The 280,709-nt window shown below is 44.1% G+C and overlaps 13 protein-coding genes across 26 annotated transcripts in view; 8 read left to right on the top strand and 5 right to left on the bottom strand.

Moving 5' to 3' along the window:
- arhgap24 (Rho GTPase activating protein 24) overlaps positions 1 to 16,436 on the bottom strand; it is a 54,306-nt gene extending 37,870 nt beyond the window's left edge. The window contains exons 1-4 of one of the 2 annotated variants that reach the window (XM_067250603.1): positions 16,300 to 16,436; positions 16,049 to 16,151; positions 15,579 to 15,629; positions 8,368 to 8,585 (exon numbers count right to left, since the gene is read on the bottom strand). In XM_067250603.1, the coding sequence (XP_067106704.1) occupies positions 8,368 to 8,565 (198 nt within the window). In that variant the 5' untranslated portion in view covers positions 8,566 to 8,585; positions 15,579 to 15,629; positions 16,049 to 16,151; positions 16,300 to 16,436. Of the gene's footprint in view, positions 1 to 8,367; positions 8,586 to 15,578; positions 15,630 to 16,048 lie in introns of both variants that reach the window. The other variant, XM_067250602.1, reaches the window with a different exon arrangement.
- A 5,108-nt stretch (positions 16,437 to 21,544) lies between these two features.
- esm1 (endothelial cell-specific molecule 1) lies at positions 21,545 to 23,945 on the bottom strand. Its single transcript, XM_067250790.1, has 3 exons — positions 23,529 to 23,945; positions 22,821 to 22,967; positions 21,545 to 22,494 (listed from the first exon to the last, which is right to left on the bottom strand). Exons 1-3 carry the CDS (start codon positions 23,833 to 23,835, stop codon positions 22,406 to 22,408), a joined length of 543 nt encoding a protein of 180 aa, XP_067106891.1. The 5' UTR covers positions 23,836 to 23,945; the 3' UTR covers positions 21,545 to 22,405.
- An 853-nt stretch (positions 23,946 to 24,798) lies between these two features.
- LOC136955915 (probable E3 ubiquitin-protein ligase HERC1) lies at positions 24,799 to 60,164 on the top strand. Its single transcript, XM_067249670.1, has 79 exons — positions 24,799 to 24,923; positions 27,687 to 28,682; positions 29,403 to 29,498; positions 29,689 to 29,871; positions 30,293 to 30,604; positions 30,735 to 30,831; positions 30,954 to 31,097; positions 31,230 to 31,357; positions 31,452 to 31,596; positions 31,687 to 31,858; positions 32,024 to 32,158; positions 32,446 to 32,611; positions 32,800 to 32,925; positions 33,020 to 33,250; positions 33,390 to 33,542; positions 33,659 to 33,791; positions 33,919 to 34,116; positions 34,391 to 34,612; positions 34,928 to 35,101; positions 35,354 to 35,468; positions 35,631 to 35,751; positions 35,996 to 36,161; positions 36,473 to 36,770; positions 36,984 to 37,062; positions 37,160 to 37,208; positions 37,489 to 37,715; positions 37,824 to 38,021; positions 38,160 to 38,280; positions 38,402 to 38,642; positions 38,765 to 38,922; positions 39,031 to 39,192; positions 39,275 to 39,372; positions 39,488 to 39,586; positions 39,675 to 39,842; positions 39,942 to 40,181; positions 40,307 to 40,390; positions 40,508 to 40,733; positions 40,841 to 41,114; positions 41,404 to 42,212; positions 42,423 to 42,636; positions 43,321 to 43,490; positions 44,303 to 44,386; positions 44,878 to 45,064; positions 45,564 to 45,700; positions 45,999 to 46,207; positions 46,372 to 46,640; positions 46,849 to 46,901; positions 46,984 to 47,181; positions 47,359 to 47,524; positions 47,980 to 48,229; positions 48,390 to 48,615; positions 48,704 to 48,975; positions 49,099 to 49,226; positions 49,419 to 49,543; positions 49,697 to 49,915; positions 50,069 to 50,196; positions 50,375 to 50,574; positions 50,707 to 50,818; positions 50,960 to 51,091; positions 51,252 to 51,353; positions 51,489 to 51,662; positions 52,282 to 52,566; positions 52,706 to 52,771; positions 53,128 to 53,253; positions 53,382 to 53,520; positions 53,628 to 53,809; positions 53,963 to 54,118; positions 54,300 to 54,422; positions 54,599 to 54,701; positions 54,898 to 55,067; positions 55,194 to 55,326; positions 55,449 to 55,612; positions 55,735 to 55,904; positions 56,562 to 56,727; positions 56,837 to 56,913; positions 57,011 to 57,263; positions 57,461 to 57,613; positions 57,868 to 58,173; positions 58,332 to 60,164. Exons 2-79 carry the CDS (start codon positions 27,723 to 27,725, stop codon positions 58,515 to 58,517), a joined length of 14,421 nt encoding a protein of 4,806 aa, XP_067105771.1. The 5' UTR covers positions 24,799 to 24,923; positions 27,687 to 27,722; the 3' UTR covers positions 58,518 to 60,164.
- A 23,499-nt stretch (positions 60,165 to 83,663) lies between these two features.
- Positions 83,664 to 130,670, bottom strand: LOC136956754 (potassium/sodium hyperpolarization-activated cyclic nucleotide-gated channel 1). The gene is made up of 8 exons (XM_067250727.1): positions 130,315 to 130,670; positions 124,586 to 125,009; positions 107,934 to 108,095; positions 102,010 to 102,228; positions 97,902 to 98,048; positions 95,728 to 95,968; positions 91,009 to 91,173; positions 83,664 to 84,709 (listed from the first exon to the last, which is right to left on the bottom strand). Exons 1-8 carry the CDS (start codon positions 130,668 to 130,670, stop codon positions 83,664 to 83,666), a joined length of 2,760 nt encoding a protein of 919 aa, XP_067106828.1.
- Positions 130,671 to 152,457: 21,787 nt separating this feature from the next.
- Positions 152,458 to 176,240, top strand: ccbe1 (collagen and calcium binding EGF domains 1). 2 transcript variants are annotated; one of them, XM_067250670.1, is made up of 11 exons: positions 152,458 to 152,572; positions 152,668 to 152,748; positions 166,142 to 166,194; positions 166,638 to 166,772; positions 167,159 to 167,296; positions 169,172 to 169,278; positions 171,034 to 171,127; positions 171,615 to 171,745; positions 173,172 to 173,207; positions 174,221 to 174,256; positions 175,033 to 176,240. In XM_067250670.1, the coding sequence occupies exons 1-11, from the start codon at positions 152,466 to 152,468 to the stop codon at positions 175,303 to 175,305; spliced, it is 1,191 nt and encodes a 396-aa protein (XP_067106771.1). In that variant the 5' UTR covers positions 152,458 to 152,465; the 3' UTR covers positions 175,306 to 176,240. The 2 variants fall into 2 exon arrangements, with proteins under 2 accessions (XP_067106771.1, XP_067106770.1); XM_067250669.1 differs by having other exon boundaries at positions 169,169 to 169,278.
- A 5,809-nt stretch (positions 176,241 to 182,049) lies between these two features.
- On the top strand, positions 182,050 to 191,202 carry lman1 (lectin, mannose-binding, 1). The gene is made up of 13 exons (XM_067250259.1): positions 182,050 to 182,254; positions 183,495 to 183,649; positions 184,383 to 184,490; positions 184,803 to 184,864; positions 185,286 to 185,385; positions 185,527 to 185,650; positions 185,883 to 185,941; positions 186,101 to 186,233; positions 186,498 to 186,685; positions 186,916 to 186,986; positions 190,154 to 190,313; positions 190,444 to 190,568; positions 190,678 to 191,202. Exons 1-13 carry the CDS (start codon positions 182,050 to 182,052, stop codon positions 190,712 to 190,714), a joined length of 1,527 nt encoding a protein of 508 aa, XP_067106360.1. The 3' UTR covers positions 190,715 to 191,202.
- A 2,597-nt stretch (positions 191,203 to 193,799) lies between these two features.
- Positions 193,800 to 198,046, top strand: cplx4a (complexin 4a). The gene is made up of 3 exons (XM_067250974.1): positions 193,800 to 193,966; positions 196,403 to 196,490; positions 197,819 to 198,046. The coding sequence occupies exons 1-3, from the start codon at positions 193,800 to 193,802 to the stop codon at positions 198,044 to 198,046; spliced, it is 483 nt and encodes a 160-aa protein (XP_067107075.1).
- Positions 198,047 to 201,413: 3,367 nt separating this feature from the next.
- On the top strand, positions 201,414 to 203,334 carry rx3 (retinal homeobox gene 3). The gene is made up of 3 exons (XM_067250927.1): positions 201,414 to 201,624; positions 201,858 to 202,090; positions 202,900 to 203,334. Exons 1-3 carry the CDS (start codon positions 201,414 to 201,416, stop codon positions 203,332 to 203,334), a joined length of 879 nt encoding a protein of 292 aa, XP_067107028.1.
- Positions 203,335 to 204,887: 1,553 nt separating this feature from the next.
- Positions 204,888 to 206,586, bottom strand: grp (gastrin-releasing peptide). Its single transcript, XM_067251082.1, has 3 exons — positions 206,442 to 206,586; positions 205,766 to 205,986; positions 204,888 to 205,544 (listed from the first exon to the last, which is right to left on the bottom strand). Exons 1-3 carry the CDS (start codon positions 206,584 to 206,586, stop codon positions 205,491 to 205,493), a joined length of 420 nt encoding a protein of 139 aa, XP_067107183.1. The 3' UTR covers positions 204,888 to 205,490.
- Positions 206,587 to 210,724: 4,138 nt separating this feature from the next.
- Positions 210,725 to 220,762, top strand: znf532 (zinc finger protein 532). The gene is made up of 9 exons (XM_067250980.1): positions 210,725 to 210,790; positions 213,849 to 216,211; positions 216,510 to 216,691; positions 217,063 to 217,239; positions 217,848 to 218,010; positions 218,191 to 218,463; positions 218,566 to 218,678; positions 218,910 to 219,045; positions 219,156 to 220,762. Exons 2-9 carry the CDS (start codon positions 213,878 to 213,880, stop codon positions 219,654 to 219,656), a joined length of 3,879 nt encoding a protein of 1,292 aa, XP_067107081.1. The 5' UTR covers positions 210,725 to 210,790; positions 213,849 to 213,877; the 3' UTR covers positions 219,657 to 220,762.
- Positions 220,763 to 221,260: 498 nt separating this feature from the next.
- oacyl (O-acyltransferase like) lies at positions 221,261 to 225,705 on the top strand. Its single transcript, XM_067250260.1, has 15 exons — positions 221,261 to 221,417; positions 221,543 to 221,676; positions 221,870 to 221,948; positions 222,081 to 222,216; positions 222,315 to 222,516; positions 222,757 to 222,958; positions 223,161 to 223,263; positions 223,363 to 223,464; positions 223,596 to 223,761; positions 223,901 to 223,980; positions 224,220 to 224,330; positions 224,438 to 224,561; positions 224,696 to 224,882; positions 225,095 to 225,237; positions 225,344 to 225,705. Exons 1-15 carry the CDS (start codon positions 221,261 to 221,263, stop codon positions 225,458 to 225,460), a joined length of 2,043 nt encoding a protein of 680 aa, XP_067106361.1. The 3' UTR covers positions 225,461 to 225,705.
- Positions 225,706 to 231,533: 5,828 nt separating this feature from the next.
- alpk2 (alpha-kinase 2) lies at positions 231,534 to 240,182 on the top strand. Of its 3 annotated transcripts, XM_067250942.1 has the most exons (11): positions 231,534 to 233,374; positions 234,537 to 235,692; positions 235,861 to 236,109; positions 236,200 to 236,347; positions 236,728 to 236,855; positions 236,983 to 237,024; positions 237,539 to 237,837; positions 238,116 to 238,204; positions 238,299 to 238,516; positions 238,608 to 238,656; positions 238,774 to 240,182. In XM_067250942.1, exons 1-11 carry the CDS (start codon positions 232,187 to 232,189, stop codon positions 238,973 to 238,975), a joined length of 3,768 nt encoding a protein of 1,255 aa, XP_067107043.1. In that variant the 5' UTR covers positions 231,534 to 232,186; the 3' UTR covers positions 238,976 to 240,182. The 3 variants fall into 3 exon arrangements, with proteins under 3 accessions (XP_067107043.1, XP_067107041.1, XP_067107042.1); XM_067250940.1 differs by having other exon boundaries at positions 234,537 to 236,109; XM_067250941.1 differs by lacking the exon at positions 238,608 to 238,656 and having other exon boundaries at positions 234,537 to 236,109; positions 238,774 to 238,960.
- A 2,885-nt stretch (positions 240,183 to 243,067) lies between these two features.
- Positions 243,068 to 276,287, bottom strand: nedd4l (NEDD4 like E3 ubiquitin protein ligase). 10 transcript variants are annotated; one of them, XM_067249684.1, is made up of 32 exons: positions 275,934 to 276,287; positions 274,768 to 274,841; positions 272,504 to 272,585; positions 270,932 to 270,970; positions 270,244 to 270,297; positions 261,514 to 261,564; positions 260,731 to 260,792; positions 260,352 to 260,454; positions 259,930 to 260,090; positions 259,654 to 259,789; positions 259,381 to 259,575; positions 259,089 to 259,172; positions 257,626 to 257,685; positions 256,949 to 257,086; positions 256,266 to 256,436; positions 254,686 to 254,883; positions 254,315 to 254,392; positions 253,207 to 253,221; positions 252,426 to 252,480; positions 251,733 to 251,791; positions 251,001 to 251,066; positions 250,306 to 250,535; positions 249,826 to 249,947; positions 249,638 to 249,708; positions 249,033 to 249,128; positions 248,784 to 248,857; positions 248,590 to 248,650; positions 248,340 to 248,399; positions 247,858 to 247,965; positions 246,745 to 246,841; positions 246,223 to 246,295; positions 243,068 to 244,895 (listed from the first exon to the last, which is right to left on the bottom strand). In XM_067249684.1, the coding sequence occupies exons 1-32, from the start codon at positions 275,976 to 275,978 to the stop codon at positions 244,793 to 244,795; spliced, it is 3,021 nt and encodes a 1,006-aa protein (XP_067105785.1). In that variant the 5' UTR covers positions 275,979 to 276,287; the 3' UTR covers positions 243,068 to 244,792. The 10 variants fall into 10 exon arrangements, with proteins under 10 accessions (XP_067105785.1, XP_067105786.1, XP_067105777.1 ...); XM_067249685.1 differs by lacking the exon at positions 253,207 to 253,221; XM_067249676.1 differs by lacking the exons at positions 270,244 to 270,297; positions 270,932 to 270,970; positions 272,504 to 272,585; positions 274,768 to 274,841; positions 275,934 to 276,287 and adding an exon at positions 266,452 to 267,799.
- Positions 276,288 to 280,709: the final 4,422 nt, after the last annotated feature.

Genomic DNA, 280,709 nt, shown 5'->3' with positions numbered 1-280,709 from the left:
GCGGTTGAGCCAGGTGGGGGAGGGGCCAGGGGAGGGAGGAGGAGCCTGCATCTCTGCAGACTGTGTGCTGAAGCACCACTCCCCCAGGGAAGGGGGGGGGGGGGGGGGTTAAGATGACAGAGTTGATTTGTTATTCAATGTGACAATGTGACAATGTGGTAGCTTTATGGGGAACACCAACTCCTCTGCAGCTCCTGATGCTCTGGCACCAACGAATAGATCAATGTTTGACACTTGTGACCTGGAGTCAGCTTTAAATAGTCCCAACATCAGCATGTTCCAGCCCCCCCAAACCCACTCCACTTCAACAACCTTGCTGGGCTATTCTTAGAACCACGGTAGTTACAGCTCCACCGGTCTGTGTGGGGACCACTGGTGAAGTGTGGAGCTAGCCTTCGGTCTCCTCCTCTCCTCCTCTCTCAGCTGCTCCACTTTCCACAAGTCTCTCTTTGTCCTTGTAATTGTGTCTCCCTCTCTCCATCGCTGACTGTCAGCATTAAAGCTCAGGACTGACCAGATTAAAGCCTATTGAATCTTGTTATTCAACCCGTGTAGCACTCCTGGTTCCTTGTATATTAGAGGGATCACAGTATGACATTAAACAAAGAAAAAGACAGGTTTTTATGTGGGTTGATGTGCATCTGTGGCCAGTTCTCTAAACCCCAGAGTATGATATTATGTCCTCTCTTAGAGCAGAAAGGGGCCATTCATAGAACTGTCTGCAGATTGGATTACCAAAGATAATGCATGATGTAAAATAATCTCTGCTGGGCCCATCAAAGGTAGCTGCCTGTATCAGTTTAGACACACAAGATGGAGAGACTCTTATGTCTCTCTTCCTTTGATTTGGATTTTTGATTTGGATTCTTCCTCCCCTTTACTGGCTTTTACTTCAGTAAATGTGTGGACATTGTATCTGTGCACTCATTCAACTATAGCTCACTTCAGAGTAAACACCAATAGTGATGTAGTCGATCAGACCGACAAACGTAAATGACAAGCTTGGATTTTTTGGTAGCAGTACCCTTTCTGTCTATTCATGTTCGGACCATATTGGCACCATTAAGATGTATTCTATCTGGGAATGTTTTTAATGTTTCCAAGATGTGTGCGGATGCGTTGGTGCTAAAGGCCCATAAAGATAAACAGGATCTGAGGGCGGCTTCCTGCTGTGAAAGAGCCTTTAATGAGCCATGACCGTGACAAGAGGAAGTGGAACCTGCACCTGAAGCCCCAGATGTAGAGCGTTAATGGTGCTCATAAAGACAGCACAGACTTGCCCCCAAAATGAAGGGACATTTTTTATGTGGTCCACAGTTTCTGCCAAACATCAACGTCCCGACCGGAAACTTCCGTAAGGGATTATTAAGTACAACTGTTTCTCAAATGACAATGGTCTTTCCTTCATGTCCTTTTGCCTCTGGTGTTTAGCAAACTGGCGATGACTTGCATCAAAAAAGGCTTCAGCACATGCTTCCCTCCCTTGTTCCTGACTGCTTTTTCCATCGACAATTAAGACAAGAAAGGCCTGTGAAATGAAATACAGTTTCAGAGCACAACAAGCAAAGCCACAGCCAACCCAGTGGATGACTTCAGCCTATAAAAAGCTGCTTGTTGTTAACACACCCTTCTGATTGCTAAGTGTGAGTGTAGGGGGTTGCAGACATACTGTAAGGGCCTGCTACAAAACCACAACACCAGCCATATTATTCCTTTCCAATTCCCTACCACACTTTCCATAATGACACCCTTTTGGGTTGATGTTGTTTGCTGCACACAAACCCAGTTTCAGACAGGGCCCTGTTTACCCTGTGCAGCCCAGCCCAGCCCAACACAGAGGGGCTAAACACAGTTATTTAGATGCTGCACCGTAGCTACTGAAGCCAGACGTTACAATCCATCACAACCTTGTTGCCAGGGCTGTTTCTGGGCTTCTGTTACTTGTGGGCCAGCAGTTCGATTCACACTATGACATTGCCCTCTGTAGTCAGGGCTGTTTTATTACGGTCATTAAGAACAGGGCTGTGGGCCAGCTCCTCTCTGACAAGTCAAAACCCAGCATGGGAGGCTCTTCCTCTTCCTCCCTTAAGTATATTGTGGCCAGTCCAGACAAGGGAAGTTGTGAACGGAAGTATGACGGACAAAATCATGTCCACATTTCGACAGTTCACTGTGGTGCATGCCTTTGGTGACAGAAGTTAGTGCAGTGTCTTAATTTGGTCCCCCCCCCCCCCCCCCCCCATTCCCATCCAAGTTTGGGAGATAAATGGTGTGTAATAAGAGAAAGGCATCATTATGCCATAGGCATTTCCTACCAAGGAATGTTTGTGGTGACGTTTTTTTTGTCAACCCTAGTTGGGTGGCTAAACTTATTTGAGGCAGAGATGTGAGACCAACTGTGAGTTTATTTACTGAAAAGTCAGAAAGAATAAATCGGTGGGCTATGAAACAATGACCAGGCAAAGTTGAAGACTTGATAGATTTCAAATTGTAAACAGCCGAGTGTGAATGGTCACTAGTAATGAGTCAATTAGGGAGCAGCCATTGATGAGGCCCAGTTCAATAAGAAGGTCATTAACTTTGACGAGTCGACCACCGGTCTTTTCATCCACCCATCATCATAGCCCTGTCCCAGTGGCCTCTGCTTGACTTAGGAAACAGAGGGAACAATCTTACATACATATGAAACAGCCAAGGTTTCTTCTACAAGTTACTTAATAAAAACGAATAAGCTGCTGCAGTGTGTGTGTGTGTGTGTGTGTGTGTGTGTGTGTGTGTGTGTGTGTGTGTGTGTGTGTGTGTGTGTGTGTGTGTGCGTGTGTGTGTGCAAATTAGTAGTACATGGCAAGTAACTTTGCCAATACACCATGCTCTTTTTTCTAGGCATATCAATTCTGTCAGTATGGCAGATAGGCCAATCCAATTATCCAGCAATCTCGTAAATGCAGTAAGGACACAGATTTGAGGTTTTTAAATTTGATCCCCCCAAATTTAAACTCAATAAATTAAGAGCTGGGTAGAATGTTACAGTTCAAATGTGATTAACCTCAGATTTTCCATTACCCATACCTGGACTGCTTAGTTTGAGTCCTATTTAAATCAACCACTACTAGCTTCATATGTTTTCTTACCCTTAAGTAATGTATTCCATCTTAGGTATTACCAGTTCCATATTGCTTCAGGACTTCCTCCCAGATTTGCACAATTCCATCCACTTTGACACCAATTGCCTTAAATTTGTGTGCTCAAAATTCCTACATTTTGCAAACAAATTTCTGAGTGCTCAGTAGTCATTATAACATCAAGTCAAATGTCATTTCTGAAGTGGGGAACAGGCTATGTAAAGAACTACACTCAGTTAGCTTTGAAGTAGAAGGGGATCATTGTGGAAAAAGTCTACAGTGAGCATACTTGATCTCCAAAGGCCTGTGATACCTCTGCTTTGAAAGGTTGAAAGTCTCTACTCCCACAAGCATTTCACCATCATCTGTAGATACTGTTACTGCTTCTGACAGCAGAGTTTTTAAAGTGCTGCTTTGGAGTTGGACTATACATTATCGATGATGATGATATGGTCTGGGTTGATCAGGGGATTCAAGTCAAATCAAGTACCTAACACAATATTAGAAGTGTACCAGTATACCAGATACCAGATTAAAACCCAGTAGATGTGGCTCATATATATTGCATCTTATGTTTATGTTTATTACCACATCTCGGAAAGATAATATTTTTCATGGATTAAGCATATTTTTATTTGTGATTAAAAAGACATTGACTCTGTGAGGATCATCATGCCCTTCATCTCATGGGAGGGACTTAGATGTACAGCAGGTATAATGAAAGAGAGAGAGATAAAGTCTTCATAGATGTGCAAACTCTAAGCAAACATCCTTTGAAGGAACAAAAGGTAATCTTATGCTCTGCTAACGAATGTTCAAAATCTGTAATAATGTGCAAATATCCCAAGGATAATAGGTCATATAATCTCATGGTTGCATCTGACTTGCACGTGCAGCTAACCACATAAACTCAGCCACCCATAAGCTAGCAATTTGATGGCGTAGGTGGGCTTTATAGTAAGGAATTATTTTCACCAATTCAATGTCATTACAGTAAGGTTAGGTTTAGGCTTGCAATGCCCCCAGAAAAGTACTTCAAATGTGTCCTTGTAAATGACTGTTATTGTAGTAGTAGTTGTGGAGTTGGTTGATTAATAACCTTGGTAGTCTGGGTGCTTCATCTTCATCTACCCTCAGCCTAGACCCCTTACCTCGTTCTTCTCCTCTGGCTTAATCAGGTCTTACTTAATGGTTGGGAGGAATCAACAGTTGCTATTTATCTTCAGCAGATGGGTATATCTCAGTGGTACATTGTCTAGTGTTAGAGAGAACATTGAATCTCACAAAAACGTTGGCCCTGTGTGAACCAGGCTGTTCCTGTTGCGATTAACAACCCTGTGAAAGCCTCTATTGATCTTATGGAGCCCTGCACAAGCCCCATAGCCTCCATCTTGCTGCCTAGGGCACTGCAGACATCGTCGTAAGTGAGTGCTGTATCTGACCTGAGTTCAGTGTCCACACCCTCTGTCCTGAGAACATCCTCAATGATTGATACAAGGCTGGATTTCAAACAAGCTTTGAAAAAGTACCAAGAAATCATTTTGTAGTCTCTTTAATTAGTCTCGGCCACAGGAGAAGCCTAGCCTCAGAATGGTTTGATACATTTAATACGTGTATGTACACCTTCCACCCTATTCACGTTCATCACTTCCACTAACATCTAAGAGAACTAAAGGGTGGAGGTTAACAAAGAGAGAAGGCAAGCTGTGAAGGACAAAGGCAATGCCTCAAGCCCAGACGTGGGCCACAAATGTTTGACCTGGAAAGCAGCCCTTCCTCTTCTGATGCTAGCTTCAGCGCAGGAGTGGGAGGTAATGCTGCGCTTGATGAAATCTGAAATGAGCAAATGTTGTTATGTGTTGACAGGGCAACACGTGTAAAGGTTTGGCCAGTCACTGGGGTGGGTAGAAGATGCACTAATGATTCCACTGTTGAACTCTGCAAAATGCAGCAGTCTGAACAATTATAAATATGTTATGGGTTTGCTAAATGCTGAAAGTGGAGAAGTCCAACAAATACTTTATCAACCATTTTCTTATTCAGTTCCTGTAACTGGTATTTCCTCCAGATTTTAAAATGGAGTAAATAACATTCCTTTGTTCTTTTCACATCAGGTATTAACATAAATACTGCGATAAAATGTATCTCACTTATATTAATGGATTACAACAAACAAATCAGCTCAGTGTATTTTTGTAGACAACTGTCTCTGTGTTGGTCCTAGGATAAGATGGTCCATCTCCTCTTCTTGAAAAGGGTTTTCTTTGTAAAAAATATGAGTGTGTGTGCGAGTGTGTGTGAGCGCTGGACGAGCAGGGGCATGTAGAAGGCGTGCTGATGCCAAGCCCACACGTGCCAAGCCCCACACACACACTCCAGTGACCTTTCAACTCTCCCCATTCCCATTCCTAACATTCCAACCATGCCTGAGAGGGGTTGGCCTGGACTCTAGGGACACAAAGTCCTTCTTCTGTGACAATGGCAATATCAAACACTCTATATCCTCCTACATGCACATCAAAAATCAAATACTAGACAACTATGGCAAGCATGACTGGGTACTGTGACATGCTATTATTGACTGAACGTGAGGCACACTGTGTGTATGTGTGTGTGTGTCTAGCCAGTGCTCCCTGTCGCATGCCAGTATGTCGCAAATCCCCTAGGCAACAGAAGAGGGCAGATGCTCATGCACCTGTGTCGGAGACAGCAATTAAGCTAACGAGGCAGGTAACGAATGGAGATATCACGTCACATGAGTGGTGTGATTAATAGACACTCTAAAGCCTGCTCCACATCATCTCCCTGTATCGGCTTCAGCGCTCGTCGACTCCTATTACAGGACACACACACTGGCTGGGCCTCACTGATGTTCAGTGTTACACTAAGGGGGGTGATCTGCTGTGTGGTATTCTGGCCATGTTCTCTGACTAGCGGAGACTCAGCCTTTGCTTATTTGTTTCAATGATTTGCTTGCGAAGTGTTCTTCAGGTCACAGATTACCAACTTTGAAAAAACTGCTTGCTGCCTGGCCTAGTTTCACTCCAGTTTTTTTCCATGCAGACAAAAAGGAGTTTTTGGAAGTATTGAAAATGTTCTGGCATCTTTTCAAAACTGGGCCAGGGTATGGAAAATGTAGTCGCATGGAGAATGAGTCACTAAGGTAGGTCAGGCTTAAATAAATGACAGAAAAACACAGAGAAAATTTTTTATGCGTAGCACAAACAAATGAGGAGAAACTTTGTCAATGCATTCATTCATGTAAAGTACATTTAGCCAGTTAGGTGTAACAAAGAAACAATGTAATATCGAAGAAGAAACTTTGCCTATTTTCCATGCTCACTTCAATCCAATACTTTAGCATTCAGAGTGGAGCAACATACTGGGACCAGGGGCCAGCATCAGACTGAGGTGTGACAGTTCTCTCCCACCAGCTCCACTTTGGGGTTTTGACTTTGTTTCACTTGGTGTGACTGACTGCCCACGTTCACATCTGCAAAATTTGGCCCTCAGAGGCTTCCATTCCATATTAGTCCAAAGATCCATCCATCTAATATGCATTCTAGATCTTCCCACAATGAAATACACAGACTTAAGTACCCCTAATGCACTCCAACACGTTGCCATGCATTTGTGTTCCGCACTGAAAGTTGGATGGCTCACCCTTTAAAGCCACTTTTAATCCTAGTTTTACACTACCCAGCCAGTTATCAGCTTATTAAAATATCCCTCATTCAGCCAAGCGTGTGACATCAAAGTCCAGTACCTTGAGTGGACTAAATTGAGCTTCACTAATGAGCTGAAGGGAGCTTGGTTTTCTGTGTCTTTGATTTTCATGCTGAGTTACTGGCATCAGTACTGAACTGTATGTTTCTTTGTACAAATGTAATTCACAAAACTGTATGGGCCACATTTCTTGCAACTCATATTCAGTGTAATACACTACACTGAGAACTTTATGTATCAATTAGCTTCTTTGTGTGTGTACGAACGCGCATGTGAGTTTGTGCTTGTCTACTCCCAGGGTCTTGTCAGAGCATGCCTAGAGAGCAGGCTGCCTGGTTACAGTAACTTGAGAGACTGGGCCTCTTGTCTGCCTCAGTCATTGTCTGCTCTCCATTAGTCAGTCTGAGTCTGTTCTGAGGACACAGCTGACAACTCCTACAGACGCTCTGCAGTCAAATGGAGTCAAAACAGCCACACCAAGGCATCAGACTCGACTCTCAGACCATTTCTTGTGTTACATCCTCATTTGCCCACTATCGTATGACATCTGTGCTTGGCTATATAAATTGAACCATGGCTGGTGATTCTTATTTAGCTCTATTGTGAGAATTTATCATTTATATTAGCACTTCCTGTGCAGCTGTCCAGCTGCGTTTGAGTACTACCCCACCACTCAACCGTAACAGTTTATTGTCGGTGATCAGACAAGTCTACTGCTAGGCATGCTATGTCTCATCATGCTAAATGATGTTGTGAAGCACAGGTTGGAAAATAAAGTCCTTCAAAGTATATTTCATAAAGTAGGTGGTTTTACTGTAACAGAATGCAATCGATGATTTCCTTCCATATCCATTAATATTAACATGCTGAGTCACAGTACACTGTTTAATCAAAGTTGGGTTTGATTGATTGAGGTTTTGTGATACTTCAACATGAGCCAGGTATACTCAGAGCTCACTTGAGCCACTAGCTAAGCGGTGATGCTGACTAACGCAGACAGCACACCACTTCAAGACAGAGAGAGGGAGAGAGACAGAGAGTCATAGAGAGAGAGAGAGAGAGAGAGAGAGAGAGAGAGAGAGAGAGAGAGAGAGAGAGAGAGAGAGAGAGAGAGAGAGAGAGAGAGGGAGAGGAGACACGGATGGAGAGGGGGAAGGTCCATTGTATTTCCTCTGCAGTTTTGTTAAGACAATTAAATACATGTTCCTCCACCCCTCCACACCCCCACGCCCCTCACCCCCTCACACCACTCACCCCCCAGTTACTGTATACAACAAGAAAGGGGTACTGAGGAATCTAATCCCGCATATCAGCGCTGCCACTTGACAACTCTGCAAACCTGACGTATTAATTAGTGAGCATTCTAATGGAAAAAAGAGTGCATTGAGCCTACGGAATGCCTGTTGAAAAGAGGATGGTGCTTCTGTCATTCACAGTGTAACATGATTTAAACTAAGAGTGTGTTGAGAAACCCAGTCGTGTTGTGCGACTGGGAGAGTTGCAGGTCTGCTTGACTTACCAGGGCTTTGGTCTCTTCCTCATCTTTGTAATAGTGGAGCTTGTCTCCCCGGAGCACGAACCAACGGGTGTGCCAAGTCTTGACAAAGCCCCCTTGCTTCCTCAGCCACCCACACCTGATGACATTGTGCTTGGCCTGGCTGTGGCCCTGGCCTCGCCCATGCTGGGGGCTGCTGTTGGACGCAGCCTGGTCCTCCATGAGTAGGCTGCTGGATCTCCCTGGACACACAAAGCAGTATAGGGTTGGAATGAAAGGGAACTTGACTGTTGTTGATGATGGACCAATGGGGTTAAGGCCTGCTAACGCGCAGCTTTATCTTAAGTAGGCTGCTCTTCGAGAGGGAGAGGCAGTAATGGTAGGTAGTGGGACAAAGAAACCCAGATATATCATCCATTCACCAATAACAGGAATTGACATTGACTGTCATATCTGATATACAGTACATCCGGGCCCTTCTTGTTTTGACTGTTTTCTGTTTTCTTAGTCCACAAAGCCTCTATTTGAATGTATCCAGATAAGCAAATGTGTTATGGCTTGTGAGACAGCAACAGAGCCCCATGCTGGCTGTGGGATGTGAGCAAAGGGTGCACGGAAATGTAGGAGGGAGGGAGAGGGTGTTCAGAGGCCACATAATAGACATTACCAAACTTTTACTTGAATGAATCTGCTTTCTTCACCTTTATTTCATCTTTTTCTGTCATCTAACTGTCTCTCTCTCTCTCTCTCTCTCTCTCTCTCTCTCTCTCTCTCTCTCTCTGTCTCTCTCTCTCTCTCTCCACCTATCTCTTAAAAAGACAGACACACACAAATACAATCGGCACATCAAAAGCACACTACAGTATATTTGAGGTCAAGGCTTATGTAAACTAGTAGTGCCTCCCTTCGTGTAGTAGTTATCATTAGCATATGATAAGGGTAAGGACACTCTTCTCACAGTTTGTCACAGTTTATTCACCCCCAGGGCTCTCTGACATGCATTCTAAAACAGTAAGCAGTCTATGATCCAGACTGTATACATAAAAACACATAACCTTTACATGTAGGGCTATGGAGGTCCAACACCATTACTCCCTCTTTCATTTGATAAAGTTGAGAAAAAACAGACTCTCTCAACGCAATAATAATTTCAACAGATTAAACCACCCTCCACTATAACAATTAGATGTGCTGCTCGTGAGTACACTCACACATGTATTTGTATTGTCTGTGTATGGATGGGAGGGGGGATGCTCCAGTGATGATCTGATCAACCCAAATGATTCCCTCAAAGATCCCAAACATCACATGGATGGCTGCCATTGTTTTCCAAGACAATCTGCACACCCATGCACTAATGACAGAGTCCTGACTCTTTGGATAAAGCATATTGCCACGTTGTCATCAGAGGCTCTGGCTGTGCTTTGCCTTAACAGCTCCAGCTCCAGCTCCAGAGAGAGAGAGAGAGAGAGAGAGAGAGAGAGAGAGAGAGAGAGAGAGAGAGAGAGAGAGAGAGAGAGAGAGAGAGAGAGAGAGAGAGAGAGAGAGAGAGAGAGAGAGAGAGAGAGAGAGAGAGAGAGAGAGAGAGAGAGAGAGAGAGAGAGAGAGAGAGAGAGAGAGAGAGAGAGAGAGAGAGAGAGAGAGAGAGAGAGAGAGAGAGGGGAAGACAGCGAGGAAGAGGGAGAGCCCAGATGAGGACCAGATGTGGCCAGGCGTTCCAGTTCTTCTATGGAACAAGTGCAGTAGCTTAGCTGGTGCAGTAGTGTTGATGGTGGTGAAATTCAGATTCCATCACCAGACCATTGCTATGGTCCTCAAATATCTGACTTGCTTAATAACATAGTTTGAAACTCCAATATTGTGGGTTTCTAAGCAAGGAAATCAACATGTTTGAGTCCTCAAATTAATGTTATACTTTTAGTTAAAGTGTTTAAAGTGTCAGTGTCTACATACTATGCCTTGAAAAGTGTTTGTTGTTATTGTTAAGTCATGTTGTCATGATCTAGATAAGTTGATGGATAGAGCTGTATGAAAGTAGAATGACAGAGATCTGTCAACCAGGGTCTCACAAACAGTATATCACAGTTTTAAAGGATGTACTCTTCACGTCTGGATGTATTTGATGTTCCTCTTATTCTGTGAGTACCAACATGCCATTGCAGAAGATAGCACAGCAGAAACTAGCACAGCAGAAGTGAGCATGCAAAGATAAGCTTGGAGTGACAGTTCATCCTGGCCACTGCTCTGTTATCTAAAACAACATGTGAATACATACTGTACACTGCCACACAACCACCAAAGACCACATCTCCACACACTCTGACAGACACACACACACACACACACACACTCACCCACATTGACATTCCCCCACTGCCACACACACACATACAAACAGAGCAGAGGTGACACACCCATCTGTTGAGGAAACCCCTGTAGTGGCTGCTGCCTGACTCGTGCCACAGGGTTGTCTTCATGCCAGACTTCCTGCTCTGTGATTTATAGGTCTTGTCTAATGCCACTGGTTCTAGCTGCTAAGGCTGGAGCTATGTCCACACAATAAACAAACTATATGTACAGTGCTTAAAAGTTTAAATGTGTGTGTTCGGGTGTATTTCAATAAATCCTTAGTGCACATACGGTACTTGGGAGTCAATGGGATGTCCAATTATGGGGGGAAAAACGACAAGGAACCATTTTCTCATTCCCTCCCTTGAGATGTATCTGTACCCTATGCTCAATAGGGAAATAGATGACTTTGCCCCAACTCACTGTTCAATACCTCACGACTGGTTGTCATATCTTAAAAAGAAGTCACTGCAAGTCTGTGAGGGTCAGTGTCACAGTACAGTACATGACACTATTTGACCACCATCCTGAACATCAAAGTCACTAATTGGCTCCTGTGGAGCGACAGACCATCCCTGTGTGTCGGTCCTGACGCGTACATCATGTGGCTTGTGGGCCAGCGTCCCCCTGTTTCTGACGGAGGTTCTGATGCCCCAGTCACACTGGCACTCTGTCCCTTCGCTGTCCCCAGAGCCCTGTGCCCTGTCGAACCTAAAAGGCTCTATTGATGAACCCTCATGAATAAAATATCCACTACTGTTTGGCAAATAAGCAATGAGGGGTTGAATGTTTTATTTATGACTTTTTTCTTCTTCATCAGTACTAGAGAGAGGGAAAGAGAGAGAGAGTGAGCGTGAGTGAGTGAGTGAGTGAGTGAGAGAGAGAAGAAACAAAGAAATGAAAAATATAAGCCTTTGAATAAAACTCATGCTTACTCCCACTCGTAAAAAAAGTTTTTGAGGTTGTAGGTTTAACCTCTTGAAATGCCATCTATAACACGACCACTGTTGTATCCGATAGATTTATTTAAGCTCTATTTTCTGTACATTTTATTTATATATTTTTTATTTTGGGGGGAATTTCTCTCTATGGTATTTCTCTAATTTTTGTATGCGCATGTGTGAGTGTGTGTCTTTGTGTATGTGTGGGTGTGTGTGTGTGTGACTGAGCTACAGAGTCAATGGGAAAAACACCCTGACCTTTGCCATAAGATTACAGGACAAGGACTAAGGATGGGATTCTGCGATGGGACACATGTTTGTAAACAGGATGTGCCATATTCCCTAGAGCTCTGGGTTTCAAGGAACAAACTCTGAAACAAACTAAGTAAATTTATGGTCTCTATTTTTGTAAGGAACAGAGATTATGTCTGGAATACGTCAACGTTAAAAACAATTTTCAACATAACCCATGATGTTACTATTGTCTCTTCAGTGTTCACATCACGAGTAATCTTGCCTGCGATTGTGGCACGCATTTTGGCTCACCAATCTATCTACTGAGAGTTTGGCTTTTGCATACTGTACTAAGTAAGTGGTGTGGTGTGAAGGATACATCCATCTGTGGATGTATCAACTGATGGACATGGACGTTTGCTCTCAATCACACTCCAGATATTGCTGCTTCTGAACAAGCCACAGTTTGTTCTGTTGTGGGCTGATGGGTCTCTCTCAAACAAGTCCTGAGATAGAGAAAAACACTGTGGTACAGCCCTAGATGACATTCCCAGCCTGATGGAAGTATGCATTGTCCATTTTCATTTCAGACAATAAGGCTCTCAATTAAACTTGAAACATTAATTCTGCTGATAAGACCAAACTCATCAGCAGTGGTAAACAGTATGCAGTATTGAAGGCATGGACTAGGGGAGGAAACAGACTCCAGCTTGTGTACCCTAAAACAAGAAATATAAATACAACATTTAGAATTGATTTGCCTATTTGATAAAAGACTGAGTTAAGCTTCAGTAAGGGTTTCACTATATTGTATAAACAGTATGTGCCTTCTGAAAGTAGGTTGACTGTTGGGCTGGTTTGATGGTGAAGTTTCTGCTGTTTTCTATGCTTTCTCAGGGTGTTTGCTCTCTGTATGGGAATGTAATGAAGCTCACTGCACACAAAGGCCAGACTGGCAGTCTCAATGTTTGACATTTCTCTGTTGGAACCCTTCATTCTTGAGGGAAGAGAGAGAGATCTTACTTGCCTATCTTACCCTTTGGGAAGCCATAGACAGAAGAAGCTGTGTAGAAATTCAGTAATGAGACCAGTAGCGTAGCCAGAATTATATTTTTAGAGGGACCCATCTTTAAATGAGGGGGTCACTAAAATATAATATTTATACACTAATACTACAATTTTTCAAATGTATTTTTAATCCTAAATCTGTGGAGGGGTCTGACACGTGAATGAGGCGTCTAGGTCCCCTGGGATCCTTCATGGCTCTGCTGCTGATTGAGACTCACAGAACTGCTTGCTCTTGCTAAGATGGTGAGAAATCAATTTTCTTGTCTTACTTGGAGGGTGAAAGCATATTAAAAAGATGAATGACTGCCTTGTTTATATTTATGATCAAAACAAGTGCAAATGACTCCCTTAATCCACTGTCTAAAGCTGCACTTAAGACCTGTACAATAATTCCCTGCTGAATTTCTGACATAAATTCTTTATTTACCAAGCTGATGAAGCCATTACTGTGACCATCTGTCTGTCTGTCTGCAGGCCTCAGTACTGCAGCCTTGCAGCTGTTGCTCTGAGATACTACCAGGGCTACGCCGCTAATGCCCATGCTCACCAGGTCTCTCTGGGTGATGCATGGCCAATGGGGCGTGAACCTACAAGGCACTACGGCAGGCCAAAGAGCATGTACCACAAGACTGAGCAGGTTGATGATATCTCTTTTGGCAGACTAATGTGCATGTGTCTACACACCAGAATGCCTCCTTCACAGACCAGCATTGAAATGGTTAACAAGGAGGCAGCACAGAGGTTATATCAGTCACCGTGGCAATAGACAGCACCTGAGGATAGAATAGGAAAAGGCTAAAGTACAGGGGGAAATGACTGTAACTGACTGTATCCCATGTTCCTAATCTCCATCCATCAGGAGAAATTCTAATTTAACACTTAAAATATTCAATGTTAAATCTAGACAGCACTGAAAGAAAAAACAGATTCCAGCTAGCTAGATTACTAGATATTAGCCTAACTGATCTTAAAAGTATTGCTTTTCAATAGAAGGGCCCCAGACCATTTCCTTAGTGGGTGGCCTCTGCTAGACCTTGCGCTGAAGACAAACAAAGCCCGAAGATACCCCAAGACTCCACCACAGGACACAACGTTCTGGAGAGCCCCTGCTGAAATCACACCAGGGTGCGAGGAGCTCATTTTTCCTGCACAGTGTTTGCCTGTGAGGGGTCGGACGGAGGGTGCAGAGGAAGGCATCGCAGGGTCCATCAGCCCACCAATATGAACGTGAGTCCTGCTGGATAACTAAGGGTGACATCATCGCCATGAAAAGAGAGAGACCTGTCGATGTTTGCTCACACCTTACCACTAACTGTCAGTCATAGTGGAGACATTGAGAGACGATACTAGTTCTGGAGAGATAGGAGGAGGACGCATGAGAGAGAAACCCTAACCCCAAGAATGAGACGGTGACCGAGACAAGTAAACATGTTGATATTTGTATGCATGTGTCTATGGCTTTGTAGGAATAGACACAGACAGAGAAAGGGCGAGAGGGAGAGACCAGCTGCCTTGCTTCTCTATGGTGGTCTATTTAGTCTAAACCCATTCACAACGGCTTTCTACATAGAGCATATGGAATCCCTTTATAGCTGGGATGCAGCTCTGTTTTTTTTTTTAACTGTACACCCTTCCATCCTCCTCTCTCCCCATCTCTATTCCACCTTCCTTCTACTGACATGTGTCGCAATATGTCTGAGCTGCGATTCTTACAAAGGAAAGAGAGGAGTAGAGTCATGCTGAAACCACTTCAAGTGATATTTCTGGAGAGCCTCAGTCTGATGTGTTTGGTACCGAAAGGAGGACAACGTCACCACATCCTCATGGTCTTAAAGCAAAGCAGTGTGCTTTCCTTAAACATATTGCATAGCCACCGTAGGAACTTCACTGACCTGAAGGCAGCGGTGAGTAAACTCAGCTTCTCTGCTGCCTTCCTCCAAGTCAAAGCTGCCCTGGAGTCGCTACACCTCAGCAAGACCACATGAACACCGTCCTGCTCCCCCCCCCCCCCCTTCTCCCTCCCTAGATAAACAGATATGACAAAGCCAGACCTGGGGGCCGAGTGCAGCAGCTGACGGAGGGAATCTGATCCCAGGGCTCTCCAGCGGAGCAAGGGCCCTGCAGACATTCCTCACCCAGTGTGGGGGGCTGGATCTGGCTCTCCCTCCCTCGCTTCCACCCCCCTCTCACCCTGTCTCGTAAACCACCTCTGTGCACAGGAGGAGGACAATGTTGGAGGAATGGGGATGGGGGGGGGGGGGGTTATGACATGTTACAGGATAGCACATTTATCCAGATATGACTTAATAATGTCATGTGTTACAATGAATTAATATGACTGTGCGTGTCACTGCCTCCCTCTTTGTGTGTCTCCAAACAGGGTCCGTGTGTCCTTGAGAGAGTACCTTCGGACAATCCCGTTGCATGAGTATCATGTACTACCAGACTAAAATATACTGTACCCACAGAGCTGGCAATTATAATGCTCCCTCTTGAGAGATATTTCAAGAGAATATATATCTCAAGAGAGATATATATTCTACAATGTATGTGCTGTTTGTCCTGTGTGTCAATAGAGTTTTCACAGTCACATATAGAAAGGTTCTGTCTGAGAGTGTTTGTACACTGTTGTGTTCATATAACCTCATACTGGTCTATGATCCTCTCTTCATTGCAGAGTGCCAATGACCCAATCTGAGTTTAAGAAAGAAAGAAAGAAAAAGTATATTATGCTCAACCAGGGAGGTGAATATCTCAGCAGCTTTCTATGTTGAGCACTGTTGAGATCTGTTGCACTAGAAAGTATTTGGAGAACAGTTCTGCTTTAGTATATATAGCACAGTGTGTCAAAGGGATATGACACCCACTGACTCACATGAAGGGAATTAAAACCTCACAGATGAGGATACAAGATGGCAAATAGTGAGGCTTACTAAAACACAAAACATGACATGTACATTCACAATAGTAGAGTTAATGGCTTGACGAAGTGAAAATAGGACACAACCTTTAAAACCAAATCAAAACACCACCAGCAGGTGTACGCGTAGCCCCAGAGTCCACATTGTTCAGCACACCACTATGCTCAGAGCAAAATGCACGCAAACACTTACCCCGTGAAAACAGCCCCTTGGGCTCTCGAAGATGCGACGCTTGGAGGAGAAATCAATTAGATCCAATCCGGGGACAGGTTCAGTCAGAGAGAGGGCAACAATCCTGAAGAGAGAGAAGCTCGATTTTAGCCCGCTCCTGCCTCGCTGTTGTCACCTCCATAGAACTGGCCAGCTGTCTGACCGAGTGCCTGCCTGCGTAGGCAGAAGAGGCTGTGACACACGCTGTCAAAACTTTTCTCCTGACTGCTCACACTATCTGCATGCGGGGAGCCTCCGCGGGGATAGGACGGCTGTTGTGATCAGCCAAGCAAAGCCACACGGGGCTCCCGGTCACACACACACATCTACACTGTACCCCTACACCCACGTGAACACACACACACACCGCTCCGGTTCAGTACCGTCCACACACACTTCCAGCCCCAGCTGACTGTCTACGCACTCATACTGAAGTTCAGCTGTGCTGTCTGAGGGAGCAGGGGCTGGAGGAGGAGGGAGGGAGGTGGACGGTGAGGGGGAGAGAGAGCAGAGGAGGAGGAGGAGGAGGGGGGGGGGGAGCAGGCGTTTGCGCGAGCATGTTTAAGGAAGTCTGAAGATGAGTGCCCCGACTGGGCTGTCTCCACACAGAGTTTTGGTTTCAGGTTCCACACAACTGCTAGCCCACTCTCACCCCCCCATACACACACATACACACACATACACGTTTACACACGCATTCTCTCTCCCTCACTCTCTTACAGACACACACTCCTTACGCTCTGCCTCTCCTCGTAGGAACAACTGCCAGCTCTGTGGCTCACACCGTTCCCTCACGTTCCTTGTTGTTCCTCAAACAGAACATTTAAACATATGTGAGGGTGTTCCAGTCAGTACATTTGCAGCTAGATGACTGTACAATGAACAACTTCCATTACGTTTTTTTATGTCCAGAAGTATTCTTTCACAGAAAAGAAAGCAACACGTGCATGAAGTTGCCCCAGATATGAGTGATTTCTAGGGTGCCAAGGAAAAATGAGTTTTTATGAAGCCTCAGGGACAAAACAATTGGTCTCCTCAAATCAGTTCCCACACAGGTGTAAGACCAGCTGTACACACAACCAAAGAGAATGCACCTTGTTTGTCTGCTCCCATTGTCAATTGACTCTGTCTATATCTGTGCGTTTGCCAAGAGAAAAACTGGAGAGTAAGGATGGTGGTTAGTGCACTGTGAGAGGTGCTGTCACATAAGCACATTAATCGTGGCAGCTGGAGAACACAAAATACATACCAGTGAGCAGTCATGCCTCACTAAGCTTCTAATCTAGTCCTTATCATCTACCTCAACATATTGTACTTTCTGTATCCTTCATAGCAATAACATTCATACTGTTTGTCAACTGATAACATATGACATCTGTGTCACATACTGCAGATTCCAAGTTTTCCAGATATTACAGTGACTAAATCAATTTAATGTCAGCATTTAACTGCCATCTACACCTTCTCAGGATTATTCTGAGCTGCCTGTGTCTGAAATGAAATATGCTACTAGAATGTCATTAAGACAAGACATACTGTAGCTATGACAGAGGGGCTGTGTGGGCGTTCTTCCAAACTCAAATACTTCCAAGGAAGTCTTTGTCTTTTAAAGAATCCAATAAGCTAAGGTATTTTACATTATACTAATTTGACCTTACTTCACATGGGTAAGTGAATATTCTTCAATAGCGGTTTCTTTGTGTTTTGAGTAATTAAAACAAAGATTTCTACTTTCTATGCTTTATTTTTTTTATTTTTTTTACAGTAGAACAATATTGATACAGTACATCTGCATAGATACATAACACATATAATATACAGTAGATGGTTACAATTAAAAATAAATAAATCCCAATACAAAGAAAACACAAGAAGCTCGTTCAATTTGTTGTTTATTGTGCAACATGTCCAGTGAGTTTACAGAAGATGGTTAAATACAGGAGTTGAGGTTCCATCCCCAAGGTTTGGTCCTCTAGAGCCATCTGGTGTTAACATGTATTACTCCTCTGATTCCTAGATTATAGTTGCTTCCACCAATGTCGCTACTTCAGTAACTTTAGTGCACGTCAGGCATGGAGGGTAATGATGTGCACTGGTAATATGTAAATATTGAGAGGTACTGTAAATATAGAAGCCAAGGAAACTTCTTAACCTTTATGAATGTGATCATGCGAAAGGTTGTGTCAAAAGAATGAAGTGCTAAAAGGGATTTAGGTTGTGCACATTATTCAATTTAAATTAACCTAGACTAACAATCTAGGCCGTCTGAAAGTTAATGGACGTACATTCAATTGTCTAACAGATATCAAGCTGTACTGGTGCAGTACTGAATGGGGTTACCCTGACTGCAGTGTACAGTTCGGGGCCAGGCTCAAGTGGGCTCCACATGGGCGAGGCCAACATTGTGATCGACATTCACAAAAGCCCCCGTATGTCTCCCTCATCAAAACATGTATAGAAGCATGCTTTTTTCTATGTAATAATCATGTCAGACCATCTATCTATCCATCCATCCATGCATCATCTTCCACTCATCTGGGGCTTGGTCGCCGTGGCAGCAGGCTGAGCAGCATATTCCAGACATCCCTCTTACGCTATACTACACACTGACAACACACTAACCTCTCTTATACTTTCGACAGAGTGGAATTATATTAATAATATTTACATCTGTACCTGTTCCCCTTTCCACAAATATTGTCTACCATGTAGGCATACATGTCAAATAACCTGTGTCTCATTGCTTTAATGTACTCTTATTCCCCCTGGTGGTGATTTGCAGCACTTGCATGTTGAACAATCAAAATGGGGCTTTTCCTAACAGGTCTGTAGTTTGTTGAATGATATAACATACAATAACAATAATAGCTGTAGCTAGTTGATTTCAAACTCATATTTATTCTAATATGAGTTTATTCTTATTCTATACTCTAATACCATATTTGATTCACTCTGTTTTAGCATTCCCAGCTGATTAATGTTCACATCTATTGGCTCTCCTTGGAATGTCCTCGCAACATTCTGGTCACCTTCAATATCAAGAGTCTAAAGAGTTGACCTTAGTGACCCCAGGACTGTTCTATCAATGCAAAACAATTATTAAATGGTAGAGATGCGTTCATGAGAAAATATTTAACTATCATCCAATGTGTACAATTTGTGCCTGATTTAATTGTTTACAATAATCAGCAACTAAAATGTGTTTGTAGTTATAGTATCTGGGTAGCATTTAAAAAAAGAGAATGGTTTGTTTTATACTAATGTCAACATTAAATCACATCTGTAGTAGCTCATTGTATAATATGCCAACAAACTCCATGACCAAATTTCTAATCAGCAGATTCATAAGAGCATCAAAACAAGATTGATGTTTATGGTTTGACAGGGAAATGGTAATGCAATGTCCAATGTGGTTATCATCACCCAACAGATCCACTGGGTTTTCCCAGATAATATTATGAATATAGTACTGCAGGAGCAACAGGGTGTGGTTGTAGAAGGATAACATTAATTTGAACCATTCTGTAGAACAGGAAGAATATACGTTTATTTACACAGAATAAAGGCCACCATGCATTTAGACCAAACCCAAAGGTTAAATAAATCAAGAGAAATATATCAACAAACATGGTGTGCGTCAATTGGTTTCCAAAAAACAAGTGAGTTTGTGTCTAGACAGTGTCTATTCTTTGCAATAATGCTTTCTCAAAGCTACAGCTGACAAAATGCAACATCTGTCCAATCATCCAGTGGAATTGATGACCCCAATAAGAAGATCTGCATTAGATGTCATACGACTTCTAACTAATTCTGGGAAACAGGTGACACAACTACCCTTTAGACTTGAATGTGCTTACCAAAACAAGTAAATAAAGAGATTATTGCTTGCAGGGGGGAGGATGTTTTTAGGGTCACTGAGGTCCACGTTACAGCTGCTAGGAGTCTTGCTATGGAAGGTCACCAGAATGTTGCGAGGACACCAAAGAGTCAATACAATTGAACATTATTCAGACTGAGAATTTTGGGACAGAGTCAACCCACCCCAGCATTACACTCCCACAACAGGCTTCATACGTGCAAAGTTGCCACTTATCACATCAAAAGCGTGCCTTGGTCTTTCCAAGGCACAGGCCAACCTAGGGAGGCAGTGGAATTCCAAACGTCCAATCAGTTTAGATTTTCTTTTGATTCCTGAATTAGATATCCGACTCATTGTTGTTCTCAAGTGTCGAGACCCAGACATCACTTAATTTCCTAGAAGGTCACGGTGTATGTTGCCTTTTATGATCCCTGCTCCTGTGCTAACAAATAACCTGTTGAAGTAGAGCCCGTTGTAAATACCAGAAAGGGCATTTGCCGTAAATCATGGTTATTTACTGCTTCATTCAGCCACCTTTGTTTCTGTAGGACGGTGTTGACGTGTTCAGGGAGCCAGATAAAGGGTATTTCTCACCAACACTTTCCTGTTATTTTGCAGTCCTGGCCTTTGTTTGGTTGTGAAGCCCCTGTGTGTTGGTTCTCAGGGGAATGAGAGGAACATGCGAGCAAATAGGAACACTATCAACCCCCCACCCTCCGACTCATGCACGCACAGACACATACACACACAGCCCTCTCCTCCTGCTACCCCACCTGTCTGTCTACAGTACTACATTCTGAAACTCAAGCAGACCCGATGCTATGGGCTCTACCAAATGTTCAGAGTTTTACTATTCTATCAGTTTTAAAATGAGCTCTTTGAGACTTTCAAATTGGGAAAAACTAAACCCGAATATACCATGGCTATCATTAATGCCTCTCTCATTTAATGACGGCAAACCTTCACCACAGAAAAGGCAAGTCTAAAGTCAAAATCCTCATCTGACAAGAAATGGTGTACAGTTGGTGCAGAGGTTTAGAGGCCATATATCCCCAGCCACAGTAACATAAACTGCCATCAGGCCTAGAAAAAACCTTATAGTTAATGAATTAAGAGTAATACATATTCCAATTTGTGTTATTGTATACACATTATCCACGTGCCTCTTAAGGAATGTTTTCTGTTGTTAAGCAATTATATTTTCACTGTGAGAACTTGTTAATGTTGAGGTGTCAGAGTTGTGTCACAGGAAAAAAGTCAGATAAACGAGAGAGGAAGCACGGTATCTTTCTGCCGCGACAGTCCTCCAGTGACGTGTGTCACTTGACAAATTCCTGTCTTTTCAATTCCTGTCCTGGGCAGACACAACAACAACAGGAAGAGTGACCATTTTCACAGGTGTCAGGAAGCACAGGAAATAAACAAGCTGGATACTGGAAAACTGTTGTGTACCGGTTGTGCATCGTAAAGTATTGGAGGTGAGGCTCATAACATCTATTTTTAACACCGACCGGGTATTTTCTGCACTTGATGACAGCAAGTGACTGGGAAAATTGGTTTTATCATAAGCATTGAATATTACATATTAGTAAGAAGTCTAATATTATTATTGTATTGTTACTCAGTTTTAATATACACATGTAAAAAGGTAATCATTTTATTATCTAAAAACCTCTTTAATTTTGTATTTACTTGAGCTTATCTAAGACAAACTGTTCATTAAAGTAAAGACAGAAAGTAATCAACAACTCACACAAACTAAATTTCATTCAATGGTAACTTTGGCTTTAATTTCAAGACTATTCTGTACATTTGCTGGTGAACATGTCTGAGTATAAAGTATAGTTATGTACTATAACATTAAAGAATAACAAAAGCTCCTCAGAATTCACAATATAAATGAAATCTGTGAAGAACAGAAAATATGCTACTTTGCTTCTTAACAGATCATTCGCTTTGCCAGATACTCACAAATGCTCAGATAAAGTGTGGTCAAATGAATGTTAAAAGATATTCTTATGTTTTCACTGATAATATTCCATCAACAAAGCGCCATGGAAAGGACATGGAATATGAAAGTACAGACCTAGATCATGGCTAGATTAAAAAGCATTTTAAGTAGTTCTAGAACCACTCAACATTAGTCTGAGGAACCAGTCCAGTAACCATGGTATAATGACTTTTCTAGCTCCTACAGGAATGATTATAGGCTAAACCGGCTGTAAAGCACTGATTTTTTGTACAGTACTTTTGTATTTATGTACTGTACATCAAGTGTTAATCACCTACTATTGTACATTCTTATTTAGCTCGTATCACGGTGACGGATATTGGTTTGAAACATAAACAGAAATCAACTTTCAAAATACTGTAGAAAAGTTGCTTCTCTTAAATCATGATAAAATATATCCTTCCATCATTTAAGTTACTGCTTTGCTACATTATCACAGAATAAACTAGAAAGTCCTGACTATTGCTTGTCAGCGAGGGTTCAACCACTTAGGAGCAGTGGACCTGTCCGCGTTGTCATCCCCGTTCATGCTCACTTCACCTGAGCCTGTCTCACCACCTGATACAGAAATGAAAGAATACCCTTTAGTCAAAATAAATAATGAGTTAAGATAACGGAATATGCCTCGTTCAATTTGTAATGGTTTCACAATTACTCATTGAAAACCACAGAACTATTGAAATAAGAGGCTTTATGAAATATAATTCAAAAAATGATTGGTGCTGGAAGATGCCACACAAAAGCCCTGGACACTGATGAGAAGATGCTTCTCAGCTGTAACATATAACATCGCACTGTATGATGCATGGACGTTATCTGTGTCTGAAAAGCATTACTAACCCTAACCTTATTATATAGATATATATGTCATCTCAATTACTTACTTGCTGGAGGCTGTGCCTTTAGCTTACTGGCGATTTTGGCAAAGAATTTGAAGGTGAGACAAGCTCCTGTTTCCCTGTCACAGAGGCCCCCAGATTTGCAGTTACACGTTTTGCGGCACTCCACACCATATGTTCCGTATGTGCAATCTGTAAGGGATGAATACCATAATTATGTGTATCAGAACTCAAAATGTATCTGACATATTAAAGGTGAATGTATTATACTGCAATAAATGACTTTCCTTTGGCAAATGTTTTACTCTTACATGCATTGTGAAGTGTCAAGTTATGTATCTAGATTCTAAAGAAACTGAGTGTAACTTTAGAAGCACAATATGCTGACTAAGGTTGTTAAAATAATGTTTAAAGTTTAGAAACTTCCTCACTGCCTATCACATTCTAGGATTGTTTTTACAATCCTTATTAATAATTAATAGGCTAATTACTAACATTAGAATTCAATAATTGTGAGAGTCCGGATCATGCCAGTCTGCTTTAAACGAATACTTAAATCACAGAATGATGAATTGGATATCTATTTGAAGGAGACAGCTATTGTGATCATGTTACAAAGATACCTATTTATAATTGTCTTGTCCTACCACTACTATGGTATAGGGCTAGGCTACTCGAAGGTTTAAATACTGGAATTTGCTTAAGGCTTTTTGTGATGCGCGCTTCAGGTGCGTCATGGACTGTGAATCATACCTTTACAAATGCCATATTCATCTCCATAGTCATCCTCATCTTTGTAGAACTCGCAGAATAAACCTGGTCCGCACTTTACCCCGTGCATCCCCGACACAGTACGGTAACAGTGTTCTCCTCTGCCGGCAGTGCAGACCTGGCAACAGCCGCAGTCATCCAGGACAGTTAGTCTGCAGCGCTGAGTTCCACCGCACAGGTCAACGTTGCATCTGTCCGGGCAGTTGACGGCGTACTTCACACTTGCGCCCCATGCTTCAACATTTCGCACAATTAGTGCAGACAACACCGTGAAAAACAGAAAATACATCACTGGAAGGTTTCACTAGCGCGCCTATGGAAAATGCTTGAATGAACAGGCTAAATCGCAGTAGAGCTATTGTGGAGAGGCTGACCACAGAGCTACTTGGATAGAGTGACCTTGGGGATACATCAGGTTGCATAGTTATCTGCTTTAAAATAAGTTTGTTTTGTACATGGTTTGCCCTCGTCAATTTCCTCAATCCGGTGTTGTCGTCGATTTGCCAGCTAGCCTCCTTGTTTTAGAAATCCGGCATGGAAGTGGGATTGACACTAACCAGCCATCCAGGAATTGAAATTCGTGCTAACTGATGTCATGAGTTATGTTTAGTTTGTTATTGTGACTGCATTGAAGTGCCCCTTTGACCTGCACTTTGCAGTTCCTCACCAGGTCTGACCTAAGAAGAATCACAAGTGCAACAAAACTCAACAAAATAAGTGTTAATTCATAAATAGTGTATACACGCTCTCTCATACTGATGCTTTTTTGTACTTCAATTTTTTTGAAGCTTAAATGTTAGACTAGATGTCATAAGTAAATTAATTTTAACTTTATGTGGCTGTTAATAATGTTTTTGGAACGTAGTTTGATAATAACAAAAATTGCGGTACGTCGTTGTGGAGTAGACAACCTATGTGCTTTTGGTCAGATTCTGTCTGTGTGGTGTGCTGTTTCTCATGGCACCCACTGAGCCACACAGAGCAGAATGTTTTGATCGCGTCCTGACCTAGGAAGACTATCAGCGGGACGTACGGGGACATATTTACAAGGAGTGTCGACTCCTTCTATTGCTGTCATCAATCTAAACAGTCAGTAATCTTTGCATATGTGGACTAATTTTAATTGTTAAAACAAACCTTAACTACATAGATCTAATCATTCGTGGAACTAGTTGGTTGCAAGCTGTCAGCTAGCGGCTTGGTCAACCGTTCAATCTGACACTGACAGTTTGCAGCACTTAGGCTAGCTAGCTAGTGCTAGCTACTGCAGCTACCGTACCGGCTGTAGCCTAGCTAAATTATGCAGCAAACTAGCTAACGTAGCCTGTGAGTGGAGAAAGCAGGCAAACACCGGTGTGACTGACACACTGGAGAAAGGTAGCTATGCCAGCTATGTATTATTTTATGTCACGCTAATGTATTTTGTTAGGTTAGCTAATTGTAGATGGCAGTACTATTTCCATGGGTACATAGTATGTACGTATAGCGAACTAGCTGATAATGCAATTACTAGATAACACCACACAAGCTAGCTTGTACAGTAAACCGGATAGCACTGTGTACTTAGCCTATATAGGTAGCTATAGCTAGCTTACCTAGTTAGCAATTGAGCTAGCTCTTGCTATTAAGCAATCAACTGACTTCGTTGATAGAGCAACTGCTGGCGTGTGAGTGACAGTTATGCGTGACTAACTTGTTCACGCTAACATCGAGCTAGCAAGCAATGAACGCTTCGACAAAGTTAGCATTACTGTACCTACAGTACATGTGATAGCTATAGCTCATAACATCCTTTTGACTATCTAGTCAGTTTAGCCAGCTAGCTTATTTGTCTTGGTACGTGCTTATGAGCTTGCTTATTCATCTTCTGTTCTCACGTTGGTGTACAGAAGATGACACACAGACACAGTACTAGATATCCAGGTGACTGTATGATTGCATAAATGTGACTGATTCGGTCAGCAAGTGTTGGTTCTTACATTGGTTCACATTGGTTCACATTGGTTCTTGTAGGAATAGCTACAGTAATACCTGTCTCGTAGTACAGCCACCGTAAGCTGCAGTATTCAATCTATTATGATTGGCACTGGTAGACGTCCTTGCAGCACATGCAATCTGTGTGAGAGTTTTGGTATGGAGGTGACCTTGTATTTGAAATGTGATGATCAACTTTCCTCAAACCCCAGTTGTCACAATTGTCTTTATTTTGTCATTGTCAATTTCACCACTTCATTAACAGTACCTTAGAACCAGATACGTCCTGGTAAGAGTGATGGGGTGATGCATATCTATGTAAAAGGTTGATTGACATTAGTGTGAATGTCTTATAATCATATCTATTTTGGAACCTTTCTGAGAAGGATAAGCTGTTTATTGATAATATCAGCCTAAAATCATGTGGCCAGTTTGCATCCAAAGTTAAGCAAGTTGAAGGCAATTGGCTTTATCTTAATGCAATGTGTTCTAATAGTCTCTTACAGTGAATCTTTATTTCGTATGCCATGTGGCTAGCCTATTTTTAGTAAGGTGTAATTTAACCTAAGTTGCGCTAGCATATTGTAAATAATCAAGATAGTGACAGGTCTGCATTTGTTTACATGATACGGATTCACAAAGTGTATGGGTCAAACTCTAGGTTTGTGGTAGTTGTGGTCATGAAAAAAGTTGTGGATAAAGCAGTTGACTGAGTGCTTTTCATATGAGGGAGTTATTCTTGTCCTTACTGACTCTCTTGTACTGTAACATTGAAGTCTTGAAGTAGCTTCCTGTTATTTTTGTCTTCTGGAAACCATATAGCTTAGGACCAGGCTGGGCTACATTGGGCTAGAGCATGCAATCACCCTGCCTTGCGTTAGTGTTGATGGGGCTCTTATTAGAGGGCTTCAAGACTACATGTCTCACATGCAGTATGGAAGCCTACCCTAATTGCCCCCCCCACCCCACATGCAAAGTTAGCTTAATGTTTATAAGTAGAGCCATTAGGCCAAGTTGAAGTGCTGTGTTTTGAAGGCCGGCAATGAGACTGATTGTTTGTGCCGTCTGTGCATTTAGTCATTAGCTTAAGTTGCAAATGTATGCAGAGAATGCAGACTGATAGAGGATAGGCCTGTTGTTTTGATGTTTGTTTTGAACAGGAAAAAAATGGCCAGCAACTGTCAGTATGAGCTTGTTGAGTGTAATATCCTGTATTAACAATATTATTTTATTATCTAGAGAAGTGAAACTCATTGACAACATTCCTTCATGTTTCCAGTTGACATGCCTTAGTTGCGTGCTTGAAAAAGTCCTTCCCTGGAACTCTGAGGATGTTGTTGTTGTTGTTTGTGTAGGCTTGTGTGAACTTTGAAAGTTGAGTCGTGCCCCGTTTGCCCCACACCCTCACTTCTGCACATGTTATGTTCCAATCTGGAACAGAAGCAGTTTGAAAATGTCAGGCTAGACATCTGAATGCAGACTGTGGGTTAAAAAAGAGGGGAGAAGGATAGTATGTCATATGCTCATGTGCCCGCCCAGCTGAAAGACTGGTGGTGGTGGAAGGCTGAAACATTATGTATTTATAAATCAAATCACAGGAAGCTCAAATTACCTTACTATCACTACTAGTCTCTGCTGTGTCATTGACCACAACAACTTTATCAATACACATCCCCATATAATTGAGCAAAATGGTTATGACTGTCTTTCAAAGTATGGGAGTATTTTTGATGCAGACAGGTTGTGGCAGGCTAGACACATCGGGTTCAGAAGAGCCATTTGTTTAATATGACAGAAGCATGAGGTCATGTAATTATGTCTAATCACATCAACTCTTACTGTGCTAGATTAGAGTTAAACATCACAACACCCTGCTGGTGACAGTGCCCTAACCCATCCTCACCCACTGGGACAGGGACGTCTGGATTGCATTCTGGGCTGGGCTAGACTAGGGCTTGATACTACCTGGGACTTGATCAAGTTGTGATCGACTGGCTGCCACTGGCTGCCCTGCTTAGATTTTCAGCAGAAAAATTGAGCTAAACCACAGGCCTTCACATCCAATATCGATGATAGCCTAAGCCAATCAGCTCATGCCTCCTAGATGTCATGCATCGTAACAGTCGCATATCAACCCGTGTTTTCTCTCCTGTCTCCCCCTTCCAGCTGTGCTCCGGAGAGTAGACTAGATAATGCTCAGACATGGTGCCGTCCCAGACCCATGTCATGTTGAAGTGGCAGGAGCACCTGAACAGCTCCTGGGCTGCGGAGGACAGCATCCAGACCTCCACGCGGCAAGGCGCCGCCGGCCTCTACGCCAAGCTGCTCCACAACAAGGAGGTGGTGGGCCTGTCCGAGCCCGTCCAGGACCTCGTCGGGCCTCGCCTGCCTGATTTCCAGTACGAGTCCAACGCCGAGGAGGAGAGGGAGGAGTACCTGGGCGCCCTGCTCCACAGCCAGCGCTGCCTGGCCGTGAGGATGCTGGCCCAGACCCCCTACGCCCTGGGCCTGCACCAGAGGCTGGTGGTCCTCCAGAGGATCTACGACGCCCTCCACAGCAAGTACCACGACCGCTTCAGGTCCCCGCCGCCTCCGCAGGCCACGGCCAGCGCCGAGAGCGCCGCCCTGGAGCCCGTGTCCGAGCCCTGGCTACCCGGGGGGGTGTCCCGGCCCAAGTCGGGCACGGATGTTTTGATAGAGATGGGCGTGCGGACGGGGCTCAGCCTCCTGTTCGCCCTGCTGCAGCAGAACTGGCGCTACGCCCAGCAGGAGCCCGGGGCGGCGCTGTGCAACGACGTGCTGGCCACCGCCTCCTCCGTCCTGGCCTCGCTGCCGCCGCTCTCCCTGGCCAACGAGAACAAGATCCCGGCCGTCGGGCTGGACTGCTTGGTGCAGGTGGCGGACTTCCTGAAGAAGACCTCGGTGAGCTGTGGCAGCGGCGGGGCCGACCAGGCGGGACGCAGGCTGGCTCTGGAGCTGCTGCTGGGCCTGGCGGTGCAGAGGGGGTCTCTGCGCTTCCTGCTGGAGTGGGTGGAGGTGGCCCTGGCCACGTCCTCCTCCTCCCCGTCCTCCTCGTCCTCAGGGTCTCCGCAGTCCAAGTGGGAAGCGGGAGTGGGCTACGACCTCATCCATCAGACCCTCCTCCAGATGAGGCAGTACTCGGTACGTGGCGTCCTTCCTCTCCGCTCACGCTCTCCCCTCAGACCCGGCATCCGGAACAAAGCTGACGCGCGCGGCCGAAGACGCCCCGCCAGCTGCCCCAGACAGACAGAGTATTGATTTCAAGTGGTCTGAGCGGAGCGTTGGCGTTCCCACCGAGGCCCCACAGGAAGGAGGGATGAAGCCTCTTGACTGACTCCCTGCCCTCTGTCACATTGACACGTACAGCACACTCCTAGCCGGCTTAGCAGCCTGCCTGCACGCAGCATTAATGACACGCTTTTAAATACCCTCCGTTTGATATGTGTCCCCTGTAAAAGGAGATTTTGGAGTCCACCTCGCTGGGTGTCCTGGCCTGCTGCCGTGGGCTAAAAGCCTGCTGAAACCCATTTCTGCCTCCATAGCCTCTCTGAGTCCAGCTGATTTATCCATCCCTTAATCAATAGGAAAGGTTCCAGGAGCAGGCTTCTACAGGAGGCTGTATGTGTGATAAAGGACTCTGCCAAAGACGTTTCAAGTGGACCACAGTAGTCTGTATTGTGTTATGCACATAGGCCCACTGCACTCTTCATTAACAATCCATATAAAGAATCCATAGTGTATCGGTGAGCCAGCTGTCCTCCACTGGCTGGCTCCGTAGAAACAGTTGGTGGATGTGGTGGGGCTTTGTGGGGAAGTGTGTCTCTGTCTGAACTGTTTTCCCACCTCTGCTGGTTCCCTCAGGGCTTCCGGGGTGACTCGCTCAACACTCAGGTGCTGAAGAAGGACGCGGACGGCCTCTGCAGTCTCTCCCACGTGGCCCTCTGCCTGTTTGAAGAGGTTTGACAGATTTTGATAATACTAACCGTGATGCTGTTGCCTCGTCTCCAGCCGTTCGTACCTAACCCAGCATGCCCGGGGTGTTATATGGACAGTCAGGACACCGTGAGTGGCACGGTCAGGTTCACTCCCCAGCCGCGTGACTCCCACATCTCCATCGCCCCCCCCCCCCCCCCCCCCCCACCCGCAGATCTGCAACCTGGCCTCCAGCTGCCTGTGCTCCTGCAGCGCGGGCACGGCCGCGCCCGGCACGGACAGCGACGCGGTCATGGTGTACGTGTGGGGCAGCAACAGCAGCCACCAGCTGGCCGAGGGCACGCTGGAGAAGATCCTGCACCCCAAGCTGGCGCAGGGCTTCAGCGACGCCCAGATGGTACGAGCCCTCAGCGCCCCGCACAGGGCTGCTGGATGCTGTCGATGGCTTGTTTGGCGGCAAGGTGTTCGCCAGGTTGACACGCATGACACCTCATTAGCAGTGAATTAGCCTTTAGCTTGACATCTCAAGGTGCTATGAAGCAATGGTTGAAATGAGAGGGTATGTGGTCTTTGACTCTGGGATATCGCAGTGCACATTAAGCTCAGAATCACACACCATTAAAACCAAAGGAGAGAACATGTTTACTTCTTGCCCTGTTTTGAGGGCATGGACGCACTACTCACCAGGCTGATAACATGCGTCTCTAAACCCTTTTGGATCTGCCAACACATCATTTCCTGTTTCGAATGCCTGTTTCAGGCCTAATTGGATCAGCGTATCAGTTACCTCCACTTCCTCCTCCTCCTCCTCCCTGCAGATCGAAGCAGGCCAGTACTGCACGTTCTCCGTGTCGGCTGACGGCTCGGTGAAGGCCTGCGGGAAGGGCAGCTACGGCCGCCTGGGCCTGGGCGACTCCAACAACCAGTCCATGCCCAAGAAGCTGGTGCTGGAGCCCCCGCGCAGCATGAGGAAGGTGTCCTCCTCCAAGGGCTCCGACGGCCACACCCTGGCTGTGACGGGGGAGGGGGAGGTGTTCAGCTGGGGGGACGGCGACTACGGCAAGCTGGGCCACGGGAACAGCGCCACACAGAAATACCCCAAGATAATACAGGGACCCCTGCTGGGCAAGGTGAGACTTGCAGGGGTGGGACAGCTGTGGAGTGGGAAACTGAACATGTTGTTATTGTGCGTGGGTAAGTGGGACCAGAGAGAGGGCCTCTGAACTTGGTTCTCCATTTGTGTGTGTGTGTGTGTGTCAGGTGGTGGTGTGTGTGTCTGCTGGCTACAGACACAGTGCCGCGGTAACAAATGATGGAGAACTCTACACGTGGGGAGAAGGGGACTTTGGCAGGCTGGGTAAGTCCGTCTGTGGATCACATGATTTCTCAGCTCAGCCTACGGAAAAAACACAGAGCGAGCTCTCAAACGGCAGCACGTCCGTCGTTGGGGAAGTGACTCGCGTGTGATGTTGTGCCCAGGCCACAGCGACAGCCACAGCCGGAACGTGCCGACGCTGGTCAAGGACATCAGCGGCGTGGGCCAGGCGGCCTGCGGGAGCTCCCACACGGTTGCCGTGGCGCAGGACGGACGCATCGTCTGGTCCTTTGGAGGAGGAGACAACGGTAGGACTACAGAAAAGCTCCGATGAACCAGACACAACTACAAGGTTACCTATTTGTCATTTCAAACGCCCCCCGGCCCCGCCCCCAGTAAGACGTTACTCATGAGTGTCCCCCCCCCACCCCCCCTCTAAGGTAAACTAGGGCACGGAGATACCAACCGTGTTTATCGGCCCAAGGTGGTGGAAGCGCTGCATGGATTCATCATTAGAAAAGTGTGTGCCGGGAGCCAGTCTTCGCTGGCTCTGACCTCTGCTGGACAGGTACAGTGTGCATGCACGTGAACACACACACACACACACACACACTCGCACACGCACACAGAGTTTGACCCAGTGTTTGTCTCCGCTGTCCCAGGTGTTTGCGTGGGGCTGTGGCTCGTGTCTGGGCTGTGGCTCCTCCGAGACGATCTCTCTACGGCCAAGGTTCATCGAGGAGCTGAGTGTCACCAAGATCATCGACATCTCTTGTGGAGACAGCCACTGTCTTGCCCTGTCGCATGGTGAGACGAAAAAACGAAACAAAAAAACCCACATATTCGGAGCAGTACTAGCACTATCTGTTGCAACCGTGCTGTGATTTTCCACTCCAGAGAACGAGGTTTATGCCTGGGGCAACAACGCCATGGGCCAGTGTGGGCAGGGCCACACCTCCACGCCTGTCACCAAGCCCAAGAAGGTGATTGGTCTAGAGGGAGTGTCCATCCAGCAAATCACGGCAGGCACCTCCCACAGTTTGGCCTGGACTGCAGTGCCGACAGACAGGTACAGAACAACGGCAGTCTCTAAGCCTGTATGCACTTTCGGAACTGATAGCTGCCTTTTGTCTTCCTGATAACAATGGAGGTCATTATGGCTATGTGTCTTAAAAAACAGGTTTCGTATTTGCTTATTAATAGCCAGGACTTCCTCTGTGTTCCTGTTGTGCAGGCAGCTGGTGGCGTGGCACAGGCCCTTCTGTGTGGACCTGGAGGAGAGCACCTTCACCTACCTCCGCAGCTTCCTGGAGCGCTACTGCGACGGCATCGGGGACGAGACGCCCCCTGCCCCCTTTCCCTCTAAGAGGTAGAGGATCTGCTCTCTCTCTCTCTCTCTCTCTCTCTCTCTCTCTCTCTCTCTCTCTCTCTCTCTCTCTCTCTCTCTCTCGTGCTTATTCTCTGTCCCTCTCTCACTCTAACCCTCTCAACCTCCCCTCTTCCTGTCACTGAGAGAAAATCTGGCACCCTTCTTGAGCCCGACGGTGGAGAGTTGGAGGGCATACGGCCTGACACAAAGGACACTGCTGTCCTCTTAAAGAGACACAAGCACACTCACTCACTTCCTGTCACTCTGTCTCTGTGTTGTCTCCCCAGGGAACACCACCAGTTTGTCCTGCTGTGTATGAAGCTGCTGTCCATCCACCTCTCCCTGGCCCATGCGGGGGGGACGGGGGCGTCGGTCCTGGGGGCCCAGGGGAGGCCCCTCCGGAACCTTCTTTTCAGGCTCATAGACTCCAATGTGCCAGACTCTATACAACAGGTAAACTACCTATCCAGTCGCAGCCCAGTCAGTTGTTCCCCTAGAAATAGTTATATCTGTTAAGAAAGACAATCTGTTATGTGTTATTTCCATCAGTATTGGCCACCCAAAAATGGCAGCTAGTGTTGACTTTATCCATGTGATTCAACGTGATTGTGTTCTCTTGTGTGTGTGTGCGCTTGCTGAAGGCGGTCATGAACACTCTGTCCATCGGCGCGTCCCTGTTGCTGCCCCCCCTCAGGGAGAGGACGGAGCTGCTGCACTCCCTCCTGCCCCAGGGCCCCGAGAGCTGGGAGAGCCTCTCCAGAGGGCAGGTACACACCACAGCTTGGCCCTCGACTACTTCAGACGCATTTGACTCGTTGCTCTCCAGAGAGAAAGAGTTTGAGCTCCGTGTTCTCCGTCCAGCGTCTACAGCTGGACATGGTGCTGAACAGCCTCCAGGAGCAGTCCCATGTGGCCTCCCTCCTGGGGTACAGCTGTCCCGGGGAGCTGACTGCTCAGGGGCCACCCGCAGCCCCCAGCCCGGACCACCCCGACCGCCCTCCCTCCGCCTCCAGCGCCACGGAGGCCCACGACCACCTCCACCTGGCCGAGGTGCTGCTCAAGACCCTGCTGCTCAGCATCGGCTTCTACACGGTAAAGCTGCAAGGAGGAGCGCGTCTGTGTGTGTGTGCGCGCGCGCCTTTTTGTGCACTTCATCGTAGAGTTCATCAAGTTACAAATATTATAATTGTTTACTTAGGAAGGGCCGTGACAAAAGTGTGTGTGTGTGTAGGAGCGGGCGTTCGGCGAGCTGGAGAAGAACAGCGATAAGCAGCAGTCCAGCCAGACCCAGAAGCAGAGTGTTCCTCCCTCTCATTTCCACCACCTGCTGTCAGCCCTGCACAAACACCTGCTGGCTCACTGCTACATCTACCCCCACGCAGAGGTACACAACCTTCACTCTGACCACCTCTTCTCTGCTCAACACATCATGCAGTCACTACAGTTGGTATATCAACTATTTTTGTAGTCACTACTGTGTGTGTGTGTGTGTGCCTGTAGGACGACAGCAGCGTGACGTTGCTCCACAAGCACCTGTGTCTGCTGTTGCCCTACGCCACGGAGACGTTCCACAGGTCGTCCGTCCTGCTGGAGGAGAGCTGCCTCGACAAGCACGTCATCACCAAGCTGCACAGTAAGACCTGGATCCTTCAGCCCCCGGGCCCCAGCAACCAGCAACCAGGACCACGATGATGATGGGGAATCACGATCATGAGGATGACGCCGATTATGTTCTTCCTCTCCCCCCCCTCCCCCCACAGTGGTGCTGTTCAGTTCGGTAGCGGGCAGCCTGCTGTGCCAGGTCATGTACTCCCTGCTGCTGCTGCCCCTGGGCGTGGTGCGTCCGCTGCTCTGCCACCTGCTCACCCTGCTGGAGAACCTCAACCACTTCAGCTGTCTGCTCCCTGACACGGGCCTGCTGGAGGACAAGGAGCTGGAGCTGGAAGGAGCAGCCTCAGGTCAGCTGGCTGGGACGGCTTCTCTTTGCTCTTCTACCCCTGCATACATCCAGGAGTTAATGATATGTCCCTATTGATATGAATAACGATAATTGAGTATTAATCAATGTTTTTTTGTGTTTATTTGAGCCCTATAGATTTTCGGACATATTGGTTCATATTCATTTGTTATTAATTGAAATACTGATTGCTGAAAATTGTTTATCGATCGCTGTTATTGTATCTCCATTGGATCTTGGATGACTATTGATTGATATTGATATTACTTTGGAAGTTGTGTCAGATAAATCAGTGGGCGCGGGGCCTGATGCTGGAGCTAAAGATGACGGGTGGGTGTGGCTTCTGGACTTGGAGCGATCTGTGGCGCTGGCGATTGGTCGTTGCCTGGGTGGGATGCTGCAGGGTCCGCCTCCGTCGGTACAGGAGAGGATCTCCGAGTTCTGGCTTTGTAACCCCCTCCTGACCAATGGTCTGGAGATGGACTTTGAACAGCTAGGTATGACCACACGCTGACCAGACATCAGTCTGACGTATAGCAGGTAACCTAGTTAGTTCATCTGGCATCTGGATATCTGGCCATTACAGTACATTAGAGGGGAATTGTTCTGTTACAGAGGCACTGAGAGGCACAATACAGAATAACATGATCATATTAGGCCAAGAAAAAACCCTCTTAAAGTGCTCAAACAATATGCTTGCCTATTACATACACAGGGCAGTACTCATGACATGGCCCAAATTATACTACTAACTCAGCATGCTCATGCTACCATGCTCTGTGTGTGTGTGTGTGTGTGTGTGTGCCCTGCAGACTCCAGCACAGCCTGGCTATCCGAGGCTGTGTTACTGGGCTGCTCTGACGCTAAGCTGACAGACCTGTGTCTGAACCATGAGAACAGCCAGCTGATGGAGCTGGCTCTGGGCTCCTCACGGGAGCCTGCCTGCAGCCTGTGGAGGAAGATGAAGGACTACTCCGCCAGCAGGGGTACACAATTATTATCCAACACGGTACCCCCCCCCCCCCCCCACACACACACACACACACCTCTGCCAGTAATAACAAACGGATGCCCGTTCTGTAATGGCGATCCTTAAAGGCCCCCTTGATCATATACAGGAAGAGTGTCGATCCATCCTGAATCATTGAAAACATACGTATAGCAGGAATCATTCTTAATCCGTTTAGCAGACCGTACCGTATGTAGGTTGTGTTCGATCACTTCTGTTGTTTTGCCAGACTGGGAGAGCGGCAGCCTGACAGGCGACCCCCTGCTGGAGACCACGTGCCGCTGCAGCCTGGCCGCCCTCCTCAAACACACAGGCCTTCAGGACGAAGCCTACTGGCAGGACAAGTGAGTCACTGCTACTGCGGGGCCTCAGAAGGATTCCTGCTGTTCGGACGTTAGCTTCGCACAGCTTGTCGGCTTGGAGATACATCTCCTGTGGCCTTTTCCCCCTGGATATGTTCACTGTGTCATGGTGTTCATCACCTCCATCCCTGCTCTCCTTGGCAGGTATGAACCGTGTGAGATGCTGATAGAGATCTATGAGATGGTGTATAAGATCAGGAACACGCTGCTGGCCCTCAAAGATTTGCCGGTGACGTCCGCCAGCACTCAGGCCGCAACCAAACAGGTACCCAGGAACTTAACCGTGCCCCCTGTCACTTCTGACCTTGGCAGAGGGGTGAAAGTTCAGGTTTAGGAAGTAGAAACCCTGTATTGACTTTTTCCCCGAGGAGTACATGCGCTCCTAAATGAAAAGAACGAGGAACACACAAAGAAATGCACCTCTTAGACTGTGCTAGGTGTCAGGGACATCTAAACCAAGACCCGGGGCCTCCTCTGATGTTCCTGGTGTGTGTCTCTTTCCCCTCCAGAGCTCGCAGGGCTCCCAGAGTCCCGACGAGGACGGGCAGGAGGCGGGCACCTCCGGGGAGCAGGCAGGGAAAGACCCCGAGCTCTGCGGTCGAGGGGGGCATTCTGCCCCCGCAGCCGAACACAACCAGGAGGAGGGGCCGGAGGAGGACACGCCCAGCATCAGCAGTATGTACCTGCCGGGTAAACATTGACTGTCTCTTCCTCTGCTTCGCGTCCCGTGTGTGGTAAGAGGCGTGCGGCTCGCCGCCGTTTTCTGAAAAGGGTGGAGAACTGACGGGTTCTGTGGGTGCAGGGGGTTCCACGGGGTATTGACAAAAGGAGGTCAACAGTCAAAAGGAAAGACGTACTTTTGAAAACCAGTTCTCTACTTGCGTGGCCTCATACTTCACACATAAAGTGTGCGGGTCACTTCCCCAGACTCACCGTGTGGTACCTCTCCACCCCTTGCCCCTTGCCTTCCCCTCTGCATCTCCCAGAGGTCCTGCAGTGTTTCCTGGCCACGCGGGAGGCCATGCAGCTGCAGCAGAACGAGACGGTCTACGAGTCGTCAGGGACCTCCACTCTCCCCAACAGCGCCGAGAGCCCCGGCAGCCCAGAGAGGGAGCCTGTCAGCAGGGCGTGGGACCGGCGGGCGGGGGCCGAGGAGGGCCTGTCGTTCCCCACGTCCTGCCAGCTGGTGGTCTCCCGCTGCGTCTTCCTGCTCCTGGGAGTGCGCCCCGCGTGGCAGGAGCCTCAAGAGGCGGACAGTGGGCCGGTCGAGAACGCAGGATCCAGGTTTGTGTGCGCAGGATTTATGTGAACGTTTTCGAAGAATGACAATACGTCCATGTGACTCCTGTCCTCTAAAGTGCCACCATGATTATTATGAGCTCATCAAACAAATCATGTCTAGCCACGATTATAGCTTGTGTGCGTGTGTGTGAGAGTAAAGGAGGTTTGTTGTGTTCAGTTTGTGTTTCTTATCCTCACCTCCACCATCTTTCTCAGGGAATCCTCGTCCTCCACTGAGGCTGTGCTCAGTTCAAAGTCCTCAGAACTCCGCTTCACCACGGAAAGTAGAAAACAGGTCAGCCGATGTCATCATCTGTGTACGTGAAATGGGAATATGTTCCAGAAGGATTATTTTCATATCCATGTGACCCTGCTTTTCCTCTCTCATGTAGACAACAGACCAGTCCAGAAACTCTGCGGCGTCTTCCAAGAATAAAATGGGTAAGTGTGAACATGGTTAACATCCCCCCCTTGCTTCTGACTGGGCAGCTTGAACGCCGCGATCCACCGGCGACATTCAGAGGGCAGCGTTTTCAACGGGACACGTCACGTGACTAAACGTGCTAGGCCCACCTGTACACCAACTATTCGCACAAACCAAGCACATACGCAAGCGGAAATTGAGCGAAAAAAAAAAGGGTTTACCAATGGATTGCCTTTACAGCAGAAAGACCTCAACAACTTTCCCCGCAAACCTTCTCCACCACCCTGCACCCCCCAGGTCTGCCTCTGTGCTCCCTGGGCATCATGAAGGACGCCTGGGAGCGCCTGCGCCAGTGCATCAGCCCCACCACCTCCACCACCTGTCAGGGGGCCTCGGGCGGCTCGCCGGTCCTTAGCCAGGTCTTCCACTTCCTGTGCGATGGCCTGCTGGAAAGGGAGGAGGGCTGCCAGGCCAACCCCAGTGCCATCACCCTCGCCATGGCTCAGCAGCAACAGAGGGCTGAGGTACACTGACAGGCACACACACACACACACCACTACTCATGGCTTCCGGATGTTTCTTCTAGTTGGCCTCACCCTGCTTTGGTCTTCTTCTGGCCCTGTTGTCCTCAGATGCGTCTGGAGGCCATGTGCCAGATCTCCTCCTTCCTGGCGGAGATGGAGGAGAAGAGCAGCGGCTCGACGGCGCCCCCTGGCTTCCCTGGCCTGCTGCAGTCGGTGCAGCTGCAGTTCCTCTCTGGCTGCTTCGGCCTGGCCTCGCCCATCACCCGCTGTCTGCTCGGAGCCAATGACAAGATGCAGCACTACACTGTAAGCCCCCCCCTGGCACCTGCCCACATGCAGTGACCATTAGAGGGACGATCTGGTCTGTTCATTGGTCGAGCAAAATGTGTCGTGTGATGTCACAATGCGGTGCAAGTCAGTGATGGATGTTGCCTGCGTCCGCAGTCTGGCACCCGCTCGGCCTCCATGGCGGCCCAGAGGGAGCTGCAGGTGGCGGCGCACACCCTCTACCAGCAGGTGGTGCGCGTCCTCAGACAGAAGGTCCTCCTGGACAAGCAACAGACAGGTTTGTCTGCTAACATGTAGCCACACAGGTAATCCTCAGTCACTTCCTGTGCCGGTGGGATCGGAGCCATTAGGATGTAGAGCCACGGCTCTCTATCACCTCTCTCCGCCTCTCTCCCCAGGGTCCTCCCAGCACCTGCTGCTGGCGACGGTGTTTGTTTTGAACCTGAACTACCAGCCCGTGGACCTGGTGGTGGTCATCAAATGCGGCATCCTGGAGATCCTGTCCGCTCTGACCAACAACACGTGCGTGCTGATGAACCAGCGCTGGCTGGCCGCCTCTGTTTCGGGCCACCTGCTGCTGAGCGGCGCGGTGAAGCTGGCGTGCGCTCGCCTGCTCCAGATACTGGCCATGGCCGCCAGGTGAGCCTGACCGGAAGGGGAGTCCCGATCCCGGTGACAACTCGAGTCGTTCCGCTGGATATGCGGAGTCAAAGTGAAATGTCTTTTCCGTGTGCCCCTGCGTGCGTTGTGCGTGCGCTCAGCTCCTGTGAAGAGGCGCTGCCTGTGGACGTGTCCCAGTCTCTGATGGACGTGATGTGTGAGCATCTGCAGAGTCTCCTGCACTCTGTCCAGCTGCAGCAGGACTCAGAGACGGGCGCCGGCCAGGAGGGAGAGGTGGACAGAAGGCCCCGGGCTAAAGGTAAAAGGAACATGTTGCCATTGTTACCAAGGTTCAAGAAGTGAATGTGTGGAGATGTTGTGTTCTGCGTGTGGTTTGGTGACAAGGGACTTGTTGTCCATCGTGCAGGGACTGAGGTGGCAAGGAGCAGTCGCATCATTGAGTCTCAGCTCGCTGACTTCCTGGTGTTTCTGCGGCGTATCTTGTCGCTGCGCGTGACCAAGAGGATCTCCGCCTTCGTCAAGTGGATCGATCCACTAATGAGTATTATCTCCCACAAGTGCACTTTGGGTGAGACCTCATGCTCAGCTGATCTGCTTGGTTCGAATGATTCGAAGAAGTATTCCTTAACCAACGTCGATGTTTCCGTTAGGTTCGCCACATTTTCAGAATCTCCGAACCAAACTACTTGCATTCCACATATTGGAAGGCCTGTTACCTGGGTGTTCTGACTCGGCACAGATTCAGCAGGTAAAAACAAAAACAACACTAGTGTATAGCACCTGTACACAGATGTAGACTCTCACTAACTTATGTTTCTCCCTCCCTCTCTCTCTCTCTCTCTCTCTGTTTTTTTTTGTTGAAGATTGTTGATCAACTGTTTGGGCTGCTATCTGCCTATATGTGGGAGGAGTCGTTAGCCACAAAGAAGAATCAAGAAAAGACATCTGAGAGCCATATCAAGGTATCAGGCTGGTCACTATAACAATATCACCATTATTGGGGGGGGCGGAGATGTTAAAGGTTGGTGTCACAGTATCGTTGCGTTCCAGGAGGCCGTCAGCGACGATGAATGTATCCCTATTGGAGATTTCTCCTTGGACCCCTACAAGCTGATCTGCTGTTCCCTGGAGAGTGGGAACATCCTCTCCCACGGCTCGGGGGGGAAAGGTTACGGCCTGGCCACCACCGCCATCACTTCAGGCTGCTTCCTCTGGAAGGTAGAACACAAATCATTCTAGTAATTCAATTTACTGTTTCAAAAACCTGCCGAGTCATGACTGGGCCTCCTGACCATGTGGTCCCCCCTCTTCCCCCAGTTCTACATCACCAAGGAGAACAAGGGCAACGAGGGCACTTGCATCGGTGTGTCGCGCTGGCCTATCCGAGACTACAACCACCGCACCACCACAGACATGTGGCTGTACCGGGCGTACAGCGGCAGCCTGTACCACGGTGGGGAGCTGGGCCGGGCCCTGCCCTCCTTCACCCAGGGAGACACCATCACCTGTATCCTGGACATGGAGGCCAGGACCATCTCCTTTGCCAAGAACAACAAGGTCTGGAGCACACAGACGAGGCTAGACCAGACGAGGGCTATGGGTTATGGGATGTGCTGGGGGGGACATGCTATGTCATGTTTATCCTTGTACTGCTGCCCGCTAATGCGTCGTGTCTCTGATAGGAGCCCAAGCTGGCCTTTGAGGGTGTGGATGCGACAGAGCTGTACCCCTGTGTCCTGTTCTACAGCAGTAACCCTGGAGAGAAAGTAGGCACTGGAGGCTGAGATTATCAGCTTCAGTCGGTTCTCAAAAGACATATATATATATATCGGTATTGGCATTTACACCAATGAAAATAATCAAATGATTTTTGTGTCCCCCAGGTGGCCCTGCGAGACCTGCAGATGCGAGGCATGCCCAGCGACCTGCTGCCCGGGGAGCCCCTGTGCAGCCCCAGGGCCACCGTGCTCCTGGAGGCCACCGTCCAGCTGCTCCGCAGGCTGCACCCCTGCGCCCCCTGGACGCCCCACCTCAACCAGCACATGCAGGCCCGCCTGGAGCTCATCGGCCCACTGATGAGGGACGCCCGCCTGGCCAGCGCCAAGCAAGGTCTGCCAAACACACCCATGTGTTAAACCCCGCCCCCCCAGCCTACAGTGTATTACCAGAATGAACCGAAGCGAGGATGAAGGCTAACTGTGTCGTTTGTTCTCAAGGCGCAGATGACAGGGAGAAGGAGCAGGTCCTGGGGGAAGGTGGAGGGTCAGAGGCGGTGGTGGGTCCCTCCAGCCTGTCTGAGGAGCAGCTGGGCGCCCTGTGCGTGGAGGTGTGGCCGGCGCTGGCCGTGATCGGAGGGGTGGACAGCGGGCTGCGGGCGGGGGGGGTGTGCCTGCACAAACCCAGCGGCCGTCGAGCCACCCTGCTGGGGGTGCTGAAGGAGGGAAGCCCCCTGGCTAAGCTCCAGTGGGAGGACGCTGATCTCTCTGTCAGGTATTACACACACACGATGGTTGTGCGAAACCTCCATTTAGATCTTCACGTTGTTTCGGTTTAATTCCAATTTGCTTGTCTCTTGTCCTGTTGATTTCTGTCTTGATCATTTTTTTCCTTTTTGCCTCGAGCATCCTTCTGATCTTTCATTTCCCTGCTTTCTCCCCCCCCCCCCCCCCCCATATTCCTTTTTTTCTTCCTTTCTCATTTCGTCCGCCCCTCTCCACCCTCTCATCCACCTTCCACCCGTCTCTCCGTGTTGCATGTGCCGCCCCGTCACTAACCCAAGCTTCCTCAATTCTTGGTCACCCAGCGACACGCCGCTCTCTTCCCTGGAGCCCTGTGGCGCGCCCCAGTGTGACGTCACCAGACTCATGGAGCTCAAGCCCTCCGTCCTGCTGGACCTGATCCTCCTGACCGGCCTGCTGGAAGAGCGGGATGGGAGCCAGGGTCGCCCCCCTCCTCCTCCTCCTCCTCGCCCCCCCGGGAGGAGGAGCTGCTCCGAGGAAGAGAGCGTCCCCCGCGGCGAGCTGGAACGGCGCCTGGACGAGGACATGGCCCGCGTGATGTCCGACGACGGAGGAGGAGGAGGAGGGGGGGCGGCCGAGGAGGGGTGCGAGCAGAGGGCGGAGAGGCCCAAGGACCCTTCCTCTCCCCCTCCCTCCCCCAAAGCCACCAGTGAACCGGGTGATGAGCAGGAGATCCTCGCCTGCGCCCCCCCGCCTCCCCAGGCCGTCCAGCTGGCCAAGCCGGACGTCTTCTCCCTGGAGCTGAGAGCTGTCCGGGTGTCCTACCTCCTCCTGGGGGCCCTGAAGTCCCTGGCCGCCATCCTCAGCTGCGGCAGGTTCACCGACCAGCTCCTGGTGGCTCAGCACGACCCGGCGTCCGCCGGGCCCAGAAGCCCCGACAAGGCCAAGGAGGACGGCGCCGAGCTGAAGTCCGTCCTGCAGTTTGTGGTGCGCAGCATGGTGAAATGGGCCGTCCGGCCTTGCCCTATCAGGCAGAGCGTGTCGCTGGCGGATCTGGAGAGAGCTCAGATCATGATCTACAAGGGAGCGCTGAACAGGTCACAAGACAAAGGAAGCAAAGACCGGAAAGGTAATATATGTGTCTGCAAGGTGTTGGAATGTGCGGGGTTGGTTGATCTTTTCTCGCTGGTTTGGAGGTTACATACTGTACTACAGACAACACCATGACGTGCCTTTTGGAATTGAACTAGCATCCTGGGAGGAATGTTTGATGTCTTTGGTGATGGATTTCTCGTTTTGGCCCTGATGTGGATGTGCATGTGTGCTTGTGTTCCTCCAGAGTCGGGCCCCCGCTCCTCCTCCCAGCCCGTGTCCAAGTCCTCCAGCTCCGTGTCCCTCTACAGCACGGGCTCCGAGGGCACGGCCGTCTTCGGCCAGTCCAACGGCGCCTCGGCCTCCTCCTCCACCAACGACCTGGCCGCCTCCCTGCTCACGGCACTGCAGGCCGACAGCCTGGACAACTTTAACCCCTTCCTTCCCATCAACCTCCTGCAGTGAGTACTCCTCAGGGGTCAGAGATTGGCATCTTTGGGAACGTGGAAGGGGAAGGGATTTTTCTTTTTTTTACGCCGTTCAGTGACGCCAAACCCATCCGCGCTCAGAGGGTAGCTTAGTGGTCACTGACTGGCCTGGGTTGTTGTTGCTGCAGATCTGGGGCCGCCAACAGTGGCAGCATCAGCTCGACAGAGACCCAGGGGATGGGTGAGTGTGTTTGTGTGTGTGTGCGCGTGCGAGAGGAACCGTGCACTCTAACCCCCCCCGAGGCTGTGGTTGCGTGGCTCTGCCTGTCTGATGTGAGCTGACCTGGCTAACCTACTACCAGCTCCACCCCCGTCCCAAAGATGAGCACATAGGCAGCTCGTGGTAACACTACAGCGCCACACCCAGGAGAGCTCCGATTGAGAACAATTGGAGCGTGGCGCTGGAAACCTTGAAAGGGCTACTCACCGACGAACGGTGCAAATATTCCGTTAACAAGCGAGGGGGAAAAAAAGGCTTTCTTGGAAGATGTGTCTTCCTCACATCCCTCAGGGTTCCACAACCTTGCTTTTTTTCCTGCCCACACTGGATCCAGACCTTCTGTATTTCAGCTCTCTTTATGCATGAGTGTTGTGCCTTACTACCAAGCTCTACCACCCTGTTGTGTTGTGTCGGCTCCCCCCCCCTCCCCCCCATAGGCGGATGGTGCTAGCACGGTTCCCCACGCTGGCCGGCCTGGTCCATAGCCCCCCTATGCTGCACCCAGGCTTCAGCCTGGCCAGCTCGGCCTCCTGTGAGGCCTTCACAGAGCAGCAGACCAGCTTCCTGGAGCCGGGCCACAGTAGCACGCAGGCCAGGAGCGGCGTGGGTAAGATCAACCAGTCATGTCTTTTACAGCTCAGCGCCACAGGCCTACGGTGCTGGGTCAGTACATCTAGCGGGGTGACCTCATTCAGGAGGCATATTACAACTACAGCTTTTGATTCATTGAAATACATAGTCTACACTGTATATTATACATACAGCATACTGTATAAACACACACAGTATATTATCCAATTTGTCAAATCTTATTTTTCTGAACGGTGTAGTTATTACAGATAGCACTATATGTCAGGCATATGTTTATTTACTATAATATCGCTCTGGGTACCATCTGTCGGTTCTGCATGGTCTGAGATGTTCAGCTGTCTAAGACCAAGCTTCATTTTCGTTTGCCAGACACCTTCCTAAAGAAGCATGTGGTACAGTAATGCTTGTTCTGTGGAATGGCGGAATGGGTTTGTTACATTAACGTGATGGCCTGTGCACTCAAACACTTGAAAGGCATCATGGACCACCACTCCACTTTGGTGTTTGAAGACAGGATGTTTTTAACGTTCCTAATGGAACATTTGGTTTGGTTAGGCTGTAAAAAAAGATAGTGCACCCATCGGGTGGATTATCCTCGCCCTTAGGCCACTTAACTGTCCTTGCCACTTAACTCAAGAAACCAAGCACTGAACATCTTTTCACGTTTCCATTGACCAAATGAGCAGCACACTGTGAAAGCCTGGCTGAAATATCATTATGACACTCATGCCTGCAACTTCAGCATCTTATAAAACATTGACTTTTTTTTCTTTCTTTCTATTGTTTTTCTATACTTTGCTTCTTCTTTTTTTCTTCCCCAATCTCTAGAACGACCTCAAATGTTTGTCCCAGTGCGCTTGCTAGAAATGGGCTTCTCAATGAGGCACATCTACAGGGCCATGGAGGCAGCAGGTATTGCTGTGTGTGATGTCTTCTGTCTGCTGTGTGTGTGGGCTATCGAGGGCTGATTATTTCAATGCGTTTCCGTTTTATGTATCCCCCCTGGTCATCCCCGTGTTCCATTAGTGTCTCAATGGCACGGTCAGTCAATTAATGAGGTTTTTTTCGGAAGACAATCTGGCTACAGAAGAATTGTGTTACCTCCCTCTCAGGAGGAGTGTTTTGTTGAGCGGACATTTAGCTAACTGGATCATATAGCTATTCAGATTTTCAAAGCGTTTTTAAAACGTGCAAGCACAACAACAAAAAAAGGAAACCCTTTGACCTAATCTACAAGCCATTTTAGATGAAATCCTCACTCTCTGACTTCCCAGCTTGATGCGACAGCATCATTATAAACTCAGTTTATCCACAAATCTCCAAACCCTTAACCCATGGACCAATGTAACTCATCCTTCCATTTGAACAGTCTGACTTCCTGAACCAAACGTCTGTGATTGCAGGGGTCTCGGGCGAGGTGGACTCCCGCACCATCGAGGTGTTGGCCAGTTGGATGCTGGAGCACCCCCTGGTGGAGGAGCAGCTGACAGATGAAGGCCCGCCCCCGGGGGCCCCCACTGACACCCCCTCCCCCGATGGACCAGAGACTGTGCAGTGTCCTGAGGGGCCCAGCAGTGACCCCAGCGAGAGGTCAGGAGGAGGCTTACAGTCACCAAGAACATGGGCTTTGACAGGAAGTTCATTACAGGCTTTTGCAGAAGTCGTTATAATAATAATAATAAATAATAATAATGGAAGCTTGTTATGTGGAAGCTTTGTCCAAGTGTAGTGTATTGTAGTGTGTATAACTTTATTCAGTTATACACACCACAATACACCACGCCAGATAAGTTATGGACGTAGCAAATCTTTCCGCCGTGTAACGAAGGGTCACAACCCTTCATGCACACCTTGGCACATCAATTCACATTGGAAAGAATCCACCACTGGCAAAAGAATTATGCATCAAACATGTTTATTCCAGCACTCAGCAATTATAATTGTATGAGCACTGTAGCTATGTTGTTCTACTGTATTTTAAGCAGGCATCACAAAACATCTTGTATGTGCATTAGGAGTTGTGTGTAAGGACTTATGATGCCCTCAAGCGGCCTTGCGGGTGAGCATGACCGTGGTGTTCCTTCTGCAGTCTGCTGGCAGGCCTAGACTTGGTGGAGCGAGAGAACTTCCTGGATGTCCACCTGACTAGGAACAGGCCTCCCCCAGCCCGGCGCCAGCGCCACCCCACGTCAGGCCTGGGACAGAGGACCTCTTTCAGGAGAGCAGGTCTGCAGCGCTGCTGAGCTGGTCTCCAGTCTGGTTCACTGAACCATTCACTTCCAATCCTAGTCTCCTCTTTGTGCTTTCAATGGAACCTCTTTATTGAAGATGCCTTTTAGAGCGCTTATGGAATATTATATATATACAGTACCAGTCAAAAGTTTGGACACATTTTCCCATATATATATATATATATTATATTATAATATGGAATCTTATTATAACAACCCAAAGGATAATACTTTTTTCTTGTATTTATGTAACCTACTGAATTATATATTTCCCTCTCTATCTGTTCCACTAGACTCTCCATCGCCCAACCCCATCCCTCCCTTGTACAGGCAGGACCCAGGAGGTTCAAACTGGCCGGAACAGGCGGAGACGCACCCCTACGCGGCAGAGGAGGAGTCGGAGCTGGGCTACATGGATGACCCGTACCACGAGGAGCCCTACGAGGAGCTGCTGACCCCGGAGTTCATCAGCTCAGAGAGGGAAACCCTCTGGATGGTGGAGGTAGCTACAGTCAGCAGGTCAAACCCGCATCTCTCTCCCCCCCCCCCCCCCCCCGATATGTCTCCCATAAAGCTTAGTAACAGCAACGTCAGGTGTTCATCCAACCAGCCAGCCCAATCATGCTGTGTGTCAACGCCTAATCCATCCTCCTTTCCCCTTCCAAGGGTGGGGAGGAGCACCACGAGCACCATGAGATGGTGGAGTGTGAGCTGTGCAGCACCCTCACCCTGCAGTTCAACACCCACATGAAGCGCAACCACCCGGGCTGCGGGCAGAGCGCCGGGCGGCGGGGCTACCGCAGCACGGGGGCCTACGTGGACGGCTGGTTCGGGGGAGAATGCGGCTCCGGCAGCCCGTACTACCTGCTGTGCAGCACCTGCAGGGACAAGTATCTCGCCGCCAACCTGGGAGAGCTGGGCTCCAAGCACGACAGGTAATCACACCAACATCCAAGGCGCCTAGTCTAGACTACAGAGTTCTAACTTCAGTGGCAATTTCATAATTTTGAGAGATTCTAGATTTCTTTGTACGCAGTTTTAAGTCTAGATCAGAAGACCTGTGCTGTAGTATGTATACACCAGATGTATGAATGGATGTTTGTTTTTTTATCATGAGTGTTTTTTTTTGTTGCCTTTCTTCAGGATGAAAGGCCACGCCTCGGATCTGATTGGTCGTTTGGACAGTACCTCAGACGGTAAGTGTCCGCTGGGTCAAGCCCTGGTAAGCTACCCCAGTGCACGTTTGACTGTGTCTGTGTGTGTTTGTTCTCTCCATAGACGACTGGGAGCTGGGTCAGCAGGGTGACTGCGACGCTGAGCGCCTCACAGGCCTGGAGGACTTCGGCCTGCTCCTCAGCCCTCTGGGCCTGAGTGAGAAGAGGATGGTCCCTGATCCCATCTCCTTCTCCGAGGCCGACCCCCTGGGAGCCATGGTCAACACCACCAGCAACACTGAGAGGGCCCTGGTCCACAAAGGTACCGTTAGTAGATTTACCTAGCTATGAGAGGATGGCCCCATTCGATAGATGACGTTAAAAGAAAACGCGGTTTTACAGGCTATTTTGATATTTGATTTCGGACAACAAATGCTACCATATCATTCCAAGAATAGCAGAAAAACAGGACAGTTTGGTCGTTTTCTGGTGCATCCAGGGGCGGCCAGTGCTGAGCAGAAGGGCCCCCTCAGTCTGGGGGAACAGGCCTCCTTGCTACGAGACCCCCAGGACAGACTGCAGGCTTTGAGGCGGGTCACGTCCACAGCCCAGATCCTGCTGGCCTACAGCATGGTGATGAGGGCTCTCTCCCAGACCTCCTCCAGGTAACTGCATACCTACGAACCACCTACATACCTACAGTTTTTAAGTTTATTTCTATTTTACCAGCAGAGTCCCATTGAGATTAAAAATCTATTTTTCAAGGGAGACCTGGCCAAGACAGGCAGCAACGTAAAAACACATAGTTACAGACAGAAGAACACAGAATAAAATACAAATAATAAAAAACTATGAGTATGAAAACATTACTGGTACTGTACCTTCAATATCTTCCTACTCACCTACTGATGACTACATACTTGACCTACTCAACTGGTACCTGCAATATCTACCTACCAACTACTAACCTACTTACACTTCTTATCCAGCAATGTTATTTTTCGTTTCTTTGGGCTTTGACGATTCTCATTGGCTCAAGAGCTGAAAACCGTCCAACCGAATATATATACTGGATGTATAACGCTCTCTGTTTTCCTCTTTCACTTCCTGTCTGACCTAGTGCCTCAGTGAGTAGCCAGTCGAGCGGCCTGGAGGCCCTGGGCCTGGCCGACATCCGTGTCCTGGTGCGCCTCATGTGCTTGGCGGCGGCCGGCCGGGTCCACACGGGGGCGGAGCAGCAGGGGGCGGGCAGGGGGGCCAGCAGCGAGGGCAGCAGCTCAGCCTTCCTCAGCTTCCTCAGCTCAGCCATCGGCAGCCTGGTCTCCCACAGCGCCTGTGCCTACAGGGAGCTGGTGGACATCTGCACACAGGTCAGTACTCTGGCCACGTCTGCCTAGAGACATCGGGAATTAACCCATAAACCTGCTAATGTACATTTACACAAAATAGTTTAACTAGCATCCTGTCATTTCCCAGAATTCTAAAGTAGCTTCATCCAGACTCGTATCTACACTGACCTTTCCTGTGTAGGACCTTATTGCAGCGGCCACAGGGATGAACCTGGGGGCCATTAGTGACCCTCAGCAGAGGGCTCGTCTCAAGGGGGGGTCCCAACAGCAGCAGCGAGACTACAGGGATCTGACCTTGGCCATGACCCCCCCCAACTTCCTGGTCACCCAGAGCCTCGTGTGTCTGCTCACAGAGAAGGGCGTCCGCTACCGCTACAGCGGGGAGAGGATGGAACAGGAGATCAAAGGTGTGTTCAGGGTCTCTCAGCACAGGTCGGATGGTTTTAAACCCCATTTTAACCCTTCCCCCTCCCCTGTTGTTTCTCACTGGTCCAGACGCGGGAAGTCCAGGACCTTCCGTGAGCGCAGCTTCTCCTCCCCCCCCGGCCGGGGCGAGGGTGGGGCCCCTGGAGCTGGCCAACGCCCTGGCAGCCTGCGCCCTGTCCGCCAGGCTGACCAGCAAGCATCGTCAGTGGGCGGCCCAGCAGCTGGTCCAGGCCCTGGCCGCGTCCGAGAGGGACAACCCCCCACGTCCCCAGACCTACAGCGACATGGCCGGCGACCTGCGCAAATGTCCACTAAAAAAGTTGGAGGGACATCATGGCAGGGTAAAAGAATAATAACAAAAAAACAAACATCTTTGCTAATACAATGACACGTCAGAACCCATGTTAAGGGGAGTCATCAAGCCTGTGTGATCTCCTGTATGTGCTTGCTCGTGGTGTTGTTAGGTCACCAGCTGCTTGTGGAGCAAGGAGCAGGGCGTGCTGGCCACGGGCGCTCAGGACGGGGCCGTGCGGCTGTGGGACGTCAGCCAGCACAGCACAGACCTGCTGCGCACGCTCTCCTGCAGCAGCAGGTCTGACCACATTCAGCACGCAAACACCCAAACACCAACACATGCTAGCTAGCATGACTAACGGGTCCAGCCTCAACAGTGGGGCAGTAGCTGACCCTCATGACACTCACTAGCTGTTGCCTGTTGTACGTCCATCTAATGCTTGTCCTGTGTTGCCCCCCCCCCCCCACACACACACACACACACACACAGCGAGGACAGACAGAGTTCAGAGAGAGCGGGCGGGGCCCACCTGGTTTCGCCCGTGTACTGGAGCGCGGGGGGAACCCTTCTCGCCGCCTTCCACAACAAACTCATCAACATCTGGGCCATTAGCGGTTAGTCTGCTTCGCCCCGTGTGTGTCTGGACACCTCACAAGACCTTTCAAACAAGACAATCCTGAGGGCTTCGCGTCGTAACAAGTAGTGCACATTTTCAGTACGTGGTGTGTATGTTCGATGCTGATTCTGGTCGTCTCATTGCGGTCCAGGAACTGAGGGTCACGTGGAGAACCAGGCGTCCTGGGTGACGACCCTGGGCTGGGTGCAGACCTCCAGCCCCTTCCCTGGACAGGCGGGCGTCTGCCCCGACAGCCCAGCAGAGAGCCTGCTGGTGGGCCGGCTGGACGGCTCCCTCTGCTGGCTGCAGGTGTCACCGCAGGACCTCCACACCGACAGCACCGAGCTGACCCTTTGTCACAGGAAAGAAGGTGAGATAGCCTTGTCAAACTGGCTCTGTCCGAACGCTCTTGTACACCCCTCGCACAGGAACGCAACCACCGTATTTGTCCCATAGGATCTTAAATGAGAATGGCATGAATACTTGACCTAGTGGCGGTTTCTCTTTCTGTTCCTTCCCCTAGCCCCTCAATGTGTGGCTTGGCACAGTGTGGACAAGCCCTTTGCAGTGGGCTATCCCGACGGCAAGATCCTATTGGCCTCCGCTGGATCCTACGAAACTGATCAGCCCCTACTGCTCTCGGCCTTCCCTGTGAGTCAGCAACTTTCCCCCCTGATACACATCCACGCTTAGAGACTGCACACAACAGACCGGTGTGCTTGAGTGGGTTTGTTATGTGTGTGTGCGTGTTCAGTGCGTGAGTGTGTGTTGTCATAATGATAACATTCCCTCCCTCCCCCCTCCTTCCTTCCGCCCCTCCCCTCCCCAGGAGTGTGTCAGCTCCCTGAGGTGGGACCCTACAGGCCACCTGCTGCTGTCCACCGGCCGCTCGGAGGTGGTGAAGATCTGGGGGCGCACGGCGGGCTCCTGGACCACCCTGCACTCCCTCTTCCACACGGGCACGGTCAACGTGGTGGAGTGGAGCCTGCTAGCGGGCAGAGGGCCCGAGCCCCGGCTCATGATGGCAGCGTGAGTGGACGACGTTCAACTGTACCATGCTGAGTTCATCCTCACAATTTTACCCCTTTAATCCTCCCCCCCCCCCCCCCCCCCCCCATCAGGTTTCAGTCGCTATTTACATAGTTCTGATTGTCTTCCTAGGGGTTGCCAGAATGGGCTCCTGTATGTCTGGACATTGCCTCAAGGGGGCACTAGCGTATCAGTTCCCAACTTCCTCAGCGGTTCGTCCAGCCAGGAGAAGAGTGTCGTCAAGGTCAGTCTGTCTGAACCCTGTGGTATCACTGACTCACTTAATTAACGAGTTTGATTAATTAGTTATATGTATTGCACCATGTGATTGTGATCTAGGCTGACATTGACCCAGTGTGTTTCTGTCTGGGATTGCTTTCCTCAGCGAGGCAGTGCAAAGTGTGTGTTCAGACTGAGCGGGCACATCACAGCAGTGAAGACCCTCTCGTTCTGCCCCAGCGGGCTCGCCCTGGTATCTGGAGGGATCGGAGGGTTACTCAACATCTGGTCTCTACAGGTGAGACAGCTTTCATTAACTTCATCTTCATCAGCCTCGTTATGTTCCCTTCTGTCATTCTACTTTGCTAAGAAGCAGATTTAGTATAGTTATAGTGTTAGTGTTCTACAGTATGTTCTAATCCATCCCCGTTTTAACCACCCCCACTCCCTTTCAAAAGGATGGTTCAGTCCTTCAGACTGTGGTGACAGGCCTGGGCTCAGTGGTCAGTACCACCTGGATACCAAATGTAGGGGTGGCTGCCTGCTCCGGGAGGTCAAAGGTAAAGTACATTTTTTACAAATATTAAACCAAAATAATAAAAATTATGCCTTAAAACTCTGTGTTTAAAAACACCAGGGATAATGAAATTTCCCTCAAAAATGGGTGTAGATGACATGTTGCTCCTCTCTTCTAGGATGTTCTGTTGATCCTTTGCAACACTGACTGGATGTCCCAGAATCACGTGCTGGCTTCCTGTCGCACTGTGCTGAGGACCCAGGGCATCCTGGGGCTGAGCCGGGCCCCGTGCATGGCCGTGTTCCTGGAGAGGCTCCCCGTCCTGCTGCATGAACAGTACAGCTACGAGAGGGTTAGTACTACCTGCCTTACTCACTGCACCATAGTAACTGGAGTTTTACTCACCTTGCAAGACAGCTGGATTCAAGAGATCACAACAACGGAGAATCCATGCACGTTAAATTAGTATTTTTTTTCCTCGTTTCCAAGTACGACTCCCCAGATGGTTATGTAACAAACGGTTGTGTGTAACAAACCATCTGGCGAGTCGAGTTGTTTCCTGTTGTTTTTGTCCTGATTTCTTTTCTTGTGTAACTTTGTGACGTGTTTTTATAGACCGTCTAATCGACCTTGGTATCTGTGAAATTGCTGGAGGTCTGGATGCAAGCAGGCCATATCTCTGTGCCCTCTGTCTGTGCCGCTCTCTGTTTCTCTCTCTCTCTCTCTCTCTCTCTCTCTCTGTCTCTCTCTCTCTCTGTCTTTCTCTGACTATGGTTCGCTCTCCCTTTGTCCCCCATCTCTCTTTCTCTAGACAAGGTTAATGGGTCCCAGGGGAAATGACTCACATTGGCTGAGTAGTTTGCCACCTCGCTGGGTCTTAAGGACTGATCAGTGATCTGTGTCTGTCTGTCTGTGGGTGTCTGTCCCTTTGTATTGTATGTGCGCTGTGTGTGTGTCATTCCATTGGGCAGAGCCATGTGATGGCCGGCGACCAGCTGGTCCACAGCCCCTTCCTCCAGAGCCTGGCCTCTCTGACAGTAGGGCTGTCTCTGGAGCAGCACTTGTGTCGCAGCCCCCGCCCCCCCCACCACGCCGGCCTGGACACGCACGCCTGTCCCCAGGAGTGGACGTGGCTCTCCTCCTTCGCTACCACCGTGAAGACGGCGGAGGCCATCGCAAGGGGAGTCGCATTCCCAGAGTCCTTCACTGTTCCCGAGTTCCAAGAAGCGGGGGCCACTGAGATCTCCAAACCCTTGGTAATTGCATCTGTGACGTGTGTGTGTGTGTGCGTGCGTGCCTCAGCAGGGAGGTCTGACTCACAAGGGGCGCAACCAGCATCTAGAGACAAATTTACATGATAATTTCCTGTTGACAAGCTTCTATTTCTGTCACTAGGACAACAGCAAGTGGAGTTTCATGATGGACGAACAGCTAATGTCATGGGCCACCACCAGACCTGAGGTAAGGCGTCACATAAATCATGTTCATCTTACATATACAAATAGGATGAGCTTAATTATGCTTGCTTTTATTTTGCTTTTATTTTGCTTTTATTTTTCCGCATCACAACATTCTGTCTGTACATAAGTCCAATGGAACTGACAACGCCCTGCCCAAGGTCAGCTCATAGCAGAGATTCGTCACCGATAGTTCACGTTGCTATTGTTCAGCGTTTGAAAGGAGTCTGCATTCCAATTCCACACCTCACGCTCCCAATGATGGAGGGTTCCCACAAACATTTCCTGCCTGCAATTGTTCCTTCTGTGGGGCCGCCACGGGTTAGCTTTTGCGTCTGCTCCTTGATGTGTCCCCGACAGGACTGGCAGCACGGCGGGAAGAGCGAGGTGTACCTCTGGGGGAACGGACGCCACGGGCAGCTGGCCGACGCGGGGACCAACCTCATGGTGCCCACCCTCGCCCCCTCTCTGTCCCAGACACAACAGGTGCCACAGAGACCCAATGACAATGCTCTTGTGAAAGTCATGTGACTCGATCCATGTGTGTCAGTGGGAGACGCGTTCCCTTGCCCAGTGAGTGACCCGCGGTGTGTGTGTGTGTGCTGCTGTGGCAGGTTGTGTGTGGGCAGAACTGCACCTTCCTGGTGCAGGCTAACGGGACGGTGCTGGCCGTAGGGGAGGGCAGCTACGGCAGACTGGGCCAGGGCAACTCGGACGACCTCTACGCCCCCACCATCATCTCCGCCCTGCAAGGTGATAACATCCGGACATGTTTCTGTTATTTTGTTTCACTCCTGTGACTATGCGGTCTAAACAGTGGTCGTTCTCTCGTCTAAACCACGGTCCCCCCCGCCCCGCAGGCTACGTGGTGACCCAGCTGGTGACGTCGTGCGGCTCGGACGGCCACTCCCTGGCCCTCACAGAGACAGGGGAGGTGTTCAGCTGGGGGGATGGCGATTACGGCAAGCTGGGCCATGGGAACAGCGAGAGACAGCGTCGGCCCAAACACATGGAGGCTCTGCAGGGGGAGGAGGTGGTGCAGGTAAGGACAGGACACGTTCAAAAGCTTTGTGGTCTATTTTAGGATGCGTGGTCGTGTGTGTGTGTGTGTCCAATTTACATTTCAAAATAAAAGCGTGTGGAAATTCGAGGTTGATTTAGCGTAACTGATGGGGTGTTTTCACCCCTCCCCCAGCTGGCCTGTGGGTTCAAGCACTCTGCCGTGGTCACGGCCGATGGCAAGCTGTTCACCTTCGGCAGTGGAGACTCCGGCCGCCTGGGTCAAAGGTCAACTTCCAACAAGATGCTTCCTGAGAGGGTGGCAGCGCTGGAGGGCTACCACGTAGGACAGGTAAGACTCCGGCGGGACACCGTCACTGCTTTGTCTTGGTGGGGGGGGGATCTGTCTTCCGGGATCCATAAGCTTGATAAGGACAATCAAAAAAAATGACAGGAGTGTAGCCACAGTAGTGCTCGTTCAGATCCACTGCTTGTGTGAGTGACTATACAGAGGTTCTCCCCCCCCCCCCCAGGTGTCATGTGGTATCAACCACACTCTTGTGCTGTCCTCTGACGGCATGACTGTCTGGGCGTTCGGGGATGGTGACTATGGCAAACTGGGCACTGGGCTCTGCACTGTCAAGTGTTACCCTCAGGTACAGCCTCCTACTCACACTGTCATCACCACGGCATTCAGAACCTTCAGAACATTCAGAACCTTCAGAACATTCAGAACATTCTGAACCTTCAGAACATTCTGAACATTCTGAACCTTCCCAACATTCTGAACCTTCCCACTCACAACATGAGACTGTGTTGTGGTTTTCTCTAGAAAGTGGAGCCTCTGTGTAACAAGGGAATAAGGAAAGTTGGTTGTGGAACCCAGTTCTCGGTGGTCCTGGCCAATGACGGACACGTGTACACCTTTGGGCAAGGTAGCCATGGCATGAATGTCACCCAGTCACACACACAGGTCACATGTCACACAGGCTGGAGAGGGTTTGCCACGCCAACACATTCACCAACACATTATTAGCACACCGACATTATCAAAAATTGAACCTTTTTGTATATATAGAAGGACCCTAAACATGTCAGAGTCTTACATATTCATGTGTCTCTCCGCCTCAGAGCGTTTGATAGGCCTGCCAGACTCCATGCTAAAGAACCACAACCGGCCCCAGCTGGTTCCAGCGCTGGAAGGGGTGTTTGTGGAGGACATTGCAGTGGGCTGTGAGCACGTACTGGCCCTCTCCTCCACTGGTGATGTTTACGCCTGGGGCTGCAACTGTGAGGGTCAGGTACGAACCAAGCTGACCGGGACACACTGAAACGCAGCCAGAGAGTTTGCTGTTTCATTCTAGTTTTGTGTGTGTATGTGTGTGTGTGTGTGTGTGTGTACCTGTGTGTGCATGCGTGTGTTTCAGTTGGGTCTGGGCCACTCCAACCCAGTGAAGGAGCCCACCCTGGCCACAGCTCTTCAGGGGAAGAACATTCGACAGATCTCTGCTGGCCGCTGCCACAGCTCAGCGTGGACCACGCCCTCCGCCAAGGCCTCAGGTACACACAGGAGCATGGACACTGGCATACACACACACGCACACATGCCCTCCCCTGGTCTGTGTTTGCCTGGCCTCCATGCATGCTTAACTGTGTGCGTGTGTGGAAACCCTGTTCCCCAGGCGCCTCTCTCCAGCTGGGCCTGCCCCAGAGCGTCCCGCCTCAGTACAACGCTCTGAAGGACTGCAGCCCCAAGGTCCTCAACACGCGCCTCCGGGTCCTCTTCCACTTCTCCGACCTCATGTACAAGTCCTGGAGACTGCTCAACCTGGATCCACGCAACCAGGTAACCGCACACTCCAGAGACACGCGCGCTCGAGTCAGTGCCGGTTGTCACCGTGCGCAGGTGCCTTCCTGCGCGTTGTCGGGATCTCACCCTCTGTCGTCGTCCCCCCCGCCTCCCTCCAGCTGTCGTCATCGCGCTACAGCTCGGGGACGGCAGCTATCGTCCAGGGCCAGCTGAGGGGGCTCCTGTCCCCCAAGGTCAACACCCTGCCCCTGGTCCGCTCCATCGGCAGGACCATGACGCAGGGCAAGACCTACGGACCCCAGATCACCGTCAAGAGGATCTCCACCAGGTACATGGACCACACCCAAACTCCTGTGTCCTGTAAACTCCGGGATACACACACACTCCTGGGTCCTACACCCCTGGGTCCTACACTCCTGGGTCCTACACCCCTGGGTCCTACACCCCTGGGTCCTACACACCTGGGTCCTACACCCCTGGGTCCTACACCCCTGGGTCCTACACTCCTGGGTCCTACACCCCTGGGTCCTACACCCCTGGGTCCTACACACCTGGGTCCTACACACCTGGGTCCTACACACCTGGGTCCTACACCCCTGGGTCCTACACACCTGGGTCCTACACCCCTGGGTCCTACACCCCTGGGTCCTACACACCTGGGTCCTACACCCCTGGGTCCTACACACCTGGGTCCCACACCCCTGGGTCCTACACCCCTGGGTCCTACACACCTGGGTCCCACACCCCTGGGTCCTACACCCCTGGGTCCTACACACCTGGGTCCTACACCCCTGGGTCCCACACCCCTGGGTCCTACACCCCTGGGTCCCGCAACTTGGATCCACAAAGCCGGATCCTACTGTACAACCCCCTGGGTCTCGCTCCCTTGGGTCCTACGTCCCTGATTTCCCACTGCTTATTCCGGTGACGTCTCCCTGATCCCCTCTCTGTAATCCCACTGCATCTGTGCCTGCCCTCCCACCAGGGGCCGCTCCAGCAAGCCCATCTTTGTGCAGATCGCCAGGCAGGTGGTGAGCCTCAATCCCCTGGAGCTGCGCCTGCCGTCCCGGGCCTGGAAGGTGAAGCTGGTGGGGGAGGGGGCCGACGACGCGGGCGGGGTGTTTGACGACACCATCACCGAGATGTGCCAGGTACGTGGAAGGGCCCCGGCCGACAGGGCCGAGGCTGCCCATCGGTCATCGGCCGGCGTAGCAATCTGGAATGTGTCGGGCATAATCATGTCACTGTTTCTGTGCCCAGGAGTTGGAGTCGGGCGTGGTCGGCTTGCTCATCCACACCCCCAACACCTCCACTGATGTAGGCAGCAACACTGACAGGTACTGTAGCCTCTCAAGTCCACTACGGAAACCCATATCCGCCCTGCCTGTAATTTGGAGTTTTGTGATTGGCTGAAATCTGCCTCCTCTGCGATAGGTTCCTGCTGAACCCTGGGGCAGTGTCTGAAGAGTACATGGTCCAGTTCCGCTTCCTGGGGATCCTGATGGCGGTGGCCATCCGCACCAAGAAGCCCTTGGACCTGCACCTGGCCCCATGGGTGTGGAAACAGCTGTGCTCCATCCCCCTGGGCGGGGCGGACCTGGAGGAGGTGGACCTGCTCACCTACCGCTCCCTGCTAGGCATCCTGCACCTGGACAACACGGGCATCACGGAGGACAACTTCCCTGTGGTGAGAGAAAGGCAGAGAAAGGTCGCTAGGACGAGAGCAGCTTGCGCGTAGAATCCCAGAAAAGGAAGGTTTCCGTTTTTGTAATCTTTGTTTCTGTTCCCCGTCTCCTTTGCCATCTTCTCCCCTCCTCCGTAACTCCTCTCCATTGCCTCTCTGTCGCTCTCTCTCTCTTTCCCTTCCTCCTTCCCGACCTGCAGATGATTCCCCTGGACTCGTTCGTGGCCCACAGCGCCGATGGGACGCTGGTGCCGGTGGTCCCTGGAGGCCAGCACATCTCCTTGAACTTCTCCAACAGGACAGAGTACGTGGAGAGGGCTCTGGAGTACAGGCTGCACGAGATGGACAGACAGGTAGCAGGCTTGCAATGTCCCTGGCGTTGTTGTCCTCCTTCATGTTTTGTTGTTGTTTTTGCTGTTGCTTGTGTTTTTGTTGTTGTGGTTGTCATGCACACGACTGCCTGACATCATCTTTTTACCCGTTTGCACCTCCACCCGCCCCACCTCATTTTTTCACCTCCGCCATTTGCCCCACCCCTATCTCTGCGGGCCCAGATGTACCGGCTGTTTACCTGAGCAAACCAAGATGTTGTTGCCATGTCCTGCAGGTGGCAGCAGTGAGAGAAGGCATGTCCACCATCATCCCTGTGCCCCTCCTCTCCCTACTCACGGCTCGGCAGCTGGAGCAGCTGGTCTGCGGCTTGCCGGAGGTCTCCGTGGAGATGCTGAAGAAGGTGGTGCGCTACCGTGACATCACCGATGGCCACCAGTTGATTGGTTGGCTGTGGCAGAGCCTTGAGGAGTTCACCAATGAGGAGAGGGTTCTCTTCCTGCGCTTCGTATCGGGCAGGTCCAGGCTGCCGTCCAACCCTGCCGACATCACTCAGAAGTTCCAGATAATCAAGGTGGACAGGGTAAGACCTTGTTTACCAACGCTCGCATGGTTTCATAAGCCACGGACGCCAGAGGACCATTCACAACCCCACAAAATGATCTTTGGTACCACAAGAAAACATGACGGATCATCTCGAACCTGAGCTTTAATATATTGCCTCTTTTTCCCCCCTCCCAGCCCATCAATGGTCTCCCCACCGCCCAGACGTGCTTCTTCCAGCTGCGCCTACCTCCCTACACCAGCCAGGCCATACTAGCTGAGCGCCTACGCTACTCCATCCACAACTGTCCCTCTATAGACATGGATAACTACATGCTGTCAAGGAACACAGACCCTGCGGAGGGCTCCGATACAGAGTATTGACTCCTCTAGTTGACACACAGGAACAGGTCAACATGGCTCCCATTACTTGAAAGCACAAGCTTGCAGGTTGTCTTTTTTGTTGTTGTTGACTCCTCTCTTGTTTTCCTTATTGTTGTTATTATTATTATTATTATTAATAATAATGTTTTGGTGCAATATTCCTCTCACTGAGCACTCTGTCAGTGATGTGACAATAATCTTGAGTGCGTTCTGATTGGACCTCCCTCCCAACTGTGCTCTGGTTCGCAACATACCTTTTTGTTGTTGTTACTAAGCGTTTTAATAAAGGATTCAAGCCGTTTCTGCATGGTACAGAGTTCCATAGACTTTGTTCAAGGTCTTTTTTTTGTTTTATCAAGACGGTGCATACTCTACTGAAACATTTATTCAAGGAAAACTGCACTAAAACATCGCCTTAAATGGCAAGAATTGCTATCCCTGCTGGAGGAAATGTGATTCTATCAGTGCTACTATTGTGTATAGAAAAGCTGTGAATAATGACTGTCCTTTATTGCCATGGCTGGCATGACCTGACAGAATGTCAGGTTCTAGACTACAGTACTGTGGTACTGTGTCCTTGGCAGACGTAGAAAACAAAGTATACACCCATTTGTCTGGTTTATACTGACCTTGTCAGGTTGCAGGCTTTAGAACTCAATGTCAGAGTGACATGCCAGCGGTATTGAAGTGTCAATCAAGCAATCATGTGACTGACACCAATGTCGGCGAGAGTGAGGCAGTGTTGACACACTGATAATGGGTCGAATCCCAATGGAATTTCTTTTGACTGTTAGCGGTGTGTCGGATTTACGTAAGTTTTCAATTGAAACAGTGGATTTGCTAAAGCGGTGCAAACTCACTGGGCTGCACTGAGAGTCAAATCAGGTGCACCTTGACGGATGTGACAAATGAGTCAGTGCTGTTGCTGACATTAGGTGTGGAAGCCAACGAGCCTCAATCCATGAGAAGGGACACACATACATTACAAACACAATGTATTCTGACCTGTACTATGAATGTATGTCCAGCAATGCCATGCACATATGCACTCAACAGATTATCTTTTGCCAAAACTGTACTGTACTGTAAAATTCTTTGTAGCTACGTGATCAATGGGTTTTGGCATTTTTGGCAGTTGTGAAAAGTGTAATGAAACAACAAATGCTTTCCCCCTACAAGGATGGGGGATATGAGATGTATTTGAACACAAAAGTCAAGCTATAGGCTGCCTATAGATTAGAATTTTCAGGCTTAGTATACCATTTATTTATTTTTTATTATTTTTAAAGCTTGGTTTCAAACATGCGTGGAGAGGAGAGACTCAACCACCTACTTCTGTATTGAGGCTTCAGTGACTGTGCTGTGTGGTTTATTATATAGTGTACAATTGAGTTTTTATATTTAAGCATTATCGGGTGTTTTCCCATGAAGGTTTTGGAAATGTTTTCTTTCCCTTTTTTTCTGTATTTTTTTTTTTTAACTCAATGATTCGATACTCCTGACAGAGAACCTGGATCTTTACATAACAGTGGAATGGATTGTTTTGGTTGTTGTGATGTAAAGTGTGACGCACTTTAGAACATGTGTACACTTGCTTGTGCAGAAAAAAAATATATATTAAAGTGGAATTCTGACTTCAAACTGAAATTTGCTCTCCTTGGTCTCTCCCAACATTGGTGTTTTGTTGTTTTGAATCTGAATGCAATTGGGTATTATTTTGGTCATCACAGCATCAAAAGGACACAACCAGTCATTCGTATTCTTAGCTGCACAATCAGTGCAGCTAAGAATACTCCAGTTCAATTCAGGGTTACCTGTTTGATTGAATGTTTTTCTAAGGAAAGTGATCGGCAAATATCTTGTTTTGTTGGGCCGTATTCAACTTTCTTTTTAAAATATTTAAGTAAGGAATTCGATGCAGCTTTCCTTACTTGCTGTACGAAGAAAGTGTTTGGTCACTGCCTAAAAATGTTCCACAAAACTCAATGGACCTCTGACAAGTTGGCCCCTGCAGTCCTGGATTCACAGCATGACTCCAAGACGGACCATAGAAGCCTCACGGGACACAATCAATGACCATGATGAACAATGATTCCTCTCCCTCATCCACGGCTCTCTAGTACTTGAACACGACACCTCTCCATATGTAAGTGATTGAGTCAAATGGAATTGCTGCATCCTTTCCCCACCATGTCTAACCTCCACTGCTCTGGTGCACGTCTCAGATCCATGGCCCCCTGTGATGTGATCACACTGATGAATGGGCCTGGCAATGAACCAATGAGAGGAGCCGAGCATGACAGAGGCGATGGCTATCCTTGACTCAACACTTAGAATCATGGGAATGGGCAGCTAGTTAATACTGGGATGCATGACTAGTAATGGGTCATCTCTCATCTACTGTACACTGCTCCACACTATGTAGACAATTGCAGTTTCAAAATGTGGGAATGAAACGGGCTTTCCTTTGATTTGTATATAGCCTTCTGGATTTTATCATAGCTTAACCACAAAGACCTTGTAAGACTTGTCAAAATGTTGCTATCAAATATCTAACACACACACACACAGATGAAGGGTAATGCTAAGTATAGCCATCAATAGCTTGCTCTTAATTCAATTCATCTGAGTCTGATGGTATTTGAGGAAGCACGGTCAATGGTATGTCTGTGATTTGTCAGTGTGACAAAGGTATGCCATGACCTTATTACCCCCCCCCCCCCCCCCCCCCCCATGCAGTAGCTGAAGCATGCTCTTACGGAGGATTCAGCTTTAATCCTCGTAATTGGGGACAGGGCCAAAGGGCCATTTTCACAGTATGAATTTCTCTGTCCATCGATCACCGTAATTACAATAACATTAAGAAAGTCCAAAAATAAAATATGTCAATGTATGTATGTCAAGTTGGATTGTAGTTAGGTGAGTTCAGCTTCATTCAGGGCCAAAAGGTTGGAAGTATTTGAGTGGAGAAGCTTATTGTGTGTATTTGCCACAGGGGAACTGGATAGTTATGCAGCTGTGAATGACCTTTCACTGCATCTCAACAAATAATCTGCCCCAAATGCACTGTGTGTGTGCATGTGTGTTGAGGGAGGGAGCTACGAGTTTTTGCTGGTTTGAAATTATTCAATAAAGACGGAGGGTTCTTTGTCCTTCCTGAGATAAGGATTTAAGCTTGATCCGCACGTCAAAGGTTGTGTAATAGGCTATGAGAAGAATGGCAAAACAGCAGATGAGATAGCATGCCCACTGCCCTCTAAAGATTAAAGTAGCCAACAGCTGGGGCAGCGTGCACACACACACACACTCACTCACTCAAAACCCTGGTATTACACAAATGAATTATAAAGTCCGAACTTTTCATCTTATTTAGACCAGTACCAGAACAGGGTAATAGGCTGACCTCAGATGATCTTTGATCTCTGAGGATCTGGACTGTATATTCCCATCTGTCCTCTCCGTCGTCGTCGTCATCTGCCTCTTGTCCGGGGGTCGGGTCGCGGGGCCATAGTCTAAGACCATTGACAAGTTGTGTGTTGCTGTGTGACCTTGAAGGCCCAGTGCATGCAGTGGTCATCTCTACCGATGTTAATGGTCACTGATGCAAGATATGCAGCTCCTGGTGTTCGCTGATCATGGCTTGATTTGAGAACCCGACAGTATGAATAAAGTATTGTATAAACTGAGAAGGCTGAAAACACACCAAATTGTGTTTTCATCATTGGCCACTGGAGGGCAGTAAAGTTATTGTGTCTCTATATGGTGCTGTGACTCTCGGCAGGGTTTGTAGATGCAGATATACTGAATGCATTGGGAATGAAGAGAGAGCTCCATAGCTCTGCAAAGAAAGAATGTGTTACAGTGGACATGTTGGTTTGATGTTCAAGGCCCAGGGGAATTGCCAGGCATATGTCAAAAACAAAATGTAAGACGTTCCCTGATTCACACTACATTGAATACATAACCAGTAGACCCCCACCTCACATTTTCTCTCTCTGTCTCTTTCCATTTCCCTCTCTCTCTCTCTTCATCCATCTGCCTGTAACCCCTCCTCCCTTGCTCCACCCCCCTCTCTCTCTGCCGGCCCCTCTGTCTCCCGCCCGCCCGCCCTCACACACACGCCCATCTCTGAGCCTGCCTTCCCCCCCACCGCTCCTGCAGAATTGATGATGCAGGTGAGTGACAGGCACTCTGACCCCTGACACTCTGGTTTCCCTCTGTCAGCCAATCTGATATTGACAAATGAGATGCCTACAGCAGGCTCAGTTGATGTTTCAAAGCAATGAGTCTCATCATTTGATCTGTCCTCTGAACATGTATACCCTACATTTGGTTGTGGCTGTGATTTCAGGAGAGACACCTTGGTAATTCACTTGTTTAGGTCATCTTACTTTACCTTTCAACGTTTAATAATATATAGCATCATTAACATCAAAGCAGCTTGAGAAATGATTCCATTTTAATTTGCTTCTGAAAAAAATACGAAGGTTATTTACTGGGTAGATATATCTTGGCCAGAGAGATCAGTAAGTATATTCTGGATCCTTGTAAGAGTGACTTTTAAACAATTAAATGTAGCATTCATCTTGGGAAACCATCGGTACAGAAGAAATCCCTCAACTACAAAATGCAGTTGTAGTTGTCTAGCGGTCTGCTGCAGCACACACACACACACACACACCAATACACACCCACCCACACATTCATTCACGTCTTTTATTCGGAACTGCACACTGTTCTGTAGCAACAAACAGCCTGCTGTGGGGCCCTTGGGACTAACCAGCGAGGTCCGCTGGGAAGCCTGGTCATGTCCCTGTATTTGGGGCTCCTAAGTCTGGCTGCAAAGGCCCTCAGGGAGGCCTGCTCCTGTCCTTTCATGTGGGTCAGCTGATTGTTGGTGCTGCTAGCAGATGGTGAGACAGTGTGAACTCATACATAGGAAGCCTGCCAACAGTGAAAAGGAGCTGTCCTTCACCCTCCCTCTGTCCAGGTTTCAAACCCTCCCTGTTCCCTACTCCCCAGGGCTTGACACCTGTGTAGGTCTAACAACATGTGATGGGTTTAAGCAAGATACCAAGACACATTCCCGAGCCAGTCTGGCGGGTGATTTTTTAAAATTGTTGTTATAGTATGTCTTTCCAAATGTTCGAAAGTACATTTGTTGAGATGAGAGAGTTTGTGTCTGGCCATAGACTACTTGATCTGTATTTTCAGCAGGCCCTGCTGATGTCAAAGACCTTGGATTCATACACTGAGATGACAGCTGGAAATGACATGATAAACTGATGGAACAGCACGGACATGCAAGATAGACTTGGGGATTTGGACGGCCTTGCTTCTGCGTTTGAGCGGCTGAACTTGTGGAGAGGCACCGACACCTGTCATCCACAGGGACCGCTGTGAATCCCCCTCCGAAACAAAAATGATTGTGTATTATTATCTCTCCCTCCCTGTATCCATCATTCTTTCTCTCTCCGTCTTCTGCGGGACATCTTTCGGTTTATCTCAATCCCTCCTTGGCTCGAGGACCATGTTGTCTCGCTCCGCACCCCACCCTTCCTTTGTCTTCTTCTGCCCCATCTCTCCCCTGCTCCTCTTTGTGTTCTTCCCTGGGTGCTGGGTCCCACTGTGCTGTAATCAGGACCCCGGCGCCAACGCTGATATGCCTCATCATCATTTATATTAGTTCTGAAGCATTACACAGAATTGCCCTGCAGTTTCAGTCTGTAAATGAACCTATTCATCATTACTAGTCCTTATTGTTTAGTGATGGGAGAGGGGGGGTGGTTGCATTACCACAGGCCTTATTTCCTTATGCTGTCACTGCCTGTGTGATTTCTGCAATGAAAAGCTTTATTGACCATCCCCCAAGCATACACACACAGCAATTAGTTCAAAATTATGTTTCAGGAAACTTGCTGCTTCACTAGATTTCCTGTATTTGTCAGACTATTGCTTTAAACTGGAAATGTTCTTTGATTGGTGTGTATTGAATGTGTACTGTTGTACAGTACACAGTTGTGTACTGTGGTGTACTGTGGTACTCTTCTGTTTTTACCCTTGGCAGGGACACATACAGACTACAGTACATTGCTTTTGGGTGCTTTGGTTTCCTGTGCGTCCTTTTAGATTGCTCCAGCTGGGATGCGTGCCCATAAAGGCTGGCCTTTAGCCAATGCTGTTTGTGACCAGCAAGGAAGCGGGCATGGCTAGCATTTTTTATCTTTCTGTGGGACTGTGGTTTCAAATAGGGCTTGTATACACACCTACACTGCATCAGTGGGGCTGCATATGCGCTGTGACCTCCTGTGTATCCCATCCATTCATCTATCCATTCATCCGTCCATTCATCCTTCCATTCATCCATTCATCCTTCCATACATCCATCCATGCATCCTTCCATTCATCCTTCCATCCATTCTTCCATTCATCCTTCCATTCATCCATTCATCTGTCCCTTCATCCGTCCATTCATCCTTCCATTCATCCATTCATCCATCCATCCATTCATCCTTCCATTCATCCATCCATCCATTCATCCTTCCATTCATCCTTCCATTCATCCATCCATCCATTCATCCTTCCATTCATCCTTCCATCTACCCATTCATCCTTCCATCCATTCTGTTTGGCTGTGATATTATGAGGTAGGTGTTCCTCTGAGCATCTGTCTGAGACGCTAGGTTGAAGGAGCCTACGGTGGACTGGTCTTCGGATCATCTTCTCATATTTTTGGGGTGGGAATCAGTCCACAATCGAAACAAAAGTTTTTTTTCATTTTATTTAAATGAAAATAGTGTTTGTGCTTCAAAACATAGTGACTACCGTATTTTAAGTCATCAATGGGGACATTATATAATTGGGCGCCGCGCTACAATTTAACAGTCAGCAGTTAACAGAGGCTGTGGCTGGGTAATATCTTCAAGGTCACACGGTGTGCTGTTTGATCGGTGTGACACCAGCTGCAGGTTCGTAACAGCCAATCCTTCATCTGGGTCTGTCCTGACCCTGACTATCTGTCTTTACAGTGTGATGTAACCGTTGTACTGCCTTTGAAGAGAAAAAAAACATTAGCTAATCACATCATATGAATTTCGCTTTTCTCTCTATGCAGCAATGGGGGCCAACATTGGAAACTCTAAGAGAAGCTGCCAGCTAATTCTAATGTTTTATCACAAAATAATCTCATAATCTTTTTTCTAAATGCTTATTGGTGGCAAGTATAAACCTTTAGCTTTTAAACCTTTAGCTTTTAAATCCTACGTCAAAAAAACACACAATTACTAAATTAGAGTCATCTTTTTAACCTAACTGACTGACTGAAGGCCAGTACTGAGAGATTTTTCCCTTCACATACAAGCTGTCACATAACCATTGTACATAGGCTCATGACATACAGTCAACTACAGAATTATTGGCACCCCTTGGCAAAAATGAGTATAAAGTGTTATGAAAACAGTAACCTTAGTCATTCATCTTACAGTAATGTCACATGAAACATGAGAACAATCCAATCTTCAATTTAACAAAATGTATTTTGAGAAAAAGAATTTTGTCACCAAGAATTTCTTGATACATAGTGAACACCATAGAGTCTCCCCTTCCTACCCTGAGGAGCCTCCAATGATGCACATGCCCCAAACAAAGATTAAAAACCACTGCTTTTGGATCTGGAGAAACTCACAGGGTCCCTACAGGCTAACCTTAATCCCAGATTATAACTGACATCTGCCGACACATTGATGGGGCAATATTGATCTCGGAATCTGTCCGCAATTGACTGGGGAAATCAAAATCCATGTTTGTTTTTTTTATTGGGAGATGCAGTCATTTGTTCTATTCCAGAACAACAGCTGTGTGGTCTCTAACTTCGAGTTCCGGGACTGACGCATGTGGTGGGATGACAGATGTGATTTGCTGTGCAGCGTGGGGGTAAATGATATGATCCCGATTATTGTTATGGAAACTCTAAAAGGGAGCTGAGTCAATATGGGATTTGTTTAATCTGGGTTTTAAACGTGGTTGGATTGTTTACCGTTATGCAGCAGGATTTAGGTGTCACGTGATGGCCGGACTAGGACTTTAGATTTGGTCAAGCCCCCATCATTAATTTCTCATCTGACCAGCATACAGTTTGTTACCATGATGACAGTTATGAGTCAAGAGTCCATATGGTATGCAGCACACATGCACATATATGAATAAAAACACTGTAGTTACTGTCCTCAACTTCATGTCATCATTTTTGTTACAGTAAACATAAGGTGTCATACAAGAAGTCTCTCCATATCAATATAATATGTTTACCAGAGTTTTCTAAATTATTATTATAGTCAGCATTATTATGGACTTGATGTTCATTAAACCCTAATGCTGGGAAATCACAATATATATGAATTCAAATCCCTTATGTCTTCCCATGGATGAAAATGTGCATGGTACACTTTTGGTCTGTCACATACAGAGAAAACTCATCCCTGTTTGTGCTAACAACATGTCTGACATATGGAACGCCATAGATGGCTGTAGTAACATTAGAATGAATCTGTTTTTCTGGGAAAAGAGGCATGAATGAAGATTATCATGTTTATGAAACAAGATGTATTCAAATGTTACACGTGAGGGACTGTTCTGTTTGTTTTGATCCACAGTCCTCCAGTGTTACAAATTATGTAACCAAAATGTGTTGAATGTCATTCAGATACAATCATATAACTCACTGTATCTGTTAATTGTGTGTGTTGCACAGTGCAATTACAAATGTCACTGGGACAGTTCACAAAACAATTATATATTTTGTTGCCTCATTTAGTCTCTCAAAAACATAAATAGTTTTTTTGTTGTCAAAGAGCGTGTTAAGGATGCACATCAATGTTCACTGTTGTTTCCAACAGTATTTTTAGCCTCAATGGTAGTGGTAGCGGCTTGCTTCAGGGGCAACGGATTACTTCCTTTATTTCAGCGCTGAACTCCAGCTGTAGGCTACTAACCCTAACCCCCAGCAATGCAGCTCAAGAGACCGGAATGCAATGAGACCGATGAAGCTAGCTCAGAATCTGAGTACTTTTTGTACGTCACTCAAAGCACCACACACAGAGTCAATTAAACCAGGATGAAACACACTGGGACACACACACACAATAAAACATATTTTTGTATTATTTGTTATTATACCCACCATAATTCATCCCACAGTTTTTGCACTATGTAGACATGAAAGGTGTCTGGCACTCAGTAGGAATGCTATTATTCTATAGAGCTAAACTATCGTGAGTTATTTGTGTTAACTACACAGCTGCAATTTTAATACAGAATTAGGCCTACTCACTTTCACTTATTTGATTCAGAGTCCGGTTGATAACTGAGCTACAAAAACTAAAATATACCCAGAGACAGACAGACAGCTTTAGGAAAACAATGAAATCAATTGATTACTACACTGGCATTTTATAATCAGGATAGCTATTCATCTTTCTTAATGATTGACTTTCTGGTAACCCTCCATGTGCTTGGCCCTTTATCATTTTAATGGAGAAAATATATTCCAAAAAGATTACAAGTTTTCATTTCTTGAATTAATTGGAAAGTCATTAATGCTACAATTAATGGATTTAGAGGCTGTTAACTAGGTTGGGCTGGGAGGGGGTGATTGCATATCAAAGTCACGTGACAAATGTCTAAACTGTCCCCAGGCATTCTCCAGTTAGAGAGCAGCACTTGATCCAATGCATCTGCCGACATTTGTGGCTATATGTCCCTGTTCCGCTTCCGACTCTCTGCATCTTCTGTTTCAGTGCTTACGGGAACAGAGTACATCTGCTCTGATTCCAACTGACCTTTCTGGAAGTGTTGGCCTGCATTTCCACAGCACCGTCTGTTCACTGCATGAGCAGAAAGCTTCTGGGACAACATTAGCTTCGAAGAGTTCAAATGGATTTAAGTAGGACTGGGACCTGGATAAGGAAAGTACCTTATTCAGTTAAGGGATAATCTGACCAGCGAGACCTCTTAAGAAGACCAAAACCATGTAGAACCACAGAACTAAGCAGATCCACAATCATCCCTTGTGTTGTCGACTAAGCTATCATTCAAAGTATAATTCAGGATGTTTTTGACGTTACAGTGATATTTTTACATACAGGGAACCATCTTTTTAATAGTTGTAATGGTCACAGTCACCAGAAGGCTTGTGTTTCCTAGATCTTCTTAAAGCCTTTACAATCCTTCATAGGGGGCGGGGAAAGGGCGGGCTGGTATTTTTTATCTGAATGTTGTCCAGTGATGGCTGTTGTTCTGATCTCCTTTCTCTCCATATTGATGTCTATTAGAAAGGTAAAAGTCAAGGCTAAAAGACAGCCATGGTGCTCTAGACCAACCTAGGGGCAAAGGTGTAATTGATGTATTAAATCTGAGCCAGAGAACACAATGTACTGAACAAAGAAGCTGGCAGACACTGATTGTCAGCTGAAGGCTGTCACCATGTGAACCATAGCTCAGTGTTTTGTAGGCTGAGAGTAAGGTAGACTCAGCAATACTAGGAAGGGCATTTGATTTATAAAGATTGTACTGTAAGAGCTGGGGAGGACTGTAATGCAGAAATATTCACAATCCTTTGGACCTCATCCATACTTCTCCCTCTTTTTCTCTGCATTGTACTCCATCACGTCCTTCTCCGTCCCCCTTGCTCCCCCACCTTTTTCTAATACATCACTTTAGCACCTGATATGTTCACATGAATGGGGACGCTGAGGTCCTTGGAGAGATTGTGTGTTTGTAAGTATGTGTGCTTGTGAGAATGTGTGTTTTGGTGTCTATGCGCGTTTGTGTGAGTGCTCGGATTTTGCGAGTACAGCAGGCTAACAAGGAGTCTCTGACCTCTCTCGAGCAGTCAGTGAAGGACGCCTGTAGTCACAGTGGAGGTTAAGTGTTCTGGTGAGGCAAGGTGGGAAGGCCAGAGTGACTCACTGATAATCTCAACCTGCTGCAAAAACCGATACATCCATGTATCGGTATCGACTTGATCAGATATTGATCCCCAAGGGGAAATTGTGGACTTGCCAAGATGGTGCTTTCATACAGGGAAAGACTTGGCGTGTCAACTAAGCGCTGCACGTCGTGAGCTCAACACTATGTGGCCAAATTTGGACCCTCCCAAGTGTCACTAAAAAGCTGAATGTTCTCTACTCTTTTGGAGGCTCCACCATGCTCAGTGAAAATGTTACATTGGACAGCCTGCTTGTTCCTCATGGTTCCTTTTGGAAATAAGAAATACTTTTTGTTCTCTGTGATCCTGTCTCTCTCTGCGTTTGGGTCCACCTTCGACACTTACCCTGACACACGACTCCTTACTCTTTCATGTGCCCCTTGGCCCCACTACCCACATCACTTGTCATTAACGAGGCATTGGAACTTGACTAGATGATGTGCCGCATTGCAGCTTGTGTGAATGCACCATAAGACTCTCAGGAATGAAAGCTGGGACTGTAGAGATTGCACTACATCATCCTGCATATCTGAACACACAAGTTTGGCTGATATTACCATTTCAACAACCCTAGGAGACCAACAAAGGAAGAAAAAAAAAACGTGTTAGCTTCCTAATTTTTGCTTGCAGAGATCTCACTCCGCTAGTCTTGATTGACTTGTGTGTTGTTACAGACTTTACCATTTCAACAACCCTAGGAGACCAACAAAGGAAGAAAAAAAAAACGTGTTAGCTTCCTAATTTTTGCTTGCAGAGATCTCACTCCGCTAGTCTTGATTGACTTGTGTGTTGTTACAGACTTAACTAGAGAGGGTACAATTTCTGGGGAAATTGTAGGGTGTGCTTGCTTGCGTCGGTTGCACAGGGGTCTGTATATTTTATATAAAAATGCATCGGGCCTACTTATTATTTATAAAGATTACATAGATTTAAAAGCATCTTTTTTTTGCTGCTCATTTACAACTCAAAATACGAGTGAAGTGTCGAATGAAATATGATGTCTTCTCATTTCCCCTGCAAGAGGCAGCTGACAGGCTGAATCAAAACGAATACATTTGGCAGACCGGTGTAAAAATTGACCTAATCTCTATGACTTAAACGTCCTTTTAAGTTGTCCCTTCTCGTGATATTTTCAGGCATTTAGCCTACTCATATTGCATTCATTCATTAATAAAGAACCCCCTTTGAAGATTATTCTACGACTTTACCGGCAGAAGATAGAATCGCGATTCAAACAGTACCATCTGCTAACTGAAAATATGCCCCCAAAAACGTAAATAAGCTTGACATTTATTTAGTAGAAAATCGCTCATTCATAAAAAGCTCACTGGTAGCGATCATTGTCAGTAACAACGCAAAATGCGATATAGCCCTGTGTGGAGAAGCTGCCCCGGTAAATTCTACTACTACAGTACAGTACTAGACTACTGCTGTGTTGGTCTTGGTAGCGATTGCGTTGGTTGAATTCGATTTAACGTTCCGTTGTACGGTTAAGGCTGAAATTAATTATTTTCATGAACAGATTGACAAAGTTTAGGCTGTGGCAATGAAGTTCAGGTTAGTAGTCAGATTGTTTCAACTATTGAAAGACTTTTGAGTAAGGGGAGTGCCGAACATGTTCTGTCACCGTTTGACTTGAACAGCTGAGGAGTTTTTGTTAGCTACTCACACTAGTGTCTCGGGTAGGCTACAGCGTTGCAGTGAGCTACACTGGTTTGAAACCACAGGTAATGGTAATTTCACCAACAAATCGTTTACTAATGTCAGAATAAATCATATAACGAAAATGTATATGTGAGGAATGTTTATTTTAACGATTGAAAACAGATACATCATAGACCACTGTAGTATGTGTTGCCCGGGCAACACAGGCTAATGTCATGATGCTAATACTTCAGTGAAATAGTAGACTACTGTTTCCGAAAGTAGATGTACTTCCTTAATAATATCAGCTTATATTGTACATTACACATCACAATTGTGTGTCATATCACAAAGTAAAATGAGTAAATAGTTATCACCCTGGCCTCTTTTCTTGTGGCGTTTCTGCAGCTGCCTTGCAGTAAAGCTATAGTTAGCCTAGCTATCCCCCAAGTTAACAGATGCGAAACGAATGTTCTGCCAAAGGTAGTCACGCGTGTTTTCATGACATTAGTGCAGACCGGTGTAAAAATTGACCTAATCTCTATGATTTAAACGTCATTTTAAGTTTTTCCCTTCTCATGATATTTTCAGGCATTTAGCCTACTCATATTGCATTCATTCATGAATAAACAACCCCTTTGAAGATTATTCTATGACGTTACCCGGCAGTAGAAGATGGAATCGCGATTCAAACGGTACCATCTGCTAACTGAAAATATGCCCCCCAAAACGTAAATAAGCTTGACATTTATTTAGTGGAAAATCGCTCATTCATAAAAAGCTCACTGGTAGCGATCATTGTCAGTAAAAACGCAAAATGCGATATAGCCCTGTGTGGAGAAGCTGCCCCGGTAAATTGTACTACTACGGTACAGTACTAGACTACTGCTGTGTTCGTCTTGGTAGCGATTGCGTTGGTTGAATTGGATTTAACGTTCCGTTGTACGGTTTAGGCTGAAATTAATTATTTTCATGAACAGATTGACAACGTTTAGGCTGTGGCAATGAAGTTCAGGTTAGTAGTTAGATAGACTTTTGATTTAAGTAAAGGGAGTACCGAACATTTTCTGTCGCCGTTTGACTTCCTAAACAGCTATGTACTGTAGCTAGATGTTTTTGTAGTGTGTCTCGCGTAAGCTACAGCGTTGCAGTGAGCTACACTGGTTTGAAACCACAGGTAATGGTAATTTCACCAACAAATCGTTTTCTAATGTCAGAATAAATCCTACAACGAAAATGTATATGTGAGGAATGTTTATTTTAAAGATTGAAAACAGATAACGCTACATCATAGACCACTGTAGTATGTGTTGCCCGGGAAACACAGGCTAATGTCATGATGCTAATACTTCAGTGAAATAGTAGACTACTGTTTCCGAAAGTAGATGTACTTCCTTAATAATATCAGCTTATATTGTACATTACACATCACAATTGTGTGTCATATCACAAAGTAAAATGAGTAAATAGTTATCACCCTGGCCTCTTTTCTTGTGGCGTTTCTGCAGCTGCCTTGCAGTAAAGCTATAGTTAGCCTAGCTATCCCCCAAGTTAACAGATGTGAAACGAATGTTCTGGCAAAGGTAGTCACGCGTGTTTTCGTGACGTTAGTGACGTAAGTAGCGTCATTGACTGTGGCTAGCAAATTAGCCACCGTTAGCTTCACTTTTCGCCACAAACACTTAATTTCCACTTAAACCATGCAACGGAACGTAAATTCCAATAGAAGCAACTCAATCGCTACCAAGACGAAACTTTTGACACCTACGTTGTCTATGTAGGCCAAATATTGACTGAGTTTTAGGGGGGCAAAAAGAATAATAAAAAGAATAATAATATATATGTGAGAGAACAAAGGTTGTGCCCTTGCCGAAGGCAAAGCACACCCAATTATCAGGCTAAGATCAGAGTCCCTCATTCCCTGCTGTTCCCTTTGAAGATGCTGTTCAAGCCTCCACCATCACTGCTGGCTGCTTTACCTCCACTGCCGGAGACCATCATAGAGAGAGCCTACTGCTCCATAAAGCTTAGCGCAAGTTCAGTCAGGAAGACCGAACTCTGCACGCTCTGGCCATACAACCATTCTGTCTCGATATACACTCCCCCCCCCGCTACGCATGCTCTCTCCTTTTCCTCTACCTCATTGCCTGGGGTGTCATCGGGGTTTCAGTGTTCTTATAAGCTGCTAACTTCTATCCAATTAGCACAGTGACATGCCTTCTCAGCTAGCCTATCGTACTGCTGCCGTGCCTTTAAATATGTTTCTCTCCCTGCTTAGTTTTGTCCATGCTACCACTGTGCGCGACCCCTACACTTCCCTGTCGCCACCCTTCACCTCCCCGTCTCCAAGGAGAGTAAAGCTTGGATATGTTATTTTTCATTCTCTTATAATGTACACCTACAGCACAGTATGCCACATTTCCTGTATTATATCCATGCAGCCTTGCACCATAAATTATTGGAGAATAAGTGAATCCACTTCTTAGATGCAGCTCTCTGTACGTGTCACGGCCACAGCTGTGCCCCCCCTGTTTTTGCTTTTGCCCTGCCATTGTCTTCACCTGTGTCTCATTGAGTGGTTTCAGTTCTCGTTAGTCTCATTGTGTCCACCTGTGTCTTGTTTGGTTCTGTGTATTTAGGTTCCTGTTTTGTGTCCAGTCTTTGTCTTGTCCTTACCCTATGTTGCTGTGAGTACCTTGTCTGTTTTCCCAGATTGAATAAACCTTTTTTTAATGCAATGCCTGGCTACTCTCCTGTATTTGGGTCCTACCCCACCACTTGACGTAACAGAATGTGCATGTCCGTGTGCTTAACGCAAATGTAATGGAAATGCAGCAGCGGCAGCTGGATACAAGCTCTGCATTCTAATGCAAGTCCTCTGTTTTCGCTCTGCCCTTCCTCCCTACCTCCCTCCACCTTCCCTCTCCCACCCTCCCTCTCTCCACCCTCCCTCTCTCCACCCTCCCTCTCCCCGTTCATTCACGGCACCCTGACAGCAGAGAGAATGATTCATCAGGGCTCAGCAGACACCGGGCAAACACAATGACTGTCTGACTGAGGAGAGGCTAGGATGGAAAGAAACACTGCGTGTGTGAGAAAGTCGATGAAACAGAGGTGAGACAGCGCTGAGGGAGAGGTGAGACAGCGCTGAGGAGGGAGAGGTGAGACAGCGCTGAGGAGGGAGAGGTGAGACAGCGCTTAGGAGGGAGAGGTGAGACAGCACCGAGGAGGGAGAGGTGAGACAGCGCCCAGGAGGGAGAGGTGAGACAGCGCCGAGGAGGGAGAGGTGAGACAGCGCCGAGGAGGGAGAGGTGAGACAGAGCCGAGGAGGGAGAGGTGAGACAGCGCCGAGGAGGGAGAGGTGAGACAGCGCCCAGGAGGGAGAGGTGAGACAGCGTCGAGGAGGGAGAGGTGAGACAGCGCCGAGGAGGGAGAGGTGAGACAGAGCCCAGGAGGGAGAGGTGAGACAGCGCCGAGGAGGGAGAGGTGAGACAGCGCCCAGGAGGGAGAGGTGAGACAGCGCCCAGGAGGGAGAGGTGAGACAGCGTCGAGGAGGGAGAGGTGAGACAGCGTCGAGGTGGGAGAGGTGAGACAGCTCCGAGGAGGGAGAGGTGAGACAGCGCCGAGGAGGGAGAGGTGAGACAGAGCCCAGGAGGGAGAGGTGAGACAGCGCCCAGGAGGGAGAGGTGAGACAGCGCCCAGGAGGGAGAGGTGAGACAGCGTCGAGGAGGGAGAGGTGAGACAGCGCCGAGGAGGGAGAGGTGAGACAGCGCCGAGCAGGGAGAGGTGAGACAGCGCCGAGGAGGGAGAGGTGAGACAGCGCCGAGGAGGGAGAGGTGAGACAGCGCCGAGGAGGGAGAGGTGAGACAGCGCTGAACAGGGAGAGCCAACACGGGGCTCACACAGCTGAAGATCAATCTGTAGAATGGAACACCATGGTAAATAAAAAGGTTGAAGGGATGCAAGCTTCTGGCTGGTCCAAATGACTCTGAAACAATTGATCATGTTGCTGTAGAGTAATTATGACTGGCTCATTGTGGTGTGACCTTGTATCCATTACTAAGAATTGTAGCACTCAGTCATTCAGTCAAGAAATCCCACCTGAGCAAATCGAGTCAAGCTCAAATAGGTTTGACACCTTTTGGTTATTGCTGTGTTTCGATCTCTGGAGATACGTACATGCACAAAGTGAAGAGTCAACTATTTAAAGGAATTAGAGAAATATGTGTGTATTGTAATAGAATAATGATACGAGTGTATTGAATAGTTGTCCAGGGTTTTACCTTTAGGACTTAAGAGACGTTCCCCTTCAAGATTAAATGTGATATCATGAAAACCGTCGCCATCTCTGAATTTCACCCATTGGACTTGTGATACAAAACTCTGCAGTGTATCGCTTACAGTATTGCTTACAGTATCGTTTACTGCCAGGGTTATTTTCTGTAATCGTATTGCAACAGGAAATTCATTCCCTTTATTTTGACATAATTCTTTGAGGGAAGGGATATTTTTTATGTACAGTATGATCTCCAAGAAACCTTATGCATTGTAAAACATTGTGGTGTAAATGACTTTGTAATAAATGTACTAAAATACAGGAGCAAACTTAGACACACTAAAGATTTTATCACAGGCAAGCTGTTTCAAGCCAATTAGGAAACTCAGTGAGGGAAGCGAGTGGAATAACTAATTAAACACCACACAGTGAAGCAACCCATGAATTCCATCTGCATGTGGTTTGGTATAAAGTCACTCCAATAAAAAATAAATCTTCCATAGAAAGAATTGGGTTTGATAGCCACCGTTTCATGGCAAGAGCAATTTCTTTTAATCCATTACATATGACAAATTCCATCCCATAACCATCAATTAGGAAAACTACGAATTCATAGAAGGCTTTTTTACCCACTATTTTTCCCTCTATAACAACACTGTCCTCTTGATGACATCGGAATCATGCAAAAAACACAATGTAGAAGTCAACCTGGGGAGCTTGCAGAATATCACATCTGTTTGTGAAGGTGATACCATGGTGAAGGTAGAGGCCAACCGACTTTACTGTATCACCAACGTTATCACCAACACACATCAGAGCGCCACTGAATGTAAAGTGTATCCTCTGTAACGTAGCGCCCTGATGAATCAGCAAACCAGCCACACTGCAAGGGCTTTGGTGTACTGTCTTTCACCATACTCTCTTAATCTCATCTCCTGGAGGGTCTTCACGGACACAATGCAACTCTGGTTTAGACAGGGATCCCCAGGGGTCAAACCTGAGCCTGTAACTCTATTAAAGTCTCATTTCAAAGAGCTAATGGTAATACCCTCTAATTCCATAGCAGTCATGTGTGGAGAGCAGTGAAAATTCCTTAGATAGGCTAATTTCTCAGTAAGTTATTTCATCCCCACAAACTGCTTCACCTATTGACAGAATCAAAATTGCACAATTGGAAGACATACAGTCAAGAGCCCCTAGTAGTATGTAGCATGGTTTTGGTCCTGGACAGACACATCGGGGTTTATATGGTTCTGCAACGCGACAGCTCTCTGCCCAAGAAACTCAACCGAGATTCTGTCTCGACATCAGTGGCAGAGAGATTAGATATCATTCTCCTGACGGATTTGCAAAAACAGAACCAAAGGTTCAAAGGTTAGTGGAAGGTTAGAGGTCAAAAACTAAACAGAGTAACATTTTTGAGGAAATTGTAAGGTGTGCTTGTGGCTGTCCCCCAAAAAGTATACTTCAAGTTTTATTTGTAAGTGTACTTGAGTTTACAAAGGACAATATAAATGTATTTGTAAACTCGAAATGTACTTATTTATATACAATTGTTGTACTAATTAAACTAAATTGGCCCACTTTATAGTTTATTTAGAACACTTTAAAGTACATTTAAAGTTTATTTTGAGTTGACTTTTGAATTCTTCTGTGTCTGTGTAGTGCACTTTGAATTTATGAAGTTGACTTCTCAAAGTACTTAAAAGTATACTTTTGATTTATTTTAAGGATCTGTGTAGTGCACTTTCAATTTTAAACATGCATGGAGAGAGAACGGTGGAGAACTAAAACTATTTACAAGGTTAAGTATTGAGACTTTGTAATTGGTAGTGAAGTTTGTCCTTTAATTACCTTTAATTAATTGCCTCTAATTACCATGAAGTTACCAAGTCAATCAAGTCAATTACCAAATACAAAGTTCAAGAAGTAGTTCAAGAGTATTTATTATAATCTGCGGGGTTCAAAAATCTGACACACCAAAGTTGAGTGTCTCATAGGATTCAAAAAATGAGTCCAGAATGATGAGCAGGTTATATAGTCCACTACAGCAGGTTATATAGTATCATATTTGATGAGCAAGTTATATAGTCCACTACAGCAGGTTATATAGTATCATATTTGATGAGCAAGTTATATAGTCCACTACAGCAGGTTATATAGTATCATATTTTGGGAGGGGAATACTCTTTCCCCAGAACCCAGGTCAGGTGTGGCAACACTGAACCCAACTTGGGTTCAGCCAGCATAGCGGAAATCATTTATTCAACAGATGGCCTGTCTAAGAAACTGGCTCTAGTGTCTTTTCTGCTTGTGTATTCATTCAGCCCATTAAACTATCCTATCAACATACTTAAACAGCAATGTTGCCATTATACCAACTCAGTTAAAGGTTAATTAAGTCTTTATCCCAGTTTAAAAATGTCTGACTGTAACTTACTCTGGGATGGTAAGCCCCCTGGCGCAGTGGGCTTACCCACTGTGCTTAGCTCTCAACCTTCACTTTATCTTTTACATTTTATCTTTACCCCCCTTGTCTCTCTCTCCCTCTCTGTCTTTCTCCCTATATGTCTCTCTCCCTCTCGGGAGCCAGAAATGGAGGCCACGCTGCCCTTTAGAATGAGTGGTACAGTAGTAAACTGCTCCAGAAGCAAACAGAACAACACAGATGGAATAAGCAAGCCCTGATTTATCATCAAAGTCCTTGAGGTTCAGTTTGTACTGTTAGAGTGGGTGACATTGGTTATGTGGTTGGAGGTCTACTGAGACTGTTGTCATTGCATGGTCCCAGTCATTCCTCATGGAGTTGGAGTGGAGGAGGGCTGAGGAGGTTCTGGCTGTAGATTGCAGCCATCACAAGATTGATGAATTAACAGGCCCAGGTTGACCTCAGCAAGGGCATGCTGTGGGAGATGGATGTGGATTCTCTTATGGGTATGTTTGTGTGTGTACAGTTGTGTGTGGACCTACAGTAACCTACATTTAGTCATCAAAAAACACAAGATATTTAATCAATATACATATAGTTTACACTTTTGAGATTGACGTCAGAATCCTACCCCTAGACAGGGAAGGTAACAGGGGAGGTGTAAGTCATTAAGCTCTTAAAGTACGGCAAAAATGTAGTGGAAGTGCACTTCCTATAAACAACACTGGCATTGGATATTAACCGTAATCCCTAGTCAATAAACCAAATGTTAACTAATATTGTAGAAAGGCCATTAAAACAAGCTGTCTTTAACATTGCTCTTGAGTGCTGCTGCCTTTAATGCACCCCACAGATAATGGTGCACACATGAATCCATTAGAACTATCTTGTCCGACCAGGCAGAGCTGCCAGATGTATTCTGTGGGTTAAGTGTCATTACGGCATACACTGACATTTCACACAATTAAACAAAAACACTATAAGCTTACAGCAGAGGCTTGAATATGCAGAACAGTATGAATTGTTTTGTACTTGATTGTTGGATCTCACACATCCAGCGTCACCTACACACCTACAGAAACGCACACCACTGGCTAATTTTGACAGTACTGCTGTTGCAATTCATGAACTTCCAGCTCTCACATTCATTAGGATGACCTTATGCCTTTTGGTTGGAATTTCTCTAAAAATCGACTTACTGGAGATGATAAAAACTATGAATATTTGAGTCCAAAAACCCACTCATGGTATCTAAGACATTGATGGGCTACAGCACCAATACAAGTATTTATCTGATGAACCTATCTCACCAATACATAATAGATCATATATATGTTCTGTGTATTATTATGCACATTTAATGTAAAATAAAGGTCCAATTGGGGTTCAATGTTCCGTTAATAATGAATTCATAGATCAACTGGCACCTGCCGGTAACAGGAAACCCCTTTCTGCAACCTGAGCTGTGCCCAACTTCATTTTTGAAAGAGCAGAGAGGAAACAGGCTAGTATTGGTGTTATGTACCCAATGATACTCATCAGCCAGAGCCAGTATAGGTATGGTGTCTTTGTAAAAGGCTTAAGATGTGTCTCACTCTCTATCACAAAATGACACAAACTCAGAGCTTAAATGACATGTCTTTTATTATTTTCTATATTTTAAAGGTTTATTATTTACAAACAAAATGAAACATAAAATCAAAAAGGATCTTTTTGACAAACACCGTTTGTCTGCATATAGTTGTAAGAAAGTCTACATTTACCTTTCCTTAGTCTGTATCAAGTAACCAACTAATAGTTAATTTAGTACCAAACCTTGGTTAACATGAATGAGCACAACAATGGTCATTTCATGTGGGGTCTTCAAGAGGAGGGGAGGAGGCTCGCTCCAGCCTCCCTCTCTGTCTCTCTCTCTCCCTCTGTCTCCGTCTCTCTCTCTCTGTCTCTCTATCCCCCTCTCTCTCTCCCCTTCTGTCTCCCTCTGTCTCCGTCTCTCTCTGTCTCTCTATCCCCCTCTCTCTATCCCTCTCTCCCTCTCTCTGTCTCTCTCTGTCTCTCTTTCTCTCTCCACCATGAACAAAACAAGGTTTGGTTTCTTTCTCTGGGCACTGTTCGTTGTTCTTTTTGCATCTATTAATAAAAAAAACAACATAAACAAACACAAAAAAATACACAAATATATGTGCTGGTATGTTAAAGGTCTCCACACTGCTAAACTGTAAGCTTGTTCGTTCGTGTTGCAGGTTCATCAGTGTAATGCCCTTTCCAGAAAGCTAGCAGGGGTTGGAATTGTGAAAAAAGCACATATTTAGGAAGCTTTCCCTCAGAAGGCAAGTATCAAAAACAGCACAAACCAACAGCGCTGTTATCCATCTTGACTGTGTTCTATTGCTATACACTATGGCAGATTTAGGGTTAAGCACTCATTGTTAAAGAACACCTTCCCTTGTTTAGTACCCTAGAAAGGGCAAGGGAGTTAAAATCTAGATGCTTTCCTTATTAAACCTTTACATTTAAACTAGATCAAGAGTCTGGATCTTGTTTAATTTCTTTAGAAAGTGCAACAACAACAACAAAATAATAAATGATAAAAAATTATTTAGAATGTTTTTGCTTTGGCCAGTTTCATTGCACACAACATTATATTCAACCAAACATGAGTTTCTAGCTACAAAGAAAGTTAGAAAGGTGCTCCAAATTTCTACAATGTCTCATAACACATGATAGTATCTCGGGCCTACAGAGGCCGTGCTTCTTCACTGTACAGTCGGCACCCATTGCTCTAACAGCTAAACTGAGGATATTTTCGCATTGTGTTCAAAGATTTCAATTGTTGAACTCAGACGTTTGGCCATCTTTCATTGCTTACATCATTCCTCTCAAAAAATATTGGACATAGAACACATATAGTATACTAACGAATGTATACATGTGTGCATATATGATCACACTCGTAACCCATAGGATGAAACATGGCTATAGTTTAGGCACAAATACTGAAGAATGTCCTTGTGAAAATCCAATGTTACACACAAATAACGGCTAAGAAAACAGACAATGAACAAAACATAATCTCACGATACACTTAACGTCAACATTTTAGATAGTATCTTTTTAAGTATTTGCGACAGTGCATGCTTTTCATGACGTCGGTGGGTGGACTCTGTATTGGTACAATATTGACACAAGTATTTATTGAAGTACTGTCATCTTTTAAAACGGTATTTCTAAGGCTTAGACACTCTGAGCTGAAGGTGCATTAGCATCCGGCTTGAATGAACACTTGGACTCTAGAGCTGCCGTGAGGGTGATCCAATACACACCGCCGACACACTATACATGAACCCTGGAAAACTCCTTTATACGAAACATGTAGTATACACTGAGTATGAACACTGTACTGACAAACTTCAGTTTGATTTACTCATGACCTTTCTCTCTACACAACAATACAAAAAGTGAAGTGTGTGAGCGATTCAGTTGATGGTGTTTGCTGTACACTCGTGTGATGATGTCAGATAACTATGATGAAGGTTGCATTTTGAAAACTTGATTGATTTGATTGACATTTTCAACACAACAAAGTGCTCTTTCTCAGGTTAAGAGTCACAAAATCCTGACTAGCCATGTGCCCCAGTGTTTCAACAGCTTAGAGTGTCTAGACCCAAATGTAATGGTTTACACGCACGAAAGACAGAGAAACCTTAATGCAAACCAGCTATGTTCTGCTCTTGCTCCAGTGTGTACACCGAAACATGGCTATGAACACCTGAATTACTTTTTGTAGTTACTCTCAGTCTCCTGAACACAATTCATCTGTGATTGGACCATACACAGTACAGTAATACCCAATGTACAGTTAACATAAACCCAAACCCAAACAGCATAAATTAACTCCAAAACAGGCATACTGGAGGAAAATAGATAAGGTTCTCATAAACAGGCTTGAATTAGGAAGACTTTAACATTAGGTTGAATGCAGGAAACAATATCAACAATACTGTAACTAAGATCATACTGGACACACATAACAACATGAAAGGCAAAGCAATAAGAAAATGCAAAGTAAAATAAATCTTACAAATAAGCAATTTAACATCAAAACCTCTTTAGTAAGAGGCCTTTTACAGAACTAAGTAGATGAGGTACCAGGCCTTTAGATGATGACTAACAAAAAATAAGATTGTGTAGAAACTTAGCTCTGAAATATCTATTGGTACTCCAATAGATTGGTACTCCAGGCAGGCTTTGTACATAATTTTTGCTTGCCACACACCTACTGTACCATTAGACCAAAAGTCATTAGAAACCACCTCTACTACACTACTAAGTACATAAATGATCTCAAAATGATGCCATTTTGTGTATGGGGATGCAAAATGTTGTTAGTTAATGTGGAAAAAGTGATCTCTTCCTAAAACAATAAACTATAATATGCACTGTCAAAGGGTATTACTGCATTGTGTATCTTAATTATGTTGATGGTAAATCGATTAAATCACATTTATACAGTACAATACTTGAGATAGACCAACAAACAGTAAAAAAAAAAAAAAGAAAAGAAAAAAGAGAGCTTATTTTCAGGTCCATAATTACTTAATTATTACTGAAGTCATTTGATGGAAAATTAACACACACAAGAACAAACGCAATGCAGACCAAGAAGGATTCTCACTATGTTACTGTATCTCATCAGACCAGGCATTTCCCAGTATTGACTAGCGCTAGCCTTTGCATTAAGGTTTGCTTATCTCTAATGAACATGTTTTTGTCACGTATGTACTTTTTTTTTTTTACGCCTATAGATGATATCCAGGTTCCTGATAGAAGTAAGACATTGTTATGATTGAGAATGCACCACACAGGATACTAGCTATACAAAAACTATTTACAACACACATATAGATAATCTTTATATCACAGTCTATTGCATAATGGTGATAATCTTTAGTTTATAAATATTATAAATGTACACATTTCGTTTTTTTAAGCAACAATACATAACGTCTATCACTGTCATCTGAAATCAGGAATAGAAAAAAACTAGATTTTCATCCATCCCTCTCCCACCACGCATCATCCTTTTCTACAGGAAACAAAGACAGCAGCGTTTCTATTGTTCTATTCCCTTTGGACCCATAACACTGTCATGGACTTTAAACAAGCCACTGTGAGAGGACTTTGTGGCTCAAGTAGATATATTGCTGAGAGCAACTTAACACCTAGCAACTGTAACCTGTGTTGATTGATGAGAGTAGGGTCCTAAACATTTAGTAGTCAGATTTATTTTTCGAGTGTGCTTTTTGACAGTTTCAAGGTTCCTTGCGTTGGTCAATCCACAGTGGTGCCAAAGCTGCTTGCCTTGAAAAGAGCTTTTATTTCTCTTCTCGCAAGTAAAAAAATTAAAGAAAATGGAGGTCCTCCTCAGTATTCATGATGCATTCCAGTTACAAAAACAAAAACGACCCCCACCCCCCAAAAAAAAGAAGAAAAAAAAAAACTTCGCAGTTTGTTTCTTTATATTTCTCAGGAAGGAAGACTCATGTTTATACTAGAGCTTTTAAATAGTCAATGCCAAATATTCTAGTTGGATTTACACATATATATTTATATTTGTTTAATATACATTCTTATGTTTAGGGAGAACACGTGTCTAAAATATAATACAAGGGCAGTCTGTACAGGATTTCTATGAGGTTATCTTTTCAGAAGAAAAATTGGAGCAAACAAAAATACTGAAGTTCAACTTTTCCTTTTTTTGTATCTCCATTAGAAATTAATCAAAACGTAGATGTTAAAAAAAGTAGAATGGGATCATAAATTGGATGCAAATCTCATCTTGTCTTGCTCAGTCTCTGTACTGCTCAAGACTGCCGAATCTCTTCTAGAGCCGGAGGATTCCCTGTGCTGGGCTGTAGATGACGTTGACGCCGCCGCTACCACCACCGCTGCTCGCACTGGGGGCAACGCTCCTGACGACATCTGGCGGAACAGGTTGACCCGTTGGGGCACTGTAGTGCGGAGGCCACTCTGCAGGCCTGCCCCCTGGACGGCGGCCACCACCGGCGGGACGATGGAGGCCAGGGAGTCCCCGGACACCGGGTGCGTTCTGGGCCCTAGGGACGAGTCGTGAGGCAGGGAGGGCTGGGAGGCAGAGAGGTGGCGCAAGTCTCGACTCAAACTCCCCGACTGGAGAACCTGCGTGCTCTTGTGGACATCGCCCCTCTGGGGGGAGGGGACCTGCTGCTGCTGTGATGGCTGCTGCTGTTGTTGTGTTGCCGGGGTGGCCACTGCTGACCCTGCCAACTGCTGCGAAGGTAGGGGCTGCGGTGGTGGCAAGGGCTGTTGGATGAGGGACAGCTGGGAGGCGGTAGGTGAGCCGTACTGGAAGATGCGGCCCGCCAGCGGGGTCTGAACAGGTGGGCTGCATACTGCCGCCGTGAAGGAGCACGGGGACATGATCGCCCCCTGCTGCAGGGGGGTCTGGGGGATGGGTGAGGAGGAATTCAGGTTGCTGTGAGAGACACTGGGGTTGGGGTAGATCCCCTGCGCTGAGGCCTGCAGGATGCGAGCAGAAGGGTTGATGGTGGCCGAAGCACTGTAGGTCAGAGGGGCGGACTGCTGGAACTGGTTGTTGCCCATGGCGGTGGCGAAAGGCGGCTGTGCCGGTGAGTTAATGATGGAGTTTCCAGAGATCGGGGTGGAGTTCATCCCGGTGACCGACTGCTTGCGGTCCACCATCATCACCATCTCCCTGTCCTGACGAATGATCTGCTTCAATATCTCGTTCTCCTGTGTGTTGAATACGCCGGCATTCAGATCCTTCTGGAACTTCTGCAGGAGGAGGGAGTTCTTCTTCCCTGTGGGTGGGGGGGTGGGGGGGTGGGGCATAATCAGAGAGAGGTGTAACTTCATGACAAATCTGGCAACCTAGCACAGCAGATCACACTGCAGCGATGGTGGGTGAGACTGGTTATGAAGTGTGAGTAACAGTGAATGGTTGTGACTATGGTAATAAGAGGAAAGACTGAGTAAGAGGGCTGTAAACACATACATGTATAACTGACCATTTAGAACTACTATGAAGAGTGAAAAAGAATGTATTCTGTAATAACGTATTAAACACGGGATTTGTAGTTACAGAACAACAGGACAACAACATTTATAACAATCTATCTGTCAACCACACTTCTACAACATGTTTACCACAACACTTGCCTACAAACTACCAAATACACAGTTGGAAGATTCAGTCGCTGCTAACTCAAATCTATCTACACACTTCAATGAACTAGTGTACTGGTTTGCCTTGAAAATACATACATCTTCCTAATCTTTGGCAGGCTCAGTTAACATTGTGTGTGCAGTTTATCTTACTCTGATGCTATACAAAATTAGGTTTATGCTTTTGTACAGTATAGTTTCAAAATGCCTCAAAACTTTGCTAGTCATGGATCCTGTTACTATGCTGATTACATCCTTGCTTCTGGGGACAGCTGAATTAAAGCGATTCATAAGCTTATACTCAACAACTTTCTGTAGTGTTATAAATGTTAATTATAGTTGAAAAGGGGCACTTGGGCTCCCAGGCTGCAAAGCTCTCCCCTCCTGTCACAATTAATAAGATCTATAGCAAAGAATGACAGATGGTTACTTATAGATCATTAGCTTGTGTTTTGAGGCCAAAGCACTGGTACAATCAGAGGGAAATCTCAGTAAATAATAAGCCCTGTTTATGCCTCAGTGGTGCTTGGGGCCATGAAAGCACCTAAATATTGATATGTAAACCAGAAATCAGTTGGACAAAATGTATTCTTCTCAAATGTGCCAGTTTAAAAATAACAATCTAGCTTCATCCTCCTTTGTGATTTCTATAAATGAGAGACTTCAAGATGTGTTTAGAATTTGCTTTTCGTTTTGGATCCCTCCTCCTTTGATTGATCCTATTCACCATAGCCATGAGTAAAACATTATTTGTTTGTAAGAATGACAAAGTAGGCTAAAGCCGATCATGCTGAAGCCTTTAGCCACAGCCCAATAATCTTAAAAGACCGGCCTTGAAAACAGAAAAGTTCTCCATCTTGCTATGTGCTCTTGCCTTCCAAAATGACACTGTTAGGAATGGTTTTACAACTCTAAATCTTTACACTTTTAATTGACATACTGTATTCATAGTTATCTTGTGTTTGTACTTGTGCACTTGTGTAGGAGTACAAAGAATAAGCATCTAATATTTATATATGTAATACATATATAATACAATATACAAATATCACAAGTTGTTATTAGGTAACTAAATAGCTTTAAAGTATGTCAAATTGTGGTAGTGTTTACATTTTCTATTTTCTACTTTTTTCGACATCTGTGACTGTGTCATCTAGATGCCATGTAAACATTTCCATTCACATTTAATTGACGTCATAGTGAAACTCCATTTAGGTAGTAAACATATTACTAAATCTGGTTTTGGTGAATGATACAAACAGTTGATGCAAAGATAATCCTCAATTAGATTAAACGTTTTGGAACACAGAAGACAGACAATCAACACAACCATCAAGGTTCTGCTGGATCAATGACATGAGCTACATGGGCATAAGATCAAGTTTAACACCTGAGCTGTTTATGTGTGAGGAGGAGAAGCCCTGTCATTGTGCAACCACATGTTTACTCGTTTGACCCAAAAGAGTAATCTGAATTGGTTCTAATTGAACCCTACAAGGGTAGCTAAATACTAATACTAAATCACAAACACTGACTGTTGGGCTGTTGTAGACTTACATGGCACCTGTATATGAATTCCTAAATAATTGTGGGTTAAACACTGGGGAATACAACACAATCATGTTATTTTGGAAACATGTTATGGGGAGTTGAGGGGGAAGGGGGTGAGCTTGAAAGTCAGTCCACAGAATATCAGTCCATTCAACATTTGGTAATGGTCAAGTTTTGAGAAGAAGAATCTACTCAATGTGAACACCAATTAAATCCGGGCACACAGCTCTATCAAGAGATTTGTAACACAACAAAGAGAATACAAAGAATACAAAAGTATCAGAGATAATATTAGGGTGTAGATTAGAGATTTGTATTTTTACCAAGATTTTTACCAAACCGAATGAACATGTTTTTGTTGTTTCCTCCTAGGTCAATTAGAATACATCTTTCTTAATTTTACTTTGTTATAAAAGATAAACAATAAAATCTAGCTTTAACACATTTAGTTAGCAGCAACCTGATTTCCACAGAAAAGGGTCTACACCTTGACATGCAACTTTACTTTACTTAAAATCCATGGGAAGGAGAAGATGCATGACTGTGGACCCTAAAAATATCAACCCCATTTTACGAGACCTTTATCAAACAACAGGATTATCTTCCATTGTACAATAATGGTAAATTCCGAATTTCAGGGGGAAAAGACAAGAATATCGATAAACAAACAAGGGTTAGAATACAATTTACAAAAATGCAACTTAACAAATCATACACTTAAATCTTTCAATAAAGCCCACACAAACAAAGAGTAACAGAAGTAAAATAATAAGATGTTGGTGATGTAATCATACAAAATACACACCAAAAATCTTTACAGCCACTTATTCTTTCCTAACCCAAAAAGCTTGGCAAGGGAGGCAATAGTCAAAACCTCTTTGACTTTATTTAAATTGTGACTCTAATAAATGTAAATAAATTGCCCCTCCGAAAAGCTAATTAAAGCTAAATGAATGAATGTGTTCTCTGCTTGAGTATGGGTGTGTGTGCAGGTGAATCCTGGCAGAGGTAGTTAATGAGTGAAGCACACTAAGGCATGTCCTTAGGGCACATGGAACCCGAGCACCTTGCCAGGTGGCATGCGTGACGTCAGTGCACCCACTAAAAATAGGTGTGACATATAGCCGCTTATGGCAGTCAGCCATTCCTTCTTCACGTTGTTTTAACAAAGCCTACATCATCTAAACAAAGTATTTCAAATGCACAATCCATGTCACACAGTCAGAACAGATTTACTCTAGAGATGACAAACATGAAAAAGTTATGAATATGGCTTCACTTAAACTGCATGAGACAAACACTGTAATCACTCATCTAAGACGTCTTCATTTTTGGAATGGAGTTGGACTAGATGGCAAGGGAATCATCAGACATCAACAGTTCAGGAGTCTATACTGTACTAAATCAGATTACATGGGCATAATGGCCACAGAATTCACTATGGCAGCTACAGTTACATTGAATTCTCTAATTTCTTTTTTAAGTGCATGCATTAGTACATGTTCTTCCCAAGTTCAAATGAGTGTATATGTATTAAACCATATATCATTGTAACGTGGCAGTAAAGTACTATGACACATGTCTTTACTATCAAAAGTGGAATAAGGTAGAAATTCAGCACTGAAATATTATAACATTTGTGAGTTCATGCTCTTGGAGAAGAAATGCATTTGTGAGCGAATCCATTTTGTGTGCCTTGGGAGAAATTCTCCCACCTGTCTGTGCGAATATTATAATTGGAATAAAGTGTTTACCTGCTGCCTATTCGACGGCCAGGACACTCTTGAAAACGAGATGTTCTCATCTCAAGAGGAACTCCTGGTCAAATAATTTTTAGATAGAGATACATCAATTGTGCAACATGTTATCGGTTTCAATACATGTTATGTTCCTTTTTTCTTTTTCTTTTTTTTTACGAACCAGACAAGCACTTAACCAAATGCAGTCCATATAAACCAAAACATCCAGCACGGATCATGACATTGTTTTTCCCTTGTATGAGACAAAACCCCCTTATTTTTAAGTCCAAATGAACAGACTTAGTTCATAACACTTCTGTTTAGGAGAAGTGCTACTGAAGAGTGGGCAGCTCAGATTAGGAGTTGATATGTGACACACGGTTCTCAGCTGTTCAAAAAGCTGACCTAGCTTTTTAACAGAAAAGGGCAAATGTAGATCATAACTGCAAAGGTCTAAAGGGCATACACTTCAGAGGGTAGACAACCTCATAGTCTACATGTATAGCCGGCCAGTGAGTATGCATGAGAAGAACCTCCCTGTCTAACAGATGGTCTCCACGGAGGCATACCACATCTGAATATTGAGCATTATGGATTTATTGGATTTGATTGGTTTATGGCTATGCCAATAAATGCTATTTTTTGATGCTGTTTTGCCTGTTACAATAGTATTGCAATGTTGAGTCAATACTAGGGGTGCAAAGCAATTCAATATCAACATGCCTGAGTCAGGCAAATAAAACATACAAAATCAAAACCAATAAACAAACACAAACTACAGGAAGTAAATACAGACCACAGGCTTAATCATGGTTTGAGACAACATTGGCACACTATCGTTGCACAAACTCAACTTCTTGCAGCATCTATTATGTGACTTTTACATTGTCCACAAATGCATTACCCTCATCTTACCTCATCAATTGCTTTAGCTTATACAAAAAATGGCATGGCCAACTTTAAGAAAGGAAAGTTGCACACAAGATACGAAGGCTACTTCATTCAAGAATTCGTCCAGCACAATTTGAACATGGGTTCCTTTCGATGTTGTTTCTTTATTATAAGAACTTAATTATATGAGGATTATTCATTCTTTGAAACAGCTATCGCTTCCTTAAGTTTGGAGATTCATTTATTTTCATGTTGAAAGATTAGGAGGACCACAGTCTGAGACACATTCTTTTGCAAAGATGAAAATGTTTGAAGAGTGTACTGACACACAGTGGAACTAAATATAATATAAATGTGCAACGTATGACTGGACTGTTGAGATACAGATTTAGTAAACAAGGTATCTCAGTTCATACATTTAAAGAGATGCATTGGTGATTCTGAATCAAGTACAAAATTATGTAAGAAGAAAATGTTTAGACGATAAATGTCTCATCTCTTCAGTGTGCATTCAATAATAGATTACCTCTGATATGAATATGCAAACTGGAAAAGGCACTTAAGAATGTAAGAAAGTATAGCTTACCAAGCTATCGGCTGTATTTGTTCCTTTAAAGATAAAAGATACTTTACATGGAAACATATAATGGTTTTGTAGAACAAAGAGTATGTATACAATATGAAAGGGGTGATCTTAATAAAAGGATGCAAAATGTACTGTAGTGCAATATTCTACAAGCATAGATATATGCATTCTACTTTTATGCGTGTGGGTTGATGTGAATATTGCAGGCAACCTTTCCAAAAATCCTCAATCTTCCTTATCAAGTAGTCAAATTAATAGTAACAATTCTATGAAGTGGCCCAGGTTATTTTACATAACTTTAACAACTTTGTTTTGTATTATGTATTTATCTGCAATATTTATTTAAAAAAAGAACATGAAGAAATTTACCAAGTAGAATATCAAAAGATGCCCTGCTACAATACATACATGTGCCCCTTTTTTCAAATGTATTTTTGTGTTTCAGTTTGTTTGATGTTTTTTCTTAAATTAATGAGCATGTTCCTCTATATGTTGTTCTAACAAACAACAGAATTAAAGAAACATGATATTTGGAAACCAAAGTGATAGGTAAGGGGATGGCCATGTCCTGCCTGTCGTTCTACAAGCCCAAGCCGTGCCAGGTAAAGCTGGGCTCCTTATGGCCTCCCTGGTGTCACGATGCCCAGCTCAAGGCCCCTCAGTAGTGGGGGAGGGGCGGGTTAGTTTCTGGCTGGGGGGGGAGAGGTGGAGGGGGGGGGCGGTGCTGCTCATACCGAGGTGTGCAGATGGAGTGGAGGAGGGGCGGAGACACATGCAGGTGAGGTTCGCCTCCGTCCACTCTCCGAGATCCAGTGTGGGGGGAAGGGGGGGTCAACACCAAACCGACAAGGAGGCGGACTGACTCCCTTCCAGACAGCGACATGCACTGCCTTCCATTTATTTATCAAAACATCCCTTTTTAAGCTATCAAATTTACTGATATCAATATTTCCCCAAAAAGTCTTAGAGATAAAGATGGAAAGAGAGGACAAAAAGACAAACATAACACAAAGCATACATTTCATGCATACAAGTGCTGTGAATACGGGGGGGGGGGGGGCAAACAAACACGATGGAAACAAGGCGACCAACGAGGCACGGTGACATAGCAAGAGCACCAATCAGACAAACAGTAGCAGAGAGTAGCGGGGGAACGGGGGAGGCTTACCGATGCGGTCCAATCGGTCGATGGCCACGGTCTCGAAGGCGCGGCGCATCATGGGGTACTCCTCCAGCACCTCGTTGAAGTGGTCCACGGACAGAGAGAAGAGGCGGCAGTAGGTGTCGGCGCGCACGCTGGCCGTGCGTCTCCCCTTCGTCAGCAGGCAGATCTCTGAGGAAGTGACGTGGCGGAGGGAGGAGGAGGGGAGAGAGGGGGAGGAGAGGAGGAGGGGAGAGGAGGAGGGGGAGAGGGAGAGGGGGAGAGGAGAGGGGGAGAGGAGGAGGGGGAGAGGGAGAGGAGGAGGGGGAGAGGGAGAGGAGGAAGGGGAGAGGAGGAGGGGGAGAGGGAGAAAGGGGAGAGGAGGAGGGGGAGAGGGAGAGGGGGAGAGGAGGAAGGGGAGAGGGGGAGGGAGAGAGGAGGAGGGGGAGAGGGGGAAAGGAGGAGGGGGAGAGGAGAAGGGGGAGAGGAGAGGAGGAGGGGGAGAGGAGGAGGGGGAGAGGAGGAAGGGGAGAGGAGGAGGGGGAGAGGGGGAGAGGAGGAAGGGGATAGGGGGAGGGGGAGAGGAGGAGGGGGAGAGGGGGAGAGGAGGAGGGGGAAAGGAGGAGGGGGAGAGGAGAGGAGGAGGGGGAGAAGGAGAGGGGGAGAGGGAGAGGAGGAGGGGGAGAGGAGGAGGGGGAGAGGAGGAGGGGGAGAGGAGGAGGAACGCACAAAGACATGAGCTCACTTGAATAATTACACTCCTGAACAAAGATCAGCTCTGTGCTATTTGTATAATGAAGCTCTCTAACACAGATTACCATGTAAACTAAGCTGGAGAGCCAAGGTAAGACTGAAATGGCCGGGAGAACTTGTAAATGCGTAGTAAATAAACCGACAGACGCATCAGTGGGGCTGTCACTAGGACCCACAGCAAAGTCTCTTCATCATGTTGCCCATGGACTGATGCTGACACTGTGTTCAGGTTGATTTTGCTGCCCCAGCTTTGTACACAGTAGAGCAGGTAGTGTAGCCGATGTGGACTGGTAAACTTACTCCTCAGGTATGTGTACAGGCCGACAGAAAATAGCTAGCTTTTCGTTTGGCGTAGCTGGTAAGGAGTTGCGCTTGCAAGTCAGAGAGGTCCCAGGATTGAGTACCATTGAGGGGAAAAATCAGGAGGACTGATGAGCAGAGGAACTACGACTTGTCACAGTGGCAAAGCACTTTTAATCTTTTAATTAAACCCCGCAACATGAGGGAATTCTGCCAAGTCTTATTCTAAACCTGCATTCATGATTCCTGAAGTTCAATGCAATTAAATATACACTAAAAGCTATGAAGTGTGTGTTTTTGTGTGTGTATTTGTGTGTGTGTGTGTGTGTGTGTGTATGTGTGTGTGGGGGGGTGTTATGTGTGTGAGTGAGTGCGTGTAAAGTGGGGGGGTAAGAGGGGTGGCAAACTACGGGTAGTGTAGTTTGCCCCTGCAGGTGCTTCATATGGCAATGAAAAAGAGAAGTACTAGTGTCTTGGCTCAACACTTTGTTGCCATATGGCATGTTAGCCATTAGGACAGCAAGTACAGAATCTGCTCTTCTAATAACCTGATATGTACAACACAGGGACACATGCATAATGATACACCACAGTGAGCTACCTTCTCGAAATCTAACAGGAACCATAACCTTTGACTGCAGAGGATACGGTGTACTGAGTGTTCCTACTGGAAGCGTGTTGCTCCGAACACAAAGTCGTGTACGAGCAGGCATGTTGTATCAAGACAGCATCAGTAAGCCGTTTGAGGACAATGCCCTTGACATTCTCCGGCCAAATTTCCTCTGTGACGTGTGAGGAGGGAGAGGGAGAGAGATGCAGCCTTCAGGATGTGAGAATAGCACTCTCAAGCTGTGGGTGTGAACAAGGTGTTTGTGCTGTTATAATGGAAAAAGCTGCATAAGTGCCATCTCTGTTGGCACAGGGTGAAAGAGAGAAAGAGAGGAGAAGAGAACAAATACAGAAAGAGAACGATGAAAGAGAGATGGAGAGAGAAAGAGAATCGTGTGGTGCAATATGACATGAGGAGGACGACACAGCCTTCACGACCCACTCTCAGAACCAAATGCCTCTCTCTAATTACTTCATTACCATCTAGTTCCAACAGGAAATAGCACACTTTCATATAGTCGGAGAGACAGAGAGAGAGATAATGAGCTGAAAAACACAAATTGCAGTTACATCTGGAGTTAATTGTATTTCACAGTTTGTGGCCAACTGCCCAAAGTAGGTTAGACGATTGAGTGGATGAACAAGAGAAAGGGTTTCTGTCACCATCACAAATGAGTGCACAATGAGATCCTCCTGGAGAGAAAATACAGCCCTGACCCAACTCCCATCGTCATCCGGAGGAGCGAGGGCATCTGTGTCCAGGCTACCATGCAAGAAGCCCTGTTAGCACTTCATGTGATGCAGTGTGACATATGTCAGTCGCCTTGTCACGTAATGTCACTGCCAACCCACAGGGTATTGTGGGTAATCTGCCGTCACTTCATGTGCCATGTTTATCTGTTTCCCAAAGTAACCCCATGCCCTTTGGCAAGAAGTGGAAGTCCCAATGACTTGCATGTAAAGTCCCTTGGGGGTGGAAACGTAATGACTGCCTGTTACAGTGTTGTGTCATCTAACGGTAGGGGGAATAGGCTGACTATTGTAGGGGGATAATCACTAACTGCTTACATCCATAACGTAAGCAGTTAGTGATTATCATATCCTACCAATAGGATCTGTTTGTTATTTATTTATTTCTTGTTAAGTTTATCTTGTATCAACAGGAAATCTCAGAGTTTACAGTTGGGTTTTCAGAATTTATCTTTAGAGCATGGTTCTGTCACAGAAAATATGAATATTATAGCATATAAATAATATTGTTGGTAATTGGTGTAGGTAATTAGTCACCATACTGCAACCCAGTATGTTCCTAGCGCGCTATAGATAACCTGTGCCCCTCACCCCATTACCAGACCATGGTTCCAAACCCTGTCCTTAACACAAGAACAAGTTAGTATAGTGGACCAGTTGATGGACTCTCTCTTCTTCTCTTCTGGCCAGAGTTAGGCCAAAGTAGCCGATAATAATACAATTCATTGAAGGGGAAGAGAAGATGGGGGTTCCTTACATGCCCAGCTGCTGCCAAGTCGGCCCTGATATACTAATGTCATCCTCATGCGATGGGTAAGAATACCACCCACCAGCTGGGCAGCAGGATAGAGCAGGTGGCTGGCATCATCGCAACGTGGCAGAATGACTAGTACATCCTTCGTGCCTCCAGAAAAAAAAAAAAAGAAAAGAAAAAAAAGAACAAGGAGCCTTGTTTTATTTCAATGTATTTTCCTATGTATTTTTATATTATAAGTCCCGTGGCTTGCAAAAAAACACTTGCTCATATTTTATACTGTTGCCCAAGAAGAGCTACAAAAGATTATTGATCCCTAGTAGAGATTGTCCGTGAATAAACTCTTCATTTTACTTTCCTAATGACCCAGGAATTAGTTCATCAAGCTGCTTTGAGTCTGCCTGAAGCCAGCAGTAATCCAGTTTCCTCTAAGATCACCTGTACCTGTTTGTCAGCAGATAACGAATATAATCATAAAGCATTAAGCGTCGATTCAAAAGCCTATTGATTGTATGTGCCCAAGCATGATTGAATTATAACAGTACAAAAAGAAGATTATTCTGAATGTTGGAGTTGAGTAAAACCGAGGGACCTGAAAGAGTCTTCAACCTGCCCCCCTGTAGCTAGCCCTGACAGGGATACAATGGATTGTTAATCACTCCCGCCAACCACTGTTAAATCTAGTTACAGTACAGGCCAGTGATTACCCCCCAAATGAGAAACAACAGGTAGATAAAGTTTGTGTTGCCTTCTCTGTCTTGAGCAGTCGTTTTTCACTTACAAAGGCTAATAGTGTTAAGTCTAAATTCAATAAGAGAATGCTCATTCTTTAACTAAATGTCCAAGGACTTACAAAAAGATCTGCTGCAGTTCATGTGCTATATTTGCGATCATACATATGGATTTAGCCTCTAGAAGTCAGATCATAAAGTTACTGCTTTCCAGCCTTTGCATGTAGCAAACGGAAAGTATTCTTACAATCCTGAGGTACCTTAGTCCGTTGGGGGACGACGACGACGACATAAACAATCATGGAAAAAAGTACGATCCTCCAAAATACAAGAAACTTGCTTGATGACTACACATCTGGGTTTTTACATAATTTGTTGTACCAAAATGTTAACTACATTTAAATGAATTGGACAGCTACATATTGAGGTATTACGGGGAATTATTCCATAAATTAGGAAACAGGAACAACCAGAGTTGCCATAGTGCAGGTTGTAGACAGGTAACCTCTGTGTGTCCTTGGGGCAAGCCTGATCACCAGGAAGGCTCTCTCCACCCGCCAGATGAACCTTATGTAAGTCAGCTTGCGCAGTGGCTAATGAGAATCAACATCTACACTGACGGAACTGTAATGGCATCAAACAAATGGCTGCGGGCAAGAGAGATCACACATGCATGTACTGTACAGTATGTAGCTACCGCAAGTGCATATGAGTTTGTGTTTCTGTAGTTATGGAATAAAGGGAGATTTGTGGTAATTGTGCTGATTATTCAATACATTTAAAGTGCATATATTCAACTATTTGGGTGGATAGGAAAATGTTACTGGAAGATTAAACTGGGCTTTGTACCTCCAAAGTAGGATCCGTCTGTGAGCTTCATCTCCTTGTTGAGCTTTGTGATAACACTGGCCACACCGTGCTGGATGAAGTACATCTTCTTGCCGACCGTCCCCTCACGGATGATGTAATCATTGGGCTGGAAGACCTCAAACTTCAACTTGCTCAGCATACCTGTCACAAAGTTAGGGTCTGCATTGGCAAACAAGGGCATTGTAGCCACCAGTTTACGGCAGTTGAAGTTGACGATTTCCTGAAAGAAAAGGGGGGAATGCGTTAAAAGCGGAACAATATAACACCAAAAAAGCCTCTGCAGATTGACAATTCCAGCAATGAACATTTCAACGTTCCATTATGATGCTAACTGTTAAGATGACTTGATTAGAGAGAGGATAATCATTTATCCCAAGAAAACCATGTGAAGCAAGATAATCTAATGCCTAATGTTTCAGTGTCAAATTGTCATATTGGATGCATTTTGCTGCTTGTTCCTTGGTATCTATAAATTGCTTCTCATCATTTTTGTGAGACTTTCTCGAGCTATTGTGCTGAGATGAGCTTGTTGCCACTGGCACCAACCAGTACTGTCCCTCCCTGGTTTTCCTTAGAAGTCAAGAGATTGTTTCCTGTTTCCTGTACTTCTCAGCACCTCTGCCCTTGTTTTTGTGCTGATTCCACCCTGTGTTTGCAGATTAAGGTAATGCCTTGCTATGTTCCTGTGGGGGACGAGTGCTCTTCTGTGGGGAGCTGGGAAGGAGGACAACTAATATCCGGGCTGGGTTGGACCACGTTGGGCTGTTCTGACTAGACTTGGCTTGGCCGGCCGGGCCGGGCTGAGCTGGCTGAGCTGTTTGTTAGCTCAGGCTGAGATGGCAATCTCAGCCCAAAGCCAAAGGGTTCTGACCCCAATCATGTACAACGAATAATAAATTAGATAGCTGCCAGTGCTCAGCAAAGAACTCCAGTGGGAAAACAATCTTTAGACTTTGTCTATTTAAAGTAAAGTCTTCACATGGCAGGGCTGTAAAAATAGCTACACAACCTGCCGGAGAACCAGGAATAAAAAATGAAATGAGACATGAACTGTAGTTTTTTTTTACCTAGACGTGTCATTACCTATGTACACTCTCTTCTCCACTGATACCTGCTTCGTCATGTAAGAGCTTGTTAAGTGTGTTAGGCTCCGGTGGGCTGCGCTAAGCAGGGGTTAAGGTGGACTAGCTTTGAGCTGACGTTGAATGTGTTCTGCTTATAGTCCAATCAACTCCTAACACAATTCACAGTACAACACCTGTTGTATAGTACTGTAGTAGTATGTTCAGACGTGCTATTTGCGTCTGTGCAGCTGGGTAGACCGCGGGGTTCGGCACCATACCTCACTGCTCTGTGACTTAATGGGGCTGCAGAAAGGCAGAGGCAATTAAAATTCCCGCTCCCCCTCTCAATCCTCTTCCTCTGCATCATTAGACACATAATCTGCTGATTCAGAGGGGCCTGCCAGCCACAGACAGCAGCAGGTAGACAAAGACGACATGAAAGCAGGCACTACCGACCTCCGAAAACTTCAACCTGTTTTTTTCCCCTCCAAGCGTTCTCCCCGGAACTCCAGACTTCCCAGGTAACGTAAGGTAACGTCTCGCTACAGTCATCACCAGAGAACACGTCTTTTTTCTGGGGTCTCACTCGGGTTCTACCCTTAATCAGGGTGAGCTGCCTGAGTGATCCTATTTAGGCCAATGATATCTTGCTTTATCCGGACAAATTGTCCGTGCATGTGTTCCCTGAATCTGTGGAAAATTGATTTGTGCAGTGTGTTCTCTTCATTTGTTACAAGGTAGTTGAGATACTATGTAAACAGATGAGGTGACGCTCAATGCCCATTTAAGGTCCCAGAAATAATAACAAGCCTCTTCCTCAAAGAAATGTTTCTTTTTTGTCATATGTCATGTCTTTGGAACCAATGAATAGTAAGAGAAGCAAAAATCATCTCTCCTTGCTAAAAGGTATTATGATGATACTAAAGAGGTATTTCATGCTATAATTAGCATATTTAGAGTGGTGTTGCCCATTGCAGTAATTCAACCAACCTTGAGTGGGTAATAACATAACCTTGTGCAGACTCTGTGTAGAACAGTATATAACAGGGATAAAATAGTCGGACCAGGAATATAACAACCCCTCCTCACCTCTTTGAGTGGGTCATTGAGCTCACTGAGGATGTTGTCCTCGTCAAATATCTTGCCCTGGTAGCGATGCTCGTAGTAGTCATGGATCTTCTGACGCATGTCCGCAGGCAGCTTGTGAAAGGACATGTACTGCTCCACTTGTTTGTACTGGAAGGTTGGGCAAAACAGATAAATGTCAATAAACAGTGGAGTTAAACAACAGGCAGGTACAATGAAGTAGAATATAATTTGTTAATGTTTGTAATTTTAGTTTGAAACATGAGAAAAAAATATTGTAGAAACGTTAATAAAAAGAAGTGGAAATAAAAGGTTTTGACAATCTGTGACTGAAAAATGCTTTTGAGTTCACAATCACTTAATACGAAACCCTTTTTCAAATGACACAGGGGAAATGTTTGCGTCCTTGGCTCAATGGTTACTTTCAACCTTGGTATTGAGGGCAGGCACAGCTAGGCTAATTTGCTGGGTCAGTGTGGAGGGAGGTGGCAGGTGGTAGTACAAGCCTGGGGGCGTATCAAGGTAAGAGCTCAGAGGATCTCCAAGGTGTCAGCGGGTTCTTTCTAGACAGACACGTGATCTAATGTGAGCCACAGAAACACAACGTTTTCAAACACCCTTTTGAGAAATTAACAGGACTGAAGAGGTTAAAAATGTAAATAATATATGGGTTTGTCTAGGTGACTGGCCAAATACTGACAGCGTTTTGACCCTGCCATACAGCGCACATGATATCTCCACTGATTCAACTCAACATAAGAACTACTTCAATCCACTCTTCCCAGGTTCGCACATTTGAATCCATGCATACTACGTAACTTGAGGAGTTCCTCATTGAACCCATAGTTAAGAGAAGTACAGTATCTATAAAGTTTCTTTGTTGAATCCTGGGTCAATATTATTGCATTGATCCAAGAGCTTTGACAAGGCAATGCTATGGTACTAGAACATGAATCTGGTGCAGAGACAGCAGAATGGTCCAACCGTAGACATCGGAACCAAGAAATGAGGTGGAAAACCCCCCACCTGAAACACATTCCCTCCATCTTCTGTCACTGGTGAAACGTAAATCGGAGAACACTAAGAATCTTGTCTCTCAGATAAACGGTAATGCTAAGCTTTTTAACCGTCATTATAAATGTATGAACTGACGGGAGTATTCAGATTCTCCAATTCAGTGATACAGTCGAGAGGGATGGACTGATCCACTGAACCAAGCCATCGGCCCGGTCAGACACCTAAAGGCAAATATTGACTCCCTGCCAAATGCACATCACAGACACTCCGCTCCTCTATTAGGTCAATGATGTATGTAAATAGAGGATGCAGCATTGTCTGCTGGGAGGGAGACGCTGCAGCAAGAGAGAGAGAGAGAGAGACAGAGACAGACAGAGAGAGAGAGAGAGAGAGAGAGAGAGAGAGAGAGAGAGAGAGAGGCTACTTCAACAGCTCATCCATTTTAATCAGCTGGAGCTCTGCTTACTCACACAGGTACATGACTGGGGTATGAATTTAAACGTCCACTCAAAGGCCACGCCACAAAAAAATGATCCCCGGTAACTAGAGGGATGAGTAACCAGAGGCTCAAGTAACCAGAGGCATGAGTTATCCTCAGACGCAGGTCAAAGGCAACGTACAATTGCAGCAGGGCCGCTATTGAGCCAAGGTTAGGCCGACATGGTCTCTTAAATGAAATTTGTCCATGTGACAAAAGCCTGTCTGCTCCCCATGTCTGCATTGTTTCTGTACAGCTGCGGTGAGGAGATAAGGGGCCAGGCTTTGTTTGAGGGAAATAGATTCTGTTGGAATATGGTACAAAGTTGGGGGACATTTTAAGTCTAATACGATACTGAGGTATGACATCAGTGACAGCTGTTCATGTGTTCAGAATCAATAACATATTATTCCTTATGTTATGACACACTGGATGGATGGAGGGGATGGCTGCACCCAAGTTCAGCTATTGACCGGGGCCTGAGTATGACAGTGAAGGGGCCTCTATTAGACATGGCCACTATCCATACCATCCCACTCTCTCCTTCCCTCCCTGTATGCCTCCATTCCTCACCATCACTTGGTTGGATTATTCCCTTTCCCCTTTCTCTCTCTTCCATCCTTCCCTCCCCTCCTTATATTTCTCCCTACAACCCTCTCCTCCATTACTCCCTCCGTCCCTCTGCTCTATCTGAACCACCATCCCTCTCCTCCATCCTCTCCATCCATCCCGACGGCACATTTCTCCTCCATCCCTTTTCTCCATCCCTTCCTCCCTCTGTCTCCATCCCACCTTCCATGCGTCACTCCCTTTATCCATCTGCCCATCCCTCCCCCGCAGCTGGGACATGGTGGGTGAGAGGAGCATGGAGCGAGGCCCTCAGCTCTGCCTGTCAGTCCTCCGTGGCCACTCTCCTGAGCCGCACGGCCATGCAGCAAATCCTCCCAGAGGTGGCATGGCAGCCACTGTGCTTCACTGTGTTTGAGTCGTTACAAACATGGATCGGATCCACGGATGACTATGTCGTGTAGAGCGCACGCATTGTAGTATATGGCATAGTTAACGCATTGACAAACCACTAGCATCCTAAGAATCCCGAGTTTAACATGAATTGTCCAAAATGTATCAGCAAACACATGAATGTATTGTATTGCAAGTCTGTCATGGAATATTATGGTCCTCAATAACGTTCCGGTCCTTTGCCCGCAACAAAGGTTAATCACCCGTTCTGATCTTTGATCAAAGCAGCGGGAGGGAACCGAGCCGAGATAATGCTGCCGACACAATGCCAAAGATATCTGAGACAATTCATTACTGCTAGAGAATGAGTTCTTTCATCGTTAAAGGAGTATCAAGAGGATCTTAGGGATGAAACTGATGTTGGGATATTGAATAACCATACTGCTACAGTGTCGCTGGTGCTCCTCCCATGAAGATGTTCCTATTGTCTATTGGTCCTAACAGACTAACATTGATATATATTTTAGCTATCTCATAAAATACAACTACAGCTGTGGTATGTGGTACCATTATACATATGCAAATGTATTCATTGATAAAAATGTAAATTACATCATAAAAACCCAACAATATAAGGCAAAAGAATGTATTAGTAACTGTTTGATCTATTTTTATTGACCACGCGTTGAACGGCTGGACCGGCAAGGTCAGGACATCATATCTAAATGAAACAATTTCAGCTAATGCTTTTAAACAGGGAAGACGCAAGTTAATAAACTGCTTTGTCTATTTGGGGCCGGCCTTGTCATTGTCACCCACAAGGTGACTCTACTGATGTGTCCTCCCCTGATAAGACTGCTGCCTTCCTTGGAGAGGATAATTGATGTGCGTTATGTGTTCAATTCAGTTGAATGTGCGTCTAAGACAGAGTGTGTGTGTGTGTCTCTGTGTGAGAGAAAGAGAGAGAGAGAGAGAGAGAGAGAGAGAGAGAGAGAGAGAGAGAGAGAGAGAGAGAGAGTGTATATATGCGTGTGTATGTACATGGACGTTTTTGTATGTGTGTGTATATTTGCAATTCTGTAGATACTGGATAAACAGTAGTTATTAACACTCCATGTAGAGGACAGAGCTGCACCTGTTTAACATAAGTGATGTCACTTTGTTCCCATGTGTGAGATCGTCTCCGTTGAAGCTGACACAGAATCATCAGTGTAACAATGTAATGAGTGGTTCTAGTGTTTATCATTCAACTGTTTTTCTGAGAACCCGGAATTCGTCAGCAGATCACGCAGATGGTGGTTGCTAGGTTTTGCACATTGAATAATCACCTACCCTTGTAACTATGATGTAAAAGGGATGTAACAAAAAAAAAATCCCGAAACGTACTCCTGATAGCACCCAAACAAACATGGCTGCCGAAGCGTCTGTCTGTCAACCTTTGCACCCTTGAAGGGTGAGCTGGTTATCCGCTCGGGAAAATCCTCTTTGGTGATCTGTGAGTTTACAACCCCTCAAACTCATCCCCAATCTAGCAGCGATTAAATAAGCACTTTGTTCCATATGCGCAAATTAAAATACTTTGACAAAAAAAGATCTTGCTTATTTATCCATCACAAAGGTACAATATTGAAATATCTTAAGTTATGAACATCTTACCTTCTCCTGGTACTGCCTGCGAGAGGAATCTAACGATTGGATGAGAGCGGTAGCGTGTCCGACGAACATGGCGTAGCAGGTGGCACCAACGATCATGCTCAGCATGGTAATCCACAGGTCGGACATGCTGACGGGTGCCCGGGCACCATACCCTATGCACAGCATGTGGCTCATGGCTTTGAAGAGGGCGTACGAGTACTGCTTACCCCAGGAGTCGTTCTGCAGGGAGAGATATAGGAGGGGGTGGGGGAAGTTACGGGACAAACAGACACTCCAGTAGCAATCAATGAAAACAGACAGACAGACTGACAGACAGGAAAGCATGCCACATCCCTCTCTTTGATGGATCACTGAATCTCCACAGGAAGCTCTGCTAACACAGTCTGCATGCTTGAGAGCCTCGTCCTCAAACTGAGCGGCTAAACTTTCTCCCTTCTCGACATCTCTCTCACTTCATCTCCCTCCCTCTCTCACTCCTTGTGTCCCTCTCTTTCTCATGTGCCGCTGGGTGTATAAACAATCAATGGCTGGAGTGTGCTACTAATCAACATACATAACTCATGGCTGACGTATTCAGACTCTGGCCCAAGTATCCTTCACTGTGAGTATGAGTGGAAGAGAAACTGGCCTGGATTCTGGCTTCCCTGGCCGACTGTTACAAGTGTTTTAATAGGATTTAGTGTCAGAAGCAACAAAGCATAAACTAGGGACTGGCAGGGCGTTCTGTTTCAGTCCAGACACACTCATCAAGTCCTCTCATGGTCCACACTTCACTACACATTCTATATAGAAGAGAACCTTTAACTGTCTTTGTTTTTGCACAATACCATTTGTACCACTTTGAATGTGATACAGTATATATAGCATACTGTATACTTAGCAGTGAGCCAATGCAAATCATGCTGTTCCTCCAGATGTCTCTGTACCTCTGGGTCACAGTTGGGTTTTGGGGCACACAGTCTCCCCACAGGTATAAATCCTGATGCCTGCTGAAAGCCACGCAGCACTGGTGCCTGCTGCACCTGTAAAGCCCAGTAAGGCCCATTCTGGAGACAAATGTGAGCGTTTTCTGGTGCATCCTTGTAGTGGTTGCCAGGTGCTGACTATACTGATTTTTTCCCCCTGTCTGTGAACTAAAAGTGCTGAGGAAGCGAGCTGAAGTTCCACACCTACACAGCAACACTTTACAAATGACACGCAAACTGTATTGTTCATCACTATGAACTATCGGCGTCACACTATCTCATGAAGTATGTGATGTTGCCATTGTCGTCTTGTCTACCACTTTGTGCGGTCCAGAACAAAGGGGGAGGTCTAACCATTGATTTTGATCAATTTAGATTTAGATTTTTTGAGTGCAGGGTTAGACAAGAGTGGCAGAAAAATGTCACCCACAATAAAAAGTGTGCATAGTTTATTTGACCTTATCCTTCATCTGAATCAAAACATACCTTTCTGATTCTCTGATGGATTATCAGAATACAGTATATCATCACTTCAAAACATAAATCAAAGTACTAAATACAGGCTAATGTGTGCTAAACTGTTCAATCTGAATTGATATGGTTATAAACATCAAGTCATCTCCGGCATAAATAATTTTGCCTGCTATTTTTAAATGAGAAATTGCGCAATTAAACAACAATATTTTTCGCTCCAGGGCTCTACAGAGCCCAATACATTGAGGTAGCACAGCAAGGAACCAATAGGTTTTTGGATTTAACCAACTTAACATCAACAAAATAAGGCAGGTTCGCAGCAGGATATCCGGACTGAGGAGAAAAACAGTGGGGCAAATTATGACAAAAGATGCCTTGTTGAACTTGATGCAGATTTATGAATGTCTCTGAATATGTAATTGATAATAGATTGAGGCTTAATTATATTGTACAGTTAATACCAATACATTCATACTGATAGTTCACGATCATAATTCTGATTAGATTTAATTAACAAAGTTACATAAACCCTCTTGGGTGTAAGTCTATGATGCCAATCTGTGCCCACCCTCCTCCGTGGCACTGCCAGGAGAGAGGCCCTGGCAGTGCATCATAACAATCGTTATTTTCAATCCCACTGAGAAAAAAAAGCTCAAATTGTTTACAAAACAAACAATATTTTCCGATCACAGTAATCCTGTCAGCAGCATTACATCAGAAACAATGTGATAACAAAAAATTCCCTATCTGCCACGGCTAAGCAGTGCCCAATCTGTTTCTAAAATTTGAGGCAGGAAAGAAGGCTTTCAATGACAATTCAAAACTGAGAACAGTGGATATATTTTAGGCAAGGGGTCAAAAAGACTCAAGGAGACAAATGTAGTTTCTCATTCAAAACAAGACGTAAGATTCTAATGGGGTGAAAACGACATAGAATAGCAAAAGTAGCTAAGCTCTAGAAAAGGGAAAAAAAGGCAAAGGGATTTCAACCACCCACGTCCTCCCTCGTCTGTTTATAAATTCTGCCGCCTAAACTGTTTACCAACAAGACTTTAACATTCATCCCCAAGGTTTCAACACTCCAGAAAACAATTCTGTGGCATCGATCCAGTGAAAAGCCATGAAATGACATTTCACACAGCAATGAATCTGCATTAGCATCGCGAGGAGGGCCCCGAGCTTGCCTCCTGGGTATCCACTGTGAGGACAGTGGGCGCGGCCTGTCAGGAGGGGGCAGTGGATTTGCTAGGGAAAGTGAGGAAAGGGCAGAGGTGTGCGAAAACAGCTGCTCACCAGGCCTAGACGGTTGGTGTTCAGAACCCTAGTTTTGATTTGGGCTGATTCACTGGAAGTGTCGGAAAATTATCCACCCTCCCCCCACACACACACACACACACACCCACACTTAACCTCCCCTCCTGCCACACACACACCCACACTTAACCTCCCCTCCTGCCACACACATACACACACACACCCACACTTAACCCCCCCTCCTCCCCCAACAGGCTCCCCTCCCTCAGCTCATGGAGACAGCTTCATTATCTTGTCCAGTGATTAAGTAAATGCAGTTCCAAAGAGGAAGGAGCTGCTCTCATGCCATTAGTCATGTAGATAACCAGCCTATACCCCAAATCTATGCCACTCAGCAGTATCTACAACCCCCCCCCCCTCCCCGCCTGGTAGGGAAGAAAGGAGGGTGTGTGTGTGTGTGTGGGGGGGGGGGGGGGGGGGGTTGATGCAATGCAGTCCATATCTGAGAGAGATTAAAATACTCCAGAGGAAAGCACATTGAGCCTGGGAGAACTTTTGATTTGATGCTGCAGCGACAGTCACATCTGTGACAGGGTGAGCATGCAATTAAGTATTTATACCTACTGTGGCAAGGACAACGTTTGTTCTCCTACTGTATATCCTTCAAGTAGGAAACAAAAAGAATCACAGCACCAAGCAGGGCATTTAAGTGTGCTTGAGGTGTGAAGGGGGCCTTGACAATAAAATAAACTTAAACTTTATTATTAACATCTTCCCAAGGAAACATGAATGTTGTGTGATAAGTCAGGAGGAGCATGTCTGGGCTGGTCAGGGATTTGCACTTAGAATCTGGGAGGGTCCTGTCAGCACATTTCTGTCTCGGGTCTTTTAGTAACACAATGTCCCTTACACTGGCAGTGAGACACGGAGACAAATGTAGAGACACTGGCAAGCAGCTTGAAGTATTTTTAGACCAACTTTAGACCTCATATCATTATGGCAACCCAAGGAATGTCATGCTTAACAGTAAAAAAACGATTTTACAAGTGAAGCATCTGGTCCTGTTAGAAAATATCACAACCTGTGTTTGATGTACTGGCCCTTTGCCCCTCATACCGACCCTCTCCAGGAACCTCAGCTTAAAGGGAACACGCTGGGCTGCAGACTAGCCCTTTAGTTAATTTTCGTCTGTATCGATCTCTCAGAAAAAGATCAGGAAAACAGGTTTTCTTCACGCTGGGGGAACTATTGATCACATGTTGTGTGGGCAGGAGAGACAATGCTCCAGGCCAAACGAACTGGCAACGTGAGGTGAATCAATGCCTTTAATGGTTCACCAATGATAATGATTAATCACTTGATGTAATTACATTTGTGTAAGCTTTTAACAAAGGTTTTTGTCCCATAATGCTTCACAGGAATCTGTGCCCGCACTGCCCATTCCACGGGTCATTAAAACTCATTGGGGAACGGTCAAAGGTGCTGTTTTCATTCTTGTATAAACAGCAAATGATCTATGGAACACACTGGATGAACGCTTTACTGTAAACAAGTGGTTCTGAGCAGACTGACCCTCTAGCATGGACACTGATGAGGGGCAATTATATAATTGCAAGATCATTTGGTCAGATCTTTAGTTCAAATGTCAGATTGTCTCTCAGGCTTGAGCTGGTTCTTTCACTGCCTTACACATAAAACAATAGAGTGGAATTGGGAAGGGGTATACTGAAAATAGGTGGCATTTTCACTGCTAGTGTCATGGCTTAGAGCAGTTTGTGTGCTTGTGAATCCTAGGGATACAAGTCTGGAAGGGTGAGATCCTCGGGTGAGCATTTACAATCAGCAGCCAGGAGGCTAGCATGCCTACTGTAGCTCAGCCCAAGCTCCCTAGGGCTTTTGACCTCCCTCGGAGACAGAGTGAGAGAGAGAGTGAGAAATAGATAGAGAAGCAGAGAGCGTGTGAGGGAGTGAGTGGGTGAGAGAAAGGGAGGGAGAGAGGGATAGGAAGTGAGTAGGAGAGAGACAGAGAGAGAGAGAGAGAGAGAGAGAGAGAGAGAGAGAGGGAGGGAGAGAGAGAGAGAGAGAGAGAGAGGGAGGGAGAGAGAGAGAGAGAGGGGGGGGGGGGGGAATGAGAGAAAGGGAGTGACAAAAACACAACATATGACATCTTTCTACTTTAAATATACACCTTATATATCTAAATACGGTATCATGTTTTCCTTAGATCATCTTTAGAGGGCACCTTCAGATGGATGACAGACTGCATGCTCCCCTGCACCGTAATCGCAGCTGATGCTGGGCTGCTGACCCAGCAGAACAAAATCTAGCACAGGTGTTGTGATTTGCTGTGTTGTAGAAAACACACTGCTTACACACACACTATCATCAACCGCTCCCTGCTCTGTTCCGAACAAATGTTTTAATTGCAAAATTAGCTTCTACCACCAACACCAGATCAATAAACATTATCAACCTCACCTACTATCATCCTGTCAAACATTTTTCCTAAAAAATGTATTAAGAAGGAAAGTAAATGTAGCAGGTTTTCCTTGATTATTGCTACATGGTGGAGGTCTGAATTCAGAGTCATTGACCTCCCCTAGTGCTGAAGCAGTTGAGAGTCTGGCTCTGCCTGGAGAGCTGCTAAATGAAGACAGCTATTTTGACCAGGCCAGGCCAAACATCTATTTAAGCAACGTCTTATAAAGATTAGGACACCCAGGCCAGTTTCTTTTCTTCTTTATTTCAGTTCATGCCTATCTACGTATTAGAATCCACATGTACGGCACACTGAGCACTATAAGGAAACATTGCGTAACTGTGTTCAGTTCCCTCTCAACCCATGTTACCTAATACACTGTTTAGCGAAAGACCTAGAAACAATGATGTATTGAATCATCAGAGACTAGCCGTGTCCTTTAAAGTGCATTATATCTGCTTAGCATGCTTTCAAAACAATCTAATCTCTGGGAGGGCCGAAGATGTCACGATGACAAGGGATTATCAGATGAATGATTAGTGCAATGACATTCATCCATCAGAACTTACTATGGTTCAAGCACAAAAGTGATTTGTCACATGTTCAACAAAACATACCAGCGCTGTCCACAGTGCTGTCTTGCTCGCAGGATACTGCCTCACACACACTCAGCTCCAGAATCATCACCACGTCAAAGTCAAAAACAAAACAAAAAATGATCAAAGTAGATAAAAAAAGGGCATAATACTTACAACCATACCGTTTAGCGACACCCAGCAATCCGGAGGGAAATCTTGTAGGAGAGGCACCAGGAACTGGAGACACCCATCCCAGTGACAGAGGAGCAGCATCATCCCTATCAGATTAAAGATTCTTACCACAGCACTGGCCAGGTCGTAGGTCATATGGAAGATCTGCCAGAAGAGCGGGAAAAAAGAACAAAGACAATCACTGTCAGTCCACAAGCAGGCTCCTTAACATGAACCATTCTCCCCTCTTTATCACACTGTAACCTCACTGACAAAAGATGTTAGAACGACTAAGAACAACTTGCAGTTTGCGTACATCACTTCAGATGATCTGGAGATATGACATAAGGCCTGTGGACGTAACGATGCAAGGATATACCATTGAAGAGAAAGGAGATTAGTTGGCTTTCAGCGAGAGTGCTTGGAGACAGGGGAGGGCGGATACATCTTGTAACCCACACAGCATCCGAACTCACATGGTAAGATGTTGGCAATGGGCATGGACACTGACACTGACACGCTGAATAGGCAGAGCAGCATGGAGAGTGCGCTTGATTGACCACCTGAGACTGCCTGCTCTTCCAGAGGACTGTGTAATTCACAGATGTTGTGCTATTCATAATTTAACATGGACGCCGTCCAAAGCAAACTGACCAGTGGAGCAAAAAGAACAGACCAGCTAAGGGTGGACTCGAAAGAGATCAAAACAAATCCTCCTGAACTACAACTGACCTATAATCCAGCTCGAGGTTCAACACGCAGAATTCGGTTTTGAATACAAAGTGTGACGCACCTCTCCTTGGTCTCATCGGAGACAAAACGCCAAACATCAAAAACCTACCAAGGACATTGGTCTTAGTTTTAGAGAACTGTATGTCCGAACCTCAATGTGATAGGAGCTACCATCACTCTGTATCTATGGTAGAGATGTAAGAGAGGTGACAGGCTGAACAAGTTTGAGAATTAGCGAGAAATCTCTGACATTGCCTCTGAACAAAGAGAATCTCCTTCCACATGCCTCAGTGGCTGCACGGCTAATTCAGCTGTTCGTATTCGCATGAAAAACCCATCATTTCTTTCCTGGCTGGTTATTCCATTCTATCTTTTTTTGGCCTGAGCTCAATTCCTTTCACGAAAGAAAACTGTGAACGATTCCTGGTGACAAGTGCCAGTTTTGCATGATAAACCTGCCATCAACCATTCTGTGAAGCTCAGCGAATTGTAGAAATGGTCCCCCCGTGCCCAAATGAAAGGCTTATCTGAGGCCTCAGGTACTGTAATGGTTATCTATTTTTAAGGTGATGGGATTGCTCTCACCATAAACTGCTTAAAAGTCACTAATGCATGAATTTAATGGTATTTTAATAGGCTCCTATGGTATACTGCAGCAGACTGCAATGAGGGATTAAGAAGTTAATTTTATGCTCAACAAAATTCACAGACAGTGAGAGATGGTGACCTTTTGTTTCTAGGTAGTTTTCTAAATTATTGCTTTGGGAGATGACCAGTTGCTCTGCTGTGGATTCAAGGTCAAAAAAATAAAAACTGTCATTTATAACTATTGGGGGTGCATGGTGTTATTCTTGGGTTATACAAACCTCGACAAAGTTACACACCCATGGTATCTACACAGCATACTGTATAGTATAATCCAAGACAAGACCTTTCAGTAGTAACATTTAATATTTGTAAATCTACTGAGCTTTCAAAATAGAAACAGTATGTCTATAGTAATAAATACGCAAATAAGTTCCTATCCAATACGGCTGTCAAGAAAGAAAAAGGCCCAGATGAACATTTGTTGGAAACGTGTGATCGTAACAGGTCGGAGGTTCTCCTGTTTCTAGAAGAGGACAGTTTACTAAACATGGATCATCTCTTCCTGGAGTTATGGAGACAAGGAAAGACAACAAGGAGACTCTTTTAAAGATGACACACCTTCTTCTCCACAGGCAGTTCTTCAAGGTCACACAGTTATAACATTTCACGTACAGTTTATTAAAAACCAAGCTAGTAATGCCACAGTAGTTTAATGATAAGGGACAAAAATGAAAGAATATGGCCAATCAAACACTATATAAAAAAACTATTAATATTATTATAATCAGTTAGATGACTTTATTTCTGTAATTTGTCATGATAGGTAATTGAGAATCTATTGAGCATCTAAATTTTACCAGTTTACCACATAATAGAGCAGTGACTATATGGTCACAGTAAATGCAATATGGTGATCAATCTCATTGATTAATATGAGATTCAATTTCACCTGATTAGACAATGATAGACAGCCCAACTAGAATCCAACATTATTATGTGTCCAACTCTGCTGTTTCTCAAACGGAGCTGGCTAAGCAGAAAGGCAGTCTGGCGACAAGCAGATGGGCCAAGAGAGAGAGAAGGAAGAGAGAGGAGGAGGGGAGAGGAGCAGTGAAGAGAAAGAGCAGAGATGCATAAAATAATAAGTCATACATGGATAACTGAGAGAATGCCGAGTAGGGAGCCTGGCGGCTTGTGCACTTACAGCACGTCAAATCACTCAGCGCTTTTCGTGTCACTTAGGAGCGTAATTTTCCCTCGATTCTGTACCCAATTTCTCTGATTAGGCTTCTGAGTTCTTTTATGCATGTCTGTATCCCACTCGCATGTTTGTCCTCCTACTCTTTGACCTGCAGGATAAGAGGGCATGCGAGAGACAGATAAACACAGCCGATCTTGACAAAAACGTTCATGCACTGCCATGGTTCTGGGTAGACGTCGATACTACAATCATGAGTGTATGGTATGCAGCTTCACACCTTTCATTAAGACTGCTAAATGCCTAATGCAGTGCACCAATCTTTCGCTAACCCTTTTACTGACCTTCAGGCTCAAGTTGAGGGTTAAGTAGCCCCCAGCTTCTAACCGAAATGTGATTGGGCATCTTTTCTCAAAGTCAGAAAGCATGATGCATTCTATGCTAAGTGGACACAGAGTTCCTGTCAAGGACAGGATGTCTACAGTAATAAACCAAGACGCAAATAAGTTCCAATTTATTACAGCTGTCAATACAGACAATAGGACTGTCCTTCAGGATGAGATGAACAAGTATTGGAAATGTGTGCTTCTAGCAGACAGAATTATCTATTTTTGAAGAGGACAGCTGGCTGGATACTGATTGATAGTTATGAAGAGAAGGAAAAGCAAGGACACCTTCTACACCAACATCAGTTCTTCAAGGTCAAAGAAGGGCTGTATGACCGTGATCTAAAGTAGCATTATCAACTCTTTGTTGTCTTTCTTATTTCTAAGTTGCTACTCATGAGGGGAAAACGAGAGGAGTGGAGAGCAGAGCAGATGAGAGCAGAGGAGAGGGAGGGCTGTTTGTTTCCCTTCCTGACTGCCCAATCTAATCTGTGGCAAGTAGATGGATGTAGCTCCACCTACAGTTCAGCCAGATTCCTTTCATCAACCCAACCGTTGGTCTGGGGTGGTGGGGATGGAGGGAGGTACAGGGCACGGGCGGCTTAGAGATGGCAAAAGGGTGGAGAAGTTTCTGAATTGAGACGCAGGCCAGTATTGTCTATGATATTTTATTACTAGGATAAACGTCCTCCATGTCACAAGGATGGATCTGTGCTGGGAAGAGAGAAGAGCAAGTGGATGTTCTGATGCTCGGATCTCTGTGATTCAGTCCATCCATGGGGATCCACAGGGCGGAGCACAGAAAGGCTAAAATTAGCCATTAGCTCAGAGGATGCCTGTCTCAGTGGGCACTGACTCGCTCTTGCTTGCTTCAATCCTCTCTTAGTGGCATAGTGTGAATGTGTGAAAGGTTATACGTCATAGTTTTCATTGCACACTAACAAGAACACAAGCGCACAGGCATGTGTGGAAAACATACAACGATCAGACATAACATTACGACCACCTGCCTAATATTGTGTAGGTCCCGTTTTTGACGCCAAAACAGCCCTGCCCTGAGGCTCGGACTCCACTAGACCTCTGAAGGTAGGCTGTGGTATCTGGCACCAAGACGTTAGCAGCAGATCTTTTAAGTCCTGTAAATTGTGAGGTAGGGCCTTCACCTTCATTGCCTAATACATCCCACCCACTGACAGGTGCCATGAAACGGATATAATCAGTCTTATTCATTTCTGTCCGTGGTCATACTGTTCTGGCTGATCGATGTATATTTCTGCAGGACTGTGGGAGAGTGAAAAACAGAAGGTAGCCCTAGTTCAGTGTGGATCATTTGAATTGCTAATGTTTTACACAGTGCCAGAAATAGCAGGGGGGCTGATAGGCTGTCTTAGCACTCCTTGTCAACAGCACCTAATAGAAAACACAACAAAAGAGTCAAAAGAGGTGAACAAGTGAGAAAGACATGCTTGTGGCTATTGTGTTAGCATGTGTTAGATTATGGGGATTCGTTTGCAGGGTGCAAATATATTCTGGCAGGTTGAATGTACGGAGGGCAAAATCCACCTTGCTGGAAAACCTCTCCAGGATATGCTATTGCTGCAGTTCATTTACCACAGACTGGCAACACAGTGAGTATACAGTACAGATGGGTAGTTGTCTATAGATACAAATCACTTGAAGTTGAGGGATCTCCATCCCTCCTTCCACAACGGTCAATTGAATTATTTAAATCCTGCTGTTCAACGGGACTTGTCAGAGATGTTGTCAGTTCTGCTTGCTCCAAACAGATTTGTGTGGCTATAACCTCCCACTAATCCTAATTAACAAGTTCATCACACATGCCTCCTATCTGAGCTGAGGAGTGTAACACCATTAACAAGATCATCGTTACTTGAGCAGGGCTTTCCTCTCAGGCTATATGTACTGAATGTAAAGATTTGGGGAGGAAGATATGGGGGAACGTTTTTGCTATCAAAACTGTAAACTCAACTCCATTGTAGAGGGTGTGGCTGCATTTTCAGCAGAGACATTTGGAAACACATCTTAGACTTAGGCATAAGGTAATTAAGCTTCTCTTTGATGGAGAGACTGCAATCCTATAATGAGGTTACCTGCCCACCCATGACTTACAGTAGTCTGATGAGATGAGGTTGCCCCGAAGCCATTCACAACAAACTCACTTCTGTTTGTTGGGTTATTTCCATTTGTGCCCTCAGAGCAAAACTGCATGTGCAGGAATGTACAGCACACTGTACCATAGCTTTGTCGGTAAAAGGGCCCTAATAAGGTGAGTAGTGAGAGGTTTTTCGTCAAGCTGTACCGTGCATAACATACAATTTTAAATTGTCCTTTATGCATCTTTAAATTGGACATGGCAATGAATGACCTCCATAGCCAGGATTAACAGGAGACTAATTTGAACGGATTAAATTCATTGCTCGCCCTCACAATGGAGGATGACAAACTGCTTCCAGGAAAATGTCTTCTGCTTAACATTGTCCTGCAAGTTGTTGTTGTTCAAACTACTGCAGCTTATTTCATGATAAAGTACTGAACATTAGCTTTTTTGTATTGTGTTTTAAAGTGCTTATTTTTGCCTCGTCCTGAGTTTGGTAGAGACTAACAGGAATTCCAGGCAGATGTTTTACACATTTAATCAAGCTTGCCATAGCAAGGTTTACATAGTGTGTTTGTTTACCAAATAATGACAGCCCACATGCAAACACCCCTGTCATCTTTTGGGGGTATCGATTTGTGCAGGCGTACCTGGCAGTCAAAATGCCACATACTCTCATTTGGTTATGGAGAAACTGCCACAGCAAACATTGAGGAATTAATCTACATTCCGCTGCCTGCCACAAACTCATGTCTGCTCTGCTTGACACATTTCTATGATAAGTCCTCCCCCCAGAATACTTTTGTACTATAGGACAATTTATGCGAACAACTAGCATGATCCCGAGACATAATGACTGTAAAAGCCAAACTTCAATAACATGAAACCTGAACCCACTTATATGTGACTGCAGCAGTGTATGAATGAAAGTGTTCTTGACCTGTCCAACACCAGTCTGCACTGGGTGTTATATTTGTCCCCTGCCTCACCCCGAAAACCTACCACAGCCACACACACCCCGCCTACTGTTTCAGCTAATGAGAGTGCCCAGTAATTTGTAGCTGGAGACTTAATTAAAGCCCAGGCAACGATCGATGAGGGCAGACTTAGACCTCTGTGCAAGGAGAAAACTGGGGAATGATGCCTTAGTCAAACAAGCAGAGTACACATTGAGGAGAAGACTGTCAATTGGATACTAAATGAACGTCTGGACAATCCAGTAAATAATGTATATTCTATGATCTCTGTACTACAGTATGTCAAATACAGTCAAATGCAGTTGGCCTAACAGTTGACTTATAAGGTACTGTAGAAGTTGAGCAACTGCAGGTGCTGTCCATTCATTCATGCAGCCCGGTTTGAAGGCCGGTGCTTTCCACGGGGGACAGCACCGAAGTAGTCTTTTCTTTGAATGTGCTGCGTATACGCAGGTATTCCAAATTCCAAAAGACCCTCCACAGACTTGAAGAGGTGACGTCATTTGCTAACCATGCTAGGAGAATGTTAATGAATGGCTTTAACATGAAGCTGTGCCGCGACACCAGTCTAATATCTTGCATAAAAAGAAGAAAAGACAAGCCAACTCCAACTAACTAACAGCTGTAACAATTCCTGTCCTCAGCTCCTTTGGAGTGATCCATAGCAACATAGAGTGCGGCTCAACATGGTTACGTAAGCATTTATTTATTGCAAACCGTTTTTTCAAACAACTTCACTCTCGAAAATCCATGTCCTTGGATCTCCCTCCACTCCTCCCTCCCTCCCTCCATCCATCCATCCCTGTCCCAGAATCCTCTGAGAGTCTCTGAACACTTCTGTCTGAACCCTGCTTTGGGGCTGCCTCTGGATCTATTTTGGTCATGCTAGCGTGATAACCTCGACACTTCTGCTCTGCCTTAATCTGTACACTTCCAATTGGAGTAACTTCCCCATGAGCGGGACACACTCACTTGGCACAGACCGGCAGCAAAGAGTCAGTCCTTTGTGCTGGTCAGGCTTTGCATGTGGAGCCTTTGAGAGTGCATGGGGAATGCCTTACATAGAAGCTTATACCTATTTATTTTTTATTAATTTCTGTATGATGTATGAACAATGTAATTAAATACCAACAGTGTAATCCTGTATCAAGAGCTCATGATTGTGATTACGATTGATATAGAATCAGTCATAATCACACAGAAATAGGAAAGAAATCACAATCTTGGACAAACAGTGTACCACTTCCTTTGTTAATGTTTGATTGAGGACTCTGGTCCTGGCCCTTGCCTCTGACAAGTTAATAACTCCATGAGGTAAATCAACGTCTTGCTGCTTTCAAAGAAGCCAGGATGAAGAGGCTGCATGGAGAGGCCTCGTGTCCGTCAAGGCCCTGCCATCCACCACCACCAAACAGACCCTACAGCATATTCAGCTTCCCTTCTAATTATAGCCGCTGCAATTACAACACGTAAAATATTCAAGAATGGGAGGGGGGGTTGTGTTGTGAATTTAAATAGAATGTGTATGGGCATTGAACGCTGCTACTTATGTGTTATTAATAACACATAAGTAACTACGTATCAAACAGAGAACTCTTGTGAAATTGAACCTAAACTGTGCAGGCTATTTATATAAGTTGGTTTATAGCGCTAGAGCGAGAGGCAGGAAAGAAAGTGTGTTTTTGATCGTTTGTATTTGGGGGGTTGTATTTAAATATATTTGTATGTAAACTTCCATTATGGATGCTATATGAACTCCAAAACCAGAAAAATAAAGTCCCATAAATATGAGTAATTGACCAACACACGTAAAAAGCCGTCTCTTTTACAGCACTTTTCTAAGCAACAGGAAATGAATCAGAATATGACACATACCTACAGCTTTTCAGACACTGTCTAATCTTTCCCCAATTCTAATTTGAGGAGGAATTCTACTAAAGTTAAGTGGTGCTGTTATTGGGGTTTAGACAAATCCCGAGAATATCCCTTTTCTGGCTCTGATGTCTGCAGTCCAACCAACCAGAATGTCTGGTGGGATGGCAAAAGAGATCTAGAAAGAGAGGAAAGAGAGCGAGAGAGAGAGAGAGAGAGAGAGAGAGAAAGAGAGAGAGAGAGAGAGAGAGAGAGAGAGAGAGAGAGAGAGAGAGAGAGAGAGAGAGAGAGAGAGAGAGAGAGAGAGAGAGAGAGAGAGAGAGAGAGAGAGAGAGAGAGAGAGAGAGAGAGAGAGAGAGAGAGAGAGAGAGAGATGTGTGTGGTCAGGAGGCTGTGTGGGAGGATTATGACCCATGTGAGGGGATTTGACTGACTGGATTGAACCATATGACCCGTTGTGTCTGTGTAAACAGTAGCAGTGGCAGGTCCTGGCAGCCCAGCTGTGGAAGAAATTGGGAATTCCTGTGTGCTTACATTATTCACTAATCAATAGAACTAGTCATTGGATACTAGTTAGTACGTTCTCATTTAAGCTTGCTATTAATAAGAGTATATTGTGTCTATGTGTCAGGGTTAATAGATGTTCGGGGTCAGGAGAAAGTACTGGCTAAACGTTCCTTGTCATGACTACAAGGAAAGCTCCAACTATGAACTCTCTAGTCTGAGAGTTGTCATGTGTTGGGAGCAGTGAATCTCTTTCTCTGAGACTGTTGAAACGTCATTACTGCCTGACTGTCACTATCTATGTTTACATTCTTGTGCCCTATAAAAGATGGTCCTCCGGCTTTCAGAGCTGAGAGAGACATGATTGAGACCTAGGCCTGGTGTTGTGTTGTCATTTATTGTCAGAGGTCTGGTTTTCTCTCCCAATTTGCAGATTGATAAATACGTATTAAAATCCAGAACTCAACTGAACTTAGTCACTCCGTTTATGAAGACATGGACAAAACACTTTCTTCATCACAGCCTACCACAACCTTAACTCACCTTTAAGATTTTAGATTCATTTCAAGCATTAACCACACTTTGTGGGATTTTGTGGAACTGCTAAATGTTCTGTTAGCGGCAAACTGCAAATGTCTCATCGGCAAGTATAAAGACGATAATACAGTGATAATAATAATCATTGTAATTATTATTATTTATTTATTTATCAGATAACACAGATACTGTAAGCAAATATAACACACATCCACACAACACACAAGAAAATATAGCGGTGTCGGTTTTGCCCTTTGTAAATACAGACACCAGAGCATTAACTATGACATGAAAAAACCCAGAATCCTTAATGCATCAGAAGATGAATTAGTGGATGCGTCATCTCATCTTCTGTGGTCGTTTCCCACACGTGATTCCCCCCCTCGTTTCCTCCACCGTAGATCAACACAGAGCAGAGCTCAAGCAGCTCAGAGTCTTGGGTGATCTTGGCTATCTCGGGGATCACTTGTTTCTGCTACTCTCTCTCTCTCTCTCTCTCTCTCTCTCTCTCTCTCTCTCTCTCTCTCTCTCTCTCTCTCTCTCTCTCTCTCTCACACACACACACAAACACACACACATGCACAACACCACACAAATACACAACACCACACACAAGCGCAGTGAGAAATAAACCAGATTACAGTAATCCCATGATTTACCACCTCCAAATGGCTCTTCCTTTATTAGCCCTCACTGCAACTACAGTACAATGTTCCCTTTGTAGGATCTTTTTAGCCCCTCTCAGTTACAGGCATCATACATTTCACCCTGATTCTTGATGGTTGAAACCATCTTGGATCTATTTGATTTTGTTCTGTTTAGAACCAGACTGCGACACTCGAGCGCTATCAGTCAGCACTGCCGTCATATGATGCAGCCTGACACTCCTACCTACAGCCAGGCCAGGAACTCCCCCACACTCCGAGGGGCACCATTTGGTTTGAATTTACGTCATCAGGCAATTTTCCAACTTTTATGAAAGCCAATTGAGACCTCTGGTCATATTCTTTCGGCAACACTGGCTGACATTATGCATAGCATAATTGACATTATAACACCAGCTGCATCAGGGCAAGGGCTATCTATAATTCCAGGAATCTGTGTGTGTGTGTGTGTGTCACTTACTTCATCTTGGACAATGAGCACTATCTTTAGTTCCAGAAATCTGTGTTTGTCTGTCTCACCAACATCTTAATAACCTACTGCATCATGGGCACTGTGCACTAGTTTAGTAAATGGTTTTACCAGCACGCCTGCATTTTTGATGAATTTTCTGTGATGTTTAAATGTATTTCAAATAAGTCGAATTTTGATTGAAATGAATTGGACAGGCAAGTTCTTTGTGCTGCTATGATGTTCCATTGTGTCATTGCAGTTTATTACTCTCGCTCTCTCTCTTTCTGTATCCCTCTGATATGATGGCAGGTCTGTTCACGATACAGACACAAAGAATAAATAGAGATTCCCAGTGGAAATGGAGTGGAAAATATACATTGGCTGAATGATAAACACACTTTGTGCCTTAAAGAAAACAGATGTCAATAGAAAGAACTGCAGTATTTATAGGAAAAACAGAGAATGCTATCTGCAATGCCAGTGAGTGTCACCAAAGGGAAGTTTGGATCAAAAAGCATCGATCGGAATTTGACAGTATGACTCAGCATTTTAAGCTCTCTAACTCAATGGACGCCAGCGTGCTGGTCCTACTCTCATTCGCCAGCAGGGTGTAGGAACCGTTCTTCTGAAATGGCGTGGATCACAGACGCTTGAGAGGCACGTCTCAGTGGAGAAGGGGAGACAACTGTGCCAGAAATAGATGAGCGTTCCTAAAAGGAAAGTGCCCAGGCTGCACACTACATCCCCTAGTTGGCAGAGGACCACAGTGGGATCTCCAGAGGATGGAACCCAAGGAACATTTCAGAAATTGGATCTAGAGCATGGAGAAGTGTTGTCTCTCCTGCAAGAATGTCCTTGTAAACATACAGTCTCTTCTCTCTGTGATCTAGGTGTCTTCAGATTCCACTCTCTCTCTCTCTCTCCCTCTCTCTCTCTCTCTCTCTCTCTCTCTCTCTCTCTCTCTCTCTCTCTCTCTCTCTCTCACTCTCTTGGCTTTTTATTCATACTTGGGGATTAATTGATCACACTATATTAAAAGCATAAGACAAAGCTCTCTTTCTCAAGATTATTCATCCTTTGTCAAGATAACAACAATGTCATGTATTCTACATTCTACCTAATGCATTTGGCTGGTATCTCCTTGAGAGGCCTAATCTCCAGGCACAGGCCTGTGAGAGCACGTGTGACCTCCAGCTAGAGTGGGGGTGGGACATGTTTCCCTCAGTGAATAGGGTAGGACTTCACGTCCAAGCAAAATGTATTCTCCCCTTCGTAAAACCCAGAAGACATACAGTACGACAACAGGGGAACCCCCAGCTCTTGTTGTTTGTTTTTGCAAGGCTAAATATGACTAAGCACTTTAGACCAAGGCAGTGTCTGTTTACTGCCTAGAGACAGCAGCAGTTTTGGGAAGATGAATTGCTCATTGGGATGAAATGAACGGAAAATTACATGAACCCCATGGTAAAAGAGAAGTGTTTGACGAATGAAATATTCTACATTACAAAAGTCGGAACGAACTGTTTCTGCCCCAAGAACAATCCCTTAGAAAAAAGAAAATTGCTTTGTTTTTCCGTCAGCTACAATAGACACAAGACAGACACATGCCAACGCATACAGTAACTTAAAAAAAGGACAAATTCTGGGACTTTTCCCAATGCTACACTACAAAACAGTACACAGAAAGAAATAGTATCAAAACAGTGTTAAAATGGCCAGCTGCTCAGCTTAGATAATATAGCTGCTCCGCCTATGTGCTGTAACTAAGGAATTGCCAGTAAATAAGCCAGCCACCAAGTCACACACATCAATGCGTGACAGAGATCTTTAGCCTCCTGCAGACTGTGGCTCTCTCACAAGCACAGAGGGAGAAAGCAGATCTGCTTAAGGCTCCCCATGCATGCCCTGGATGTAAAGCTACAGCTCTGCACCTTCCACACACATGCACACACAGAGAGCAGCACAGCACAGAGCACCATTGGTGCCTGAGCCAATAGCACTGCTCCTATGCAGCCATTAGCATAAATAATTCTACAGCACAGCGCACAACATGTTGGTGTTCGTCGCTGTTCCTTATGTTCCACTGTTCCCCCGCCAACGCGAATGGAAAATGAAGTCATGTGGAGTGCTTTCCGTTCTTCAGGGTGAATTTAGGTGTGCCTTTGTTTTCAAGAAAGGGGACAATCACAATTATCGTACGATCATTTCTCAGTAATTACATATGTTTCCATTCATGTTTATGTCAACTGTCTTTTTAAAACTGTAATTAGCAAACAAGACAAAAGGCAGACATGACAGGAAATTAATCAAGGATATTCACCGCAGGAAATGCACCTTTCACCGTTTTATACTGACACTCATACACAAACGCACCCACAATACTTGCTGAGGGCCAATGTGACTCAGGTTTGTGTGTGGGGCTTTCAGGACTTGGCATGACACAGACCTTGTGTCAGGTGGATGTGCTGTATAGCTCTCTAACTAAACTAACCTAATCTCCACTTTGGCACAAGACAACATCTCCCGCTGAGCTGGCAAAATACATATTAAACCTCTGAGCACCTCTCTCCTGATATACACCACAATTCTCTCACACCGATTGACTACACAGAGCTCTTTCGCATCTTTATCTAGGGTAGAAATGGTCGCCCTGAGAGAACAAGTTGTGCATTGCTAATGGACTTTCAGATGGTGTTAAGAAAACATTCACAATCGACCGACAATAGATTGATGTGGAGGAGCACAAGCTTACAGACATTTGAAGAAAGGCAACTATACAACTGTGTGTGAGGGGGGGGGGGTCGAAATCTACAGTCAAAAACATCTAAAATGTCCGGCAAACTGAGGACAAAATGGGGTTGGGCTGTAAGGCAAACAGAGATCTGCGATGAATTCTCTGTGTTTAAACTGTCCAGTGGCTGTCCTCTGTTTCCACTCAGTTAACTAGACACCTATGTCAGTCAGCTCACATTTCCCCGATCAATTTACCTGTCGAGTCTCAAATCAGTCAAGTGCCCTTGCTCACCACACCCCACACAGGGATGCCGTTCAACGCTTTAATTAAACGGATCAGTTGACTCACGGAACCTAACCTTTCCCACAAAAAAGTCTGACCTCAAGTGCTCCTAGTTTATTTATTGCGGTTACAATGCGGCAAATAAGTGTCACCCAAATGGTTACTCCATTCATCAACTCATTTTCATCAAAAGTACATCCCTGAGCTGCAACCTGAGCTCATTTACTGAGCAGTGCTGAATTTGTGATGAACCAGTGATCCTCTAGTCTATAAAGGTGCTGCAGATGGGACCTGTGCGGTGCCAAGCACAACCTGAGCCCGTTTGCCCCCCATCCCTCATGCTGGGCTGGTGGCCTGGCAGAGGTGCTGGTGGTGGGGATGAGCTCCAGAGCGGGGCCAGATGTGTCCTCCTGAGCCATGGGGATTCTCCCCTCAATAGCGAATCCCTCCCCCCGTCTGTTCTTCAGCTAGCTGTCGCACCGTTGCTTCCTCCTATGCTGCAATCTCTCTGGGCAATCTGGGCCAGATGACATGTCTGTTGTTCACCCTCCTTTTTATTTCTCAAATGTGAAAGACCAAATTGGACCAAATTGATTAAAAAAAAACGAACTGCATTGTAGTCCCCAACAGTCAATAAACACCATCAGAATGTCTATACTCTCAGGATTCTAAAGGAACCAGGACCCCTGCTCTTTAAAGATAGATGGCCTTTAATTTCAGTAGTGTCCATATTCTAATGAGATGACAATGTAAAGTGCATTGCTGTGTGTGTTGACTGATGAGGGAAAATCCTGAGTCGGTTTTAATGGATGACAGTAATAGATGTCTATTATTGATGTAATCTAATGCTACAGTTTACTAATGGACCAACAACAGCACTAAGAGTCTGTTGCTCTGAGTTTTTGAATGGAAAATGACAATGATTCAGTCTGGTGTCTCTGCTCTGTGTTGGGCAGCAGCCCTGACGAGATAAGGAGAACCCTATCTGCAGTCAAGGGGAGGGAGGGATAGAGGGATGGAGGGAGGGATAATGAGGAGGAGTGCAGGGCAGGGCAGCCCAAAGGATGAAAGGAATGCGGGACGGAGAAGACTGCAGGCCGAATGATCGAATATGTCCCTCCTCCACAGTAGAGAAGTAATTTAATGATGGATGGCTGCATCCAGCCCATTATGACAGTAGGGGACTGTGTAATCCTCCATCCTGCAGCTAACATGCTGTGACAGCTCTGGTGTGCAACTCACTGCCTTCCCCTTCCCTCTCTGTGCTCCAGCCGGGATGGATGTGCGTGTGTACGGTGTATGGCCGTGTAACAACAGAACATCTATGACGAGGGAGAAAAAGGGAGAGGACAGAGAGAAGAGGCCAAAAGTCTTGCGGCAAAAGCATATTGTTTTATCTGCGCAAATTGACAGGCTCGTCTGCCTGTACAATTGGAATACCTTGTCATTTGTTTTGAGTGTCGAGTGTTTCTAACCTTCAGATAGGTGGTCTTCTGACACACAGCTGTCCAAACTAGTTAAAGAAATTGTGTGCTCTTTTCCATGAAAATATCACATAAAAGCCATGGCAGCATGGAGAAATAGGCAGATCTATGTAGTAACGGGCGTCTTTGTCCTGCAGATCAACGCGGCAGAGGTCATCAAACCTGGCACGCACACTAGAGACGCACCGGCTGTGCCAATGTTCCTACACTAAACCATAACCACACAGTCCGGAGGGGGAGGGGGACAGCACTTCAGTGTCGTGGTTTGAACAATCCAACTGTGTCATGGTAATCCAAGCCTTAATAGTGATGGGGACAATCTGTCACAGCGTAGAGTTGAGACCTGGAGGGGGAACAGGAGACTGCAGTCCCAAGGCTGCAAGAGAGGCCCGGCACAGCAGGTCGTGGTGCGTGTGTGAACTGCAACGCCACATCACGGGGGTCACTTCCAATGCTCTGTCTATGTGTCAAACAGCCATAAGAAATTTAAATGATCATCTTAATTATATTAGCTTTAGAATCGAATGCTAGGTTCATGTTTAGCTACTAAAATCATACCGCCACCTAGGGTTGAAAGTTGGAAACATTCCGTGGGAATTAACGGGAATATGGAAATTAACTGTAATACATGGGAATTTATGGGAATAAACTGGAAGTTTGCACAATTGCGGGTTAGAGTCTAACAGGGAATTTAAATGTGGTTGAATAAAACATCTTCCAGCATAATCTTGGTTAAATCAACCAGATTAAATGCAAATGTATTCCCTGTGCATTCCTCAATCACATGCACACAGCACACTACTTACTGCAGGGCTATTGAGGCCACACCCCCAACATGCACTGTGCATTCCTCCATCACATGGACAGGTAATTTCTAGAATCCTGCTCACTACAGCAGGACTTATTTCTAGTCAAACATTTTTATGTTTAATGCGATATTCGATTAAAATTAAAGTTTGGTGAGTAAAACTAACTTTTTTTTATAATTATTAGTTTGCATGCATGTCTGCTTATGACCAAAGACAATTGTAAATTTATGTTTGTATATGATTGTTTGTATAAATTACCCCAAATTTCCAATGAATTCCCCTTAATTCCCATATATTCCTTTTGAGTTTCCAACTTGAAATATAAAAACAATTCCAGATCTTAATTTCCCATGGAAGGTTTGCGAATAGTTTACGGAAAGTTTTCGCCCCTGCCACTTCATACAGTCCAGCATGCAACATGAATTATACAATCATGACTATTAATACAAATTAAATTCCATCTTTTTATGCATTGTATGCCAAAGTCAACAACATCTAATGTCACCACATTTCCTCTGGTTTGACAAACTCTTCTCTACACGTTTGTGATGCATGCCTCTGACCACTAATGAATACTCTTGTTGCCCTCTAAGACTTCTAATTGATTTAGCTTTCAGTGTGTTCAGATTACAGTTGGCAGTATGGTGTGATGAATTGATCAGTCAGTGATTGAGAAGACGAGAGGAAGGGAGAGAATGAGAGGGAGAAGAGGAGACCGTGTAAACGGTGTGACTCACTGTGTGGAAGGAATCAACGGAAATACAAAAATGAGTTACATCTCAGCTCAGGGCTACGTTCAGTGAAGCGAAACACTGTGCACATAGAAATGGAGAGCTGACACACCTACCTAATGAAAGGCCGAAAGAAATGGAGTTCTGCTCTACCAACCAATGTTTCTGATCTACTACGTCATCCGACACGTACGTATAGTACGCCCCTTCCCCCCAACCGAATGTGACTCTTTTTCTGTCATCCTCCGATCGTTCATAGACAAATGTATCTTCACAACCTTTTCTGCCCCTGCTTCGATTGAAATCATAATGCCTTTTAGTTCACAAACCCCCACTTTTAACATACATTTCAAATGTCATTGGACTGGAGCTGATGGTGTCACCGACACTCACCTCGAGATAAGCCTTCAATCGGTCAAGCAAATGAGTTTCAGTTACTAACACAAGAGGGGGTTTCTTCTAAAACACCTTACAGGGTTTAGGCCCTACTGCCGATGTACTAGCAGGGTCAAAACAAACACAATACCCCCCCACCGCCCCCCGTCCACACACATATACTCGCACACGGACACACAGACGTCTTCCTTACCTCTTCCCACTGATGTATATATCTGATAAGTCGCGAGAGTCTCAACAGACGTAGGAGACTGAGGATTTTAGTAAACCTCACAATGCGCAGAGCCCGGGCTGTCTTGTACACCTCAGAGTCAAACCCTTTTTCCACTATTAGAAAGATATAATCCACTGGTATGGAGGAGAGGAAGTCGACCACAAACCAGCTCTTCAGGTAGTTCATCTTGATGATCTTGGGGTCCAGGATGATCTCGGAGCTCTCCTCATTGACAATCCCCGTCCTAAAGTTCATCACCAGGTCCACCAGGAAGATGGTGTCTGAGGCAACGTTGAACACCAGCCAGGTGGTGGTGGTCTGCTCCGAGAAGAAGGTTATTCCCACAGGAATGATGATTAGATTTCCCATCATCATGATGAGCATTATCAAGTCCCAGTAGAACCTGGAGAGATGCAAACAAACATGGTGTCACAGGAGGAGCAGCGTTTCTCTGTAGAGGGTGCTATACTCTATGTGGATGTGGGGGATTTCGGTGATGAGATGCAGACTTGGGCAGAGTATACATGGTGACACCTTAAATTTGTAATGCATGGATGCCAGTACGCAACAAAATGACTGCCACTCTATTGCTATGCGCTATTTGAAACAAATATATTTGTGCCAGGGTGAATGAGATCATCAAGAAAGATCACAAAGATTTAGGTCAATTTTGACATTAAATGAAGGCATCTTTCAAAGATATCTGCTCCTCTTTCCCTATTTTTGCATTCATATCATTTCTGTAACGTGGAACAGTTAACTGTATTATCCCCATTGATGTTATTTCCAGAGACGACAGCCCATGAGTTCGGAGAACGTCAGAGAGATGGAAGAGAACAGACAGCCTCTACAGTCTCTTTTTATCTTTGAATGATCTATTTCCCAGCATTGTTCTCTGGAACTCCAAAAACCTTTATTTCTCAATGACAGTAAACAACTAAGACCTCAGGTAAGGGCGAGGCAGGAACAACAAAGCCCGGATCTAAAATGAAACAACACTGGACTGTTTTGGTTCTGTTGCCTTGAGTTGTTGCTCTAATCTGCAGTAGTGTATCGTCCATGAGAAATGTTACTCGATGTTGACGACGATGAATGTCTCACCTGGTTGTCAGTGAAATGGACTCATTGTCACCTACCTATTTGTCTCGGGTATGTGTAGGCTTGGATATGTGAGCCGAGTAGGTTTTTTCTCGAGAATAAGCCACTACCCTACATAAGTCCACTCTTCTCTGTGGGGATGCTGGCTAAAGTAGGTTGTGATAGGACTAGGCTCTGCTGGTCTGGGAGGGAGGGACAGACAGTGTTAACGTCCCTGCTGTGTCTTGTGATCAGCAGAGCCAGGAGTGATTCATGGGCGCCCAGCCGGGGGAGATCACAAAATGTCCCGGCCACTGATAACGGTGAACATCCATCAACTAAAATAGATGCTTTCAGGAATCCTATCTCATGCTAAAAACTCCCGGCTGACGCCACTGTCAGTAGCTGCTGCTGTAAGATGCTGTGGCTGGCTGGCCAGTAATGGATCTGTTTAAATAAATGAAGCAGAGGGCCTTGCTTTATAAATATCTGAAGATCATGTGTCAGATAATCGTCTGCACTTCAACTAAACGACGGACATCTTGCTGGTAATAATATCCACGTGAGATATTTTTTACACCAGGATATATCTCTTTCGTATCGTTATTGAGCCGTGATTCTCATACCTTGAGTCTACTTTGAGACCATCAGCATAGAGATCAACAGAAGGAGATCAACCAACCAAATGAGTCAACATTCCGACTGCCAATAAGAGGCAAACAAATTTCGATGAGAGTAACAGTGAGCCTCACTTCCGTTTTCCTGAAAAAAGTCTGATCCTGCAAAGAACACTTTTTAACACGGCCGACTGATCTACAGCACACAGTGAAGGAGTATAGCTGAGCCTACACAGTAGGTGTCACACAGATCATTATGATTAATACATAAATATCTATAGAGTGCCTGTCATAATACTGGAGGATAGCCATGACTAGTCAACAGTGATGTTGGCTTTAGACAGGAGTCTGGCATCAGTTTATGTCTGAATCACCAGAGGCTGGATATCCGCTATGTTATCTGAGTCATTTTTTGGGGGGATGTGGCTTTGTCGCAGGTGGGCCCGCTACACCACATGACCTGTTGTTTGATCTGCTGGCCCCGGAGAAAGTGGGGGTCTGTGCCCTCATCAGTCACTTCTGACGCCTACCAGAACCCCCGGGGTCACCGCCTGTACACATGCCCTGTCCTTTGTTCTCACGTCCGTCTCGTAAAACAAACACTGAACACGGGGTCTTTCAACGCAGCTGGCGGTGAGCTGTGTCATCAGCAACTCTCTGCTGAGACCAGGATATCAAACATGACTGGGAGCTGGACACAGAAGAGATGGGGTTTCTCTACATCAAAATGTAAGTGAGGACATTGTTGTGTCTTGTGAAGAAAAGGACAGGGCTGATGATGAAAGAGCACCAGGTGGTGTGAAGTCCTTCAATAAGCCTGATTGGTGTTGAGAAACAGCACTAATGAACAAACCTGTACAGAGCCGGACATCGAACCCCGAAATGGTCGTTACATGTTGTCCTAGAAGTATAAACTTTGTGCTTTGTAAATAAGAAAGATAACAAAATTTGAAATTCACAAGGGAGATTTAAAGTTGTCTGCAGTAAATATAAGACAAATATTAAATAATATTTCTGTCATTGAACAGATTTGAAAGTATCGCAATCTGGTTGCTGACACTGAAAGGATGATTTGCACTAATTACCGTTTTATGGCATAATTGCCTCTTAAGGGGTGGCTAATTCTAATTGTAGCTTGATGCTCAATGATATTGCGATCCAGATTGACCAATACTGATACACAAAGAAGATGCAGGCTATGGTATATAACAGACTAATTAAAGAAATGATATGAAAGACTTTCAACCGAAACTAAATATCCATGGCCACACCAGGCCAGGAATAGGCCCTTACTGAAATCTATGAATAATGAATATTACTAACCTGCCATTAAACTTTCAACAGCTTTTGTATTACGAATATGGTGGCTATTGGGTTGCAGATGTTACAACAGAGGCCCCACAAAGCGCACGTGAACTGCGGTGTCATTCACATGTCTGTCATTATGTTATGTTTTACATTGACACAGTATCTAGTATCTAATTTTGCTTTTGGTCAGGAACATATTGTAACAGACTTGTTCCGTGTGCTGTCATAGAGATGGGTGCTGATGACGTTTCTAAGTTACATAACACCATGGATACAGTCATTCTTGGTGCACACCGTCTCAGACTTGATAACAAAGACAAAGTAATATGCTTTCAGTAGCGCAAACGAAGATGTATTTTTGAAGCTACAAACAGGAGGGCTCGCCAAGCATGTGTGCCCTTGTGTATCCTGTAGCACAGTAGCATGTCGTGTCGGTTTAGAATGGCTCAACAACATGGTGCTTTAGGCCCCAAAACCAGAGTTCTGACATGATCATCGGTGTCTCTCTTTATGCTGGCCCCATGCACAGCAAACACACTTCCTCTGATGTTCTGCCATTGGAAGTTGTCACAGGATTAAAATAAGGGAGTGCATCACCGTTAAGGGGTGGGGGCTTTGGGGGGCAGGTGGGGTGAGTTTAGGGAGGGCAAACGCTGTCCATGTCGTACAACTCGCCCAGCGGATATCATTCTTCATTTGTTCAGAGTGTTCAGAGTTCAGTCTGTAATCGAATAACATATATATATATATATATATATATATATTTATTTATTTATTTATTTTCTGAAAATGAACCTTTAACTATTGTCAATAAACATGTCTCATGTCTGCCACTTGTGACTTCCAATACATGCAAACTACATTCCTGGACCTCAACATGCATTATCAGTCAGTCACTCAGTCTTTCAGATCTTTAAAGTCAATCTTAAAGTTATCTATTTAATAACCACTCAGTCGCCATCCCTTTTGCCAGAGTAGTTTGAACTTGTCCTTAGGATTTGTTCTTGAATGGTGGATCTGCTTACATAATTGTGTTGGGCCACAGTAATCTTATTGACTGTCGTGTTTTAACCCTAATCCCAGATCACCTTCCTTTACCAATTTGAAGACTGCAATTGCATTTGATATTGCACAACATTTAGCTAAATGAGGTTTCTATACACTTGTTTGATATCAGTATACTATTATTTAGCCAGTTAGTCCAGCTTGTCAGTACTATGCTGCCCATGCTTGTTGTCAGGCAAAACAAATGCTGCCAGGCAAAACAAAAAGTATACCATCACATCTTAAAGGAATGGCCCTCCACTGTGAGATTTAATATCTTAATATTGCCTAGCTTATGTTGTATTTTAGATACTGGTGCTTGTCAGAACTGAATTCAAGCGCTGGTTTTGAGACTGTTATTGTGACTAATACCCATCGGTTTGCTTAAGGAATTTGATATCCGATTGGATAAGCGTCTTCATCGACAGAAGCAAAGGCTGAGCAGCAGTTCAGCACCCTGGACAGCGACGAGTTACGTTAGAAATCAACAAGCCCCAGGACTACGGGCAATAAAATGGGGTGTCACCATCAAACTGTGCCAGGGGACACAAAAGGAAAAGGCACAACAAGACGAGCTGCTTAATACGTAGGCCACTGGTTGTGAAGCGTACCTGGAATGTTGATTTACACGCATGTCTGGGCTTTGCAAAGCAGATCAAACATGGACATATTAATTATTTCTTCATTAGATTTTAAACCTCTGAATTAATCACTCTGCATGCAATTTTGCAGGCTATTCAATGTTTGTGTTTGCGCTATATCCTGCTCTGTCAATGCGGAAATATGAAATAGTGAATGTGGACGTGATGTTAGGCCAAGTTGCCAAGAAAGATTGGTAATATCATAGCGCAAAAACAGGACCTTACGAAACCCCTTCTTAAACAGGAGCCTATAGCGAATACCCAATAACTATCTGTAAAGAAACAATAAAGATTGAGATTAATTATTGTACTGTGTTAATTCGCTTAGAACCAATCACATTCCATTACGTTTATTATGTGATCTAGTCTACATTAATTTTGTGCATTTAATTGTACCTATTCATGAATTGATCTCCCGTCTATAACTGAACAAAATGCCATAGCTGTTATATTTTACCTATTAATTTGATGGACATATTTAGCCATACTGTTTTAACGTCTATGAGCATTCAGAATTTACCGCATTAATTTTTTCTGAGAGGCCATTCTCATTGATCGTCGTCTCATTCTTGCAGGCAAGGCTGCTATTGAAATGTTTACAATCATTATGTACCACATGTTTTTGTGAAGAACCGGTGATCGGTTTAAGGAACCTTACATGTTGCAATGAAGACCATCTCATCTGTGTTGTGGTGAAGCAATTAGTATGTCTGTGTTTAACTCGTGACATTCACCATCCCTTTTCCAAGGACATCTCGCTTAGTCATATTTTTCTTTGTTCCACTTAAAGATAATGAAAATCCTTCAATGAAAAATAGATACACGACCACAATATGAATGGTTACACGATCGCTTCCTTGTAATTGCTTGAATACAGGACTAGATTAGCCTATGCGCTTGAGGGCGATGCGTGCGCGCGCTGATGAGAGACAGTATATGTGAGGTGGTGGTGTTTTGCGGACATGAGTGGGGTGACATGGGCATGGAAAGAAGAGAGAGAAGGTGACTTTCCACTCCTTACCTAAAATCGCTATAGGGATGAATGATCCAGTATCCAGCCGTTTGAACCCTTTCTTGCTCTTTCTCCACGGCTTTCTGACTCCCGAACATTCGCAGGGAGAACTTATTGACACCGGGCTGCATCATAGCCCCAAATTGTCGCTGCATAAACCCATATGGCCTGGATCCCCCATCCAAATCGTCGAACCCGACCATGGCTTCCTCCCGTTCCCCCTTAAATGACACCGAGTTTCCGTGGTCTTTCATGTTCTGGCTCCCCATATTATTTTTCTGTATCGAGTCTTGCCTCTGAAATACATTATTCCCATCCGCTTTCTCCTCCTTGTTGCTGGAGAACGAATTCGATTTGTCTTCCATGTTTTTAAAACGTACTGTCTCCTGGTTCGGAGGACAGGCTACGCGCAAAACTCAACAGGACCCGCTGTAAGCTCCCCTGTTTCATTTGATGTCCTTCAACTGCTCAGCTACGCTGCCTGCTCTGTGAATGCTGCAAACTGAGACAGACTCCCGGTGAACCTGGCGGATCAGGTTTCTTGGGTTACCGCCATCTACCGACTGGCTGGGTTTTAACATTCAGCGCCTTCTAGTTCGCGCGGCACTGCGGTTTAACTGGCACAGGCTCGTGCACCTAATTTCCATAATGTGGTTTATGATAGTCCCCCCCCCCCCCCCCCTCCACCATCAATTTTGATTAAGTTTATCTTTCCATATCATCATTTTCTGTCGATAAAAAAAACATAACATGCCTTTAGTCAGTAAGACTAAATAAATGTTGCTATTCTAGAGAGAAAGCTCAGCATTGATCATCCTCAGGAAACTTTTTCCCACCTGGCATCTCTATCAGATATATGTACTAAACATCAGCTTCGCATTAGGATTTGTGTATAAGAAATAGATTTTACAGTTTCAAAGCGGTGCATATATAATCTCAAACTGTTCCCACATGCACACTTCCTTGTGTCTGACTCCCCTACAGTACTGTGCTGTCTCACCGAGCTAAAGAACAGAAAGTCAGGGAGGAAATACAAGGCTGCAGCCGTCAGCCACCCACTCTACCACATCTTGGCTCACCAAACCACCTCAGTAGCACATGGTTTTTGCCTGCTGGACTCTCCATGCGCTCTATCCTTGTCATTCAGAGAGAATGAGTACAGTAGATTCTTAGAGCAGAGTTAGACTGACTTTTGTTCTGAGGGCACCTCATGCATCAGGGTGCTTTATGCTGGCACTAGGATGGAGCGAGGTATGACGGATGGATGCTTGTCCACTGGGATACCCTCACCCCCCACCTTTCCCCAGTCTTTCCCCAGTTTGGCCCTTCTGCCGATGGCATCATGACACAACACAACCTGCTCCTGGAAAATGTGCCCACAGACACAGTGGCCAGCAGATGCTCTCTGTACTGAATACAGAAATACAGTCAACAGCAACAGCAGAGTGAGCATGAGAATTGACAAACAGTTTATAGAGACAAACTCAAACCAATACTTTATATGGACAAATAGTCTATACAGCCCTTACTATAATGCTGTAATGCTTGCTATACTGCTAAACTTTAAATGAGTAATCTATAACAAAAAAGCATTTCAGGATTTCAATGTCATTTATACAGTCAGGACTAGGATTTTGCGTGCCCATATTGCTTTTGTTTGAAGCAGATTGGAGATCATCTCCCTCCAGAGCAGTGACTCCCCACAAAGCTGCACCATGTTCCCCACGCTCCAGCTGACTGGGCATGTTCCATACCAGAGAGTCAGGGCATTTGCTTTCATAGGTGGTGGGCATTTCTAAAGAGGATCATTACGTAAGAATCCCAAGGCTATCATAATGTAGACAGACATCCCTTGATTTTTCTGTGTGTGTGTGTGTTGTCTCTCACTCTCTCCTCTGGGATTGGGGGTGGATTAATTTGCATGCCAACTGTTTCCCCAACAGGATGCTTGTGTAACTTCAGTTAACAGGAGAGAGGGGGAAAGGGAGACGGGGAGACGGGGAGGCAGAGAGGAGAGAGAACAGACACATTGCGTAAGTTATGGCTAAAAGTAATACTGAAATGAACCAAAGTGCAAATCCCAGTCTGGCCACTCACGTGTCCGGGACAAAATGAAATAGAATGAAATGTGCGGGGAGATATAACAGTCTCAAACCTCATTTGACAGGCTGGGTCTCTTTTATGTGCCACATGTCATGTTTTGCTGTTGACTCCAAGATGTCATCTGAGGCTATAAAAGGGCACATCCATTCCAAGCTACTGGGTAAGATAAGATATGACAAGCCACAATTAAATTTAGAGTGCTGTAGTTGCAATAAATAGTGCTTTAAACAATGACAGTATGCTCTTCGAGGGGACTAAACAGCGCCATACAAAATATGGTTACAACTATAAGATTTTTCTCCAAATGTAGTGTGATCTTTTTAGTGCTTGCTGAGATCAGTCAACAGAATGGCAAGCAAATTGATAAGGAATAATGTGATTATAAATATGTGGAAAAAATATGACTACCCAAATAACCTGCTTCCTGTGTGGTTGTTCTTTCCAGCTCTCTCATAGGCCCAGAAGAGACTAGAGAATGCCTATTATTAAGTTACATTCCGTCGTCTCTGCTTGCAGTCAATACCTCATCTAGACATGAAACATTACATGCCCTAGAGATGCCAGGCATTGGGCATGCCACAAATAGATCCAGCTAGCTACAGAATGGCCGAATTGTGTTACAAAATGGCTACCGTGCTTTTTTGCAAGTCATTCAACATATAGCGTTTTTTAACATTTACCCCTGACGCCAAACACAGTGTTTAAGGAGACACTTCTTTTTTCTTCTACAGTATAAGCATTCTCAACATCAGGTGTGATCTTTAGAAAGAGAAAACTGCTGTCAGAAAATGCCATCAGTCTAGGTTGTTATTACATTTCTAGAACACTTCAAACTGGTTTGTTCAAGTTCCAGACAGTATATGTCTCATCTGTCACACAAACACTTTTCAAATCGTTTCTAAAGGTCACATTGAGTGAGGTTAATGGATAATGTGGTGAGTAACAGTTAATGTGGTTGATATAATGTAATTGTTATTAAAAATAATTGTTTATTGTATTTATTTTCCTGGTTAAACATCCCCATACACTGCCCTTGGCTGAACCTAAACTGTCTGGCTGACTTGTTTCCTGCCCATGGTTCAGACTTCCACCTGATGGCCTCAAACTATTAGCTAAGCCAGAGCAATCCAATTTCAAATACTACCAACATCTTCAACAGCATCTGCGTCAATTACAGTGTGATTAAAGAGTTCCATTATGGAGATGAGCGGACCGTTGACAATCTGTAAACCTGCAGTGTACAATGAATTCTTAAAAAATGTGTTCTGTGTGTGTGACCACTCTGTGTATAGGTTTTTCTATTTAGTTTCCGTTTTTGTTTATGAGGACTTTCAAGCGTACTGTAGCTATGCCCAAAATATAAATTGATTGACATTTGTATTAGATTATTTTTATGCAATTTACAGTGACACAATACAATTACAAGTAGGTCTCAGCCAAGAGGTGAGAAGGATCAATGGAAATCAAAGAAGCCTCAGGTCGGTCAGGTAAGCTTAAACGGCCAGTCCTGCGTAGACAACGCCCTGGTGAGATCCTCACCATGAGACAGACAGTCCTGCCTAGACAGAGGAAAAGGAGGATCAGGTGTGGATTTGATGCCCCGATACTCTTTCACTGCTTAACTCTAGATTCGACACATACATGGTGTCCACTTGCTAAGCGTAGTAAATCCTAAGGATTGACAAATATTTTGAGTAGTGGATTTACTGCCATCCTGGAGTTGATCCTCTGCTGGGTTGTGCATCTGTACACTGACGTAGAGAAGGGCAGAGGAGTGTCCATGCCTTGCTGACTCAAGAGTTTGCAGTCGTCTTACTAAGTATGACAGTAGAGTCCAACCTAACATGAGCCAGTGTAGAACATGGGGGCATAGAGAGACAAGATAAAGGACAAGCAACAAAGATGGCACACACTTGTATTGCTTGGGAATTTCCTTTATGAATCATTATAGGGAGATAGAAGACGTAAACACGGACACACTGCTTTTGATAAATGGCTGGTAGGATGGTAGCCTGAAAAACTCATGTGCACTGACATTGTGCACGCAAGGGTAAACTCCATGCACTACAATACTTTGAACTGACCTTAATACATCAATTGAAACCTTGAACCTCCCAGGTAGCCTGTGATACTTCATTAATGTGTGTGTGGGTATGTTGGCGGTGGGAGGTATTCAATGTCATGGTTGGTTGGTTCAACCTAACAGTGAGGTCAAGAAGCAGCATGTGCGCAAAGGCAGACCTGAAGGTCTGCTTGCATAGAAAGTCAGTGTAACAATATGTAACATGTAACAGGGTGGTATTATGATATTATTGTCTCATATAAGTCTGCTCTCTGCTGTGTGTGTTGGAGCTTAAAGAAACAAAAGGAGAGGGAATTAGAAAAAGAAAACAAGAGAGAAACAAGGTGCGAAAGAGAACGAAAGAAATAGATATACAGTATATAGCATATACTATATAGAGAGAGAGACAACAAGAGGGAGAGAGGACAAGGTTGGTTGCAGGGTTGTTTCAGGACAGTCGATACGGCGCTAACCCTCTGTAGTCCGTGTTCACAATCCCAAGTGAACAGGATACCACACAGTGTCTCACTTTGTTGATATCAAAGATTGTTCTTAGCTCTACAGGGAACCCCTGTCTGATGAAATTTTCCAGGTTGAACAAGGAAGGTTGAACTTTTCACAGACTATTAGTCAATGGCAAAAGACCATGAAAGTCATTCATCATTACACGTAAAAGCTTGTTGAAAATATCACCACGATGACATTGTCCTGTATTTAAGCCAATGAAGCCCATTTGCCTCAGAAACTGTTGTCAAATTACTAGCATAAGATTTAAAGATCAACACTACACTGTTAATGGGGCCAAGGAAAATAAACCAAAACAAAACTACAGCTTTAGTATGTTAAGTAGACACACTGAGATCTTCAGACCTATCTAACTAGTAATTATGAAGGATCAAAAAGTCAAACTGTAGAATGTGAAAAGCCTGAGATTTCCATGGCTGTTCGCAAAATCCCACAGTAATCCACAATGATCTGAAGTGCCGCAGTACAGGGTTTCAGAGGGGACGATATGATTGGTTCATTTTGTACTTTTCTGTGTGGTGTTGCATGTCGTTCAGTAGCAGGGTGCTGTCGTGTATTTATGAAGGATGGCTGGTGGGGGCTGTAACTCTGGTTAAGGACATGACCCGATCTACCTTCTCCAAAACCTCCTGACCTTTTCCCCCCGTCTCAGTCACCCCATTCTCCCTCCTCCTGCTCAGCTTTCCTCATCTCGCTGTTGCTTCTTTCCTTCTGTCTTCTCCTGTCCTCTCCTCTCCCTCCCTTCGTCTCCTGTCTGTCCCGTGTCCCCTCTTTCCCGTTGTCCCCTGTCTCGCCCCCATCTCAACAGAAGGCCTCCCTGGAGACCCAGTCTGCTGCCTCAGCACCATTACAAGGTTGAACCTCTCAAAAGCCGGATGTTCCCTGCAGCTTGGCTCATTATCACACACTGGGCCCTCACCACAAAGAACCAACATGGTTCAGCCTTGATTATACATTTCACACACAGAGGGCAAACATGAGAAAAAACACTCTGGAATATATTAACATACTATACTGAATGTCCTTGCATGGTGAATAAAATAAACATGACAAACCCCACTTGTCAAAGACCAGTCAGTTCAGGTGGAAGGCTTAATACAGTTTCACCAATTTACATTTTAGATGCAGTGTAGATGCAACATCTAGAGCATGCCACATTCATAGGTAAAATAACTGCTGTTTTGCATAATCATGGTGTTAACATGATACTGACGCATACATAATCACATAACTGCCTTGTATTTGCATATGATAAATCAAACAGAGCAGTCTTTGGCTATTCCTCACAGTAACACATAGTTTAGTACACAGTGGAACTTGATTCTAATTGTTAAGGACTTCATGTATAGTTCATGCTTGTTTAGGGCAGTTTCTAAAGAAACAACACAGTGAGTCAAGCATAAGATAATTAAGAAACATGGATGGCTCTTGCCATGGCTCCTGGAGTTGCCAGTTACTATGCCCATGACCATGTCATCACATGGAACTCTTTAGAGATCTGTCGTAGACTGTGTTGACTCAGCACAACTATTACCGATTGTCATTATAACACTATCCCATCTATTGATTACTCTAAGTGTTCTTGGTACAAGGTTTAGCCTTTTTCCTTGCTGCAATCTATCTGCAGTGTTATTGACCATTAGGTCTCTCTTTCCAGCTGGTCTCTCTTCAGACAGAATCCTACGGTTGACCATAATGGTTGTCAAGGAAGATTATGGCAATGTTGAAATTGATCAGAATATGTTAGTCATCAAGAGGGTATACTGTAATACAAGTATGCCACTCTTTGAAGCACAGGAAGCTCCAAACCAGGGCTCCTTGGCTTAGAACCATTTTTGACATCAAAAGGAATAGAAAACAGGGATTGCGCAATGTCTGGCCTGAAGCCAGTGGGGTGGCGACTGGAAGGTTATGCAGGTGTTGTCAGCGATTCATCACCGTCTGAGAGCAGGTGGGGCAGCCGGGGATATGGAGGAGAGAGAGAGAGAGAGAGAGAGAGAGAGAGAGAGACAGAGAGAGAGAGAGAGAGAGAGAGAGAGAGAGAGAGAGAGGTGTAGAGACAGGCAGGCAGCCAAGCAGATAGCCAGACAGATAGACTGAGAGCAGGAACGTAGGGAGGTAAGTGATAAAAGAGGGAGGAAGGAGGGAGATAGAAAGTGGGGGGGGATATGGAAGGGACAAAGAGAGGGGAGGGAGATGGATAGGGAAGGAGAGAAATACAGAGCAATAGAGAGAGAGTGTGTGAAGGGGAGAGAGAATGAAGGATGCACGAACACAGAGTGGAGGGCAGAGACAAACTGAGAGAAAGATTCAAGATGTTCTAAGCTGGTTCAGAGCAGTGCAATAATACAAAGCATTGCATGCATAGATCTGAGTGATTTCATGGGATCCTAAAAATGAAACATGAATGATTATTTCTTTACCGTCAGCTCTGTCGAAGACAAAACAAGGTGCTGTGCCTGGCAGAGAGCCAACTGCTATATCAGGCTTTTTCTTGACCTAGTTTGGCTTCACTTTGTTCATCTGCCAAGTGGTCATTTTCTTCACAAAATAAAAGAAGCAGTGTACACTGATACTGGGGGTGTTTGCCAAGTATAACAGGGGCATAACGCCACGGGAATTTTTTATGGATGAACACATTCTTTCCTGACATTGTGTTATACTCTAATGATGAGTCCTGCCTTAGTCTTTAAGTCCTGGAAGAGACTGCTGGGTCCATGAATCCATTTTAATGGTCAGTTTCTCTTTAAATGTAAGATGAGCAGTGACTGAATTGTTATGGTTGATGGCGTATTACTTACTGTCTTGTCTTCAGCAGTGACACTCTAAATGGAATATGACATTCATTGCCTGCTGTGTCTGCCAGTATCAGAAGCTGTGATACGAATCTAGAAGTGACGACAGCCATATCACCTGACAATCAGTTGTCAATCCTAAACAAAAATCTGAGGATTTTTCATGTTTCACAAAAACAGTATATGGTTCCCATTTGAAGACCGTATAAAGATATTTTAAGAAATATATAAATCAGTGTTTTTGTTAGATGGCCAAGTCCGAGGGTGGGGTGCACAGATTTGTCTGCCTATTTAAGCAGTTTAGAAATTCACTTAGGGAGAGGGAGTGTAGTCGAACGCTCTACCTAAGTGCTGGGAAGGCTTGTTTCTGTCCCATTTGTTTTCTTTTTGTAAAAAAAGTTTTGAAAAGTGTTTTTGTAACGATTCTCAAAAGCTACTCTGTGTAAACTTGCTTGAGACATCCCTTCCCTGGCATTCCCCGTTATTTTAGCCCAAACCAGGTCTAGACAAAGCTTTAAATCCAGGTTAAAACCTTTGAGTCTCACAGCCTAATAAATGATTCAGGTGCCCTCCATTGACAAGCTCTCCAGTTCGATCCCACATTAATGAATCAATGGCTAATGATTCACTTAGCTCATCAAGCTTGACATTTACTCAACAACACTATTTAGCTCTCTACCAGGTGTCAAGTTCTGTGCTCAGTCATCAAACAGCACGTCAACTTTGAGGATCACTGTGCTGTGAACCTCCTCTGTAAAAAGGAATCTGTTGAATTTACAGTGAATGACTGGCCGCTGTGGATGCCATAATTTCATTGTAAAAATATGGTGATGACATCATAGGGATTATGGTATGTTATACTGCATGTGTTACAGTATAGGCCTATTTCCCAGTCCAAAATAGTTGTTTGCTCACTGTAAAAAAGATCTGTTGAATTTACTGTAAAATACTGGCAGTATAGTATAAAACATTAAAATGTAACATTTAAATAATGATTCTTTCCTCGTTATGAAAGATCTTTCAGGGCCCTAGTTGTATATATTTCCTATTGCATTTACAGTGGGGGCGGGTTGGCAGCATGTACTTGTACAGTAGGGTATGACTTATATGGGATACAGACTCAAAGTCTTTTCTCAAAGGCTATGCTCTGCTAACTAAGTTACATATGATATGCACATTGATGAAATCCATGCTTGAGGAATGGATATGGCCTCCGCCAGGGGAAAAGATAATGTTGAGCATTTTTCTCACTTACCTAGTGTCCAGACACTAGTGTCCAGGTTGGCTGGCAATCTCGAAGCAAACAGCTAAAGAATAACGATCAACATGAATCTATGTCACAGTCTTGGTGTGACAATCTCCCAGGAGGTGGGCAGGGAGAGAGTCGTCCCTGCTTCTTGGCTGCTTACCTTGAGCATGCAGCAGTGTCTGTCTCTGTATGTTGGAGGAGAAGGAGATGAGCTAGTTCTGAACGGGATGGCATTTTAAATAATGGGAGCTCATCAGCATTTAATTCATTAGCTCCCTGCAATTATCTGCTAAGCCACATTACTTCCTGGTTGTGCAACATTAGCTTGCTGAGATCATGAGGCAGCCCCCAGCGTGCTTGAAGTGGGCCGTATTTATCATACAGTATGTGACTGTGATTGCCCGTGATTATCCCTCTCCCGCTCCTTTCGTTTGAGATTGCAATGATGTCACCCTGCTCTTTGGAATGGCAGGGACTATTACCTTGACTACCCAGTAATGGGATAGAAGGCCAGGAAAGGGAAGTACATTACAGTAATAGAAGGTCTCTAGGATTTGCAGATGTACCAACAGGGCACTGCTCTTCCATAAGGATGGACGTTGAAAAATAAATGTGGAAGAGACATTTTTGTCTACAGTTGAGAGAAGTTTACAGTCAGAAGAACTCATCTTCCACTGTGGAAATCCGTCTAAGTCTAAGATACAAGTCAACACAAACTTGAGAGACAGAGCTAAGAAAGGTAAAGGAAACGGAGAGAAAGAAGCAACTGAAAAGAGAGAAGGAAGGAAGGAAGAGAAGCAGCCGTTTAGAAGCTTTCCTTCAAGTTGTTTCTGGCAGGGCCAGATTGCAGAGATTTATGCAATTCATGCCAGATACAATTGATTCAGTAACAGTATTTTGCAGACAGTGGTCTAATAATAGAAATTTAGAAAGTTATTCAAGAAGGAAGGGGGTCAAGAAGCATATTAGTGGGTTTAGATTTTGCCACGAGCTTGAAGAATACTTCAATAGAAATAGGAATCAGTGAGAATGTCAATGTGCAGGGGGGCGAGGGCTGAAGGAGGTGGTTCAGATCTGTATGTGAGTGGGAGTCAGATGGCTGAGCGGTTAGGGAATTGGGCTATTAATTAGAAGGTTGCTGGTTCGATTCCTGGCCGTGCAAATGACGTTGTGTCCTTGGGCAAGGCACTTCACCTTACTTGCCTCGGGGGGAATGTCCCTGTACTTACTGTAAGTCGCTCTGGATAAGAGCGTCTGCTAAATGACTAAATGTATGTCCAGGCTGCTGGATAAAAGTGTTACGTTTTGCTGTTGTTAGTTATAAAGCTGACAGTACAACTAACTTGGGTCAGTAGTTTCATTTAGCTGAACCCTGTCGGCAGAGTTAAGAAAGTGGGACAATGGACTTGTTTTGGTTTTTCCTCTCCTCTTGCAACACATCTCACTTTCAAAGTAATAAGAGACCCTTTCATCCATGGCTAAATGCATGCCCTACCTCTCTTTCTCTTCCACTCTTACTCTCCTTCATCCACACACACACACCACCTGTGTGAGAGATATATCTAAGTCTATTCTACTGCTCTCTCATCTTGCATTGGAACAACCTTGAAAGAACCAGTCATCCTCAAACTGCAACCAATCATCCAATCTACACAATGAGCTAAATGATAATAGGTTTACAGAGAAAATAAAGTATAGGATAGCATTACAGTACAGAGGCCCTTTACCACTGTTTTCCAGGCTCTCTATGGAATTGCAGCAATAACTCATTGAAGAGGAGACACTTTCCTATCAGATATGGTTCTGCAACTAATACACTGAAAGGACCTCATCTGCTGAATTGAGGAAAGACTGGGCTCTGTACCATAACGGCATGGTGTTATTGATTTGCTCCTTCGGAAGGAGTCAATAATAAGGAGTCCTTCCACACCTCAGCAAATAGAAACTGCCTCACTATGTCAGAAGCCGAGGTAACCATGAAGACAGCTTCCACCGGTGACGGATGTCATAACCATGAGAGGGGTGTTTTAACCAATGAGAAGAGCAGATACTGTACATGTGACCGTTGATGGATGGCTTTCCACTTTTCACCCTTTATTGCAATGGTCAAGGAAAAAGATGCATTTCGACTGATAAGTCTACTGGATTGCCATTCAAAAGTTTCGCTTATCAAGCTACTGTGACCCAGAAATGTGGCTGAGTAGGAGGTCCTGTGGAGGTCCATTTTGTCCCAGTGTGATGATAAACCAGCCATAACTCACAACCGTGTCGTGTGGGCCTCACTGCCAGCTTAGCAGCAGCAGCAGATGTCTGGGACATGTGACCAGGTTCCCATAAAGGGAATGAGCTGTATCATGATTGATAAGCCCAAACATCACCTTAATTCTAATGAGCGGGGCCAGCCGGCCATGTCAGCGACAGCCACACACAAACTATTCAGTTCCTTTTTTCTCTGCTCTCTCCTCCCACTGTTCTTTTCCCTTTTGTGTTTCCCTTTCTCATGCTGTCTTTCTCCCCCATTCTGCTCTCTCGCTCCCTGTCCTCCTTTGCTTTCTTTTCAAGGCTTTTACCCAAATCTCTTATGCAACAAAAACACCTGTCGAGACGTATTATGAGGCTTCATCATTACACTAATAACACTCTGAACACGTGGGGAACAGCTGGTGTGAACCAGTCCAAATGATCGCCTCAACCCTGCTTCCGTCCTCCCCTGCGGCCTCTATAACCCAAGGTCAGCTCCAATCCCCCAATTCATTTAATGATGTAGCTCTTCTATTATCTGTGATTTTTGCGACAAAAAATGTCATAGAAAAAATGCTAGGTGGTCCCTTCAGTTAGTAATTAATCCAAAAGACTCAGCTTCACCTGTGTAATCACCGTGCACAGAACATCCTCGTAGCCCCACCTTCTCTCACAGCTGCGTGCTGGTAAACAAAAAAAGAACAATTAAAGTTATTAACATAACTGTCTACATCTTATCCTGAAGAATTATGTTATACAACAATTCTCAAAGACATCTTTTTATCAGCACTGAGGAGTGAGGCCCATGTTTTTTATGGGCCAAACATCATTTGTATTAAAGGCACCGTTTCAATAAAACACTTTTATTCAGAGTCGGAGGATCAGTGACTTTTTAGATTAGGCCATAGTCACATGACTCTATAAGAACTACCAGGCTAGCTCATATGGAATACATAGAGTACATAACCCTGAGGTCAAAATGAGGTCAGGGTTTATAGACACACTTAACTCCCAGCTCAAATTGGAGGAGAAATCCCCACATTACCAAGACTTCAACAAACACAACATCTGCGTGATGTGTCCTCGAGTGAGCCCGATGAACCAGAATATTTGACGAGTGACGTCTTACTCGGAGTTGTTTGCGTTTATGGCACTCTCAACTGGACACAGCATATGTTAGACATACTATGTTGTTCACGTCCTTAAGAAAGTGGACCGTGTCTTTTTTGCTTGGGGAATGCTTGAGGATTGCCTTAGAATGATGTACTCAGGGCTCTGTTATGCAACAGCATTTTACATTTTACATCATTATATTTATGATAAGTCGGCCGGTTGATTTATTTCATTATGCTTGAGTATACAGTAGCCTCATTGTGTATGTGTGTATGTGTGTATCTCTGTGTGTGTGTGTTTTGCTGCACTTTACTCTGTGTTTTGTAGTCAAGGTTCCCTTGTGAAAGAGATACAGGGGAAGTCTCAATAAGACTGGATAGGGGAACAAGGTAATGCAGAGAAGGTGAATTTAATAAATGTTTATGCAAATGATTACTGACCAAGGACACAATAATTCCCGATGCGTACAACAATTTGTAATCCAAACCCCTACAGTCATTAAGGTCACTGCAGAATCATGAATGAGGACTATGCAGGTTTCAAGGGGGAGCATTTAGGTGAGGGTTTTCTCATTAGGCTATACTTCCCCAATAGACAGATAGTCAGTGTGTGCGTGGTGTGCAGCTGTGTGTGTTTCTGTGTGTGTTCCTCAGTGTGTGTGCGTGTTGTGCAGCTGTGTGTGTTTCTGTGTGTGTTCCAGACTTCTACTTGGCATGCACGGGCAGGGCTGATTAGGTTCCCCTGCATCCTGGCTCTCTGTCTACTTACTGGTATGTGTTTACAGGTACGTTCAGGGTACCCGACACGGGTGTGTAACTAGAGAAGCATCCATACCACACAAACAGTGGGATTGGGTTTGGAGAGATCACACAAGGACAAAACAAAGGCTAAGCTAATTCTGCTAAATACTTATTATCAGGCCATTTAGAGATATATCTTTTCCCATACCATAACGAATGACTGTTACCCAGGTATGTCTCGAGTCATTGATTCTGAAGTACGAGGTTTGTGTTGCTTATAATTTTACAAGAGTCTTCCTGAAAGGAATTGGGTCATCATGAATGGTACTGGGAAAAAAAGTTATTTTTGTTGAATATGCAGCTTTTATATTACGCACATGGCACAGCTCTGGTATGATTTATAGTGTAGTTATCCAGGTAGCTGCAGATATATCACAAGCTCGCCTGAAATATTGTCTTCATGCCTGTGACGACAGCAGTAAAGTAGTGGGAAACAGCATATAGGTCAAGCTAATAGATGGTCCATATTCTCTCATGTAAAACACAAAATGCTTTTGCAGACTACAATGGGGCTCAGCTGATAGTATGCCTGGTATGCTGTGTTCAATACGACAAAATTTAGTACACTGGGAGAAATGATGTATTCTATAGTCATCTCACATTGCGTTTGACTTGTGGACTCTCAATTCTCATCACACAATGCGATACCGTCTTTCCATCTCCAAGTGATGTCCGCAATGTGAACTTGCCATATACCTCTCTAGACAACTGATTCGGTGAGATTGCTGGTCAAACATTTCCCTCTGGCATTTCTGAGGATCAGAATGATGAGGATGCAGCCTGGGAAAACCAGGTTGTATCAATCGCGTTTTTGATTGCAATGTCCAGTACAGTATGCAGCCCAAGAGTCTTCATTCTACTGGTTGATGTTTGACAAGTCACAAGGTGTCACACAAATACAGTGTAGAGGCTGGTAGGCCCATCAAAGCCTATCAAAGAAGTCCCTTTCAAAGCCCTGAAAATGTAGTTACATTTACATTACATTACAGATTCCATCGATCACTCCATCTTTACTTCCTTCCTTCTTTTCTTTTTCCATTTCTCACTGTCCATGTTCCTCAGAGAGCTGCACGGTGACATCACTGAGAACAGCCTGCTCTGTCACATCCTAACCCCCTGACAGAGACACAACCCACACGTGTTGGTGTTAGTCCTGAACGGATTCACACCTCAGTGAATCTACAACCCCAGAGTGAGTCGTTAGCCTGTCACAATATGTCCAGATCCTTCAGTTTGTACCGCTGGTTTAATTATGCTAGTAGTGAACACTGAAGTCTTATTTTAGCAACATTTATTTGAATGACATCTAATAGAAAATGATACTTTTACACTACTGTAACAGTTATTTGTTTGCAATTCATTATCCAGAGATTTATATATACAAATAATTAAAGTAATGGGTTTGAAGAAACCTGACTTGGAAATGTGAATACATTTTTAAACGAAACACTGTATGAACTGTAGTAACATTATATAAATCCGTAACATTGCATGAATGACCATGTTTACCCAGGTACAGTGCAGTATTGTACAGTTTATCTTTCTACCCGTCAGACACGTACACTGTTCTCTCTGCATTGCAGTAGGATCCCCTCTCCTGTCAGTCTTTGATATCCCCTCATTGCTCCTCCTCCCTTGCAAAGACATCTTCTCTGTGCTAATTTTCACAGAGGGCCGAGCTAAAATAACTCTGCTGCACGTTCATAATTCCAGCTGCTTGTGCCGATGTTCTGTACAAATGTATAAAGAAAACAATCAGAAGCAGAGAGCATGTGAGTGGGAGCCCATGTTTTATTTCTTGATGTTTTTAACCTTTATTTTAAAAGGAAAGTCAATTATGGATGTGTTACGAATCTTATTTACAAAAATCACCTGGCAAGAGATAAGGGGCCTCTTGGAGGGAAAGGGGTTGGGTGAAAAAATTAAGAAACTACTAACAAACTAAAATGAATGGAGAAGAGAATCAAACAAACATGTAGAATATAAATAGTAGATTGTACAACATAAAGCAGTACAACACAATAAGAGACACAGAATAACTATACAGGGTTCAGTCATTGTTCTTATGAATTACAGTCACATGCTCAAGGACTTTGTGTTACCCTCCTGCACCATGTTCTTACCCTCCTGCCCCATGTTCCTACCCTACTGCCCCATGTTCTTACCCTCCTGCCCCATGTTCCTACCCTCCTGCCCCATGTTCTTACCCTCCTGCCCCATGTTCTTACCCTCCTGCCCCATGTTCTTACCCTCCTGCACCATGTTCCTACCCTCCTGCCCCATGTTCCTACCCTCCTGCCCCATGTTCCTACCCTCCTGCCCCATGTTCTTACCCTCCTGCACCATGTTCCTACCCTCCTACCCCATGTTCTTACCCTCCTGCCCCATGTTCTTACCCTCCTGCCCCATGTTCTTACCCTCCTGCCCCATGTTCCTACCCTCCTGCCCCATGTTCTTACCCTCCTGCATCCTGTTCCTACCCTCCTGCCCCATGTTCCTACCCTCCTGCATCATGTTCCTACCCTCCTGCCCCATTTTCTTACCCTCCTGCCCCATGTTCCTACCCTCCTTCCCCATGTTCCTGTGTTTGTAGCAGAGAACATTTGCAGGAGATAACAATACAGAGAGGGGAGGGGGGTGTTCAGCCTGAGTGATTACTGCCATCGTCTGGAGGGGTTCCCTTTTGAAGGTCTGGAGCTTGTAGTGTGTGTGTGTGTGTGTGTGTGTGTGTGTGTGTGTTTGTGTGTGTGTGTGTGCGTGTGTGTGCATGTGTGTGCGTGTGTGTGTGTGTGTGTGAGTGTGTGTGAATGTTAATATAGCGAGTGAGCTGTTTATAATAACATGTGCATGTGTGTTCTATGTCATGTGCATGCTCTCCCACATTTGTACAGCTGCCCATGTTCTAGTTCATGTGGCTGTTACTGAGGCCCATCTACTTAGTCCAATCAGCTCACGAGGGAGCTTTGCTTGCCCGCCCTTTTTTCCTGCTGTCCCGACCCCAAGCGAACAGTAGTTGTGTTTTGTGCAGATTAATGGGCTGGAGTTGTCCCAGAAAATATCTGGGAGTGTCTTCCTGCCAAGAACTGAATTCTGGGATGCATCACAAGCAGTCTCATATTCATCATCACTGCAAGCCAGACCAACTCAGAGTTTGTATGCAAACAGCAGCACAAAAAGTACAACTTCTCTGCACCTCCCCCTTCTACTAAGGAGAGTTGGTCCACTTTAATATCTTAACATTAATATCTTAAAATAAATCCTCCCACTATCAGCACCACTTCCCTGTTAATGCTGTACGATCTTTGTGTTGGCAGTCTCACAATCATCAAGTCCTCACCAGGCCACAACACAGAGCCAGATGGAGGGAACCAGATGTTCCAGATTACTAAGAAAACAAAAGAATTCTGCATTTCATCATTAGCAAAAAATGAACAGAACATATATGAACAGAAATAATAAATAAATAAATGGTTTTCGGAGCATCAGTTCAATGAGACAAACAGAAATGCCCTTCGTATTTCAGGCTTTCATGTAATCACCATTTCTTTAAAAGATGGGACTGTTAGCCCAGTTTCTGTTACATAACAGCTTATTGAAATGGAAGCGCTGTTATTTAGCCTTGGCTTCCAACCCCTCTGAGCAGTGGGCCAGATATACGCCTCCAAGGCTGCTGCTGTTAGCGTAGGACCATGTGCCAGCCCAAGGAGTTGAGAATCCCTGTTGATGCGCCACTTGTCAGTTTTGGACAATAGAGATGTGCAGAGTCAGCGGTTGGAGCAAAGTCCCAACAGCAGTGGTCCTTGGGCGGCTTGGGGTTTTTATAAATCATGTCCAAAGGGGTGGGGGGGACCATGTTAAGACCTTCAGCCTCAGAACAGTTTCGGTAGCATTTGTAAGCTTGTGATAAGAGTGCACATAAGCCAAGCTCATACTGCACTCAGAGGGCATGGCATTACAGTAAAGTGAACCTTAAGCCAGTACCCCCACCAGATCAACAGCTCATACAACACTCTGAACAAACCCAACATGCGCTACCGTAACAACTGTTTTTGTAGACAATTCAGACATTTGATGATCTACTCAAATTTTGTCAAAACACATTTGACTGCTAATACTCTTTTTTCTTTACAGTTGTGAATACTGCATTTTACTATTTTAAATAACAGGGCTGGAGCTGGACACAGTGTGCTGTGGGGCACACAAGTAGGCAGAGTGGCACCTCCTCTTCTCAAAAATACCCCCTGATGCCTCTGCGTACTTTATCTCAGAGGCCTAACCAAGGGCCACTTATATCATTATCTTTGCCTTCCTTGTACCATCAGTACCCTGGGGACAGCTCCTCAGGAGGGCATGGGTAGCAAGATGCTACCCTGGATAACAAGTCATCTACAGGGCCAACTGCACTCTGTGGAGTCCCCAAAGTGACTGGCCTATTTGCTTTCAGTTTCATGCAGAACATTGGTTGGATGTGGGGCTACCAAGGTTTGCTTATTTGGAAAATTGTAAAGATACAGTAGCTGAAAGACTCTCAACAAATATTATGCTGTGTTTATTTGTCATTCTTAGAAACCCTGCATTTACCAAAATTCAGGGAATATATATTTGTTCTCTCTCCTCTCTTTTGCACACTTCCAGCCTTGGCCCTGATGCAAGTAAACAATGCCAGCTGCTGAAATTGTATCAGAGACTGAAGTCGCTCTCAGGTACACCAGTCACACCGTCTGAAAGAGGAGAGGGTGGCAAAGCAATTCCAACAAACCATCAGTGGGTGCATTCTGCCTGTCCCTTGTGACATTACTTCAGAGTTCTCTGACCTGCTCTCAAGTGCCTCTGTTCCACTCAGAGCCTGGGCCAGGGCCGTTCACTGTCTAGAGTAACTGAACGCCACTGATTTTCTGGAGGGATCGTGTGGCCCTCCTTGTTCCAGTCACACTTGGCAGACACCTGGGGAAACTATGTAGGTCACACACTCCATGGACTAATTAAATATTCAGCATGGAGAGACTTAGGCAACACAAAAAGAAAAGCATTAGTCTCAATACCTTTCCAAAAAAAATCTAACTTAGTAAATACAAATATAAAATTAAATGATCAAAGGGCTACATACTGATTACTGTACATCCAAACAGATACTATAATGCATATTAATGATTTTACCATCTTTAAATAAATTCACTGTCCTAGAATGTGGGTTTGTTTTCACAAATAGATAGAACGCTGTATCCCGGAGCTGTTAAATTGCTTGGAGCTATGTGCACATGGATGTCACTTAAATGAGCAATGCTCTACGACATCATCTCAGAAACCTTTTATTCTAGCACTGCTTTGACATACACCAATCAGGTCAAACGACACAGGGAGATCTGTGTTGTCATATGTGACTGGCCAGAACATTGTCTATAGAGTCATGGGGATGTCTTCTGTAACTTGAAAACTGATAGGCTGGACTGAATAGAGAGAGTGCAGCACAGCCGGTTTGTACTATTATGTGATTTGTTTCTGTGAGATGCTTGTAAAATGTTCTTTGAAGAAATAACTGTGGAAATTGCTTAGACAGAAATAGGGCATCTTATAGCTGCAAATTTACAGTCCATTCAATTAGCATACTGTACAACAGGATGAATAATCCTGATTATGCTTCTGCTGCAGTATGGAAATAGAGCATCTTAATCTGATTTTGTGGAGATTAATTGATTGGGACAGATGTAGAGACCTATACTTACAGAACACTATAAAATCAACATAAGAAACATGCAAATGTTTCAACTAATTGTATCCACACCAAGATAAGACAATATTGTCATAAGTAAAGGCAGTGACAGTAGTGAAGCCATCTGCTCTCCATACATACACACACTAACACACACACATATGCACAAACACACACAGTACAGACACACATGCTCGAGAGCCTCAAGGTTGTCTCAGGAGAATAGCCTTTGGATGCTATTATCTGTGAAGGCTGACTACTATGACTGTATTTTCTTTTCTCTTTTTTTAAGAGCAGGACCCATAGCCTCAGCAGCTGCCTCGGGGCTACAAGTATCCATAGGGCACAAACTACACAACGGCTGTCGTATCTACTCATACCTCCTTACATTCAATAGAAATGTTGAGATTGCTGACATGTGGTTCTCACAGTGAGGCCTTGATACATTTTTACATTTCCCTTTACAGTTCTGAAAAAGAAACTGTAAGAAAAACCTATTCAAAGGACACTGGCCAAGTCTAAAGTTCATCTTACCATACAGTGTCAGCAGTGATAGCAGGCTTTCGTCTCAAGGTTGACAACACATTGGTTAAATCTGACAATCAAACAGAAGTTGCTTTGTATCTTCGTCATAACTTAATTCATGGGGAGAGTGTAAGAATTATATTCGCTGTGCTCTGTTTATATTTCCCCTGAGTTGTAACTTGGTGAGGCACTCGCTGTCTGAGCATGTGCAGTGATACACTGCAGTGCTGTTGTGTGGTATGGTGTGGAGACGGAGTGATGGAGAGAGTGAAACTGAGGAGAAGGAAGGAGTACGAAGAGAGAGATTAGGTGAGCAATAGAAGGAAAGAGAGAGGAAAGCAAAGTAAGAGGTAAGAGCAAGAGAGAGGGGGGGGGGGAGAAATAGAGAAGTGGGTGGGTTGCACAGGTAATGTGTGTTTTTGCTTCTGTCAGCAGGGTATCCAGACCCAGTCTCTTTCTGCCAGCCTCTAAAACAGGCGTCTTCCCGATGATTGAAAGGCTGAAAAGAACACAGCCTTGCTTGTTGTGGTCTGGCCAGCATAGCATCCACCTCTGTTAAGACAGGCAGGAAAGGGTTAATGCAAAGCCAGGCAGCCATCATGCACCGACGGAAATGGATGGAGAGTCCAGTCTCAGGCTCAGATACCCCCATAACTCAGCTGGGAGGAAAGCTAATGGCAAAAGTTTGCCTTGGTGTGGCCTACGGAGATATGAACACACATGCAGACATACAGACACATAGTATTAAGGCCAGGATGTTTTCTTCCGGAGATATGTGCTCTCTATTTTCTCAAACCTCTGAGATACATGACACAGAATGATACTTTCACTGCAGGGAGACAATAAAAAAAGGACCAACTAAATGATCCACAATCAAATGGATAAACGTATTGCTGTTTCATATGTTGTGGGGTTGTTACTGAATGACTACTGTAAGTACCTTCGTAGGATGACTGAATCAGTTTCACCATGCTATTCCAGGAAAGAAAGAGTGTCTTCTGCTGATTTAACTTATTATGAGACCAAATATGATCCAAGATGCTTTGATATGAAGCTTCTATGGGTTTACTGACAAGACAAACCCCTTTTTCCATCTTGCTTGCTCTTTCTCTATATCTCCCTCTCACTCTGTCTCTTTTTCTCTCTGTCTCTCTCCCTCTCTCTTTATTCCTGTTCTGTTCTCTATGCTGAGGCATCAAAACAGGTGGAACATAAATGGCACAGCATGCGCGTCCCCGAGTCATGACGCACCCTAGTATTTTCAAAGGCCGTCATCCATTTTGTCGATGATGACGGTGAGGGTGGCGGTGAAAGCGTTCTATGAGATTAAAGAGCCACCATGTGGCCAAAGAGGGGATTAAACCTCCTGAACAGTGACAAGTGAGTCCCACAAATATTTAGTATGGTAGACACTACATCACTACATGCTACATACTACATACTGTGGTAGTATGGGTGTAGGCTAGGATAAACACCTGCATATTAATTTCAAATAACTGCAATTCCAGCATGTTTGGTTAATATGAAGACACTGTCCAGTTTACCCCTCCTCCATTAGATAGAGAACCTACAGAGTACTGGGATGCATCCATGGTTGTGTTTAGAGCACACTGAAAAAACTGGATTGGATAGCAGCTAGTTTTACTCAGAAATCCTCATGGCTAGTCTTCAAAGACAAGTAACTGTATGGATTCTCTTTTCAAAAGGTCATACTGTTAGGACTGGATCTCTTTGGAAGTTATCAACATCCTTCAAATTAAAAAACATAAAATAAAAAAGTAAATTGTATACGCCCAATTGATTGAGTGGCGACCATCAGTGTAAATGAAACCTGTGTTCTACTGTTACACTCAAATATCCTTTTTCGGGGCATTCAGTGGATCAGCTGTCCAGCTCACCGTAATGCCACACCACTTTCCTGAGAAACAGAAGAATGGCAGGGCTCTGCAGATGCCAATGGGAGGGGGAGCAGGGCATTACCTCACATTGGGGTCACGGTCATGAAGAGGTTAAGGTCAAATTTGGTACAGATCATTGTCCCACTGTTCAGCTGTGCAGGGTGTGAAGCTTGCACCATATCACCTCTTGGTTGTACAGTAATTTGTGACAGAAAACAGGTGATTTTTTGTGAACTTGTATTTGTATAGATTAGATTTTTTTTTTTTACAGAATATTGATATGTTTATGTGATAGAATACATAATCATGCTCTTACAATGTGTGGTTTTCATGTTGGAAATGTGTTTAATTCAAATTGTCTGAGTAAAAAACGTATTAACAACTGTTTTGCAATTTACAGAAGAGCAGCCACACTGAATTACTTGGACGGTAATTGGCCTGCGGTTACATGGTAATGCAAATATTTACCTTTGCTGTAAAACACACATGAAAGGTCCTCAGGCAATTCATTCTTAAAATTCTTCGGCTAGTGCATTCCCTCCTCGCTAAAACAAAAGTGCTATTTAGATTGCATCGTTGAATTCAGTTGTTTTTACAAAGTTCGACAGGGAGAAGTCTGGACGCCAAATAGCCATCCGTTTAAATGGAAGTTGCCATTACTATGTCAGCCACGTGGTGGTAGCAAAGATGACATCACCTCAATCAAAAAGTCAAGGAGAGAGAGTATGATCGAGAAAAATAGATAACGCCCGGTGTCTTTAAATGTGTCTAAGAAATTGTAACTTTTTAATGACGGTGTGTCGGCAATTATTTCCCAAAGACAAGTCTGTCTACACATGCACCCTATGCAAACGGCCCTTGTTCAGATCACAGCAGCTCATGGAACGCTCCATAAATCATTAAGGGGTTGGCTTCGTGATGGAGTTCGAAAAAAATCCAAAACTTTCTAATCTTTAGAAATTATCAGGCGGTGGGAGGAGCCGATAGAGGGCTGAGCTCAGTTGTGAGTGTGATACTCACTTGAGTCAGCAGCCCCGTGCGTCCTATCCAATCATTTAAGCTCTCCAATCGTCTCGTATAATTGCGTCGAAAAGCCCATAGTGGGGTACAGGTGTTCGGAGGTTACCGCTCTAGAGGAGATGATCTTTCAACGAAACGGGTCTCCTCTTCTGATATCAGTGTTCTTTATGTTCTGCTCCCAAGGCTTGCTTTGGTCTTACCGTGAAGAGCATGATGACACTGACAGGTATGAGCGTACTGATTTATTACTTTTAATACATGTTTGCTGTGCGGCTATAGACGAGAAAGTGTATTCGATTAAGTCATGCAATTATTTTACAGTGAAGTTTGTTCAGAAAACAAGATCGCCACAACAAAATATCCTTGCTTCAAATCATCTGGAGAGGTGACGACATGCTACAGGTAGGAAAGATTTTCGAATCAAAACTTGCATGAAATTATGTTTACTATACGTCGATATGTGTCCTATGAATGGACTAACTTGCACAATGAAACATGTCATTGAGACTTTAAATATAATTTAAATGTTTGACCACAAGATACATAGGTAAAGGTAGCATATTTTCCAACCTGAATTGCCCTCTCTATAAAATAAGCACATAGAACTCCACAGTCGTTCTTAATGGGTGGATGATGTGAACAGGTCATCTGTGTTTCTCTGAGACATACATGTCCTTAAATTAAGTCAGAGGGCATTCTTTATTCGTTGAAGGTCTGGCAAAGCTCAGCTCATCCTTACAGGCTAGAGCAGACACAGACAACCCTTAAAGCACCACCTTAAAGCCTGTCTGATCGCCCTATGTCTCACATAATTGTTTATGCTCTTTAAGTGATTAGGTTGCTTATGGTTAGCCTATTGGCTGAAATCTCTTGTTTATTCATAGAAGACAGATGTGGTGGTACAGGTAACACAAAATAAGTTTGCATAGCTTTGCAATCCACTCCCCAAGTGGATTGTACAAGTTAACACATGACTGGCTCTGTATTACACTGTTGTTGTGTAATGGCAGGAGGTCTTATCAGCATCATTGTAAACAGTGCTTCAGTGCTTGTCCCTGGGATGTACTTTCCTAAATATGCACTGCAGAATCTAAATGTTCAGTTTGGACCTTGGTTTTGTTTGGTAATTTGTGATTTCATCCTTGTTGAGGTATGCTGTGCAAGTGTTTCCAGTGAGGACAGAGCCTCAGCTTATCATTTCCAACTGTTGGCAACTGCAGTTTTTGGTTGAATTGACAATTTGACCCTTCAAGCAAAAAACTTGACCCTGAAAGCCAAAAAATAAAAAGAATGTGCATTTGTTTGGATTCTCTCCAAGGAAACAAATACAGAGCTTTGTATGTTAGTAAAATCTTATTGGCTTACTTAATGAAACTGTATATTCTGTAGCTTAATGCAAATGAGGACTGAACAGTTAAAGAATACATCTTAAATGATGACTGGAGAGTGTGGTCCCTCACAATACCTGTCTGTCACAGACAAAACAATGGAGAAATAGGATGTCTTTTATATATCTCTTCTTGGTTGACGAGAGATTACACAAGGCAGTAATTACATAGAGTTGATTTATTGCATACACCAGCTAGCTGCTAGCCTGCTACTCCAGGGTTCATAGGAGATGCTAAGCTGAGCCAGGATTGCACTAACAGACCATTTCCATTCCAGCACCGCAACCGTCACACATAATTGACATGTGGCATATGTAGTTGTTGCTTTGTAATTCTCCTAAATATTTCAGGTGGTCTCAAGCAAGTTGTCTCCCTCCTCCCACAGCCATGCCCCTCTTCCTCTCGAATGCTTCTATGCCCTGGCGTTCCTGGGTAAATTAGTTGAACTGAACTAAAGGACACATCATTTGATGTGATAAATAACGTAAAAACATTTTTACCCCATGTGAGGCAAGATAGCCACAATACAGACACACACACTCACTCCTGTTATACACATCACTTTTGGCATTTTGATGGTATCCCACAATTGTTGGTATTTTCCATCTTCATTAAAGGAGACAAGTGTTTTGATGTTGTTTTGTCTCTATAGCACAATGTCCTCACCTTGACAATTGTCCTATATTCATCCACAAAAATGGGCCTTAGGGTTGGCAATTAAACTTGACTCTGAGTTGCATTATCTTACTGTTAAACCATAGGGATTAAATACCCTTTGCCGATCCCATCTCCTGGCCACTTACTAAATTCTGTGTAAATTGCAATTATATCTGTTACTGTGGGCATTTTGGATTAATATCAGGCCATATCAGGTTTCTGGGCTGTGACATTCTGGGCTTGTTCCCATCGCAACGTCAGTCATTAAGAGGGAGAGAGATTGAGCTCTATGATTGCTGTAGTTGGCTGTCAGCTGTCATTTTTACAGCATCTGGAATGACAAACTATCTTTTTGTGGCCCAGCCTGAAGGCTGAGTTAGATCCACCCCACCACCCCCCCTTATGTTCACCTTCTGATTTATTCCTTGTTAGCTGGGTTTGAGGTTTTTGAATTTCACTGTGAATGTTCTCTGCATTGTTAACTGACTGCTGTGCAATGTTGGAGGATATGACAAAAATACAAAAAACTTGAAAATAAAGACTGTGCCATGTGTTGATAAAGCATGAGTTCCTACAAGATAATGACATTTTTGTTGACTCCATAAGGAAGTACAGTCTGCCCCAGTATGCATTTCTTTGTGCAGTGTAGAATGGTCTCCTGTGGGTTTTGTAAATATTTAGAATTTTTCTACAGTTTCTGAAGAAACTCTTGCATAGAGTTTCACATTCAAAGTAGCCATGCATGTCTCATCAGTTGACTATTGTACCATCAAACTAAAGAGCTCTGTTTATTGCACTTATGAGTCTAACGGAAATATTAGGCAATTTACAATGATTAATATGCGTCACTGACATCTAGTCCAGATGGTTTTTATTAGTGGAAATCTAATCATTAGGCAAGCACTTGATGTATGTTACTGAAAGAGCTGTCATCTCTGTTGTAAAATACCAGTCAGTGGAACTCCATGGAATTGAGCATTGAGCAATACATGACACGGTAGAGCTGTATTCTCAAAAGTGGCATTGATGTAACAGGAAATGTCTGTCGATGTTAGTGTGTGTGTTTCACTTTACTTAACGTTTCACCCCGCGAGACCCAATGGCAAAGCAGTGATAAATTCACAACACGTTGTGTCACATTCTATTGTAAACAAAATGGTTAAGATTCATTTTGAACGAGAGGCTCTTGTTTCCAAAAACAATGAAGTACCTGAGTGAATAAAGACGTGTTCTGATGTATTCATATCCAGCTGGGACTTTAGTTACCTAGGAACAGTGTTGTGTTGGCAATAGAGCTACAGTAAAATCTCAGGTGTTATGTAATGTCTATTAATGGTCTTCCTTTACAAATATTTTTCCTTGAAGACTAGATCTCCATGTGTGAATAGGGAGCATGGAACAAATTCTTAATGTTTCCCAACATCTAGAGGGAAACAAGATTTTGTAAACTTAGGCTCTTTATGGTATCTAAGATCAAATTGTTGCCAAAAATGTTTAAAATGTAAACCTGCCTTGGTTTTTACGTTTAAACATTTATGTTCAAATTGCCTTGTAAAATAGTGACATAAAAGCATTATAAGCTTTTTCCAAATGGTTTTTAAGCATATTCTGCTTACCACTACCCTAACATCATGAACTGCAGCTGCAAAGACTGTCCAATATCTCTCTCTATTCATAAAAGATTAGCTGTAATCATTAAAACCAAAAGACTGTTCCAGGAGAAATGATATGTTGGATTCTGGCTGTTGTCCCTGGAGACTTATCAACTAAACCTCTCCCATTGTGTTCTGTTCAACACTTTCAAGTCCATGCTTGTGAGGCTATGATGTGATCTCTCCACAGAGTTTAAGGGATGTTAATTATATATTTCAAGTAGGTTTTTGGGGAGTCCTTTAGTGGTGTCTCCCAAACAGCTGAAAGGCCATTCAAGTGAGGTCATAAGCTAGAGAGGTTAGCTGCTGTATGATGGGAACGATCTCAGCTGTCACATTGAAGTGCTCCTGTTTACAAAAAAGTGAACATGTAGATAAGGTTGTTAACTGAAGTCATTATCATCACTGTTATTGTTACCTGTCAAGATTACCAAAGGGCGTTACGGGAGACACATTCATTATTGTTGTATTTTACTGGTCTGTACTTGCTAAGGTGCTAAACTTCCAAACAATCTACTATATCCTCTGTCCTGTTCTTGATGCATCCTACTTCACTTTTGTTAGTGAAACACAACAAATCTGTTTAAGAAAGCATAAGACTTTAATTTTATTACCAGATAATGGTAAACTGTGGTGAAGATTTGGCCAGAATATTATTCAGCACTTTCAGAAGAAACAACCATAACCCATGCTCCAGGCCAGCTGAAGGCTTCCATACCCTTCCCTGAAAAGGAGTGAGGACATTTTTGTTGGGGTGAGTTATGTTGGTGAGTGCAGGGGAGGACGTGTTGTTTGTGTTTAGCAGCATTCCTCAATGAGTTATGTGTAGCTCCAGAAACACTGTCTCTACTCTGGAGTTTGCTACCCCCCCTCCTACTACCCTTTGTTTCCCGTCGAAGAACACCTCTCTTTGACTTACAGTATACCAATGTGTGATGAAATATAGTATATACAGCAGGATACAGGTTTTGGAGTACAGACATTTCATTCATGTGGAATTAATGTGCTCAAATTGCAGTTAGTAGTTACTGTCAAAATGTTGCTGGAAGTGAGCTGAATTACATTAGGGTGTGATCTCTTTCTTTCCTCTTCTCTCTTTCTTTTTCTTATTTTTTTTCCTGTCTCATTCTTTAACAGTGTTCTTTCCATGTGTTAATCGTATCCTCACCACAAACCATACATTTCCATTAGTTTTTTTCTATGGTACAGCAGCGAGATCTATTGCAAAACATCTATCACGAAGCACACCTCATTTAGACTCATGATAACTTAAATCACCTGCAGATACAGAAAAAACTTAACTCTAAGTTAAGTTATTCCCACAATGTATCTGTTTTTTGTTTTCCAGTTAATAATAATGCAATTTCTTAGCAATATTTCTGCACCTTGGTTGCAGATGTGATGGTAATTTGATTTGTTCATCTGTTTTAGTTTGACTACATATTGGAATACAGGACATGCCTTCCCAGAAAGGCCATGACTTCAAATAATTTGTAATGGTTTGGGATGCCTTAAGTGGTTCTATCAGAAATGCACTATAGTTATAGTGGATTGGGAAATTACATTTTATTTCCCAGTGCTGTATCAATCAGAATATATCAAACAAGAAGAAACATTTGGAACCAAGGACCGTTAATGATGATGGATTTGCAACGCTATTATAATAGCGAAATCCTAAAACGCATTAGATTTATGTGAATTTCCGGAACTCAGAATATCAGATGCTAATCAAAGATAAGAATGGTTATAAATGCTTAAACTGAGATGCATTTACGATTTAATGAAAATATTTGAAATAGGGAAGCAATATATATAAATAAATCCAATAGTCCCCATACACATGTAGGATCCCTCTGTGTTATCACTTCTAAAGATCTTGGTATGATAGAATCTGATACGCTACTAAATCAACATCTTACACTGGGGTGCAACAATTTCCGTATGTCTTAAAATTCCATTCTAAATTTGCATTATAGAACCATAAATAACTGTATAGATTCTTGTTGAATAAAATGTATCCAATATGAATCAAATGAGAAGATTTATTTTGCTTCTGTGAAATGGCCTATATAAATTTACTGTTACACATTAAACCTTATTGAAAACTCATGTTGACATGTCAATTGTGTCTTCTAAATAATGACACTTTCAGAGATTCTAGCCTATTTAGAGAAATACAACCCTTTGGACAGGCTGTCTGCAGTCTCCGGCCTTGCCATGACCTGTCATTTTCCTGTCATGGTGCACAGTGAACCATCCTGTGGTTATGCTACGGGCATGCTACAGTTGTGCTAGCACATGGTCGCTAATCTCTAAAGCAGAGGTTGTGGTTGTGTGGCCTTCCCCTACTCTCTCACTTGATAAAAACACAAAGTGTTTGGAATCCTGCTGCAAGAGAGAATGCCTGTTGTTATCTTAGTACTGCATGTAAGCCTAATCAAAAGACTTGGATGTGGTAAAACTGAAATTTAAATGTTAATTTTGTAATGTTAAATGTTTTATTATTATTCCTCAACCTGGGGCCCACTGTTAATTTATTCTCACATTAGTAAAAAAGCATAAGATGACAACTCATAAGTCCTGCAGGACAGCAGTAAGCCAAAGGAAATGTTCCACACTGCTCCATTAAACATAGCCATACCAATCATTCTCTATTGCAAACAGCTGCCCCCTTCAAGATTAATAAAATAGTTTGGAACATAAGCTTCACATTTAGTGCTTTTTGGCATCACAAACATCACCCTCTGCCATTGTAATAATCTTGCAGGTATGCTTTTGAATTGTAATATATTATCAGTTGTTTCCAGTACTTTTAGTTACACCTCAGTGCTGGGCTGTCTTGACACAGTGATTCACCCTGACAGTCCAAACTGTTTTACTCAAAGGTGGAAAGTCCTCCTTGGTCTTGGAGACCGCTGTAAGGGGACTGCATGTTATTGCATTTTATTTCTTCATGCCGAATCAAGTATACAAGTTGGTATTATGATATTTAAATAATATTTAATATAATATAGTCCTCAGACAATCATGTCTTAGTAAAAAAGGAAAATCTAACCAGCTTTTTACAGTTTCTTTATGTTTGCTGGATTTTAGCTCCAAATGTTTTCCTTTTGGTTGAAATGTTGTCATAGGTTCAATTTTTAAAGAGGTCACTTCCCAAGTGAACACTTCTCATACACTCAACTCTTTCGTCATATGACTTCCTATATGAATTTAAGTAAATAATATTATATCGACATAATGTGGACATAATAAGTAAATGATGGTATATATCATTTGACAAGATGATAGAATGTGTTATTGATTAAGAACTCTATTTTTATGAATTCTGTGTCATTTTTGTCATCTTCAAACAATCTTAAGATTCAAAAAGATGGAATTTGATAATGAAGACACCAAACCATAGAATATCATAATATTTCTTCATACGGCATGCCTTTGATATTCCTTGCAGTATTTCAGCTTTGTAGACATCGAGGACACTAACAGTAATACAGTGTTTTAATCTGTAGAATCTGGTCTGTAGCCAGTAGTGTGTATGGTTCGAGTTATAGGAGGAAAAAAACAAGAGGATACAATATGACTGGTGAAGTTTCCTTGGAACAAACCCATAGACAGCCACGTTCTCTACAATTTCCTGGGATGTCAGGATGAGACGCATCAGACAGAAGTCACTTGTTCCCTGCTGGGGGGGTATTGTTGACATCCATAGGTGAGATAAGAAAAGCCTGTGGGTTTGTCTGCGGGTGAGTGGTTTTGTTTCTCTATTTCAGCAGGGGAAAGCACCCTAAGATAATGGATCACATATTTTCCTCCTGATCTAGGTTATAACCGGTCATGTTTTCAGAATTTAGAGGATGATAGGTGGTTTTTAGATCTTTTAGGCTGATAAAAGAAAGGCAAATTAAAAGAAAAAAACACTCCTTTCCTCACTAGTTTCCCAAGCCCTTTGGTGGTCTTCGTATGTCTTCACATCGTACGGAAATGTTGAATGTGTTTTGAGTCCATTGCCTGCGGATGTTGAGGTGGTAATGTAATGAATACCACAAATCAACTCTGTCTTTCTGTGAGACACGTACCACATGTACCCACATTGACAATTAAAGGCAATTCCTAATGTTTCCTCTGAGTCTAGCATGAATGATGTATGAGATAGGTATACAGGAAACGAAGGCAAAGGGGCATGAATGAAAAAGGGTAGGCCTATGGAATTACGAGATTAAATGAAGCAGTACCCTTGTGCAAACTGTCTTGAGAGTGTGTTTTTTGGGATGAGGGGTCTTGCCCCGACAATTGAAACAATTTGGCTGTCTGAAGAAACTCTTGAGTACAACCTCATTTAGCAATAGTTCTCCACCGTGTTCACGTGGTGTATTATGAGCTGATGTGCTCTTTCTGTTTGATTCATCATTGTGCTGTCTCTCTTCCAACTCTCACTTTTTCTTTCACTTTCTGTGTATCTCCTTCTCTGGCTTACAGCTGCCATGTTGTCTCTGTTAAACAGTGTTTAATACCGCCTTCCTCTGTGCTCTGGGGTCAGGGAGTCAGCAGAATAGGGGCGTACGGCCAGAGAAGCAGCAGGGTTCTGGAGCTTTCTCAGACAGCCCAATTGACTGCTTCACTCAAGGCTGGAAACTACACACTTCCTCCCCCACAGGCTTCCCACTCTGGGCTTTTTTTGGACTTCCATTCTTGGAAATACAGAATTAATGTAAAAAGAGGAGAAATACAACAAGAATGTATTCACAAAACAATGTTTCAAAGCAATTTAGTCATTGGTGAATTGCTTCGGGTTCTACTGTACAATTTGTGTCTGTAATGGACTGTATCCAGCTGACATTTAGTATGTGTAATATCAATTTCCAACATGATTCACCCTGCCCAGATGTGTAAAAGCAGGGTCATTGTGTTACAAAAACAGACAATACAGCAGAGAAGTTGAACTACATTGTGGCAAATGTTTTTCTGAACAAATGATAGAGAATCACTTGCTGTCTTTACCTCCTGTAACCTGCTGAGAGTAATATTTTTTGTCAAGCAGATGACCCATCCTGGATGTGTTTTTTGTTGTTGTTTTTTAACATTTTTGACGACATAAGGTATTCAAGCATTCTTAGGTTCTCCTGCCCCAGAGTTAATGTCTTCCTTTAAACAGTATTCTCCTAGGACTTTGTGTTTGGACACAGCTACATCTTTCCAGCACAGACTGTCCTTTTTGATATATCTTTGTGTAGTTTTGACTTGCTGGTAATATTTCTCCTCACATTATTTTCACTTTGTGATGATGACCATGTCTCGTATACGTCAACATTTAGTTTGTTTCGACATCCAACTTATTATAGATCTCTGCTCACGGTGACATCATGTGAATGTGCTTCATGTCGTAAGATGTCTAAATACAAGTGGTAATGTAAACACTGTGAAAATTTAAAATAACTGGAATGTTTTTTTTATCATGAGCTGCTGCAAGGAGGCGGCCATGTTGACTGAATCTTTATGTCCTTGTGTTTGTTGTGTAAATTCCACTTTAGTGACCTGCAAAAGCTGGGTGCTTGTCATCATCTGGCTCCTTTTCTTGGTACTTAATTTGACCAGTTTAGTATGACTGTGTTTGTGTGTCATGTGCATTTTATTGCTTAAATGAATATAAAAGTGTGTTTGGATGTGTGGATGCAACAAGAACTAAGAAACTTTATGAATACAAATTATTCTCTCTCTCTAGTATATTGACCCCAAAATAATATATTGGTTTTAGACAGTTGTTTGTTGCTGAGAACACAAAAACGGGACTTCCTGTTGGCCTCTTAGTCCTGCTTGTCACTATCGTCTCATCTGTTGACGGCACCACAGCTCCAGTCATTCTAAAAGGCATTTCTATTCTTGAAAGGCATTGCTTTAGGAATTCCTTTTGATAGGAGGGAGCTCATTTAGTAATGTTTAATGAAGAGGTAAGTAGATGGTTTCATCCAAAGCAAGATTCAAATAATTTAGAAAGAGAGTAAAAGGTGAAGGATCATAAGTGCTGGAGATATGCTAGTACAGGCCTGTATAACATCTGACTGCTGATTACAGGAAATCAACGCAAGTGAAAGCATTGTTTTCACAAAGGAACACAATGGTTTCATAATACAAATATTTTGTAAATATGAGTTCAGATCTGCCTAGAGCACTGATACCTTCATGCTTAGAATTTTAAATCTGTTGACTTCCAACCCTCCCCCCCTCCCTGAAAAAAATTATGTTTTGTTGGCCGCAAATCCAAGTGTTTAAATAAAGCATTCTCACATGTATAACAAACTGCTGGTAATCAAAACTGGAATCAGTTCTACACAGTCCAATAGGCACACTGAAATGGGTCCTCCTACTCCATAGAGGATATTTAGCACTACATGCGTTTTTAATTGAGTCTCTCAAAGGAAACGTGGGGGGCGTAGAGAAAGAGAAGTCGAATCCATCTGGCCCTGTTTGAGTTGAATGTTGAGACATTGGTTGTGCTTTGTCAGTGTTCTTGATGGGAAAATGTATCAAGACCTACTAAGCATTTAGGCAGAGAGAAGTGTGTGTGTGTGCCTGCCAGGCTCCCAGACTGTATGGCCTTTGGCAGGATCCTGCAGTCAGACATAAAAGACTAGTCTGGGGGAACTTGGATTATTACGTTGTTGTTACGGAAAAAAAACATCTCAGTGTGTTTGATACAATGTCTCTTAAAGTGACAGATAAGAAAGGCGAGGACGAAACAAAAACAAGCTGGCTCTGAGGGGACCTGCACGGCACCACATGGGCTCTCACAGCTGTCCTTGCTGAGTGGGACTGTGACCCACTTTGTTTTATAACCCAGTGTCTCAGAGAACTGTATGCAAGGAAAAGGATCGTGCAGGCTAATCAGTCACTGAAGGTGGCATGAGGTTAAGTATCCGTAGCTGTCTCAGGGACATCGTGCGGCACTGGGCAGTTGCATGTGTGCGTACCAACTTGTCCTGACTGACTTTGTGTGGTTGTTCTTGTGTTTCTGTGTGTGTGTTGCTCTGCATTGCAGAGCAGGCAAGTGTTTGTTTAGTGGGAGTCCTATGAATGTTTATGAGGTAATTAGAGTCCTTATAGCTAACTGGGGGTAACTGAGGTCAAGTTAATCTGTGTTGGTATTTCATGGGGCCCCTGAAATATGATACGGATGACTACAGAAAGTAAAATAACCTTAAAGAAAGCACAGGCGGAAAAGCAGTCCCAAACTGTCTGTGACTGACCTTGATCTCGCTGTCTTGGAACAGACATTACTGTGTGTGTGTGTGGGGGGGGGGGGGGGGGGTGCGCGTGTGTCGGTGTGTGCGTGAAATAAGTTCATTATGAGTAGTGTTACATGTTTGGTATATCATTTTACACCTCTTAATCCTAACTGATTGTCCTTCATGAATAGTGATGCAAATTATAACATAAGTGTCTTAGATAGTTTTGCTCTTGTGCAGATTGGACAGTATGATGAATGGCCTTTGTGGGCCGAAGCACAGTTTGAAAACAAAATTCCCTCCTTTAATATTGATGTATTCATGTAAGGAATCAAACAAACAATTTGATTGTTCCTGAGATAGCAATATAGATCTACCGCTTAAAAAATCTAAATGGCTTGCAGGAAGGTGAAGGGTCATTTTAAGTAGGTTTGGGGATTAATCGATGCACCGTATTGACTTGTACAGCTGAAAAAAGAGACTGTCTTTGGAAAGGCAGAGCTCAGTCATTTTCAGTTTCAGAGTTGGCACAGAATACAGAGGTCATTCAGAGCCTTTTAGAGGTCCAAAGGTTTACGTAGTGTGCCCAAACCCCAAAACTGCATGGGTAAAATGCCCCAAAATATTAAACTGCTTTCCATATTTAAAACATATTTTATTCCATTTCTAGGAGGTAAGGTATACATGTTTCCTTTATGCCTTTTGAACAGGTTTGCCCTCTAACCACCTCTCACTTTACAATATGTATTGGGTTAGTGGTGTGGTTATTTCACTGTTAAAGCACAATGACCCTTGCAAATCAGTTCTAGCTTGGTGCCAATACCCATGAGATCCTTTTCAGCATCTGGTTTATGCTCTGAGGTGCCCGTATCACTGGTATCTTTGTTCAGTGTTTTTACTGCTGCTCAGACACCCCCTTTCATCTTCATGGAGAACCTCAGTGTTTGAATCAAGCCCCAGCAAAATACTGACAAATGTGAATCGGTAGATTTGGGGGGGAAACTATGTAGTAAAAAATAAAAACATTGCTTCTCTGTTTCTTTTTTTGTCCTATTGTGTCTAGCATTGTGCGAGGGGTGGTTTGAGGACACCATTTTTGATCCACAAAAGTTCTTGAGAATGCAATGAAAAGTGTCCCATTTCCAATGAAGAGGCACACTGACTTTCAGCCCTCAGACTGAAATCTATTTGCTTTCTTGTTGACATTTGACTGGCTGGTTATTTTCCTAAGATGGCTCTTGTCCATCCTCGATAAAACTCTCAAGATGTTCACATCCACATGTGTGTGGGTGCATGAGCTGAGTGTTCACTAATCTTTGTAACTTGCCTGAGTATACAACTTAGCCTGTGAAATAATCACATATTCTCTGGACTTTGATCGGAACAGGATCAAACACCCTCTGTGTTGAGAATTGTGGTCCTCAAGAGTGGGCTCTTCATCCCACTCCCTCCCTTATGCCTTTGTCTGTGAGATATCCAACGATAGTTTCTGTCAAACATATGCACACACACATACCAGTGTAACCCACATCCAATTCCCAGCCCAGACCTGGAGTGCCTCTCAAGTAGGGAACTGATCAGGCACTAAATCAGACACAGTCACAGGGGTAGCGGTGTTGAGAGGCAGCAGAGACTTAGAATCAGATTGTTGCAGGTTCACATCCCTTCTGGGAAACTGAAGAGTAGTGAGGGAGGTCCTTGCTGCTCCCACTTGAGGCAATAAAATGTCCAGCTGCATGTGTGGAGAGCACTTGAATGGGAAATGTACGCACCGAATATATGGCTCCACAACTTGGGGGGAATGTCCATTTCAGCACTGTGATGATGCCGTTACATGAACACTGAAGAGCCCAGTTGACAAAATGTTAGATGAAAGTGTGAGGCATTGTGTTGTTTGACATATTACTGCATTTCCTCATGGATTAAGTTCAGATGGCACAGTTTTGCGCAATCCAATTAACTCAAGCAAGCTAATCAGATCTGTAAGGCGGAATGAACAAGGGCATACAGTACTGTCGATAGCATCTTTATGGAACACAGCCCAGCCACATGCTGATTCATTGAATCAACAAATGGCAGCATAAAAAGATCATTACAATAGAAAGCAGAGCTGAACATGGGGCATTTACAGACCACACAGAGTGAGGACTGACTGGGAAAGAGGGCACTTAAAAAGCCTGCCATCCCCCCCAACTCCCTCCCCTTTACACCTGAATCGAAGCCATAAACTGTTACAGAGCCCACCCGTTCTCTGCACCGGTGAATCATGAGAACTTACCGGCATTGCTGTGATGTAACAGTACACTGGGATTCGCCTTTGAAGAGAAACACCTGGCATCACTTTACGGTTTTTACTGTTAGCTTGAGTCGGTTTCAGTAGGCTACATTGTAGCTGTTAAACCTGCACTACAAGAATTGTCTGTCCATTTGTAGCATCACAAAACTTTGTGACAAAAACCTATGCTTGTTTCATCAAACATCCTGCAATAGTTGCTTTCAGCTATGAAAAATTGATGCACAACTCTGGCAAGTTCTGGCCAGACTATTCCCTGCAACATCCATGCTGGGAGTTGCGGCAACTGTAAGTAGTGGGGCTTTCCTCTCATGTGAACCCAAGCAGCCAGGGGAAAGCACATTGACCTGGCATCTCCTACTCTCTGGGCAAGCGAATGTTGTGGATGTTGTAATCTCATCGGAAGAGATAATCGTCCAAACAGATCTGCATAGAAGTCAGGGGAAAAGGACATGGAATGTACACAGTTTTTTTGATTTGAGATCCTCTATATATTACCAATAAACTTATGGTGAGATTAGACTGTGGTCTTTTTAAACCCTCCGCAAGTGTTTTTTACATAAATGTGTTTGTTTTTTTCAGGAAAAAATGCTGCAAAGGCTTTAAGTTTGTGTTGGGCCAGTGCATTCCTGAAGGTATGGAAATCTTTGATGTTTGGATGAGATGTTTGGATGGTTGCCTGCAGTTTTTAGTTCTGATTTATTTTGGAAGTGGTCTGTTTCCTTTTGTACCATGGGTTTTCCTTACTTGGCTGAAAAAACATTATATTGATGTTCTGTTGTTTTAACTTACAGAAAACAGTAAGAATGCCAGACAATTTTTTTGTTTTCAAACTACTTTTGTATTTCATGCTATGTTTTGTTTCTGTGGGATTTTTTCTCTGTTACCATATTGTTAAAAATGTACATGCATTTTGTGGAAGCCACATAGTTTCTGAATACTGTATGTTAATCGCTGCTCCAATTTAAATCAAGATACCAAGGGCATACTCTAACTGAAAATAAATCTGTAAGTTAATGAACATTGACTGAAGAGGTGATTTGAGAGGCCATTGAAATGTGACCCAATGGTTTTGCAGACTATGATGTGTGCGCTGGCGCCCCCTGTGAACAGCAGTGCACAGACCACTTTGGCCGTATTGTGTGCACCTGTTACCCAGGCTACCGCTACGACCGAGAGCGTCACAGGAACCGAGATAAACCATATTGTCTGGGTGAGTTTGTTATTATGCTCCACAGCCAATAGAGTCACTGTTCCATATTTGATTCTAATAGAACAGAATACTTGACTTGTTAAATAAATGGGAATATTATTCTGAGGGTTAAGACCCACCTCGATTTCTTCAAGATGTTTACAAATCTATGCTTTGTTGAAAACACTTCACATTTTATTAATGTAACTTAAACTGTTACCCATTATTGTTAGTTGGAAAAAGCATAGGATTCATCATCAAGGAATCAGACAGTCTCATGTGTAGCTGTTCTTTTCAAACAGCCTCTCCTTGCCAGAGGTCACACAAGCACAACCAGCAAGCATGCCACTGTGTTCTCTTCATCCTTTCCTCTCCCTTCTCTCGTTACACACCCCTCAATGGTATAGACATCGACGAATGCGCCAGCAAAAATGAGACAATGTGCTCTCAGGTCTGTGTCAACTCTGTCGGGAGCTACAGGTGTGAGTGTGAGCATGGCTATTTCCTGGAGGAAGACAAGAAAACCTGCACCGTGGGGGAGAGAGGTGAGAACTTATTTTTAGTAGGCATTTCTTATTCCTTACCCTCCAGATGGGACATTTGATTGCGATGAGGAGGACTCAGCGCTGTGTGTGTGTACAGACACCTGGTAGTCATTACACGGGCAGCTCCTCCACTACGAGTTAAAATGATTCTTCCCCCCCTCCCTAAAAACACACAGCTCTGCCCCCTTGGCTCGTAGATTGTTTTGATTTGCCTGATGCCTCTGAAGCAAACATTAGAAATGGAGCAGAGAGGGGAAAAAAGGTTTGCTCGTAAATGAAGCAGTCAGAGGCAGGCAGGAGGTTATCTTCCACTTCTCAGATAGGCTGGTATGTTCAAGAAATAGCTTTATGAAACACAGCCATGGCCCGGTATGTGCTGCCGAGGGTAAGAACATGTAAGAACACACTCTCACCTGCTCTGTGGAAACTAAGAACATGTAAGAACACACTCTCACCTGCTCTGTGGAAACTAAGAACATGTAAGAACACACTCTCACCTGCTCTGTGAAAACTAAGAACATGTAAGAACACACTCTCACCTGCTCTGTGGAAACTAAGAACATGTAAGAACACACTCTCACCTGCTCTGTGAAAACTAAGAACATGTAAGAACACACTCTCACCTGCTCTGTGGAAACTAAGAACATGTAAGAACACACTCTCACCTGCTCTGTGAAAACTAAGAACATGTAAGAACACACTCTCACCTGCTCTGTGAACTAAGAACATGTAAGAACACACTCACCTGATCTGTGAACTAAGAACATGTAAGAACACACTCTCACCTGCTCTGTGAACTAAGAACATGTAAGAACACACTCTCACCTGCTCTGTGGAAACAACATTCCAACATCCTTCTCTACCGTTTACTCTGCTGCAGATGCAAAAGCAAAGCATTGCTGGGTGGCATATTTTGGTTTGTGTATTAACAGTTTTGTCCACCAATACCAACACATACACACAGCCTCCTACCGTCATTCAGATAATATACCTTGAACCAAGAGGAACGGCTGGTCGCGAGGTTGTCCCCATAACTTGCCAGCCTCAGTGCCACACGCAGGTCTGGACATGAGAAATGCTGCGAACTGTAGGTACATCAAGCTGAACTGTTAGGGGGAAGTCCTGCGACCCGTAGCTATTTAGTCGGCTCAGTTCCCCTACTGGCACATTTACTAGAACGGCTTCCTGCCTCCCTCTGCTGTGTTCAGTGACCCGTCACAACGGAGTCGAAGTGATGACATGTTACAATGTTTAGCTACATAACACTTGTCAACACAGCCAGTCAGTTTTTTATGCTATTAAATCCTTAATTCTTAATGCCTTTTTTAGTTTGGATGTTACTCTTATCTGTGGAGTAAACACCATTGTTACTATAGTACAGTACAAGATTGCATGCATGTCAAATTGTCTCTCTTAAATAGAAGGTACACTGTAGAGGTGACATCCAGAGAACATGGTGAGGTAACTGTAGAGGTAACATCCAGAGAACATGGTGAGGTAACTGTAGAGGTAACATCCAGAGAACATGGTGAGGTAACATCCAGAGAACATGGTGATGTAACTGTAGAGGTAACATCCAGAGAACATGGTGATGTAACTGTAGAGGTAACATCCAGAGAACATGGTGATGTAACTGTAGAGGTGACATCCAGAGAACATGGTGATGTAACTGTAGAGGTGACATCCAGAGAACATGGTGATGTAACTGTAGAGGTGACATCCAGAGAACATGGTGATGTAACTGTAGAGGTGACATCCAGAGAACATGGTGATGTAACTGTAGAGGTGACATCCAGAGAACATGGTGAGGTAACTGTAGAGGTGACATCCAGAGAACATGGTGAGGTGACTGTGTTGTTCTGTGTATCCCAGCAGCTCGTCTCTTTGAGAAGTCGGACAACGTGATGAAGGTGGGAATGTGTTCGTCCACATGCGAGGACTTCCACCAGATCAAGATGGCTGTTCTACAGCTCAAACAGAAGGTGCTGCTTACCTCTGGGTGACAATGACAAACAGTTCCTCAGAGCCCTGAGGAACAGAACATCACTTTACAGACATCACATACTTACTCACATACTACATTACTACTAGTTATACTCAAATCGACACTCTCGGGCTGGTGAACTGTGATTCTTTATTAGTCCTCTCATACCAGTCCCTATATGATGCACCTGCAAAGGGCTCCGAGTGACTGTGGGCCAAATTGTTCACTTGCTTTGTTTATCATTATGGGCTTATATTACCGTACCTGCCAACAGCTCAGAAATAACACCAGGTCTCCTTTTACACGTCCTCAGGGATGCATTACATAAGTTTACTGGCCAATAAAAAAAGATTGAAATAATTTCAAATACTGAAGCTAGTTAGTGGTTAGACTTATGTCCATGGTATTAAAATTTGTCGGCAAGTCATATTAAAGTCTGCCATGTGGTGATATTGCCCTGTGGATATTTGCAGCCTTTGCAGTTTGTGCCTATCTGAACACTAGTCTGTCAACAAGGCAACTCACCACTCTTCCCTGTAATACATGATATATCACTTGCAGCTGTATTGGTACACACACTTTTCTTGCTGGAAAAAAAGGGAACGGATATTGAGCCAACAAAGTAATCGCGCTGAAAGGTAGTTCACTGCCTGTGTTTGGCTACAAGTACCTTAGGTATTTTAAGAGCAACAGAAAGGGGGTTGCTTCATCTGAGCTGCTTCCACCCTCCACAGAAAGGTTTGGAGGGAAATTGTAAAGAACGTCTTGTACCTCAGGTACAATATGATATCCCCTGCCATTTAAAACATCCAGTCGATACATATGGAAAACACATGTAAAATCTTCAACTGATTAGATTTATGTAATAGATTTTTCTGAATAATAATTAACAATTTCATGCTCTGCTGAAGCAGACGAGCGTGCTACTCCTATGTTGGAGAAAATGTATTTCAGACATTTTTCTAAAAGTTATTTCAGAACATGACACTTGTGCACACAACGTTGTTCATAGTGTCTTTTTGTGTAAGTTACAAATGTACTTTCGCTTTGTAAAGTCGTGCTTTTATAAATAAATGTTCTTGGTTGATGGTCTTAGAATTGTGGTTTTGAAATAAATTAAGTTGTGTGGACATGAGATGACATGAAAAATATTAAACGACTGGCGCGTTAGCGGTTATATGGCTACAAGAGTAAAGAGAGCGAGCAAAATAGAGCTATGTCTGTGGTTTATGGAGCCAGCCCAATAGCAGACCTAATTATGTGACCTGCAGGGTCATTCAAGCATATGACCCAAGCTCCACAATGGAACCCACCACTCTTTGTAAAAAATGTTTTAATGATTTAAATTGTGGTAGTAGGGAAGTCACCCCCACCCCATGCCCCAGAGAAGGTTTTATCCTGGGCCAGCTTTGCCTGGCTCACCTGAATTATTCACAGAGGTTTCCCTCTGCTCCATATGTCAGCTTTGCAGCTCCAATAAAAGGCCTATTGAGTTTCAAGTCTGGCAGGTTCCAATTGTAATTTGACAGGCAGTGTTTTTCCTATGAGTTCTCTTCAAGTCTTCCCTCATGTAGCCTATGATTAGTGTAGTTGTATTGTCATGTAATATATATCCAGTGACAAATACGCTCCTTGAATGTTTTGTGAACAGCAACTTCCTCAGACAGACAGCTAAGATTCCCACCTAAATTACTTTACAGTATGTGTACTGTTTCCCTCCTTGTCCTTGTTCTGACATCACTTCCTGTTTCAGATGCTGCCCAATAATGCAGAAGTCCACAAGCAGATGACCAGTGAGAAGATGCATTCCTTCCTGCCTGGGCCTTCTGGACAGCCAGGACTTCCAGGTGAGGACCCATATTGCTTATTGGGTCTCAGTATCTTTTACTAACAATCAGGCAGTCGAGGTTCACTCAGCCAGGACAGCTGTGGAAGCTGCCACGTGCTTCCTAGGTGAATCGGGAGATGCATGTTATTAATTGTGGGCTAAGCAGCGAATCTACAAAGGCACCCATTGTATTTTACCTTTTCTTATTATTATGCATCTTCTTATACTATTGGAGTCTATGGCAGCCCCTAGAACCGTGTGGTGAAAAGTTTTGGAATTTGGCACACTCATTAGGGACCTTGTCGAGATTATTTTCACCAAGTTTCATGTCTGTGCCTCGAGTACTCTAGTGCCACCAATGGGTCAAAATTGCTAGCTTGCAGCTGTATTACAGAGTTATCCACTCTGCGATGCCATTGGGTTTGACTTGGAAGTTGCATTGAAATTTCTCGCTCTCTCTATCACTCTCTCTCTCTATCACTCTCTCTCTTCCCTGGGACACCAAGGTCCACAGGGGGTCCCAGGACCTACCGGCCAGTCGGGACCCCCAGGCCTAGTCGGACCCAGGGGATTGATGGGGCCTGTAGGACCGTCACCAGACCTTGGCAACATCAAACAGGGCCGACGTGGACCAATGGTCAGTCCCCACGATTATATCCTTGTGTACTGTACTACTGTTAAGAGGACTATAGGGAGTTATTACTCTAACATGTTGTTTTATTACACTATGTACAGTGAGTCAAGAAATTTCATTATTATGCATTTTCTTATCCTCCCTTTTCCTGCAAGTATTATATTCTCCACTATATCAAATTCACAGTACATTTTAGATCTGCTGAGCTACCATGTTTGTAGTAACAAAGCGCTACTTATGCTGTGTGTGTATGTGCGTGAGTGTGTCTTTGCCTCCCCAACTCATGATGACCTCTCTGGGGATATCAGGGACACTGCAGGTCTCCTATTCAGTCCATAGATCATGTGCTCTATGGTTGAGATTGACAGGAGGCGCGATTGATTTATTATCCTGGATGGGATTGGAGTGCCCCACTTGGCCCTTCATGTCACACAATAACTTCAGAAGGATAAATGGAACGTTAAATGTGTCCGACAGTGTCAGACACACTAAACACACCCTCACACTTACACACACTAAACGCACCCACACACTTACACACACTCCTGTCGTGCCCTTAGAGGGCAGCTTACAGACCCCTGGAGTTGACAAATGTTAATGATAATAACAGGGAAATGGCCGAATGCCAGCGTTGTTTTCTTTGGCTCGTTCTATGTTGAGGTTCTTGCAAGTTGCCTTGTCTATGAGTGTTGACCTTTCTTTTTTAATGTACCAGACCTGAGAAGCAACGTGTCAAAATGACAGAGGGAGAATGTTTATTCATGGTGGGTTTGCAACGGCCTGTATTAATGCGCCAGGCCTTTTGAAATGCTAGGCCTATCAGCACCTCTGATACTTACTTATGTGCAGTGTGGTGCTAGCACATGAGCTCCATGAAAAGTGTTATTCCTGTGAAGGAACCATTTGGGTTTCTACTATGATGGGTCTATAATCGCACTGTTCGCACCCTGACATTCTTCTGCTGATGGGCCTGAATGCATTTCTGTGACTGTGCATGAAGCCAAAGGGGAGGGGCCTTGCTGTCCCATAAGACTTCTTATTGGCTTTTGGGCATGTGTTTGGGCGTATCCCCGGGTCATGGGTGACATGTGAGGGGCGGTGTGAGTCTCTGAGTGCCCAGTGTGAATAAGCTTGGGCCTAAAGATCTGTCCCACACCCTTTATGTGGTCGCCAGGCCTCTTTCATTATGGTCATAACTTCAGGATGAGATACAGCTCTTTGCCTTTTGTGTGTTGAAAGCACTGTAATGCTTTGGAATTAGGCCCAAAATCAAGCCTTTCTAATCCTTGTTGAAGCTGTAAAATGAAATACAGTCACGATATCAGGGATTTTCTGTTTTTCAAACATACCCTAATAATCTCTTGGTTAATGTGCTTGAAGGATTATGGTTGATATTGATACCTGTGTTGTGTTTTTTGATCCTGTACAGGGCCCTCCAGGTGCCCCAGGAAAAGATGGTATGAAGGTGAGTGTGGACCTCCGTAGAATCCTTCTCATGTGCAACAGCTATTCTCTAAAACCAATGCAGTTTGTTAAGGCATTGGACTGTGAGGCTTCAAATTGTCAGTGAGCCACAAAAGCCTTCCTGATGCAGCAGATGTAAATACTGCCCTCATCTGGTCTGAAGATGACACAACATGCAACCAAATGATGAACGGGTACATTGTGAGAAGATTTTTATGAAACCAAGTGCAGATGTTAAAACAAAACAAAAAAACATGACGTAAGTGCATTCAATTCTGCATTATATGCTTAACATTTGTATTTGGACAAGAACCAGGTCAAATGGTTGGCTAGTGCAGGCCTCATTACAGCCAAATTACCTATTTGTGTGGTTATGATTTGGTGAGTAGCTAAATCCTTAGCATTTAAGTTATAGTACACAAAGCATAGAGATTTGCGTTAGATCATTGCCTCACTACGATAGGTAATGTTTTTGAGAAGCACTTTTTGTCATATTTGCTGAAATAAACTTCACATACTGATAGCAATCAATAAATCAAATGCTCTGACAGTAACATAAAATAAAATTTAATATCTGTGGCCGTAGTAGGACTGTAATAAATATGCCCAATCATTGCGTTTGGACCGAATACAATGATTGGATGACATTCGGACCGAATGCAATGATTGGATGGGGTGCTTGTCTGTCTACCTACCTCCCAGCAGTAGTCAGGCAGCGGGTACACGTGTTTTGGGGGAGTGTCTTTGAAGGGGGGGGGTTGGGGTATTTTGAGTTGCATGCTTTCATACTCAAGCCAAAATGGCTAGTTTCGCAAAACTAACTTACCCTACCATTAACCAAGCTTAATTGGATTTTCTCAATGCATTCTGGCGTTCACTCAAGTTCACTCAGTATGGCATCTTGTTTTCCCATGCTTGAATTACACAAAGAAGCTCCTCGACCAGCCAGTGAAGTATTCTCATGCTTTTTGTACTGTAACTCATCTTAGCCAAATATTTGTTTTGTTTCCCCAGGGAGATCGTGGGGCTCCTGGACTTTCCGGACCACCAGTAAGACTCTATTTCGATGCCACTCACTGTATTATTTGTATAAGTATTATGTACTTCTAGTACTAAATACTACAGTATGATATACAGTAAAGCAGTAAAACTCAAATAAGTAATCCCATGAAAATAGCGTACCCCTAAGTACAGCAAATACACAGTAACCTACTTCCTAAGTTTTGTCCAGGATGTTATAGATGTTAAAGTCCAATGCAAAAGTCCATCTGTACAAAGAAGAGAAAGAGGGATAATGAGTTGGGAAAAAGGATAGCGAAAGAGAGGGAAGGGGTGAAAACTGTCAAGAGATTTTAAAAAATAAGGTCTTGTGAACTGCTTAAGTTTAGAGGTCAATGAACAAATAAGCACCCTCCCGTTCCAGGAGGAACCAGACCAGAGCCAACGATGAATGTTCCTACAAAGCTTTTGAAGATGTTTTAGTCAATAGATCACACTAATGATGACAGAGTTCGGAAAAAAACACTAACTACCAAATTGTTCCACACCTGTGTGTAATAACACTGGAATGCCCCTCTCTACCAATACCAGTCTTAATAAGGAATGACAGTTTGTCTTATTTAACGTATTACTACAATGTCAATACTGTGAAAATGTTACTGTTGTAAAGTTAAATTGTTTAACTTGACCTCCTCATGTATATGCTGACATTTATTGGTGACATAGCTGTCTATAGCCATTTCTGTGAAGGATTTTAATGTCCATTTTAAAGTCAGAAGACCTTCAAATGACTGTGGGATGAATCTTCTCTGACCCATGTGACCCAGGGCCCTCCCGGATCATTCGACTTCCTGTTGCTGCTGATGGCAGACATCCGTAACGACATCGCTGAGTTGCAGCGCAAAGTGTTGGGCAGGCAGATCCCCTCACCAGGGGAGGACTTCCCCATGGCCCCCCACAGCTGGGGGGATAACCAGGACATCTTGGAGGCCGGCTCTGGAGAGGACTACAATGACTCTACATCCCACGGAGGCAGGGCCAAGAGCAGTAGGAAGAGAAAGCCCACAAGGGACTTAACAGACTCTGAATGGACACCTTGAGAATGCTTGCATTTGACGCTGGTGTAAATAATAAGTATTTTATTTAACATATATTTTTGGACCCTCAGTTAGAATGTATTACTTTTTTTTTACCAAATGTTTATTTTTATAAACTGGATATTGTGTGATATTTACATGTTGGACTGACTTGACCATCTTCAGCAGTATTTTGTCCAAGTTCTTTCCTGTTTTTAGGTCTCAGTGTTAGGTCTCCATCAGGCCTTTTCATTTTGGTGGAAGTGCTATTCTTTATCAGATGTATTGTCCCTGAAATATTCATCAGTAAAGGTTCCATTCTTTAAAGAGTAAACATTTATGTTGTAAGGGTAGCTAATGGGACCGCAGTAGGATTGTTATCGGTTTATATTTATTTTGTACGTCCAAACACTATTTTGGGATTATGTCTGGTTTCCATGATTACAAAGGAAGTGGGCAGCCCTGCTTCAAGGTTGAAGAATCCAGTGAGAACACACAAACCATCAATCATCAGGAGTGCCACTCACGTTAAACTTCTTTATCAAAATATTAATTTTAAAAAGCTTCCTTCGCAACATTGTGAAATCCTGTGAAATACTTTCCTCTTGGTGGTCTCTTTTCTGTTTATAAATTACAATGTCTGATAATGCAAAATAGCATGTCGTCAATTAAAACAACTGGAAAATAAAGTATGGAGATTGAGAATAGAGATATAGATAGAAAGAGACCTGGAATACTTTCTTTTGTGTGGCGATAGTTCGTCTGGTTGGTGTAGCTTCACATGACCAAAGTATTATTGCCTATTATTTGTTCTTCTGACTTACAGTATCTGTTTATAATAAGTGTTAGATTCAAGAGATTGCAATATAGGAGAGAAGGTGAAAATAAGAATCATAACTTGTATTTTTGGTGTGTGATGTCATGATTGGAGCAACATTAAAACTTGGGCTTTGATACAATCAGGCCTCCAGGCTTACAACCTTCCAAGCTTAAGCATTCCTTATCTCTGTCAAACTATTCTCCCTTTCAGCTGCAACTTCTCCCTTCAACTTTGTATCTCTCTCACACTCACACATTATCATTGTTTCTCTGAGCATAAGGCATAGGTGCAATATGAGTGTTGATCACAAAAATTGTCTCATTCTAATTGAGGCTGAGGAGAGGTCTACCTCATTGACACAGATTAATGTGGGCTGGTGGATAAGAGTGGTGGATTTTAAATGTTTACTGAGTGTTTTTTGGTATTTATTTAATTGTCCTGGACAGCTCCACACTCAGGAATTTATGCTTACAAAACAGTCCTTCTAATATTTTATAATACCTTCCTTCGAATTACAATGCTGATACTATACCTCATACTACAAATTGGTCACACAATGTGACTTTTAGTGATATAGAACTGGGTTTTGGTATACAAACCACATTTGGATGATCAGGACACATTCAGTAGAAGGCTTAATGTGTTTGCACAGTGTTAATTTGTTGCATATTTCCCTAGCTGAAGGTCCTAAATCACATCTAACCAACTGTCTAAATCTATCACCCTGAGCTGACAGAGGTTAAAATAGCTGGATCTTTCTAACACATGGGAAAGGAATGGCTCAATCTTACATGAACGGAAATTTGAGGAAGCTGCAACTTTGTGTCCTGTTCTGACGTTTTTTTAAATATTCAATGTTTTTTATAGTTAGTCCTCAGGAATTTTGTATTAGTATTGTATTGGTCCATTGTAGAAACTTGTTTTTCATTGGAATTGTATAACTTTGAATAACTAATGTTATATCATGTATTCCACAGGATGAAAAAGGTTCTTGAAGTATTTACAAATGATAGGTATTCTAATCTACGGCAGAGTTATCATTTCATATTTAAAACTGTATCCAGTTTACTGTGTTGTCATGTGGCGTTCTCATCGAGATCTATAAGAGACTGACTTTGTATTGTTGAGAAAGTCAATCAACAATCAATTATGCACTGATAGTATTTACTCTGCACGATTTACTTGGCACTCTCAGTTCTTCTGTATATCCACTAGGTGGCAGTGACTGATTAACAATAGTCCACACTAAGAAACCCTATTAATTATTTCCTTAAAGACAAAATTCCAGCTGCGAGAGATGCACAGTTAGGCACTCACCATGATAGAATGGATGTTCCTCACCTCTTACCATGTGATTCACTGTGTACATGCATTGAAAAGAGAAAGCAAGAGAATGAGTCAGAAAGAGCAATTTACCGTGATAAACTCAGATATATGCATATTATAGTAAAGTTTTGTAAGTAGAACAATGGTTTGAGCGTTTGACTACAGATCAAAAGGTTTCAGGTTTGAATCCCCTCACGATCTATATATACATTTACATTACATTTACATTTAGTCATTTAGCAGACGCTCTTATCCAGAGCGACTTACAGTAAGTACAGGGACATTCCCCCGAGGCAAGTAGGGTGAAGTACCTTGCCCAAGGACACAACGTCAATTGGCATGACCGGGAATCGAACTTGCAACCTTCGGATTACTAGCCTGATATATCGCTTTGGAGAAAAGTGTCTGCTAAATGAACATGTCTTTGTAGTAAAGGGAAGGTTGTTATGGTGACAAGTTTCTGGGTTGTAATTAATATTTTTGGAACAACCAACTCAGAGTAAAAAAATACGTGAGTCGTCACATTCATTACATTTGAGAGAATAAACGCATAAGTCAATAAAATTGTCCTGCTTAACAAAAGCATGAGAAAAAGCTAACCAAGACAAAGAGCACTGAACAACAACTAAAAACTGTCCTGCCTAAGTCAAAAGACAACAACAACTAAATTCTACATGGCAATGTTGCTACCAGGGCCTGTTAAAGTATTAGTTGTTTTTAGTATGTCATGATTTTCCCTTTTTTCCTGTGACAATTCACCCATAGCACTGTTACAACAATCCCAGATCATGGGGTAAATTGTAAAGTTTCACACTTTATACTTAAGATAACAACATGCATTTTAAGTTGTATTTACATTTATATTATAACTACAGAAATTTGTAAAGGAAAGGTTGTAGGTTATTTGTATAAAATATTGAATACAAAAGACAATCTGTGAAGCTATTTCTGCTTTTGTATACAGACATGTTTAGTCCAATGGACAAATATTAAGAACACAGTTTGGCATTGATGGGCAGTTGCAACATGGAGAGAATTGAGGTCTCACTGTGTGAAGGTGTACGTAATTACATTGGGTAGATTCTACCACTTTAACACAGCCACTAGCTTTCTCCATAACAACGGTGATGAGGATAATTAAGTCAGCTGTTATGTATCCGAAGAGATCAGAGAAGCCAGGTTTTGAACTACATTTTGATGTACTGCCCCAATGTAATTAAAGCAATGTTACAAATCAAACACTTACAGAGCTTGAGCTTCAATAAACACTACATTATTGTTTACATGTTGTTTATTTGTTCCACAATGAGGCCATGCTTAGATAAAGGTGTCATAATTTGCTTTGATTGAAAGGGGACCAAAATACAAGTCTCAAGCACGTCCCCGCTTGGATGGGGGTGAGTTGGCAAGATATTTTTGCAAAATACCATCTGGAAGTAATTAATCGACAGTGTACAAGTGGTTTGCCTTAAAAGATTTCATTTTTTTCTGAAGTGCTCCTTGTGCCTAATTATATCTTGCTGCCTGTCTCTCTCATTATTTAGAACTGTCCACAACAAAAATGTGAGACTGAGTCCCCCTGCCCCCCTTTCTTCCAAATCATTCAATTAATCCTTAATGGAAGAGAATGAATGAGTTACTGTTCTGGAAAAAAAGACATTAATGAGGTAATTCTATTAGCACGACTGGTCCAGAATTGTTGGGAAAACGGGGGTACACAGAGAGAGAAAATTAGTGTTACTCTGCGCACTAATTAACGCATTTAAAGTATTTAGCGCAGCCACCAAATTAACTGCCCCAAAAACTTTCATTGATGGAAAAAAAGAGATACATTGTTGCCCACCCAACATAATTACAGGACAGTACAAATTCAGTTCTAATGAGGTGAAAGCCACCCTTTAACATGTCCCCATCCCCACCCCCACCCTATCCCCACCCCCACACTTTTGAGAGCCTTCTCTTGTTGGCCCTAAGTTTAAGGAAGCATTGAGGGAGGGGGAAATAATAGGTTGTTGGGGCCCTGAGTGCTTTACACGCTGCACACAGGTAAAGGGTTGAATAGCTCCCCTTCTGGGACTCCTGGGAGGCCAGTCTTCCCAGCACACACTTGGCCCTGAAAAAAGTGGGTCCAGCAAGGAGGCTGGAGGTGAATGGACCAACGCTACAGCAAGGAGACCTGAATGACCAGTCGTTCTTTTGCTGTACCCCCCCTTTCCTTTCTCACCACCCCCACCACCCCACCCCAAACCCCCCTCCTCATCAAGTTATCTTTACTCAAGCTTTGTCTCCTCTAATTGGAGCTGATGAGGGACTAATTGGTAGCTTTTTTACAAAACCCAGTACTTAAGAAATGGCAAGCTGAGGAGGACAGCATGAGCAGAGTTAATGAGAGGCTTTGCACAAATAAAGGCTTTAAATGGGCCTTTTTCACAGAATGAGAGAAAAGGAAAGTTGAGGATATCCTTTTGTGTCCTGACATCTTTCACTTACGTGCAGGTATCTGAAAGGAAGATTCCACACGGTGGTCGGAGAAATGTTGAGCACTTGTGGGCATAAAGGAGTCTATTCTGTATTGTTGGGGGGCCTTCATTTAGTGTCTATAAATAATGAGAGAGGGTTTTTCCTCAAATGAATGTCCTTCAGTCCTACACAATGACATCCCACTTTTCTCTGGCCACACTTGCCCATGTTGAGCCACTCTGAGGTAAATGTTTTAGTTCCCATAAACAATAGTAAATACCATATTGCCCTTATGTTGCACTGCATTGTCAGGGGCTAGGATATATTGTATGTGTGCAGACCTATATTCAAACCAGGGAATGAATGGGCCAACAACACAGTGGCATGCTCCCTTTGCTGTGTATTAAACAATAAGACAAATACAAAAAGCATTTACAAGTATGATTGGAATTGGAAAACAGCTGTTGGCAGTGGTCACAGAAAGCCAGTTTGAGTTGTTGTAGCAGTAATCTTCACGGCAGGTTGCAGGACATGACATTTCCTTAGCATGCTGGCCTCTAAGCCAATGCTGTGTTCATGTGTTAATTGTTGGCCTTGTACTACTGGGGCACAAATAAACTCCATGAGGCGGCTTCATTTAGCTAAGCTGTGGTGTCACACTGAGAGGAGGAGAGAGCTACTCTCTCTCTCCCCCTGCGGTTAAGGTACCTGAGTCCCTGTAGTGGCAAACATCTCAGTGCACCTGTGCATGAGGGTTCCACCATACAGATTGAATAAACAAATAAGAAAGAGCCATTTTGAAATCAGCAACAGTTATTTTTACTTGTATGGTTGAAAAAAAGATCAGTACTGACTAAACTAAAGAAATTACAAATGCACTTGAAAGATGCAATGGAGCCTACCTTTGCTCTGATTTACTGGAGGTTTTGCTAATGCTAGAGCCATATTATTCAGGCTTACTCAGCATCAGTAACACCCAAAGTAACCTTTAGTCAGACCCCTATTTAATTGGCTGGCCAAATATTTGTGCTGACTAATTTGTAATGTTATTCACAGTCTAAGTGATCCATTAGCTTCCTACTGGTCTCATTGTCTAGATCCAAAAGCACTATTTGCATTTCTATTGTCATGAAAATCATGCATTTCCTCTAAAGAGTGAGAATTAACTCTTACAAAGGCCCCATACAAAGAGACACCCCTCTTTTTCGACTCTCTATTTTAGAGTCCCCCAAACACAGACTTTAGTTCTGTCATTTGGCACTACAATGACATGAAATGTAGGAAATGTATTTAGTTAAAGTTTACATTAATGTATCCGGTGAAAAGTCCGGCAGAGAATTCTACAAACACGTGCCTGAATGGTTAATAGCCATATTAGCCTAAACGGTATTCCAAGAATGGTGACATGCTGACTTGCAACACATGCAGTGGGTCCTTTTTCACTATCAGGGGTAAGAGCATCGAAAGTGAATGTAGAATGAACGGCCAGGGGAATTGTGTCAAAGCGACCTCCCACTGTGGATTTAGGTTTCTCCGAGGAAGAGAGGTCGGCAGGGATCATGTCATAAAGTAAACCTTCATTTAAGCCTATGTGTCATTTCAGCTTGACCACCTGCACAGTGAGGTGTAATACACACTAACCGCATGAGCTCATGGTTTACTGTGGAGCACCTTCTATTCTGAGTCACGCAGTATGAAGCTCCGTCTGAAAAGGTGCACGTAAATCTTTCCAGGCTTCATTTACTTCAACAAATAGCTTACCCATGTATTGATAATACAAACTCATTATTTTTAATCCGATTATCTACGAAATGTACATAGGCATACACCATTTATGATGTCTCTCTAATCGAGTGGGCGCTGAACTTTATATGGTTGTGGTTATCTACGAGAAAAAAAAAGATAATTGGCCACTGAGCATGAGCAAAATGCAAAACAGGTACTGACATGGTGTGATTAATTTGTGTAAACAGTATAGTGGCCTATAAAAAGTGAGATTTCCATTTCGCACGAATATGGCCTATTTGTGCTTCAAGCAACCTCAGTCTGGCAGCCTCATGTGTGCCTGAATAAATCGACCAATGAGGAAGCGCCCTGTTGGCCCTTCAGACGTACCCGTCATCCTCCTTGGATCAGCGCTACGTCAGCACTGGTATTGAAACATGGCGGTGTCCATAGGAAAGCTTCTGGCTGTAGATGCTTGTATACTTATTGTTTTCATATTTCACCAGACTTATGCCAATATTGACACAGGTTCCTTAACTGCTGACGACCCACCACACCGCCGTTTTGAATATAAGTACAGTTTCAAAGGACCTCACTTATCACAACCAGACGGCAGCATTCCTTTTTGGGTGCATACTGGAAGTAAGTTTGGCACCTGCTGTTAGCTAACGTTATCATAAACTCAAACGTGCACACTTCCTTGTGGTTGTGTGATCGTTGTTTCATTAATATGACAACTTAAGATACGGCTAGCATAAGTGATGCATGCTAAATTCATGAGTGGCCGCTAGCATGCTATTACTGTTGCCAGATATCTGCTACCATAGCTAGAGCTAGCTATGTGAATATGCAAATAGTGTCTTTACAATGTAGGAGAAATCCACCCACCTTTGTTCCCATGAACAAACGCTGGAATGTCCTGAATTTGCAATGAACCAAACAAGAATAGTCATTCAGGATTTCTAACACAAAGTTATCCTTTTACAGTCAGATTATGTTGCTACTACAATTGATATTGTCCATACAAACGTAAATAGCAGTGAACGAAAGAAATGGCAAAAGTCACAGTATATATATATATCTTGCTAGTCACCCTAAAATGGGCTAAAGCTACAGTTGTTTGACGACCTATGACAAATGGGGATAGGAAAAGTCAAACACAAAGGACTAGTTTTCCGTCTGCTTCTTTCATCTTGACTGTACATACATCTAGTAGTGGCCTAAACAAAATGGTTCCCATTCAAATGTATAGACATGAGTTTAGCATGTAAGACACAATTGGGTCAAACACCAGACTTGTGGAGCAGACAAGGAAATACTGACAACTGTAAAGTGTTTAATAATCGTACATAATTTGACGTATGTCTTTATGACTGTGTTACCAGAGCATGGATGACTCAACAGTGTAAAGTTTAGCTTTAACTATTACCATGCAAGTTGAGTTTACAGTTTTTACTATAAGCTACAGTGTTGGTTCTTAACATAATGGTTCTGTACCCATACTATGGGTGTGCAAGAGTTAACAAATCAGTTTCAAAGGGCGGTGCAAAGGCCAGAGATATTGAAGTCAACAGCAGCTCCCTGTACAAGATTGCACTTTTACAACATTTGTCTTTGGGGCACACAAGCCAAGCCATTATGTGAACACTAGGATAAGACCCCTTAGTGTACTGAATTTTGTATATGTAACACATTGAGTTGAATGGGGCATACATTTATCTTGTTTTGGGTGAAGTTATCCTACAATTAACCCACTTACGACAGATCTGACACTTAAACTTAGCTTAAGGTTATTGGGCAACAACTAAGGTATACAGTATGTATTAGGTTAGCTGTTTTGTAGTGGGACCTTTTAGTTGGTTAACCACCATTCTTGTTTTAGATGCCATCCCCAGTGCAGACCAGATCCGGATCACTCCTTCACTCAGGAGTCAGAAGGGATCGGTGTGGACTAAGAACACTGTCAATTTTGAAAACTGGGAGGCACAGGTGACCTTCCGTGTGTCTGGTCGAGGAAGAATGGGAGCAGATGGACTGGTAAAAAATAATTGCAAGTTTATTCATTTTGTAATAATGTCTAAGTATTCTGGAATTCTCTGTCCGCTCAACTTCTTCCTAGTGTTCAAACGTAAGTCCTAAATAGTTCCATCGCGGGATGTTTAGCATGATTTATAATGGGTAATTAAATTTAGTTCCAATGAAAATAGTTGATTAGATTTGTTTCAATCATGTTTTGTTCCCCCTAAAGTAGAAATTTCCTAGCAGCCCTCATTACATGAGATGCACAAGTTCGGGAGCGGACTTTGCTCGCACATGAACAAACATCAATTGCAGCTGATGCTTTTTTTAATCAGGACTGTTTTAGTACAGCAGAGTGAGATAGCATACACGTTAGTCTTTTTCTAAATGGTCTTTGCGATTGGTAAAAAAAATGTTTATACCTCGTCCTCTGCTATAAGTTGCCAGCATTACACGGTTAAAGTTCAATTTATTTCAACTTCAACCACAACGTTTGCGTGCAAACTCACTGCAATGTTGGGTTCAGACTCTCAAACTAATTGCAATGCTACGTCCCTTGACAAACCTTAAGACCCCAAAGTAGGCCCATCTGTTATTAGTATCAAATGAACAGTGCCAGAGACAGCTTGGCCTAAGTTATGTTCTATCCAAGCCTAGAAAAGGCCCACGTCTTTTAAGTGGGACTAAGCATTTGATAATGTCGTGATAATGTAATTAATCAAGTAACAAATTCATCCTTTTGTTCTAACAGGCTGTTTGGTTTACATCTCAACAAGGTCTTGACGGCCCAGTCTATGGTGCAGCTGATGCCTGGAATGGCATTGGCATTTTCTTTGACTCTTTTGACAATGACGGCAAGGTATGTGGCTGATGCTATTGTCTGTCAACATTGTTCGTGACAAAAATATGCGATTCTTCAGTGCGTAATGGTCAGCAATGTATAGCATTTTGGGGAATGAGTCAATTTTGACAATATCAAATATGATATTGATATTCTGTAAACTAAATAAATTGTGTAGACATATAATGTGTATTCTATCTGGATCAAAGAAAAGTTTGTTTTCAGGTGGGATGATTTGAGGTTTGCTGGTTTAAAGAAAGGACACATATGACCGTGGTGTTGTAGATTAGGTGGATTTGGATTAACTCTTTCCTCATGATATTGTTTCAGAAAAATAACCCTGCTATCGTAGTTGTGGGAAACAATGGAAAACTTGTTTATGACCACCAAAAGTAAGTAAATTTTTCTCTGACCTCATCGCTCACTCAGATAAACTCAAATTTAACAACTTGAAGGAGATTAGAAAATATGATTATTTGTGCTTTGAGAAAATAATCCTCTATCTTTCGTAATCTCGCAGGCCAGTGAAAGCTTTAAATCACTTTTCTGTTCAGTGGCGTTGTATACCCGTCTCAGATTTGACACAATTCTCCCTCATTGCCCAGTGCTACAGCAGTGTTTACAATAAAATAATTAAAGGATTTATCTCTTTTCCAAAATATTTTTGTTGTTTTTTTGCTTGCCCTCCAAAACCTTCAAAACGTTTATGTACAATATTGTTTTGAATATATTTTGAGATTTGTCCATTTGAGATTGTTGTTCAGAATTGTATGGATTGCTGTGCTGTACTGGAAAACTATGTTTATCCTACAGTGATGGCACAACCCAAGCTCTGGGAACTTGCTTAAGGGACTTCAGAAACAAACCATACCCTGTCAGAGCCAAAATAGTATACTACAAGAGAACGTTAACGGTAAGACCCATCAACCCTCGAAATGTCAAAAAAACATCAAATGAATATAAATGGCAAGTGCTATAAATGATCTATTTAGTCTTAAGTGTGTCACTGCCTATCATAACGTGCAAATAAACCCTCAAATCTCTGTATTCTCAGGTGTTTATAAATAATGGCTTCACACCAGATAAAGATGACTATGAGTTCTGTACGAAGGTAGAAAACATGGTAATTCCCAAGGAAGGCTACTTTGGAATCTCCGCAGCCACTGGTGGCTTAGCAGGTAGCTTTCCAGAATCCTTCAAAGCACAACATGTTATCTTCTTTTACCTGTATTATTATTATTGTTTTAATCTTATGGATAGCTAACAACTAGGCTATTATAACTTTGATTGATTTTACAGCTTCTGAAAAGGTTTATTTGGACCATTTGAATGATTGGTTTCAGTGATTATTTGTGAGCTCTTAAGTCACGATTCCAAAGCAGTTCAGATGAACATCTTTCTGTTTTACAGACGACCATGATGTTCTCTCCTTCTTATTGTTCAGACTAGCAGAGCCAGGGCAACAACTGGTAACAAGATTCCCTTAATACGACTCTTCAGTGCAATTTAATTAGTAGAACATCTGACTGAAATTGTGTGGCCATTTCTGAATAGCAGTATATGAGAGTGGGGTGCAGCCTAAGGGGCCTCTTGTGAGTTCAGTGCTTGTTTTGTCTCTCCCATTGAAGCCCCCACCTGAAGCCGAGATTCCCAAGGAGGAGAAGGACAAGTACCAGGAGGAATTTGAGAACTTTCAGCAAGACCTCGACAAAAAGAAAGAAGAATTTCAGAAAGAGCATCCGGACGTCCAGGGAGAACCCAGTTAGTTTCACTGCAATGATAACAAACATGTTTAAAATATACCTCATTCTCTGTGCCTTTGATGTTTGTGTTCAGTAAGATTTTGTTATGCTCCACAAAATTGACAGAACTAAATAACTCAGCAGGAGTGGATCAACTTTGTGAAATTGGATATAACAAATTTTTGTAGATAGATATATTTATTATTATGATGATATGTGTTGCAATTTGTTGTAAATTAGTGGTGTTGAGACTATTAGGCTGATGGGTGTGTGTCTTGTGTAGTTGAGGACCTTTACGAGAGTGTCAATGATCGGGAGATCCGGCAGGTGTTCGAAGGGCAGAACAGGATCCACCTGGAGATCAAACAGCTCCACCGGCAGCTTGCCATGATCCTGGATGAGCAGCGCAGATATGTCTCAGTGATCACCGATGAGATGAGCAAGCGTGGGGCAGGCACAGAGACAGGACAGGTTGGATCACACACACATCTACACACATGCCTACACATGCACCTGTACACAGAACAAAAGCATAAACATACATCCACACACATTACATAACTCACGTTGTACAAATACACTTTATGGCAGTGTTCTGTCTATCCTTAAGGCCCCAAACCCAATTCAATTTACATTACTAATTTCTTAACTATTTTATTCTTTTCAAATCATTAAACCATGCACTATTTGTTTCCCTTTAGGCCCCCAGTCAAGAGTTGGGTGCAGTGGTTGCAACACAACAGGAGGTACTTAAAAACCTGAATGAGCTGAGGTAAGTAACATCAGGAACAGTTGTTTTTTGTTATTCTTGAACTGTATTTGTTTATCTCCACACACAATAATTGGAATGCGCCCCAGGAAAAAACAATAACATTTGAAATCTAATCCATAATATCCTTAAATCATTTAATCTCCCAATACAATAGTCCCCACTGTAACAGGTAGGACCACCCCACCCCTCCCCTTACACAAACACACATCTTCTCTCTGGACTCAGTATGCAATACCGTAACCACCAATATCCTTCCCCCCTCCCTCGGCACAATATTCACCTTATCCCCTCTGGGCTTATCCCTAAACCATATTTGCATTTAGCTCGTTTGCTGACTGTACTACGATTTGACCCTGAGAACGTGAATACCTATAAGTAGTGTTTTATCAATTAAAATGTAATTCATATTAAAACTGCAGATGAGTAATTAATAGTTCTTTACTCCTTTTTATCGTTTTAGGTATATGTAAGGCAGCTTGTGCACACATTGTTTTATTTTTTGATTAGCTGATGGAGCTCAAGATGTTTGTATGGACCATACAAAAACGTCCACAGCATAATTATGTACAGTTAAAACTATAATTATTTGTAAGTATTTTTTATTTTGTTTATTTATGAGCAGACTATAATTCCCCTTTTTTAATTGAGACATACGAGGCAGGGTCAGTGTGCGTGGTTATATGGTAAATACGTGCTTATAGGGTTCCAGTCATCATTTTTGGAACAAACATTATTTACTTTCCTTTCAACAGTGTTTTAAGGCCTACCATAGGAACCAATGAAACATATTGAGTCATTTTTAAGATGGCTATTTTCCACTTTTCAGCTGGAATTCAAATTAACATTTGGTACACAGATAAGGCTAAGTAATAATGAGTTATTTGTCACCACCACTGTGATGGTTTTCATAAATACTAACAATAACGTACTTGGTCTTATATTTGTTTTGGTGCCTTTAATTGTATTCAAATTCTTAGTAAATCATCATAGCACATGCTTAAACTGTAATGAAAGGATTACAGAACAGAAAGAACAATCAGAATAGTTATGAAATACATTGTATGTTTTTAATCTGTTCTTACTATACTACAACTCTCCAATCATTTTGTGTAATGAAGGTGATTATAGACATTGACCCTGTCTTATGTAGCATGTTAAAATTACACAGGCATATTTGCATAACCATTTAATCAGAATAAAGTATTAAAGATGTAGTTATTAACTACTTACAGTAATCTTCCAGACCCTCATTGCTTTATCATAGGGCAACCAAGCTGTTTTAGAATGTCCTTAATCCAACATTGCATTCATTACATCTGAAATGTTGGCATTTACTGAGCATTCTTCCAAATCCACATCTTCTTGAGTGATGAATTATTAGGTTGTCATATTTACATTAAAGCTATGGCTTTGCTATATGTATGGTAGATAACTGAAAATGGCAGGACTCATATTGTTGTGATTCAGTTTGAGGAAAGCACAATACTAATAAACCTGTTGGTGATGTTCTAATACTAAATAATCTGATTGACATAATACATTAATTCTCACATTGCATGCACTTGATTGACCTGCATAACCTTGTAGATTATGGACTCAGTAGGTCCTCATCCCTTCAATAAAAACTTGATTGATCACATGACCTTATCTTAGTCTTTAAAATTAATATATCCAAGGAAGGCTTTCTGGTCATAAATGGGTCACTTGTACTGGATTAAGATTATACGTGGGGTTTAATAAATGTACACTTACTTTTTCAAGGAGATTTGCCTTTTAATGTCCTTTTTCCTCCCTTAGAGGGAAAATTTGATTTTGTTTGTATGTCTTTGCTGTCAGTCTCTCAGCCATGTACCATGTGGCACTGCAAGAAAAAACAAGTCTTAGCACCAATTGTCCATCGGAGATTAGACAACAGAATTTAAATATATACACTTCAAACATTGTCCTCCTCTGATTGCTTTCTTGCTGTCACAATCTCTTTCTCTTTCTTCTCTACACTCAAATTGCTTGTATTTATCAAGTTTTTTCAATGTAATCTTCTTTAATTTCTTGGAGACAATAAGGTTATACCGTCGGGTTGCCCCCTCTTAGTAATAATACATTTTAAGAGAATGTCATTTGATCAGGAACACAATCCTTTGGATCCTGTGATCTTTATTAAACGGTTAAATCTATTTTCATCATCCATGGTTACAGACTGCTATGACACTGAGAAATGTTGGTTGGGCAGAATTTCAAGAGTGATTTTTATAGATACTTTTTGAAGTGGACAATTTATGTTGGCCATCGGAAGGTCACGCTCCAAATGTTATAACAATAACTAGCCAATCAGAAAATAGGAAGAGATATAAAGATTTTATGATTGGTCGGCAATACCAATTCTTTCCTTCGTTTTGGGGGCAATACAAAAATCTGGTGGGGCCCCACCTCCTACAACTAGCCCTGCTTTGGATACACACCACAGACCCAATATTTTTGTTTGGAAGTAAAGTTACACATTTAGGTAGTGTGAAATGTTACATTAAATAGAATCAGTGCTTTCCTGAGTGGTGTTGGCATATTGTACCACAACTCGAATTATTAACACTATTTTTAATGTCAGAGCAAATGTACTGTAGTGTTTTGTATTGTTAGCATGTAACAGTAGTGAGTATAATAATAATATTCTTGGGTTTCGATTGGTAGTAAATTGCTAAACTGTTCATAATTTTTCTACTTTTAATTGAACAATTCAATCAAATTTTTATCACACTGGATTACATACTGTCACAAAGCAAGTATGTTTTAAGATTGTCCATTTGTTGTAGGAACATGTTTTTACAGGAGATTATTTTTTTTATCAATCCCCTCACTGGGATGGTAATTCATAGTTCATGATTTAAGGATATGGTCTCATGAGTAAGATTAAAAGATTAATTTAGGAGACTTTATTGAAATATTGGTATGTAAATGGTTTGTTCCTGCAAGCTTTCAAATGAATAAACAATTAGTTCTTACTATATCGAATCAATCTTACACTTAGTTGGCTATTCTTCATTTTTAGGTAGCGATTATCTTTTCATGGACAAATCAAATCTCTGGACTTTAGGTTCATATTTAGATGTCTTTACAGTCAAGCAACAATGTTATCAATGCTTAATCAAACTCAATATTGTCTGTTTTCTCAGAAACTCGTTTTCCGAATCCTTGAAGCAGATTGGAGCAACCCAGAACCAAGGCAATGCTGTGGGTATGGGGACGTATGAGACTGTGCAACACTTTAATGACATCAAGGAACATCTTCACGTGGTTAAGAGGAATGTGGAGCACCTGATCCAACGTAATGGGGTGAGTATGTCCTGGTTCACAACATCCCTCAATGGGTACCATTAGAAATAAAAGACATCCTTGTTGTAAATAGAAGTCAGTACAGCCTCAATCTTGGCTTTGGATTTAAGCCCTCCCTTGCTGTTTTTAGAACCCTGGTGACAAAGTGGTAAAGTGTCCAGAACTGCCGGCGATGCCCTCCTGTTTGTCCACCGTTCACTTTGTGATTTTCGTGGTCATTCAGTCAGTCCTGTTCTTTAGCTATATCGTCTACAGGTGAGAGCTTGTTTGAGTGTTTCCATCACTTTTTATATAGTATTTCTGCTTCATTTATTTTGTAATAACTTTCTTCCTCCCCTATTATCCACTTGTTCTCTCTGTGTAGAAGTCAACAAGAAGCAGCAGCAAAGAAGTTCTTTTGATGATGCGCATTAATGAAATTACAATATATAAATAAGGGATTGTCTGTTTTGCTGGTTTCTGGTTTTTGTTTTCAATTTGTAAATTATTGTATTTTGAGAATGAGATTTAAGTTTGAGACTTTTTTAATTTCCTATTTTTAATTTGGTCAGAACTCCAGGTTGTGTGTAAATGCTTTCTTGAAACGTGAAGGGACCTATGGTTCAAGATTCCAAACATGATGTAATATATTCCATACAGTATTTTTGCCAAATGTTCTGGACATTTGTTCTGTGGACAAGTTCATGACAAAGTCCCATTGCTAAAAAAAAAATTGAAAAGCACTCTGTTCTCATAGTTTGGAAAACTGTGGATTAAATGTTCAATTTTGTTGAATTTCTAAACTATGTTGATGGCCAGAGCAGATGTACAGTGTGTGATTGTGTCTTGAATGGATGAAACTGTAGTGATCCTCTCCCTAAGCAATTTATATAAACAAATACAAACCTTCTGTGTCTTTCCATCCTTTGTATCAAGCTATATCAATAACATTGCGTTTACCTGTACAGCAATCTAAACATTATTTTACTATGCCAAGCTCTTCCACAACAAAACACCTCTGAATAAAAGACATCTAATAGGATCATGAGCAGGTGCCAGTGGGCATGAGCACTTGCAGTGATTGTGTGCGCAGACACTTTAGAGGATGCGTATGAGCATGTTACAGTACTGTGCCATTCAATGAGGAGGTGCTAGCCCCCTGTGGCCTATAGGCATCATCAAGGTTGCTATATATGGTCTTGACAGCAATATGTTCATTGCCATTGAAGTAGACCTTTACATAAATGACCTGGTTACAGTGTGATCATCTAATGAAGTATTGCATTTTATACAATGTAACAACCTGTACTTAATATGCATTTACGCTGTAGAACAGACTATAATTACACAGCAAAAAATATGCTGCCAAGCATCACTGTGTCACTGCTCTTTCAAGTGGTTGTAGTAAGGCTTTATTATATGAGTAAGTAGATGTTACTCAGTTTCTTACATTACAGTAATTGTAAGAATATGAATAGATAGTGAGTGATATGAAGTGATAGTGAGAGTTGGAATTTCTTGCAGGCCAACCTCTTTTTGTGTCAAGTGACTGAAAAAACAAGAAAACAATTCAAACATCTGGAAAACACTGGCGGCAATCTAATATTTTAATAAAAGGCTTTAGGAGATCTCTATAGAATACGGATGGTTTGAGCAATGATGTCTTATGCCTTCAGGTTACAAAAATCTTGATGATCTCCGTAATCCTGCTGCCATGCACATGAATGTTTATCTTATCCACTACAAGCTGAAAAAGTAGGGGAACAGCAAAGCTGGGAATGTTAATGCACAACCCTATCTATGTCTGTGGACATCATGGCAGTGCATGTCTGCCTGTATAGCACGTAGTGCAGCATATGCATGTGATACAACTCTCAAACCTTTACAAATTAAAGTGCACTGCACCGTAATACAATGCATGGACTGGTAATCCCCTTTCTGTCAGTCATCCCTTTTCCTTCTCCCTCACTGCCTACCTCTCTCTAACTCCCTCATACCAGCCCACTCTCTCTCCAACTCCACACCCTCCCCGACACCCACCCCCTGTAATAGGATTTGATCAGTGCATGTGAAAGTCCAGCACATCTGCCATATATGCCATCTTCACAAATCAATTGACAGCAGGACAAAAATGTTCGCCTGACTGACCACAATAGTAGAGTACCATGTGGTCACTACCCCTCTCACAATCAGATTTTACTACATGTTTTAAATATCCAGATATACTATATACTCATGTAATCTGACATGTAATCTGAGCCGAATATTTTCAAGAGGGAATCATTGCTCTTTGAAGGAGCAATTTTACCACACTCAACCCTGTATGTTCTGAAATCCTATTTATTCCAGGTAATATAACACTTTGCAATAGAATCCTTTTAGAGATAGAAAGAACGGTTTGTTATGTTCATGGCCATCGGCTCCCATACTTTCTATTGTATATGCCGTGACAATAGGATTTTTTTTAAACAATATTTTCAGATTACTGTTTGATTAATTTTGTATTGTTCACCCACATGATATTGTCACAGTTGACAACACGTCAGCCTCCCTCCCCCACCACCAAGCTTACATATTGTAACTGCTTTTCTACACCCTATAACCTACGGAGAGAGGCTAATGCAAGCTTCTGAAACCTTGAATCCTCACCCATTTACCGGTTATTATCTCCAACAGCCAATTTGCATTGGAGATAACATGTACTGCAGGGATGACTTGATATACAAGCACTTTTGAACAGCCTTTCTCTAAAACTGGACTCCCTGCCCCCTCGCCTCTCATTCCCCAATTAAAAGAGACATCGGTTGATGCCATAGAAAGACCTGCAGGCCTACACTGCCTCTTGTCCATCATGGTGCTGCTAAACAAAAGCCCAGGACAACCAGAGGATATGGATGGCTGTGTGAGTGGGGGATAAACAGACTGGTAATCCCCGCTTCTTGTGGCTCCTCAGCCCCAGCTCTAGCCCCAGCTCAGCGGTATAAATGGAAATCACCAGTGGATGCGCCACACGGGCCGCCCCCTTCTTAAGTAATGTGATTAACAACCAGTGGGCGGAAGCAACATATGTGACGCTACCAGGATAACAAGAATGTCCTCTCAAAATCTTTCATTTTAACGATGATCTCTCAAGGTGGGAGGGTGCGAGGGGGGGGGGTACCCAAAGCTGTCAGATGTGATCAGTGTGCATTAATCATCGATATGAAATCTATAACATTTTGACATTCTAAAAAACAAACAAAGAAAACAGGCCATCTGCCTCTTAGTATAAGGGAGATAGAGGTTTAATCCAGATTATGGCTGGGGCAAAACAGTTTTTTGTTGCGTGTGTTGCTAGCCGTCAGTGTGTCCTTCACTACATAGACAAACAGCAGTTTAGCTAGGCAGGCTCCCGGTGGACTTGACGGGTGCAGGAATTCAACCCAGGAGACGTCATAGGGGAATAAGTAGTCTCAACTATTGAAATATTATAGTTATAAAAACAGATAGCAGACCCCATTGGACACAATGGCTTTTCTAATCAAAAGCATGTTGCCAAGTAACCCATTGAAGGGAATGGGTCTTGGTGGAGGAGAGGAACCAGCGGCGGAGGCCGCCCCCTCCGACCCAGCCAAAGCAGCAGGGATGACACGCGAAGAGTATGAAGAGTACCAGAAACAGGTGGTGGAAGAGAAGTGAGTAGAACACAATCACTTGATTTTGGTTTTGATAGTGCTAGATGATCAGGGATGAAACATTTACAACAAATTCAATCACAGCAACAATCTGACCTTGACAAGCACTAGGAAACTCCTTTACATTCAATTCTTTTTATTACAATAAATATATAAATATGTTTAATAAAATGAATGTTTTTTGGAATTTCAGTCTGTCAAATAGTAGTTATAATCATGTCCATCTTGTTGGAAAAAGGTTTTTCTTTCACTGCACTTTTACTCAAGGTCATAAAAGACATGGTAACCATACTGTGCACTTTCTAGAATGCTCTTTGTAGACATGATTCAATATCAAGCAACAGCACAATTATAGCCTTCAATTGATCTCCACTCAATGATCTTTATCTGTCTTCTAAACAAATGTGTTGTTGATAAAGATACAGATGAGCTTGTTGTTGTCACTGAAATTGACCTCAAAAACACTGGGGTCCCCACTTTACAAAGTTGGAATAAAATATCAACCCATTTTCTTTTTAAAGATTATTAAAGATTATTATGCGGAGTTACAGTATATATGCCACCTATTATCTAAGCATACAAACCCTGCATGGTAAAATGGCGGCCGGGGATTGACCAGGGATAATTTCACTGGGACTGCAGGTGGGGAGGGGGCTTGATGATGCAGGAAAAACAGAGCTTCAGAAATCAATAAATCGTATTCGGTGTGTAACTTTCACTTTTTTCTAGGTTATTAACTCTACATCAACAGTTTCCGAGAAAATGTAGTCTTTATTTGAGTGTTGCTGAGTGACAATATTTATGAAGATTGTGCTTAAAATGTATGGTGGCCATTTTGTTTTATGTAAAAAGATGTTTCTGACCAATAGGGTGCGTATCATTCTTACAGTTATAGTGAGTTATTGAACAGAATCTGAATCCTGTCTGACTACAAGTGAAGCAGACTTACTATAAGTCACACACTGATGTAGTGTACATGTCTGTATTCTCCCACACTACTGATGTAGTGTACATGTCTGTATTCTCCCACACTACTGATGTAGTGTACATATATGTATTCTCCATCACAAAACCATTTTTCTTGTATTATACAGCAGTAATCCACTGACAAATGTTTTACCCAAATAGGTTACATAACAAGATTTAAGATGTGTGACTTTTGATTTAAGAACAATTAATGTGGCAGACAGTTTTTGAGACGATATTATTCTTTGTAAATTCACAATATATTCCATCCCCCTTCTATATATTTTTTTTTACAGTTATCTGCCCAATAATCAGATCTTTCACTGTAAAGTTACAAATTAAAGTTTAATATAATTATTAATAGTAATCTTTTTAAATAAGGAATGGTTGCCTGATTGAGTAAAGCAATTAGCAGATGAACTAAGAGTTGCACATTTCACACAAAAATAATAATAATTGGGCCCAGAGTATAAATTAGCCAGGGGGCCCAGAAACCCTAATGGCACCCCTGATGATAGGGAACGTTATTTACAGCGGATGATTAGTTTGGAACATTCTAACTAAGGTGGATTAGGATCCAAACAAATCATCTTTTGTGAAGAATGTTCCCCAACATCACCTAAAGATATGAATGTTTGGTGAGATGTGCTATTCTTAGTTCATTTGCTCATTGGTTTACTAAATCAGGCGACCATACCTTTGTTTCACACACACAAAACATATATATTTATTACAGATTTAAACATGTGTTTGTAACGTTTGTACAGTGACAGATTAATCTGTAGCATCAACAGCATACATTAATTGTGTAATAAGACCATCCAATCTTAAACTGTTCAAAAATGTAACTGATCTTGAATACTGAACATATTTTTTACAGTCTAATTTTGTTATCATAAGCCTCCTCATTTGCTCCATCATGTGTGTGGATATGCTGTTCGTCCTCAATTCCAGAGAAACAGCACTATAACTAACTATGACATCATACTTTTGCAGATGGGTTGTAGGTGAAGCATGTGTGTTTAGATGAAAAACATTTTTATCTAAAAAGACTACTAAAAAGGAAATATACCTTATAACTGCCAGTGACATTTTAAATACAAAAGGGTAAGCCTGGACCTTATGAAACAAGGCTAAAATACCTATCTGCACTCCTCACTTATACTCATTCAAAATTACAGACCAAGACCCACCATAAACAATCAATCCTCCCTCAACACACCACACACACCAACACACCACACACACCAACACACCATACACACATATAATAACACACACAGGTTTTGTCAGTGTACTGTACACTGACTTGGCCATACATTAATATACAATCAATCACACAAGACTAAGCAGAAAGGTTAATCCAAAGTGTATGCACTTTATCATAAGTTCTCATTCTGATCTGATATTTTATCTTTTTTTAATGAGTTTACAAAAAGTTAAACATATCCAACTTCCTTTGTATTTTAGGATGGAGAGAGATGCTGACTTCTTACACAAGAAGGCTGAGAGAGCAACTTTGCGAGTATGCCTCAGAGACAAATACAGGCTCCCCAAGGTAAGTAACTTAGGCAGCCATCTTATTTCACACACACAATGTTTCTGACTTATTAGACCCACTGAAGAACTTAGGGTTTCAAGTCTCTAAATTGTTTACTAACATAGTATTTGACAACAGTGTATAGCCATCTATTGTCTATCACTTGATATGATCAGTTACACTACAGCTACACGACAGTGGTACAGGCAGTCCTAGTGTGTAAATGGCCCACTGGCCTAGCCTCCCTTTATCCCCTTTAGAACATGTCAGGTCATACAGGGCAAAGGAAGGTGGACACTTTGCCAAAGGATTAGGGACCAAGATGTTCAATAAAAGACCTGGAGGAGGGTTAGGAAGTCCCATATTGCAGCCTAGCTTTAGACGTACACACGGCCATCTGCTGTACTGTGCCACAGGTGTCTCTGGGTCAGTAGGAAGGTTAAGGCACTGTGGATTGAGTTTGACTATTGGAACCATCTACATCACTGGATCTATTTGGTTTTATTACACATTTTGAAAGTTGTTTCATAAGGATTTGATTTTAATTCTTCAAAATGGACGGAGGAAAAAAGGTACAGTAAGATTAAAATCCCTCAACACTATCAACACAAAAAAATTGTATTATTATTGTCTTTATATTTGAATTTAGAAAATATTGCTAGCTGCATTTGATTACCAAAATTCAAGGTCACTGTTGAATTTAACAATAGGAAACATAACGTGTGGGAACCAAGAATTACCATCTTTAGTTATTCACTCCGTGTCTCTTTGGAAAGACATTCATGATTAACATGTTTGTGACAGTGTTGTTTTGTCATGATAACATATACAATGAACAAATAACTTCAAGGATATTTATTTTTAATTTTAAACTAGCACTATTATTCCGCCACAATAACTGATGTGTGTATATTTCTTCATTAGACAGAGCAGAGATGAAATACATGGACGAGAATCAAGAATCGTTCTATCATTCTACTCCAATAGAGTTAGTGTTTCATGTAAACGTACGGCAAGTGTCTCTAGATACTATTCCAAGTTGGAAGGCTAATACAAGTGTCAGCTAATTGTATGTGGAGTATAGTCTGTGGGTGCATGTTTCAGGATAAGCTTCCAAAGAAAATTGGGTATTTTCAAGGACTACATTCGTTTTCATTGCCTCTTTAGTTTATGTTTTAATTTTATGGATGAGATTTCCTGAACAGCTTTGTGTTGAACGGATCATACGGTCTCAAATGCAGATAAAAATCCATTGAGTGGTTTGACTGATTTTGGCTGGTGATAAAGGTTATGTATTTTCAACTATATGGTTTGTAACCAAAGTGCCTCTCTGCTTAATCCTAAAGAGTGAGCAGGATGAGAACATGCTCCAAATGGCAGGTGATGATGTGGATGTTCCTGAGGAGCTCCTCAAGATGGTAGATGAGGACGCCACAGAGGAGGAAGATAAGGACTCCATCCTGGGGCAAATGGGGAACATCCAGAACATGGACATGGACCAGATCAAGGAGAAGGCCTCTGCCATGGCCACGGAGATGAAGACCAAGGCAGAGGAGAAGTGCTCTGTCATGTAGGGAACCCCTGCCCAGAAGGCCAAATGTAACACAGAGAAACAAAGAAAATGGCTTCCCTTTCTTAAAAGTCTGAGGTCTACTGTGGGGATTCAAGCAAGCCCACAGAGCTATATTTGTGCAGGGGCTCTTTAAAATCAGTATAAGTTGTTTGAGTAATGTTAACAAATAACAAAATATTGCTCAGGCAGGTTTGACTGAATTCTGGCCCAATGATTTTCCCATTTCTCCCTCTATGGAAAAGTTCCAACAGCCTCCCGGTCTCACGGTTACCTCCCCAAAACTCCTTGTGTGAATGGTCTTTTTTTCGATTTGTTCCTCTCAAATCCTTGTTAAATTCATATAGATGTTTTGGTATGTGTTTTCTGAATAAATGCTGTTATAGTTGTATTTTTCCCCTCTCCCTGCTTTTTGGATTTTTCTCCATCTTTCATCCCATCATTCAAGTTGACACTATTGAGGTTATTTGTTTTGATGATCTGTTCCACTTCGCCCACACTTTATGCAGACCACACAACTGGCCTTTCAATGCCATTTTAGAGCATTTCTACCAGCAGTTGTAATCCAAAGAAAATCCATCCTGATCAACACCAATACAAAGCAAATATGCAGTATTAAAATGTTTCACAACTAGCAACACTATACTTGCAAGTACACTGTTTTCAATCCCTAGTTAAAACTAGACATATCATTGACTGAACATCAGACAAAAAACATATAGAAAAACAATTTTGAATGTGAGCAGAGGCTGCAGATTAATAAAATGGCTGATTTGTAGCCTGTTTTATTTGACAATTCCTTCAGCATTATTTAATGAACACAGAGCTAGCTGTACAAGTCCAAGTAAAGCCACTAATAAACACACACAGATTAAGTTCTTACTATTTGGAATTCACTAACACCAATAAAAAATGGGTCTTAATTTAATTGGAGATTACTGAAAAACACTTGCTGGAGTTGATTAGACAAAAGGAAAGATCCAAAATCCTGGCTTTTGAGAATTTCACGTGTGCCCAAGTTCATAGGGCCTTACTGAATCTCCAAAGAGGCTAATAGGATCAACGTAGTTGAAGTCATTGGCCCATCAGGGTTAAATGTCTTTGGCAGCTTCTCTCTGAAAGTGGGAGAAGCTGCGTGATACACACCCTATTGGTCAGACTTTGAAGTGGGACTTGATCTCTGACGAGCTGGAAATAAATACACATACACATTATCAGGAGGTTACAAAACATCTGGCATACATTGTAATATCTATCAAATCTAAGTCGGTAAGTTTTACATTTGGCTCTCCCCATTGTTATAGGAGTGTGGTCAAAGGTGGTGTTTGAGGTGTGTGGTCATCACTTAGATTACAGAATCTGTAGTCTAATTTGCAGTGACCAAGATGATGGTACTGTTCTTTTCTCAACTGAATTAGAGAATTGTTGTTGGTTGATGTGCAGAACCATGCACTTATAATGTTACGTGGACATTTGTAGTGTGCACTCTGTTCAAATACAAAAATGTGAGTCGAAACGGAGAATTGAGTGCTGAAAGACAAAAATAATTTTTGAGGTTGTTTATGGTTCTAGAAATTATTTTAATGTATTATATGCTATGAATAAATTGACTTAATTATTAGGATACTGTTAGGTGTGTTTGCATTTATAAACTCCTAATGTGTTCATATGATCAATATACAGTTTGGTAATCCTTGTCAGGATTCAATTCTAATTGTGTTTCAATCTTAAAATTGCTTTCTGTCTCTCTTTCTTTCTCTTAGTGTCTCTCTCACTCTCTCTCTTTCTCTCTCTGTCACACACACACATATTTACAATATCTATATATATATATTAGTTGTCATGATGGCTGTATTGCAATAGTCGTATTGCAAAACTTGTATTTACTTACACATTACTTCACAACTTCACAAATTTCTGAACATCCATCCAGGTGTAAACATGACAAACACATCCACGGCTTACTTTGCTGAGAACAAATGTTTAGTTTACATTTACATAGCAAGGGTGAAAGAGAAGCGATCATGTCTCATTAGAGTCCCCAACCCCAAACTCTCAGCACTGTCTCTGGGTCTTTCAACACAGTGAGCATCTCTTTGGCAAACAAAGGATAATGTCACCTTGGGTAATTAGGAAAATCGTAATAGTTTTAAGAGTTTTAACTCTTTTGAGTAGAAAAATGTAATCCCCTTAAACAGCGTGTGGCCGAAGGATTACCCAACTGCTGTCAATTGCTGTTAGTGTTAATTACGTATATCACTTCAATATTGATTAAGGACTTAAGACATTTCCTGTTTCTGGTTTGTTCTCAGTTATTCAAATATAAGGTTCTATGTGGTACACACTCTGCTGTTATGAGAGGCATGTTGGCACATTATTTAACCTAGGAAACAAACAAAAAACTACAGTATGCAAATAATGTCAAAAACTGCAAGGAGAAGCCCTCTTGATAAGGCAGACTTATCAACAATCAAAATTAAGCATATTGAATCAAATCAAGATACTAGAAAAATAGCACATTGTTTTTTGCTAGATATAAATGATATATATGATTAAGTTAAAATCAATTACTGCAATTATTTGGTAATAAACCATGTGAACCTTTTTGCTTTGTGTGAAGACTTGTTGGCATTTTAACAATTAATAGATATTCACAACACACTACGAGCTGTTCCACTTAAAAATATGACACTTCTCTTACAACTCTGTCGTATGTCATTTAATAATATCATTGATAATAAAATAGGGTTGATTACATTTAAATCTGACATATTTGCAGTATGTGACCTGACTATAATCTTGTAATTCTAAATTTCCTCTACCTTAAGCTTTAATCTGTATGCCGCCCTTTTTTTTTCCTTTTTTTATTTTATTGCAGGCCTTCATGGACATGACATCTGGAGGAGGAAAAGATGGTTTTAAGATTTATGTAAGGCAGTTTAAACCCTTGACTGTGTTGGTACAAGATTTGAGGTAGGGAGGAGTTAGTGCTGGCAGCACTGGGCATTGGTTCACTGGGACAATGTCATTACCCCTAAATCCAGGGCAAATCCGACATGACATCCCCTTTTGACGTGTCGTGGGGGCTGTCACATGGGCATGGGGGGTCTTGCCCGGGGTACTTAAAAGCTCCTAGGAGTGTGCGCTAACAAGTCCGGACAGATCTTTTTACGGAATACACACTTTGCAGTAATATATTTTTGTACCTTTAGCTTTTTTACATTACATTGATATATTTTAAAATTGTATTTGATTTTACCATATTTATTTTTCCGTTATTCAAACCTGTTTGGGCTTTACTACCGCTTCTGAAGCTTCTTCAAGTGAATTTGGTGTTGAAGAGTTTTGATTGAAGAAGTTCTTATTATTCAATGTGGCTCATTGGTTCGCCTATGGAAGTTATGATGGAAGGGCGCATGTCACCTTCCGCACGTTTCGTCAGAAGTCCGGTGAACACATCCAGAGTTCACAGCATTGAAGCAATACTGGGATTTAAAGATGAAAACATTTTTCATCAGACAGTCTCGTACAACAGTTCGGGTAAATTACATTTGAGAGATTGCGAGGGAAAAGGGAATGAGAGTATGTCCGCACTCAAGAAAAAACATCACACAGAACATTTTGAAAGTAAGTAAAAAATTGTCATAATATAGCCTATACTTTTTACTATAGCTTAAAAAGTATATTGTATTGGTCTAGCCCTATCCTATTAGTTCAGATCATGTTGGGTTGTACTAAGATAACAATTATTATTTAATTTTTGTTATTGACACTAAACAAATTAACAACTCATGCATTGCGCTGTGTATTTTCAGGTGTTTGTTGCTCGAGCAGTTCGGGTGCCCCGGCTAGTCCTGACTCACCTGAGCGGGACAGTAAACTTTCTGATGATGAGAATCCCAAGAAAAAGCACAGGCGGAACAGGACGACGTTCACCACCTTTCAGCTTCACGAGCTGGAAAGAGCATTTGAAAAGTCCCATTACCCTGACGTTTACAGTCGAGAGGAACTTGCCCTTAAAGTTAATCTACCGGAAGTTCGAGTGCAGGTAAATTAACTGTCCTCATGCCTCACGTGTTGATAAATAAATAATTGTGTACAAGAGTTTGATAAAAATTCAACTGTTCAAATATTTTGCTAACAAAAAACTGGACACGTTTTTCAGTTAGGAATCCAGTAGTCCAAAACATATGCTCCTTTTCAATAATTTGCCAAATATAAAGTACATATTAGAGCCTTTTATGTAATGTAATTACAATGTAATGTAAACATCAAACAGGCTATAATTAAACATCATATTTCTAGTCTTTAACGTGTTCATTTAGTAATCAAATTCTTTTTTTTAATCCAACAACATATTTGCACGTCATACCCTTCTGACGACCAAAGGATTTTTTTTTTTAAATGCTTCTCTTCTCGATAAATAATATTGTCTGTACTTAACTTGATTTAAAAAAAATCTAAAATATCAAAACACCATATAATTGTTAATCACATCGTTTGGGTGTTAAACATGAATGACTAGATATGACAATTCAAAAATTAAATGTTAAAAAGTCGTGATTCTTTTACTCTTAGTTGAAATTGTTGATGGATCCGTAATTGTTTAGTAAAAAGCATTGGATGCTTATTTTGATTCATTGTTAGTTATACACTGTTAATAGTATAATCTAGGAACATTTGAAGACTATTCAGACTGTATCATCTTGGCAGAATTCATTAGTAACGATCGTCCAACAAAAAATAAATAAGACTATTATAAATAAATTATTTATTCCAAAAATGTCAACCTATCCAGATAATAGTAATGTGTGGAATTCTACATGACTAACCAAAGTCTTATTGTGTGATTGGCAGGTGTGGTTCCAGAACCGTAGGGCAAAGTGGCGTCGCCAGGAGAAGCTGGAAGTCAGCGCCATCAAACTCCAGGACAGCGTCCTGTCTTTTAGCCGCTCTCCTCCACACTCCCTGGGCTCTGGGCTGCAGCTGGAGCCCTGGCTTAGTACCCCCATATCCACCTCCACCACCCTGCAGTCTCTCCCCGGCTTTATCAGCACCCCGCAAGGCCTTCCCGGCAGTTATACCCCCCCACAGAACTTTCTTAACCCACCCTCTGCCCTCGGACACAACCTGCCCCATTTAGGCACAGCCATGTGCCCTCCGCCAACCTACCAGTGCTCTGGGTTCATGGACAAGCTGGCCATAGAGGGGACAGATCCCCGAAACTCCAGCATCGCCTCACTTAGGATGAAGGCTAAGGAGCACATCCAGTCTATTGGGAAGACGTGGTAATATAGGACTGAAGGCATCTTCCTCAAAGGGACATTCAGAGATGAAGGAAGATCCATAGACAAATATGGATACACCCCATGTACTGATGGAAGTCCCTGCTGCTGCTGCTTTTGAGCTACAGACTGCCATACAGAGAACACTTCTTTCTCACCGTACTTCTTTTTCTTCTTGTTGTGCTTGATCTTAAATGCTGCCGCTGAGTTACAGTGGCAACATTTACAGTTGTACCCTGTTTGTCTCACTGCTGTCGGTCTGTTATTATTTCATACATTCCAATCTGTTTTCTTAATTTGATTTCTTATGTATCTATTTCCAGGACAATCACACATTAAAATAAATCATTTAATATTCTACTGCTATTATTTGTATATTTGGTAAATTGACATAATCCTTTGTCCGGATAACTGAAATGAGTTTTAAACATCTATAAGATGGACACTGCAAGAATAAAATTATCTTAGATAAATAAACTATTATTTTGCACACTTTATATCTGGCTCCTATCAAGATCTTTTTGCTTGGTAATATCATATCTAGATTCCCCATTTACGGAAACCTCTTCATAACTTTACCAAACTTAATCTTTTGCATCTGTTGTTCATTTTTATTATGTTTTAATGAACAAATTCTGTTTTACATTTTGTTTTGCTTTGGAGTAATGTTTGTTCCACACTTGTTTTAGCAAGACGCTATGTAACAAACTTTACAAACTACTTTAAATGTAATCACAGAATTTCACAATGATCGTTTCTTCTTTTCATTTGATCTTCGTATCAAATCATGAACCTCTTCACCCTCTAGTGGTACATTATTGAACTCTATGAGTTAGAGAAAATGCATTTGAGCAAATTTGTTTCCAAAGAAGACAATATATTTTACATCGTTTTATTATTACCTCAACTGCCTCAAAATCTAAAGCTCCACATGTGCGGCATTACAACCTCCTTACAACAGATCAACCTTAAAACTATATAAATGCGTGCAGGATGGTATCAACTCATCAGTAAGGTCTTGCATCATAATGGCCTTACTTTTATTGGACAATGCCAGCCACAATAAAGAAGAACCAATACAGTGTACTATTGACTCAGAATACAGATGTGTCATTTCCTCCTCATTGATTTGTGCAAACACTATTCCTTTGACACTAGGATTACACTGGAAGAGGGAGGAAGTGGTGTAAGTGGTCCGTACCCCATTATCCATCATTCATCTGTGACAAATGAGGAAATAGGATAAATCCTCCTCCATGCTGTGTGAACAGGATGAGATCTACCAACAAAATTGTGACAGTTATCTTTTCTTAGTGTGAGCAACCCCTTGCCCAATAATTAAGTCCATTGTTTCCAGTGGACAGCTGAAAGACACTGGAGGAAAAGATAGTTGCTCACCGTTCAACAATTGAGTTTCCAGACAAAATTCTTTCATATGTTTTATATGAGTACCCTTTAGAATAGGAAACAATATGGCTCCTTAACTAAACATTTCAAAGTTGAACAAGTTAAACAATGTACCTGACCACAATAGAGTAATTTTAGGTACACTTCAAAAAGGATGGCAAAATAGATTTTAATGTGTAATGTAACATTGAAAACATGTATGTAATTTAATTATGTAGGCTACAGTAGGTTATCCTGGCTCTGCCCAACTAGGTTCTTATGCGATGAGTTTTAAAATGCAATCTTGAACCTGACTGCCTGCAAATAAGTTCTTGTCTGTCATCTTGTGGTTAATATCTGCTACTACATCTGTCACTCACCTCGAGCCATTCAATCTCTCCAACAGTAATGACCTACATTAAAACAAGAGTGAATGCACAGCTATTCACTATGCAGTTATCCCAGTATTATATTTATTAAAAGCTCTAAACACAACATGGTTGGTGTGTATGTGGTGACACCATTAATATATCACAAAAGATTAATATTTCACAAAAGATTAAGATGGCTCAAATATATCTTAAGAATTGAAAATATCTCCACTATATTTGACAAGAAGTGATATATTTACCCTTGAAATGGATTACTAAGAGTATATCAAATAAACGGGTGTCATTCAAATCATCAACCGCTCTAATGAGAAGCCATAGGTGTAGGACAGAGAGTGTGTGTGGATGTTAAGCAGAGTCTCTGTGTGGTTGTATGAGGGAGCATTCTTCAGCTGGAGCTGTTCTCCTTTGTGTTCAGAACCTGTAGCAGAAGGCTTTCCAACTATAGAGAGAAGAATACAAAATACACAACAGTTCCAGTAGAGTAAAAGTTTGCCACAACAACCAAATTGCAGTACACATTTGACAAATATTTATCTTATGATTTGAATCTGACAAGACATGCACGGCATTCTAAACATACCAATATATATTTATATTTATATAGTGCAAGGCAGGAGAGGCAGGAAAACCCTCAACACACAGAAACCATTCAGTACTGACCTGTTGGATAAACACGTCTCTCTCTTGTTGTTCCTGCTGCCTGCTCCGGAACAGAGCCAGTCTGAGGGGGGGTTGTCTCTGGGCCTCCTGTCCAAGCAGTAAGGACCCATACAGCCTGGATGGACGTTTGTTTTCTTCTGGGAGACGCACATGGTCACTGGCCTGAGCTCGCTCCTCTGCTCCAGAGAGGCCGTCTAAGCTCTTCTTACCCATCAAGTGCCCTAGGAAGCAAAAAAAGATTGTAATGATGAAAGAAGATTTTCACAAGATGTAACAATTTTCATAATTTGTAGGTCCTGTTCTCAAGTTCCAAGTTTCTATGATAGAAAGACAATAGCAACAGATGTTTTTCATTACAACTTGTTTTGTTAACACATATTCAAAAGACAAACACTACAGCGAAAATTTAACATTTCGTAAAAACACCCAAAACCTTTATTGATTGGGATATTTGAGCCGATGGTGCTATCTTTGTACAAGTCAAGTGTGGGACCTCTTTTCTGATTCAATAAACATAGCCTATCTGATGATACAAAAAACAGGTCTCTACTCCAATACATTGAGAATTAATATACACCTATAAAATTGCATTATAGCTCTATAATTATTATTTTTATATTGATGTCCTCCTAAAGAAATCCTGCTATGTTATTGTCATTGTTGAAGTACTTCTTACCTACTGCCCAGTGGTTGCCGCGTGGATAAACGTTTTCAATAGTTGCTGGATTCTCTGAACATTGCATCACACATGTAATTGATAGCAAAATGACAACCATTGATGACGATGGTTTGTAAATCCATGGATGCCCGATCTCTCCCATGTTATAAAAATGAAAAGTAGTACAGAGCGCAGTCCTGTCGTTTAATCTGACCAGTTTACATGCGCAAGTCAAACATTCTTCAGACACAAAAAACGGGTGGTCCTTTATATCATTTCTGGAAGAAACTTCCAACTTGTTGATCTTGACGTTCTGAAGTTGCACACGAGGATCCCGCGGGAGTAATGTTTGTGAATAGGTGATGCTGAAAGTGACATGCCTTCCCGGTCATCATACGTCAGCAATCTTGAACTCATACACCATCATGATGCTAAAATGACAAATTAAAAATGACAAATTGCCATAACCTGTCATCATCCAAACAATAACGATTCTTTGCCCGGAGACTGAGATGTCACCGTCTTTTCATTAATGTTGGCGTCCGATCTACTGTTAACAGTTAATTGATTTCTTCCACGTAGGTGCAAATTGCCCAAACTCATTTGAGGTTTCACAAGGTCTATTGTAATTCATATAACTCTTTGAGAGACAAAAGTAGGATGATTTAGTCAATCCAATATTATAACAAGGTTCACTAACATTGCAAGGCAAATCAACCTAATTGGCCTAGGCTATGTTAAATTGAAATAGTATCCTACGTGTCTCCTAAATTCCATTTGGTTATCGATTTGTGAGATTCTCTTTGGTTTAAAATTAATTTAAAATATCGATAAATTGCCTTAATTACCACGTTTACTCTCTTTTAGATCAGAAATATAACAAACCAGATCGAAAGGTTAACACATGCAGTCTAATTGTACCAATTATGAGAACAAGCAACGAGCAGACAAGCAGTGTCCAGGATGGTATTTGCTATCAAACCAAAGCAACTGGGCAGCGTTCATCTTGACACAAAGACACATGTTTCTCTTTACGGATGAATGTGGTCTTCATATTGAACATTAAGGAATGAAATCTGTTATCAGTGAAGCCAATAAGCTGCTCAATATAGAAAGATCAACCGCATTAAGTAAGAAGCTTAGTGTTCTAAATGGGCTTCTATGCACGTCCTCATGATTACATGTGAATATTTGAGTGATTACATTCATTACAGTTGCGACACAAAGATCACTGTAGAAAGAATAGATGCAGACAGTTTGGGAATCCACCCAATGTGCAGCCTTGTGTTACAAGCAGGTTACATTTGTACTGATAAGGTTGAGCATTTCCTCTGGCTATTGTCACTGCTGTAAAACTCTTCAGTGGTTACTGGTAAGACTGCTTCCATGACATCTTCTGTGAATGGCATCATGCACATGATAAGTTCTGAATATTTGTTCATGATTCAACTCTGGCTATGAATAGCCAACAACATGTGATCCTAGCCTTTTGTGTTCTATGTCAATATTGAAGCACTTAATTGTTAATAATTTAAAAAAGGATGCATCTCATTGCTGATTGCGTCATTCAGCTGAATGTCAACTACTAACAACTATTGTCCTCACTGACTCACAGAGCTGATTAATTTCCCTCAACAGATCCTCTGCATCCCATCACTCTTGTCTTGTGTGTAAATCACTCTTGGTCACCTCACACCACAAATGAGGACAAAACAATTGGTAAAAGCAATGGATCTTAAAATATAGAGAAAGATCTTTGCAAACTAAGTTGGTTTTGCTCTAGGTAATACACACAGTTTAATCAATGGCAAATTAAGCCTTTTCAGATGTTATGTTAAAAATGTTTTATCTGAACTTGAAAAGAAAATCCATATATTATAGATTGATGAGTTTCTATCAGTTAAGCAAAGTGGAAGACACACAGGCACACTTGATGTGTTCCGTGTCACTCTGAGACACTAAGATGACACTAGATGGCAGTGTTTGGTCCTTCTTGTCAAAACCCAAGGCTCAATTAACAAAAATGACCTCACTGGCAAAGTATCATGACAACAATGGAGAATTTTCACTGAAGTGTGTAATTGAAGGTTGTCCTTTTAGCAGAATGTGTCAATTAAAGTTGATAATATGCTCAAATGGCCATTAGGAAGCCTGTGATGTGTGTCATATTAATGAATAGTGTTCCATTTACTCACCATTTCAATGACATAAAAAGACGCATGAAAAACCATTGTATAAATGATTGCAGCGTTACTCATAATAATCTTGGTTTGAAATTCACAGGGACATTTACATATTTCAATGCATGCTAAGTCAAAAAAAGATTAATACTGTAATAAAACATTTATTTTTGGATTTAGCATATAGGCTTATATAGCCTATTTTTTTATCATATGTAGTGGACATTGAATTTGAAAGACATGACATATGTATGTCATATGCACAATAGTAAAATGTACAAACTTATACTTATGTCTCTAGCGAACCTTGGGGACCTGAGGGAGATGAGATGCTTGTAAGCCCTTTAAACAGATCACAGATTGAGTTTATTGAAGAAAACACTCCAGGGTTTCATTGTCTGTGATGATCTTTAAGACAGCCTTGACATTGTGTCATTTGATTCCTAAATACGTTTTTGACGAGTTAAGTTGTTAAAATACATAGGCCTACAAGCAACCATGGTCCACCACTGGAGATGTAAAAAAATGTGATCTATACAAAAGACTGTGTCAAACTGAAATCTGAACAAAAGTCCTTGAAGACACAATTCATATTATAATAATTAGAATTTTTGTCAGTCGATTTGACATGTCGAAACCTCGTTTCTTATTATTGGTCCTTTGATTTTGTGGCATACGTGCCAGAGAAGCACGAAAGGCATTGTGGGTATGCGAAAGTCTGCACCGGCTTCAACGTCACATCTTTTTGAAAGGGTTCGCACATAGCGCATTTCCGATAATATGTATGCCTAGATAATAAACGCGTCTCCTAGCATACCTTTAGAATACTTTAGGATATATAAGTCCGACGCTGTAACAGTTTTCTTGTCATATTCAAGAATCAAAACACGTTGATGAGTCACGTGACTGAATGAATTGGGGTGGGCAGCAACCTCTGCTCCTGTTCGTGCAGCTCTCAACGGTACAGCGGAGAGCTGTGAGCAAGAAGGTATCACACAGGCCTTCTCCCTCTCTAAATGTACATTTTCATTATCTGAACACTGAAAGCATTGCTATGTGCAAATGTGACTCATTGATGCTGACAAACAAACATGTATCCTTTGCAGGTGAACTAAAATGCTGGTGATGATTTGAGAAGGCTTGGTGGCATTCTGCCTATGACAGTCTTCTTGTCTGAACATAGTGCTGCCAAGAAAATGACATCAACAAAGACAGCATTTTGCTACTGAGCACATCTCGACACCCATCTCAGGTAGGTAGTCTATTGCTTATAGATTAAGGTAACTGTATATGTGGCTTGTACCAATGCAGCCTGGACAGATTGTCAGAATTAATCCTGGTGAATTGTATCCATATTATATCATATTGTACATCTGTCGTCATAACTGGGTAGCAAAATATTCAGTATTAGTATAAAATATTCAAACTTATTCAGCATGATGACAATAGGTTTTGTTTTATTGTGTGCTCTATTAAAAAAAAAACTAATAGGAAAATGCACTTGTTATACATCTTGATCCAACTGTAATAAAACAATAACCAGATTTAAAAACAGATAGCATACCTTCGGGTTACTTTGTGACTGAAACAAGCCCAAGGCCTACTATTGATAGTCTGCCCTTCATAGGCCTACTGTAGGCCAGGCAAGAACATCTTAAAAATGTTGCCCTGCACAGGAAATAAACAGACCCTGATCTTACAGAACAGGACCGCTGTGATGTATAAAAGCACTAGCTGTCTTTAAGTCCATCTCCTAATTACATGCCTAGACCTCTTTAACATTCACCCCATGCCCTCTTGAATTTTGTTTTCACCATATTCTCTCATATTTCCCTCTCTCCTCCCCTCCTTTCCTCTCCTCTGTTCACTGACTTCTCCTCCCTGCACCAGCTGCTGCTGCTCCAGAGCCAGAGCCAGAGGAGTCACTTCTGCCCCCCCCCCCTCCACCCTCCACCCTCCACACACACATACACAAAAGGCCTGATCGAGCTGTCGAATACTGCCCCTTTTTCCATGCATGTCGCAGAGTCTGGAGAGACGAGGCTGGGGCTGGGCCTGAGGCTGAGGCCGACCTACAGAGCAGGAACACTGTCCCGAGGGGGGAGAATGGGGGCTGGATTGCTTCTGTCAGTGTGCACGATGAGGCCTCCCCAGGAAGACTCCTCATAGTGGAAAAAACAGACAAGGGTATGGCACCATCTCCTTTATCCCCTGTCTTTGTGTATCTGTGTGTGCATGTTTTATGCCTGCATACATTTAGATTGCTGTGTTTCTGTGTGTTTGTGTATGTGCCTGTTCTTTCCATGACCGTGTCAGAAAGAAAGATGACTGCTTGCATATGTGTGTCATGGGCCTTTGTTTCACAGATGGGTCAGACAGCTACCTAGGACTATAGGGGTAATGACAGAGCGGCTAATTTATGGCCAAATTAGGCTGTCTGAGAGAAAGACAACAGGGACATAGAGTAGACAGAGAGACAAGCTTCCAGTGAGACAGCCAGGAAAGCTTGCTCAGATGCAGGCAGACAGGGCCAGGTACCGACGTCTTACTTTCTCTGCGGCTGCTCCTTCCCCCATTCTGAGCTCTGCAGAGCTTGTTCATACAATCCAAGCTTGTTTAAAACAATATGTGCCTAAACTCACTTGCTTTCTGTTCCGAGTCTTCTGTTTGTCTGTGTTTAATAGAGTTTTCTGGGTTTGTGTTTACATAAGAATGGCTGTGAAACCACCATAGGGTATCGCAGTTTTTTCCCACTGGAGTTGTTGATGCGTTATCAAGGCCTATTTATATAGCCAGGTTTGTGACCTGAATTCCAAATTAGATTAGCACATACCAGGAGCACATTCTAGAATTTATCTAGAATCTTCTCATGTGTAACACCAACACGGCCCCCCCACAACACCGTCAGAGTTTTTCGTTTCTACATAATGAATAAATCCAGTCAGCCACCGCAGCCAGAGAAGTACGCACAGTGTCTGTGTGGCTGTTCTGCAGCATAGGCTTTACGTGACCATAACCGGCTGAAACTGGTTTGAGGCAGACAGAGGGCTCAGGAACAATGCAGTCTCTGTGCTACACTGGGAGAGAGATAGCCCTGGCCGTTCCACGGCAGACCTCCTAGCAGAGAACGAGACTTCTGCAGGAAGTCTCTGGTTGTGTAGCAGACTCGCCCATCTGCAGTCTCTACTTTGGGTGTGCGAGCCGAGGCTTACTGCAGGCAAGGAGAGCCGAGGATGAGGCGGGGGGGGGGGGGGGGGGGGAGTCTGCAGCCCTAGAGCCAAGCTCACTGGACCATTGCTTGTCTGTCTGCTGCGGCTGCTAGAAATGCAGAGAATGACTCAGGAGTGTCACACGCCACACACATCTCTGGGGATGAAACCTGACCTCCCTGTTTTGCGCCCTGGTGTGTTGTGAGGAGGAATGGATGGGGGTGGTGGTTTGATGATGTTGAATCTATAGAGGCAGGAAGGAAGGAGGTTTGTAGGCTGGAGAGAGAGACAGAGGTTGAGAAGTGGCTCATAAGCATATTTCCACTATCGCGTCTTTCTATCGGCACTGTCATTTTAATGTTTGACGTGGCATGGTTAGTCCATTAAATTGAGGGTACGTCGTTGTATTGTTTTCTTTTGTATTCTCTTACATTCTATCATATGTTGGGCAGTTTTACTGCCACTAGTAACATGCTACAAGACGTCTTCTGTTCTCTCCTCTGAAGTTAGCAGCACCCACACACACACACTTTCTTCATCTCTCAATCTGTTCTCTTTCTTCCCACTCCTTCTCAATCAACATTTTTTTCTCAGTCTTTCTTTTCTGTTTCTTCTCTTTGCTCGGCTGCTCCTTGTGGCAATGTTGTCGTCTGTAGCCGGGGAGATGTTTTGTTTGCTAGCCAGTTCAGATGTTAGTAGCTGATCATGTCTATACACTGCTCTGTCCTCCATTTTGATTAACCAGAAGTCCTGCTTTCATCCCAGCTGGTCAGTTCCATATCTCTGTCTTCTGTGTCCTATCACACAACAACTTGCAGACATAATGTCCTTCCTGCAGTTCTTCGTAACAACATTATCTTATCGTATATATATAATAATAAATGTTGTAATGCACCTTTATTGCGCTCAAAGCATTACAAACATAAAAAATTACAATAATAAAACATAATAACAATAAGAACAGACACAAATAAATTCACAATTAAAAACAACAAAGTGACTACACAATTCACAAATGCATGCCCATGCTTACACAATCTATTCACATAAAATACATGTTTCTAATTGGGTTGGATGTATAATAACGTTACAGTACTAGAATTTTGTCATTAAAGTAGCTTATTATTTGGGTCACGTTAAATACCAGGTTGTTATTATGATTTGATTGCTAGACTAAGTGATAGAGTGGTAAATGATAGAGTGGTAAATGATAGTGGTAAATGATAGAGTGGTAAATGATAGAGTGGTAAATGATAGAGTGGTAAATGATAGTGGTAAATGATAGAGTGGTAAATGATAGTGGTAAATGATAGAGTGGTAAATGATAGAGTGGTAAATGATAGAGTGGTAAATGATTGCCCAGTGCTCAGAAGAACTACATATAGAAGGTTTGATGAATGTTATCTGTTGCATGTGATCAGAGAATTGATGTGTAGAGAATTCTAATAATGTGACATAAGCAAGAACCGTTTTGGACCAAGATGTGAAATTGTGGGAAATTCTAGAAATTCAGTTTTGTTTGACAGTAATGCTACTTTTCTTAACTACATTCAATGAGAAACTGTTGTATTGTATTATTTTACCATATTATAGTGCTATAGAGTTGTATGTCACTAGAATGTAGAAGTAGGGAGTCAGACGGCCGTGCCAAATGACGTTGTGTCCTTGGGCAAGGCACTACACCCTACTTGCCTCGGGGGGAATGTCCCTGTACTTACTGTAAGTCGCTCTGGATAAGAGCGTCTGCTAAATGACTAAATGTAAATGTAAGTAGGGAGAGTAGCACACCGTGTGGTTGACAGTGGTATTATTGATTCAGTGGATTGAAGTTCCCTATTTGGCCAATATTATACTGACACTTGCTTGTTGAACCTTTCATAAAAAATAGTATTAAAATTTGAATTGGTTCCCCTCTTGCTTCTATAACTGCCTTCACATTTCTGGAAAGGCTTTTCAACAGAAGTGTTAGAATAGTTGTGATTGTCAGACTTGAATAATTTGCACTGATGTTTCTCCATCCTTATTTGTCTCCTAAGGCTGATCTTGTCACTACCGTGAAAGGACCATGGGAGATGTAAAGACTCCTGACTTTGACGACCTGCTGGCAGCCTTCGATATCCCTGACATGGTAGACCCCAAGGCAGCCATCGAGTTGAGCCACGATGACCAAAAACCCAGCATCCCCAAAGAGAACGAGGCCCACACCCCCTCCTCTGGCCCAGATGTAGGCATCAGCGTCATCGTCAAAAATATCCGCAACTTGGATGCCAGTCAGCATGCCCAGTTGGAGAAAGAAGCCCACTCCCATGCCACCATTGGCAATGGGCTCCATAATGGCATCCCTGCCATGTCGCCTATCAATCGATATGGCATGAATGGAGCAGACAAACCATCCTCTCAGTTGGGGGGTTGCAGTCAGGCTGACAGGAATCCTTCAACCTTTAACCAGTTCAGTCCCATATCTAGCGCAGAGGAGTTTGATGATGATGATGATAAGACTGAAATGGATGAGCCTATGGACCAGCAGAAAAGTCCGATATTCTTCCGCCCGGCCCAAGATCCCATAAAAGTCCCTCTCATTAAGAGAGAGAATCAGACCAAAATCACCACATTGACAGACAGTCTAGCCAATCCTGGGTCCAATGGAAATTGTGATCAATCTAAAGTTAATAAAAACAACAAAAACAATGGTTCTTTGAGCTGTTTTACCCTGCAAGACTCCCTTAAAACAAGGAAAGTGGAGGCCCAAGAAGAAGATCTGGTTGTCAAGTCCATGGAAGTGAGGGAGCCTGGAGACCATTCAGGTCAGGCTGCTCTATCCACCTTCTCCCAGGACAAGGCCAAATCGTCAGCCAAGCTCTCTTACTGCATGGCTGCCATAGCTGCCCTCAGTGCCAAAGTCCCAGCTGATACAGGGCTGTCAGAGTCATTCAGTATGCAGAGAGAATCACAAGCTCCCCAGATGGTGCCCCCCAAGGAGGGCAGAGAGGACACTAGGGTGCCGGAGACACTCACAGAACAGGAGTCACCTTTGGAAGTGGCCAAGATGCTACTGGTTAAACAGCCTGACAGCCCACTCAACATCCCCAGTGAGGGTGGCAGTAAGGGCTCCCCATCCTCACCCACTGGCTGCACCCCTGTCATCCCCAAAGTACGAATCAAAACCATCAAGACCTCGTCAGGCCAGATCAAACGCACTGTCACCAGAGTCCTGCCCGAGTTTGACCCAATGTTTCTCAAGAAAGGGGAAAACAACGCCTCCATCGTGGTCTCCTCCATCCTCTCCTCCCCCATATCTACCTCCATATTCTCCACCCAAGCACGGACCTCCCTTCCTGCCACGATTGTAGCCAGTTCCGCAGGTCCCACCATGGAGATAACCAAGCAGATGACCATCAAGCCCGTGGCCACAGCCTTCTTGCCCGTGTCCGCGGTAAAGACAGCAGGGTCCCAGGTCATCAACCTGAAACTGGCCAACAACACCACCGTAAAGGCTACGGTCATCCCTGCCTCCTCAGTGCAGAGTGCCAGCAGTGCCATCCTCAAGGCAGCCAATGCCATCCCGCAGCAGGCCGTCATCGTGCCAACCTCAAGCCTGGCCAACGCCAAACTCATACCAAAAACCGTCCACCTCACCAACTTGAACCTCCTGCCTCAGACAGCCTTGGCCACTGAGTTCCACCAGGTCCTGTCAAAGCCATTGCAGCAGCAGCCCATCACGCAGGCTATTCTGGCAGCCCAGGGACAGACCCAGGTTCCTAGGAAGCTCTCCAGGATCCAGGTGTTGGCCAGCTCTCAGAGCTCCATGGTGGAGGCTTTTAACAAGGTTCTGAGCAGCATCAACCCCGTACCGGTGTATGTACCCAACCTCAGCCCCCCCTCCTTGGCTTGCATATCCTTGCCTTTGCGAGGCTACAAGTGCCTGGAGTGTGGGGACTCATTTGCCCTGGAGAAGAGCCTCACGCAGCACTACGACCGCCGCAGTGTTCGCATCGAGGTCACCTGCAACCACTGCACCAAAAACCTGGTTTTCTACAACAAATGCAGCTTGCTGTCCCACGCCCGAGGGCACAAGGATAAGGGCGTGGCCATGCAATGCTCTCACCTCATCCTTAAGCCAATCCCTGCTGACCAGATGATTACCGTGTCCTTTTCACCGGCCTCCACCCGGATCTCCACCCTGGCCCAGTGCTCTACTGGACAGCTTCCAGGGAAGGGACTCCAGGCAGCAGGGATCTCTGCCCCCTCTGGCACCCCCCAGGTGGCAGCCATGCCCCTGGAGGACGACACCACTCGCCTCTGCAGACACAGTCTCAAGTGTCTGGAGTGCAGTGAGGTGTTCCAGGAGGAGAGCTCTCTAGCTTTGCACTATCAGCAGCCTCTGGAGTCTTGTAGACAGGTGTGTATATGTTTGAGCTTGTGTGTATGTTTGGAGGTTTTTCTTTGCTGTATGTTTTGAGAAATAGGGATAAAGTGCTTATATTACACTTATTTAAATTCATTTAGCAGCTGCTTTTCTCCAAAGAAACAAAAGTGCATGCCGTAAAGTACAGCAGATAATCAAGGACACTGTTCTACCAGTATTACAGTGCCAAGGAATAGTATGTGTTTCAAAACACAGTGCAATAACAATATCACAATAAGGGTACATTTCAACAGAGCTGACTTGTGTCTTGCAACTCCTTTTGCATTCATAGAAAACCTGCACTATCTGCCAGATGCTGCTGCCCAACCAGTGCAGTTTCACCTCCCATCAACGGATCCACCAGCACAAGTCACCTTATATCTGCCCGGAGTGTGGAGCCATCTGTCGCTCGGTCCACTTCCAGTCCCACGTCACAAAGAACTGCCTGCACTACACCCGCAGAGTGGGCTACCGGTCAGACTCAGTCTTCTACTTGTCTACAAAGGGACCTTTTTAAAATCATTATATGAGTTGTAGAAGATTCTTGTTATTGTCCTTTGTTTCATGTGGTTTGTTCAATACAGCACCACAAAGAATATCCAAATGTTAACCCGCCCACCCCCTGCCCCACTCAATATGGTGTCCTCTGCACAATTCATATTCCTTCCTTCTCGCTTCAAAGTGCCACTTGGTCAATCATGGCTAAGTAATTGCACAGCAATTTCAGTGTCAATTATCCCTTTGCATCAAGTATCAAAACGCCATTACGGGTGACGTTTGAAGGTGTTTTTCTCCCCCTTGTTCCCGTCTCTCTCTCTCTGTTTCTCCCTCTCTCTGTTCTCCAGCTGTGTACACTGCAGCGTCATCTACACTGACGTGGCTGCCCTCAAGGCTCACCTCCAGAGTACCCACTGTGAGATCTTCTACAAATGCCCTATATGCCCCATGGCCTTCAAATCTGCCCAGGGAACCCACTCCCATGCCTACACACAGCACCCCGGGATCAAGATAGGAGATTCCAAGTAAGTCCTGACATGGTTGCAGTTCATACAAAACAAGTTTCCCATTGTCGTTTTTTATATACCTTTAATATACCATGTCAGTCTCATAAAAGGCTGTTAACATTGCATGCTGTACTTTTAAAGGTTTATTCGTTACCCTTTTTATTCATGTATGTCCAACCTTGTTTTCATGGCATCCTGCTCTGTCATGACCTCTGCATTCCAGTTTGCTTTTGTATGTTGTTGACACTCAAGCCCTTTCTGCTTTCCCAACTTAATCCAACCAAGTTTTGACAAGAAGCTGTTATCTGTATCATAATCCTTTTTGGTCAGACCCATTCACGGATTATAGTGATGGTTGCGTGTTAAACAGTGTTAGATATGGTAGCTTTGTCGCTGTGTTTTCACTCATGGTGACCTTTCTCTGAATGCAACCCATCCCCCTAACTCCCACTCCCCATCACCAACCCACTAATGAATTTCCCAGACTGGAGCAGGTGTGCGTACATGTACCCAGGACCCTATGAGCTCTCTCAGAAATGGTTCATTTAGAAGCTCACAGAAAACGGCACCTGGTCCTGAGTACATTCTCCAGAGAATGACAAGGCTGCTCCTCTGTTGTCTTTCAGGTTGATATATAAGTGTTCCATGTGCGATACGGTGTTTACCCAGCAGGCCTTGCTCTACTCCCACTTTGACCATCATCTGGCCAGTCAGAAGGTGTCTGTCTTCAAATGCCCGGACTGCTCAATGCACTATGTCCGGAAACAGCTAATGCTGGATCACATAAAGGTATCATCATAGTCAGAAGGGAACTGTGCTTTGTGTCAGAAACAAATGTGGTAAAAGGCATTTGTTAAACAAACTCAATATTTTTTAGGGTATACATAAGAAAAATACAGAAACCCACCAATGACCCAGTGAATAAAAACATATCATATTTTTTGTTTGTCTGTCGGTTTGTCTCTAAAGGCCATGCATGGCACCCTGAAATCCATCGAGGGCCCACCCAACCTGGGCATCAACCGGCCCCTCAACACCAAGCCCACCAAACCCCTGTCTGCGAGCCCCAACAACAGGGAGGGGCCTGGACTCAATAGCATGGACAGCAGGGACAAGAAACAATCTTCCTCATCCTCCCCCATCAAAAAGCCCCTTGCCCCCGGGTGGAAGTGCACACAGTGTGAGCGCCTCTTTCCTCAGAGGGAGGTCTTTGTGGCCCACATGAGACGAGAGCACGGCAAGGTCAGTAGTGAAGATCTGAACAGCTATAGAGAGGGGCCCTTTCCTGAGAGGAGTCTGACTTGAAATGTGTGGTTGTAGCTTTCATGTCACCTCTGCCCACAGCACCTGAAGAAGCACCCGTGTCCTCAGTGCGACAAGTCCTTCAGCTCCTCCCATAGCCTGTGCCGACACAACCGTATCAAACACAAGGGGCTTCGCAAGATCTACTCCTGCCCGTGGGTACTCCTGCTGCGACATACTGGCGCTAGTGGACACATCAGTAGCACCGACACACATAAAAACCTGAGTTTTGAAATGCTGTACTCTAAAAATGATTTGAAATGATTTATCAGGACTCAATTTGAAGTATTTCACCCTGGTGTGGGAAATACTTAATGTCTCATTCACAGAAAATGTTTAAATAGAAGCCATATTTCTTTCTCTTCTTTTTATTTACGTCACTATAGACACTGCCCAGATCTCCATCAAACGTTTACCAAGAGGTTGATGCTGGACAAACACATTCAGCTGGTGCATGATATAAAGGGTTCAGAGGGGAAGTCATCATGGGACCATGAAAACCTGGAGGACGCACCTGAAAAGGTACAGCAACTCCACACACGCACACACAGTATACACTTACGCTCACATAAACATTCACAGGCTAACAGCCCTCTGTGTGGTACTGGTCCTCCTCTCCTGTTTCCACTCAGGCCCCCAGCCCTAAGAGAAACCAAGAAGAAGACGAGGGGTCTCCCGATGTGCTGTCCAGGGGCTCCGAGGCTCAGCCCCTGAAGAAGCTCAAGGTGAACGTTTTCAAAGCCCGCACGTGTGCTGTCTGTGGCTTCACCACTGAAGAGGTTGACGCCTTCCGTGGCCACATCCCCCAGCATAAGTCGGATAGGTCGTCCTTCCAGTGCAGGGAGTGTGGCCTGTGCTACACCTCCCACCCTTCGCTGGCCCGACACCTCTTCATCATCCACCGGGTAAAGGAGCCGCACAGTTTGGCCCGACGCTATGGAGCTCTGGAAGACGATGAGAGCCAGCAAGAGAACCAGCTGGGGCCGTCAAACAGCAACGCCGACGGGACACCAGAGACCAAATGCAAAGTGTGTGGGAAGATGTTTGAGACGGAAGGTAGCTTGAACACACACATGAGGACACATGGCATGGCTTTCATCAAGTCCAAGAGACTGAGCATGGCGGAGAAATAGGACTCAGACAGTGTGTTGGAGGTGCCTGTGAAAGCCTCTCTTTGCTCCCCACAGATACAACATTATCGCTGACACCATTCTCACCTGTCCCACACAGTCTTCTGGGTGTCACCATTGACTCCTCCAATCACATATATAAAGCATATACAGTATATGACAATATATACACACAGATTCTGAATGTGTAATACAAAGTATGTGAATAGATTCAAAGTGAATTTACATGTATTTAAATCAAGGCTATGACATGACAACATTTTGTACACTTTACGACAGTTGTTTTTTATGGATGTTGTTTTATACTGCGTCAAATGTGTTTTCATGATTGTCCTGTCACCCTGATAAAAACATGTTCAAGGATGTGTCCCAGTAAACATTCTGAGGTTTTGACAGTTGGTAAGGATTTGTTCTCTACTATGGGTTAATGCCTATGTCAGAAAGAATACACGGTTTAAGGCCTGTTTCCCAGAGACTTTAACAGCCTAGTCCTCTGCCAGGACCCTGAGATCCAAACTGTTAAGTCTTTCCTCTGAGGCGAGCATTGTCCATACATCCATGTAAAGTCAGATGAATTCAGGACGGGTGAACACATCTTAAGGAAAACTGTGAATGTGGTATGTCTGGCCTAACTACAACAACAGGAAATGGATCCTTGATCATAAAATCTGTGATCAACATTGTCCTTGTCACAGTTAAGAGCAGGACAATCAGTCCAGAATGTGCAAGTGTAGTCTGTTTTGCCATCTCACTTCTCTATCTTTACAAAGCCATGTGTTATTTCTGAAGGGTAAATTGGCAAACGATTCAAACTGTTCACACAATCCAGAAGACTGCCTTTAATTCTCACGTTTTGTTTACACCTGTTTTGTTTACACCATGGTTTTTGGATATGACCTTCTAGAAAGATTCTATTTGTGTGGAGATATATCTGCATGAGAGAAGTTATAGATAGTTGTTCACAGTTTGTAGAATGTGTCTTGCTGCTGGACTCCCCTAGATGTGTCTCAGCACTGGATACAAAGCAGATCTTGGTGTAAATAAACTATGGAACTTGAGGTGTGATTTGATGTCCACATGGAACATCAGATCCTCCTACAAACAAATGACTTTTTGTCCGCCCTCGTTCATTAACCATCAAGTTGGCACAGAAGACAACAGGCCTACAGCATCACAGAAGCACACAGTTTAAGGACAACTTAAAAGAGGTACATTATATGTTTTAGATGAAGGTCAGCAAGTCGAATAGTGATCTACACCTGCTCCCTGTGGACTGTAAAGAAGAGCAAGACAAACAATGTCATTTTGAAATGTAATTGTTTTAAACAAACTGCAAATAAAAACATAACTACAATTAAAAACGTACTGACAGTGAAGAACAAGTAAGGTAGTAGTACTCGAGAGGAAAACAGATTTAACGGTCCAGAGTCAGTTCTAGGCTAGTGACGACTGGCCAGGTCATTCACAGTGATGTGTGAAGCCTCAATTACCACGCTGATTGGTCTGCGGCAGATTAAGGGACAGGAAGTGATCACAGCCCAGGTGATCATGTGTCTCCCCCTGTGTTATTTAAAGAGCTGATCCATTGAAAATATGCACTCCCTGAGATGGTCCTGGTCCGGGGCCCTCTGTTGTACCGTCTCACTCTGTGGGCTGTGGTGACAGCAGCCTACAGTGGGAACGTAACCGAGAGATGCATGCAGGACACCAAAGCTTTTCTCTGGGAGCTTCATCAGGACAGCCCAAGTCCATATGCTGCTTTAAGTAAGTACCTGATTGTCTCCTAAGATGATATGTACATCAAGCTGAAGGATGTTTGAATTGATGTAATTATGTGACACCTCATTGATGTGATGTGTGTATGTGTGCATGCGCGCTTTTATGTACAGTGTACGATGCCTTTGGGAAGATAGGCAGCGATGTGAAGGGCGGCAACACTAACAGACCGGGGTCTCTCCAGGAGTGTCTCTCTGTCCAAGGCCCCTCCTTTTCAGGACAATATTGCCAGGTGTTCCTCAAGCAGGTGAGGAGAACGAGTACTTAATGCAGACTTAGAATCCGCTCCACCAAAGCCACATCCTGACCTTAGTAATAAATGGTGGGAAAAACAAATAACTGATATAAGATCCGACCTTAAGCCTCCCTAGGGCATATTGTATCATATTGTGACTTAATGCCAAGTTATTTTGTGTCCTGAATATATATTTGTGTTATAGGACCCAGTCCAGTATTTTGTAGGCATCTGTGTTCCTGACTCCTGTGATGAGGACGAGGTGCAGACCATGGTTGTTTACGGTCGGTGTCAAGGTCAAAAAATGGTCACAGACCTAACAAAGAAAGACATGGGTCCCACACAACCGTGTAAAGGTTCCTATTCTATCTCTTTTTTCCAGATCCAGTGATAGAATGTGAATGTGTGTTTTCCAGAAATGTTCCAGAAAGGTCACACGTCCCTCATCCCTCCGTTTCCGTCCATCCTGGTGGCCCAGTCCACTCAGGGCATCTTCATGACTCATTGTCTAAGCAACACGGCCACCCCGGACCTGTCTGCTGTTACCTGCCTGTAAATACCTCTGACCTAACCTGTTGTTCTCTTATTAGCTCAAGGCAGAAAGACATTGTTTCATGGGCTGTGGCCGTCTCTCTCTCATTCTCCTCCAGGTTTGTTTGTTGTGCCATGGTGGCTGTTCCCCTTGCCGCAACTGTACTCATAGCCATCATCAAGTGGCAGCTGAAAAGAGAAGTCAGTCCAGGAGTGGAGTCTTCTTCTCTGAGCACCAACCCTAACATGTATGGGACCCTCATGCACAATGGCTCCCCTAGTGTTGATATAAACCAATGCACTCTCCAACAGCTAAACCAGGTCAGCGACACAGACGACAACCATAGAGAGGACTCTGAAGAGAACAGTAAGTTTGTGTGTGCCTAACCGTAACCCCTAATAAACACCCTTCTCTGTGTACTGCTTGCAAGGCTACTGTGCGTAGCCTTCTCAGGAAGCATAGGTGCTTTGGGGCTGATTCTATTGCCGCATCTGATTGCCTGGACCAGGAGAGGTCATCATTCAACTGTGTGTAAACATGTACAGTACAAGTGTGTGCAGTCCCAACACCCCCACTCCTGTGTCCTGCCAGGCTGGGTCTACTCGTGCCTGCAGGCCTTCTCCATCCAGAGGAGCAGCCAGGGGGTCCTGAGCTGGACGGGCACCAGGGCAAGCTACTCCTCCCTCAACGGAGTCCGTATCTTGAGCCTGCTCTGGATCATCTGTGGGCACACCATCCAGCTCAGCGCCTGGAACAACCTGGGTATGCCCTGATACAGCACATGTCGCCGATAGACCTCGCATAGAAAGAAGAGAAGCAACCTAGGCCTCTTTCCACTCATACGACTCGTTACTACAAGACCATCTGACCTGAATCAGAAATAAACAAGAAATAAAAGAGACATAACCCCAGTGGAAACCTTTAGATTATTGTGAAGCATATAAATGAGATGTTTCCATTACAGATAATGACAAGAGGTGGAAGGAGACAGTGGACAGGAATCCACTGTATGTATTTGCTTTCAGTGGGCCTGTGTATCTGGCAGTAGACACCTTTCTGCTTTTGGGGTGAGTCTGGAACAATAAAGTAGTCCTGGAATAATTCCACAGATGAAAGTCAAGTGTGCACAAAGTGACTCCTCTTGCATGTGTGCATGTGTGTGTCAGAGGTCTCCTGAGTGCTAAGTCTCTACTGGGTTCCATACAAAAGTCTGATGACAAGTTGAGCATCTGTCTGGTGGTCAGCTATCTCTTCAAGAGATTCAAAAGGTGGGTTCATTTTTTCCCAAATAGATAAGGGAGTACTGAAAACGAATGATTCTAAAATGTCTGCGCTCTCGTATTGTAAATACTGCTGTAGTGTCTGTGTGTAACGTGTCCCCCACTCACCACCTGTCCAGAGTCCAGCCCCTGCACCTGTTCATCATCTGCGTGGCCATCGGATTCTTCTCTGTGGTCCATAGGGGAACCTTCTGGTTCATCGCTGAGGATGAAATCCTCAACTGCAAGAAGTATTGGTGGTCCAATCTGCTGCTGGTCAACAACCTCTTGACCATCACTGACATTGTGCGAACATAGTGTGTTTGGGGGGCTGGGGGAAAGAATATGGCAGGGCGGAGGAGAAATTGCTGTTTGCAACAAACATAAAGACATTTTTTTTCCAAATCTGTTTGAAAACTGTTTCGAATCTTGTCTTTTTCCACAGTGTGCACCTTGGACCTGGTATCTGTCCCTAGACTTCCAGTTCTACGCCACCACACCTCTGCTTGTATACCTCTACAGGCTGTGAGTCAGGCTCATCTGACACGATCATGAATACATTTAACATAATTTTCCTGACCTTCTATCACAGTATGTTCTCCTATTGAACATACTGACAGCGTTCATAACAATTGTGTTTCTCAATATTACGTTCAAACTAATTATGATCAATGAGTTCAGCCATTACTGGACATGGAATTGATTTGAGCTGGCATGCCTATTGCATTGTTTCACTTCTACATCTCCACCTTTCACTGTGGCAGGAACAAAGGTTTGCTGGTTGCCATTGCAGCAGTCCTACTGGTTTTGTCCAGTGTCACCAGTGCTGTCCTTACTGCTTTCCTGCACCTCCCAGTTCACCAACCAACGACTCTGTAAGATCTACTCAAATATAATTTAAAACACAGGAGATATATTTGAAGTGTACACTACTTGTTTATGTAGTTCAAGTTGCTCTTGTTGTCTGTTTGTGTGTTTCCAGTGCTTATAAAAGCTACTTTCAATATTACTACAATAAACCATACACCAGATATGGGCCCTACCTAATAGGAATCCTATCAGGGATATTCATGACCACCAAAAAGAATAACCTTATAAGACACCAGGTATGATGTCATTCATATCTACTAGTCTTAGTACAAGGCATAAACACAATACTCTGCAGATCTATGACCTAATTTAAAAGTAAAAGTTACCATGGCTACATTGACTGTATATGTCTCTGTCTCTTCTGTGACAGTGGCAAGCAGCGCTGGGTTGGTTCACCTCCCTGTCAGTCATGGCTGTGCTGGTGGGATTGGCCTATGTTCTCCGAGAGGTCCCTGCCCAGGCCTCTGCCCCCCATGCTCTCTATCAGGGTCTCCATCGCCCCCTGTGGGCCTTGACTGTGGCCTGGATAGTACTAGCCTGTGAGGAGGGCTATGGAGGTAAGATTTTTTTTTTATTCGAACGATGCCCTACTAATCCTTGATCACCTGCTGTACTTGTTATATGCACTATTTATACATTGCTTTGGATAAAAGCGTCAAATGAAGAAAACATTGTTAAATGTAATTATTTGCCTCACTTTTTCTCTCAACAACTCTCTCTGTCTCTCTCTCTCTCTCTCTGCCTGTTTCATTGTCTCTCTCCCTCCCAGGGTTCGTTGACAGGCTCCTGTCCCTCAGCCTGTGGGTTCCTCTGTCCAACATCAGCTTTGCCTGTTATCTCATCCACCCCATTCTTATCATCATCTACAATGGCAAACAGGAAACACCAATTCACTACACCGACATCAATTTTGTGAGTAGTTCATCGTCCTACGTGGTTTGAATCCTCCTGACTGATCAGACTCTGAGCTGAACTGGGTTCAAATGGGTCTGATGCTGTTTCCCTTTGTTCTCCTCAGTTCTATCTGTTTATAGGCCACACAGCGCTCACACTGGTGGTGGGCTATGTTCTAACAGTCCTGGTGGAGAAGCCATACCTGTTCCTGAAGGGGAAGAACACTAAGTACCAAAACTAAGTCATTGGACATTGGACCAGTCAAAATACAGCGTCAGCCTAGTTCATCTCCAACCCTATAGGATCTATTCCCTATCCACTAGAACCAGTACATAGACAACCCCAACAACTGACCTCCTTCTCTGTCAGGTTTAAGAGGACTGGAAATGTACATGTGCAAGCAAGATGGTGCGGCTAAAGCTAAATGAGTGTGTCTCACTTACTGGGAAAAGCCGGACATTAGAACTGACATGTGGTCCAAGTATGGACAAATGTGGACATGGAAGGAGTGTGCCAATTTAGTTCACATAAATATACTTAATGTAATGTCTAGTCAGTGTTTTGATTCTGTGAAATTTGTGAAACCTCAAACCTTAAGGCCTAAGTGTTTATTGAACGTGGTCTAGAATTTACATTTACATTTTAGTCATTTAGCAGACGCTCTTATCCAGAGCGACTTACAGTAAGTACAGGGACATTCCCCCCGAGGCAAGTAGGGTGAAGTGCCTTGCCCAAGGACACAACGTCATTTGACACGGCCGGGAATCGAACCAGCGACCTTCTGATTACTAGCTCGATTCTCTAACCGCTCAGCCACCTGACTCCCATGAATGTACTGTAGTACTGGAACATTCCAATAATAGAAGCAAAACCCAGACTTAGAAAACTCTGTTTGGCAAGCAGGGGGACGGTCTCTGCTTTACGCAAACGGTGACCTTTACCTCTCCAACTGCCTGCCAGCCTGCCACCACATGTACACGGGAGCATAGTAACCCAACCATCACACACAGTGAAGAACACACACACACACACACATAAGCATGGCGTATATGTGTCACACTTTTTCCATCGTTTTGAAATATTTGCCTCTTTATTAAGTCAATGACTAAAGGAAGATGTGGGTGATTGCAAAAGGGAGCGGCCAAGCATATAACGTCAGAATGAAGTGAATTGACCAGGAATCTTGTTGAATGGCTCTTGATTGTGCATTAAAAGTATCACCATGGTAATTGTCTAAGTCAGCGTGTGAGTGAAACATTTTTTATTCACCGTAATCAACCTGTTGATTACGGTGAATACGGTTGATTACAAATTAACACTCTCTGAGAAATGTGAAGTGTCTCATGTAGAGCTTTCAATGACCTCAGGCAGATCGAACACTCATTTACACTTTTTTCGATCCAACTAAGTTTCCATGTGATACATAGCTCCCCCCAGTGGACAGCTGTGAGATTGTCATTAGAGCGTTGAACAGCAAGGCAGTTCTGTGTAGAGGCTTTTGTACTTGTTGCAATGAGAGTGATTCATCAGGCTGACTCATCCGAAAGGTCTGCAGTTCAATATGACTAAAGCATCTTAACATGCTGTCCCTTTTAGCATTGGACAAGTGTGCCTTCCTGGTCTCTTGACATTTGGTCCTGGAGGTTAGTCGTTGTGGGCTCAGCCATCGCCCCTCCTCTACCCTACCCACCACCACAGTGTGTGCGTCAGGATGGTGATTAACATGGAATCATGTTTTAAGATCAGCATGGTGGAATGTGGCGTGTTATCATCTTCACAGCTTCGTGACATCTGTTGTTGGTTGACTCGGGTTATGAGCAAGAGTTAAGAGTTTAAATGTTTTGGTTCGTATCATAGAGATCCACACTGTGTATTCCTCCACAGAAACTGAATTAATCTCTACTACTGTTGAGAAATCTAATCTCCATAGAAGGTGACATAAATAAGGCTCTACTATGGAATGTACAATTTAGATAATAGATCAACTACGTCAAGAAAACTTAAACTCTGGGACTTGTCTCTGGGACAAAATAAAGCCTGTAAAGCCTGTCAAGTATTGCTCCATAGTTGTCTGTCAGACAGTGTTGTGTGTGACTCTGTCATTAAATGATACTGCAGGAGTCTCCAGTCAGCCTCCCACTCTTCTTACGTGTGTAACACCCCCGTCCACCTGGCCCTGCGTAGGAATATAGTCACCACTGGTTGGCGGGTGCCAAATGGCAAGTCGTTTGACAACACATGGTAAATATAACTGAGTAAGGAAAGATGAAACCGTCCTCTGCATTTGGCTTCCTGAGACTGCCATGGGTTCAATTCAGCTCCGCTGTTTACAATGTGTGAGAGAAGCTCGCACAACAACAGCAACTATCCACGTTTTCCTTATTACAGGGCTGAGCTGGTCTATAGAGGTCTGATGTGCCTGTGAGTCCTGCAAAAGGGCATTTTCTGATTCATACAAATCCCAAATACTTTTGTGGAAGTCCTCAGTTTTAGATAGGAACGTGTCATATAATCTGTGCTCCACACAATTAGAGTTTAGTACCTTCTTTTAACTTACATGATTCTTCTATACTGTTTGTTACTGTCCACCCATCATAGAGTACCTTCCTTCCTCTGCAGTTCCTCCTTTGATGAGGAACTTCTAAGAAGCCACTTCAGCTAGCGAGGGTCCATAACAAGTGTAGGCAACAGTTTCTTGGGCAAGACTGGAATTTATTTCAGACATAGTGTTGCAGATTCACCTCACAGATGACACAGAATTTTTTGGGGAGAATCCTTCCTCACACAGGTACTCTGAAGTCTTAACCGCGAGTGTAGAAGTAACAACGTGCTGTAGCATTCCAGGTAAATATACAGAGACTGAGCAATCAGTATCTCAATTGTCGCCTTTCGTATCAGCTGAGGCCCTTTGTCTGCCATGTCAGCCACTAAAGCAACATGTGTGCTTGATTGGCTGTACTGCCGGCCGGGTCCTCCCTGTGCCCCATGGAACCTCTGATGCTGAGTGTTGGAGAAAGCAGTGATAAGTAAAGACACAACACAGCATACTGGAGGATATTTGGAACCCACAGAACATAGGTCTCACACTTGTTCGCACACACTGTGCCCTCTGGCTGTTATGTCACCTTAGCACTTTGTGTGTTTACAAAACAGGAACAGGTGTGGTAGGATGGGGGGGAAGGGGGGGGAGTAGAGAAGGACTGACCTCTGTGTATGTGACCTTAAGGGCAGATACCTGGCACATAAATTCCCAGGCAAACACCATGGGGAGACATTACCACACACATGCACACACAAACACACAGCTACAAAGACTTGCAAATCCCTAAATAAACAAAATCCCTCGGACACACAGCCAGGCCTCTCTAAAACCCTCAACAACCTCACCAGTTGTTTCACGATGACACTATGGAGCTTAAATAACCTACCCAATTACAAAACAGAACTACAGACAGATGATGTAACTATGGAATATTACAGACAACCATTATTTAAATTGCAAACAGGCTTTCAGGCTTTGTGGTGACTGCTCCCCAGTCACCAGTTACCAATGCTAAAACTGAAAGACTGCAAGTGGAGGAGCGAAGTACCAGGTGTTTTGAAAGAGGATGGATAGGTAGGTTTGGAGGTGTAGGACAGTCTGGAGGAGGAGCGGGGTGTTCTCCTCAACCCTGGCATGCTGCAGTGATATGGCTGTGGTTGTGTCCAGGTGGAGTTTCGGGCCGTGAGGATTTGGGGTGGGGCTGGGTGTGGGTGTGGAGGAAGGATAGGAAGGGGATAGACATAGGGAATGAGAAGAAGGGGAGGGTGAGATATTACGGCCCTAAAGAAGGAGAAAAGCTTTGTCAAGGTACATTCTGTGGGGAATGGGACTGATGGCCAAAGTGGAGAGAGGGAGAGGGGGACAGGTGTACAAACAGACGCTGTGGCTAACAGTGTGCACTCACTGTCTGGGCTGCATTGAATATCGTGTTCTGTCAACATAGAAGCCCGCATCCTCCCTGAGTTGAGTTCATTTTTTTTCGGTTCGGTCCTCAACAACCGCACAATTTTAGGGTGACAGCTAAATCTTCCTTAACAGCAACCACACAGGAGTGGGGACTGGGCCATAGACCGAAGGGCATCCAGCCTGTGTGCTCTCATCTCTCACATACTTTGATATTCACTGACCTGGATATCAGCCAGTTGAGTAGGCTATCAGCCAGTTGATATGTAAAGGCTCTAAATCACTTCATCACAACTTTTCCATGCCATCTACCCAAGCTAGGATACCTTTCCTCGAATTGAGTCATGGAAATATGTGGTGCCCGGCCACCTGTCAAGGAGGGCTACCTCACATTTCCATCTCACGGGGTCAGTAGAGCTGACTTTAAAGGGTAGTATGGACAACTGAGCCCAATGAGATGAGGGGGGTCGGGTGTAGACTCTTACCTAGCCGGCTACGTCCTCTTCGTCTACAGTGAAACCCAAAGTTGTGCCTCAATGCCTCCTCTAGACAGCATTCCATAGCACAGCGTCCCAGATTCCTATCACCATCACAGTGTTCTGTGGCACCACAGATTACAAAGGAGAATGGACGTTAATCCTAATGACCACAGGCGTTTTCATATATATGTTTTTTAACACGTTAGAACTGGATGTTTGTAAGGGTAATCGTCAGTGAAAACGACAGAAATATAGAGTATGTGTTAGGTCCTCAGGATTGGCATGTGTCCTTGCTATCAGGTAACTGACTTTGTACTTGAGGGGGGCAACAGCTAAAAATAGGAGCCCCTTTGGCTAAGCTTGAGCTTGTACCCCATGTTCAGTCTGTATAATCAACCACGCGGATGTAAAAAAGGTATGTAAAAGCCTTTTGGAAATACCCCTCTCTATGCTGACACCAGACTGTCTTAAAGTTATATGAGGTCTGTTGTTGTTATTTGACAGGGCTTGTTTGGGATGTCCACTCTAATGTGTTTACTGTAAGTGTTTATTCTGAACAAAAAATAAATGGACATGGAAATAGTTGTTGTTGGGCCCAAAACTAATTTAATCAAAGTGTTCATCATTGTTTCAGTATTTGCTTTGATATTTCTGAAATCAATTGTTTAGATAGATTATTGATGAATCAAAACTGTTGCAGATTGTGATTGTGATGAGTTGATCATCAAAATGTAGGTAGTGTGTCAGTGGTTGTTTAATAAAACACCTGGTTGATGATGACAGTTCTAGTGTGACGTTAGTGACATTTATGGAGACCTATACATTTGCCGGACTGCATTAAGCTTCTACAGAGGTACATGTATAAGTTTGCTATGGTAGCAAGGCAGATTTAGAAAGTCTTGAGCAGCCTTTGATTCGGATGAAAAACCCACTGTCATGATCATGTGATCTGTTATTATACTGACAGGCATATACAGCATGTGGGCAGACGGAGCACATGCTGACAGCTTTATTGTTCTTTAATGTCAGACCAAACAAATGTATGACCTTTCACCTGGGGGGAGGGGGGATATGGGTCACAGTGACAGTCATGATACGTCACATACTGTAGTTGATCCTAGGCAGCATCAAAACAATAATTTGAGTAAATTATCTGTGTGTATCTCCAGCAAAGGCATTCAGATGCATTCTATGTGCCATCTATGCAACCAACCAATTGTATTTAACAATGGTTAAATACAATTCTTGACATCTTTTAAAGGTGTTGTGGAAACAACAATAATTAGTATAGGCAGATCATGTTGATGTTTTAGGGGAAGATGGAACCTGTGTGGAACAGGTTTATAAAAGTCTGAATTTTGTCAATAGGTCTCTTTCTAGTCTTGGTAAACATCGCAAATATCCCTGTTCAGGCGCCCTTTAATCTCAATGGAATTCCACCGACGCAGGACATTGGGTGAACTGGTATTTTTCCAGAATGGCTGCCTTTCCCCCTGCCCCTGCCCCCTCTTCTCCTCCCTGGAAACTAAAACAGGCTGCACCCCCCACACAACCCCCCCCACCCACCCCACAACACTTCTGTCCTCTCCAATCTCTCTGGATGGCACCACACTGGCTAAATCAGGTCATTAGGTTATCTGATGGTTCAAGCAACTAGTGTAGCTGTCTATGACAGAGTAGAATTCCTGGATGTGACCTGACAGCTAGAGAGCGTTATTGGGCTTATTGAGTGATGAGACTTAACACTGCTGCTCAAACCTGCTGATGAACTGCTGCTGCCTGTTTTCTTCCTTTCTTTGTTTTGTTCACTCCCTGACTTCACAGAAGTGTATAGAGAAGTTTTACCGCTTGGGAGGAGATGACAGCTGATCAGGTTGATTCTGAAGAGGCCAATCATCTACTGTTCGCTAACCTCTCCACTGTCAAGCCACAACCCCTGCCTACACCCTTCACCCTGGGGTTACTGGGGAAAAAACACCAATAATGTGACTCTAGTCTAAGTTCTGGAGTTTATACGCCTTTCTCAGATGAGTGGACAGTGTAAGACCAGACAAGCAATTGGACTCAAGAATTATAAATAGATCAAAGACACAGAGACGGCCTGCTACAAAGTTTCTCTTAGGCAGGAAGGTCAGAGAGCTAATTTAATAGTGAACACGGAGAAAACAGATACAAGAGATGACAGCTGGTATAAAGAAAAGAAGGCGTATAAATATAAAAGGCAGTCCTGGAATATTATGTTAGCTTTCTTATCGGTCTGAGCACAGGACATGGGAAATACACTAGTGTAAAAGGGGACATACTCACAAGACTGCAATACAATAATCAATACAACTGAATATGGTAAAATGTAGATAACAATGGATAATCTAATGCAAGATGTTAATAAGGCAAATCACTGTCACTTGATCGCTGATTTTGATTGACACATGCCAACAGTAAATCCTTCAATTTCTTCACAATCACAACTCCGGCTGCCCCCTCTAAGACCCAATAGCCTGATCTCCTTATTAAGCCCATATCAGGTCTCCCAGACAGCTTGATGGACCAGGACAGCATCTCCAATCCTGGCACACTCCCTGACTCAGTGCTGACACCTCAGAACATTACCATCGGGACCATTGAGAACAGTCTCAGGGTTGACAGGGCAGTGGATGACAAGGCTGTGGATGACAGGGCTGTCGATGACAGGGCAGTGGATGACAATGTGACTAACTATGACTCTGACTATGACACACGTGTCTTAATCTTGCTCTCGAAGGATCCAACAACAGAAGCCAACCGGATTAGTGAACAGGGGCCCCTGAGCCTTTCAGAAATGGGCCAGCGTGAAATCGAGCTGCCCTCTGTCACTGTTGGGAGCTTAACAAGCAAGATCAGGCCCACGACACCAGAGGTTATCTTCATATCCACGGAGGAGGAAGAAAGTGACACTTCTAATGAGTTGTGGTTGGACGCGTGCCAATATTTGGCAGATGAGGAGAATGAGGGGGCTATTTTAGACAAGTGTGGACATTCTCTGGACATGGGCAGGACTTGGTCAAGATTCTCTGCCGACAACACAAAGGTGTCAGATTTCACCTGTGGAGCGGACACTGTCATTGGTCAGGTTGGCAGTGACTTGGACCAGTTGAGGCCACCGGTTGAGAGGTGGCTGTCTGCAGACAGCTGGTCAAGCGCACTTTCAGACTGGGCAGTCGAAGAACAAGTCCCTGAGGACTTCATTGCAGCCTTCACGCCAACACAAACAGCCACTCAGGGACATCCACAGTTGCCCATGGCCATCCAGGACCAAATGTTGGAGCCCAGCCCCACCACAGAGAGCCCCATCCTCACCGGGCAACACTGTTTCAGCACCACCAGCCCTACCATCCCAGGCAAACTACTTAAGGAAGCCCAGTTCCAGGTCAGAGACAACCAGGCAACCAAGTTGAAGAGGGAAACATCATCAGTGAAAGGAGATAAGGAGCCCAGAGAGAGCCAAGCCACCCAAGATGACAGCTTTGACTGCCCTGCAGACATACTCTCATCTGTGTGTTCACTCTGTGGCACGCGGGCCTCTGAACAATATCATTTCAATGTGGGCGCACCATCAGACAGAGTTTTTACAGGGAATTATGATGCTGGCGTGGAAATAGACACTCTCTTATTGTCTGCTGAAGAGGACAGTGAGTGTCAATATACCTTCCTGGAGGGTGAATATACCTTTGTGAAGAAGGATAAAAAAGAGGTAGGATTTCAGCATTTATGGTTTTTATGTTTGGTATTAGTTTTGATAAAATATTCTTTGTGTTTTATTGGAATTGCTTTTTGAATACCAAAATGGTATAGTGTGTGTTTCTCAGCAGCTACATTTAAGGGAATATTTTCTTGGGAAAGCTGGTAAATTAGGAGAGTAGCGTCATACACTCATGTATCACACCCTTTTACTGGAGTGATGTCACCTTGAATTGTACCCTTGATGATCCATGCATGGTGCAAAGGTAACACACTAGCCACAGTCAAGTCAAAATAAATATTTCCAATTCAACACCCAATGTTTTAACGTCATCCATATCCAGCTGAGCTCTCGACCAAATCAGTCTACTGGTTCATAAGAATAGTCACCTGGCACAGTTCTCAAGTCATCCTCTTAGTACTCTGGCTTGGAAATTGGAAGGAGTCCACCAGTCTTTTAGTTGATCTTGTCCACGAGGCCTGGCTACTGTGTTTCAGACTGACAGCAGGGTATGGAAAGGAAATGGGAGGGCTAGAGATAAGGTATCCGATGGATAAAAATGGCGTCTAATTATAACGGGTGTTCGGTTATATAAGCACGCATCGCAAGCGTGTCAGACAAGGGGGGTGAAGGGAGAGCACAGCTGACGATGTAACAGAAACTCCCCTTCCCCAGCATGCGGATACACAGTCTCAAGAAGCTCACTGGCCGACCGGTCTGTGGAGGCCACTTTGGATTGGCTCTGCCCTAGGGCTGCGTATAAAGAGGGCTTGTTTGTTTTAGCAGTCTGAGAACGACCCTTTATGTAGAGAGTAACTCTGACATGTAAGCATGATGTTTTGTCCAATCCTGTCCTGACGTTCCACAGAAAGGTATGTCTATGACATGAATGCTCTGTGAACGGTAATGTGAGAAATGTGGAGGATGACGTGTTCAACCAAACACTGCCAGCTAAAACATTAACAGCTACCTACAATTTTACAATACAAAAACTGTCACATACAAAAACATTGTATGTTTGTTGGAACTGTCAACTAAACACATATACATCCTTGATTACTGTACATTTAATAATACGAATGAGCTATGTTATAAAATGTAACAAAATGTTTTGTAAACATAATGATTAAATCCACTTTTTTTTTTAATTGTGTGAATTTCTTTGTTTCTCCAGAGTTGTAGAGATGTACTGAGGAAGGTGACAGAGAAAGACGTTGTGACGCAGCTGGCTTCGCTGGTGGAGGAGAGAGGCACAGGGAGTTATGGGTCAGCAATAAGCCTCTCACATTTCCCATGTCAAGAGGCGACCAAGGTTGAGTGTGTGTGTGGCAAAGCAGCCGAACAGTTGACGGAGCTTCACATCTCCACACACACCCAGAGGAACACTCTCGTGACCACGGACTTGCAAGGAAAGGGCACACACTTGTCCTTAAACACATCGTCCCTCCAGGAGGGGAATAAGGAAGGAACATGGGGGAGTCCACATTTTATTGTGCCATTAGCTCCTCTCAGTGTTGGCTCCACTCATAGGTCAAACAGTGCTTTGGGAGGAGAGACAGCCTGTGTCAAGAGCTCTTTCAATGGTGCCAAAGGCCACACTTGTCCCTGTACACAACCTAGCGAACTCTGGCTATCCTTTAGAGGAAATACTGACAAGCCGAATTTGGACAATCATGTTAACAACTTGTCAGGTAGGCATCGTGGACAGTTGACGTTTGTCTCCAGTTGGAGTCTGAATAAAGATTCTCTCACGTACTCTGGTGAAAAGAAGGAGTTTTCCTTCAATGACAAGACAACAAACGCACAGGAACTCAGGGAACTTGGCAAAGAACTATCCAATCTGGTCATACTGACCGGTGATAACCTTGTGGTCTCTGAGGAAGACCGAGTTGCCTGTGTCACACTGGATCTCCAGGACTCTTTGACCTCCAGTTTTAAACCTGTTTTCAAATCTGTTATGGCGGGCAACGGACACTGCATTGTGGATCAGAAAATGGGCCAGAAGATGCCTCATGCCAAGTACACTTCAGAGATGAAAACACGCTCCAAGAAGGATTTGTGTCACCAATTAGCTCCGCAGGCTTCAAAGAAGCAGGAAAACCAGATTCTTGGACCAAACCAAACGTCCTCAAAGCAGCAGGAGAATATGGGAACCAATGAGAACCAGGACGACAGCTTGGTGACCGTCATAGAGACCGTTGTCGTCACAGAGAAAGTTGCAAAAGCCCATGGTAAGAAAAAGAAAAAACACTCCCAGAATGCAGCGGTGAAAAGCGAGGCTGAGCCATTGGTGGAGGTAGAGAATGGAGCTAAACAGAAAATATCAAAAGGTAAGAATTACATCACTGAGGCCAAGGCGTCTGCCATGAGCAGGCAAAGTAACCCAACATCAGCTTGTCAGAAAGACAACAGTGAAACAGATTACCCTCAAAGACAGCCACAGCAACCTGCTGTCAAATATGCATCTGAGGGGGTCACTAACAAAGGGGTCTCTGTAGGGGAACCTCTCTCTGTGGCCCCTAAGGTACCCCAGAATATTGTCTTATTGGGCCAGCGGAGTGATGATGTCATCAAACGGCGACGTGTTTCTGAGCTGAAGTTGGGTAAGCACGCGGTGGAATCCAAAGCACAGCAGTCAGAGTGTTCTGTCCAAGCGAGGGGAGAGGAGACCAAGGCACCTGTGGAAACAGCTCGGAAAAAAGCCTACAGTGAAGTGGTCAAGAAGAACGTTCACAGAAACATAGAAGGTCAATGGAAAGTCTAATCAAAGTTTCAATCCAATAACTGTAACACTTGTACCAGGGTGGTTTCCAATGTGTGTCCACATCTTTCTCCAGTGCCCAGAGTGGTACAGCCCATCCAGGCAGGACCCGTTGATGAAGACCCTCAGAGCCTCTGTCTGTGGTGCCAGTTCTCCGCTGTGTTCACAGACCACACAGTCACATGGACCAGAGACGGTGCTGCCCTGGCTGTGGTCCATAGAAGGTGAGTCCGCTTCTTATCTTGGGTGTTTTTTTTCTCACCACTGGGTGGTGCTCTTCTCCACCACAAGGATCAAATGCCTTTCGTAACCAGTGTGGTGATGATTCAACCCCAATTTAGAGTGGGAGGAAGAGGCACGTTTTCTGTTTATTCATTTTTTCTCAGCTTTCAGACCAGTAAACCCCCCCCCCCACTTCTGATGTAGACTTGGCTAAAGCAAATCACAGACACTGGGTGACATCTCCTAACGTCACATAAAAAAGAATCACGTTTTACAGGGCACTGTGAGAACAGTCTCACTTAGACATGGTCGTATTGGTCTTCTGTCGAGACTCGTGAGCCATGTTGAGTGGTGTTTCCAACTGCCTCTCTTCTTCGTCCAGTGCAGGAGATGAGAGTCGAGTGTCCGTCACTCTCTCCAAGGCGTCTAACAAGGACCTGGGAAGGTACCAGTGCTGCCTCAGATGTCCTGATAGCTCCGTCTCCCTGGACTATCTCCTCACCTATGAAGGTATGAATGCAACACCCGTCCTCTGCCAGAGAGAAGGAGGGAGGCAGGATGTGAACAAACACTGCAGATCTCATTCTGACTCCACAATGCAACTCACCTTTTTGGTTTTGTGACCTCGCTTCCACAGTGCTCAGTGAGATCATCATCCCCCCTCAGAGAAATATCCCAGGTACAAAATAAAGACTATTTCAAGAACATACACTGATGACCCAAAACATTATGACCACCTGCCTAATATGCGGTTGGTCGTCCATGTGCTGCCAAAACAGCACCAACCCACCGAGGCATGGTAGAGTCCTACCAGCCCCCTGAAGATGTCTTGTGGGGGTCAGATGGTTGAGTGGTTAGGGAGTCGGGCTATTAATCAGAAGGTTATTGGTTTGATTCCCGGCCGTGCTAAATGACATTGTGTCCTTGGGCAAGGCACTGCACCCTACTTGCCTCAGGGAGAATGTCCCTGTACTTCGCTCTGGATAAATATCTGGCACCAAAACATTAGCAGCTCATCCTTCAAGTCCTGTCCACAAGGCAATGCCTCAGCGGGTCAGCACTGTTTTAACGGCAGGCAGAAGACCAACAGCATATTAGTCAGAAGTTTATCATTTTTGGGCTTATCGATATAAGCGACCGTCTTCTACGGATGATTCATGACATTCATGGTATTTTTCATGTATGTCTTCCAGCTGCCCCTGCAGAGGTGGAAGAGGAGGAAGAGGAGATCAAGTGCTCCAGGCTGCTGTTTCACAAGGACTTCCTGTGTGACCAGCACTTCGCAGAGGACCAGTCTGCTAGCGTAGTGACAGAGAAGGTCCACTTTGGCGAGGGTATGCACCGCCGTGCCTTTCGCACTAAGATGCAGGCTGGCATGGTCTCTGTATTTATGCCTGGGCACCCCTGCGTGCTGAAGGTCCACAACGCCATCAGCTACGGGACCAAGAACAATGAGGAGCTGGTTCAGAGGAACTACAACCTGGCTGTAGAGGTAAGTAGTTAGGTCTGTCCGGTAATGGGAGTCAGGTGGCTGAGCGGTGAGGGAATCGGGCTAGTAATCCGAAGGTTGCCAGTTCGATTCCCGGTCATGCCAACTGACGTTGTGTCCTTGGGCAAGGCACTTCACCCTACTTGCCTCGGGGGGAATGTCCCTGTACTTACTGTAAGTCGCTCTGGATAAGAGCGTCTGCTAAATGACTAAATGTAAATGTAAATGTAATGGCCAGCAAGTTCTGCAAGGTTCTAATGTTCTGGTGCGTGTGTCTGTAGGAGTGCCACGTTCAGAACACAGCCAGAGAGTACATCAAGGCCTACACAGTTGTGGCCCAGTCCAAGGAGTCCTTTGGCGATGTTCCAGAGTGAGTATTGCCTCTTTAAAGAGAAACATTTTGAGCAGACATATAAGTACATTTATGATCTTGATATGAGTATGCGTTTGTGCGACAATCTTAGGATCATTCCCATCTACCTGGTCCACCGGCCTTCCAATGACATCCCGTATGCCACCCTGGAGGAGGAGCTGCGGGGAGACTTTGTCAAGTACTCAGTGAGGGACGGGAAGGAGATCAACCTCATGAGACGCGACTCAGAGGCTGGGCAGAAGTGCTGCACTTTCCAGCACTGGGTTTACCACAAGACTGAAGGAAACCTGCTGGTCACCGACATGCAAGGTGGGTTAAAGCAAATGCTCACGCACATATACATAAACACATGCACAGCAAGGACATTCTCTTTTGCAACATATATCTCGTCTCACTCTAGGAGTTGGAATGAGACTGACAGATGTGGGAATCGCAACCTGTAAGAAAGGGTGAGCATGTTTATGACTGAGAGAGAGGAACACAGAAAAAGCGATGTGATACATTTGATTGGGTATAGTGATTGTGGTTGGGATTCACTAATTGTGCCTTGTGTCTACTTTATCCAGATACCGAGGTTTCCGTGGTAACTGTGCCACATCCTTCATCGACCAGTTCAAAGTCTTGCACCTGTGCAACAAGTACTGTGAGCTGTTAGGACTCAAATCTCTACAGCCTAAACCCAAGAAGGTGGTCTCTGCCCCTAAACCTAAAGCACACCCTGCCCCTAAAAAAAAGACATTTGGACCCACTGTCAAAGGCAAGCTCTGAGAGGTCGATGCCCTCAGATCACAGGCATTAGATGGCTGTCGAAGATGGCGGAGTCAAGGTTGCACCACATGCTGTTAGGGCTTTGATCTGGGCTGGGGGCCTAAACTGTGGAGAAATCAGTCAAATGTTCTCCTGATCCTGGCCAACTACTAATTCGGATTAACAGGTGTATTTCTTGTATTTCAGCAGTTTGGGGACAGGATAAACGTCTTATATTTTATTGGACTTCACATTAACTATTTGTCTCTAAAATGTTATATTGTTGCATCTGAGTTTTTTGTACTTTGAAGACACATTTGAACATTTTGATTGATTTAACATGTGTCATATAAATACATACAGCAGTTTGTGAAATAAAAAAATGTAAGCTGAAAGATTATTCTGCTACAGTTAAAAAGTGAGAATATTGTACGTAGAAGTTGGACTGAAAGTGTTGGTTTTGTTCCAAGGCAATGAAACATTGTGATCTCCGAAACTCAGTATCTATGTATATTTTCTAGTGTGTAATACAATTTGTTTATTTAGTAAATACTTTTTTGTCTAATTTTAACTCTTTTTGTTTACTTTATCTTGACATTCACCACATTACCAAAATATTTATAACGTATGATATAAAATTATCCAGAAGTCTACAACCAAAGCTTAAATCATAGATTTTAACTATAATGTTTAAAGGAAATGTATAATGATTGCCAGTTATTAACCTACACAGAAGTCCCAGGGGAGGTAGAGTGTGATTCTAACACTTGAGAGCCCCGCCTTCCCTGCCGACATCTTAAGCCAGCTGTCTGCCTATACAACCTAGTCAGAATGCTGGCTGTGCCTCTAACCCTGCCAGGAGGTTATGGGAGATGTGCATTGACATCTGAGCTGCCAGCCTCTACACTGTTCACACCACTGCTACTGTAATTTAGGTTGTCTTACTGAATTATGGTGGTGCAATGGGTGGTAGTGGTCCTCCTCAGCTGTCAATTTGTGTTTATGTTAGTGTGTGTGAGAGCGAGAGAGATTACAGATACCGACATAGTCACTGTTGTTTGTCGGCTATTTTCATAGCCATCTATTCTGATGTCATACAGTCATAGTTTGGCAGCCAGAAATGACATGGCATGACAGCTCCATTGTGATTTAAAATGCAGACCACCTGGTCCAAAAGAAGGTGAGAATGTGATTGAAGAGCAAAATAAATGGTACAATAAAGGTTCAATCTTTACAAATGTTTATTATATGAATGCATTTACAATACAGCACAACACTAAAGCTTTGTCAGGCACAAAATGGGTCATGTATTTTTGTCTGTGAGGATCACAGTATTTGTACATTAGAGACCCATGAACACCACCTAGGCACACAGAGAACTGGGTCACCATCTGAGTCCTTGGTTGTCAAGGTGTCACTCATCTACAGTGTTTAACTCTATGACCTCCCCACCCTACTCTGCCCAGTAACAGATGACTCATCTGATTTCAATGTAACTGTCCATTTAAAATAAAGTATGTGCACGGATGATCAGACTAAAAGGAGGATTTCTTGCTCAGCAAGTTGCTATACCTGGAAACCAAAAACTCTGTTATCCATATAGGTGGCTGTTTGTTTGTTTTGTGAGTTCTGAAGAACGCAATGACATCAGCAGACAGTCATGGCCAGGTGGTTCTCTTCTCACCCTAGCTATTTGGTGTGATAATGGCGTTTGATAGCAGAGGACACAAACACCATTGTCACACTCCAAAGCTCAGGAAGATTAGACAAGGAGGAAGCACCTGAAGTAGTGACAGGGTGAGGGGGGGGGGATAAAATGACAGTGTGAGAGACTGATAACAAGTGGAAAGGCATCGGAGAATCATCAGTTACTTGTTGGAGACATCTAAAAGGATCAGGATTGCTGTCTGGAATTTAAGTGCCAAACAGTGAAATATTGGCCACACAAAATACTATTATGGTCAAAATGAAGTCTAGTTCTATCTGATGATGATTCTCATGTAATTCAATAAATGACAAAATACATCAACTTTGCGAGTGTAAAAATGTGGTTTAGCATGGGTCTCCAGGTAGTTAGAGTTACTTACTGTGGGGCTTCCACTTTGGGCCCCAGGGTTTCCTCCTGGCCGCTCCCTTGACTCTGCACTGTTCACTCAGCAGTGCTCTCCCTCTGCCTCCAGTCCGAGGCATTTCAATCCAAGGCCTCGCTTTCATTGATTTCTCATCCTGCCACCCAGTCCATCTCTGGGCCTTATTCTTTTGTGTGTCTCTGTCTCTTTTATTCCCTTTCCCTCTCTCTGTCCTTCCATCTCTGTCGCAGTACGAGTCCAGTCCAGCTCCCAGTCCTCCATCCAGATGCAGCAGGCAGGGCTGGCGTTCTGCGCTCCATTTGGGGTGCGTGTATCCACATTCCCTGCCTTTATGTAGCCAGAGGCGGGTTTAGACAAACAGCTAGCTACCCTCTGTGATAAGCTGCGGGGAAGTATTGATCGACCCTGACCAGTAGAGATGGATGGGAGGAGGGGTGCAGCACTAACCACCTGCCCCAGTATGGCAGAAGGCCCACACCAAGATTTTACTCTCACTTACAATCTTCTCTATTTTAGGTCAACCTATAACATCCTAAAAGTTCCAACTGCTCATATTACAGAACACATACATTTTTGTTTGGGGAGTTGCTTTGATTTACTATGACTATTCAGATATATTGTAAGCAAGTGATCCCCACCAGCTTCTGTTTCCACAGGCAGCTCATAAAAATACTAGACACTTTAGAAGATGACAGGATAGATGCATGAACGAGGTACAGTGATTAACCACATATCAGAGAGATCCAAAGTCACCTTGCTCCTGTCACCACTCTCAAAACTATTTATATATCTGTTCCATGAGACATTGAAAAGAACAGAAACACATGCATGTGACTGACTGCTAATCTGTTGAGCTAGCATCAAGTTATCAGAGGTTATGTTTGTGTTCAATCCCAGGTTGGCTCCTTATTACAAGACAGAAGTCCCGGTCAGAACCACTACAATTCTATAAACAAGATCAGTTCAAATGCAGCTTACGGTCAAGCCTGGTCCGAACCTTGTACTGACTTCTGTCTGAGTTCAGCTCAGGTCAAGGCTGCCAATCAATCCTGGTAACTATGGATACCATGGTCCTTGGCCTGTGCTGGAAAGGCTAAGCTAAATATAAGGATTAACCCTGGAGATCGTGACTTGGTCTGTGTGTTCTGTAGATGTCTTTGTATTTTACCTTTCCGTTTCCCAGTACACGTCAACTTAGAATCTGACTTTTGAGAACCCCAGGATACTGTCAGCACAGATTCAGTCTAAAGGGACCTTTGTGACATTCTCTTATGACAGACGAAGAGAAACGCTTGGCTCCAGGATTGTTTGTGAGCAGAGAAAGGGGGCTTGATAAAATGTACCAGGACTGGCAGGAAGGCCACCTTATATTTACTTGTCCTTGGAGCTGATAACTATTAGATTGCCTGTGTGAATGAACTAGGTTCCTTTCACTCCACACATGCCCCAGGCTCAGCCTTACACCATATCTACTACCTGTGTGAAACAAGAGCCTTACTCCAGTTTATGGATAAATTAAATTTCAGAAGCAAAATGTATGTCTTTAGGAAGGGAGGATTGTTTTTCTGTGCTACCATGCGTTTGTTCCACCAATACAGTGAGCCAGCAGATGTCATCCATCTGCTCTGCAACTATTTTAAAAAGCATGAGCTGAATTTAATTTACAATAAACTCCAGCATCTACTGGTCTCATGTACAAAGCAGAAGTAATCTACAGTAACTACTTTTGGTGACTGACTAGGGTCACTGATATAATTCTGGATTTGACTACTGAGCCGTTATAGGGATTTAGCTAATCTTTAACCTTGCCTTGGTCTAAAGGGTTTTGTAGGGCTTCAGAATTGTCTATTGGCAAGTTTCCCATGGCTACTGATAAACAGGATAAATGGTGAAACATGCACACAAGCAAATACACATCTGTGGTTTAAATACAACATATTAAAGCAAGGGGAGGGTGTGGGAAGGTTCCATCAGGATCATGTCAAACTATTTCACATGACGAACATAAGAGAACACCAACAGGTTCCATGTTTCAGGTTTATTTTGACCCATGTTACAGAATATGAACCGCAGGGGCTTACAGAATAGTGACATTTAACAAAAGTGAACTTTGCCCCTGAAAAAACAGCAGCCCCTCAAACAGAAGTCAACGAAGACCACATCTACAGAGAGTAGAGGGCAAAACAAAGGGAGAGGGGACAGAATATCAAAAGTCCTGTCCATCATTCTTATTTCCTCCACCTTTGTACCTGAACTGCATAGGAGGAGATGTTTCCTGCCTCCACTCCCAGATATTCCTTCAACAAGAGCTGAGAGGAAACATGGAATCATAGAGACATTTTGAGATTCGACCAGAGAGGCTCAACCGGCAAAAGCTTCCGTCTGCCATTTTTCTACTTTAGCAGCAGTCAGATGTGCAGACTATTTGATATTGCACAAGGTTAACAAGTGCTCTCAATGAAAAAGAATCACATTCAAGTTAATGATAAAAGACATACAAAAGGTTACATGAGCTTAGTGTCATGTGTAAAGTGCCCTCTAGGTTCAGTGGTGTTAGAAAACGGAGAACTAAACAACAAAAAGAAGAACTGAACAAAAAAACAAAAGGAATTTCATTTTTAAGAGCGTGTTAGTGTCAAATCACAGCTTAATTTAATCTGTTCTTAATACTTCTGTAAGATGTAATGTGTGTATATACACACACACATGAGAGAGATTGAGAGAGAAATAATTTCATAGAAATACATTTACAGCTTTTTGAATAGGGAAAGGCATAACATATTGATATATTATTTGTGACACAAACCTTTCCGCTTTCCCCAAGACTTTGACACCAAGAAGGAGCATACACTGTTAATTACTATGTAATCAAAGCAAACACAAGGTACATTTTCATGCCATTGCCATAGCACTACGACAACCATGTTATTATCACGTTCACGCATTGATATGGATAAGAATCCGTTTCCAATCAGCCAGATTTACACACTATTTCATATATTGTCAAAAAGAGTAAACAACATTATCGTCAGTACAAATACATCAGAGTGTTTCTTTTGTTAAGAATGACAATAACAATAAAAATATAAAAAATGATCCCCTTTCCTTCTTGACAAAAGAAGCTTAAAAAATCTGTCCCCCCCCCATCCACTGTCCCTCCCTCTCCAGTAGATAGAACTTATTCTAAACAGGAAGAGTTGACAGATGGACATGTGTGTCCCCGGTCAGGCTGCGAGGAGGGTGTGGCTGATCTCCAGATGAGGGGATTTTTCTGTATTCCTAAGGTAATCTGGTGGTGCTGTAAGGATTGGGGGGGGGGGTAGTAGTTACATCAGCATCGTAGAACAGTTAGTTACAGAGAGAAAGAAAGAGAGAGTGTGTGCAGGAACCAGATTAAGGCCCATCATGCTCTGCTACTTGGCAGGGTGTGAGTATAGTACTGTACTGTAGGCGTACAAACAGGAGCTGTTGAAATGCATAAGAGGTTCCAGCACTGTAGATTGCACTCGAGGCAAGAATGGGTGACGTTCGAAGCCCCGTCCAAACCCCCAGCACCTTAGATTGACCCAGACACATGAGAGGACATGGGCTGGTCGGCTCAGTTTAGTCTGTCCAGTCTCCTCCTGCCACCGCGGTGACACATCCAGTAGGCATACAGTACAACATGCTAGCATACACTACTCCAGCCACCACGGGCCGGACGAGGGCAGCAGCCTCATTCCCGTGGATGCCACTTTGGCCACTTGTTCTAGTCGACGCCCTCGAAGCCCTGGGCGTTCTCCACGGCCATGAGGAGCTTTTCTCGCAGGTCGTCGAAGGTCTCGTAGGTGGGCAAGTCCAGGCGGTTGAAACTGGAGAGTGGACGGGAACATCATCAACACTTAAGGCCCCGTCACACCATAACGTTCTGGTCAAAGTTCTCTGAACGTTCTAATCGTTCAATTTCGAGCGTTCAAGGGTGAGGTGGACACATCTGGCGTGTGACTAACGCATGACTAGGGTGGGACTGACGCATAACTAGCGAGGGACTTACGCATGAGGAGAGTGTAACAGCGACCAAGTAAGACACCTCTGAAAACTATTAGCGTGTGACGACGTTTCACTGGCGTGTGAATAACGACAGAGTAGCGTTTTGCTACGCGCAACAAACGATTAGTCAACGTTAGACGAGCGTGTTGAGCGCTTGACTAACGTGTGAATAACGACAGAGTAGCGTTTTGCTGGCGTGTGGGTTTTATGACCAAACGGGTATAAAAATAAAAAGACGACATAAGGGTGCGAGGGGGGCTTCTGCTACTAGCGAGTGAGTTTTTCACTTCAAAGCAAACGATGAATAACAACCAAGTAACGCTAGGGTAACGACTGTGATACATGAACTAACGATAGCCAAACGTGTGCAACATTAGTCAAACGTTCCACAAACGTTCTTCAGCGTTATCCAGCGTTAAAAATTCAACGTTGAAGAATGCTGGTCGCAATGAGTACTTTTGTGCATGTTCAAAACTTTTTTTTTGGACCAGCGTTCTCCGCCGATCAACGACGATTACCAGCGTCACCACAACGCTCTTCTGGCGCTATACCAGCGACCATGGACGATTATCAACGTTTCCTCTAACGTCATAGAACGTCGACCAGAACGTTATGGTGTGACGGGGCCTTTAGAAGCAGAGCTCTGAGGCATCAGCCGTGTGGTGATATACACTGATCAGCCATTACATTATGACCACCTGCCTAATATGGTGTAGGTCCCCCTTTTGACGCCAAAACAGCCCTGCCCTGAGGCTCGGACTCCACTAGACCTCTGAAGGTAGGCTGTGGTATCTGGCCCCAAGACGTTAGCAGCAGATCTTTTAAGTCCTGTAAATTTGTCCTTTTGCCTTTGTAAAGCTCTCTCTTGGAAGTCGCTTTGGATAAAAGCGTCTGCTAAATGAATACATGTAAATTGTGAGGTAGGGCCTTCACCTTCATTACCTAATACATCCCACACACTGACAGGTGCCATGATAATGTGATAACCAGTGTTATTCACTTCATCTGTCAGTGGTCATAATGTTATGGCAGATCGGGTTATTTGCATGGTGACAAGTCAAGCCTGTGCACACAGCGCACAAGAAGCCCACAGGACCCCAGTGTGGAGGTGGTTGATGTGGGCCGGTTCTCACTTCGACGGTTACTTACCAGGTGTGGGCTCTGGGCAGTTTTTCTGGGGTCCCCCACTGTTCAATGGTGAAGAGCTGGGGTCCATTGGAACCTGACACAGAGACATGGAACAAATGGAGGTGGTTAGATTGTACACAGGCCCAGCTCCCGAACACAGGCCCAGCTCCAGAATACAGGCCCAGCTCCCGAACACAGGCCCAGCTCCCGAACACAGGCCCAGCTCCAGAACACAGGCCCAGCTCCAGAATACAGGCCCAGCTCCCGAACACAGGCCCAGCTCCAGAACACAGGCCCAGCTCCAGAACACAGGCCCAGCTCCCGAACACAGGCCCAGCTCCCGAACACAGGCCCAGCTCCAGAATACAGGCCCAGCTCCCGAACATAGGCCCAGCTCCCGAACACAGGCCCAGCTCCAGAACACAGGCCCAGCTCCAGAACACAGGCCCAGCTCCCGAACACAGGCCCAGCTCCCGAACACAGGCCCAGCTCCAGAACACAGGCCCAGCTCCAGAACACAGGCCCAGCTACACAGCAGCTCACCGTAGAGCTCAGCAAAGCCATTCATAGGAACCCTCGACGTCCCTGTGACAAACTGCAGCAGTCGGATCCTCTTCTCGGCGTCCATCAGCAGTACGGCCTGCAGAGAGACGGGGCTCATCAACATCTGCTACATCAGCGAAGCTCAGAAACACAGCTCTGAGTCACCCCACACACAAACGGATTACCTAATGCAAATATCACACTGAGGTTTAACAGTAGCTAATATATTATACTTATACTGCAACATGTTTTTAAGAGTTTGTAGATCAGTGGTATGGTTCTTATTTAACCATTAGGATACTAATATGAGCTAAGGAGGGCGCTAACCAGGTAAAGGTTCCATATAGTTGTGCTCTAATAAAGTATCTTAACATATTCCATCTCATGGAAAGGATAGGGGATGTTGGAGTTTCTACTCAATCAACCATTTTGACCCTGAAAGATGTGTGTGTGTGTGTGTGTGTACAACATTAGCCTGGCTCCGGTCAGGAGATAACGGGATAACTCTCATTCTTTCATCAGTGTAAACACGGACGTTTCACCAAACAGACTTTGATCTTTACATGCCGTTAACCTGTCGTGAGCTTGACTAAGCTTCTGTAGAACCATCCAGCACATGGTATAAACTACAGATGGACGTCTGCATATCGAGTCTGTCCCTGAGTCCTTTTATCACAATCAATGAAGTACATTGCAGCTAATTAACTTGATAAACAACAAGGTATCAAATTAGTTCCAAAATTGACTAGAGGGGAATTATCCGTGAACTGAAGTCTTTAGCCTGCAAGCTGCTTGACTTTGCTCACAATCGCACACGTTTTATTTAACACACGATGGCACCTGCACAGAGCATACTAATACTTTTTCTTTGAGGGCTTTGTGGCTCAGAATGCAGGCAGGCAGGGCAGGTCATACAGGCTTGTATTTCATTGAAGACTGATGGTGACCTTTCACACACTGCTGTGCTAAACATAGGAGCCGGCCAAGGCAGGTCTGTTTGGACACTGTATCTAAACCACTACATTCTAAGGCAGGCCTGCTCCCTGTATTAGAGGGTGTTTGTGTGTTTTGTAGGTGTGTGTGTGTGTGTGTGTGTGTGTGTGTGTGACTAACCTTCCAGAACCACTGGATGACAGGGTGGTTGGGGCAGTAGCCATTTTTGTAGACGGTGTGTTGTCTCCAATCGTTGACATCCACATCACCGAGCCCACACATCAATAGCTGAGAGAGAGAGAGAGAGAGAGAGAGAGAGAGAGAGAGAGAGAGAGAGAGAGAGAGAGAGAGAGAGATTAGGGAAAGTAAAGAAGAGAGAGAGAGCCCAAGTAGAAAGAGAGAGACGCACACAACACTGTCAGTTCTACTAATCTCACTCATTAGAAATGAACTGTTTACTTGCCAAGAGGCACAGAGCACCCTCAGCCGCCTGACGGAGAGAGAAGTGTTCCTGAGGGCAGGAAAGCCAAGCTTCCCATCCACCACTAAAACACTGGCGTACAGTGATACCTGCTGTCCTGTTTAGTCCGACCCTCAGCAACATGTTAACATCTATGACAGCGTCACAGTAAGTTTTGAGAGACTGATTCGGTGAACAATACCTCCAGCTCGTTTTCATCAAAGATCTTGATCAAGTCAATGAGAATGAGCTCCGTGAACCCCTGGAAGACAAACACAGGGCAGCATCATGAGTTAGATCTACACACACACACACACACACACACACACACACACACACACACACACAGTACAGTGTGCTAGCAACACACCCCTGTCGTTGACAAGTGGACACCACACAGCTCACAGAGAGGTGCTGCCATCATGAGGCCTGTTGGGGAACTGCTCTTTTACCTCAAGAAATGCATTCATCTGCTTCTGGACCCGGTTGACAAACCTCCACTGGATGACTAGGCTGTAAGACGGGAAAAATAAGCTCTAAATGCATATCAGATCACAAACTTCCCAAATATTTTACACAGATTCAGGTCTCAAAAGACTTCAGACAGAAGCTTAATTTATTTAGATAAAAGCAATATTTTCCTTACTCAATGTATTCCTTCTTGTTGTCGTTGGTGACCAGCAGATCTGATCCACTGGGTTTCAGGTCGACCTGGTATGTCTGGAGGGCACACATTCCTATCATTGTCACAGGCTCAAACAGGCTCCAGCTGTACAATTGTGCAATATCCTGAAATGCTCCCGCTCGTCCATTCCACACCCGGCGTCTTAGTTCCTGGTGTGGGGGTGGGTGGGGCTGTGTGTATGTGTGTGTGTGTGAAGGGGGGATTTTGTACCTGTCCAAAGTTGTCCTCGTCGATACTGAACCGCAGGTCCAACTCAGTGGGGTCATTCTCCAGAATCCACTTTAGAGAGTTGTAGTATTCACTGTCCTGAATTAGCAGGGGGGGGGGGGGGGGGGGGGTAAAGATGAAAAAGAATCAGGTCAATACTGTACATCCTGAGCCAAGTTATTTCCGGAGAAGTTTCAAAACATCTAGAAATACCGATAAAGAATGCCTAATAAATAGCACATTGCTGAGACCGTCATGGCATGGTCACACCTAACATTACTGACCATTATGCGGTGTGATAACGCAAGTCAGTATTGTGTAATGTCAAAACACGAGCAACACGTACTTGCACTTATGCAAATACCTTGTGGAACAGTCTGTAATAACAAGTGTTGACGCATAGAATCAACAGGTGTCGCTCTGAGAGCACGTCTCTGCACTTTCAAGCAGCTGTAGTAAAAGCCTGCCTCCTACTGATAAGACTGCTACTCAATGTTTGACTTTCCCTATGACTGCTTATGTCATGTCAGGGTAACAGGAACACTCAGGACATGTTTGTTAATAGGATGTAGTGAAACACTGGGAGGGAGCTTGCTGTAGACACCCACCACAGACTCCATGTCCTTCAGAGAAATCTGCTTCCCCAGCATCATCTTGTAAAAGGGCCGGATGAAGAACCCTAGAGAGACAGTTGAGTACAGGGTTGAGCTGTTCAGCCGGGCTTTTGTAGTCTTTTCAGGATTTGGAAAACGTCATACTAAGTCAGGCCCATTCAACAACAGGCTGGACCTCTTACCATCCAATAGCTTCCCGTGGAAAACGGCCATCCCAGCCACGCGGCCAATGAACTTGAAGTAGGAGAGGTGGTCCTCATTGCACAAGCCGGAGTTGGGGTTGATCTGGAGAGTGTAGTTATCTCTGAGGACCACCAAGAGAGCAGGGTCAAATATATTCCCAGGTCAGAAGGACCCATTTCACACAGACTCATCCTACTCCTGGACCACCATTTTGCTTTTTACAAGGAACCCCCTAAAACTCCTGTTGGTAGAAATTCCTTTAACCCAAGGGCTCCTGCTATTATTGTATGTATTAATATTTTTAGAAAGCTTTTTCCTTTTGGGTCAGACGCTGTGTTTTTGTGGAAAGGTGAGACAGGCTGTGGGGAATACTGCAGCTATTCAGGAAACCAGGAAGAATGAGAGGAAACGGGTGCCCAGAAACTTGAGGAAGCTATAGAAGGAACGGGGAGGAAAGCCAGACGATTTCCAGAACTCACGTGGCCGAATACTCAAAGAGGCCGTAGTAAGGGTTGAACATCTCTTTGGACAACAGGAAGAACCACTCTCTGGCCACGCCCCCGTAGTCCAGTCCCTTCTCCGACTCAAACTCGATCCAGAGACGGGCCTTGAGGATGTCCGGCCTCTTCAGCGACATGATGCGCCGGTACGACTCCTCGAAGATGTTATTCCTGTGGAGCTTCATCTCAAAGCGGTTGGGGATGTCGGCCTGCCAGACAGCGGTCATTACATTTAGTCATTTAGCAGACGCTCTTATCCAGAGCAACTTACAGTAAGTACAGGGACATTTCCCCGAGGCAAGTAGGGTGAAGTGCCTTGCCCAAGGACACAACATAACTTTTCACAGCCGGAAATCGAACCGGCAACCTTCTGATTACTATCCCGATTCCCTAACCGCTCAGCCACCTGACTCCCAGGTGTTACTTGAATACAGGCCTATCCAACCAAACCCAGATGTGACACACTAACGTGTAAAGCACTATACATCCAATTAACACCAAAGCCCTAAGGACGTGACACTATTTGACATTGAATATTGAAAAAACTTTTTTGACTTAAGCTTGTTTTACAGCACATTCATTAGAGGGCTCATTCCAAGTTGATAAGTGTCAGTGATAAGCAATTATAATTAAGCCCATCAAGTGGGTGAGGGATAGGAATAGAGAGACTTTACCGGTTTCTTCAACTTCTTTCTGAAGTAATCATATTTCTGTTTGAATTCTCTAGAGTACGGCACAGCCTGCAAAGGAACACACACACACACAGCAGTCAGAGACAGGATAATCTACCCTTCAGGGATTTGGATTTCCAGACCGACAGCATCTATAAAGTGAAACATGGAAACTGCTGCTGAAGCGAGAGCACAAAAGAAACACAAGGTGGCAGGACTGAGTGGGGGTGCACCTCCAGACAGGACTGAGTGGGGGTGCACCTCCAGACAGGACTGAGTGGGGGTGCACCTCCAGACAGGACTGAGTGGGGGTGCACCTCCAGACAGGACTGAGTGGGGGTGCACCTCCAGACAGGACTGAGTGGGGGTGCACCTCCAGACAGGACTGAGTGGGGGTGCACCTCCAGACAGGACTGAGTGGGGGTGCACCTCCAGACAGGACTGAGTGGGGGTGCACCTCCAGGCAGGACTGAGTGGGGGTGCACCTCCAGGCAGGACTGAGTGGGGGTGCACCTCCAGACAGGACTGAGTGGGGGTGCACCTCCAGACAGGACTGAATGGGTGTGCACCTACAGGCAACACCCGCCCATTCCAAGCATAAACATGTTTACACTGCAGATTGGGCCTCCATACAATCATCTTTGAGCTTGTTATCATCATGATCAGAGAGCTTTTAGAGAGCCATCCTGCCCCACCCCTTCCTGTATGCTGGACTGGACGGCCCAGGATACTTACAGGTCCTGTGATGGCCGGGCTCTGGAGACGGGGGTCTTCCCATTGGGTGTTCTTGGTGTCTGAGTGAGAAGGTCAGATGAAATCTCAAAAAGCATGATGGGAAAACCTCACACACACACATACATATATACACAAAAGGTACACACCCAAGTCATTTCCTGCTTGTTAGCAAGGAACATGTCAACACATCCATAATGTGTCCTGTTAGTTTGAATAATTAATGTGCGGTAAGATGATGATGCAGAGAAGGGTTTTTTTTGTAATTGATCTGGGAAGGGAACATTCAGTATGAACAGATGTTTCCACTGATAAGGTGTTCTGGAACAGGCACTCTGTACTTTTATCTGTTGAAACTAGCAATCTGGGTTTCAGAGGGTGGGAGGGAGTGACAAAGAGAGAGATGCAGTACGGAGACCGAAAGCAACAGGAAAAAAAAGAACAGAGTAGAGTGAGACAGTCCCATACAGACAGGAGAGAGAGAATATATGCATTTGAAAGGTTGAAAGAGAGAGACAGAGAGAGAGACAGAGACAGACAGAGAGAGACAGAGAGAGAGAGACAGAGACAGAGAGAGACAGAGACAGACAGAGAGAGAGACAGAGAGACAGAGACAGAGAGACAGAGAGAGAGAGGAGAACAAAAGGAAATGACACGAGGACTATGCTTGGGGCGAAGGACAGGAAGTGGGCTTACTGTGGTCGATGTAGAAGGTGCGTCCATCTGCGTGGATACGCTCCTCCCAGCCGGGCTACAGAGAGGTGGAGGACATAGAAGTGTCAGAAACACACTCACGTACATCAGGGGTCAATGACTAAAGACAACACACCACCTTAGAGAACAGATACTGCCCCAACCACCATGTCAGCCAAGGGTTGTGGAAGGTCTCACACACACGCGCGCATCTCGTGGCAGGCTAAGGAGACCAGTGCTGCATAAGTCCAAATCGGTACACCAGCAAGGTGACCACAGTGAAGCAGGCCACAGACACAGTACACTGGCAGTCACAGGCAAGCAGTGGAAACGGGGGCCAAGTACAGGGGGGCCAGGCCCCTGATAACCCAACACCACCACCATGTATCTCTCCTTAAGGTGTGTGCGGGAGGCGGGAGGGGAGCTGATCAGCATGCAGCACTTCCTCACCCAGTACCTAATCTGACCTACATCTACCTCCACCCCTATTCTGCTCCCCTTGTCTATCAGCTTATCGTAAGGCAGCAGATCTGAGGAGGCTATGAAGGGCTAGGGGGAGAGGTCAGTGGCTGGTGGTGGTGGTGCTGGGGCGGGGGGGGCGAATAGAGAGACAATGAAGGAACAGAGGAGTGTTGGGGGGGGCGGGGCGGGAGGGCAGAGTCATCCATGCCAGTTATGATAGAACAGTCTGGAAAGCAAGGCCGTTCAGACAAGACCAGACCAGACAGGCAACCGAGACGAGCAGAGGAAACGGGAGAGAGGGGAGGCAGGCTGAACGACCAACCTCCTCTAGTAGGTTCTGCCACAAGCATGAACGGAGCACACACGAGAGGTCTCCCACGCCATGGAGAGGACAGAGAGAAAACACACACATACACACCACGAGTCCGTGAGAATGTCACTCGCACTGAACACCGCTTTAAGGCTTTGGTTAGTAAGTACAGTACAGTCCATTGGTTAGAATAAACGAGCCAGGTTTGGTCATACGGAGTGGACTCTGGAGCTTAAGTCCTGAGTGCACAGGGCTCCCTCTCCCCTCCCCTGCCCTGGCCTGGTCCACTGCCTCGAACACAACCCACACGCTAACACTACCCAAGGCTGTGTCGTCTTGTTAGTGTCATCACACAAGTCATGACTGTGTAGTAGTCAATGTAACATGAACAATGCACTTCAGATGCTATCAAGAAACAGCCAGTTATGACTCGGTTATGTACTGTATGTGCCACCAAACTGAGCACCACTTTGGCCTTTCACGTGGTTGTAGAAGACTTTCTACTTTTGGTATATTATTAATCATAGCACATGTGAAATGACAAGTGTGCAACTATAGACTGTGCGTAATCAAATGCATGTTACTCAATTGGATACATGGTCTATTACACGGTACTTACACAGTACGTAATTACAGTAACAAGAACACCCATGTCAAGTATTAACACCAAACACTTATTTTCTTATTTCGACCGAGAACTGAGTCTCTGTGATGGTTCATACCTGGGAGACCGGATGAACATGTATTCCGGATGAGCGTGTGTGTGTGTGTGTGTGTACCTTGTGAGGAGAGACAACCTGGAGGATGTGGCCCCCAGGCTGGTAACCGAGTAGCCCTGTGCCATGTCATAAAGAAGGCCTCAGCCAATAGGAGACTTCTATACCGCTGCTCCTCCTTCCTTCTCCGTCCCAAATCAAGTTCATTGGGACCTCAGTACAGAACTTCTTCTACTCTCTGAACCTGCTCTCTTGCCGTACTGGTGGCTTCCTTTCCCCAAACTCGAGCTCAGAGGGCCCTCCAAACCAGGAGGGTCAAGGGTCGTTCTACTGGGACGGTCTGACTCAGGACCAGACTAGGAGGAGGAGGGGTTTAGCTTTCCCGGATGAGTGCTGCTACTCACAGGAAGAGGTCCTAGGTCACCCGGATCCAAAGACGCCTTGGTCCTCAAGTGGACCGGATACTTCAACCTGGGGTCCTCCTGGGGTGGGGGGGGGGGGGGGGGGGGAGGAGGAATGCAGAGAGCGACAAAGAAATTAGTGATTAGTCATCTGTGTTTTCCATTGGACAAAGAAAGTGGGATGGAAAATCAGTGAAACCCCCCCTCCTCAAATGTCCAAGGGGGAGAGAACCCCAGCTAAGGACATTAAATCAATACTAGTTCATGTGTCCCTGCTGTGAGTTTTGCAGTGCGCCTACTTCAAGTCACAGAGCTTTTCAGACACCGAGCTACCTTGGTGATAGCTGCCTGTCTGTGTGGTGTTGGCGTCTCACCCAGGTTGTGACCCTGCTGTTGTGGTCTATGAAGAAGGGCCGCCCGTTGGGAGCTATCCTCATCTCCCAGCCCGGGGGCAGGAAGCTCTGCTGGGGCTTGTGCTGTGACTTGGGGGAGCTGTAGGGGGACGGCTGGGGAGACTGGGGGTTGGAGAGGGTGTCCTTCACCGCCCGACGCACCTGGATGTTGCTGGCCCCCTGAGGCAAACACAGGGACACAAACCAGGAAGAGAGGTTAGATGGTAGATTTCGACCAACCAATCAGGAGTGCATGTTGATGCTACTGCCGCCTACCAGTGCATAGTTGGGTGAGGGGTATTATTAGACGGTTATTAGAGGGCTACACAAACTTTATTAACTTAATTTAAGGAGTGCAATTAAGAAAAGAAACATTCAACCATGCCTGAGTTATTAATATCTACAGTGAACTGACCCTGGCTTACATATCATTAATCACTTTAAATGCAAGTGTATAAGCCTGGCTAACAAGTTCCTGTAACAGTCTTTTAAAACAAATTATCTTTCTGGTCCTTAAGTAATGTCTGTTTTTTAATAGGATAAAGGACCTTTTTAATTATTCTACTAATCCTTTCCTCACGTCACCCGGGAACCTTTTCTAATTACCAGTCGTGAGTCGCTCTTTTTGTCTCTCTCGGCGGTTAAGAACGCCCTACTTCTTTCCTTCTGTCTCTCTTTAAATATATTCTGTTCATTTATAGAATACATCTCCACAGACCCCGTTGAAAAACAAAACCTTTCTACCACGTTGGAAGACTACACTTGCCTAATTAGCGAAGTTAACACTTTCGTAGCCTTGTCCTAAGCATCTCGATATAAATCAAATGAAGGAAAGTAGACAAAACTTCAATGAGCCCTCAGTTAAATCAGTCAGTTCAGTCCTACACACAGTTCACTCATATCAACTGCTGAAGTCACCATCATTTGTGATGCAAGATGTATAACGTCTTAAATACTACTTGCACTTGGGCCTCGGGTATGGCTGACATTATGGTATACAAAAATGTCCCCAGTGTCTTTATCATATTATTAAGTAATGGTTAATTCGACACCCATGTGAACATTTGTCATGAAATGATAAAACAGTATGTTAATATTCTAAACATGGTCAAAAGCACGTTTTAAAGCCACTAAGCCAGACACTAAACTGCTGTGTGTGGGACCTTTCCACCTGAAGCATCTCTCATGAACCAGGTATGACTAACAGGACCAGAGATGGTGGAGTCAGTACTATAACTTAACCTTAGAGACCACTCACAGGACATGAAATGAGGATTATGAACAGATTAAACGACTGATAATGGAGGTCAGGTAAATATATTGTTGACGCACACAATAGGGCAGGGCAAATAGGTCTGCTCACGTGACCATTTTTAAACATCTCCCAGTGAGAGAGGAAGCAAGAGAGGAAGAAAACTAGAAATCAAGAAAGGCCGAAAGCAAAATAGATAAACTAAAAAGCAAGAAAGAATGAACAGGAGGAAAGCAAGGGGGGGGTGGAACATGCATTTTTAAGGTTGGCATGTCTAGAGGGTGATGTGTAAGGAGGGAGGAGGGCTCACCTCCAGGGGGGTGGACAGGGTAACTGTGGGGGAACTGAGGCTACGGGGCCGGCGGACTTGGGGCTCGATTATGTGACTGTTGGAGGCTGAGGCTGAGGAAGAGGAGGGCGAAGGGCTGGCCGCCGCGGGCCCTGGGGAGGCTGCCGAGGTGCTGGCTCTGTCTTCAGGTAGCTGACAGAAGAAAACACTGGTCAGTTTACACACGCAGGAGCTCAAGCTACCATACCATGCGCTCCAGAACACTAACCCTGTGGAATGAAACTGGAGGAGAAAAAACGAAATACAAGTCAAGAGGAAAGGAAAGAGTGGGAGAGGGACTTGGTACAAAATGGTGGGGTGTGGGGGGGGAGGGGGGAGAGTGAAGTAGAGCAGTAGAGAGAGCGAGACAGAGAGAGAGAGCTAGAGAGAGAGCAAGAAAGAGAGAGAGTGAGGTAGAGAGAGCGTTAAGAGACAGAGAGACAGAGAGAGAGAGAGCTAGAGAGAGAGACAGAGAGAGAGAGAGCTAGAGAGAGCTACAGAGAGAGCTACAGAGAGAGCTAGAGAGAGAGCTACAGAGAGAGAGCAAGAGCCAGGCAACAGGCCCAAAAAGAAGGCTGTTTCTGGGTGGACTCTGTTCCAAGTGGCAGCACAGGAAAGGAGGGGCGTCAGGCCAGGAGGGGATGGGAGGGGGCAGGCCTGAGTACCTGCACAACAGGTCTGGTCCAAGTGGTGCTGCGGGTGTTATGGTTGACGTAGTAGGTGCGTCCCTTGGCGTCCTTCCTCTCCTCCCATCCAGGGGGCAGTCCTGGGGTGGTCAGGGCGTAGGCCGCAGACGAGGGCGACTGGCCAAGCAGAGAGGCAAGTTAAAACAGCTGGTAAGATCTGTGCCAGGAGAACCTTCTATACTTTTAACTGTGAAATTACTTCCTGACTGGGGGAAAACAATAGAAAATGGGTTAGGGTTTAGAAATGTTAGTGCTTCTCCTCCAGCAAGGGTGATTCTTAACACAAAATAACTTTCACCACTGTTTTATCACATTATTATTATTATTACTACATCACAACAATAACAAAAATGTATATGCAAGATGGAATGACATGAACTTTGAAGAACAAAACACACAAAAAACTATTTCAACACACGATTAATGAACTGCAACATTGAAGAACTGGTGGTACCACAGCTCCTGGCCATAAAGTGGTCACACGATACTGAGGTGTGAGGTAACTGAGTTGCTAATACTCAGCTTCCACATACACACATGAAGCAGAAGGACTGCGAGTGTGTGTGTGTTGGGCGGGGGGAGGGAGACCGAATTGCGTAGCTAGCTAAGATGGCGGCAATACGCGTGATGTTCTGTGCAAGTGGTTGGTTATTTACCATGGGCTCCTCTACGCCCGTGACTGTCTGAGCTCTGGTTCTTCTGGTCTGGGAGCTCTGCTGGTAGACAACAGGGTTCTTTAGAGATACATGTTTTGTGGAGGAGCAAGGAGTCATAGGGCAAGGGAGTCATAGTGAGTGAGTGAGGTACAGGGGGAGGCTGTGGTGGTGGCAGGAGGTGATTAGGAGAAGGAGGAGGGACTTGGAGGGCGGTGGTGGGTAAAAGAAGGTGATAGTGGCGTAGTACCAAAAGAAACAGTAGTAGAAGGGGCAGTAAGAATCTTCAACTGTGATTTGTCATTGATTGATGGAATTCCAGGGTGAGATGAGGGTGAAAACAGGCAGTTAGGCATGATTTTGGTTGCTTGATTTTGGTTTTGAAAGTGTTAGGGATTTTCAGTGTACATCTGATCCGTATCAAAGAAGTCATCTTTTTGCACAGCGAATCTTGAAAGGGAGGCTTTTCATCACCACGGTGCAGGCTCCAGCTTGAAATCCTCAGGAGAAAAACCCTACAGACTGCGTGTGTTGGCATGAGTTGACAGCACCCACATGGTGGACATCAGTGAGAGATGGTGTGACCGTGACCGAGCCCCTCTCCCGCCTGGCCACACCTTCCCACCACACAGCGGTCGCGCTGCCTGTGACATCAATCACTTCCATCAGCGAAACCCCACTCGGCCACACACTCCTGTGGATGTTCTAGGGTTGCTAGAAGAGGTGAAATAGCTGTGTATTCTTGCCTTAGAGCCAAGTTAAGACAGTATAGCCGCGCAATCATGTTTGAGGCATATTCTGAGGAGAATGTCCATACCGACGCTTTTTAAAAGCTTACACACTGCTGACACACTATGAACCACTGACAAGTTGCCTTTGAACAGACCTCAGAGGAGGGCGTCCACCAGTTTGGCTGCGACCTACACCACCCCGCCTTTCTCTCCTCCTTGTCCTCTCTCCCTTCATACCTCTTTCTGCACATTCTTGGAAAATCTTCCCTGCTCCCAGTATCAAACAGGACTATTCACAGGGCTTCACAACACCTTTCATCACAATAGAGTCTGTGGCGGAAGGCACATTCCAACAATCATAAACAATCCCCTAACTTGAAAGTCTGTGAAGTCCTGACTTGCTGGCCACTGGAACTTAGGGCTGAGCTGTCTTTGATTCAAATTGCGTAAAATGCTGCTCTGTCTCTGCTGGCGAAGCAGTCAGTAAGGAATGCTGGTGTGTGATCGAGCAGGTCGGTGAGGAAGTGAATCACCGTCCACACGGGAGGACCGGAGGAGGAAAAAGGAAGCGAGGCTGGGATGGTGGAGGTGGTGAGAAACGAGGGAGGAGGGAGGAGAGAGGAGGACCGAAGAGGCTGCCCACACAGCGCGGGAGGTGTGAAGACGGGAACAATGGAGGGGAGAGAGAAAGAGAGAGAGAGACGGAGAAGTGAAAAGGAGGAAGAAAGCATTTACCGCGGGAGGAGGAGGCTGGGCTTGGAGGTCACTCACTCCATCTGTCATGCTGGAGGAACGCAGTCTGTTTGAGAGCTGACTCTGCTGAGGAGAGAGAGAGACGTCGAGTTAGAGCGAGGGAAAGAGCCCGAGACTGAAATAGAATGAGAGAGAACACAACATACAAAGTCACAGTCACAGATAAACAATGGACAAACAATGGATCCAATCGGAATGGATCCTTCATGGACAAGTCCCTTTCCCAAGCCCAGTGAGGAGTGTGATGTGGACAGAAAGTAAACCAGAGGCCCACCAGAGCAGAGCTGGGTCCTGCCACCTCTCCGTTGGTGTCGGGCCCCAGGGGGCCCGGGGTGAGGGACAGCCGCAGGGACACCTCATCGGAAAACTCCTGGGAGGCCGGCGTCTGCTGGAGGGGCGTCATGGCCAGCGAGGAGGAGGGGCCTGGAATAGGTTCGCTGGGGTCCTCCTCAGAGATTGGCTCCCAAGACTAGGAAGGGAGGAGTTATGTTTAACCATAGGTCTTTTTCTGTGTATGTGCGTGTGTGTGTGTGTGGGTGTCTCTCACATCATCCATGTCTCTGGGCTCGACGTGTTCGTTCTCCAGGTCCTCGCTGATGTGGCGTCGCGAGCGGAACACCCTGTGGGCCTGCTGGGTGATCTGACGCTGCTGGTTGTCGCTCTCCGTTTCCGAGATCACGTCCCTGAGACACACAAACACAGGCTTAGAGACCTTTTCCAGTGTACTGCACAAGTCTGGGTCTAACATTTAACATCTAGAGCGGTCCTCATTCACTGTACGTGAGAACGTGCAATGTGATCCAGAGATGCAGGGACGACATACATGGTGCTGGGACGTTTCCACTGTGTAGTGCGTTTGTTGTGGTTGACGTAGTAGGTGCGCCCGAGGTTGTCCACCTTCTCCTCCCAGCCAGGGGGCAGCGGGGGCAGCAGCTGCTGGGGCCGCTGGGAGCCCGGGTCGGCAGAGTCGGCCACCTCCCACCCCTGGTCACGGATGTCACAAGCAGCAGATGGGTCAGACTAATGCCCTTGAAATTCATGGAATACATCCACTTTTTTCACCACATTTACAATGTATTTCCAACACACACACACACACACACAAAGGTGGCTTTCTTTCCAGAGAACCTCATTTCCCCAAATCCAGGCAAATGAATAAATGGTCTTTCCAGAGAAGAACTACAGCCAGAGCTGAAGACTAGACCAGATGTTTTCTCCAGAAGGTCTGGCAGGAGCGATACTCACCTCTGCCTCCTCCCTTATATCCGCACCCTCCTCCTCTGGACCACCTTGCTTTGGTAGATAAGCCATCTTCAGACGCAGGAAGCCCTTCACCCTGGACTTGTGGCTAGAGAAACAATAGATACAAATAGTCACTCACAGGAGATCAGGGGTGGGGGGAGACCTCAGCAGAACCTCCTTAAAACAAGGATCCGGTTACATCCATCCCACTCTGACGGTTTCAGAGCAACATTTGGAGAAACTTGCCTCACACCAACCTAATAGATGTTCAATGTTAAACATAATAGTAGAAGCAATTATTATAATGATTTCTTGTTCTTACTGGACAATCTAGGAGTATTTTGGGGGAAATTCGGTGAACGTGTGCTGATGTAGAACTGACCTTCGTGGACGGAGATTGAAGTCCTTAAATGTGTACGGACGCTCCATTGCAGGATCCTCCGTCTAAATAAAGAGCAACGATATCCCATGAGTCAACACAAACAAACGTGTTGAAGACAAAGCCGTCCCCGGTGAAGTTAGGAGGGCTAGGCTCCACAGAGCCTGCCATGCCTTTATGTCTAAACAAAACCATTTTGGATCCCAAGTGAACAAGGAATACTTGATAATTGATTTTATCTGCAACTGTTTGAACCAGGCTCTTTTCTCAGGCTAACTGTCTAAACCATAGTGACAGTAGGTGTACAGTAGGTGACAGATTTACCTTCACAACCAGTCTAGTAAGCTTCTTTTTCTTTCTGTAAACACAACCTTAGACATCACAACATTCAGGCTATTTTCGTCACTTCAGAGTTCAAGCTATTGGGTAAAGTTGTGGGTTGTGTGTTTCACAAGACCAAGTGTTTTCCGTCAGCTAGTCTAGGGGTAGCCACCACTCAGGTCAGCTCTTGTGTACATTCTAACCAGGTTTCTTTCCACTCCTACTTGGGTTCGCTCTCCAGTGTTTTGCAACCTAATTACAACAACAGGGTGCTCAAGTGACACAGCCCTCACCACCAGCCCCCACTTCTAACCCACAGCCCCACTCTCCCACATTCCCCTCCTACCCCTCCTTCAAAATGACCTACACAGAGTTAACTGGGCAGAACAAACATGCTGATAAGGAACAGCTGAGTGTTTAGAAATCTTTAAAAAAAAAACACCAACGTCTGCCCCATGGACTCACCGGCAAATGATTGAGAGGCACGTCGACTTGTCCAAGGAAATCATCTCTGGTCTGTGAAAGAAAACATGGAAACAGAGGTTAGACTGTAGCGATGGGCTAGAAAGACTGGCTCCACAGCCAACAGGATGTTAACAGAGGTGGAGGAATAAACCACAATGAGGGGGGGGGGCGGGGGGGGGGGGGAAGGGGGAGAAGGGGGGGTAGACCTTGCAGTGTGACCCTGGCAGCGTATATGAGAAGCAAATGCACACAGAGAAGGGCCGGGGGATGTTGGCTGCAGGGGCTAGGTGTTGTTTCGGAACAGACCTAAAGAACCACCGTAGGAGCATAAGAACCCACACCCTAGCAAGGAACAGTCACATACATCGGATGAGAGTGAGGGAGCCAGAGAGTGTGCGCGTGTGTGTGTGTGGGGTGGGGGGGCAAAGGGAAGGAACAAGGAAGAGGTGTGCCAAATCACGTGAGCATCTAGTCCATTGAGGCCGCCCTCGTTAATATGGATTGGAGGAAAAAAGGTGAGATTGGCAGGTGATTGAGCTACACGCCATCGGTGGCAGGTGATTGAGTCACACAGAGTCTTGGATTACCTGTCCGAGGTTGAAAAGACCATTCTTGGAGCGATCATGGCCAAAGACAGCCTGTGTGTGGGATACAACTGATTTAGACAACACAAAAAGGGATGTAGCGCCACTGCATAAGCAAGAGGGGGCTTGTAGGACTGGCACTGCTGTGTACATCCAGGGGCTGGCCCAGTTCTAACTTGTCAGAACTTGGGAAAACTTGAGTTGGATCTGTGGGATTGTTTACGTAACTCATAAAGCCAAATAATGTTCAGTTGGTAGTATAGTGATCAATTAATGGTGTGCATATATATTAAGATTAAGGGAAAGGACATAATGACACTACATAGCACATTTAGACATTTACCACAGGGATATATAAAAGTTCAACACTGTATGAGACAGAAATGACATGCCGCTGTGTAAATAAGATAAAAAATATTAGGCCATTTAGTTTGTTTAATAAAAGAGCAAGCTATAGACCTGTTTTATACGAAAGGTAACCCTTAAATGACTTATTTTGTGATCATTTTTTAATTGATTTTATTTTTTATTAACTTGACCTTCCAGGGGGGGGGGGGGGGCGGGGGGTGCCGTTGGGGGGGTGGGGCGCCCCCCTAATATAATGTTAGGGGAAACACTGACCCTGGATACACAGAAGAAGAGGAACCTCTGCAAACAGTAACCTGACAGCATACCTATGTTGGTTAAGGTTATGCTCTTCAGCAGAGAATGAGCTACAAATAAGTCAGTGAATAAAAGTGTCACTCAAAGGCAAATAGGCACACACACACACTAGCCTAACAATATTTTTCTTGGAACCAGCCATGTAACTGTGGGCATTTATGAGTTACTAATCCATCATGTGGTAAACAGCTTGTGTAATGGCATTTTCCCCCATGTTCAACACGGCAAACAGAAAAACTCATTTTCAAGCTCGCAAACAAACAATAAAGAGCCTACAGGGGAGAGACAGCGAGGTACAGAACAACCGTCTTCTGTCATACGTAGGCTTCCCTAGCTCTGCCCCTCCTGCAAGGCATTCAACGTTTCAGGTAGGCAACAATGTTGCCATCCTCCCTGAGGTAAAGCAGTAGGTGCCATCCTCCCTGAGGTAAAGCAGTAGGTGCCATCCTCCCTGAGGTAAAACAGTAGGTGCCATCCTCCCTGAGGTAAAGCAGTAGGTGCCATCCTCCCTGAGGTAAAGCAGTAGGTGCCATCCTCCCTGAGGTAAAACAGTAGGTGCCATCCTCCCTGAGGTAAAGCAGTAGGTGGCATCCTCCCTGAGGTAAAACAGTAGGTGCCATCCTCCCTGAGGTAAAACAGTAGGTGCCATCCTCCCTGAGGTAAAACAGTAGGTGCCATCCTCCCTGAGGTAAAACAGTAGGTGCCATCCTCCCTGAGGTAAAGCAGTAGGTCTCATCCTCCCTGAGGTAAAGCAGTAAGTGCCATCCTCCCTGAGGTAAAACAGGAGGGACACAATCAGGGGAGCCCACGCCACCCCCTACCACGGCTGATCCTCAAAGACCTGGTGGTTGAGGGAGATATTTGCAGAGTCATGGAGGGGGTCACGGCTGAGCCTGCAGCTGCCTGGCAGGGCCACAATACATTGGGAGATAGAGCGCCATGGAAAAGGGAGCATGAAAGTGAGGGGGTGGGGGGAGGGGGGGGGGGGGGGTAGGCCGGTTGATATACTTTAAGGTGGAAAGGCGACTGGCGTTTTAGTGTTGTTCTTGAAGTGTAATTACATGTATTATGACACTTTGTAACAAATTGAGTACGGTAATATGTACATACTGTTTATAATGACATACTGTCAAACTGTATATGTGTAATAAATATTATACAACAGGAGAGAGCCTTACTACAATCCAGGAAAGCGCAGTGGTGCTTGGCGCCATAAAGAATTGCAGTGTCTGTTCCACAAAGTAATTGCATCTTAAGTGTTACATTACCTTTAAAACAATACTTATTTTATGACACGGTGACAAGGTAAAGTGTAACTGGGATTGCATACGGAGGGGGACAGAGGCTAAGAGATGAGGCATCTAGGAAGTTCTGCTTGAAAAGCAACTGTCGAAACGGATCCACAGGAGACTAAGCCTACGTTCTGGAGGTAAGTGAAGTACAGGAGTTCAGAGGGTTAATGATTTCAGTTACCCTTCAATGCAATCTCCAAAAATAAAAAATAAAGAATCCTACTCTTACACACCTTGCAAAACTGCAAAGCTGACAAATCTGGAGAGCTGGAGTACTGAGGTTAAATATAGCCTCCCGCCAACTCTGAGGCCCAGCGGAGTTACTATCCCATCACAGACCACCACAACAACCCCCTCTGCACTCACATGTACAAGCCTCTGGCCAGCCAGCCGCTGAAGCAGTGTGTGAATGGCCACGGTGCACGTCAGGTAGAGCCGGGAGGAAGAGGACATGGCTGCATTGTAACTTTGCTGTCTGCAGCCTGGTGTGAGCACACACATGCACAACAATGCATCAGTGAAAGGTCTGTCATTAGGGTCTATATAAGGATTCCCTTTAGCTACGATTTATATTAAAAAAAGTATTGGGACACATTACACCTACGGGAGCTTTGATGACATCCTATTCTAAGGGAGTCAGTTGGCTGAGCGGTGAGGGAATCGGGCTTGTAATCCGAAGGTTGCCAGTTCGATTCCCGGTCATGTCAACTGACGTTGTGTCCTTGGGCAAGGCACTTCACCCTACTTGCCTCGGGGGAATGTCCCCGTACTTACTGTAAGTCGCTCTGGATAAGAGCGTCTGCTAAATGACTAAATGTAAATGTATTCTAAACCCATAGGCAATATTATGGAGCTGCATCCCCCCTATGTGGCGATGACAGCTCCCACTCCTCTGCAGACCTCGCTTTGTTCATTGGGTTGAAATCAAGTGAACAATGGAGGCTGTTTTTCCTGGTTTTGGGCTAGAGCCTTTGTTCTACTGGTGGATGTATTCATGCTGAAGCATAAAATGTTACTCGAGACAATTCTGTGCTTCAAACGTTGTGGAAACATTTTGGCTTGATTATGCTCCTATGCACAAAGCGAGGTCCATACATGTTTAGTAGAGTTTGGTGTCAAAACACTTGACTGGCCTGCACAGACCCCTGACCTAAACACCATCAAACACATTTGGAGACTCAACTAGTGGCACTGCATAAGAACGATTTATGGTCTCTTTTTCCTTTAAAGCAATGAACTGTGCTGTGGTGCAGAAGGTGGAAAAGCAGAAGATGACAGTAATATAAACTCGTCATAGGGCACTTGCTACCTGTCACAACCACAGACTAGCTGGCTACTTAACAAAGATTACTTCCCACATGAAGTTGCAGTAAAAACACTTCTCCTTAAAACAGCCCAAGAGAGATTAAACAGTGACCACGTAGATTCATTGTAAAGTTAAGCGAGTCCCAATAGGAACAGAAAAAAGATTGTGTTAAAGCCTTGGTGTCCGCCAGTTGTTGCAATCTGACTTCCATGCTAAGGTGTTTTAAAATAGTACCAACCCCTCCGGTGAGGCAGACTCCAGTGTGTTTCAGGTTAAGCACATTTCCATTAGATGGTGGCAACTGTATGTAGGGAAATGGATTGGGTCTGATTCATAGAAAAAAGTGAATAAAGTAATATCTTTAAGAGACTTCTAGAAAGGTGAATGGATTTCTGCCACATCAAACCATCCAAGACTTGGACTGTTGATATGGATAGCATGTTAGATTCCTTAATAGTCAATTGACCCTCAATGACATCTTAGATCTTAATCACGTGTTGAACAGCTGCAAGAAGCGACCCATACCAACCTCAGGCCTACTGAGACCTAGGGCTCACTCAAAATCAAGAAGCACATTCAAAACAGACCCCAAAATAGCACCAGCCACAACTCACAATATTGGGTCGGCCAGTTTGCCAACAGTTACATCCACTCTTTAGTGAGTAAGCAAAAAGGGCATCTTGTTTTCCTCCCTTTTTATTATAGTGTGTGAGAGTCCACTCAAGTAATACATGTGAAAGATCAAATAGCTGTGGGTTGTGAAAAGGAACCTGGTTTGTGTGGTTAGGATCTGTGCCTTGACTTCCAAGACTTTAAGTACACTAACCTGGGCCTCCCACTTCTCAGAATGTCACCCCCCTTTTCCTGCCCAGTCATATACCCGTCAGCTATTAAACCACATTTTGTATTACATTAGCTAACAATAAATCACCACCATAAATGAACCTAATAATATTAATAATTAATATACTTTAAAATAATGGTCTGGTTCATATATTCTAGCTAGTTAGTATAGGCAACTTTTACCCCGACTATAAGGATCACCCCTACTGGAAAAGTAGTTTTGTTCCCCATAGGCAAATTATTAGCCTACCTGGGGACTATTCCTGCCAGTGCCATTTCCAAAGCTTGTGTGATTGCCTGCACCTTGACTGAAATAGATCTTGAAGTGAGGCTGTCTTTTCAAGGACTCCCTCCTGATTTTGAAAGTACAGCCTTTGGGTCCATCTTGCACCTCCATTTTCTGACTGCCCATCTCAGAGGGGGAGATCTCTTCTCTGGCAGGGGGCTCCTCACCAGGGCTGGCTCTCTGGGAGCTTTCCACGGGCTGTGGCTGGTGGGAAGGGTTCCTCTCCAGTCTAAACTTTGGATAACGCACCACACGGCCGCCCTTGGAACCTGTGATGCCGAGATCAGCTCCTGGGCCCATGCAGCCCTGCCGTTCCTGGAGCTGAAACACCAGCCTCTGGGTCCCACCGAGACCTGTGTCTGAGTTCTGCTGGACAGACCAGTGACACGGTCCCCTGGGACCTCCAGAACCGTAGGGTAGGATCCTGACTTGCTGGATGTCTGACCCATCAGGGGAGTACCTCTGGATGCAAAACCCTCCAATGCTGACTCCAGGCGGACCTCTGTTATGGGCGTTAGTCATGCTGTTGGAGCCATTCTGGGGCAACATGACAACCCTGCGTTTTGGTAGGTCGGGCTCCGTGAAGCTGGCTGAGACGTCTCTGTTGTAGTAGGGTGGAGGTAAGTCCATGCTGCCTGGCTCTGTGTAGGCTGGGGCCGGGCCCTGCGAGTAGCTGGGTGGCGGAATCTCCTCGTCTGTGGGCCCGGCGGCCGAGCGCTGGAGGGAGATCTGCATGGAGGAGCTCATGGTGGGCCGCGGCTCGGCCAAGGTGAGCTGGGGGATAAACATGGAGGAACTGCGTTTAAGGGAGCAGTCTGGAGGCCCGGGGAAATACAGCGTCCTGAATGGCGGCGGCTGCGGCTGCGTGCGGAATGCTGCGGCCCGCTCGCCTTCCTGCGTGGCGGGTTCTTCTCGGTCCTCCAGCACCGGGCCCGTGTCGCTGCAGCCGGAGCCAAAGTAGAGACGCAGCCGGTGGGACATTTTCACTTCCCGTCTGCCTGCTGCCTCCTACTCCCGTCTCTGGATCTGTCTGTCTGCGTCGCCCCCTTCTCATCTGGCTGGCTGATCCCCTTTTTCTTGTCTTCTCCCTCCCTCTGCTTCACTCTCTCTCTCTCTCTCTCTCTCTCACTCACTTCTCTCTCTCTCTCTTCTCTCTCACTCTCTCTCTCTCTCTCTGCAACTTTCCCTTCCACGGTGACCAGAGCAGGGGAAAGAGGAGCAGCTCACACCACAATAACAAAAGAGGCACTGCCAGGGAGCCGAGGACGGCGAGCCTCTCATCCAAGAGAGAGGGGGTGGAAGAGTGAGATGCGGCGCGTGGACGTGGGAGAGAAAGAGAGGGAAACCGAAAACGGGAGTCCCGTCTGCCAAACTGTTACCGCTGCCGCCCGACAACGACAAACAGCAGAAATAGCCCAGTGGAGTGACGAGAAGCATTCCACAGATGACTGGGTAAGGACTCTTGGCGCGCCCGGTAACTGAGGTGAGGGTGGCCATGGTCATGTGACCATAAATGGTTTTCACCCCCCCCCCAATAACACCCCCCCCCCACCCCACCCCATCCCATCAACAGTAGCACCTGTCATCCTTAAAGCCCACCCATCCCCTTGAGCACCCCCACACCAGACACCCACACCCCTGTGCCCCAATCACTCAAACCCGTCAACCCCTATGTACCCTCTCCTTTCCCCGCCCATTCTCCTCCTTTACCAGAACTTCCTGTAACGATCTAACCGCCCCCCCCCACCACCCCACCCCCACATGCTGGCAACTTCTACACAGTACGAGAGCCAAGCAGCACCCTCTCAGCTGCTGCTGATCCGTCAGAAGACGGGGGCCTGGTGGGAGGGAGGAGGGCTCTCGAAGCTGACTCAGGCTGGACAACCCCCGCAGAGCCATAAATATGTGCTGCTCTGCTGTCCCACATGCTGGGGACACCACCAAGTCAAGACAGGAGGGCATCTTTTAAACCCGTCTGCCATGACCCCCCAGGCCACCTTAAAGGTGGTGTTAATGTAAGCAAACACAGAGTCCCTCACTGGGGTGGTCACCCACGTGACCCTGCTCCGGTTTTCAGATCGACTCCCCTGCCAAGACGATTCCCAAACCGCCAGGTGGTTTACAAACCCCCGTCCCCTTGATACAACTGCCACAACGGACAAAACACAGCTACATTCCTTGTGCTCAGCGTAAGCTAAGGCAAGCTTTCAATGACACCTCTGCTCTGACACAAAGAAAAGGCTCCATGTATGACAATTCCAGTACACAGCTCTACTGGAATCATGTTTATGCCAGTACTACTGTTACCGTACTGTAGCTATGCTGGTTTCCTGTACTTCCAATAACATTGAACACAAAACACCTTGTTTATGCATTGGTTTAGTTTGGGTTGTTGAGGTCATTTTAATTTCCTTTCTTTTGAGACTTTTAATAAACCATAACTCATCATACAAAATGTTTGTTTTTAATTGTAACTGCTAAAGGATATTGCTCTAAGGATCGAATCCTCTTGATAAGATGCGAGAATTGTATGAGAGTATAATGTTTTTATGGTTTACGAGCCTTCTGCAATATGGCCACAAAGCAGTCCACACACCACAATACATCACATGACAGCAATAGAAGGAGGACACAGGCTGCATGTTACAGTGAGTCTCCCTGAGGCAAAGGAGTCTCCCTGAGGCGAATGGTAATGTGGCCTTTGAGAGGTCTCCAGTGCTCATACTGGCTGCTTTGTTCTGGTGGCTAGGACAGCTAAGCCTTGTGGTCTGGTCTCCCTAGTGTGTCAGACTATCTCAGCCACACAGACTGGAGCGACAACAACGACCACAACGTCTGGCCACCGGCAGAGAGGAGGGGGTGAGGGAGGGAAGGAGGAAGAATGTGGTGGATTGTGATGAAGGAGGGATAGGCCTAATTGCTGAGCAGGGGTGACTGTTTCAAGGACAGAGACACCCCCCCCAGTGGGGGAGACTGTGTGGGCAGTAAATGTCTGTGAGGCATTTACTGTAAAGCCACTGCAGGATACTTTTTTGCGCAGTTAGGGTAAGAAGTTCAGCTACTGGGTAGCTGGCATCCAAACAGAGTTTCGTATGACAATGAAAAGTATGCTGCGTGGGAGGAAATATTGTAAATGAATAAGGAATGCACAAAAGACATGAGACATAATGAAGACGCTTGGAAGTTGTTGGGGCTTAGTGTGCTACGCTCTTCACTACACAGCATAGGCCAACTTCAATGGAGCCTCAAGGACTGAATGATCAGGCAGGCATGTTGGAGGCTCGCTAGGCTAACCTTTTCCTAGAAAACTGAGCATGTCGCTTTAAACCCTACCTGCCAATTTCACTACTTCTCAGCAGCGGCCTTGTAAGCAGCCCTGAACGTATGCGACCCAACAGGCCACGTCTTTCCTGTTGCTACTCGCACTGAACATCTAGCCCCGCCCCCTTCCACCATTGTAACCCACCATACTCATACACTACTTAATCATGATTGCCCAATCTGTCTTGGTTTTCATGACATATGCCCCATATTTATTTTTATTCTATGTAGTTAAGAAGAATCACACATTCAAAACATATAGGTAGCCTAGAAATATGGCCATCTTGTTGTAGAAATAAAGTAGCGTTATTATTGTCAATAACTACAGTGGACCAATCATGACACTGAGAAGCAATACTTAATAAAGATTTGGGGAATACACACAACTGATAGGATGACTCATGGAAGACACTGGAGAAACCCGCTCAATCTTACCAGTCTGTTTTCATCAAACACCTCGAAGAGAAGTCTGTGGTTCTGAGGACACACCTGTGGACAGAAGGCCAGTGGGCCACGTTTAAAAAAACGCATTTGGATAAAGAACACAACGCTGCTGCCTTATCTGCTACAGATAAAAATGTGCACAAAAGATTAGAAAGGTACTCGTAAAAAATGGACGCGGTGTAGTTAAGGTAAAGGTTCCTTTAGAGATCTGCACGAAACAGATCCAGTCGTACAATCTTCCTGTACGGCCTTGTGTCTGAGGTTAACTTATGATCCCATCATTCCAAAATCTCACATCTATAAAACAAACGCAAGTATTCTCAGGTAGGTGACATCTTTATCTCCATCTTTATTAGAGGGAACAAAACGTAATGCAGAGAGTAATTACTCCCAGAATAGGGGACAAGGGATGAATCACATAAGTGTGGACTGGCTTGTAAACAAAGCAATGGCAGGCTTGATGACACGACAGGCCGTCTCCCGCATCCCACACTGGAGTTTACTGGCATGAGAATAGAGGTAGCTGCCCCACCATTCAATGACAAAGAGGAATTAGATTGCCCTCCGTCAAAACAGACGTTTAGATTTTGGTATCTTCAAATGTTATGGAGCTATGAGGTGTGAATACCAATCATGCTTAAATGAAATGATCCCCTCAAATACTTGAAATGGAACTCACTCTGAAATGGAACTCCTCGTTCCATTTGGGATTCAGAGTCTGAAAGAGAAGACGAGCACATACAGTTGAGTCATGGTTACTGGTACTATGACATCATCCTTCACCCGAACCCAGAAAACAGAATGCACAGTAAGAGGTAAGAACTTGCCCCCTGTTTCATAGATCCTCTTAAGGGCTCATTGATTGGTATTAGGCTATGTCCCAAATACTTAATCAGACAGGATTCACAGTGGATAAATTAGTGAGACAGGGTTGAGACAATCCCCACCTACCTATCTACAAGACACTGTGATATTTGTAAACACAATAATTTCTTTGGTAGTTTAAGAGCTTGTTAAAATTCCACTGCTTATTAAAACACCAGAATGTCAATTACCGGTAAGCTTGAATTTCTCATGTCAGTCTGGTCATTAACATTCTTACACCCTAGTAACATGTCTGGAAAAACTGGAGTCTTATATCAGACTCACTGAACCCAGTAGTCACAATGCTTTTCATTGTGAGTATCTGATGCAATCTAGTTAGTAGCTGATAATCATTTAGTAGAGCTAGCTTTCTGTATTCATGCGTAGCTAGGATCATATGCAGTCATACTGGAGGGATATCTTATGGCTGCAGGATAATATTTGACCTGCTCCGGACAAGTGCTTAAAGTCAACCCAGCTAACTGCCACAAGGCAGTGTTTTTGCCTTGATTGAAAGGAAGCACTTTATATACACACACATACTATATACACACACATACTATATACACACACATACACACAACACGGGCAGAGCAAATGAAAAGCTTAGGAGTGATGGAGTCCTCTTCTGCTCCACATAGCAGCACATTGTCAGCTATTTTTATCCTGACCGTAGTCTGCATATGTCTGCCTGCTTCCCTGCCTGCCTGTGAGGGTGCCAGTCTCCAGCAGGGGGAGGAGCTAGCAGCCATCATCACAGCAGGGGAAGCTCTACCCAGGGGAGAGACAGGGCCCTGTTTAAGCAGTGTTATTTAGTTTTCCTAATTCCTTCCCTTTATCCTTTCACTTCTATAACGTTGCTGATATCTCAATGCCTAAACGCCGAAAGGAACAGAATGGAAAGCATTTGACCGGCTGACTGTGACCTTTTAAGAGAGGGAAAGGGGATGAACTTGAGCAGATTGAATTGAGAGATGCTCTCTACCATTCTAATCTCTCCAATTTTCCATTTTATGAGGCAACTGTATAGCTGGTAACAGAGAACTTTTAAAATGCAGCCACATGTGGCTCACAAAAGAGTTGTTTTTCCCTGTGTTTTCTGGTTACGTGAAAGTGTATAATATAAGACCTTACTCATGAGGAACAGATCATGCCATCACAGTTTACAGTTTGTTGTGCGTCTGGTTCCAGCATCCAAAAAACTCCCCTAAAACCTTGATTCTGTACTGATGGAAGCCCCTTTAGGACTGGGGTTAATGGGTATGAAATGGCTCCCTCTGCTGTAAACTCCATCCCCAGATCCCTCCACCCTCTTGGGGTCGCGCTCCCATCCCAAAGGAAGGGGAATCCCTGTCAAAGTACATTGTACTTTTGAAACTCAACTTACCTTTTTGATGGTTTTAGTTTGGACTAGGGCAAGTTCTTTGTTTTCATCGGCAACATAGAGTGAGAGTTTGACATAGGGATCACTGAAAGACAAGGGGGGGAAGAAAGGAATGGGATGCAAATTAATGACTAAAAGATGGACTACGCAATGCAAGCACGTCTTGTACAAGTGAACAAAAAGCAAAGCCATTCCCTACTCTTCTAGGCTTTTCCGGGAGATTCTGGTGGCCCCTTGTTCTCTCTGCTCACCAGGGGTTGACAAAGGAAGGCAACCCCAGACAGTGGCTGCTCTCAAGCCTTAATTACAAAAAAAATATTTCCAGGATTTCCACTGCCTCCATTTGTGTGTTTGTGTTGGGCTCTGATCTATCTTGACTGAACACACACAATGGGCCTACTGTAAGTCTGTTACACAGCCTCCTTGGCTTCTCCTTCTCACTCACGACTCACAAACACACTCGCCTCTCACTCCAAGAGTTATGCAACCTAGGTTAGTTCAGGTCAAGAATGATGAAAAAGTTGTACTAATTAGGCTTGGTCAACTTCCGAATTTGTATGACAAGTAGAGACATAGCGGGTCTTTAAAGCCATTAGTAGGGAACCGGGAAAACAATCATAACAAAATAAAAGAGAAAGGAGCAGAACAAATTAGAATGGCTCTCAAATCATGATGAGGTGAGTGTGGAGTTCTCTCTGCAGGCAGGCTGTACTGTGAGTACATCAAGCCACCATACTCCACGTATGTCACCAGGTACAGTAACTAGACTCAGTCCTCAGTCCTGGGTTGACGGTGCTGAGAGGGGGGCTTCAGGAAGCTAAAGCATTGTCCCCAGTAGGTGCGCATAACTCACCCAGCAGTCCACCTGCTGGGGCCCTGATTAGAATGGACATGGAAACAAACCTGGGCATGGCATGGTATGAAAAGATTACATGAGAAAGATCTCAATTCTATGTCTACTCTGGAAAGCTCACGGAGGGCACAGAACAAGAGGAGGCTTCTAGCTCCAGAACTAGAAGTTCTAAGCAGAAGAATTGAGATACAGGAGCCGTTTCTCCCTGCTTTCCTGTCACCCTCTCCAACTCTCTCTATAAATAAAGCCAAAAAGGTCCCCAGAAAACATAGACTGCGTAGAGTACAGGGGGATTTGACCTTGTGACCTCTCGATCTGCAGTGCTTTTACCAATAGTAGGACTTCAACCACAACATAGATGGCTGGCACAGTCATAATAGACTTACTAGAATAGAATGGAAATTAAAATAATAATAATAATTACAGGAAAAATAATTTAGACTAACACTGGTGGTCTTTCAAATTCATTTTCAGATATGCGGTACACTACTTGGTTATGCAATAACATGTCCCTAGCTTAAAGTTCAACATCATAGTGGAGATGTTATGCAACAGCTGCAGTTGCAGATAGACAGTTATGTTTTATTGAACATTGGTCATTAAAGAAAGTATGAATGGCTTGGCAGCACACTGATCAGAACAGCTAGAAATTGTTCAACCTTACTATATACAGTATTACACCAATTAGCATCAAAATGCTAAGATCTCTAATGGAAAAAAGTGGATTCTACCAAATATGATGATAATACTTTTCTTAATTGGTGTGTGAAGGCAGTTATGTAGCCTAATAATTGCCATATGTTTGGGGCAAGATCAATTAAAACTGAATATGAGTGTATTGTTGAGTGTTCTGAAAGAACACATTTATAGAGTGAGAGGGAAGTGAACACAACAATGGACTAAAGTATGGCGATGAAAGTTCTTTAAGATGCAGGCCCAAACATTGAGAACCCTTGTCAGGAAAGCTTGACAACGTGCTTCATCCTCTCTCCTCCTCCTTTTTTCTTCTCCACATGCTTAGCAATGTGGGTCTAGGAGGCAGAGCGTTAACCCTCGTGCTGCCTTCGGGTCACATGACCCAAAGGTTCATAACGAACCATCGTTGTGTTTACCCAATTTTACCCAATACAAAAACAAATAAAAATAATTTTCTTTTAACCATTCCAATGTGGGGGGTCTGAGACAGCCCGACAGTTAAAAGAAAATGCTTCACTTTGTTTTTGTATGAGGTAAATTTGTCGCAATACGACGGTGGGTCACAATGACTCGAAGATAACACAAGGGTTAAGATTTGACACATTCACCCCCCAACCCACTAGGCTCATCAACACACTAGTCTAGCATATAATAAATGAGTGAATAGGCCTGACTAATAAAGCACTAATGACACATGCAATAGTGGTTCCAACCTCACCTGGCTCCAAGGATGTCTTTTTTTGCCAGATCGATGCCTGCAATAACCTTGACCCGCAGAACCCTGGATTCATTCTAAAAAAGAAAAAAAAGTGGTTTTAATATTTAATAGGAAGTAGTGATTATGGAGTGGACTTTTTCCCCTTGCAGGGTTTTCGAAGGCAAAGATCCTTTGTCAAGATTTTGCGCTATTTCCTCTTCATACTTTGCCAAAAGTGTGATCATGGCCTTCTGCTATCAACATAATCTCAGTTGCAGTTTCACCCTCAGTTGCAGTCACATTATTTTATTGGCTACACTGCCTATTTTGATGCAAACAAAATTAAATTAGTGGCACTCAATGCCCAGTGAGTAACGTTCATGTGATATAATGTTTGACAACAAAACCCCATCACTCACTAGGCCTGGGCTGATTATGATAAGTGCTATGGGGATGGAAGGAACGGGTATCAAACATGTGGCAGTCCTAGCCAGCTGTTACATCACCCAGTACCCATCAACCAGTAGACAGCTATTGCATCAAACTTTCCTACGTCCCCTTTCTATGTAACTAGTGTGTATAATTATACCCCTTTTGACAATAATGACTCAAAGGGCTAATAACTATCCACACACAGCATGATTGTACATTCTCACTCTCCCCTTACTTGTCACACACCTTCACTTTTAAAATGGAACATCCCCTGGTATCCATTGACTCATTACAGACTCGCACTAATAATCAGGCAAGTATGCACGGATGACTCCTGATTTGTTGAACTTATGTCCATCCCAAAAATGTAAACTATGCAAACCGGGCACTGCAATAATGTTAGACGAGACACTCAAGTAACCAGGCTAATAGGCCTGGTTCAATCTCTTCGTCGGACTTTCTACTACTATCAACAGCAAACATCGCCCCAGCTTATTAAGTCAAAGTAAGCTAGTCAAACCACTTACAGCTACCTACCTAGCCTAGCTGCGTGGGAGATTAGTATACACAGTAGGACTACGGTAGTGTGGATAACTGGCTAGGCGTTAGCTTGCTAGCCATTGCATGGCTAGTCTAGTAGATAAGGTCGCTTTTTATCTAAAACCTGCTCGTTCATGGTAGAGCTAGCTAGCGAATTGGTTAGGGCTAACAAAGAATACAATTCAGGACTTATGATTTTCATAATATTCACTTACCTCATCTTCCGAAAGTCCATAAATGGGGTCAAGATTCGTAGCCATATAGACTGCAGGACCTCACACAAACGCAAGCCGCTTAGCAAACAAGCTAGCTGGCTAACCTAAACAATAGCAAAATACCCTCTCGGCAACTGTATGGTTGTTCCTCTGTCTGATAGGTGGAATCCGTTTCTTATTTGGACTCCGAGTCGCTGACAACCAGTTATTTATTTAGGGCGATCTTATTCTAAATATTAAACGGTATGTGCTCAAATGTTCAAGATTGCATTTGCTGAGATATCACACTTCTAGTTCAACTCAAATCTCTTTACGCTAGTCTCTTTTGACAGCTGTTGTGACAGTTGACTTCCTGCTCTCTCAGTCTCACGCTCGGCCTACAGTAGCACTACTTCGCCTGAGTGATAACTGGACACGCCAACCAAGTGGTTCTGCGGTTCCTAAAAACCAATAACATTAGTGGGCGTGTATATTGAGAATTTTAGGATGTGTGCCAGATCCAGAATTGTAATGTGATGAAATGTCTGCGAAAATAGTTTCTGTTGTCTTATACCGCCGCCTATAGGTTTCTGTTCGAGGCATTGGGAATAACACGTTTATCCACGAGCATTTAAATTATTAGTTTGTCCTCCATTAGATGTATTTACAGACGATTTGAGTGTATGCAGGTGAAATTGCAAAGTATTTTTATTAATCTACAGCTTATTATACCATGGTCTGAGTGAATGCTCGGTTCTGATTGGCTGCAGGGTGTCGTCCATTATAAAAGCAATATTGTTGCTTAATATACTCGGCTTCTGGCCTCGTGGCTACGGCCGAACACCACCCGTGGGAATATCCCTTACTTACCCCACTTTCATAGCCTAGCTAACTATATGGCCACTTTGTTCGTGAAAGTCTTGATATTGATTTTGGGACAGTGACATTATCAGGTGATATTGGACACCTCGTCGGGCATTATACCTTACATAAACCATAAAACTTACCAAGATGAACACTATATGTCCATAAATCACAACATGTTCAAAGATTAGGCTACATCTACAGTGTTAAAGTGTTATTACCAACCCGCTTACACTATCCACAGACATTAATCGGTAAAAAAAAACAAAACAAAAAAAAACACGTAAGGTATACGCCTATATGTTATATTTGGAAAAGAAAATTGGTTTGGTGATAAATCAAGCTGACAGGAAAAAAAATCCTAAACCAAATACGCCTAAGTACTGCCATTTGCTAAATAAATACTGGAAAGACAAGAATGCATTTCTTTATAATTTCATTTCATTTGAATCTGAATTACTAAATATTACAGAATATTTACTTTAAAAAAAAATTGCCAATAGCATGTAAAACAAAAACAAAAATTATTTAAATAAATCAGGGTAGGCTACCAGATGGGTCGTATTATATAATGCTGTTGCATCTGAATAGCGATTAGAGATTTACCATGCACCCTCCCTAGATACAAGCCATCTGACTGTAATTTTACAGTAGGATTTCATGACCTGGTTAAGTGTAGTGGGTTTTCTGACCTCAGATAGACAATATATGCCTACCTTTCTAAGCTGGTACAAACCAACTTAACAGAACCATTTCTGGAGACACAAAGTATGAACTAATAGACCTGTCAAGCTCAATGAATTCAGAGGGGTCTCTTATCATCGACAGCTAAATAATTTACAGGACTTGTGTTGCTCTCACTCACACCTATCTGCAATGACTAACAGTAAGCTATAATGTGTAAGCTAAGTTGATAGTCTTTAAAATCTTTAAGATATATCATAAGATATATACATGTAATTATTATTTTTTTGAAAAATAAATTGAAATATAAATCTTCCCATTCTGGAACTGGCCTTCTCATAGACTACACACTCACGTGTTAATCTTACACCTCTACACTTTCAGTATATCTCTCTTGTAGTTGACACAGTAACCTTAACATCCAGACCTCCAATATAATGCTTTCAAGAATCGTGTATCTTGTGAATCTTGTATCTTGTTACAACTGCATGCACCCAAACCGTTGTATTAAAGGTGGACTCACCTCGGGACCACAGTCCTTATTATCTTGAGAGTTGTTTGTAAAAAAAAAGAAGAATGATAAGAATTCTAGTACGCATTTTTATCATTTTCACAATTTTCTCTTAGCTTTTTTGTTATGTTGGCTTACATAACAAAAACATACATGCCTTACAAACATCCAAAGTCACGCAAATAGAATAAGCCTACTACTAAGCTAGTTAAAACACAACAGCTGTTAAGCCCTCATGTCGGCGTATATTGCTGCGTTATGTGCTATAGTCAAGAGGATGGAGCAACAGCTGGAAGAGTGTCTGGCAAAGGATGCCAAGGCTCTGCCAGTTCAATCTCAGAGGGATTACGAGATCAGAGCAGCCATGTTGCATTGCTCTGGAGATATAGTCAGTGCAGGCCCAGGGGTATCCAGGCAATCCCCAGGCCTGTGTGGGGTGCCTGCACCTCAGGGATCTTTTGTGTAACAGCCAAGTAGACTGTACCTCAAGACATCATTCTGCATGTAACAATCATTCCCAAAATAAATGGTATAGTAAACACTAGGTATTTGACCATGATGGAACAAGAATGTTAGATGAATTAAAAGTCTTATAATGACATGGATCTATGAATGTAGTTTACTATGAATTATCATGACTTTCAGTTTTAGGTCTATTCACATTGTATGTGCTTGGGTGTCTGTGATATTCCTATAGGATTTGTATGTGTCATTGTCAGGGTTTAGCTGCCTGTCCCACTAGTAGGAATTTCTGAGCCCATAGGAATTCAAAGGTGTTTGTTTTTAGTACTGCCAGAGCCATAGAGAGAAATGATCTATATGGCTCTGAGTACTGTTAACTATGATCAAATACATTTCCCTTATTACTTTAATATCAGACTCAGGGTCCAGTTAAGATACAAGACAATACATAAAAAGAAAAAAAATCTATACAGATCAGTGTGTTACTAAGATGCAATGGAATCAATGTCTACACTGCTTGGATTGGTAGCGTATAGTACTGATCCTTATATTCAATAATCAAACGTTTTCTTCTTTTTAAGCCTTGTTGAACCAGCAAATTAACGTATACAAAAACATTTCTTAAAACAGTACGAAAAGTATTAACTCCTGCAGCCACAAACGCTTCACTCGCACTATGCCATCTGGGTTTCTTTAATAACATTCTCATTGCTTCATTATGAGCTACTTGAAGTCTCTGTAAACTTGCTATCCTACACTTTGACCAGAAATGTGCAGTGCAGAGTGGTATGCTTCACTCTATCTGTACATGCCCTAAACTTGCATAAAAGTATGTTAGCTTGTAAATACATGCAGCGTTGCCTTTCAATGTTCTCATCATCTGTTATCTGCTCAGTAATAAATGAAAAAGTTAAGATATTTGACCTTCACACAAACATTAAGAGAATTTTCATACCATTTAATAACAGAAAGGTTTAGACATGTATCCTCGTAAGTTCTGCAAATCATAACAACACTCCTACCAGCATTATGGAATAGATGCAATAACAGATACAGAATCTTGACAGATATATAGGAGTTTCCCTACATGTCTCATGGCATTTATTGAGATTGAATGTCTCTAGACTCTCTCGAACTCTTAGCTTTTTGAAATTGCTTGTGATTCCATTCACATCTTTAGTGTGTTGTTACAATTACTTTTCTCAAATGATCCAATGACACTAATTATCTGCTCTGCTTTCATGTCAGTGAGGAAGGATATAGGCAGATGGCACACCAGACATTGTATCAGGATGATCCATTACGTGGAGAGTACATGGTTGATACAGTAGCGCTCTTACTAACTGTCTGTGTTGCTATGAAGCCTTTTACTTGACGATCAAAGGGCTCAGGACATTTTCTGTTTCTTGTGCAAAACACTTTAAGAACCTTGGAAACACAAACACCTTTTTGAAATGAGAGGACTTTATGATTCATGAAGTGATGTACAACAAATGACAAAACCCACAAAATTATGTATGATTTTAGCGCATTTTTATGTCTTGAGCTAGATTCATATAAAAACAGAAATCTACAGTGATCTCTAGAAATTATTAGTTTATAGCTTTCAAGTATTAACAGTAATAGCATTGTATTATAGCAGAATAGAGAGGTAATATAATTAACTTGGTGTTATGGATTCACATTGCTGTTGCTGGGTTAAGAGAGTGAGTACTATTAGATTTGGTAAAACCCTTTCCAGTTTTAGTCTATATTGACGCGGCAGCCCTGTTTGTGAAGAGTCACTCCGTCTCTCAGAGATTTGGCTATGTTTATGGTTCTATGACAGGAACCAAAAAGAGAATGAAGCATGAGTAAACATCATGTTCAAAAACATGGAGCAGCTTTACAGCTGTGATCGTCATTCTGTGTTTTACAATGTTTGATTTGAGTCCTGGGACAGAGCACCTGAGTAACAAGCACAAACCATTGCAGTGCCATGGTGGATTGTAATGTTTTGGAAGAGTAAATAATCATCTCAAGTTTTCCCCTAAGTTTATTCATTTGCACTTCCAGTAATATTTTTTTTTTTTTAAAGGGCTGACCAGTTGACTTTCTAAGAATTTGTAAATGTCTCTGGCATACCTGTTTCTTGGGTTGTGTATCGTTCACTCGTGGGAACGGTATCATATAGCAAAACAATTTGCTCTCTTCCCCTCTCTCTATCTCTGTCTCTCTCTCTCTCTGTCTCTCTCGCTCTCCCTCCCTCTCTCTACCTCTACCTCTCTCTCTTTCTA

Source organism: Osmerus mordax, chromosome 14 (genome assembly GCF_038355195.1).
Source record: "Osmerus mordax isolate fOsmMor3 chromosome 14, fOsmMor3.pri, whole genome shotgun sequence".
Classification (NCBI taxonomy): Eukaryota; Metazoa; Chordata; class Actinopteri; order Osmeriformes; family Osmeridae; genus Osmerus; species Osmerus mordax.
This window is presented reverse-complemented; position numbering and strand designations above follow the sequence as displayed.

Bases quoted from the DNA above. Each gene is read 5' to 3' on its own strand.
- esm1 (XM_067250790.1), bottom strand. From the start codon at position 23,835: ATGTATTTTCTGTTTTTCACGGTGTTGTCTGCACTAATTGTGCGAAAT. The intron at 22,968-23,528 runs GTATGATTCACA...CATCCCTTACAG, and splicing joins TGAATATGGCATTTGTAAAG to ATTGCACATACGGAACATAT. The intron at 22,495-22,820 runs GTAAGTAATTGA...TTTCTGTATCAG, and splicing joins AAAGGCACAGCCTCCAGCAA to GTGGTGAGACAGGCTCAGGT.
- LOC136955915 (XM_067249670.1), top strand. From the start codon at position 27,723: ATGGTGCCGTCCCAGACCCATGTCATGTTGAAGTGGCAGGAGCACCTG. The intron at 37,063-37,159 runs GTCAGCCGATGT...TCTCTCATGTAG, and splicing joins CCACGGAAAGTAGAAAACAG to ACAACAGACCAGTCCAGAAA. The intron at 51,663-52,281 runs GTTAGTACTACC...TCCATTGGGCAG, and splicing joins AACAGTACAGCTACGAGAGG to AGCCATGTGATGGCCGGCGA.
- LOC136956754 (XM_067250727.1), bottom strand. From the start codon at position 130,670: ATGGAAGACAAATCGAATTCGTTCTCCAGCAACAAGGAGGAGAAAGCG. The intron at 125,010-130,314 runs GTAAGGAGTGGA...GCATCTCTCCAG, and splicing joins CATCCCTATAGCGATTTTAG to GTTCTACTGGGACTTGATAA. The intron at 84,710-91,008 runs GTAAGCCTCCCC...CCCCACCCACAG, and splicing joins CGACCGATTGGACCGCATCG to GGAAGAAGAACTCCCTCCTC.
- ccbe1 (XM_067250669.1), top strand. From the start codon at position 152,466: ATGATCTTTCAACGAAACGGGTCTCCTCTTCTGATATCAGTGTTCTTT. The intron at 167,297-169,168 runs GTGAGAACTTAT...TGTGTATCCCAG, and splicing joins CTGCACCGTGGGGGAGAGAG to CAGCTCGTCTCTTTGAGAAG. The intron at 173,208-174,220 runs GTGAGTGTGGAC...TTGTTTCCCCAG, and splicing joins CAGGAAAAGATGGTATGAAG to GGAGATCGTGGGGCTCCTGG.
- lman1 (XM_067250259.1), top strand. From the start codon at position 182,050: ATGGCGGTGTCCATAGGAAAGCTTCTGGCTGTAGATGCTTGTATACTT. The intron at 184,865-185,285 runs GTAAGTAAATTT...TTTATCCTACAG, and splicing joins CTTGTTTATGACCACCAAAA to TGATGGCACAACCCAAGCTC. The intron at 185,386-185,526 runs GTAAGACCCATC...CTGTATTCTCAG, and splicing joins ACTACAAGAGAACGTTAACG to GTGTTTATAAATAATGGCTT.
- cplx4a (XM_067250974.1), top strand. From the start codon at position 193,800: ATGGCTTTTCTAATCAAAAGCATGTTGCCAAGTAACCCATTGAAGGGA. The intron at 193,967-196,402 runs GTGAGTAGAACA...TTTGTATTTTAG, and splicing joins AAACAGGTGGTGGAAGAGAA to GATGGAGAGAGATGCTGACT. The intron at 196,491-197,818 runs GTAAGTAACTTA...TTAATCCTAAAG, and splicing joins ACAAATACAGGCTCCCCAAG to AGTGAGCAGGATGAGAACAT.
- rx3 (XM_067250927.1), top strand. From the start codon at position 201,414: ATGTGGCTCATTGGTTCGCCTATGGAAGTTATGATGGAAGGGCGCATG. The intron at 201,625-201,857 runs GTATGTCCGCAC...GTGTATTTTCAG, and splicing joins CGAGGGAAAAGGGAATGAGA to GTGTTTGTTGCTCGAGCAGT. The intron at 202,091-202,899 runs GTAAATTAACTG...TGTGATTGGCAG, and splicing joins TACCGGAAGTTCGAGTGCAG to GTGTGGTTCCAGAACCGTAG.
- grp (XM_067251082.1), bottom strand. From the start codon at position 206,586: ATGGGAGAGATCGGGCATCCATGGATTTACAAACCATCGTCATCAATG. The intron at 205,987-206,441 runs GTAAGAAGTACT...TTTGCTTCCTAG, and splicing joins CGGCAACCACTGGGCAGTAG to GGCACTTGATGGGTAAGAAG. The intron at 205,545-205,765 runs GTCAGTACTGAA...TTCTCTCTATAG, and splicing joins GAGACGTGTTTATCCAACAG to TTGGAAAGCCTTCTGCTACA.
- znf532 (XM_067250980.1), top strand. From the start codon at position 213,878: ATGGGAGATGTAAAGACTCCTGACTTTGACGACCTGCTGGCAGCCTTC. The intron at 218,011-218,190 runs GTATCATCATAG...TTGTCTCTAAAG, and splicing joins TAATGCTGGATCACATAAAG to GCCATGCATGGCACCCTGAA. The intron at 219,046-219,155 runs GTACAGCAACTC...GTTTCCACTCAG, and splicing joins TGGAGGACGCACCTGAAAAG to GCCCCCAGCCCTAAGAGAAA.
- oacyl (XM_067250260.1), top strand. From the start codon at position 221,261: ATGGTCCTGGTCCGGGGCCCTCTGTTGTACCGTCTCACTCTGTGGGCT. The intron at 222,959-223,160 runs GTATGCCCTGAT...TTTCCATTACAG, and splicing joins CAGCGCCTGGAACAACCTGG to ATAATGACAAGAGGTGGAAG. The intron at 224,883-225,094 runs GTAAGATTTTTT...TCTCCCTCCCAG, and splicing joins CTGTGAGGAGGGCTATGGAG to GGTTCGTTGACAGGCTCCTG.
- alpk2 (XM_067250940.1), top strand. From the start codon at position 232,187: ATGGACCAGGACAGCATCTCCAATCCTGGCACACTCCCTGACTCAGTG. The intron at 238,517-238,607 runs GTGGGTTAAAGC...GTCTCACTCTAG, and splicing joins GCTGGTCACCGACATGCAAG to GAGTTGGAATGAGACTGACA. The intron at 238,657-238,773 runs GTGAGCATGTTT...TACTTTATCCAG, and splicing joins ATCGCAACCTGTAAGAAAGG to ATACCGAGGTTTCCGTGGTA.
- nedd4l (XM_067249676.1), bottom strand. From the start codon at position 267,468: ATGTCCCACCGGCTGCGTCTCTACTTTGGCTCCGGCTGCAGCGACACG. The intron at 259,790-259,929 runs GTATGTCGTCCC...TGTGTGTCTCAG, and splicing joins TGGAAACGTCCCAGCACCAT to GGACGTGATCTCGGAAACGG. The intron at 248,400-248,589 runs GTAAAAGAGCAG...TTTGTCTTCCAG, and splicing joins AGATGAATGCATTTCTTGAG to GGGTTCACGGAGCTCATTCT.